General features: G+C 46.3%; 6 protein-coding genes and 2 pseudogenes across 18 annotated transcripts; 4 read left to right on the forward strand and 4 right to left on the reverse strand.

Annotated features, from left to right (window-relative positions):
- Positions 1-7,993: 7,993 nt before the first annotated feature.
- NSD1 (nuclear receptor binding SET domain protein 1) lies at positions 7,994-184,459 on the forward strand. Of its 4 annotated transcripts, XM_025387636.1 has the most exons (26): positions 10,464-10,528; positions 11,269-11,358; positions 11,948-11,971; positions 16,957-17,006; positions 66,761-67,041; positions 71,776-71,911; positions 85,859-86,031; positions 91,823-94,379; positions 117,704-117,828; positions 121,084-121,354; positions 122,596-122,705; positions 126,231-126,306; positions 128,496-128,614; positions 130,003-130,146; positions 134,117-134,240; positions 139,532-139,732; positions 142,214-142,393; positions 151,556-151,712; positions 153,380-153,585; positions 157,443-157,555; positions 164,868-165,137; positions 166,747-166,863; positions 168,061-168,202; positions 173,111-173,217; positions 176,275-176,479; positions 178,122-184,459. In XM_025387636.1, exons 6-26 carry the CDS (start codon positions 71,905-71,907, stop codon positions 179,747-179,749), a joined length of 7,032 nt encoding a protein of 2,343 aa, XP_025243421.1. In that variant the 5' UTR covers positions 10,464-10,528; positions 11,269-11,358; positions 11,948-11,971; positions 16,957-17,006; positions 66,761-67,041; positions 71,776-71,904; the 3' UTR covers positions 179,750-184,459. The 4 variants fall into 4 exon arrangements, with proteins under 4 accessions (XP_025243420.1, XP_025243418.1, XP_025243419.1 ...); XM_025387635.1 differs by lacking the exons at positions 11,948-11,971; positions 16,957-17,006; positions 66,761-67,041 and adding an exon at positions 7,994-8,492 and having other exon boundaries at positions 10,415-10,528; XM_025387634.1 differs by lacking the exons at positions 11,948-11,971; positions 16,957-17,006; positions 66,761-67,041 and adding an exon at positions 9,558-9,574 and having other exon boundaries at positions 10,415-10,528.
- Positions 149,156-150,358, reverse strand: LOC112625997 (annotated as a pseudogene). The gene has a single exon (XR_003119813.1). The product of XR_003119813.1 is annotated as a protein arginine N-methyltransferase 1 pseudogene (transcript).
- A 978-nt stretch (positions 184,460-185,437) lies between the features above and the next one.
- Positions 185,438-187,959, reverse strand: RAB24 (RAB24, member RAS oncogene family). 3 transcript variants are annotated; one of them, XM_025387647.1, is made up of 9 exons: positions 187,622-187,959; positions 187,387-187,535; positions 187,224-187,292; positions 186,984-187,062; positions 186,807-186,874; positions 186,627-186,726; positions 186,357-186,407; positions 186,154-186,216; positions 185,674-186,036 (listed from the first exon to the last, which is right to left on the reverse strand). In XM_025387647.1, exons 2-9 carry the CDS (start codon positions 187,501-187,503, stop codon positions 185,972-185,974), a joined length of 612 nt encoding a protein of 203 aa, XP_025243432.1. In that variant the 5' UTR covers positions 187,504-187,535; positions 187,622-187,959; the 3' UTR covers positions 185,674-185,971. The 3 variants fall into 3 exon arrangements, with proteins under 3 accessions (XP_025243431.1, XP_025243432.1, XP_025243433.1); XM_025387648.1 differs by having other exon boundaries at positions 187,626-187,940; XM_025387646.1 differs by having other exon boundaries at positions 185,438-186,036; positions 187,387-187,959.
- A 17-nt stretch (positions 187,960-187,976) lies between these two features.
- Positions 187,977-191,155, forward strand: PRELID1 (PRELI domain containing 1). 3 transcript variants are annotated; one of them, XM_025387643.1, is made up of 5 exons: positions 187,977-188,286; positions 188,834-189,059; positions 190,066-190,179; positions 190,293-190,371; positions 190,617-191,155. In XM_025387643.1, the coding sequence occupies exons 1-5, from the start codon at positions 188,195-188,197 to the stop codon at positions 190,763-190,765; spliced, it is 660 nt and encodes a 219-aa protein (XP_025243428.1). In that variant the 5' UTR covers positions 187,977-188,194; the 3' UTR covers positions 190,766-191,155. The 3 variants fall into 3 exon arrangements, with proteins under 3 accessions (XP_025243428.1, XP_025243429.1, XP_025243430.1); XM_025387644.1 differs by having other exon boundaries at positions 190,650-191,155; XM_025387645.1 differs by having other exon boundaries at positions 187,989-188,286; positions 190,293-190,375.
- Positions 189,697-216,543, reverse strand: MXD3 (MAX dimerization protein 3). Of its 4 annotated transcripts, XM_025387639.1 has the most exons (11): positions 216,413-216,543; positions 216,206-216,320; positions 213,511-213,630; positions 197,161-197,232; positions 196,880-197,006; positions 195,910-196,038; positions 195,527-195,632; positions 194,820-194,849; positions 194,578-194,692; positions 191,982-192,165; positions 191,402-191,904 (listed from the first exon to the last, which is right to left on the reverse strand). In XM_025387639.1, exons 6-11 carry the CDS (start codon positions 195,977-195,979, stop codon positions 191,789-191,791), a joined length of 621 nt encoding a protein of 206 aa, XP_025243424.1. In that variant the 5' UTR covers positions 195,980-196,038; positions 196,880-197,006; positions 197,161-197,232; positions 213,511-213,630; positions 216,206-216,320; positions 216,413-216,543; the 3' UTR covers positions 191,402-191,788. The 4 variants fall into 4 exon arrangements, with proteins under 4 accessions (XP_025243425.1, XP_025243424.1, XP_025243423.1 ...); XM_025387640.1 differs by lacking the exons at positions 191,402-191,904; positions 197,161-197,232; positions 213,511-213,630; positions 216,206-216,320; positions 216,413-216,543 and adding an exon at positions 189,697-191,392 and having other exon boundaries at positions 195,910-196,958; XM_025387642.1 differs by lacking the exons at positions 191,402-191,904; positions 191,982-192,165; positions 197,161-197,232; ... (1 more) ...; positions 216,206-216,320; positions 216,413-216,543 and adding an exon at positions 193,708-194,159 and having other exon boundaries at positions 195,910-196,958.
- On the reverse strand, positions 210,498-232,268 carry LMAN2 (lectin, mannose binding 2). Its single transcript, XM_025387637.1, has 8 exons — positions 231,836-232,268; positions 231,557-231,675; positions 217,519-217,636; positions 216,755-216,834; positions 216,413-216,574; positions 216,206-216,320; positions 213,511-213,630; positions 210,498-211,176 (listed from the first exon to the last, which is right to left on the reverse strand). Exons 1-8 carry the CDS (start codon positions 232,029-232,031, stop codon positions 211,016-211,018), a joined length of 1,071 nt encoding a protein of 356 aa, XP_025243422.1. The 5' UTR covers positions 232,032-232,268; the 3' UTR covers positions 210,498-211,015.
- LOC112626154 lies at positions 218,437-229,353 on the forward strand (annotated as a pseudogene).
- Positions 232,269-243,485: 11,217 nt separating the features above from the next.
- On the forward strand, positions 243,486-258,620 carry RGS14 (regulator of G protein signaling 14). Of its 2 annotated transcripts, none has more exons than XM_025389212.1 (15): positions 243,486-243,718; positions 251,985-252,006; positions 252,201-252,379; positions 252,728-252,820; positions 252,911-253,054; positions 253,378-253,521; positions 253,670-253,778; positions 254,110-254,219; positions 254,678-254,881; positions 256,643-256,719; positions 256,960-257,086; positions 257,188-257,269; positions 257,373-257,419; positions 257,498-257,612; positions 257,896-258,620. In XM_025389212.1, exons 1-15 carry the CDS (start codon positions 243,674-243,676, stop codon positions 258,096-258,098), a joined length of 1,701 nt encoding a protein of 566 aa, XP_025244997.1. In that variant the 5' UTR covers positions 243,486-243,673; the 3' UTR covers positions 258,099-258,620. The 2 variants fall into 2 exon arrangements, with proteins under 2 accessions (XP_025244997.1, XP_025244998.1); XM_025389213.1 differs by having other exon boundaries at positions 256,646-256,719.
- The last annotated feature ends 5,831 nt before the right edge of the window (positions 258,621-264,451 follow it).

Consider the following 264,451-nt stretch of genomic DNA (forward strand, 5'->3'; position numbering starts at 1 on the left):
GGAAAAGCTACATCTCACCCAAGTGAATCTCTCTGGGAGGCGGCGGGGGAGTGGGGGGTGGGGGCGGGGTGCCTCAGAGACCAGGTGCTGGGGAGCCTGCAGAGCTTCCCAGGCCTTACCCAACACACTCGGGCTAGGCTCTGATCTTGTCTGTCTGTCCTGGAATTAGAATCCAGCAGGAGATGGCTGTCACAGGGATGCATACTAACACTGGTTTACTTCTTTCTTTTTTTTTTTCTGAGACGGAGTTTTGCTCCTGTTACCCAGGCTGGAGTACAATGGTGTGGTATCAGCTCACTGCAACCTCCGCCTCCTGGGTTCCAGCAATTCTTCTGCCTCAGTATCCTGAGTAGCTGGGATTACAGGCGTGTGCCACCATGCTGGGCTAATTTTTTGTATTTTTAGTAGAGATAGGGTTTCACCATGTTGGCCAGGCTGGTCTCGAACTCCTGACCTCAGGTAATCCACCCACCTCGGCCTCCCAAAGCGCTGGAATTACAGGTGTGAGCCACCACTTTTGACCTAACACTGGTTTTCATGAGAAACGAAGTCAGATCTTTTCTGACTGAAAGTCAATCTGAATTGGCTGAGGGCCTCTTTTTTTTTTTTTTTTTTTTGACACAAAGTCTCACTCTGTTGCCCAGGCTGGAGTGCAGTGGTATGATCCTGGCTCATGCAACCTCAGACTCCTGGGTTCAAGCAATTTTCATGCCTTAGCCTCCCAAGTAGCTGGGATTATAGATGTGCACCACTATGGCTGGCTAATTTTTGTATTTTTAGTGGAGATGGGGTTTCACCATGTGGTCAGGCTGGTCTCAAACTCCTGACCTTTTGTGATCCACCCACCTAGACCTCCTAAAGTGCTGGGATTACAGGTGTGAGCTACCGTACCCACCCTGGCTGAGGGATTTGATGATGGGGCCTGTCTTTGCCATTTCAGACACATTTTCTATAAATCTAGCTAGCTGAATCTACAGCTCTGGAGGTTTGGTTTTTTTTTTTTTTTTTTTTTGAGACAGAGTCTCACTCTGTCACTCAGGCTGGAGTGCAGTGGTGCAATCTTGGCTCAGTGCAACCTCCACCTCCCAGGTTCAAGCGATTCTTCTGCCTCAGCCTCCCGAGTAGCTGGGACTACAGGTGCGCACCACCACACCCAGCTAATTTTTGTATTTTTAGTAGACATGGGGTGTCACCATATTGGCCAGGCTGGTCTTGAACTCCTGACCTCCTGATCCACCCACCTCAGCCTCCCAAAGGGCTGGGATTATAGGCGTGAGCCACCGCACCTGGCCCATACTTCTTATTTCTTTACCTCTTATTCACTCTTCATCCCACTACACACCTGAAATATTTCCTACCAGTTCACCAAAGCTTTACCCAGAGGCTTTTTTTTAATTTAAAAAAATTAAATAAAAATAGAAACGGAGTCTTGCTAAGTTGCCCAGGCTGGTCTCAAACTTCTAGGTTCAAGGGACCTGCCCACCTCCGCCTCCCAAAGTGCTGGGATTAGAGGCATGTGCCACCACACCCAGCCTACCCAGAGTCTTATCTTGCTTTTATTCACCTGACCCTCTTTTAATATTTATTTATTTATTTATTTTTGAGCTAGGGTGTCCTCTGTCGCCCAGGCTATAATGCAGTGGTGTGATCTTAGCTCACTGCAACTTCCACCACCTGGGCTCAAGCGATTCTCCCACCTCAGCCTCCAGAGCAGCTGGGACTACAGACACACGACACCACACCCAGCTAATTTTTTGTAGAGAAGAGGTTTTGTTGCCCAGTCTGGTCTTCAACTCCTGGCCTCAAGTGATCCACCCGCCTCGGCCTCCCAAAGTGCTGGGATTATAGGCTTGAGCCACCACACCCAGTCCTTTTAGTATTTATTGAGCAACTACTGGGTACAAACTCTTTGTCATTCCTCCACTAGCAAGAGCAGTGCTTTCACAAGCTGCTTTTCAGCCTTTGTTTTCATCTGTAAAATAGGATACTATCTTCTCTTTGAGGGGCAACAAGGGGTAGGTGTGGGTGGGTGAGCTATAAACACTAATCCTCACCCAGGAGGAGGTGCAGCCACCTTTCTGGCCACTGGCTGGAGACCTTCCCCTTTCCCCATACTCCTCCTCCCACTCCCTGATCCAAGCACTGCCAGAACCCAGAATTCTCTCACTTTCTCTTCCTCTGTTTTGAATCAGTATGTTCAGAAGTGCTTGGCTTGATGCTGGGAGTGCATCCAACAAAATCAGATGCCTAGAGAAGGAGCAGGATTCGGGTGGGAGAGAGAAGACATAATTGGGTTGAGGAACCTGAGGGCATCCTGAAGGAGGTGCTCAGTGGGCAGTTGCTTTGTGTTGGGCCCAGGGCCAGGTTATACGTACTTTGAATATTTTATCTTCATAACTATCCATTTGTGAAGCTCAAAGAGCATAAAGGACATTCCTGGTAAGTGGCCTAGCTGCAGTTTGAATTTGTATCCGTCTGACTCCAGGTCACGTAAGCTTTTTTTTTTTTTTTTTTTTGAGATGGAGTCTCGCCCTGTAGCTCAGGCTGGAGTGCAATGGCGGAATCTCAGCTCAATGCAACCTACACCCCTCAGGTTCAAGCCATTCTCCTGCCTCAGCCTCCCTAGTAGCTGGGATTACAGGCGCGTGCCACCACGCCCGGCTAATCTTTTGTGTCTTTAGTAGAGACGGGGTTTCACCGTGTTGGCCAGGCTGGTCTCGAACCCCTGATCTCGTGATCCGCCCTTCTTGGCCTCCAAAAGTGCTGGGATTACAGGCATGAGCCACTAAGCCCAGTCATAAACTCTCTTATACTTTTATTTATTTATTTATTGGAGCCAGAGTCTCACTCTGTCACCCAGGCTGGAGTGCAATGGCATGAACATGGCTCACTGCAGCCTCCAATCCTGGGCTCAAGCGATTCTCCCACCTCAGCCTGCCAAATAGCTGGGACTATGGGTACAAATCATGCACCACCACGCCAGGATAATTTTTTTTTTTTTGAGACGGAGTTTCGCCTTGTGGCCCAGGCTGGAGTGAAATGGCACGATCTCAGCTCATTGCAACCTCAGCTTCTTGGGCTCAAGTGATTCTCCTGCCTCAGCTGGGGTTTCACCATGTTGGTCAGGCTGGTCTCAAACTCCTGACCTCATGTGACCCACCCACCTTGGCCTCCCAAAGTGCTGGGATTACAGATGTGAGCCACAGCGCCCGGCCTACCTTTTGTATTTTTTATAGAGACAGGGTTTAGCCATATTGCCCAGGCTGGTCTTGAACTCCTGGGCTCAAGCGATCTGTCTGCCTCAGCCTCCCAAAGTGCTGGGACTAAAGGCGTGCACCACCGTACCTGGCCTCTTAAGCTTTTTAAAGCATTGTCTGGCACCAAAGGCTGTTTGTTCCTCAAACATCTTCAATCCTTTTTGGGAGGATTTGAGTTTTGTACAACTCATTTGGTCCGTTATTGAAACCACAATTCTGTCTGATGGAGACACAGGCTTGCAGAGGAGAGGAGGGGATAGATAGGCATCATGAAATGTTTCTGGAGCACTCACTCTGAGCCTCACAGTCTGGGCTTGGTCACTGGAGGTCAGACAGTATATACCCTTAGTCTTGTTGGAAGTGGCTCTCCAACTGGAGGAGACCAGATTTAGAAGCCATTAGTTACTACTAGGACTCATTCAGGGAAAAATGGCTGCCTGTAGGAGTGGGAGGACTTCCGGAAGGAGGAGTCTTCTAAACAGAATGAATGGAGTTTGCCCAGGGGAAAAGGCAGAGTGACAGACGTGAGCATAGGCTGGACAGGATGTGGCTTGTCCTGGCACTGGGCAGTTGGGGGAAGCGAGAGCAGGACGGCAGGGATTAGTGGTCACCATACGAAGCTTCAGAAGGAGGTTTAAGAAGAAGAAAACTTAAAGGTGGATGCTTGAGTCCTTCGGGCTGGGGCTGGGGGTACAGGCTCAGGTTAGCGACAGAACCTGGTATTCGGGGCAGGAAGGAGACTTTGCTGGTGGGCTGCCTGGTCTCAGATGTGGCCAGGCCTCTCTTGATCTTAAGTTGAAAACTGATTCAATTCTGGGGAAATCCGTGGGTGGGGAGAGGAAGGAAACAGCTCCTAGACCCATCAGAAGGCACGGTTCTGGTGTTCACCAGCAACGTTCAGGATTAATTACGAAAGGCCTCCATGCCTCTCCCAAGACCTAACTGTTTAGTCAGAAGGCAGATGCTGTTCCTGTTCAGTGGGAACAAGGAGCTGGAACTACGATGGGAGTTTGTCTCTGGTCAAGTCATGCTTCCTTTCTGGAAGATAGGGATAACAATAATGCCCATCTCAGAGGAATAAATGAGTGTCTTGCAGGGTAGCTGGAACAAAGGAGGATAAGCTACAACCGTTATTGTAACAACTGGCAGAGCCCTTGCTGGAGTTGTGTTTCTAGGGGAGGAACCAGTGTCTTCTGGACACAGAAGAGTGAGCTTTCTACTGCTCAGATGCAATCATGTCATTATTCTCCCTCCTCCCTCACCTTCCATGGCTGCTTACTGCCTTCCAGATAAAGCTTAAACTCTTTAACTTGACCAGCCAAGCCCTGCAGGGTGAGGCCCCTGTGTCTGCCCCATCCTTGGTTGAGCTTCTTTCTGCACTCACCACCTCCGCCCCGGGCACATGCACTGGCCATGCTTGGTGTGGTCAGCTCCTCCGAAGCCTGGTGTTTCTCTGGACTCGGCTGGAATCTCTGCCTCTTCCCCTTCTCGCCTGGCTGTTCCTGCATATCCTCCAGGACTCTCTCTGGATGCTGCTTCCTCAAGGATACCCCTGAGTTGGTTTCAAGGGCCTTCTCAGCTTCTCCAGCAACCTTGGCTTCTCTCTCAGTACTCAGTTCTCTGCCTTGTTATTACCCGTCTGCTTTTTCCACAAGGCTGTGGCAGGGAGCCCCCAAAATATTTATGGAATTAATGAATGAAAAGGGGCGGTTCTAAGAAAAAAGAGGTCGCTGTACATTGGCCAAATGTCCCAAGGTATCTATTATATCTCACCAGTTTACAGATGGGGAAACAGCCTAAGGTAGAGTCCCTCTGCCTGTCATTCAAATTCCTGGGCACCTGTGTGTGAGCACCATGCTGGGCTTTTCACAGGCAGTATTTGTAGGCTGGACAGGATGAAAGCAAGCACGTGAGACCCATCACACCAGGTGAGAGTTAAGGTGCTGACACCTTGCATGAAGGCTTAGTCTCTTGGGCCTCAATTCTTTTTTTTTTTTTTTTGAGACGGAGTCTCGCTCTGTCACCCGGGCTGGAGTGCAGTGGCCGGATCTCAGCTCACTGCAAGCTCCGCCTCCCGGGTTCACGCGATTCTCCTGCCTCAGCTTCCCAAGTAGCTGGGACTACAGGCGCCCGCCACCTCACCCGGCTAGTTTTTTGTATTTTTTTTAGTAGAGATGGGGTTTCACCGTGTTAGCCAGGATGGTCTCGATCTCCTGACCTCGTGATCCACCCATCTCGGCCTCCCAAAGTGCTGGGATTACAGGCTTGAGCCACCGCGCCCGGCCGGGCCTCAATTGTTCACAGGGCTGGTGAAGGGTCATAGGAACGACTGTATGTGAAGTGCCTAGGATAGTGTCCAGTACATAGTACAGACCCAGCAAGTGTTTACTGATTCTTATCTCGGTCCTAAGGATGGGAGTCACAGGCCCAGAAAAGGTCCCTGGATTGAGACAACCAGCCAGAGGACAGCTGAGTGTACATCCCAGGCCCCCACCCTATAGGGACACAGTCCTCTCCCTTCTGCCCCCACTCAAGGAGTCAGTGTCCTTGTGACAATCTATGGTGCTGTGGTTCTTCTCAACCTAGTGCTGGCACACATGAGATGCTTGGCTAGGGCCTGCTGGATGGGGAGGCTGGAGATGGGTCTGCTGTGGTTGAGGCCTCTGTGGCCAAGCTTTACTCTAAGAGGCAGGGAGGGTCCTCAGGGGTTACCCCAGAGAAATCTGAGAGGTTTTCCCTGGGGTCCTGGTCTTCTCCCCTAGACCTGTCAGCAAGCAGTTCATCCCCAGCAGCCAATCTCCTTTCGGCCCTCACTCTTCCAGAGGGCAGTGTTGTTCAGAGGTGAGCTTTGGAAGAAACTGTTGTCTCAACCCTATTTTCACACCTTTGCACCTTTATTTAACTGTCTTTTCCCCGAGGTCAGGATCTCATCTTTTGTTTCCCCAGCACTGCCTGGAATGCAGGAAATGGTTGCTGAATAAAGTGATGAATTACATTTCAGCACTCATCAAGTGCTCAGCCTATAACTAAGTCTAAGTGTAGGCTGCTAGCACTTAGACCTTTACCTTACAGGATCCTCGCAGCCAGTGCTGTGCATTGGAAGTTGCAGATGGGGAAACTGAGGCTCAGGGCTGTTAAGTGACTTGTTTAAGGCAGCTCTCAGGCCCTCAGGATGGTTAGTGGCAAAGTAAAGGACTGGGAGGAGCATTGATGAATTGGGGCAATTGGCAGAGGAGTAATTGTCAGTCAAAATGATTGGCTCAAATTATTAGGTGTGAAGACGGAACCAGTCAGAGCTTCCCTGTTGAGTCGAATTGCCCAGATGGGATAAGCAGGGTGAGTGACCCTGGCAGAACAAAGGGCTGGCCCTTGTAGGTATAGACCGGACTTTTCCCTGGTTGGTCCCAGCACATAGACAACTGCCAACCTGACTTTGCACCTGGGAATCTTCAGGGTACCTCTGACTCTTCAACAGAAGGAGCCTCCCTGAGGTCACGGCCCTCTCATCACTCCCGTTCCAGTGGGCGCTTTCCCGCTAACAAAGCCCACTCACCGTCTTGGCGGGATCTGCATCCGGCACTGGCAGACATGTGCTAAGGGCCTGTTGACTTGGGAGCCTCCATCACTGGACTGTGGGCCTTGGAGAGCAAAAGGGTAAGAGCATCTCGAGCTCCACGCCCGGTGGGCCAGTCGCTGGGTGAAGGAAGGATGGAGTTTAGCTGGCCAGCACTGATGTCACACAGGGCAACGCCAAAAATGGCCTTTCTCCCAGGTGGGCTCAAAGTTAACAGAAGGCAGTGAGTAAACAGTCCATTGGGGCAATAACTATGCACATTTACTAAGCCATGGGAAGAACAGTAGTCACGTGGCCCTCGAGGGCGGCGCCCTCAGCTTGAGATGGAGTTAACTCCAAATCTAATCACAGAAGGCTTTCTGGAGGAGGCGGAATATTTATGGCGGCCGGATCCGGCTTTCTCTGAACAGCAAGAAGGCGCTTAGCGCCCTAGGGACTAGGTAACTTCTGAGGTGAGCTTCTTGGTGGGGATCAAGCCCAGGGGGCGACGGAGTCCGGGCTGGGGGAAGGGTCCGAGGAGCTGGAGTCGCAAGTTCAGGCCCAGCTCTGGCTCCCCGTCCTGCCCTTCCGCTGTCTTGGGGGATTGGACGCCACGCGGCCGCGCTAGGGTCGGTGCTGCGGGCCCGGTGCAGGATGCAGGCCGTGAGGCCCCAGGCCGAGGGCTGCGCCAGCCGGCTTGTCCCGGCCAGCCGGGCGGTCCCGTGTGCCGGCGCAGTTCCGCTGGGGTCCAGATGCCCGGCCCTCAGGGGCGAGGCGCGCGCTCCCCGGGGAACCGGGCTGCGGAGCAGTCGGCCCGCGCTGGGCGGCGGTGGCACGAGAGGGCCATCTGCCTGGGTGCCGAGAACTGCAACGTCCGCGGTGCGAGGCGCGGCCCGTCCCGGCCCCCAGCCCGGCGCGCACGCACATACCCACGCCGGCCGGCGCCCGCTGCCCGAGCCCCCGTGCCAGGCCCAGACCCTGACTAGGCGCGGGAGGCGGTGCAGGGACTAGAGAACCCCCTCCCCGGGCGTTCCCCTCGCCCCGCCCGAGGCTGCGAGGACCCTTGGGCTCGGGGGTGGTGAGGGAGCTTCGTCCCGGCTGGGCCCGCGCTGGGGACTCGGCCTCCCTGGGCGGGGGCCGCACGGCTGCAGGCCGAGGTGCGGGCGCGCTGTCAGGCTGCAGCCCGGCTCCGTGCGGGGGTGGGCTCAGCGCTGGGGTCGCCTGGCTTCGTTCTCGCGCGGAGGCCGCGGCCGGCCGAGCAGTGCCCGGGCGGGTAACCCGACCCGGCTCCCCGGAGCCGTTCACCCCGCACGGCCGGGCAGGGGGAGGGAGAGGGATGGGGGGAGGGGGAAGGGAAGGGGTGGTGGGTGAGGGGCTGTGGGCACCGCAAGGCCGAGTCCCCGGCCCGTCTGCGCTGCTGTAGGGCGGCTGCCCGCGGCACCCGGGACGATCCAGCCTCTGCCTCGCGGGCGTCGAGCCTGAGACAGGAGGGAGCCCTGGGGCTGCACAGGCTTGGCTCAGGGAGGCAGACCCGAGCTGCTGCCTCCATTTTGTTTCCTGCTCAGCTTGGTCTGTGGTGGTGGTGGTGGTGTGGGTTTGGGGTGCGGCCGGGTAGGGGGGTTCACCTGCGGCTGCGTCTGCTCGGGGCCTGAGGCCTCGAAGACCCCAGCCCAAGCCCCCAGGTGAGCCCTGCGGCAGGAGGGGGGTTGCCTTGGCCTCGGGCCGAACCCAGCGGGCTGAGGGCAGGTGCCCAGTGGATGGGGAGCCTGGGCTGTAACCTAAGATGGAGGCCGGGACTGACGCGGGCCCGAGCGGGGCTGGTGGGGCGATCGGACAGGCCTCAGCCGGGCCAGGTGCCGCCTGGGTTGGGGTTCGAGACGCGTAGGGTGCGGGAACCGTGTGCGGCTCGAGGCCAGCGCTGTGCCCCGAGGTAGGTGAGGGGATCGGAATGCCACCCACGACGCCCGCAGGCCCCGACACTCCAAGGAGGCGCGCGAGGCCCCTGGGGAGCCCGCCTCAGGCCCCGCCCGGGCAGCCGGGCCGGCCCGTAGGCCCCGGCCGCCAGCGGGCGCGCAGGGGGAGGGGAGGGGGCGGCAGCGGCAGCTCCGCTGATTGGGCGGCGCGCTCGCAAGCCCGACTTCACCCGCCCTGAACCCCGAAGAGTGAGGCAAGGGAACGCGCGCGCTGTGGGGGAAGGGGTGCGCGCGCACTCGGGGCCCAGCCGCACGCGGGCCGGCGCGAGGCGCTCGGTCGCACGCGCCGCCGCGGGGGCGCGCGCGGTGGGGGTGTGAGGAGGAGGAGGCGGCGGCGGAATAGGCCGGGGCAGGTCGCGCTCGCTGCCTTCTCCCCTGAAGAGAGACGCGGGGGGAGGGGGGTGCGGCGAGCGGCCCCGCTCTCTCCCCACCGCTCCGCTCGCACCCCAGTGTAATGAGGGTCACCCCCTCCCCCCAGCTGGCCCGGGAGGGGGCGCGGGGCACGGTAACTAGTGCGCTGGGGTGGGCGGCGGGCAGGCGCGAGGAGGAGGAAGGGAGGAGGTGGCCGGGCCGGGAAGATGGTGGTGGCCGTGAGGTGAGGGGCTCCGAGGAGGGCCGGGCGCGGTGCGGGGTTGGTGGCCGGCGGTGCTGCAGCCGCCGGCCCCCTCCCCCTCTGCCATCACTACCAGCCGGGCTCGGGCCTAGCTGGCCGGGCTGCCGCGAACTTCCTCCCGGCGCGGCCCGTGCCCCGCCGGCCGCCCGCGAACACCTCGGCCTCAGCCTCCCCTCAGGTAGCAGGCTGCGGGGCGCGGGGCCGGCTGCCCTCCCGCAGCAAACTTTGCTTGCTGCTGAATATTGATGAGAGCGATCGGCTCGGCTGGGAGGTGCTGCCGCCGCTGCGGGAAGGAGCGCGGCCCGGGCAGGCGGCGGCGGCGTCGGCAGCAGCCATGTTTTTCAGGCTGTAGCAGCTGCTGCTGCCCTGACTGGGCTTCGCCGGCCGCCTCGGTTTCTCCCTCTGCCGCGTCCCGGCCTCTGGGCCCTGCAGCTGCGGACCCCAGCAGGCCTGCATTCAGGAAGGCGAGCTCTGGGGTGCACCCGCCTCGGCCGGCTCGCCTGCGGCCTGCGCACCGCGGCTGCAAAGGCTCCGGCGCTGGCTGGGCGCAGGGTGCAGCGCTATTGTGACCGCTGCGCCCGAGCCAGCCAGGAAGGGGGGGTACCTTTTTGTGCAGGGTCCAGGAGCCCCCCTCGGACCCCGCAGCCTATTTGCCTTTGAGAGATCCAGTTGCTCGACCCCTGGCGAGGGAGGGGGAGGACGATTCCTGTTTGAGAATTGGGAATTTTGACTGGCAGAAGGGTTTTAATTTTAGTTCAGCCCAAGGTCCACCAGTCTGCAGAGGAGGAAAAAGAGACGGGCTGTTTCTATGGGCAGGATCGGCCCAGCTTCGGGAAAATGGAGTTTTCAGAGGCTCCCCGAGGCCATTTTTTCATCTCCAGTCGGGGGAACTTTTTCTGGCCATAGAAGTGCAGCGGAGTGGCATGGAGGCCACTAGGCCTTGAAGTGGCTGCCATTTTGAAGAGTCGAGTCAGATGGCCTATTAACTCAGATTAATTGCTGTGCTTTTGGATTCCAGGTTGATGCCGGCCCAGGATGGATCAGACCTGTGAACTACCCAGAAGAAATTGTCTGCTGCCCTTTTCCAATCCAGTGAATTTAGATGCCCCTGAAGACAAGGACAGCCCTTTCGGTAATGGTCAATCCAATTTTTCTGAGCCACTTAATGGGTGTACTATGCAGTTATCGACTGTCAGTGGAACATCCCAAAATGCTTATGGACAAGATTCTCCATCTTGTTACATTCCACTGCGGAGACTACAGGATTTGGCCTCCATGATCAATGTAGAGTATTTAAATGGGTCTGCTGATGGATCAGAATCCTTTCAAGACCCTGAAAAAAGTGATTCAAGAGCTCAGACGCCAATTGTTTGCACTTCTCTGAGTCCTGGTGGTCCTACAGCACTTGCTATGAAACAGGAACTCTCTTGTAATAACTCCCCTGAACTCCAGGTAAAAGTAACAAAGACTATCAAGAATGGCTTTCTGCACTTTGAGAATTTTACTTGTGTGGACGATGCAGATGTAGATTCTGAAATGGACCCAGAACAGCCAGTCACAGAGGATGAGAGTATAGAGGAGATCTTTGAGGAAACTCAGACCAATGCCACCTGCAATTATGAGACTAAATCAGAGAATGGTGTAAAAGTGGCCATGGGAAGTGAACAAGACAGCACACCAGAGAGTAGACACGGTGCAGTCAAATCGCCATTCTTGCCATTAGCTCCTCAGACTGAAACACAGAAAAATAAGCAAAGAAATGAAGTGGACGGCAGCAATGAAAAAGCAGCCCTTCTCCCAGCCCCCTTTTCACTAGGAGATACAAACATTACAATAGAAGAGCAATTAAACTCAATAAATTTATCTTTTCAGGATGATCCAGATTCCAGTACCAGTACATTAGGAAACATGCTAGAATTACCTGGAACTTCATCATCATCTACTTCACAGGAATTGCCATTTGTAAGCAGTTTTTGGTACAACTTAAATATATACGTATATGTATATATACAGGCCACTTAAAGAGAAACTTGTAACAAATTTGTTTTTGGTTGCTTATCAGTTCACAGCTGAAATCCTATTGCTAATCATAAGCTTTTGGGCAGAATTTTACTTTGATTTTTAAATTCATCTCTGGTATGAGTTTGGTTATTTTAAGCTTTTTACAAATAACTCTTCATTGAGAGTAGGCTAATGCTTTTAAAGGCATTTGATTGAGTTCTGATTTAATTTCTCAAGATGGAGATATACATATGATTAAGAAAAAAAAGAGAAGATGGGTTTTGGCCTGCCAGCACCATGAGTGCAGGTGAACCAATTTAGTGCTTGGAGTTCTGTTGCTGTATGTAGCAGATTATTTTTTACTTGATGACTTGACTCTTCAGGTTGAAGGGCATTTTGAACACAGATTAAAGTGACTAAGGTGAGGTTTTTTTGGACATTGTCAAAATCTAAATTAGGCTAGTTTTTCTGAACTATCTGTTGTGAAGGTATAGCATCCTGTGCTTTTGATGAGTGCCACCATCGTCTCTTTTTTTTTTTTTTTTTTGAGATGGAGTCTCACTCTGTCGCCCAGGCTAGAGTGCAGTGGTTGCTCACTGCAACCTATACCTCTTGGGTTCAAGCGATTCTCCTACCTCACCCTCCCAAGTAGCTGGGATTACTGGTACCCATCACCACACCTGGCTAATTTTTGTATCACCATTAGTTCTTGAACTTTTTCTAGTTTTGTTTTATTTTATTTTAACAGAACCGTAACTAAGAAAAAGTTTTATATTAATTTATTGTTTAGAGACTGGCCTTGCCATGTTGCCCAGGCTGGCGTCGGAACTCCTGGGCTCATTCAATCCTCCTGCATCAGCTAGAACTACAGTAGTTTCAGATTTTGAAGTGTGTATGTGTATGTGTGATACATATTCTGTGTGTATAGAAATGGAGAGTATCTTATTTGAGTTGCTGTTTTCAGTAATGTTGTCAAGTATTGTTAGAGGGTGATAAATGATAACATTTGTTTTTATTTGAGCTTATGCAGAATTTCTTGACTTCTAGCTAAATGATCAGTTCACTTCTCTTAGCCTCAATTCTATTGCCGTTAAATTCCAAAAGTACTTGATTGCTATAAGATTCCTTCAGCTTTAAATATTAATATTTGATATTGATTTTGTTTCTGCCCAAACACATTGTTTGGTTACCGCCGGTAATGTACCAAAGATAAATTTTTTTTGGCCAAAAAATGTTTCAGAGATACCACATTAAGTTTTTATAAGAAAAACTTTTATGGTATGTTGTTATTCTGAGTTCATTAAACATTCACTTTACCTTATTCCCTGCTGTTCTTTAAAGTTACAGAGGGAGAATGTGGGTGTGTCACTTTTGTTTCTGTTGATTCTTATCTTAATTGTGCCTTAGTACTCCTTGGTTTCTTGGGCAATTGCAGATTTTGAAAAATTTGCTTTAGTGGTTATCTTGAGTCTGAATTGTCCTAGGGTGGGTAGGCTGTTTTGAAAACTTATTGGCAGCCCAGAAATCCTTTTTCTTGAGTTCACGTTGAAATTTATTATATATATCGTTTTGTCTTTGTTTTTGCACATAAATTTAAATCTGACAATGGAGATAGATGTTTCTCTAGAAGCATACAAATAGAATTGTAAACCTGTTTCTCATCAAAGATGTTAGTGGAGTATTGGTTCTATTAAACAAAAAAAAAATGAAGGCTGGGCGTGGTGGCCCACGCCTGTAATCCCATCACTTTGGGAGGCTGAGGTGGGCAGATCACCTGAGGTCGGGAGTTTGAGACCAGCCTGGCCAACATGGTGAAACTCTGTCTCTACAAAAATACAAAAATTAGCCGGGTGTGATGGTGGGCAACTGAAATCCCAGCTACTTGAGAGACTGAAGCATGAGAATCGCTTGAACCCGGGAGGCAGAGGTTGCAGTGAGCTGAGATTGCACCATTGCACTCCATACTGGGCAACAAGAGCGAAACTCTGTCTCAAAAAAAAAAAAGACAATAAAAAAACTGAAAATATTGGAGCCTTTAGATAGTAGCTTACGTGTCTGAAATGGGAGTTAGCAAATGCACAAATGTAGGAGTTTTTTTTTCGGGGAGAAATTGAAATTGCTCAAAGACTTTATGAGCTTGAAGAAGCAAGTATGTAAGTTTACTTATTTTTATTTTTTTGAGACAGAGTCTTGCTATCGCCCAGGTTGGAGTGTCGTGGCGCGATCTAGGCTCACTTCAACCGCCTCCTCCTGTGTTCAAGTGATTCTCCCGCCTCAGCCTCCCGAGTAGCTGGGACTACAGGTGTGCACCACCACACCCGACTAATTTTTGTGTTTTTATTGGAGACGAGGTTTCACCATGTTGGCCAGGCTGGTCTCGATCTCCTGACCTCAGGTGATCCACCCACCTTGGCCTCCCAAAGTGCTGGGATTACAGCCGTGAGCCACTGTACCCATCCCCTAATTTATTATTTTAGGAATTTGGTTCAGAGTTGTGATTGAAATCTATTGCATTTATTTTTGCCTTTGATATTTTTAGACTGAGGACTTTTTTTTTTTTTTGGGTCAAAGTTTCTCTCTTGTCACCCAGGCTGGAGTACAAGGCATGATCTTGGCTTACTGCAACCTCTGCCTTCTGGGTTCAAGTGATTCTCCTGCCTCAGCCTTCCCAGTAGCTGGGATTACAGGTGTGCACCACACACCCAGCTAATTTTTGTATTTTTAGTAGAGATGGGGTTTCACCATGTTGGCCCGGTCAACTCCTGACCTCAGGTGATCCACCCACCTCAGCCTGGCAAAGTGCTGAGGTGTGAGCCATGGAACCCGTTCTTAGACTGAGGACTTAAAAAGTGAGGTCAGGGTGGGCGTGGTGGCTCACGCCTGTAATCCCAGCACTTTGGGAGGCTGAGGCGGGGAGATCACCTGAGATGAGGATTTCAAGACGAAACACCGTCTCTACTAAAAATACAAAAAATTAGCTAGGCATACTGGCGGGAGCCTGTAATCTCAGCTACTCGGGAGGCTGAGGCAGGAGAATCGCTTGAACCCGGGAGGCTGAGGTTGCAGTGAGCCGAGATTGCCCCATTGCATTCCAGCCTGGGCGACAGGAGCGAAACTACCTCTCAAGGAAAAAAAAAGCCATCCTGGCCAACATGGTGAAACCTCGTCTCTACAAAAAATACAAAAGTTAGCCGGGTATGGTGGCGGATGCCTGTAGTCCCAGCTGCTCGGGAGGTTGAGGCAGGAGGATCACTTGAACCTGGGAGGTGGAGGTTGCAGTGAGCTGAGATTGCGCCACTGCACTCCAACCTGGCGAGAGGGAGACTCCATCTCAAAAAAAAAAAACAAAAAAACAAAAAAAACAGTCAATCTTAGAATGCAAAGTTAGGTAAGCAATAAGGCTTCAGAAAAGTGTAATTAAAAATAACTCTTCTATGTAGTCATATAATATTAACGTAGTCAAGCTGTTCACAGTTGATTTAAGTTATTGATGCAGTAGGTATAGTTACTATGCTGGGAATTTTAGAAAGTCCGTAGCAAATTGCTATTTGTCTCTTTTTGTCTGTAATCTTGGCTGGGTTTGGTGGCTAACACCTGTAATTCTAGCAAGTTGGGAAGCCAAGACGAAAGGATTGCTTAGGGCCCAGAGTTCGAGACTAGACTGGGCAACATACTGAGATCCTGTCTCTACACTCAGTTGGATGTGGTGGTATTCTTGTAGTCCCAGCTACCCAGGAGGCTGAGGCAGTAGTAGGATTGCTTGAGCCCAGAAGTTTGAGACTGCAGTGAGCCATGATCACGCCACTGCATTCCAGCCTAGGCAGCAGAGCAAGATCCTGTCAAAAAAAAAAAAAGGAGAAAATTCTCTTGGCAGTGGGTAAGAGTAGTTTTTAAGGTTGTAGATTTCCTGTCTAGAATTAGAGAAAGAAGGGTCATATTTTCAGTTATTTTGTGTATCTACCTCTAAGTGGACTGTTTGCCTCTTGTCAGTTTACCATCATGTGCTCTTATTTTCTCTGCATATAGTGAAGTGAAGTGATTGTCATTACAATTTGTAATTCTAAGCTGGTACTTTAATTGGGTTGATAATTTCTTTTTTTTTTTTTTTTGGAGACGGAGTCTCACTCTGTTGCCCAGGCTGGAGTGCAGTGGCCGGATCTCAGCTCACTGCAAGCTCCGCCTCCTGGGTTTACGCCATTCTCCTGCCTCAGCTTCCCGAGTAGCTGGGACTACAGGCGCCCGCCACCTCGCCTGGCTAGTTTTTTGTATTTTTTAGTAGAGATGGGGTTTCACCGTGTTAGCCAGGATGGTCTCGATCTCCTGACCTTGTGATCCGCCCGTCTTGGCCTCCCAAAGTGCTGGGATTACAGGCTTGAGCCACCGCGCCCGGCCTGGGTTGATGTTTTCTAATTCTTCCCAGTGTACAAAGGCTTTGTGCTTTGTTGTTATTGTTGTTGAGACAGGCTTGGTGCTTTAGATGTGGAGAATTAAATGAGGGTGGCATTTTCAGAGGATACTTGTTGGAGATTGCTTGGGTAGGATGGATGTAGTCAGGTAATGGGGCCTAGAAATTCAGACTGAAGCATTTGGTGTTGATGTGAAGCATTTGGTGTTGAGAGATTTTAGCTGAGAAGTGATGTAAAATCTGTTTGGAAGACTTTGACTAGGGGAAATTAGAAGCAAGGTTAGGATGTAGGTGTCTGTTGCAATAGTAATTAAGACTTAAGAATCGGCCCAGTCACTTTGGGAGGCCGAGGCGGGTGGATCACAAGGTCAGGAGATCGAGACTATCCTGGCTAACATGGTGAAACCCCGTCTCTACTAAAAATACAAAAAACTAGCCGGGCGCGGTAGTGGGCGCCTGTAGTCCCAGCTACTTGGGAGGCTGAGGCGGGAGAATGGCGTGAACCCGGGGGGCGGAGCTTGCAGTGAGCCGAGATCGCGCCACTGCACTCCAGCCTGGGAGACACAGTGAGACTCCGTCTCAAAAAAAAAAAAAAAAAAAAAAAAAGAATCGGCCCAGTGGCATGTATTTGTAGTCCTAGCTACTCCGGAGGCCGAGGCAGGAGGATCGCTTGAGGCTGCAACGCGCTATGTATGATTGTGCCTGTGAATAGCCACTGCACTCCAGCCTTGGCAACATAACGAGATTCTCTTAACAAAAAAAAAAACAAAAAAAACATGAGCACAGTCCAGTACTCGAAAGAAGGGGTAAATCTAAAAGATTATTTCAAATGGAGAAAATTGGCAGCTCTTTTGGGGATACCTGACCTGGAGGCAGATTGGAGTCTGGATTTGAGGAATGGAGAGAGATGAGGTTAGATAATGTCTAAGGCTTATAGTTTTGCTGCCTGAGACAAAAATGATTCCTCAGAGGTTCCTTCCTCTTTTCTACCCGTCATCCCACAATTTTCTATTCCCTCCTTAGGTATCTTGGAAGAAAATTGATCTTTCCACACCTGAGGTTCTGCACTCTATCCGACTGCCTCCTTGCTGGATGACCTTTTCTTGTTGGTTTGTTTTTGTTTTTTTGAGACAGAGTCTCGCTCTGCCACTCAGGCTGGAGTGCAGTGGGGTGATCTTGGCTCACTGCAACCTCCACCTCCCAGGTTCAAGCAATTCTCTGCCTCAGCCTCCGGAGTAGCTGGGATTACAGGCGCCCACCACCACAACCGGCTAACTTTTGTATTTTTAGTAGAGATGGGGTTTCACCATCTTGGCCAGGCTGGTCTTGAACTCCTGACCTCGTGATCCACCCGCCTCGGCCTCCCAAAGTACTGGGATTACAGGCATGAACCACCGCGCCCAGCCTTTTTTTTTTTTTTTTTTTTTAAGATGGATTCTTGCTCTGTTGCCCAGGCTGGAGTGCAGTGGCGTGATCTCAGCTCACTGCAACCTCCACCTCCCGGGTTCAAGCGATTCTTGTGCCTCAGCCTCCCAAGTAGCTGGGATTGCAGGCGCCCTCCACCATGCCTGGGTAATTTTTGTATTTTTAGTAGAGACAAGGTTTCACCATGTTGGCCAGGCTGGTCTCGAACCCCTGACCTCAAGTGATCCACCTGCCTCAGCCTTTCAAAGTGCTGGAATTACAGGTGTGAGCCACCACGACCTGCATACCACTTTTAAAATAGTCCTTTTTTGAGTGCTTATTCTCTTTTTCTTCCTCTTTCTCTGCAGTCTCATCCACTTTCTTTTTTTTTTTTTTTTTTTTTTTTGAGACGGAGTCTCGCTCTGTCGCCCAGGCTGGAGTGCAGTGGCCGGATCTCTGCTCACTGCAAGCTCCGCCTCCCGGGTTTACGCCATTCTCCTGCCTCAGCCTCCCGAGTAGCTGGGACTACAGGCGCCCACCACCTCGCCCGGCTAGTTTTTTGTATTTTTTAGTAGAGAGGGGGTTTCACCGTGTTAGCCAGGATGGTCATCCACTTTCATTGATTGTGCTGCTACTCTACTCTATAATACTCTCTTCTGAACTGACTTCAAACCAAGAAATTCTAATTGTCAACTGAGCTGCTCCTCTACCTTGTGTCATATTCACCTAAAATGTAATATTATTTCCTTTTTTTTTTTTTCCTTTGGACAGGGTCTTTCTCTGTCACCTAGGCTGGAGTGCAGTGGTGCCGTCTCGGCTCACTGCAGCCTCTGCCTTCTGGGTTCAAGTGATTCTCCTGCCTCAGCCTCCTAAGTAGCTGGGACTACAGGCGCCCACCACCATGCCTGGCTAATTTTTGTATTTTTAGTAGAGACAGGGCTTTGCCATGTTGGCAATGCTGGTCTCAAACTCCTGACCTCAAGTGATCCGCTTGCCTCCGCCTCCCAAAGTGCTGGGATAACAGGCATGAGCCACTGCGCCCAGCCTATTATTTTCATTTTGAACCCATCTCTTTTGTTTTGTTTTGTTTTTTTTTTTTTTTTTTTGAGACGGAGTCTCACTGTGTCTCCCAGGCTGGAGTGCAGTGGCGTGATCTCGGCTCACTGCAAGCTCCGCCCCCCGGGTTCACGCCATTCTCCCGCCTCAGCCTCCCAAGTAGCTGGGACTACAGGCGCCCGCTACCGCGCCCGGCTAGGTTTTTGTATTTTTAGTAGAGACGGGGTTTCACCATGTTAGCCAGGATAGTCTCGATCTCCTGACCTTGTGATCCACCCGCCTCGGCCTCCCAAAGTGCTGGGATTACAGGCTTAAGCCACCGCGCCCGGCCTGAACCCATCTCTTTTATTGCCAAATCCGCATTTACTTCTGTGTTCATGATGACATCATTATCCTGTTCTTCTCAAAGCTGGAAACTTTGCAGTCACTTATTCATTTAAATGATTAAAATACAATTGAATACCTCTTGAGCCAGGCACTGCCAGTATAATAAAAAATAAAAAAATTTGAAAAAGGAAAGAGATAGTCTGCTTTTAAAGAACTTCACTGTGTGGCAAAAACTAGCGTAAACAATGACAATACAGAATACTAAGTGGTCTGGTAGGTGTTATGTATGCAATACGTTGAGAGTGTGAAGGAAGGCATGCCTAGAATAATCAGGGAGGACTTCACAGAGTGGTTATTTATAGTTTGAGCAGAGACATACCAGTAAGAGGGAATAGCATATGCAAGTGGCCAGAAATCCTTGGCTAGCTATCTGGGAAGAGTGGGGTTGTCAGCAGATAAAGGTATAAAGATAGGCTTATATGCCGTGCTGTATAGTTAAATGTTTTTACTATTACAAAATTTTACAGATGCCCTCAGTTTCTCCCTTTATTCATTTTTCTATGGCATCTTTATTGTTGGTCTTCATTTAGTCTTTCCTTCCAGTCTATCCTATATAAAATTACTTCCTGCTTCCAAAATGAGAAATATTGGGTCTCTACTTAAATTTATAACTTAAATGACGCACACCTCATTTTCTAAACAAATAAAGCCCAAATTCAGTGTCCTTTTTGATAGGATCCTGTCCTGACCTTTCCAAATCTTATGCTAGAGCCTTGTGTACCCTGAGTTCAGCCAAACTGAACTCTTTTTTTTTTTTTTTTTTTTTTTTTGAGACGGAGTCTCGCTCTGCCGCCCAGGCTGGAGTGCAGTGGCCAGATCTCGGCTCACTGCAAGCACCGCCTCCCGGGTTTACGCCATTCTCCTGCCTCAGCCTCCCGAGTAGCGGGGACTACAGGCGCCCGCCACCTCGCCCGGCTAGTTTTTTGTATTTTTAGTAGAGACGGGGTTTCACCGTGTTAGCCAGGATGGTCTTGATCTCCTGACCTCGTGATCCGCCCGTCTCGGCCTCCCAAAGTGCTGGGATTACAGGCTTGAGCCACCGCGCCCGGCCTAGTTTTTTGTATTTTTTAGTAGAGACGGGGTTTCACCGTGTCAGCCAGGATGGTCTCGATCTCCTGACCTCGTGATCCGCCCGTCTCGGCCTCCCAAAGTGCTGGGATTACAGGCTTGAGCCACCGCGCCCGGCCCAAACTGAACTCTTAATGGTCCCTTGCTCCATACTCTCCCCTTGCTCATGCCTTTATTCTCCTGGTCTGATTCATCTTTGCATCTTAACAGCATATAACATGGTGCCTTCTTTTTACTGGGGACATATCGAGTTAATGAATGAATCATGCTATTACAGAGGTACAGTTTGGGAAGGGGAGTGAGTACATTTTAGCTAGGAATCCTTATGAGCGGATTGTCAGCCTTCATCATTTTCAGTGGACCAAATTTCTAAAACTTTACAGGTTGGTTGGTTTTTCTTTTTTCATTTCCTCATGTACTCAATTTCTAAGGCTTTTTGAATTTGAGCGTCTTAATATCTCATGCATTAATTTTTTTCTCCATTCTCAACTTTCACTCTCCTAATTAAGGATAATAATTTTTTTTTTTTTTTTGAGATGGTGTCTTGCTCTGTTGCACAGGTTGGAGGGCAGTGGTGCGATCTTGGCTCACTGCAATCTCCGTCTCCCGTGTTCAAACGATTTTGCTGCCTCAGCCTCCTGAGTAGCTGGGATTACAGATGGGGTTTCACCATGTTGGTTAGGCTGGTCTTGAACTGCTGACCTTGTGATCCGCCTGCCTCAGCCTCCCAAAGTGCTGGGATTACAGGCGTGAGCCACTGCACCTGGCCAAGGATAATAAATTATAATGGTTTTAGGCTGGACATCTCTGACTGCATACTGCACTATCTGTTTAGTGGAAGAAGTCCCTTAATGTCTCTGAGGCCCATTTCCTCAGTTCTAAATTATGGCTAGTACCTTCCTCGGAGGGTTGTTGAGTCTACGATACAAGATAATTTTTTTTTTTTTTTTGAGACGGAGTCTCGCTCTGTAGCCCAGGCTAGAGTGCAGTGGCCGGATCTCAGCTCACTGCAAGCTCCGCCTCCCGGGTTCACGCCATTCTCCTGCCTCAGCCTCCCGAGTAGCTGGGACTACAGGCGCCCGCCACCTCGCCTGGCTAGTTTTTTGTATTTCTTAGTAGAGACGGGGTTTCACCGTGTTAGCCAGGATGGTCTCGATCTCCTGACCTCGTGATCCACCCGTCTCGGCCTCCCAAAGTGCTGGGATTACAGGCTTGAGCCACCGCGCCCGGCCAATTTATTTTTTTTATGAGACAGAGTCTCACTCTGGTGCCCAGGCTGGAGTGCAAAATGGCATGATCTTGGCTCACTGCAACCTCCACCTCCTGGGTTCAAGTTGATTCTCCTGCCTCAGCCTCCCAAGTAGCTTGGGTTATAGGCGTGCACCACCACACCGGGCTAATATTGTATTTTTAGTAGAGATGGGGTTTCACCATGTTCGGCCAGGCTGGTCGAACTCCTGACCTCAGGTGATCGACCCGCCCCGGCCTCCCAAAGTGCTGGGATTATACAGGCGTGAGCCATCCCTCCTGGCCATGACACAAGATAATTTATATGAAGTAATGCAGTGCTAGTCCTGAAGTAGGTACGCTGTAAGTGATGCCTACTGCTGCATGCCAAGAGCCAAATGTACATTTGAAAGAGTTGTGAATTTCAAGAAAGATATTTTTGAGTTTTTTTTTCTTTCTGAGACAGGGTCTCACACTTTCGCGCAGGCTAGAGTGCAGTGGCGTGATCTTGGCTCCTGGCTGGGCCGAAGTGATCCGCCGCCCTGTGCCTCCCAAGGTGTTGGGATTACGGGCATGAGCCATTGCGTTTGGCTGAGTTTTTGTTTTTTTTCTCTATTTTTCCAAACTTATTTAATTAGTAAGATAAAGACATTAACTGCTGTTTACAGTTTCCATTTTTAATTAATAATCAGGAGCATTTGTATTTTTGTTTGATAATCAGAATAATTTAATTTGTGCAATAGGATCAATAGTTTTCTGTATTCCAACTGTTAAGTGGTGTAAGATTATTACATTGTCGCTTTTTGCAGGTTGTCCTTTGTCTTAGATAGAAATGTTTAATTTCTTCTTCCTGGTTTTCAGGAGAGCCCATTGAAAGGAGATCCAATCTCTGAAATTTGTGGTAGGATAATAACAATTGAACAGTTATTTCTGAATCTAATTTAAATAATCTCAATTGTAGCCTTTTAAAGCAATTCCTATGAACCTTTTTGAATTTAGAAAAGTCATACTTGGCTGGGCGCGGTGGTTCACATCTATAATCCCAGCACTTTGGGAGGCCGAGGCAGGTGGATTATCTGAGGTCAGGAGTTCAAGACCAGCCTGGCCAACGTGGTGAAACCCTGTCTCTACTGAAAATACAAAAAAAAATTAGCCGGGTGTGGTGGTACGTGCCTGTAGTTCCAGCTACCCAGGAGACTGAGGCAGGAGGATCACTTGAATCCGGGAGGCAGAGGTTGCAGTGAGCTGAGATTGTGCCACTGCACTCCAGTCTGGGTGACAGAGTGAGACTTTGTCTCAAAAGAAAGAAAAGGCAAACTTAGAAATGGAATATAAAAATCTCTTGATTTTTGTCACTTTTCATATGCTCCCTCATTTATACTCTTAATATTCTATTAGAAATTGTCTCTTCTCTCCATGCACCCCTTTTTTCCCTTTTGGTTAATATGTTAAGACATCTTTTCATAGAAGCATGTAACAAGATTTTTTTTTTTGAGAACAGGGTCTTGTTCTGTTGCTCAGGCTGGAGTCCACAACTCACTGCAGCCTAGACCTCCTGTGTTAAAGTGATTCTCCTACTTCAGCCTCATGAGTAGTTGGGACTAAAGGGCCATGCCACCACGCCTGGCTAATTAAAGAAAAAATTATTTGGTAGAGACAGGGTCTTGCTATGTTGCCCAGGCTGGTGTTGAATTTCTGGCTTCAAGCAATTCTGCTCTGCATTAGCCACCTCAGCCGCAAATATTTTCTTATTATGAAATTTTTGTTTAGATAAATGTTGATTTGCATGCAGTTGTAACAAATTCCATATCCAGGCTGGGCGTGGTGGCTCACGTGTATAATCCCAGCACTTTGGGAGGCTGAGGCAGATCACCTGAGGTCGGGAGTTCGAGACCAGCCTGACCAACATGGAGAAACCCCGTCTCAACTAAAAATACACAATTAACTGGGCATGGTGGCACGTGCCTGTAATCCCAGCTACTCGGGAGGCTGAGGCAGAAGAATCACTTGAACGCGGGAGGTGGAGGTTGTGGTGAGCCAAGATGGTGCCATTGCACTCCAGCCTGGGCTATAAGAGCGAAACTCCATCTCAAAAAAAAGAAAAACAAACCCCAAAATAAGGAAATTCCATGGCCTAGGCACAGTGACTCATGCCCATAATCCCAGCGTTTTGGAAAGCTGAGGTTGGAGGATTGCTTGAGCCCAGGAGTTTGAGGCTACAGTGAAGTATGATTGTGCCACTGCACTCTACCCTAGGTGACAGAGTATGACCCTTTCTCTTACGAAAAAGAATATAGAGAGGTCCCTTGTATATTTTGCCTGGTTTTGCAATGGTAGCATTTTGCAAAAAATATCTAATACCACAGAACCAGAATATCGATGTTGATGTAATTCACCGATTTTTGTTTTTTTTTTTGAGACGGAGTCTCCATCTGACACCCAGGCTGGAGTGCAGTGGCTCTATCTCGGGGTCACTGCAACCTCCACCTCCCGGGTTCAAGCAGTTCTCCTGCCTCAGCCTCCTAAGTAGCTGGTACTATAGGCGCATGCTATGATACCCGGGGTGTTTCACCGTGTTAGCCAGGGCGATCTCAATCTCCTGACCTCGTAATCCGCCCGCCTTGACCTCCCAAAGTATTGGAATTACAGGCTTGAGCCACCGCGTCCAGCCAGTCTTACTAAGGCATTGATGTTCATATAATTTATCCATCTTATTCAGATGTCCTTAAATTTTATTTTTTTCCTTAAAAGAAATGTGTATTTCTATCAGGACATATTCTGGATGTCCCCAGTTTTACTGGTAGTCTTTCATTGTGTGTATATTAAGTTCTTTATGTTTTTAGCACTTGTCTAGGTTAGTATATCCACGACTGCAGTCAAGTTTCTAAATGTTTGCCAGGTGCAGTGGCTCATGCCTGTAATCCCAGCACTTTGGGAGGCTGAGGCGGCTGGATCACCTGAGGTTGATAGTTTGAGACCAGTCTGGCCAACATGGTGAAACCCCGTGTCTAACTAAAAATTAAAAAAAAAAAAAAAAAAATAGCTGGGTGTGGTGGTTCACGCCTATAATCCCAGCTACTCGGGAGGCTGAGGTTGGAGAATCGCTTGAACCCAGGAGGCAGAGGTTGCAGTGAGCTGAGATCGCACTGCTGCCCTCCAGCCTGGGTAACAGAATATGTCTCTGTCTCAAAAAAAAAAAAAAAAAAAAGTCGCTGAACAATTCTAATACCATAAGGATCCCTGCTGTTGCCACCATTTTTTTTTTTTTTTTTTTTTTGAGACGGAGTCTGGCTCTGTCGCCCAGGCTGGAGTGCTGTGGCCGGATCTCAGCTCACTGCAAGCTCCGCCTCCCGGGTTTACGCCATTCTCCTGCCTCAGCCTCCGGAGTAGCTGGGACTACAGGAGCCCGCCACCTCGCCCGGCTAGTTTTTTGTATTTTTTAGTAGAGACGGGGTTTCACCGTGTTAGCCAGGATGGTCTCGATCTCCCGACCTCGTGATCCGCCCGTCTCGGCCTCCCAAAGTGCTGGGATTACAAGCTTGAGCCACCGCGCCCGGCCGCCACCCTTTTTATAACTACATCCGTCTTCTTCTAGGCAACCCTTCCATCTCTTTTTTGTATGTGACAGTGTCTTGCTCTGCTGCCCGGGCTGGAGTGCAGTAGTTGCATCTCAGCTCACTGCAACCTCTGCATCCCAAGCTTAAGCGATCCTCCCACCTCAGCCTCCTGATTAGCTGGGACTACAGGCGCTTGCCACCATGGCCCGCTAATTTTTGTATGTTTTTGTAGAGATAGGGTTTTACCATGTTGCTCAAGCTGGTCTTAGAACTCATGAGCTCAAGCAATCTGCCTGACTTGGCCTCCCAAACTGCTGGGATTACAGGCAGGAGCCACCATGCCTGGCCTAGTCCCTCCATCTCTAGCCTTTGTCAACTACTAATCTTTATTTTTTTTTATTTTTATTTTTTTTTTGAGACGGAGTCTCGCTCTGTCGCCCAGGCTGGAGTGCAGTGGCCAGATCTCAGCTCACTGCAAGCTCCGCCTCCCGGGTTCACGCCATTCTCCGGCCTCAGCCTCCCGAGTAGCTGGGACTACAGGCGCCCGCCACCTCGCCCGGCTAGTTTTTTGTATTTCTTAATAGAGACGGGGTTTCACCGTGTTAGCCAGGATGGTCTCGATCTCCAGACCTCGTGATCCGCCCGTCTCGGCCTCCCAAAGTGCTGGGATTACAGGCTTGAGCCACCGCGCCCGGCCTAATCTTTATTTTTCTAAAGTTTTGTCTTTTCAAAAATATGAATCATACAGTATGCAGCCTTTTGGGATTGTCTTTTTTTCCCTTAGCATAATTTCCAGGGGATTCAGCTAAGCTGTTGACTATATCAATACTTATTTATTTATTTATTTTTTTGAGACGGAGTTTCACTCTTGTGGACCAGGCTGGAGTGCAATGGCACGATCTTGGCTCACTGAAATCTCCGCCTCCCAGGTTCAAGCGATTCTCCTGCCTCAGCCTCCTGAGCAGCTGGGATTACAGGCCCCTGCCACCACACCCAGCTAATTTTCATATTTTTAGTAGAGATGGAGTTTCGCCATGTTGGTCAGGGTAGTCTTGAACTCCTGGCCTCAAGTGATCCACCTGCATTGGCCTCCCAAAGTGCTGGGATTACAGGTGTGAGCCACTGTGCCCGGCCCTAGTTTTTTCCTTTTTATCACTAAGTAATATTCCATGATACAAATATACCATGGTTTGCTTGACCATTCACCTGTTGGGGGACATCTGGGCCAATGCTACCTTTTGGTGATTAAGGTAAAAGTACTATTAATGTTCATTTATGGGGTTTTGTGTGACTATAAGTTTTCACTTCTCTGGGATAAATACCAGTAGAAAAATTGCAGGATTATATGGTAATGGCATGTTAAGTTTTTTTTTTTTTTTCTTTTCTTGAGAGGGAGTTTTGATCTTGTTGCCCGGGCTGGAGTGCAATGATGCGATCTTGGCTCACTCCAACCTCTGCCTCCTGGGTTCAACTGATTGTCCTTCCTCAGCCTCCCATGTAACTGGGATTATAGGCGTCCACCACCACGCCCAGCTCATTTTTGTTTTTTTTTTGTTTTTTTTGTTTTTTTTTTTTTTTGAGACGGAGTCTCACTCTGTAGCCCAGGCTAGAGTGCAATGGCCGGATCTCAGCTCACTGCAAGCTCCGCCTCCCGGGTTCACGCCATTCTCCGGCCTCAGCCTCCCGAATAGCTGGGACTACAGGTGCCCGCCACCTCGCCTGGCTAGTTTTTTGTATTTCTTAGTAGAGACGGGGTTTCACCGTGTTAGCCAGGATGGTCTCGATCTCCTGACCTCGTGATCCACCCGTCTCGGCCTCCCAAAGTGCTGGGATTACAGGCTTGAGCCACCGCGCCCGGCCTCATTTTTGTATTTTTAGTAGAGATGGGGTTTCACCATGTTGGCCAGGCTGGTCCTGAACTCTTGACCCCAGGTGATCCACCCTCCTCGGCCTCCTAAAGTGCTGGGATTACAGGCATGAGCCACGGCGCACGGCTAATCTTCAGTTTTATAAGAAACTATCAAGCTGTTTTCCATAGTGTCTGTACCATTTACATTCTCACTATCAGTATATGAGTGTTCCAGTTTCTTTTATTTTTTGTTTTTTGAGACGGAGTCTCGCCCTGTCACCCAGGCTGAAGTACAATGGCACGATCTCAGCTCACTGCAACCTCTGCTACCCAGCTTCAAGTGATTCTCCTGCCTCAGCCTCCCGAGTAGCTGGGATTACAGGCGTGTGCCACCATGCTCGGCTAATTTTTTGTGTTTTTAGTAGAGATAGGGTTTCACCATGTTGGCCAGACTGGTCTTGAACTCCTGACCTCAGGTAATCCACCCGCTTTGGCCTCCCAAAGTACTGGGATTTCAGGCATGAGCCACCGCACCCGGCAGAGTGATTCAGTTTCTATGCATCCTCACCAGCATTTGGTGCTGTCACTACTTTAATTTTAGCCATTCGTGTAGATATGTAGTAATGTCTCATCTCATTGTGTGTTTTTTTTTTTTTTGAGACACGGAATATTGTTCTTGTTGCCCAGGCTGGAGTGCCATCTCGGCTCACTGCAACCTCTACCTGCTGAGTTCAAGCAATTCTCCTGCCTCAGCCTCTGGAGTAGCTGGGATTATAGGTGTGTGTCACCATGCCTGGCTAATTTTTGTATTTTTTAGTAGAGATGGGATTTCATCATATTGACCAGGCTGTTCTCGAACTCCTGACCTCAGGTGATCCACCCACCTCGGCCTCCCAAAGTGCTGGGATTACAGTTTTGTATGGTGGATTCCATACAGAGAGAGTTTTTGATTTATTCTAGATTAGTAGTCCCTACCCTTTTTGGCACCAGGGACCAATTTCCTGGGAAACAGTTTTTCCACAGGCGGGAGTGGGATGGTTTGGGGATGAAACTTTTCCACCTTAGATTACAGGGATTAGGTAGAATCTCATAAGGAGCGCGCAACCTAGATCCCTTGCATTCGCAGTTCACAATAAAGTTCATGATCCTCTCAGAATCTAATGCCACCCGGATCTGACAGGAGTGGGATCTCAGGTGATAATGCTCCCTTGTCTGCTGTTCACCTCCTGTTATGCAACCCAGTTCCTAACAGACTCAGGACCAGTACCAGTCTGCGGCCTGGGCATTGGGGACCCCTGTTCTAGATGACCCACATTCTTTTAAATGCCTGTATACAAACCATACTTTCTTTCTTTCTTTTTTCTTTGAGACACTCTCACTTGTTGCCCAGGCTAGAGTGCAATTGCGTGATCTGGGAACACTGCAACCTCTGCCTCCCAGGTTCAAGCGATTCTCCTACCTCAGCCTCCCAAGTAGTTCGGACTACAGGCGCGTCCCACAATGCCTGGCTAATTTTTTGTATTTGTATTTTTTTGTTTTTATCTTATTTATTTATTTTTTGAGTTGGAGTCTCGCTCTGTCACCCAGGCTGGAATGCAATGGCACGATCTCGGCTGACTGCAACCTCTGCCTCCCGAGCTCAAGCGATTCTCTTGCCTCAGTATCCCGTGTAGCTGGGATTACAGTCACTCGCCACCGTAGCCAGCTTTTTTGTATTTTTAGTAGAGACAGAGTGTTACCATGTTGTCCATGCTGGTCTCGAACTCCTGAGTTAAGGCAATCCACCGCCTTGGCCTCCCAAAGTGCTGGGATTGCAGGTGTGAGCCACTGCACCCTCCCACAAACCATACTTTGAAAATGTTGCTTCCATTTTTAGATAATTTGTTAGGGAACCAATAAAATCATACGTACTTGTGATTTTCCCTTAGTAAATTGGAACAAATTTTAGTGTTTGTTGCTGTTATTAGGTGAAATTACTTTATTAATACCTCTAAAGTTCCTTTCACATCGCTAGTGACCTTATATGAAATACCATAATACTCTTTTAGCAATTGCTGGAAAGATAAAATCTATTTTGGAGAATGAACAATTATATTTACATATTAAATTAAAAGTAATTACTGGTTATGTGATATTCCCTAACATACCAGAATGAGTCTGAAGGTAGTCTTTCTTTGAAAATTATGAGTCTTTATTTCCTGTGTTATCTCTGATTTCTCTTGATGCTGTAATTGGAGCTGTTGGGTCTCCCTGGTGAAAGTAGGTGATGTGCAAGTTGTATCTGTACCCAGTGAAAATAACAGACGTTAATGCCACACTAATTTGTCATTGGAATTTTACATTCAAAAGCATTTCTTTTCTTTTTAAAAATATGATTGTAAATTCATAATTTATAGTTGTATATACCAAAGGCATTTCTTTAACATTGTAGTTGGTTCAACTACAATGAAAATATGTTGTCTGTTTTTATAGTTAGTATATTGGGGAACAGCACTTCCATCATGTCACAATATATTAAGAATTGCCAGCAGGACACGGTGGCTCATGTCTGTAATCCCAGCACTTTGAGGCCTAGGCGGGAGGATCATCTGAAGTCAGGAGTTGGAGACCAGCCTGGCCAACATGGCAAAACCCCTATCTACTAAAAATGCAAAAATTGGCCAGGCGTGATGGCGGGTGCCTGTAGTCCCAGCTACTCGGGAGGCTGAGGCACAAGAATCCAGAATTGAACCCAGGAGACAGAGGTTGCAGTGAAATTGTGCCATTTCTCTCCAGCCTGGACAACAGAGTGAGACTCAGTCTTTTTTTATTTTTATTTTTATTTTTGAGATGGAGTTTCGTTCTATTTGCCCAGGCTGGAATGCAATGGCATGATCTCAGCTCACTGCAACCTCTGCCTCCCGGGTTCAAGCGATTCACCTACCTCAGCCTTCTGACTAGCTGGGATTACAGGCATGTGCCACCATGCCTGGCTAATTTTTGTATTTTTAGTAGAGATGGTCAGGCTGGTCTCGAACTCCCAACCTCTGGTGATCGGCCTGCTCCGGCCTCCCAAAGTGCTGGGATTACAGGCATGAGCCGCCGTGCCTGTCCTTATTTATTTTTTATTTTTTGAGACAGGGTCTCACTCTTTTGCCTAGGGTGGAGTGCAGTGATGCAGTCACAACTCACTGCAGCCTCAACCTCCCAGTCTCAAGCAATCCCCGCACCTCTGCCCCTCCGAGTAGGCTGGGACTATAGGTGTGTGCCACCATGCCCAGCTAATTTTTTCTTTCTTTTTTTTTTTTGAGACAGAGTTTCGCTCTGTTGCCCGGGCTGGAGTGCAGTGGCGTGATCTCAGCTCATTGAAAGCTCTGCCTCTCGGGTTCACACCATTCTCCTGCCTCAGCCTCCCGAGTAGCTGGGACTACAGGCACCCGCCACCACGCCCGGCTGATTTTTTGTATTTTAGTAGAGACAGGATTTCACCGTGTTAGCCAGGATGGTCTCGGTCTCCTGACCTCGTGATCCATCTGCCTCAGCCTCCTAAAAGGCTGGGGTAACAGGCATGATGAGCCTCTGCACCTGGCCATGCCCAGCTAATTTTTATTTTTATTTTTGTAGGGATGGGATCGCACTATGTTCCCTCGGCTAGTCTTTAACTCTGTTTCAAGTGGTCCTCCTGCCTTGGCCTCCCAACGTGTTGGGATTACAGGTGTGAGCCACTGTGCCCAGCCAGGTTGTGTGTGTATGTATGTATGTAGATCTGTATGTTTGTATATGCTTTTATTTATTTATTTGTTTATTTTTATTTTTCTTTTTTGAGACAGAGTCTCGCTCTGTCCCCCAGGCTGGAGTGCAGTGGCCCGATCTTCGCTCACTGCAAGCTCCGCCTCCCGGGTTCATGCCAGTCTCCTGCCTCAGCCTCCTGAGTAGCTGAGACTACAGGCGCCCGCCACCACGCCCAGCTACTTTTTTTGTATTTTTAGTAGAGACGGGGTTTCACCGTGTTAGCCAGGATGGTCTCGATCTTCTGACCTCGTGATCCGCCTGCCTCGGCCTCCCAAACTGCTGGGATTACAGGCATGAGCCACTGTGTGCGGCCTATATTTATTTTTTTGGAACAGAGTCTCGCTCCCTCATCCAGGCCGGAATGCAGTGGCATGATCTCAGCTCACTGCAACTTCTGCCTCCTGGGTTCAAGCGATTTTTTTTTTTTTTTTTTTTTTTTTTTTTTGAGACGGAGTCTCGTGCTGTGTCACCCAGGCTGGAGTGCAGTGGCGCGATCTCGGCTCACTGCAAGCTCCGCCTCCCAGGTTCACGCCATTCTTCTGCCTCAGCCTCCCGAGTAGCTGGGACTACAGGTGCCCGCCAGCAAGCCTGGCTAATTTTTTGTATTTTTAGTTAGCGATGGGGTTTCACCATGTTAGCCAGGATGGTCTTGATCTCCTGACCTCGTGATCCACCCGCCTGGGCTTCCCAAAGTGCTGGGATTACAGATTGAGCACCGCGCCCGGCCTTTTCTTTTTTTTTTTTTTGCAAGTGATTCTTGGGCCTCAGCCTCCCGATACAGGAGTGTGCCCTCAACGCCTGGCTAATTTTTGTATTTTTAGTAGAGGCAGATTTCACCACATTGGACAGGCTGGTCTCAAACTCCTGGCCTCAAGTGATCCACACTCCTCAGCCTCCCAAAGTGCTGGGATAGCAGCTGTGAGCCACCATGGCCTGCCCAGGTTTTATATTTATTTATTTTTTCTTTTAAATTTTGTGTTTATTTAGGTTTTGTATGTAAAGTGGTTTTCTAACAGAGCTTTGGGGTAGAAGTGTTAGGGCGGGTAATTAAACCACTGAAATTCTTTGGAGGAGAAGATAATTATTAGAGTTGTAAGTGAAGTCTTGGTAGGTACCTTATCAATTTCATAGTAATGTCTGTGGAATTATTATTTTTTCCTTTTTTTAAAAATTATTTCTTGAGGATTAATTGCTGATAGTGGAATATGATTTTACATATAGTTGGCTCTTGATGTACTTATTTCTGGATGGCTTTCCAAAAGGATTTTGCCATTTTACACATAGTTCTAAATAGTGTATGAATTTAGCATTTGCCCCTCACATAGATAACACTGATTTTTTTTTTTTTTATTAAGTGGGTGCAAAATGCTACTATAGGATTGCTTTAACTAGTGCAGTTTTATTGTTGAAAATGATTTCTACTTGTTTACTGTTTGTATTTTTTTCTAGGAGTTTTGTGTCTATATTCTTTGCTGATGTATCTTTTTGGATTTAATGTTTTATACATATTAAACTTTCATCTCATTGGATATAAATATTTTCCCAATCTGGTTTTCATTTTAATTAATGATTTTCTGTAGTTGTATAATCAGTTTCATTTATTATATAGCTAGGTCTGTTTTCGAGTGATTTATTGATTCAAAGCTTATTGTGCTTCTAGGTATTTGAAAACTAACTTTGGACTCCTGTAAAAATTTGAAGAACTCATATTTACTACAGTCTTACTGATTTAATAGGAGTTTTAATATCCAGTACTATGCTAATAATTTTATAGTGTTTTTACTACAATTTTATGAGAACTTAAGTTTTTAGAGCTGTGGATGGACTGTTTTCTGCTATATTCTCTTCTGCGTAACAGACCCCTAAGTGTAGCAGGTTAGAGGAGTAAACATTTATTATCTCACATTTTGTAAGGAATTATGGAGTGGCTTAGCTGGTGGTGCTGGCTCAGTCTCTCTAATGAATTTACAGTCAAGATGTCTGCCAGGGCTGCAGTCTCTGAAGGCTGTAGGATCCCTGTCCAAGATGGCTCACTCATATGGCTGCTAACTCTTTGTATGAGGCCTGTTCTTTCCCACTTGGACTTCTCCATAGGCCTGCTTACTTTATGGTAGCTGGCTTTTCCCAGAGTGAGCGATCCAAGAGAGAGGAACAGACCAAGCAGGAAGACACAGTAACTTTTTATGATGTATTCTATTGACTGGCCACACATACCAAGCAGATAGGGAAGGGATTACACAAGGGCATGAATACCATCAGGCTGGGATAATTGGGGGCCAGCTTGGAATCTGGTTACCATATCCAACCAAATAAGAAATTAATAGTTTTAATTAAAGGAAAAGGATTATATTAAATAGACGTTCGTTAATCAGTTTTTACTTTTAAGCTGAGTCAATAGTTTTTCAAATTGAATGATTAAAAAATACATGAAAAGTTAACCAGTGAAGTGGCCTCTGTGCCATGTTTGCTCAGGTAACGCCTCCAATTCTTGTGCTCCCCTGGAGACCACTTTTTTTAAGGGAAAGGTAGTGGACTGTGCACACTTGGTTTTCCTTTTTCACATAATGGTATATGTTGAAATCTTTCCATTTTAGAGCATAGCTTTCCCTTTTTAATTTTATTATTATTATTATTTTTGAGATGGAGTCTCCCTCTGTTGCCCCGTTTGGAATGTAATGGCGCAGTCTTGGCTCAGGGCAACCTCCTCCTCCTGGGTTCAAGCGATTCTCCTGCCTCAGCCACCTGAGTAGCTGGGATTATAGTCACCTGCCACTATGCCCGGCTAATTTTTGTATTTTTAGTAGAGACGGGATTTCATCAAGTTGGCCAGGCTAGTCTTGAACTCCTGACCTCAGGTTATCCACCCACCTCAGCCTCCCAAAGTGCTGGGATTATAGGGGTGAGCCACTGCGCCTGGCCTAATTTTTGTATTTTCAGTAGAAATTTTTGTATTTTGTATTTTTGTATTTCTCCATATTGGTCAGACTGGCTGAGCTCAGGTGATCCACCTGCCTGGGCCTCCCAAAGTGCTGGGATTACAGGGGTAAGCCACTAGGCCTGACCTAATTTTTGTATTTTGAGTAGAGATGGGATTTCACCATGTTGGCTAAGCTGGTCTCGAACTCCTGACCTCAGGTGATCTGCCTGCCTTGGCCTCTCAATGTGCTGGGATTATAGGCATGAGCCACCGTACCTGGCTTTATTTATTTATTTATTTATTTTAACCTGGATAGTTTTCTTTTGCATGAATGTATAGACATTTTCCTATTCATACATTCTGAAAGTGAATAACTATATATATGCAATTTATTTTTATTTTTATTTATTTATTTATTTTTTTGAGATGAGAGTCTTGCTCTGTCACCAAGGCTAGAGTGCAATGACACAATCTCGGTTCACTGCAACCTCTGCCTCCTGGGTTAAGCAATTCTCCTCCCGTAGCCTCCCCAGTAGCTGAGATTATAGGTGTCCGCTAATTTTTGTATTTTTACAAAATTCACTGAACTAATTTTTGTATTGTTGGTAGAGACAGGGTTTCACCATGTTGGCCAGGCTGGTCTTGAACTCCTGACCTTAGGTGATATGCCCGACTCACCCTCCCAAAGTGCTGGGATTACAGGTGTGAGCCACTGCATCTGGCCTGCATGGGGATTCTTAAGATAATTATTGTAGTTGAGGGGGAAAAGGAATAATAAATATTTATTGGACCCTAAATATCTTTGAATATGGAATACCCTAGGTATTCTAGGGCATTTAGGGACCAAGAAAAATTCATTCCTCTGTACTCCTCCCCGGCTCTTTTTAGATTTTTTTTTTTTTTTTTTGAGACGGAATCTTGCTGTGTCTCCAGGCTGGAGCGCAGTGGCGTGATCTTGGCTCACCACAACCTCTGCCTCCTGGGTTGAAGCGATTCTTCTGCCTCAGCCTCCAGAGTAGCTGGGACTATAGGTGCACGCCACTACGTCCAGCTAATTTTTGTATTTTTTTTTTTTTTTTTTTTGAGACGGAGTCTCGCTCTGTCGCCCGGGCTGGAGTGCAGTGGCCGGATCTCAGCTCACTGCAAGCTCCGCCTCCCGGGTTTACGCCATTCTCCTGCCTCAGCCTCCCAAGTAACTGGGACTACAGGCGCCCGCCATCTCGCCCGGCTAGTTTTTTGTATTTTTTAGTAGAGACGGGGTTTCACCGTGTTCGCCAGGATGGTCTCGATCTTCTGACCTCGTGATCCACCCGTCTCGGCCTCCCAAAGTGCTGGGATTACAGGCTTGAGCCACCGCGCCCGGCCGTATTTTTTGTAGAGACGGGGTTTCACCATGTTGGCCAGGATGGTGTCGTTCTCTTGACCTCGTGATCTGTCTGCCTCAGCCTCCCAGTCTTGGGATTACAGGCGTGAGCATCCGCCCAGCCTTTTTTAGATTTTTAAGGTAATTTTTGTTAAAGCATGAACTTAAAAAATCAAACTGGGCTGGGAGCGGTGGCTCATGCCTCTAGTCCCAGGACTTTCGGTGGCAGAGGCAAGTGGATTGCTTGAGCCCGGGAGTTCAAGACCTGCCTTGGCAATAATATTAAGACCCCCTCTTCATTAAAAACGATCAAGTTAATATCTTTCTTAATACTGTTTTACATAAGAATCTTTTATAGTATGTCACGTTTTAATGTATATTGGTTACATAGTTGCAAATTTAAAAGCATACTGGCTGGGCGCAGTGGCTCTTACCTGTAATCCCAGCACTTTGGGAGGCTGAGGCGGGCAGATCTTCTGAGGTTAGGAGTTAGAGACCAGCCTGGCCAACATGGTGAAACCCGGTCTCAGGCTGAGGCAGGAGAATTGCTTGAACCCGGGAGGCAGAGGTTGCTGTGAGCCGAGATCATACCACTGCATTCCAGCCTGGAGGACAGAGTGAGACTCCATGTCTAAATAAATAAATAAATAATAAATAAAGAAACATGTACTAACTGCATTTTAAAAATGAAAGTATAGCCCAGGTACGGTGGCTCACGACTGTAATCTTAGCACTTTTGGAGGCTGAGGTGGATGGATCACCTGAGGTCGGGAGTTTGAGACTAGCCTGACCAACATGGTGAAACCCTGTCTCTACTAAAAATACAAAATTAGCTGCTGTGGTGGCGCATGCCTATAATCCCAGCTACTCAGGAGGCTGAGGCAGGAGAATTGCTTGAACCTGAGAGGCGGAGGTTGCGGTGAGCTGAGATCGTGCTGTTGCACTCCAGCCTGGGCAACAAGAGCGAAACTTCGTCTCCAGGAAAAAAAAAAAAATCAAAATATAATTCGCTTAAGATAAAATTCACCCGCTTTAGCCAGGTGCAGTGGCTCATGTTTGTAATCCCAGCACTTTGGGAGGTAGAGGTGGGCAGATCACTTGAGGTCAAGGAGTTTGAAACCAGCCTGGCCAACGTGGTGAAACCCCGTCTCTACTAAAAATACAAAAATTAGCCGGGTGTGGTGGCACATGCCTGTAATCCACCTATTCAGGATGCTGAGTCTGTACTACAGCCCTGGGCTACAGGGTGAAGCTGTGTCTCAAAAATGAAAAATAAAATGCAGCCACTTAAAGGGTATAGAGTTGAACAACTGTTACCACTCTCTAATTCCAGAACCTTTCATCACCCCAAAAGAAAACACATTTCCAACAGTCATTTCCCATTCAGTCTCCTCTAGCCCCTCACAACCACGAATCTAATTTATGTCTCTATGTATTTGCCCATTCTAGGCATTTTGTATAAATGCAGCCATATAATTTGTGGCCTTTTGTGCCTGACTTCTTTAACTTAGCATAATGTGTGTGTGTGTGTGTGTGTGTGTTTTTTTTTGGTTTTTTTTTTTTTGAGATGCTCTGTCGCCCAGGCTGGAGTGCAGTGGCACCATCTCGGCTCACTGCAAGCTCCGCCTCCCGGGTTCACGCCATTCTCCTGCCTCAGCCTCCCAAGTAGCTGGGACTACAGGTGCCTGCCACCACGCCCGGCTAATTTTTTGTATTTTTAGTAGAGATGGGGTTTCACCGTGTTAGCCAGGATGGTCTCGATCTCCTGACCTCGTGATCCGCACGTCTCGGCCTCCCAAAGTGCTGGGATTACAGGCGTGAGCCACCGCTCCAGGCTGTCAATTTAGCATAATGTTTTAAGGCTCATTGATGTTGTTGTGTGTATGCATACTTCATTTTACTGCTGAATATTGCTTTGTATTGATACCACTTTTTGTTTGTCTTTTCATCAGTTGACAGACATTTTGTTTCTTCCACTTTGTGGCTGTTACAGGCAATGCTACTGTGAACATTTGTATTAAAGTTTTAGTGTGAATGTATGTTTTCAGTTCTCTTGGGAAAATACCTAGAAGTGGTATTGTTGGGTCATATGGTAATTCTATGTTTAGCATTTTGAGGAACAGCCAGACTGTTTTACACAGTGGTTGCACTGTTTTACAGTCCTCCTACTTCAGCCTATGTGGGTTCTAATTTCTTTCTTTTTTTTTTTTTTTTTTTTTTTGAGAATGGAGTCTCCCTCTGTAACCCAGGCTGGAGTGCAGTGGTGTGATCTTGGCTCACTGCAACCTCCACCTCTCGGGTTCAAGCAATTCTCCTGCCTTAGCCTCCCAAGTAGCTTGGACTACAGGCGCCCGCCACTACGCCCGGCTAATGTTTGTATTTTTGGTAGCGACAGGGTTTCACCATGTTGGCCAGGTTGGTCTTGGATTCCTGACCTCAGGTGATTTGCCCGCCTCGGCCTCCCAAAGTGCCAGGATTACAGGCATGAACCACTGCGTCCGGCCGTGGGTTCTAAATTCTTAATATTCTCATCAACATTTGTTACTGTCTTTTTAATTTTAGCCTTAATTCTAGCTACTAGGGAGACTGAGGTGGTAGCATTGCTTGAGCACAGGAAGCTGAGGCTGCAGTGAGCCAAGATTGCACCACTGCACTCCAGGCTAGGTGATGGAGTGAGACTACATCTCAAAAAAAAAAAAAAAAAAAAAGTCATGGCAAAAACAGGAATTATTTTGCACCAACCTAAATATTTAGGTCTTTAATACCTTTGAAAAATTTTTTATGTATAGTTTTGTGTGTGTGTGTGTGTGTGTGTGTGTGTATGTATGAGATGGAGTCTCACTCTGTCACCCAGGCAGGAGTACAGTGGTGCCATCTTGCCTTTCTGCAGCCTCCACCTCCTGGGTTCAAGTGATTCTTGTACCTCAGCCTCCCAAGTTGCTGGGATTACAGGCGCTCGCCACCATGCCCGGATTTTTTGTCTTAATTCATGAAAGATGAATTCAGTCTGCAGTTGTTCTTTTTCCCTTTTTCTTTCCTGTTTTTTTTTTTTGTTTGTTTTTGAGACAGAGTCTCACTCGGTTGCCCAGGCTGGAGTGCAGTGGCGGGATCTTAGCTCCCTGTAACCTGTCTCCCTGGTTCAAGTGATTCTGGTGTCTCAGCTTCCCAAGTAGCTAGGATTACAGGTGTGTGACACCACACCTGGTTAATTTTTGTATTTTTAGTAGAGACGGGGTTTCACCGTATTGGTTAGGCTGGTCTCAAAACTCTTGACCTCAGGTGAACCGCCCACCTAAGCTTTCCAAAGTGCTGAGATTACATACATAAGCCACTAAGTCTGGCCTAAGTCTGAATTTTTTTTTTTTTTTGAGATGGCGTTTCCCTCTTGTTGCCCAGGCTGGAGTGCAATGGTGCAATCTCTGCTCACTGCAACCTCCGCCTCCCAGGTTCAAGCAATTCAGCTTCAGCCTCCCGAGTAGCTGGGATTACAGGCATGTACCACCACGCCTGACTGATTTTGTATTTTTATTAGAGACGGGGTTTCTCCATGTTGAGGCTGGTCTCCAACTCCTGACCTCAGGTGATCCGCCTGCCTCAGCCTTCCAAAGTGCTGGGATTACAGGCGTGAGCCACTGCGCCCAGCCGAATTTTTTTTTTTTTTAATGGATTCTCGCTCTATGGCCCAGGCTGGAATGCAGTGGTGTGATCTTAGCTCTCTTCAGCCTCTGCCTCCTGGCTCAAGCGATTCTCCTGCCTCAGCTTCCTGAGTACCTGGGACCACAGGCGTGCACCACCATGCCTGAATAATATTTTTGTATTTTTGTAGAGATGGAGTTTCACCATGTTGGCCAGGCTGATCTCGAACTCCTGACCTCAGGTGATGTGCCCACCTCCGCCTTCCCAAGTGCTGGGATTACAAGCATGAGCCACTGCACCTGGCTAAGTCTACAGTTTTCTTGTGATGTCTTTGTCTGGTGTTGGTATCAGGGTAATACTGTCTTCAAGATTACCCTTGAATGAGCTTTACTTCATTTTTTATGTGATTTTTTTTCTTTTAATTTTTCTTTTCTTTTGTTTTTTGTTTTTGAGACAGAGTCTCACTCTGTCAGACAGACTGGAATCCACGTTCTAGGCTCGCTGCAGCCTCTACCTCCCAGGTTTAAGAGACTCCTGCGTCAGCCTCTTGAGTAGCTGGGATTACAGGCACATGCCACCACGCCCGGCTGATTTTTTTTGTATTTTTAGTAGTAATGGGCTTTCACCATGTTGGCCAGGCTGGTCTCGATCTCCTGACTTCAAGTGACCTGCCTTCCTTAACCTCCCAAAGTGTTGGAATTACAGGTGTGAGCCACTGTACTTGGCCTGCAATTACTTTTTAAGTTCTCAATTAAAAGAGAATATATCAAGGACTTTTTTTTTGTAATTTTGTGTTTTGAAAATTGCTAATGTTAACTGGGACAGTCCTTTCATTTATTTTTTTGTCACTCAGTTGTTTTTTTGAGTTGCCCACTATGTCCCAGGCACTGGTAAGATAGGAATATCATTGTCCCTGAGGCAGGGTAAGATGTGCTTCGTTCAGAGGAGCATGATCTAGGATTATAAGGACTGAAATAGCTGCTGCTTTGGGAGAATAAAAAGTTGAGTACGGGCCAGGCATGGTGCTGATGCCTGTAATCCCAGCACTTTAGGAGACTGAGGTGGGAGTCTAGCTTGAGCCCAGTAGTTTGAAACAAGCCTGGCAAACATATGGAGATCTGGCCTCTAAAAAAAAAAAAAAAATTAGCTGAGTGGAGTGGCATGTGCCTGTGGTCCCAGCTACTTGGGTGGTTGAGGTGGGAAGATCACCTGAGCTCAGGAGTTCCAGGCTGCAGTGAGCTATGATTATGTACTCCAGACTGCGTGACAGAGTGAGATGCTGTCTCAAAAAAAAAAAATTAGTGTGGCATGATTCAGTGTGGCGTGATTAGGCTGGGAGGGTGGGGGAGGAAGGGATAACATTGGAGCGGTAGGCAAGGTATAGATAGACCTTTCCCTATATTCTCCTGTTTTTTTTTTATTAATATTTTTTTCTGAATAGAGGTAGGGTCTCACTATTTTGCCCAGGCTGGGTCTCAAACTCCTGGGCTCAAGCAATCCTTCCATCCAGGCCTCTATTTTTTGTGCAAACGATTGAAATTATATATTTTTTCTACCTGAATTTTTCCTGTGAACATTGGGTTTTGTGTCTATGAACCTGTTTTCCGTTTCTTTCTTTTTTTTTTTTTTTGAGATAGAGTCCAGCCTGGAGTGTTGTGGCACAATCTTGGCACACTTGCAGCCTCTGCCTCCCGGGTTCAAGTGTTTATCTAGCTTCCTCCATGCCTGGCTAATATTTGTATTTTTAGTAGAGATGGGGTTTCACCACGTTGGCCAGCCAGGTTAGTCTCGAATTCTTGGTTTCAACAGATCCACCTGCCTCAACCTGCCAACGTGCTAAGATTGACAGGTGTGAGCCACTGTTCCAGGCACTTGTTTCTGTTTCTTAATTTTGACTGCTACTCAGTGGGAAAAAGCACAGATTAAATCTAATTGAGGCTGGGCGCTGTGGCTCATTCCTGTAATTTCAGCACTTTGGGAGGCTGAGATGGGCAGATCACCTGAGGTCCAGAGTTCGAGACTAGCCTGGCCGACATGGGGAACCCTAATCTCTACTAAAAACACAAAAATTAGCCGGGCGTGGTGGCTCATGGCTGTAGTCCCAGCTACTTGGGAGGCTGAGGCATGAGAATTGCTTCAGCCTAGGAGGCAGAGGTTGCAGTGAGCTGAGATCATGACACTATGTGCCAGGTTGGGCAAGAGAGTGAGACTCGTCTTAAAAAAAAAAAAAAATCTAGTTGAAAAATGTCATCAGGTCTTTCCAAATTTTTACTGGGAATTTGTTAAAATTAACCAGGCTGGAAGTCATTATAGTTTTATTGTTTGTTTGTTTGTTTGCTTTTTTTGAGATGGGGGGTCTCACTCCGTCACCTAGACTGGAGTTCAGTGGCAGGATCTCGGCTCACTGCAACCTCCGCATCCCAGATTCAAGCGATCCTCTCCCCTCTGCCTCCTAAGTAGCTGGAACCACAGCCGTGTGTCACCATGCCTGGTTAATTTTTGTATTTAGCAGAGACAGGGTTTTACCCTGTTGGCCAGGCTGGTCTCAAACTTCTGAGCTCAAGCGATCTGCCAACCTTGGCTTCCCAAAGTGCTGGGATTACAGGCATGAGTCACCTTACCTTGCCCATTATAGCTTTTTTTGAGGCTGGGTCTTACTCTGTTGTGCAGGCTGGACTGCAGTGGTGCAATCTCAGCTCACTGCCTCCTGGGCTCAAGCAGTCCTCCCATTTCAGCCTCCTGAGTAGCTGGCACAGGTGCTACCTCGCCCATCTAATTTTTGATTTTTTTAGAGACGGGGTTTTGCCATGTTTGCCCAGGCTGGTCTAGAATTCATGGGCTCAAGTGATCTACCTACCTCGCCCTCTCGATGTGGTGGGGTTACAAGCATGAGCCACTATGCTGAGCCATACCCGGCTAATTTTAAAAAAAATTTTTCTGGAGACAAGGTCTCCCTATGTTGTCCAGGTTGGTCTCGAGCTCCTGGGATTATTGCTGGCCTTCAAAAGTAAATGTGAAACAATTAGTTAATTTCCCCCTCAGTTGACAAATAATGCCAAAAGTGATAAAGATGAATGAAATGTCTTTTTTTTTTTTTGGAGACAGAGTTTCATTCTGTTGCCCAGTCTGGAGTGCAATGACGTGATCTCGGCTCATTGCAACCTCCGCCTACTGGGTTCAAGTGATACTGCTGCCTCAGCCTTCTGACTAGCTGGGACAACAGGCACGCATCACCATGCCTGGCTAATTTTTGTATTTTTAGTAGAGACGGGGTTTCACTGTGTTGGCCAGGTTGATCTCGAACTCCTGGCCTCAGGTTCCACCCTCCTTGGCCCACCAAAGTGCTGGGATTATAGGCATGAGCCACTGCACCTGGCCGTGAAATGTCTTAAATAGAAAGGTAACTTGGGATTGTAGAAAGAATGTAGGCTTTGGAGTTGGACAGGCCTCCCTTTGAGACCATACTTGAGTCCCATGCTTGCCTTAGACGAAGAACCTCTCAACCTTAGTTTTTAATCTATACAGTGTTTTGATAATGAATTCCTAGTTCCGTACATGGTACATGGTAGGTATCTGATGCTATCCATAATTTTCTTAGTTAGTATATTCAGTGCCACATGCCAGGCAGCCAGGATCTGTACTAAGTACCTAGTAAGTATTATCTCATTTAATCCTCAAAAGAACCCCACCTGAGTTGCTAGACACAGCCATTATTTCAGGGTTACACATTAGGAAATTGAAGCTTAGAGAGATTTAAGTGGTTGGCCAAGTGACGGTGCTGGTATTCCAACTAAAGGCCATCTGCTTTCAGAGCATTTACTTTGTTAGGCTACCTCTCCTGTTGCAAAGTACTAAGAACACAACTACATACTGTATTTTTAGTGGATTCTTGTCTTTTTGTAAATGGAAGGTTAAAATGAGAGGAATTTTTTTTGTTTGTGAGACATGGTCTCGCTCTGATGAGAGGTAGAAATTTGATTACTTGTATTTCTGGTCTGCATAAAAATTTGGCCTACGGGTGCCTGTAGTCCCAGCTACTTGGGAGGCTGAGGCAGGAGAATGGCGTGAACCCGAGAGGAGGAGCTTGCAGTGAGCTGAGATCCGGCCACTGCACTCCAGCCTGGGTGACAGAGCAAGACTCCGTCTCAAAAAAAAAAAAAAAAAAAAAAAAAAAATTTGGCCTAAAAACGTCAATAGAAAGGCAAGTGTCATCTGCAAATCTGTCCCATCCTGTTCTTCACAGGACAATGTAACATTTTTTTTTTTTAATTTGAGATGGAGTCTAGCTCTATTGCCCAGGCTGGGGTGCAATGGCGTGGTTTCAGCTCTCTGCAACCTCTGCCTCCCGGGTTCATGCTATTCTCCTGCCTCAGCCTCCTGAGTAGCTGGGATTACAGATGCCTGCCACCATGCCTGGCTAATTTTTGTATTTTTAGTAGAGACGGGGTTTTACCATGTTGGCCAGGCTGGTCTTTAACTCCTGACCTCAGGTGATCCGCTTGCCTTGGCCTCCCAAAGTGCTGGGATCACAGGCTTGAGCCACTGCGCCTGACCGGAAAATGTAACGTCTATCTAGTATGAGGATTTATTTCCTTGTCTGACTTTTGAGTTGTAATCGTTTATTAACAATCACGTTGTACGTTTATCTATGAAGTAATAAAACATTCTTTCTTTATATTATACTGGAAATGAATGCTTCATTCAAAAAATAGTCTTGTCTTGGGAAGTTAGCCACTTTTTAAAAATTGAGGTAAAACGGCCGGGCATGGTGGCTCATGCCTATAATTCTAGCACTTTGGGAGGCCAAGGGCATGGTGGCAGGCGCCTGTAATCCCAGCTACTCGGGAAGCTGAGGCAAGAGAATCGCTTGAACCTGGGAGATGGAGGTTACAGTGAGCCAAGATCCTGCCGTTGCATTGAAGCCTGGGTGAAAAGAGCAAAACTCTGTCTCATTTAAAAAAAAAAAAAGTAAAATTTAAATAACTTAAGGCTGATTATATTGGCTTACACCTGTACTTCCAGCATTTTGGGAGACTAAGGGAGGAGGATCACTTGAACTCAGAAGTTTGAGACCAGCCTGGTCAACATAGGGAGACCTCATCTCTACAAAAAAAAAAAAAAAAAAAAAAAATATATATATATATATATATATATATAAATTTAAAAAGTAAGTTACAGTTCACCATTGTAACCATTTTATTTTATCCTATTTATATGAGACAGGGTCATGTTTTGTCACCCAGGCTGGAGTGCAGTGGTAGGATCACAGCTCACTGCAGCCTCCACCTTCCAGGTTCAAGTGATTCTTCTGCCTCAGCCTCTGTAGCTGGGATTACAGGCGCCCGCCACCGCACCCTGCTAATTTTTGTATTTTTATTAGAGACAAGGTTTCACTATGTTTGCCAGACTGGTCTTGAACTCCTGAGCTCAAGTGATCCGCCCATCTCGGTCTCCCAAAATGAGCCACTGTGCCCGTCCCTTAGTCTACTTTAAAATTCGATTTGCCTTTTTTTTAAAAATTATAAGAATTCCATATATATTTTGGATATTAAATCCTTAACTAGGGATATGATTCACAAATTTTTTTTCCCCCATTGTGTTTCTGTAGGCTCTTTCACATTCTTTCTCTTCCCTTTTTGAGACAAGGTCTTATTCTGTTGCCCAGGCTGGAGTACAATGGTGTGATCATAGCTTACTGCAGCCTCGACTTGTCTGGGCTGAAGCAATCCTTACCTCCCACCTCAGCCTCCTAAGTAACCAGGCCTACAGGTGTATAGCACCATGCCTGGCAAATCGCTGTTGTTACAGTGATAGGCTCCCACTATGTTGCCCAGGCTGGGCTCAAGCAATCTTTTAGCCTTCTAGCCTTGGCCTCCCAAAGTGGTGGGATTATGGGCATGATCCACTGCTCCCAGCACACATTCTTGACAATTTTCTTTGATTCAAAAAGTTTTACTGGCCGGGCGCGGTGGCTCAAGCCTGTAATCCCAGCACTTTGGGAGGCTGACACAGGCGGATCACGAGATCAGGAGATCGAGACCATCCTGGCTAACACGGTGAAACCCCGTCTCTACTAAGAAATACAAAAAACTAGCCGGGCGAGGTGGCGGACGCCTGTAGTCCCAGCTACTCGGGAGGCTGAGGCAGGAGAATGGCGTGAACCCGGGAGGCGGAACTTGCAGTGAGCTGAGATATCCGGCCACTGCACTCCAGCCTGGGCGACAGAGCGAGACTCCGTCTCAAAAAAAAAAAAAAAAAAGTTTTACTTTTAGGGCTGGGCATGCTGGCTCATGCCTATAATCCCAGCAGTGTGGGAGGCCAAGGTGGGTGGATCTCTTGAGCTCAGGAGTTCAAGACCACCCTGAGCAACATGGCAAAACCGTATCTCTACAGAAAATACAAAAATTAGCCAGGCGTGGTGGCATGCACTTGTAGTCTGAGCTACTGGGGAGGCTATGACAGGAGGATCGCTTGAATTGGACTGGAGGCTGTAGTGAGCGAAAATGGTACCACTTCACTCCAGCCTGGGTAACAGAGTGAGATACTGTCTCAAAAAAAAAAAGTTTTAGTTTTTTGGGGCAGGGGATTTTAACTTCACCTATTTTTTTGTTGTTGTTGCTCAGTTTTGTTGTTCAATCTGTGAATCCTTTGCCAGATCTGAAGTTATGAACCCTTATCCCTAAATTTTCTTATAAAAATTTTGTAGTTTTAGCTCTTATATTTAGGCCATTGATACATTTTGAGTTACTCCCCCCCCCCCCGGAGATGGAGTCTCATTCTGTCACCCAGGTTGTAGTGGCCCCATCTCGGCTCACTGACATGGCTACTCCCTGGGTTCAAGCAATTCTCTTGCCTCAGCCTCCTGGGTAGCTGGGATTATAGTTGTGTGCCACCATGCCCAGCTAATTGTTTTGTGTAATTTTAGTAGAGGCGGGGTTTCAGCATTTTGGCCGGGGTGGTCTTGAACACCTGACCTCAAGTGATCTGCCCATCTCGGCCTCCCAAAGTGCTGGGATTACAGGCGTGAGCCACTGTGCCAGACCTTGGGTTACTTTTTTTTTTTTTTTTTTTTTGAGACGGAGTCTCGCCCTGTAGCCCGGGCTGGAGTGCAGTGGCCGGATCTCAGCTCACTGCAAGCTCCGCCTCCCGGGTTCACGCCATTCTCCTGCCTCAGCCTCCCGAGTAGCTGGGACTACAGGCGCCCGCCACCTCGCCCGGCTAGTTTTTTGTATTTTTTAGTAGAGATGGGGTTTCACGGTGTTCGCCAGGATGGTCTCGATCTGCTGACCTCGTGATCCGCCCATCTCGGCCTCCCAAAGTGCTGGGATTACAGGCTTGAGCCACCGCGCCCGGCCGGGTTACTTTTTATATATTGAATGAGGCCAAAGTTTATTAGGTGAACCAGTTTTCTCAGTACCATGTGTTGAAGAGACTATTACTCTTTTTCCATTGCGTTCAAAATAGACTAATTTTTTTTTTTTTTTTTTTTTTGAGACGGAGTCTCGCTATGTCGCCCAGGCTGGAGTGCAGTGGCCGGATCTCAGTTCACTGCAAGCTCCGCCTCCCGGGTTTACGCCATTCTCCTGCCTCAGCCTCCCGAGTAGCTGGGACTACAGGCGCCCGCCACCTCGCCCGGCTAGTTTTTTTGTATTTTTTAGTAGAGACGGGGTTTCACCGGGTTAGCCAGGATGGTCTCGATCTGCTGACCTCGTGATCCGCCCGTCTTGGCCTCCCAAAGTGCTGGGATTAGAGGCTTGAGCCACTGCGCCCGGCCAAAATAGACTAATTTTTTTAATATTCCTTTGAAATACTGTTCTTTTTCCATTGACTGTTGTTTTCTCCTTGTCAAAAATTCATTGACTATAATATGGCCGAGTGTGGTGGCTCACGCCTGTAGTCCCAGCACTTTGGGAGGCCGAGGTGGGGATCACCTGAGGTCAGGAGTTTGAGACCAGCCTGGCCAACATAGTGAAACCCATTTCTACTAAAAATACAAAATGAGCCGGGTATTGTGGCAGGCACCTATAATCCCAGCTAGTTGGGAGGCTGAGGCAGGAGAATTACTTGAACCCCAGAGGCGGAAGTTGTGGCGGGCCAAGATTGCGCCATTGCACTCCAGCCTGGGCAACAAGAGCAAAACTCCATCTCAAAAAAAAAAAAAAAAAAAAAAAAATTGAATATATTTGTGAAGCTTTATTTCCGAGGTTTTAATTTTATTCCGTTGGTCTATATTTCTACTCTTAGGCTACTAATACACAGTTTTTGATTACTGTAGCTGAATTCTGCTTCTGCGAGTTCTTCTGTCTTATTTTATTTTCCAGTGCAGATGGTCTCAGATTTACGATGGTTTTACTTAGAGTTTTTGAACTTCATGGTGGGCTTATCTGGACTTAACCCCACAGTAAGTCGAGCATCTGCAGTTAACAATGGTTCGACTTAAGATATTTTTGACTTATAATGGGTTAATCAGGATGTAACCCCATTGTGAGTTGAGGAGCATCTGTATTGTTTTGGCTGTTCAGGTTTCTTACCGTTGCATATGATTTTTACTTTTTGGTGGAGGTGTCCGGTATTGAATGAACCTAAGGCCTCATGCATAGAATTCCATATGAATTTGAGGTTAGCTTTTTCATTTCTCTAAATAGGCCATTGTAATTTTCATCAGGATTCCACTAAATCTGTAAATGATTTTAGGGAGTATTGCCATTTTAACAACACAGTATTAAAAATTCTAAGTAATGAGCTTGGGATGTCTTCCCATTTCTTTAGGTCTTTAATTTCCTTTCAACAATGTTTTGTAATTTTCACTGTATAAGACTTTTTCACAGCCTAGGTTAAATTTATTCATAGGTACAAACAGTTGTTAATTCCCACAGTTTTACTTAATGATTTTTTAACTTTATGGTAGGGTTTACTGGAGGATTGAATGCATTTTCAACTTAGGATATTTTTTACTTACGCTGGGTTTGTTGGGACTTAGCCCTGTTGTAATTTGAGGAGCATCTATCTGTGTGTCTTTCTTTTGGATCCTGTTAAGTGGAAGTTTTGATGTTTGCTTTTTGGATTGTTCATTGCTTTTTTTGTTTTTGGTTTTTTCTGGAGACAGTCATACTCTGTTGCCCAGGCTCTGGAGTGCAATGGCATGATCTTGGCTCACTGCAACCTCTGCCTCCCGGGTTCAAGCGATTCTCCTGCCCCAGCCTCCCAAGTAGCTGGGATTACGGGTGCCCACCACTGCGCCCAGCTCATTTTTGTATTTTTAGTAGAGATGGGGCTTCACCATGTTGGTCAGGCTGGTCTCGAACTCCTGATCTCAGGTGATCCACCTGCCTTGGCCTCCCAAAATGCTGGGATTGCAGGCGTGAGCCACCATGCCCAGCCAGTATGTTTATACCTATAGCATAAAAATCCATGCTTCAGGATTCGATGACTCTTGGAAAGCATTTTCTGCATCCTGCTAGTGGTGGAAGTGTTTTTCCTGCAAAACGTAGTTGAGTTGCTTGAAGAAGTGGTAGTCGGTTGTGGAGAGGTCAGGTGAATACGGAGGATGAGGCAAAACTTCATAGCCTAATTTGTTCAACTTTTGAAGTGTTGGTTGTGTAACGTGTGGTTGGGCATTGTCATAAATAATTGGGCCCTTTTAGTTGACCAGTGCCATTGCAGGCACTGCAGTTTTCCTTGCATCTCATTGATTTGCTGAGAATACTTCTCAGATGCAGTGGTATTAGGAAAGCTGTAGTGGATCAGACCAGCAGCAGACCACCAAGCAGTAACCATGACTTTTTTTTGGTGCAAGTTTGGTTTGGGAAGTGCTTTGGAGCTGCTTCTTAGTCCATCCACTGAGCTGGTCATCGCTGGTTCTCGGATAAAATGCACTTTTCATTGCATGCCACAGTCCAATCGAGAAATGGTAAACGATGACTTTTTTTTAGTTTTTGCTCAGCTGATGAGGCACCCACTTACTGAGCTTTTTCACTTTTCCAATTTGCTTCAAATGCTGAACGACCGTAGAATGGTCGACGTTGAGCTCTTCGACAGCTTCTTGGGTAAGTTGTAATAGGATCAGCTTCGATGATTGTTCTCAATTGGTCGTTGTCAACTTCCCACGGCCGGCTACTGCTCCTCCTCTTCGAGGGTCTCGCCTCGTTCGCAAAACTTCTTGAACTACCACTGCACTGTATGTGTGTGTGAAGTTCCTTGGGCAAACATGTTGACGTTGTGAATTGTCTCCACTACTTTACGACCCATTTTGAACATGAATAAGAAAATTGCTCGAATTTGCTTTTTGTCTAACATCATTTCCATAGTGTGAAATAAGCATAAAATAAACAGCAAGTAGTAAGTCTTTAGCAAAAATAACATAAAGCAAGAAGTGCCCATTAAAATGATATATAACATAACCACGTTTATTTAAGTATGTATTCCAATATCAAATGGCAAATTCCAACAGTGCAAAAACTACAATTACTTTTGTACCAGCCTAATAGTTTGCTTGGTGTTTTTATCATGAAAGGGTATTAGATTTTTAAAATGTTTTTTCTATCTGCTGAGGCGATCATGTATTACTTTGCTTTGTTGTATTGTGGTATATAATTGATTTTTTGTGTGTGGGGGGATCAGTATCCTTTTTGTTTTTGTAAAGTATGCATGATTTTATTTTATTTTTTTTTAGAGATGGAGTCTCTCTCTGTCGCCCAGGCTGGAGTGCAGTGGCGTGATCTCGGATCACTGCAAGCTCCGCCTCCTGGGTTCAAGCAATTCTCCTGCCTCAGCCTCTTGAGTAGCTGGGACTACAGGCGCCCGCCACCTTGCCTGGCTAGTTTTTTGTATTTTTTTAGTAGAGACGGGGTTTCACCGTGCTAGCCAGGATGGTATGCAACTACTAAGCTCAGGCAATCTGCCTGCCTCGGCTTCCTGAAGTGCTAGGATTACAGGTGTGAGCCACAACGCCCCGCCAACTTCATTCATTTTTTATTTTTTTTGGAAAGTGTACATGACTTCATATTATTCATCCATTTGGAATTGTACAATTCAATGCATTATATATATTCACAGTGTTATATAATCATTATTTTCTATACCAAATTTTTCAATATCTCCAACATAAACTATCCATTAAATAGTAATTCCTAATAGTTCCTTTTTCCTACTCCTTGGTAACCTGAATTCTTTCTCTCCCTTTGAATTTGCCTATTTTATTTTAGATAATTAATACAAATAGTATCATTTAATATTTATCTCTTTATATCTGGCTTATTTTACTTAACATAAAGTGGAGCCAATTTTAGCACATTTTTTGTCACTTCAAAATGAAACCTTCTTGCTTGATAATTTACCGTGTTGAAAAAAAAAAAGGAAACCGGGCCAGGCGTGGTGGCTCAGGCCTGTAATCCCAGTGCTTTGGGAGGCCGAGGTGGACGGATCACAAGGTCAAGAGATTGAGACCATCCCGGCCAACATCATGAAACCCTGTCTCTACTAAAAATACAAAAATTAGTTGGGTGCGTTGGTGCGTGCCTGTAGTCCCAGCTACTCAGGAGGCTGAGAAAGGAGAATCGCTTGAGCCAAGGAGGTAGAGGTTGCAGTGAGCCAAGATCACGCCACTGCACTCCAGCCTGGCAATAGAGCGAGACTCCGTCTCAAAAGAAAAAAGGAAACCTTGTACCCTTGAGTTACCATCCTCCTACACCTTAACTTCCCTGCCTCTAAGTAACCATTATACTATTGCCTGTCTCTAAATCTCGATCTCTCTATTTGAGATTCATATGAATGGAATTATATAATATGTAGACTTTCGTTCCTGTGTTTTTCTATTAACCTGATGTTTTGCAGGTTTATCCCTATTTTAGCATGTATCCGTGGTCACATAATACTTCATTGTATGGATATTTCACATTTTGTTTTCCATTCATCAGTTGATTGTTATCATCCCAAACAAAAACTCTGTACTTAATTAAATGACTCTCCAATCCTCCCTTCATCTATTTTGGGCATTTTGTAGTAACTCTATTTGCCTATCCTAGGTATTTCATATAAGTGGATTCATGCAATATTTGCCTATTTGTGTCTGGTGTATTTCACTTAGCATAATGCTGTCAAGGTTTTGTGTGTTGTAGTATGTATCAGGACTTATTTTTCATGGTTGAAGCTTCCATCATGTAAATAACACATTGTATTATCCATTTGTGATGGACATTTGAGTTTATTTCACCTTTTGGACAATGTAAATAATGTTGCTATGAACATGAGTGTGCAAATATCTGTTTGAATCTCTGCTTTCAGTTCTTTTTGGTATATGCCTAGCAGCAGAATAGCTGGGTTACATGTACATGGTAATTCCGTACTTAACTCTTCGAGGAAGTTCACCCCTTCCTTTCTTAAGTCTTTGTTATAAACCTTTGAGGGATTTTCCTAGTTCATATAATTGCTTGTGATAGTTTTCCCCCTATTTATTGACTGTTTTTGGGGAGATGCAGGTCCTTGAAGTTCATGACGACTCCATTTCCTCTGATGTCACTATAAACACTTTGACTGTGGCAGCCTTTGCTAAAAATATTTTTGGATCCTGGATGTGGTGATTCATGCCTATAATCTTAGCACTTTGGGAGGCCAAGGTGGGAGAATTTCTTGAGGTGGGAGTTAGAGACACTTTTGGAGTTTATTTTTTTATAATTGTCTTTTTTTTTCATCTCAGTCTTAAAATTATTTCTTCAAAGACATAATTGTGCTTAGGCTTTGATGCTTTCATCAGGTAAAATGAAATAAAGACTGAATCTGGTGAATAAATAAAACTAGTAGATGACAGCTTGTAAGTGTGACTTTGAAGGAACATGAATGGTTTTTATCATGTTATATGTAGAAATGACTTCTTAGTGGTAATATATGGCAGGATTTGGCAAACTAGCCTGCAGTCCAAATATGACTAACAGCTGTTTTTGTACAACCAATGAGCCAACAATAGTTTTTACGTTTGTGAATTGCTGAGGCAAAATCAAAAGCAAAATATTTTGAGGCTGGGTGTAGTGGTTCACGTCTACAATCCCAGCATTTTGAGAGGTTGAGGTGGGAGGATGGCTTGGGCCTAGGACTTGGAGACCAGCCTAGGCAACATAGTGAGACCCTGTCTCTAAAAATTTTTTTAAAAATTAGCTGGGCATGGCGGCACACACCTTGTAGTCCCAGCTACTTGGGAGGCTGAGGTGGGAGGATCACTTGAGCCTGGTATGTTGAGGCTGCAGTGAGCTGAGATTGTGCCACTGTACTCTAGCCTGGACAACAGAGTGAGACCCTGTCTCAAAAAAAAAAAAGAATATTTTGTATCATGTTAGAATTATATGAAATTAAAACTTCAGTAACTATATGAAGTCTATTGGAACGTGGCCACTCATATGTGTTGTCTGACTGCTTTTGTGCTGTGATGGGAGGATTGAGTAATTTCGAGTGTATGTCTTATATTGCAGAATCTAAAATATTTACTATCTGGCTTTTTTTTTTTTTTGATGGAGTTTCATTCTTGTTGCCTAGGCTGGAGTGCAATGGCACGATCTCAGCTCACCGCAACCTCTGCCTTCCGGGTTCAAGCAATTCTCCTGCCTCAGCCTCCTGAGTAGCTGGGGTTACAGGCATGTGCCACCACACCTGGCTAATTTTGTATTTTTAGTGGAGGCGGGATTTCCCCATGTTGGTCAGGCTGGTCTCGAACTACTGACCTAAGGTGATCTGCCCGCCTCGGCCTCCCAACGTGCCGGGATTACAGGCATGAGCCACTGCATCTGGCCTACTATCTGGCTCTCATACAGAAAAAAGTTTACTGACGTGTGTGATTGTCACAGGTTATTGATTGGTCTTCTGGGAACAATAGTTGTTCATATGTTTTCTAGTGTGACTGCCAAAATATTATTTCATAAGCACATCTAATATGTTAATTTGTAATGGATGAAGCAGTAATTTGGTAGTGAAATTAACATTAATACAACTCACTCTGGTTAGTGGGAAGGATATTTTAGTGATATTTTCATATTCACATTGTCCTGTTGGTCAGCATTCCTTTTTATTCTCCTCCTTGGTCGTCAGAAAAGAGGTTAAAAAGGCCGGGTAACGCCTGTAATCCCAGCACTTTGGGAGGCCAAGGCAGGCAGGCGACGAGGTCAAGAGATCGAGACCATCCTGGCCAACATGGTGAAACCCCGTCTCTATTAAAAATACAAAAATTAACTGGATGTGGTGGTGCCCCAGCTACTTGGGATGCTGAGGCAAGACAATCGCTTAAACCCAGGAGGCGGAGGTTGCAGTGAGCTGAGATCGCGCCACTGCATTCCAGCTCCGTCTCAAAAAAAAAAAAAAAAAGAGGTTAAAAGATCTTTAGTGCTCTTGTAATACTGTTACTTTATTTACTTTATTTTATTTTATTTTTTTTGAGATGGAGTGTCGCTCTGTCGTCCAGGCTGGAGTACAGTGGTTCAGTCTCAGGTCACTGCAACCTCTGCCTCCCAGGTTCAAGCGATTCTCCTGCGTCAGCCTCCCAAGTAACTGGGACTACATGCACCTGCCACCACACCCAGCTAATTTTTGTATTTTTAGTAGAGATGGGGCTTTGCCATCTTGATCAGGCTGGGCTTAAACTCCTTACCTCAAGTGATCCTCCTGCCTTGGCCTGCCAGAGTGCTGGGATTACAAGCGTGAGCCACCACGCCGGCCTTATAATACTGTTATATAGCTTTTGAAATAGTATGTTATGATTAATTTTGTGTTCTGTAATCCTCACTAAACTGGGATTGTGTTGTCTTGTGTATTATTGGGGCCTACATAGTTCCTGGAAAGTAGGTGTACAGTAAGTATTTTAGGAGAAGTGAGTGGTCTGTGAGATAAATACCTAAGTCATTTATTATATCTTGGTTTTCCTGCAGATAGGAAAGCTAAAGTTGTAATTTAGAGTTTTTTTATTTATTTTTTTTTTTGAGATGGAGTCTTGCTCTGTTGCCCAGGCTTGGAGTGCAGTGGCGTGATCTCAGCTCACTGCAAGCCCCCTCCTCCCGGGTTCACACCATTCTCCTGCCTCAGCCTCCTGAGTAGCTGGGACTACAGGCTCCCACCACCACACCTGGCTAAATTTTTGTATTTTGTTTAGTAGAGACAGGGTTTCACCGTGTTAGCCAGGATGGTCTCGATCTCCTGACCTCATGATCCGCCCGCCTCGGCCTCCCCAAAGTGCTTGGATTACAGGCATGAGCCACCGCGCCCAGCCTTTTTTTTTTTTTTTTTTTTTAAGGATTACTTGCTGGAGACTGAATTACTGCAAAAATTATTATTTTTTTGCTGGGCGCGGTGGCTCACGCCTGTAATCCCAGCATTTTGGGAGGCCGAGGCGGGTGGATCACCTGAGGTCTGGTGTTCAAGACCAGCCTGACCAACATGGAGGAACCTCATCTCTACTAAAAATACAAAATTAACTGGGGTGGTGGTGCATGCCTGTAATCCCAGCTACTCGGGAGGCTGAGGCAGGAGAATTGCTTGAACCCAGGAGATGGAGGTTGTGGTGAGCTGAGATCACGCCACTGCACTCCAGCCTTGGCAACAGAGCAAGACTGTCTCCAAAAAAAAAAAAAAATTAAAATAATAATTTAAAAATTTTTTTAAGTAATTTTTTTTTTTTTTTGAGACGGAGTCTCTCTCTGTACCCAAGCTGGAATGCAGTGGTGCAATCTCCACTCACTGCAAGCTCCGCCTCCCGGGTTCTTGCCATTCTCCTGCCTCAGCCTCCCGTGTAGCTGGGACTACAGACGCCCGCCACCACGCCTGGCTAATTTTTGTATTTTTAGTAGAGACGGGGTTTCACCATGTTAGCCAGGATGGTCTCGATCTCCTGACCTCGTGATCCGCCTGTCTTAGCCTCCCAAAGTGCTGGGATTACAGGCGTGAGCCACCGCACCCAGCTAAATAATTTTTTTAAAAATCATTTTTAAAAACATACTTTTAAAAAAATCATTTTTTAAAATTAAAAAATTTTTTTTGAGCCAGAATCTTGCTCTTTTGCCCAGGCTGGAGTGCAGTGACGCGATCTTGGCTGACCGCAACCTCTGCCTCCCGGGTTCAAACAATTTTCTTGCCTCAGCCTCCCAAGTAGCTGGGATTACAGGTGCACGCCACCATGCCCAGCTAATTTTTGTAGTTTTAGTAGATGGGGTTTCGCCATGTTGGCGAGGCTGGTCTCGAAATCCTGACCTCAGGTGATCCCATCGCCTCGGCCTCCCCAAGTGTTGGGATTACAGGTGTGAGCTACTGCGCCTGGCCAGAAAATGGTTATATAATCAATGCACCATTGCCCAAAATACTTATCTGACTTTTTTTTTTTTCAACACGGAGTCTTGCTCTTGTCACCCAGACTGGAGTGCAAAGGCGTGATCTCGGCTCACTGCAACCCCTGTCTCCTGGGTTCAAGCGATTCTTCTGCCTCAGCCGCCTGAGTAGCTGGGATTATAGGCACCCACTACAATGTCTGGCTAAGTTTTCTTTGTATTTTTGGTAGAGATGGGGTTTCACCATGTTGACCAGGCTGGTATGAAACTCCTGAGCTCAGGTGATCTGCCCACCTTGGCCTTCCAAAGTGCTGGGATGACAGGTAGGAGCCTGGCCTTATCTGACTTTTAAGCCATCGTATTTATTATATCGTTGATTTAATTTTGGGCAAATGTGGTCACAGAAGATTGGGACAAATGTCACAAAAAGTTATGCTTAATTTTCTGTAATTTATTTCAGCAGTGAGTAGGAAGAAAATTTGAATGCATATATGTTACAGTCTTTTTGAGGCTGGGCACGTGGCTCACACCTGTAATCTCAGCACTTTGTGAGGCAGGATCGCTTGAACCCAGGAGTTTGAAACCAGCCATGGCAACATGGCAAAACCTCATCTCTAAAATAAAAATTAAACATTAGCTAGGCTGGTGGCACGTGTCATTAGTCCCAGCTGCTTGGTGGGACTGAGGTGGGAGGATCACTTGAGCTCAATAAGTGTAGGTTGCAGTGAGCTGTGATTGGGCCACAGCATGTTAGCCTGAGTTACAGAGTGAGACCCTGCCTTAAAAAAAAAGAATAAAGTATTTGGAAGCCTTCTTCAGAGGTTATTTTTGGAAAAGCAAATAATATTATAGCCTTGAATGTAATAGTCTCATATCATTTAAGCCATATGGAAAATGATACTTTGTATGAAAATAGTAACATCCAGAGTAGTTTTATTAATAAAATAGTCTCCGGATGGCAAGTGATAGATACATCCTGTTTCGATTTTACAACAAAGCATGTTTGTGATATAAACATTATTCGATTGTTTTTTTTTTTTTTGGGGGGGATGGAGTCTTGCCTTGTCGCCCACACTGGAGTGCAGTAGTGGGATCTCGGCTCACTGCAACCTCTGCCTCCTGGGTTCAAGTGATTCTCCTGCCTCAGCCTCCTGAGTAGCTGGGATTACAGGCACATGCCACCTGCCACCATGCCCAGCTAATTTTTGTAGTTTTAGTAGAGACAAGGTTTTACCATGTTGACCAGGCTGGTCTGGAACTCCTGACCTGAAGTGATCTACCTGCCTTGGCCTCCCAAAGTGCTGGGATTGCAGGCCTTGGTCACTGCGCCCGGCCCGATTGCAAAAATCATAACATTTCAGTGACTTCAGTGTTTTGAAATTGAGGGATTAAAATCTAACATACTTGATTCTTCTTCCTTTTTTTTTTTTTTTTTTTTTTTTTTTGAGACGGAGTCTGGCTCTGTCGCCCAGGCTGGAGTGCAGTGGCCGGATCTCAGCTCACTGCAAGCTCCGCCTCCTGGATTTACGCCATTCTCCTGCCTCAGCCTCCCGAGTAGCGGGACTACAGGCGCCCGCCACCTTGCCCGGCTAGTTTTTTGTATTTTTTAAGTAGAGACGGGGTTTCACCGTGTTAGCCAGGATGGTCTCGATCTCCTGACCTCGTGATCCGCCCGTCTCGGCCTCCCAGAGTGCTGGGATTACGGGCTTGAGCCACCGCGCCCGGCCCCCCCTTTTTTTTTTGAGATGGAGTTTCACACTTTTTGCCCAGGCTGGAGTGCAATGGTACGATCTTGGCTCACTGCAACCTCCACTTCCCAGGTTCAAGCAATTTTTGAATCCCATAGTGCTGTGTTGGGATTACAGGTGTGATCCACCGTGCCTGGCCTTTTTTTTTTTTTTTTAAAGAGACAGTATCTTGCTCTGTGGCCCAGGCTAGAGTGCCGTGGCAGTCATGGCTTACTGCAGTCCTGAACTGGGCTTAAGCAGTCCTCTCACTTCAGCCTCCTGAGTAGCTAGTACCACAGGCACACACCACCACACCCGATCCCATGATTGTTCTATTAATGTTTACAGCTGTATAATTAGTATATAATATGGATTTACCAGAAATCTGTAAAATCTGGTTGTGTCATTACTTTTCCTGATTATTGGTACAGTTAAAACCTGGAAAGGCTCATTCCTATAAGGGATACATTGTGTTGGAAGAGCTTATAACAACTTTGTTTCATATTTTGCCAAAAAGCCTTAGGATTCTTTAACTCGAGGGTGTAGTCCAGAGTCCAGGTCCAATTTCTAGAGTTCTGGAGGAGTGGCAGATATCCATTACTTGGGGGTCAGTCAGAATTGAGCTCAGTAATTAATTGGAAACTTTTTGTTTTGGATGTTTCAGTTGTAAATGGAAACAATACCCCCCTACCAGAATTCTTGTGAGGATTCTGTTATATTACATGTGAAAGAACTGATTACAGGTGTCATAAATTACTTTCTTACTCATTAATTTAATTATGTGCTATGCACTGTTTTGTTTTGTTTTTGAGACAGCGTCTCTGTTGTCCAGGCTGGAGTATAGCTGTGCAGTGTTTTAAGTGCTGGGAGTACTGTGATGAGCAGAATAGACATTGTGTCTGCCCTCATGGATCCTTCAGTAAAGTGAGAAAGGCAAATATCAAGCAAGCATTGGGCCTGGCACAGTGGCTGATGCCTGTAATCCCAGCACTTTGGGAGGCTGAGGTGGGTGGGTCACTTGCTGTCAGGAGTTCAAGACCAGCCTCGCCAAGCTGGTGAAACCCTCTCTCTATTAAAAATACAAAAATTAGCCAGGTGTGGTGGTGCATGCCTCCCAGCTGCTCGGGAGGCTGAGGCAGGAGAATCGCTTGAACCTTGGAGGCAGAGGTTGCAGTGAGCTGAGATTGTACCACGCCACTCCAGTCTGATTGACAGAGCGAGACTGTTTCTCCCAGAAAAACAAAAAACAAAACAACAGCAACAACAAGAAGGATCGCTTGAGCCTGGGAGGTTGAGGCTGGAGTGAGCTATGATTGTGCCACTGCACTCCAGCCCGGGTAACAGATTCACACCCTTTCAAAGAAAAAAAAAAATAAATCAGTATTAGATTGTATGTTCACAACTATATGTGTGAGAACCTATATGTGTGGGAACTCTTCTTGCCAACGAGTGCCCAGAGTGTTCTCTCTGCTCTGATTACTCTCTCAAATTGCCTTTTAAAGAAACCTTTATTTCAGTTAATATTTTAGAGCTATTTGTTTTTGCTTTTTGCTTATTTTTTTTTGCATATTCTGTTAATGCAAAAAATTGCATTAAATTATTATTATTTTTGAGATAGAGTCTTACTCTGTTGCCCAGGCTGGAGTGCAGTGGAGCAATTTCAGCTCACTTCACCTCCACCTTCTAGTTTCAAGCGATTCTCATACTACAACCTCCTGAGTAGCTGGGACTACAGGCATGTGCCGCCACACCTGGCTAATTTTTTGTATTTTTAGTAGAGACAGAGTTTCATCATGTTGGCCAGGCTGGCCTCAAACTCTTGGGCCTCAAGTGATCTGCTGACCTTGGCCTCCCAAAATGCCTGAATTATAGATGTGAGCCCCACACCTGGGTGCATTAAAATATTTTAATAGACATGTTTGATTGATTGATTGATTGATGAGACGGAGTTTTGCTGTTGCTGCCCAGGCTGGAGTGCAATGGCCCAATCTCGGCTCACCACAACCTCTGCCTCCCGGGTTCAAATGATTCTCCTGCCTCAGCCTCCTGAGTAGCTAGGATCACAGGCATGCGCCACCACACCTGGCTAATTTTGCATTTTTAGTAGAGATGGGGATTCTCAATGTTGGTCAGGCTGGTCTTGAACTCCCAACCTCAGGTGATCCACCTGCCTTGGCCTCCCAAAGTGCTGGGATTACAGGTATAAGCCACCACACCCGGCCTTTAATAGACATGTTTTAAACTTATAAGGATTTTAAGAAAACCCTAAAAAATAAAAAGTAAATTTATAATTTATAGTTAAAAGGTTTTGTTGTTGTTGAGACAGGGTCTCACCCTGTCACTGAGGCTAGAGTGCAGCGGAGTGATCACAGCTCAGTGCATCCTCGACCTCCTGGGCTTAAGTGATCCTTGTTTAATGTTTGTTTTTAAGAACATTAAAAAGTGCTTTGTTGAAGGTGTTTGGTTTAGCACATTTTTATTGAGTACTGCGTAGGTGCTGGAGTTTAAAACATCAATAAGACAAAAAAATGAACAGAAAATAAGATTATTGCCTCTGCAGTTGAGACTGTTAGAGTGTGATATTAATGTAATGTGTCAAGTGCAGTAATAAGAGGTATGCACAGGGGGATCCAGAGTCTTAAGTAGGGGTAAAGTAGACCCAAGAGTTGTTTCTTTGAGCTGAGTTATGAAGTATAAGTAGCTATTAGCCAGCTAGGAAAATGAAGCGTGCCTTAGATTGAAAGTATGATCAAGTGCATGGAGGTGTGATAGCATCAGATTTATGTGAACTACAAAGTGTAAATCCTGTGATGCAACTTGGTCATAGTTTTTCCTAGGAGTCAGATTAGGAAGAGCCTTATTTGTCATCCTAGGACCTTGGACTTAAGTTTTTTTTTTTTTTTGAGACGGAGTTTCACTCTTGTTGCCCAGGCTGAAGTGCGATGGCAGGATCTCAGCTCACCACAACCTCCGCCTCCTGGATTCAAGCGATTCTCCTGCCCAGCCTCCCGAGTAGCAGGGATTACAGGCATGCGCCACCACGCCTGGCTAATTTTGTATTTTTAGTAGAGACAGGGTTTCTCCCTGTTGGTAAGACTGGTCTCGACCTCCCAACCTCAGGTGATCCGCCCGCCTCGGTCTCCCAAAGTGCTGGGATTATAGGCATGAGCCACCACGCCCAGCTAGTTTTGTTTTTTAAAGTCTTATGCTTCAAATGAAATCATACACAGAACACAAGTATAAAACGTAGAAAAAAAGATGGAGCTGCTTTGATTTGGAGTGTGGAGGGAGCAGCCAGTTTTCTTATCACCCTCTGGGGTAGCCTGCAAGGGGCTCTCGTGAGCACTGTCTCAGAGGAACACAATTTGAAAACTACCTCTGTGATGGAATTTCAACAGAAGGATTTTGAAAAGTCCAGAGGAATTGATTAAATGATTAATTGTAAAATACATTCTTAGAGTTGGAAATAAGTTGGTGTGGTATGTGGGAGATGGGGAAGGAGGCCAATCAGGTATGTCTGGGCTGTTAAGAAATTGTTAATTCTATTCTTTAGTCTATTAAGATACAATTAATATTATTATTATTATTTTTTTTTTTGAGACTTGCTCTGTCGCTCAGGCTGGGGTGCAGTGGTGTGGTCTGGGCTGACTGCAGTCTCCACCTCTAGGGTTCAAGCAGTTCTCCTGCCTTAGCCTCCTGGGTAGCTGGGATTACAGGCACCCACCAACATGCCTGGCTAATTTTTGTATTTTTATTTTTTATTTTATTTATTTCTTAGAAGAAGAAATATTTTTTTATTTTTTATATTTATATTTATATATATATTTAATTTTATTTATTTTTTAAAAAAAGAATAAATCTTTTTTTCTTAAAGAAAGACAGAGTCTCGCTGTGTTGCCCAGGCTGGAGTGCAGTGGCTCACTGCAACCTCTGCCTCCTGGATTCAAGTGATTCTCCTGCCTCAGCCTCCCAAATAGCTGTGATTACAGGCACATACCACCACGCCCAGCTATTTTTTTTTGTATTTTTAGTAGAGACAGGGTTTCACCATGTTCACCATGTTTGCCAGGCGGGTCTCAAACTCCTGACCTCAAGTGATCCACCCACCTTGGCCTCCCAAAGTGCTGGGATTACAGGCGTGAGCCACTGCGCCCGGCTGATGATGATATTTTAACAGATAAAGAGTTGTATTTTCTAGATGAGCAAAAAATGTTTTTTTTTTGAGACGGAGTGTCTCTCTGTAGCTCAGGCTGGAGTGCAATGGTGTGATCTCGGCTCACTGCAAACTTCGCCTCCCAGGTTCATGCCATTCTCCTGTCTCAGCCTCCCGAGTAGCTGGTACTACAGGCACCTACCTGGCTAATTTTTTGTGTTTTTAATAGAGACAGGGTTTCACCGTGTTAGCCAGGATGGTCTCGATCTCTTGACCTTGTGATCCACCCACCTCGGCCTCCCAAAGTGCTGGGATTACAGGTGTGAGCCACCGTGCCGGGCCAAAATGTGGTTTCTTAAGGTATAATCTACTCTTGGTAAAAATGATATGAGTATTGTTGAAATGACAACAGATTAGTTGGAATATCATGAAACTAGTTGATAAAGTAGTATCCAGGTTTGAGGGGACTGACTCCACTTTTGAAAGAAGCTCTAGGCCAGGTGTGGTGGCTCACACCTATAATTCTAGCACTTTGGGAGGCTGAGGTGGGCGGATCGCGTGGGGCCAGGAGTTTAAGAGACCAGCCTGGCCAACATGGTGAAGCCCTGTCTCTACTAAAAATTAGCCGGGCGTGGTGGCACATGCCTGTAGTCCCAGCTACACAGGAGGCTGAAGTATGAGAATTACTTGAACCCGGGAAGGAAGTTTGCAGTGAGCCGGGATTGTGCCACTGCACTCCATCCTGGGTGACAGTGACAGAGCAAGACTGTCTCCAAAAAACACCCAAAAAGAGAGTAAGAAGCTCTATTGTGTGTAAAATACTATCAAATGACATTGAATGCTACAGAGAAATCATGAAAGGAAGAGTCAATCCATGTAGGAAACTTCATTTTGTGTGTGTGTGTGTGATTGTGTTTGTGGCAGGTTCTCACCTTGTCACCCAGGCTGGAGCATTGGCGCAATCTCAGCTCACTGCAACCTCCGCTTCCTGGGTTCAAGTGATTTTCCTGCCTCAGCCTCCTGAGTAGCTGGGATTACAGGCGCCTGCCACCAGGCCTGGCTAATTTTTGTAGTGTTTGTAGAGATGGGGTTTTGCCATGTTGTCTAAGCTGTTTTGAACTCCTGACCTCAAGTGATCTGCCCTTCTTGGCCTCCTAAAGTGCTGGGATTACAGGTGTGAGCCACTGTGCTTGGCCACATTGTGGTCTTACTTTAAGAAATAGTGGGTTCTGTGCTATTTCCTGTAATCCCAGCACCTTGAGAGGCCAAGGAGGGTGGATTGCTTGAGCCCAGGAGTTTGAGGCCATCCAGGGAAACATAAAAATTTTAAAAATTAGCCGGGCGCGGTGGCTCACGCCTGTAATCCCAGCACTTTGGGAGGCCGAGGTGGGTGGGTCACGAGGTCGGGAGATCAAGACCATCCTGGCTAACACGGTGAAACCCCGTCTCTACTAAAAAGATAAAAAACTGGCCAGGCATGGTGGCGAGCGCCTGTAGTCCCACTATTTGGGAGGCTGAGGCAGGATAATGGCATGAACCCGGGAGGCGGAGCTTGCAGTGAGCGGAGATCGCGCCACTGCTCTCCAGCCTGGGTGACGGAGCGAGACTCTGTCTCAAAAAAAACGAGAAAAAAAAACTTTGAAAATTAGCTGGTCATAGTGGTATGCACTTTTAGTCCCAATTACTCGAGAGGCCAATGGTAGAGGACTGCAGGAACCCGGGAGGCAGAGGCTACAGTGAGTTGTTTTTGTCCAGCTACATTCCAGCTTGGGCAACAGTTGAGTGAGACTCTGTCTCAGCAAAAGCAAACAAACCAGAAATTGCCACAGCCATTCTGACCTTCAGCAAGCAGCCTTGAACATTGAGGCAAGACCCTCCATCAGCATAAAGGTTGCAGCTCAGATGATCATTTTTTAGAGACAGGGTTTTGCTTTCTTTCCCAGGCTCAAGTACAGTGATACGACTGTAGCTTGCTGTATGTAACCTGAAAATCCTGGACTCAAGTGATTAAAGTTTTGCCTAGAACTACAAGGTTGTGCCAGCACCCCCAACTAAGACTGGCTTTGTTTTTTCCTCCCCTCCTCTCCCCCTTTTTAAAAATTTTTATTTTATTTTTATTTTTTTAAATGGGGACTTGCTCTGTCACCCAGGCTGGAGTGCAATGGCGCAATCTCAGCTCACTGCAGCCTCCATCTCCTGGGTTCAAGCGATTCTCCTGCCTCAGCCTCCCGAGTAGCTGGGATTACAGGTGCCTGCCACTACGCCTGGCTAATTTTTGTATTTTTAGTAGACATGGTTTCACCACTTTAGTCAGGCTGGTCTCGAACTCCTGACCTCAGGTGATCTGCCCACCTCGGCCTCCCAAAGTGCTGGGATTACAGGCATGAACTACTGCGCCTGGCCTCTTTTTTTGTTTTTTTAAATGAAGATGAGGTCTCACTTACATTGCCAAGTATGGTCCTAAAGTCCTAGGCCCAAGCAGTCTTCCTGCCTCGGCCTCGGAAAGTGCCGGGTGTACAGGTGTGAACCCCCACAACCAGCCTCAGTTAAGGGGTTAATTTTTTTTGTTTGTTTTTTTGGTGATGAGTTCTTGTTATATTGCCCAGGCTGGATGTTCTTTTCTTTTAGCACTATATATTTTTTCCCCCAAATTCATACACTGAATAAAACAAAGCTTCTTAATTTGTTATTTTTAATCTATAATGCTATTGTACACAGACTACCGTATAGTGTAAATCTAACTTTTATATATGTACTGTGAAATTGAAGCATTTTCATTACTCACTTTATCGCAATATTTGCATTGTTGTGGTGGTCTTGAAACCGAACCTATATTAATCTCCAAGGTCTGCTTTTACAAGTTTTTGTGTGGACATGTGTTTTCATTATTCTTGGGTATTGTATACCTAGGAGTAGAATTACTGCATCATATGGTCATTCTATGTTTAAGAAAAAACTTATTTTCAATGTTTGTGTGTACATAGGTACATATATTTGCAATATACATGAGATATTTTGGTACAGACATGCAATGTGTAATTACATTAGGGTAAATGGAGTTACCATCCCCTCAAGGATTTATCCTTTGTGTTACAAGCAATCCAATTATACCCTTTTTCTTATTTTAAAATATACAGTTAAATTATTATCAACTTGATGTGCTATCAAATTCTAGTTCTTACTCATTATTTCTAACTTTTTTTTTTTGACCTTACTGAATCATCTATTCTTTTGTTTTCTTTAACCATCCTCACTTACCTCCATCTTTCTACTTCCCTTCCTAGCCTCTAGTAATCATTTTTCTGTTGTCTATCAGCAGGAGTTCTATTGTTTTAATTTTTAGTTCCCACAAATAAGTGAGAACACATGAAGTTGGTCTTTCTGTACCTGGCTTATTTCATCTAACATAATGATCTCCAGTTCCATCTATGTTGTTGCAAATGATAGGATCTCATTCTTTTTCATGGCTGAATAGCACTCCATTATGTATATGTACTACATTTTCTTTCTTTATTAATCTGTTGAACACTTAGGTTATTTCCAAGTCTTGGCTATTGTGAACAGTGCTGCAATAAGCATGGGAGGGCAGGTGCCTATTTGAAATACTGATTTCCTTTCTTTTCTCTATATAGCTAGTCATGGGATTTCTGGATCATATGGTAGCTCTATTTGTAGTTTTTTGAGAAACCTCCAAACTGTTCTCTAGATTTGTACTAATTTACATTCCCACCTTTATGCACATCCTTGCCAGCATTTATTATTTTCTGTCTTTTGGATAAAAGCCATTTTATCTGTTTGAGATGGTATCTCATTATAGTTTTGATTTGCATTTCTCTGATGAGCAGTGATACTGAGCACCTTTTCATATTCTTGTTTGCCATTTGTATGTCTTTTTGAGTATTTTCTATTCAGGTCTTTTGTCCATTTTTAGGAAAACTGTTTAATTTGATTGTTATATTTTTCCTTTAGAGTTGTTTGATATCCTCATATATTCTAGTTGTTTTGGGTTTTTGTTTTTTTCCCTTGGAGATAGGAGCTCACTCTGTCACTTAGGCTGGTGTGCAGCGGCGCAGTCATGGCTCAGTTCAGCCTTGACTTCCCAAGCTCACGCGTTCCTCCCAGCCTACCCTCCCAAGTTGCTGAAACTACAGGCGTGAGCTACCATGTCTGCCTGGTGTGTGTGTGTGTTTGTGCAAGGATGGGATCTCGCCAAGGTTGATCTTGAAATCCTGGCCTCGAGCGATCACCCACCTTGGCCTCCCACAGTGCTAGGATTGCAGGCCTGAGCCACCAGGCCTGGCCTTTTCTTCTTTATAAATAAGATTATGTATTTATACTTGGTTTGATTTGATGACCTTATTCTTAAATATGGGTCGTTTAAGCTGTGGAAAAGTTTTAGTAGGCTTTGGATATCATATAAGTCAAGCATCTAAACAGGTATGTTTTTGTCTTGTATATTGCTGTCATCTCTTTATAACAACTTAATTTTATGGGAGTTTTTGGTAACTAAAACAATAACTGAGTCCTTAGAGTTGCGATAATTTCTATGATAATTGTTATGTAAAGCAGTAGTGCTTCCCCCACTTCCCCTCGTCTTTACCTCAAGTTGTGTATCACTATAGATTCTCAGGAAGTTTTTTTAAAAAGCTGTGGCTGGCCGAGCGTGGTGGCTCACGCCTGTAATCCCAGCACTTTGGGAGGCTGAGGCGGGCGGATCACGAGGTCAGAAGATCGAGACCATCCTGGCTAACACGATGAAACCCCGTCTCTATTAAAAATACAAAAAATTAGCCGGGCGTGGTGGTGTGTGCCTGTAGTCCCAGCTACTCGGAGGCTGAGGCAGGAGAATGGCGTGAACCCAGGAGGCGGAGCTTGCAGTGAGCTGAGATGGTGCCACTGCACTCCAGCCTGGGCGACAAAGCGAGACTCCGTCTCAAAAACAAACAAACAAACAAACAAACAAACAAACTGTGGCTGGGTGCAGTGGCTCATGCCTGTAATCCCAGTACTTTAGGAGGCCGAGTTGGGTGGATTGATTGAGCTCAGGAGTTTGAACCAGCCTGGGCAACATGATGAAACCCCGTCTCTACAAAAAATATGTAAATGCCACGTGCTGTGGCTCACGTCTATGATCCCAGCACTTGGGAGGCAGAGGCCGGTGGATCACCTGAGGTCAGGAGTTCGAGACCAGCCTGGCCAACATGGCGAAAACTTGTCTCTACTAAAAATACAAAAATTAGCCAGGCATGGTGGCGGGTGCGTGTAATCCCAGCTACTCGGAGGCTGAGGCAGGAGAATCGCTTGAACCCAGGATGCGGAGGTTGCAGTGAGTCAAGATTGCACCATAGCACTCCAGCCTGGGGGTGAGAGCAAGACTCTGTCTCAAAAACACACAACCAAATATGTATACACACACACACACACACACACATAAAATACACTTAATATTTAATATAATGTTATATACATATGTAAATCAGTCTGGTGTGGTGGTGCGCGTCTGTAATCCCAACTACCTGAGAGCCTGAGGGGGAAGGATTGCTTGAGCCCAGGAGGTGGAAGCTACAGTAGGCTGTGATCGCATTACTGCACTCCAGCCTGCATTACATAGGGAGACCCTGTCTCAGAAACGAAAAAGAAAAAATTGTTGCACTATGGCTATTTTTTAATATTTAGCTCAACTGTAATTTTTGGATATGTCTGGGAAGAGATTGGTATCCAAGGACTATGTTCAATTTACATCGAAACAGGAAGCATATCCCATATGACCAGGAAATAGTTGAACCAGTTTAGGTTTTTTTTTAATTAATCCTCAGAAGTGCAACATAGGTTTGATTTGTAACTGTTGCTAGAAAAATTCATTAGTGAAAGTAAAGATCTCATCTAAAATTCCTTTAAACAGAGCTTTAGGCTCAAGAGCCACTTCTTAGTTAGAGTTGTAGAGTTGTGTTAAGCCTTTAATGATTTTCAAAGCTGGTAGTGATGAGCTTTTCTGGGTTAGTTTAATGTAAAGTGATACAACGTTGTCAATGAAATAAAGAAGGAATATAAGCTGGCCGCGTTGGCTCAGGCCTGTAATCCCAGCCCTTTTGGGAGGACAAAGTGGGAAGATTGCTTGAGACCAGGAGTTAGCAGCCTGGGGAACACAGGGAGACCTTATCTCTATTAAAAATAAATCTTCTGGGTGTGGTGGCGTGTGCCTTTAGTCCCAGCTATTCGAGTTGCAACTGAAATCAACATGCCACTGCACCCCAGCCTGGGTGACAGACTGAGGCTGTCTCTCAGAAAACAAACCAACAAACAAAAAGAAATAATGGGAGGTTTTAAATCTAGTTAGCTTTTAGGTTGGATTTAAAACACTTTGCAAACAAATTCTAGCCATATTTATTTCTAATGCAAAAAACATCGTCTTTAGAGTTATTCAGATATGGATTTAAATTCTAATCTTTACAATTGTGACTTAACCTTTTTTTTTGAGATGGAATCTCTGTTGCCCAGCCTGGAGTGCAGAGGTGTAATCTCGGCTCACTGCAACCTCTGTTTCCCAGGTTCAAGCGATTCTTCTGCCTCAGCTTCCCAAGTAGCTGGGATTACAGGCACCCACCACCATGCTCGGCTAATCTTTGTATTTTTAGTAGAGATGGGGTTTCACCATGTTGGCCAGGCTGGTCTTGAACTCCTGACCTCCGGTGATTCTCCCATCTCAGCCTCCCAAGGTGCTGGGATTACAGCCATGAGCCACTGCACCCGGCCTGTGACTTAACCTTTTTGAGCCTCAGTTTCTTTATCTGCAAAATTGAGATAATGCTATATTGTAAGGTTGTGAGGGGTAAGCAAGATAATGTATGTATATTAGTTTTGGGGGGCTGTTGTAACACAGTACCACAAACTGGGTGGCTTAAACAGCAGAAATTCTCTCTCAGTTTGGGAAGGTAGAAGTACAAACTCAAGTTGTCAGCACATTGTTTTGAGGACTGTGAGTGTTTATCTCTTCCCCCTGCCCCTCTCCTAATGTCTGACCTCAGGCTTTCCTTGGTTAATAGATTGTGTTCTGTCTGTGTTTTCACTTTGTCTTCCCTCTATTTGTGCCTGTCTTTGTTTCCAGTTTTCTCCATTTTATTAGGAAACAGTTGTATTGAATTAAGGCCCACCCTTGTGACTTCATCTTGATCAACTGCAAAGACCCTACTTCCAAATAAGATCATATTCATAGCTGCTGGGTTATCTTGTGTGTGTGTTTATCTTGTGTGTGTGTGTGGTGGCAGTGTACACAGAATTCAGCCCAATACCATATATAAAAAGGCTTAGCACCGGTATATTATTTCCAACTGAACCTATAGACATATTAGAAAAAGCCATTCTGAAATCTGTCAATCCTGCCAGTCTAAGCCTGGAAGATGCCACTTCTTTACTCACATCTTCTCTAATCTCTTTTCCCAAGTGTCTTGGGATCTGGAATTGTGACTTATTTGTGTCTCTTGTTGAGCTTTGTACATAGGTGTTTACTAAGTTTGTGTGTAGTTAAATTATGGGCTTAAAAGGGTTTGTTTTGGTATCTCTCTCTGCAAGATAAAATTTTTAAGCTGGTCTTAAAGTCATCTTGCTTTTTTAAACCCTTGTTCTTATTTCCACTGTTTTCATGTTTAGAAGCTTTTCTGTGGTCCGGAATTCTTGCCTGTTTCTAAGTTTATTTATTAAGATCAGTTGGATTTGGTTATTATTGTCTATGAATGAAAGTATTAATGTATATTTATGTAGATGTATTTTTCCAGTGGGTTTGCATATATTATTTGGTCATGTAAATTTTTCAAGATAGAAGGAAATAAATAGGGGTTTGTTAAAATCTTTACTCATGGTACCATCAATTTAACGAAACTTAAAAATTTATGTTTGTCAATGGCTTTGTTATTTAAAAAAATTTTTAAGGTCATCATTATTGCTTCAGCATAGTTTATAATGGATTATATAACATATAGTGTATGTATAGCTGTGTTATTATCTTTAATATATGACATCTTAACTTACAATATTTCATAGAGTTGCCATAGCATAATTTTTTTTTGGTTGTATAGGTGAGAAGTTTGTATGTTGCCCAGGTTGACCTTGAACACCCAGCCTCACCTCCTTATGCACCAGGACAACGGGCCTGAGCCACCGCAGCTCCCAGCATAATTTTTTAAAACAGATCTCTTGGTGGATGTTAACTTTTGTCATTAAAAACAAAAACAAAAACAAAAACAAAAAACTGCTTCAACAGCTTGGGCAACGTGGTTATATTCCATATCTAGAAAAAATACAAAAGTTTTCCAGGCATGTTGGTGAGCATTGGAACGCTGAGATGGGAGGAAGGCTTGAGCTCAGGAGGCAAAGGTTGCAATGAGTGACGATTACACCGTTGCACTCCAGCCTGGGAGGCAGAGTGAGAACCAGTCTCAAAAAAAACACACAAAAAAACCAACCAAACAAAGACCTGCTTTAAATATCTTACCCTATAATTAGGAATTATAGGAAATTACTTTGAATTATTTTGGGGGGTTAAAATACTGGGAGCTGAATTACTAGGTATTTGTTTTGATGGTTTATTATAGAGCAGGTGCTACTTTCCCAAGTTTGTGGCTTAGGAAACTGAGGCCAAGGTGACAGTTTGTGATGGAGTCAGAAAAGAGGATTTATTACTGCTTTCTCTGGTTCTGTGGTTCTGGCTATTGTCTTTACCTGATACCACTGACATATCTGTTGAATGCATGTATTTTGTGATTATACTTCCAAAAATACAATGTAATCTTTTTGTAGAAGTTCTCTGAGGAGAAGACAGCCAACACCATGTGCTAGATTGGTTATGGTTAAATTTGTCATAAAGCATGTAATAACAATGAGGTTTTATTGTTATTGGATAACAGGAGAGTGGTTTAAGAATTTCGGCTCTGGAGTTATATCTCCCCAGGTTTGAATCCTTGGTTCTGTCACTTACTATGTAACCACAGGCACGTAGTAAAATATGGGTAACAATGTATTTAAGAGGAACAGTGCCTTGCATGTAGCAAACATCATGTTACTTAATGTATTTGAAGTCATTTAGAACTTGAATAAATAAGCTCTGTATTTAGCAGTGATTGCCAAATCATATTTAAATAATCAAAAATCAAATTATATCATAAATTTATTGGAACCTACTCAGATTGCAGTTTTCAGTACAGATAAAATATTTGTCTTTCCCATCAATTCTTGGCATCTCTTAAAGTTTCAAAGTCAATTAACTTTGAAGTCGTATTCTTTTTGAGAATTTACAAATTGATAACCATCAAAATGGTCCCTTAGGTTTTTTTTTTAAGGCAGATCTCGCTCTGTAGCACAGGCTGGAGTGCAGTAGGCATGAACATGGTCCACTGCAGACTCGAACTCTTGAGCTCAAGCAATCCTCCTACCTCAGTCTCCTAAGCAGCTGGGAGTACAGGCATGCACCACCATGCCCAGCTAATTTTTTAATTTTTTGTAGAGATGGGGTCTGACATGTTGTCCAGGCTAATCTCAAACTCCTAGGCTGGAGTGATCCTGTTACCTCAGCCTCCCAAAGTGCTGGAATTTACGAGCAAGAACCACAGCATCTGGCCCCCTTAGGGCTTTTTATTTTATTTTATTTTATTCTTTTTTCTTTTGAGGCAGAGTGTAACTCTGTCGCCCAGGCCAGCGTGCAGTGGCGCAATCTTGGCTCACTGCAACCTCTGCCTCCCGGATTCAAGCGATTCTCTTGTCTCAGCCTCCCGAGTAGCTGGGATTACAGGCATGGGCCGCCATGCCTGGCCAATTTTTGTATTTTTTTCTCTTTTTAGCAGAGACGGGGTTTCGCTGTGTTGGCCAGGCTGGTCTCAAACTCCTGGCCTCGCTTATCTGCCCACCTCGGCCTCCCAGGGTGCTGGGATTACAGACGTGAGCCACTGTGCCTGGCCACTTAGAGCTTTTTAAAATAAAGTAAGACATAGTTCTTGTTTCATTTTCTAGTAGCTCTATATATATGGGGAACTAATCCCAGGTTTTTTTTTTTTTTTTTTTTTTTTTTGAGACGGAGTCTTGCTTTGTCTCCCAGGCTGGAGTGCAGTGGTGCAAACTCGCCCCACTGCAAGCTCTGCCTTTTGGGTTCATGACATTCTCCTGTCTCAGCCTCCCAAGAAGCTGGGACTACAGGCGCCTGCCACCACATCCAGCTAATTTTTGTAGTTTTGGTAGAGACGGGGTTTCACCGTGTTAACCAGAATGGTCTCGATCTCCTGACCTTGTGATCCGCCCGCCTCGGCCTCCCTAAGTGCTGGGATTGCAGGCATGAGCCTTGCCTTTTTTTTTTTTTTTTTTTTTAAAAAAAGAGCCTCTCTCTGTCGCCCAGTCTGGAGTGCAGTGGCTCTCAGCTCACTGCAACCTCCACCTACCAGGTTCAAGCGATTCTCCTGCCTCAGCCTCCCAAGTAGCTGGGTGGGATTACAGGTGCCTGCTAACACGCCTGGCTAATTTTTGTGTTTTTAGTAGAACGGGGTTTCACCATGTTGGCCAGGCTGGTCGCGAACTCCTGACCTCAGATGATCCACCCGCCTTGGCCTCCCAAAGTGCTGGGATTATAGGCATGAGCCAATGTGCCCATCAGTCCCAGTATTTTTAATGAGATTGAACTTCTTTTTTTTTTTTTTTTTTTTGAGACGGAGTCTTGCTCTGTCGCCCAGGCTGGAGTGCAGTGGCGCGATCTCGGCTCACTGCAAGCTCCGCCTCCTGAGTTTATGCCATTCTCCTGCCTCAGCCTCCTGAGTAGCTGGGACTACAGGCGCCCACCACCTCGCCCGGCTAGTTTTTTGTATTTTTAGTAGAGACGGGGTTTCACCGTGTTAGCCAGGATGGTCTCGATCTCCTGACCTTGTGATCCGCCCGCCTCGGCCTCCCAAAGTGCTGGGATTACAGGCTTGAGCCACCGCGCCCGGCCGGAGATTGAACTTCTATGAGTATTTAGAAAAATACTTTGCTATTTTCTCTGAGGCTTATGTCTGAAAGTAAAGTGTTAGCTGGGATTACAGGCGTGTGCCACCACTCCTGGCTATTACTATTGTTAATATACTAATAGAAATATTGATTTGAAAAACATATAGAATATCACATGCTGAAGGGTCTGAAATCTCTTAATATTATTAAAAATTCTTTCTATAATTTTTTCTTCATTTTTCCCCCCCTCCTTTGTGTTTTGATCCAAGGACTAGATCAAGGATATCTTTTCCTTGGGGTGATTTTCTTTATTGTGTTTGTTTTTAGTTCTTTAAAAATAAAGCCAGCTTAATTTTATTGTCAGAATACGGATAGACTCATTATAATAAAACAATTATAAATTGAGAACTATGTATAAAGGGCTATGTTATGAACAATTAAGATGAAATAATTTAGTTGTACTTATTTTGTAATTCTTTTTAGACTAGAGTGTTTTCATTCTCAATTTTTCATACATTGCTTTTTCAGGAGGCTAATAAGAATGATAATACTGTTTCAAAAGATTTTGATTCTTACCGATGTCCCATGTTTTGTCTGTCTAAAGTGTCAAGCTAAGAAAAAGTCTACGCCACTGAAGTATGAAGTTGGAGATCTCATCTGGGCAAAATTCAAGAGACGCCCATGGTGGCCCTGCAGGATTTGTTCTGATCCGTTGATTAATACACATTCAAAAATGAAAGGTAATACTTGCAGTGATTATACATGTTAAAGGCAGTTGCTTTTAGAATAACTCAATTTTTGTTATCTTTAATAATAATGTATTTTTTTCCTTGGAGCATTTTGTGAATGAATTGGTATTACATATTTTATCTTTTGGGGCTTTTAAAAGTTTGTTTTACTCTATGATTTAAACCTCTCGTTTTTTTTTTTTTTTTTTGAGACAGAGTCTTGCTCTTGTTGCCCAGGCTGGTCTGTGGTGGTGCAATCTCAGCTCGCTGCAACCTCTGGCTTGTGAGTTCAAGTGATTCTCCTGCCTCAGCCTCCTGAGTAACTGGGATTACAGGCCCCTGCCACTACACTTGGCTAATTTTTGTTTTTATTTTTGATTTTTTTTGAGATGGAGTTTTGCTCTTGTTGCCCAGCCTGCAACGGCGTGATCTCGGCTCACTGCAACCTCTGCCTCCCGGGTTCAAGCAATTCTTCAGGCTCAGCCTCCTGAGTAACTGGGATTGCAGGCATGCGCCACCACGCCCAGCTAATTTTGTATTTTTAGTAGAGACGGGGTTTCTTCATGTTGGTCAGATTCGTCTGGAACTCCCGACCTCAGTTGATCTGCCTGCATCAGCCTTCCAAAGTGCTGGGATTACAGGCATGAGCCCTGCACCAGGCCTAATTTTTGTATTTTTAGTAGAGATGGGGTTTCGCCATGTTGGCCAGGCTGGTCTTGAACTCCTGACGTCAGGTGATCCACCTGCCTCAGTCTTCCAAAGTATGGGGATTATAGATGTGAGCCACTGCACCTGGCTGATTTAAACATTCTCAGTTATTCTGTTGATGCCAGGAAGGTGTTAGGCCATTTCTCTAATGTTTACATTGTCCAGAATCACCTTTTAGTATATTTACATATTTCTACTTTAATCAGGTTTGTATCATTTTTGATAATATAAATCTGAAACAATTGTAAATGGTTCTTATTAATAATTTTGAAGTTTAAAATTTTGATTTGGAGTATTTCCTTTAAATGCTATTGTTTATTTTTCAGTTGATTGTTGTGTTTGAATCTCAGGTATCTTAGTTGTAAATTACTCTAAAGGATGGGGCTGAAACTTGATTGATTGATTGATTTTTTTATGTTATGTTATGTTATGTTATGTTGTTATGTTATGTTATGTTATTTTTTGAGAAGAATTTCTGCTCTGTCTCCAGGCTGGAGTGCAGTGAGTGGCATGATCTCGCCTCACTGCAACCTTCACCTCCTGGGTTCAGGTGATTCTCCCGCCTCACTTCCCAAGTAGCTGGGACTACAGGCACCTACCACCATGCCTGGCTAATTTTTTTTTTTTTTTTTTTTTTTGTGATGGAGTCTCACTCTGTCGCCCAGGCTGGAGTACAGTGGCGCCATCTCAGAGTGGCAAGCTCCGCCTTCTGGGTTCACGTCGTTCTCCTGCCTCAGCCTCCGGAGTAGCTGGGACTACAGGCACTCACCACCACACCCAGCTAATTTTTTTTGTATTTTTAGTAGAGATGGGGTTTCACCGTATTAGCCAGAATGGTCTTGATCTCCTCACCTTGTGATCTGCCCGCCTGGGTCTCCCAAAGTGCTGGGATTACAAGCGTGAGCCACCACGCTGGGCCAGGTTTTGTATTTTTAGTAGAGATGGGGGTTTCACGATTTTGGCCAGGCTGGTTTTGAACCCCTGACCTCAGGTGATCCTCCCTCCTCGGCCTCCCAAAGTGTTGGGATTACAGGCGTGAGCCACTGCACCTGGCCTGAAACTTGATTTGAGCTGTCCTTTTTTCTGTTAGGATGGCAGTGATTTTATTTTAGTTTTAATATATGTATTTTAGGTTGTGAAAGTCAGATGTTGATGAGATTCAGAAAAATCAGCTTACTCTCTACTTTGCTGTGATCTGCCACATTCTTCACTCCTTTCAACAGGCAACCAATTGATATTAATTTTTGTTGTTGTTGTTGTTTTGTTTTGAGACGGAATCTCGCTCTGTCACCTACACTGGAGTGCAGTGGCGCAATTTCGGCTCACTGCAACCTCTGCCTCCTGGGTTCAAGCGATTCTCCTCCTGCCTCAGACTCCAGAGTAGCTGGGATTACAGGTGTGTGCCACCACGCCCAGCTAATTTTTGTATTTTAGTAGAGACGGGGTTTCACCATGTTGACCAGGCTAGTCTCAAACTCCTGACCTCAAGTGAACCACTGGTCTTGGCCTCCCAAAGTGCTTGGATTACAGGCGTGAGCCAGCACACCTGGCTGATATTAATATATTTTTATATATATATAATGTTTTTTCGTGTAAATTATATTTTTATTTACATGACTAAATATATACTTCTTAGTCATCTTCCACATCTTTCCTTTATCACAGACAGAACACTGTATATTTTGCAGCTTGCCTTTTCCACTTTGTGGAGATTTTTTTCATATTTTTATTATTCGTTTATTTATTTATTTTTCTGAGACAGAATCTCATTCTGTTGCCTAGGCTGGAGTGTAATGACATAACCGCGCCTCACTGAAGCCTTGATCTCCAGGGCTCAAACAGTCATCTGACCTCAGCATCCTGAATAGCTGGAAGCACAGATGTGTGCCACCACACATGGCCTTTTTTTTTTTTTTTTTTTTTTGCGTGGAGATAGTGTCTGCATATAGTGCCCAGGCTGATCTTGAAAATCCTGAGCTTAATAAGGGATCCTCCCACCTTGGCCTTCCAGAGTACTGGGATTACATGTGTAAGTCACCATGCCTCTTTTTTTTTTTTTTTTAAAGGATGGTTTCTCCAAAGTAGAATTCCTGGATTTGATTTTATATTTTGAATAGTGAAGTGCCTAAAAACCTTTATAAATTTTAGTTTCTTGGCTGGCCGCAGTGGCTCACACCTGTAATTCCAGCACTTTGGGAGGCTAAGGCGGGCGGATCACCTGAGGTCAGGAGTTTGAGACCAGTCTGGCTAACATGGTGAAACCCTGTGTTTACTAAAAATATAAAAATTAGCCAGGTGTGTTGGCATCCTTCTATAATTCCAGCTACTGGGGAGGGTGAGGCAGAAGAATTGCTTGAGCCCGGGATGCGGAGGTTGCAAGTGATCCAAAATCACACCACTGCACACCAGCCTGGGCGACAGACCGAGACTCTGTCTCAAAAGAAAAAAATAGTGTGTTAAAAATTTGATACCTTGAGTAGGCACAGTGGCTCATGCCTATAATCCCAGCACTTTGGGAGCCCGAGGTGGGAGGATCACTTGAGCCCAGGAGTTTGAGACCAGCCTTGGCAACACAATGATACCCTTTCTCTTTAATTAAAAAAAATTGTTGATACCTTATCCTTAGTGACCTGTCTGGATATTTAAATTCTACTACTGGAAAACTATTTTAGTGCTCCTTTTCTAACCTCCCTGTCCTATGACTGCTGGTTTCTTACTCATTAGGGTGTATCTCTCTCTTCGTCTCTCTTTTGATTCAGGGTCTCGCTGTATTGCCCAGGCTGGAATGCAGTGGCGTGATCATGACTCATTGCAACCATAGCTTCCCAGGGTCAAGCAATCTTCCCTCCTATGCCTTCCAAGCAGCTGGGACTACAGGCACTCGCCACTATGCCTGGCTTAGTTTTTAATCTTTTTATAGAGACAGGGTTTTGCCTTGTTGCCCAGGCTGGTCTGAAACTCCTAGGCTCAAGCGATCTGCCCACCTGGGCCTCCCAAAATGCTTGAGATTACTGGAGGGAGCTACTGCACTCAGCCTATTTATAGTGTTTCTTATGCACACTAGTTAAGTCCATGCTATTTATTTGACAAATAGTAAATACCTTGTATAGATTGAGTACTGGGCTAGGTTTTAGGATCCGTTATTGGGCCATACATCAATACTGCTTGCTGTCATGAGAAATTAGAATCTAGTATAAGGGACAAGACACCAGAAAATAATCAAATGCATTATTACTTAACTGAGAAGTGTGTCCAAGGAATAATTTTGATGCCTGTTCAGTGATGTAACAGGGATAACTGACCTGGACTTTTCATCCAGTGGTGTTTGCTCATAAAGTTATCTCTGATCTGTTACTTGAGGGGATGAGTTGGGAGTTAACTAGGGAAGAGAGAAGAAGATGGTTCCAGGAACATCAATTAGTATGTGCCCCAGCCCTGAGAAATCTGCAGCTCTCAGAGTAATGGAGGGGTGGCACAGTATGAAGCTGCGAAGTAGGTATGGGACAAAATGTTCAGTGCCTTGTTGACTTTGTTAAAACTTTTTGTTATTTTTATCTCAGTAACAATGTATATAATTAAAAGGTATTTAGCAGGAACTGCCATGATCTGATCTGTTCATTTTAAAAATTCACTGTGGCTGGATTTTTGAACATGTGTTAGAGGGGGACCACAAATAAGTAAAAAGAGACGGTTAAAGAAGTCATTATTAGTATTATGGTGTGATGAAAATTGTGAATAGAAAATAAAAACAGATTAGGAGGTAAAATGCATGTGATGTAGTAATGCATTGGATAATGTTGAGTGAGGGAGAATGAAGTCCTGAGGCTTTCAGTTCTTAGGTTTCCGTATCACAGGATGACTCCCACGTTTTTAGTTTCATCACTGGATGGATGTGTAGATTGTCATTTACTGAGAGAACACTGGAGTATCTATAACTCAGAAAGGACATATTCTTGTTCATATTAGTTGGAGCCATGGGCAAGGCATGGGTGAGATTTTTTGGGACAGAAGATACTATGAGACAAAAGGTACGTTGAGGAACGCATCATTTGACATCTATATGGAAGAGACTGAGCTTGCCGAAAAAGAATGATGAAAAAGAATCAGATGAAACAGATGGAAGAGGAAAAGTAGTAGAATGTGACTAGAGTACAGTAGTATGTACTGGAGATATGTTCTAAGATTCTCAGTGGATGTGTGAAACTGGGTAGTACTGAATCCCATATATGTAATGTTTTTCCTGTACATACATACCTATTATAAGGTATCATTTATAAATTGGGCATTGTGGCCAGTTGTGGTGGCTAACGCCTGTAATCCTAGCACTTTGGGAAGCTGAGGCGGGCAGATTACTTGAGGTCAGGAGTTGAAAGCCAGCCTGGCCAACATGATGAAAACCCGTCTCTACTAAAAATTAGCTGGGCGTGGTGATGGACGCCTGTAATCCCACCTACTGGGGAGGCTGAGGCAGGAGGATTGCTTAAACTTGGGAGGTGGAGGTTGCAATGAGCCGAGATCATACCACTGCACTCCAACCTGGGCGATGGAGCAAGATTCCATCTAAAATAGTAAGAAGAAGAAGTAAATAAAAAATAAATTGGGAATTGTAAGAGATCAGTAACAACTAATAATAAAACAGAGGCCAGGCGTGGTGGCTCACGCCTGTAATCCCAGCAATTTGGGAGGCTGAGGCAGGTGGATCACAAGGTCAGGAGATTGAGACCATCCTGGCTAACATGGTGAAACCTCGTCTCTACTAAAAATACAAAAAATTAGTCGGGCGTGGTGGCAGGCACCTGTAGTACCAGCTACTAGGGAGGCTGAGGCAGGAGAATGGCGTGAACCTGGGAGGCAGAGCTTGCAGTGAGCCGTGATCGCGCCACTGCACTCCAGCCTGGACGAGAGTGCGAGACTCCGTCTCAAAAAAAAAAAAAAAAAAAAAAAAATTAAAAATAAAACAGGGTCGGGTGCAGTGGCTCACGCCTGTAATCCCAGCACTTTGGGAGGCCGAGGTGGACGGATCACAAGGTCAGGAGATCGCGACCATCCTGGCTAACATGGTGAAACCCCGTCTCTACTAAAAAAAAGTACAAAAAGTTAGCTGGGCGTGGTGGTGGGCGCCTGTAGTCCCAGCTACTTGGGAGGCTGAGGCAGGAGAATGGCGTGAACCCGGGAGGCGGAACTTGCAGTGTGCAGAGACCGTGTGCCACTGCACTCCAGCCTGGGCGGCAGAGCGAGACTCTGTCTCAAAAAAATAAATAAATAAAAATAAATAAATTAATTAAAAAAAAAACAGAACAATTATACTGTAATAAAAGTTATGGGAATCTGTCCCCTACCTTCAACCCCAATAGCTTATTGTACTGTATCACAGGTAATTGAAACCATCGAAAATGAAGTTGCACATGAGCTGGGACCACTCTAGTTTAAGAAGGACGATGTGATCAATTTTGCTGAGTGTTGCCTAGAGAGCAAATAAAATGTCCATTAGGGATAAGAACAATCTTTTTTATTGTTGTTGGTTTGATTGTAGAAGTTAGATTGGACTGATTTGAGGCAATGGAGACAGAGATAGAGAAGGGAGGATGCTGCAGGTATATAGGATTCTGAAGGATTTTTATTTTTATTTTTTTTGTTTTTTATTTTAATATTCTTATTTTTGAGAAAGAGTCTTGCTCTGTCACTCAGGCTGGAGTGCAGTGGCACAATTACAGCTCACTGCAAGTTCCATCTCCCGGGCTCCAGCGCTCCTTCCACCTCAGCCACCTGAGTAGCTGGGACTACAGGTGTGCACCACAACACTCGGCTAATTTTTGTATTTTTTGTAGATCTCCCTGTGATGCATGAACTGGTCTTGAACTTCTGGCCTTAAGTGATCCTCCCGCCTTGGCCTCCCAAAGTACTGAGATTACAGGTGTGAACCACTGTGCCTGGCCAACAATTTATTTTTGACTCTAGAGACAGGGAAGTTTCAAGATGAAGGTGCTAGCCAATTCAGATCCCAAGTGAGGGCTGTCTTCCTGACTTGTAGATAACCACCTTGTTGCTGTGTCCTTATTTGGCAGAGAGAGACAGTACTGACTCTCGCATCTTCTTATAAGAAGGCTAGTTGCATCATGAGGTCCTCTGCATCATGAGGAATCTATTACTAATCTAGTAATAGTATTTAGTATTCTTAGTATATTTAGTGTATAAAATTAGTAAATCTAATTACTCCAAAGGCCTCACCTATAAACACCAACATATGGGGGGTCAAGGCTTCAGAATAATGCATTTCAGGAGGACACAGATATTTAGTCTGTAATAATCCTTTTTCATCCGTCTGGAATGACAGTTTTATTAACTCTGAGTTTTAAATTGTCATCAGTAAACTGAATTCATATCCACAGTGATAGTCTTTATCCTGTCTTTAGGTTTATATACTCAACCCCATACTTGAAGTTTTCACCAGGATATCAATTTGAAAATACATTCATCACCCTAACATGGAACCCCATACTCTTTAGCTTCCTCTGTCTCCATCTTTCCCACACCCATACGTGTTTGCCTTAAGCAACCACTAATGTACTTTCTGTGGATTTGCATATTCTGGATATTTTGTATATAGTAGGTCCCCAATTTGAGTTAGAATTTTTTGACCTTACAATGGTGCGAAAGCGATACACATTAAATAGAAATGGTACTTCGAGTTACCTGTAGAACCATTCGGTTTTTCACTTTCAATGTAGTATTCAATAAATTATACAAGATACTCAGCAGTTAATTTTAAAATAGGCTTGATGTCAGAAATTTTGCACAACTGTAGACCAGTGTAAGTGTTCTGAGCATGTTTAGCGTAGGCTAGGTGTATTAAATACATTTCCTAATTATTCTTTTTTTTTTTTTTTTTAGAGTCAGGGTCTTGCTTTGTTGCTCAGGCTGGAGTGTAGTGGCACGATGTCAGCTCACTGCAGCCTCTGCCTCTTGGACTCATGTGATCCTCTCGCCTCAGCCCCCCAAGTAGCTGGAACTACAGGCAAGCGTCACCATGCCCAGCTAATTTTTAAAATTTTTTTTGCAGACAGGGTCTCCCTGTATTGCCCATGCTTGTCTTGAACTCCTGGGCTCAAACAGTCCTCCTGCCTTGGCCTCAGAAAGTGTTCAGATTATAGGCGTGAAGCCATTGCGTCTGGCCAGCCTTCATATTCAACTTAGTATTTTCAACTTATAATGGGTATGTCATGGAGCATCTGTGATTTGTTTATAATTTTTCCACAAATCTGTTGTGCTCCTCAACTTACAATTGGGATAGATTCCCACTAGGAATGCATTGGTTCTGATTTTTCCCATACCCCCATCATTGGTTATTTGAGTTTTAAAAAATAGACAAAGCATAAATTTAATTTTTTTGTTGTTGTTGTTGTTTTTTGAGATAGTATCCCATTCTGTTGCCCAGGCTGTGGCAGGATCTCAGCTCATTGCAACCTCTGCCTCCTGGGTTCAAGCAATTCTCCTGCCTCAACCTCTCGAGTAGCTGGGACTATAGGCCTGTGCCACCACACCTGGCTAATTTTTGTATTTTTAGTAGAGATGGGGTTTCACCATGTTGGCCAGGCCGTTCTTGAACTCCTGACCTTAAATGATCCTCCTGCCTCGGCCTCCCAAGGTGCTGTCCTGCCTCGGCCTCCCAAGGCACTGGGACTATAGGCCTGAGTCGCCTTACCTGGCCCAATGTTTTCATTGTTTCACATAGGCAGTTCAGTAGCATTAAGTATGTTAACATTGTTGTGTAGCCATTACCACTTCATCTCCAGACTGTTTCATCTCCCAAATTGAAACTCTGTACCCATTTACCAACATCACCCTAGCCCTTGGTAACCACTGTCTGTTCTGTTTTTTTTTTTTTCCTCTATAAATTTGACTATTTTAGATACCACATATAACTAGAATCAGACATTTGTCCTATTGACCCCTTACTTCACTTACCATAATGTTTTCTAGGTTCATCTGTGCTATAGTATGTTTCGGAATTTCTCTCTCTTAATTTTTTTTTTTTTTTTCTGAGACAGAGTCTCGCTCTGTTGCCCAGGCTGGAGTGCAGTGGCCGGATCTCAGCTCACTGCAAGCTCCGCCTCCCAGGTTCATGCCATTCTCCTGCCTCAGCCTCCGGAGTAGCTGGGACTACAGGCGCCCGCCACCTCGCCCAGCTGGTTTTTTGTATTTTTTTTTTAGTAGAGACGGGGTTTCACCCTGTTAGCCAGGATGGTCTTGATCTCCTGACCTCGTGATCCACCCATCTCGGCCTCCCAAAGTGCTGGGATTACAGGCTTGAGCCACCGCGCCCGGCCCTCTCTCTCTTAATTTTTTTAAAGGCTACATAATACTTCATTGTATTGTAAGTATCACATTTTGTTTTTCCATTCATCCATCAGAGAACATTTGGGTTGTTTCCTTTTGGCCATTCTGAACAATGTTTCTATAAACATTGTGTAAGTATCTGTTGTTTTTGTATTCTTTTTTTTTTTTTTTGGATGGAGTTTAACTCTTGTTGCTCAGGCTGGAGTGCAATGAGGCGCGATCTTGGCCCATTGCAACTTCTGTCTCCTAGTGATTCTCTTGCCTCAGTTGGGATTACAGGCACGTACCACCACGCCTGGCACTAATTTTTGTATTTTTAGTAGAGATGGGGTTTCGCCGTGTTGGCCAGGCTGGTCACGAACTCCTGACCTCAGGTGATCCACCTCCCAAAGTGCTGGGATTATAGGTATGAGCCACTGCGCCCAACCTAAGCATCTGTTTTTTTGTTCGTTTGTTTGTTTTTCTTTTGTTTTTTGGAGACAGAGTGTTGCTCTGTCTCCCAGGCTGGAGTGCAGTAGCAGGATCTCGGCTCACTGCAACCTCTGCCTCCTGGGTTCAAGCGATTCTTCTGCCTGATACTCCCAAGTAGCTGGGACTACAGGCGTGCGCCACCATGCCCGGCTAATTTTTGTATTTTTAGTAGAGACGGGGTTTCAACATATTGACCAGACTGGCTAATGATCTGTTTTATGTGACTTTTTTTTTTTTTTTTTTGATACAGAGTCTTGCTCTGTCGCCCAGGCTGAAGTGCAGTGGCACGATCTCAGCTCACTGCAAGCTCCGCCTCCTGGGTTTACGCCATTCTCCTGCCTCAGCCTCCTGAGTAGCTGGGACTACAGGCGCCCGCCACCACGCCCCGCTAATTTTTTGTATTTTTAGTAGAGACGGAGTTTCACCGTGTTAGCCAGGATGGTCTTGATCTCCTGACCTCATGATCCGCCCACCTCAGCCTCCTAAAGTGCTGGGATTACAGGTGTGAGCCACTGCGCCCGGCCTATGTGACTTTTTAGTTATTTAAGTCTTTTTCAATTGTGGGGTTTTTTTGTTTTTTTGTTTTTTTTTTGAGACAGAGTCTCGCTCTTCCTCAGATTGGAGTGCAGTGGCACGATCTTGGCTCACTGCAAGCTCTACCTCCTGGGTTCACGCCATTCTCCTGCCTCAGCCTCCCAAATAGCTGGTGGCGCCCGCCACCATGCCCGGCTAACGGGGTTTCACTGTGTTAACCAGGATGGTCTCAATCTCCTGATCTCGTGATCCGCCCGCCTCGGCCTCCAAAGTGCTGGGATTACAGGCGTGAGCTACTGTGCCTGGCCTTCACTTGTGTTTTTAAAAACATCTTTCAAATTTTGTTCATCTCATTGCCACTGCCTTAAAGTTCTAGTCATCTCAGGGCCACACTACTTTGGTGATGCTGGTCTATTGAGTCTTATTTCCTCTTATTGTATTGTTTATAGGTCAAGGATATTCATATTTCTAAGATGAAAAACTGAACCTTTTAAATGAGACTCCTCATTGCCTACAGGATAATGGCTAAAGGTTTTGGGGGGTGTGTGTGAGACAGAATTTCACTCTTGTTGCCCAGGCTAGAGTGCAATGGCGCGATCTCAGCTCACTGCAACCTCTGCCTCTCGGGTTCAAGCGATTCTCCTGCCTCAGCCTCCCAAGTAGCTGGGATTACAGGCGTGCACCACCACGCCTGGCTAATTTCTTGTATTTAGTAGAGACAGGGTTTCACCATGTTGGTCAAGCTGGTCTCGAACTCCTGACCTCAGGTGATCCACCTGCCTCAACCTCCTGAAGTGCTGGGATTACAGGTGTGAGCCACTGGGCCCGGCTAAAAGTCGAAGCTGCAATGGCTAAGGTCATAACATGCCACGCAAACTCTTACAAGTCTGGTTGCTGCCCAACCTTGATTAGTTTCCCTTTTCTTGCAGTTTATGATACAGTGTTCTGTAGTTTTGTTTTGTTTTATTCATTCATGCCTTTGAGGGTTCTATGCTCTCATACTATAATTCTATCTTTCATTCTATCTTTAAGTGTTTACTTTTTTGTTTGTTTGTTTGAGATGGAGTCTCACTCTGTTGACCAGGCTAGAGTGCAGTGGTGCGATCTCAGTTCACTACAAACCCTGCCTGCCGAGTTCAAGCGATTCTCATGCCTCAGTCTCTCTAGTAACTTGGATTGCAGGCATGTTGCACCACGCCTGGCTACTTTTTGTATTTTTAGTAGAGACAGAGTTTGACCATGTTGGCCAGGCCAGTCTCGAACTCCTGCCCTCAGGTGATCCGCCTGCCTCAGCCTCCCAAAGTGTTGGGTTTATAGACATGAGCCATCCCACCTGGCCAAACTGTTTACTTTAAAAGTTGTTCAGTCTGGTGTGGTGGCTCACACCTGTAAGTAATCCCAGCACTTTGGGAGGCCAAGGCGGGCGGATCACCTGAGGTCAGGAGTTTGACATCAGCCTAACCAACATGGAGAAACCCTGTCTTTACTAAAAATACAAAAAATTAGCCGGGCGTGGTGGCGCATGGCTGTGATTCTGGCTACTTGGGGGGTTGAGGCAGGAGAATCGCGTGAACCCGGGAGGCAGAGGTTGCAGTGAGCCAAGATCGTGCCATAGCACTCCAGACTGGGCAACAAGAGCGAAACTCTGTCTCAAAAAAAAAAAAAAAAATAAGTTATTCAAGTATTTCATTTGTCTCCTCCCACTTAATTTTTTTTTTTTTTTAAGAAATGAGTGTTTATTTTTGTAGTTGTCATGCCTTTTGTATTGTCATCTGTTTATATATGACTTACCCGTCAGACAGTGAGTTCTTTTTTCTCTTTCTCATGTTACTGGCACATCAGAAGTTCTTATCTGTTAATTGAATTTATTTATTTATTTATTTCTAAGACAAGGTCTTGCTGTACTGCCCAGGGTGGAGTGCAGTGGCGTGATCATGGCTCACTGTATTCTTGACTTTTTAGGATGAAGTGATCCTCCCTTCTCAGCCTCCCAAGAAGGTGGGACTACAGGCACATGCCACCATGCTCAGCTAATTTTTTAATTTTTAGTAGAGATAGGGTCTTGCTATGTTTCCCAGGCTGGTCTTGAACTCCTGGGCTCAAGCAATCCTCCCGCTTCTGCCTCCCAAAGTGTTGGGATTATAGGTGTGAGCCCCTGCACCTGGCCAATTCAATGTATTGATTCATGGGAGAGTGATTTATTTCTCAAATTGACTTTAAGAACCTCTATGTAGGTACACACATGTGTGTATTAACCAGTTCCAGTTCCTGTGGGTGATTTTTATTGAAGGATTTAATTCAGTAGGTGGGAAATAAGGAGTTCATTTTTTTTTTTTTGGAGTTTGTTTTTAAAATGAACGAGACAACACAAATTTTTTTTTTTTTTTTGAGACGGAGTCTCACTCTGTCGCCCAGGCTGGAGTGCAGTGGCCGGATCTCAGCTCACTGCAAGCTCCGCCTCCCGGGTTTACGCCATTCTCCTGCCTCAGCCTCCCGAGTAGCTGGGACTACAGGCGTCCACCACCTCGCCTGGCTAGTTTTTTGTATTTTTAGTAGAGACGGGGTTTCACCCTATTAGCCAGGATGGTCTCGATCTCCTGACTTCGTGATCCGCCCGCCTCGGCCTCCCAAAGTGCTGGGATTACAGGCTTGAGCCACCGCGCCCGGCCGACAACACAAAATTTAACTAAGTTTTAGTTTTATTATTAAGCTATGTTTTTATAGAAAAACTACCATGTGTACACTTTTGAAACCAGAAGTTACCGTTGACAGTTCAGTTTATAAATCCCTTCCTTCCTTTGTCTTTCTTTTTTCATTTTTCATTTTTCATTCTGAAGGAAGTAGTCATTCCATAATTCTTCCAAAGGTTATTTGGATTCTTTTCTGTGTTTTGAAACAAGATGTGGTTGTTACAAGGGAATTAGATGTGAGTTAAAGTGAATTTTCATATGAAATGATTTTTATTTCCTTTTATTAAAAGTGACAAATTGTTAAACATGTGTTGTCATCTCTTTCTTTTGTGACACTTTTTAATGTAATAGAAGTTGCTAATAAAATTGTAAATGTGTGGAAGATAACATATACTAGATGACTTTAATTATAATCCTTTCTATATAGGATTTATATTTTCATATTTTTAATTGTATGTATAGAACTTTAGACAACCAAGAAATTATAGGCTAAACTGGATTTATTTTTGGTTTTATTACTGGTAGGCTTTCCTTTTTCTTTTAAAATTTCCCTAATTTGAAATACCATATTTGACTTTCTTTGCAAAACCAGTGTTTGACCATGCACTTGTTCTCTCTGAAGTTATTAAACTTACTATATCTAAAATATCAAAGCCATACATTATTTTGGGGGTGTGGTTGTGGGGAGGAATCCATGCAAAGCACCTTGTGTGGTGCTTGTCTATGAGTAACTACACTATAAATGTTAACAGATCATACATGTTGCTTTGCTGAAACATTTCTTCCTCTTTTTATTTTAGCCTAGTGTTTTTCATGTTTTCTTGTTGTTGTTGTTGTTTTTTGATATTTTTGTTGCTGTGGGCTTATCACATGTCTTCTGTATTTTTGGAACAATGAAATTATAGACTGATAGTGAAAGAGACTTACCTGTCTACTGTCTTGATTTCTTCTTTGTAGTTAATCTACATTTAACTGGTTTTGAAGCTATACGACATCATCAGACTAGACTACTGATTCTTTCATAACCTCCTGTGTATTTTCTTGCAACACATATAGAATACTTAAAATTTTCCTTGAGTATGATCTACTCCAGATTATCTAGTTCAGTGGGCATGTTAGTTGTTTCCAAACAGTCTTCTCTGGCAGCAATGATGTGGCTATTGTCTTAATTATGAGAAGTAATTTCTTTGATTAATGATTCTGGTTCTCTTACCCTTAGTTTCCAACCGGAGGCCCTATCGGCAGTACTACGTGGAGGCTTTTGGAGATCCTTCTGAGAGAGCCTGGGTGGCTGGAAAAGCAATCGTCATGTTTGAAGGCAGGCATCAATTCGAAGAGCTACCTGTCCTTAGGAGAAGAGGGAAACAGAAAGAAAAAGGATATAGGCATAAGGTAGGAAAAGAAAAAGGCTTTTTATTGAGTGACAGAAGCAAGTAAGAAAAAGAAAGAAAATAACCTTTTATTTATTTTCGAGACAGAGCCTTGCTCTGTTTCCCAGGTTGGGGTGCAGTGGCGCAATCTTTGCTCACTGCAACCTCTGCCTCCCAGATTCAAGTGATTCTTGTGCTTCAGCCTCTTGAGTAGCTGGGATTATAAGCGAGCACCACCACGCCTGGCTAACTTTTGTATTTTTATTAGAGGCAGGATTTTGCCATGTTGGCCAGGTTGGTTTTGAACTCCTGAGCTCAAGCAGCCTGCCTGCCTTAGCCTCCCAAAGTGCTGGGATTACAGGTGTGAGCCACCGCACCTGGCCCGGCCTTTTAAAAATAATTATCGACTTGACAGTTACCAAAGAGGAGGCAAGGAAAAAGCGTTATATTTTTGAAATGTAAGTTATTTCCTTTGGTAGTAGAATATCTGTGAGAAAATAGCTAGGGAGCAGATACAGTGGGCTGAGGCTAGCTTGTGACATATTTATACTCAATTTTTTAATAAATTATTTTAGTTGTCTTTACTGTTGTCACTCAGAGTAGTGAAAATTATGACATAGCATGACCATTCTTTTGTTATATTTTATGCATGAAGAAAGTGATCATTAAAATGAAATATTCTGCTTCTTGCCCCTTGGACTAATTATTTCTATTAATGAGAATAATACAGTTTTTTGTTTGTTTGTTTTTGGAGACAGAGTCTCACTCGGTCACCTAGGCTGAAGTGCAGTGGCATGCTCTTGGCTCACTGCAACTTCCGGCTCCCAGGTTTGAGCCATTCTTGTGCCTTAGCCTCCTGAGTAGCTGGGATTACAGGTGCCCGCCACCACGCCCTGCTAATTTTTGTATTTTTAGTAGAGACAGGCTTTTGCCATATTGGCCAGGCTGGTCCTGAACTCCTGACCTCAAGTGATCAACTCGCCTCAGCCTTCCAAAGTGCTGGGATTATAGGCGTGAGCCACTGTGTCCACCGAGAACAATAAGGTTTTTAATAATTTTCTTTTTTATGTTTGTCAGTGCTTAAGTCTAAAGTTTCTACTCTAATTATATTTCAACCATCAGTATTGTGGCTTTTTTTCTTTTGCTTGATGTTTTATGTTAAATTTGGCTTAGAAAAATACAAGCTTATTTTAATACTCTTTTTTTCCTCCAGTTTTTTTATTGTGTTAAAATATATATAGTATAAAAATTACTATCTTAAACACTTTTAAATGTACAGTTAATGGTTTTAAATACATTCATAATGGTGTGCAAACATCTCATAATTATTTTCATCTTATAAATTTGAAACTCTTTAACCTGTTAAACAGTAATTCCCCATTTGTCCTTCTCCCATCCCCTGTCACCACCATTCTACTGTTTGTCTCTAAGATTTGATAGTCTTTTATATTCAATTCTAGAAGGAGAAATAATAGTTCTTAGTTTGGTGTTTTATACTCCCCTGCGTCTAAATACTTTTATTTATTATTATTAGTCTTCGATGCGGGGTTCTCTCTATGTTGTTCATGCTAGACTGCTGTGGCACAGTCATCTTTTACTGCAGCAGTGACCTCCCAGGCTCGAGCCATTCTCCTGCCTCAGTCTCCCGGGTAGCTGGGACTACAGATATGTACAACTACAGTGGCTAATTTTTATTTTTATTTATTTATTTATTTATTTATTTATTTATGAGACGGAGTCTCGCTCTGTCTCCCAGGCTGGAGTGCAGTGGCGTGATCTCTACTCACTGCAAGCTCCGCCTCCCGGGTTCACGCCATTCTCCTGCCTCAGCCTCCCGAGTAGCTGGGACTACAGGCGCCTGCCACCATGCCCGGCTAATTTTTAAAGTATTTTTAGTAGAGACGGGGTTTCACCACGTCAGCCAGGATGATCTCGATCTCCTGATCTCATGATCCACCCGTCTTGGCCTCCCAAAGTGGTGGAATTACAGGCGTGAGCCACTGCACCCGGCCTATTATTAATTTTTAAACAGAGTCTTGCTCTGTCACCCAGGCCAGACTACACTGGTACAATCTTGGCTCACTGCAACCTCTGCCTCCTGGGTTCGAGCGATTCTTATGCCTCAGCCTCCCAAATAGTTGGGGATTACAAGTGTATGCCACCACACGTGGCTAATTTTTGTATTTTTAGCAGAGACGGGATTTTACCATGTTGGCCAGGCTGGTCTTGAACTCCTGGATTTAATCCTCTCATGTTGGTTTCCCAAAGTGATGGGATTACAGGCATGAGATACCATGCTGGCAATACTTGTAGACTATTTTTAAAAATCATAATTAGGATAATTTAGAGTTCATATTCAGGGTCTGCCACTTAAGACTTGAGTTCTCAAAGACTTGGTGTCTTCATGTCTAAAGCTAGTACAATAACTTACACCTTATAGAACTGTTGTAAACATTAGAAATAAGTATAAAATATTTAATATGACATACGATTGATGCTTTAGAAACAATTAGTATGTGTTGTTAGGATGAAAGAGGTTAATGGCTTCCTTTCAGATATTTCAGCTGGTTGCTGATGGGGATGTATCAGTTTTTTTGTTAAGTCTGTAGGTATGTAGAGTTACCAATCTTTTCAGAGGTGTTTATTGGGACTTTCAGGTTCTGGAAAATTGATTTACTCTGGTCTCAATCATGAACATTAGTGGATATGTGTTTCTGTGTTTAAAAATTTTAAAAAAAAAATTATATATATATATATACACACACACACACACACACCAAATTGTCGGTTTGATCCTTTCTTTGTAAGAGAAGGCTACTCCTCTAATTACCCTAATTTTTTTTTTTTTTTTTTTTTTTTTGAGATGGAGTCTTACTCTATTGCCCCGGCTGGAATGCAGTGGCATGATTTTGGCTCACTACAACCTCTGCCTCCTGGGTTCAACCAATTCTCCTGCTTCAGCCTCCCAAGTAGCTGAGATTACAGGCGTGCATCACCATGCCCTGCTAATTTTTGTATTTTTATTTTTATTTATTTATTTATTTATTTATTTATTTTGAGACGGAGTCTCGTGCTGTGTCACCCAGGCTGGAGTGCAGTGGCGCGATCTCGGCTCACTGCAAGCTCCGCCTCCCAGGTTCACGCCATTCTCCTGCCTCAGCCTCCGAGTAGCTGGGACTACAGGCGCCCGCCACCACGCCCGGCTAGTTTTTTGTATTTTTAGTAGAGACGGGGTTTCACCATGTTAGCCAGGATGGTCTCGATCTCCTGACCTCGTGATCCACCCGCCTCGGCCTCCCAAAGTGCTGGGATTACAGGCTTGAGCCACCGCGCCCGGCCTTAATTTTTGTATTTTTAGTAGAGACAGGGTTTCACCATGTTGGCCAGGCTGGTCTCAACCTCCTAACCTCAGGTGACCACCCCTCGCCCCCCTGCCCCAACTTTGGCCTTTCAGAGTGCTGGGATTACAGACGTGAGCCACTGTGCCCAGCCGCGTTACCCTCATTATTTTTATTTATTTATTTATTTAGAGACAGAGCCTCACTCTGTTGTCCAGGCTGGAGAGCAGTGGCATGATCTCAGCTCACTGCAAGCTCTGCCTCCCAGGTTCATGCCATTCTCCTGCCTCAGCCTCCCGAGTAGCTGGTACTACAGGTGTCCGCCACCATGCCTGGCTAATTTTTTATTTTTTAGTATAGACGGGGTTTCACTGTGTTAGCCAGGATGGTCTCGATCTCCTGACCTTGTGATCTGCCTGCCTCAGCCTCCCAAAGTGCTGGGATTACAGACGTGAGCCACTGCACCCAGCCTATTTATTTATTTATTTACTTATTTATTTATTTAGGAGAGGGGGTCTCCCTGTGTTTCCCAGCTGGACTGAAGGCATCCTCTTGCCATAGCCTCCCAGAGTGCTGGGATTAAAGGTGTGAGCCACTTCTCCCAGGCTTTTATTTATTTATTTTATTTTTTTAAATTTGAGACAGGATCTTGCTCTGTCATCCAGGCTGGAGTGCAGTGGCACGATTTTGGCTCACTGCAACCTTCACCTCCTGGGCCCAAGTGATCCTCCTACCTCAGCCTACTGAGTAGGTGGGACCATATGCATGCACCATGTCCCGCTAGTTTGTGTGTGTGTGTCTGTGTGTGTGTGTGTGTATTTTTAGTAGAGACAGGGTCTCGTTGTGTTACCCAGGTTGGTCTTGAACTCCAGAGCTCATGTAATCCACCTGCCTCAGCCTCTTAAAGTCCTGGGAGTACAGCTGTGAGCCACCGTCCCCAGCAATGACCTTAATGTTTACTTGCTCTGCAGAACATCCCCTTCACAAATATTAAAGTATTTGTGAACACTATGTGGTAGTTAGAATCTTGACTAACGCCTATTGTGTGGACGTAAGGAAGAAAAGAAGAGTATGAAAAATTAGCTGTATTTCAGAGTCTCAATATTTTCACGCTGTGAGGTATGAAGAAAAGATAATGCAGTACCCATGTGTCATCAGTGTCATCACTCTGGATTACATGAGGAAGCCTAGGAGACGGGTTGGTTATAATCCAGGTTATATTTAACATTTATAGTCGATGATTGATTAGCCAGGTGGCTAGTGATAACTAGAATTTCAAATTTCAAGTCACGTAAGGAGGTGGATCAAACCTGCTGATTCCTCTCATCCTGTTTTTTCTATATTCATCTTCTTTAACCTTTTGCTTTCTTTTCTTTTTTTTTTCTTGCTTTTTCTTTTTTCTTTTTGAGACGGAGTCTTGCTCTGTCACCCAGGCTGGAGTACAGTGGCATGATCTCAGCTCACTACAACCTCCACCTACTGGGTACAAATGATTCTCGTGTCTTAGCCTCCCTACTTTCTTTTGGATGCAACTGAACATATGTTTGGCCTTCATATTTGTTAATTAATTAGTTAATTAATTTTTTGAGATGAAGTCTTGCTCTGTTGCCCATGCTGGAGTGCAATGGTGTGACCTCCAACTCCCGGGTGCTAGTGATTCTCCTGCCTCAGCCTCCACAGTAGCTGGGAGTATAGGTGTCTGCCACCACATCTGGCTAAATTTTTTATTTTTAGTAGAGATGGGGTTTGGCAACATTGGCCAGGCTTGTCTTGAACTCCTGACCTCAGGTGATCCGTCCTCCTCAGCCTCCGAAAATACTGGGATTACAGGCGTAAGCCACATACCCAGCCGAGTATTCTTTAATTTAGAAATGTAATGTTACCAGTTTTAGTCTGTGTTCTCCTTTGTGCTTATAAATGCAGGGAGGGTAGACTGTTTTGTGAGATCAGTTCTTACTCTAATGACATAATCTTATTAGTAGAAGTATTATTGAGGAAGCTTCATTAGGATGATTCAGATGCTGCTTGAGCTCAGGTGCTAACTACCTGGCTAGTTCCATAAAAGTAGGAGGCCCGACAGGTTTGGAAAAGCTTCTGATTTCAGGCCAGGCATGGTGGCTCATACCTGTAATCCCAGCACTCTGGGAGGCTGAGGTGAGCAGATCACTTCAGGTCAGGAGTTTGAGACCAGCCTGGCCAACATGGTGAAACCCCGACTGTACTGAAACTACAAAAGATTAGCTGGGTGTGGTGGCGGGAGCCTTAATTCCAGCTACTTGAGAGGCTGAGGCAGGAAAATCACTTGAACCTGGGAAGCAGAGGTTGCGGTGAGTGAAGATTGTGCCACTGCACTCCAGCCTGGGTGACAGAGCAAGACTCTGTCTCAAAAAAAAAAAAAAAGCTTCTGATTTCATCTCCCTTTCCCCCACCCATTTCTTTGATAAGTGATAATTCTTTTTCTCCTTTAAATTTAAGGTTCCTCAGAAAATTTTGAGTAAATGGGAAGCCAGTGTTGGACTTGCAGAACAGTATGATGTTCCCAAGGGGTCAAAGAACCGAAAATGTATTCCTGGTTCAATCAAGTTGGACAGTGAGGAAGATATGCCGTTCGAGGACTGCACAAATGATCCTGAGTCAGAACATGACCTGTTGCTTAATGGCTGCTTGAAATCACTGGCTTTTGATTCTGAACATTCTGCAGATGAGAAGGAAAAGCCTTGTGCTAAATCTCGAGCCAGAAAGAGCTCTGATAATCCAAAAAGGACTAGTGTGAAAAAGGGCCACATACAATTTGAAGCACATAAAGATGAACGGAGGGGAAAGATTCCAGAGAACCTTGGCCTAAACTTTATCTCTGGGGATATATCTGACACACAGGCCTCTAATGAACTTTCCAGGATAGCAAATAGCCTCACAGGGTCCAACACTGCCCCAGGAAGTTTTCTGTTTTCTTCCTGTGGAAAAAACACTGCAAAGAAAGAATTTGAGACTTCAAATGGTGACGCTTTATTGGGCTTACCTGAGGGTGCTTTGATCTCCAAGTGTTCTCGAGAGAAGAATAAACCCCAACGAAGTTTGGTGTGTGGTTCAAAAGTGAAGCTCTGCTATATTGGAGCAGGTGATGAGGAAAAGCGAAGTGATTCCATTAGTATCTGTACCACTTCTGATGATGGAAGCAGTGACCTGGATCCCATAGAACACAGCTCAGAGTCTGATAACAGTGTCCTTGAAATTACAGATGCTTTTGATAGAACAGAGAACATGTTATCTATGCAGAAAAATGAAAAGATAAAGTATTCTAGGTTTGCTGCCACAAACACTAGGGTAAAAGCAAAACAGAAGCCTCTCATTAGTAACTCACATACAGACCACTTAATGGGTTGTACTAAGAGTGCAGAACCTGGAACTGAGACGTCTCAGGTTAATCTCTCTGACCTGAAGGCATCTACTCTTGTTCACAAACCCCGATCAGATTTTACAAGTGACGATCTCTCTCCAAAATTCAACATGTCATCAAGCATATCCAGTGAGAACTCACTAATAAAGGGTGGGGCAGTGAATCAAGCTCTATTACATTCGAAAAGCAAACAGCCCAAGTTCCGAAGTATAAAGTGCAAACACAAAGAAAATCCAGTTATGGTAGAACCCCCAGTTACAAATGATGAGTACAGTTTGAAATGCTGCTCTTCTGATACCAAAGGCTCTCCTTTGGCCAGCATTTCTAAAAGTGGGAAAGTGGATGGTCTAAAACTACTGAACAATATGCATGAGAAAACCAGGGATTCAAGTGACATAGAAACTGCAGTGGTGAAACATGTTTTATCCGAGTTGAAGGAACTCTCTTACAGATCCTTAGGTGAGGATGTCAGTGACTCTGGAACATCAAAGCCATCAAAACCATTACTTTTCTCTTCTCCTAGTCAGAATCACATACCTATTGAACCAGACTACAAATTCAGTACATTGCTAATGATGTTGAAAGATATGCATGATAGTAAGACAAAGGAGCAGCGGTTGATGACTGCTCAAAACCTGGTCTCTTACCGGAGTCCTGGTCGTGGGGACTGTTCTACTAATAGTCCTGTAGGAGTCTCTAAGGTTTTGGTTTCAGGAGGCTCCACACACAATTCAGAGAAAAAGGGAGATGGCACTCAGAACTCCGCCAATCTTAGCCCTAGTGGAGGTGACTCTGCATTGTCTGGGGAATTGTCTGCTTCGCTACCTGGCTTAGTGTCCGACAAAAGAGATCTCCCTGCTTCTGGTAAAAGTCGTTCAAACTGTGTTACTAGGCGCAACTGTGGAAGATCAAAGCCTTCATCCAAATTGCGAGATGCTTTTTCAGCCCAAGTGGTAAAGAACACAGTGAATCGTAAAGCATTAAAGACCGAGCGCAAAAGAAAACTGAATCAGCTTTCAAGTGTGACTCTTGATGCTGCACTGCAGGGAGACCGAGAACATGGAGGTTCATTGAGAGGTGGGGCAGAAGATCCTAGTAAAGAGGAACCCCTTCAGATAATGGGCCACTTAACAAGTGAAGATGGTGATCATTTTTCTGATGTGCATTTTGATAACAAGGTTAAGCAATCTGATCCTGGTAAAATTTCTGAAAAAGGACCCTCTTTTGAAAACGGAAAAGGCCCAGAGCTGGACTCTGTAATGAACAGTGAGAATGATGAACTCAATGGTGTAAATCAAGTGGTGCCTAAAAAGCGGTGGCAGCGTTTAAACCAAAGGCGCACTAAACCTCGTAAGCGCATGAACAGATTTAAAGAGAAAGAAAACTCTGAGTGTGCCTTTGGGGCCTTACTTCCTAGTGACCCTGTGCAGGAGGGGCGGGATGAGTTTCCAGAGCATAGAACTTCTTCAGCAAGCATACTTGAGGAACCACTGACAGATCAAAAGCATGCTGATTGCTTAGATTCAGTTGGGCCACGGTTAAATGTTTGTGATAAATCCAGTGCCAGCATTGGTGACATGGAAAAGGAGCCAGGAATTCCCAGTTTGACACCACAGGCTGAGCTCCCTGAACCAGGTAAGGACATCTAAATGTGATAAAAAGAAATTGGAGAAAGTGCTGATAAACATTGCCCTTCTGAAATTGGTCTGTTGTAATGATAAAGTGAAGTATAAACTGGGGGGCAAGAATCATCACTTTAATGAAGAAGGAGTTTTATGTAGAAAGGTCTGAATTTTGAAGATGAGATTTCCATATGTATTCAAAAGTTAAGCTTTACCAGAAGCCTTTTCCCCAACCTTTTCAAGTAAATCTCTATTATGTTTTTCTTTCTCTTTCTTTTCTTTTCTTTTTTCTTTTCTTCTTTTTCTTTCTTTCTTTCTCTCTTTCTCTTTCTCTCTCTCTCTCTCTGTCTCTTTCTGTCTTTCCCTCTCTCTCTCTCTTTTTTTTTTTTTTTTTAATTTTTTTTCTTTTGAGACTGGGTCTTACTGTATTGCCCAGGCTGGTCTCAAACTCCTGAGTTCACGCCATCCGCCAGCCTCTGCTTCCTAAAGTGCTGGAATTACAGGCATGAGCCACCATGCCTGACCTCTTCCCCATTTCTTACCTTTTAAAATCTCCAAGCTTTTTGGGACTCAGTATGTAATTGCAAGTAATTGAGAGGCTCCTAGGATTTAAATCCAGTTGTTAGGTTGTAGAAAGCAAATAGGCTCTATCGGATGGTAGGGTTTTTTTTTTTCCTTTTTCTTTTCTTTAGGCATCCTCCACCATACCTGGTAATTTCTGTATTTTTAGTAGAGATGAGGGTTCACCACATTGGCCAGGCTGGTCTTGAACTCCTGAACTCAAGTGATCCGCCCGCCAAAAGTGCTGGGATTATAGGCATGAGCCACCGCGTCTGGCTGGATGTTAGGTTTTCTTTGACCACTACCTAAGATAGGTCCTTCTGTTGTGTGGACAATTCAATGAAGCATATGTGCTTTTGAAAAAACTGCCAAGTATTCTACAGTACTTATTTGAAGGTCTTAGGTGTCTTAAATCCCTATTGGAATGAGGATTATGAACAAATAAAAATACCAGAAGTACCCAAGTGTTGTACCTAGCGGCAGATGGAAAACAGAAATCTTTTAAGATATTAACGTCACACAATATAGTTGAGGATAAAGCAGTGTGTGTATATATGTATATACAAATATATTTTTTCTTTACAGCAATATCCGTTAACATAAGATTCTTGAAATTGTGTATCATAATAGAATTTTTTCTAACAGCTTTATTGAAAATACAGTTCTCATATCATAAAATTCACCTTTTAACGTTTTTAATTGAGTGGTTTGTAGTATAGTCACAGAGTTGTGCAACAATCAGTGCAATCAATTATGGAATATTTGCATCATCCCAGACAGAAGCACTGAACTCTTATCAATCTGCCTTCAGTTTTTACCTATCTGTAGATTTGTCTGTTGTGTACATTTCATAGAAATGGAATCATACAATATGTGCTTCTTTTGGGTCTGGTTTCCCTTACTTAGTTTAATGTTTTCTGGTTCATCCCTCTTGTAGTAGGTATCAGTTCTTCTGTTTTTTTTTCTAAAATTATGGTTAAAAAGCATGTAACCTAAACATACCTTCTTTTTTTTGTTTTTGTTTTTTTTTTGAGACAGGGTCTGATTCTGTTGCCCAGGCTAGAGTGAAATTTACTCTTTTAACTGTGTTTACGGCCAGGTGCGGTGGCTCACACCTGTAATCCCAGCACTGGGAGGCAAGGCTGATGGATCACCTGAGGTCAGGAGTTTAAGACCAGCCTGGCCAACATGGCAAAACCCCATCTCTACTAAAAATAGAAAAATTAGCTGGGCGTGGTGACGCGCTCCTGTAATCCCAGCCACTCGGGAGGCTGAGGTAGGAGAATCACTTGAATTGGAATGGAAGTTGCAGTGGAAGTTGAGATGGAAGTTGCAGTGAACTGGGATTGCACCACTGCACTCCAATCTGGGAGACAGAGCGAGACTCCATTTCAAAATAAACAAAAAATCAGTATTTAAGTGTGTATTATAGTGTCATGAATCATGTACCATGTACAACAGCAGATCTCCAGAACGTTTTCATTTTGCTTGACTGAGACTCTATACCCGTTGAACAACAACTCCTGATTTTCTCCTCTGTTCAGTCCATGACAACTAACATTCTTTCTGCTTCTGTGAATTTCATTACTTTAGATATCTCATGTAAGTGGAGTCATGCAGTATTTGTTGTTTTGTGATAGGCTTATTTCACTTAGCATAATGTTCTCAAGGTTCATCCATGTTGTAGCACATGACGGGATCACCTTTTTTTTTTTTTTTTTAAAGACAGAGTCTCACTCTGTCGCCCATGCTGGAGTGCAGTGGTGTGATCTCAGCTCACTGCAGCCTCTGCCTCGTGGGTTCAAGCGATTCTCCTGCCTCAGCCTCCTGAGTAGCTGGGACTACAGGCACATGCCACAACACCCGGTTAATTTGTTTTGTATTTTTAGTAGAGACAGGGTGTCACCATGTTCCCCAGGATGGTCTCGATCTCCTGACCTCGTGATCCACCCGCCTTGGCCTCCCAAAGTGCTGGGATTATAGGCATGAGCCACCATGCCCTGCCGATAACCTTCTTTTACTTCTGAATAATATTCCAACATACTTTTTCTTTTTCATACAAAAGCATCTTTTCTTTATCAATTCATTGCTTGTTGGACATTTTGGTTGCTTCCATATCTTGACTATTGTGAATAATGCTACAGTGAACATGGATATGCAGGTATCTCCTCGAGATCTGGTTTTCTTTCTTTTTTTTCTTTGTTTTTGGAGATGGAGTTTCACTCTTGTTGCCCAGGCTGGAGTGCAATGGCACAATCTCAGCTCACTGTAACCTCTGCCTCCTGGCCTCAAGCAATTCTGCCTCAGCCTTTCAAGTAGCTGGGATTAAAGGCATACGCCACCACACATGGCTAATTTTGTATTTTTAGTGGAGACGGGGTTTCACCACGTTGGCCAGGCTGGTCTCGAATTCCTGACCTCAGGTGATCTGCCCACCTCGGGCTCCCAAAGTGCTGGGTTTACAGGCATGAGCAACTGCACCCAGTGGTTTTCAATTCTTTTGGATAAATACCTAGAATGGCATTGGTGGAACATAGGGGAATTCTACTTTTATTTATTTATTTATTTTGAGACAAGGGTCTCGCTCTGTCACCCAGGCTGGAGTATACTGATGTGATCTCAACTCAATGCAACCTCTGCCTCCTGGGTTCAAGCAATTCTTGTGCCTCAGCCTCCCAAGTAGCTGGGATTACAGTGGTTTTGCCATGTTGGCCAGGCTGGTCTCAAATTCCTGACCTTAAGTGATTCTCCTGCTTCGGCCTCCCAAAGTGTTGGGATTATAGGTGTGAGCCACTGCACCTGGCCTACTTCTAATTTGATGAACCTCTATAGTGTTTTGCATAATTGCTGCATCATATTATAAGTCCTTTGCCCATATACTTTTTTTTTTTTTTTTTTTTGAGATGGAGTCTTGCTCTGTCGCCCAGGCTGGAGTGCAGTGGCGTGATCTGGGCTCACTGCAAGCTCTGCCTCCCAGGTTCATGCCATTCTCCTGCCTCAGCCTCCTGAGTAGCAGGGACTGCAGGTGCCCACCACTGCACCTGGCTAATTTTTTTTTGTATTTTTAGTAGAGATGGGGTTTCACCATGTTAGCCAGGATGGTCTCGAACTCCTGACCTCATGATCCGCCCACCTCGGCCTCCCAAAGTGCTGGGATTAAAGGCGTGAGCCACTGCGCCCGGCCTACATATGTTTTTAATGATACTGGGTCTCTTTGTCACCCGGGCTGGAATACAGTGGTGCAGTTGTAGCTCACTGCAGCCTCGAACTCCTGGGCTCAAGCAATCCTTCTATCTCAACATCCTGAGTAGCTGGGAGTACAGGTACATGCCACCACACTTGTCTAATTTTTGTGTTTTTTTTTGTAGAGACACGTTTCTGGCTATGCTGCCCAGGCTGGTCTTCAACTACTGGGCTCAAATGATGCTCCTGCTTTGGCCTCCCAAAATGCTGGGATTCCAGACATGAGCTACTGTGCATATCCCTTTGCATATTTTTAAATCTTGTTATTTAAAAAAATGAGGTGTGGCCGGGTGCGGTGGCTCAAGCCTGTAATCTCAGCACTTTGGGAGACCGAGACGGGCAGATCACGAGGTCAGGAGATCGAGACCATCCGTCTCTACTAAAAAATACAAAAAACTAGCTGGGCGAGGTGGTGGGCGCCTGTAGTCCCAGCTACTCAGGAGACTGAGGCAGGAGAATGGTGTAAACCTGGGAGGTGGAGCTTGCAGTGAGCTGAGATCCTGCCACTGCACTCCAGCCTGGGCGACAGAGTGAGACTCCGCCTCAAAAAAAAAAAAAAAAAATGAGGTATAAGTTACTAATATATTCTGGATGTTAACCAATTATCTGATGTATGATTTGCAAGTATTTTCTCCCATTTTGTACCTGCCTTTTCACTCTGTTGATTGTTTTCTTTGCTGTATAGAAGTTAATGTGATATTATTTTCCGTTTTTGCTTTTTAAAAAATTTTTACTTGTGCTTTGGGTTTCATAGCCAGGAAATTATTGTTCATTCCAATATCATGAAGTTTTTCGTTTGTGTTATTCTAGGAGTTTCATAGTTGGAGGTCTTATGTTTAGGTCTTTGATCTATTTTATGATAATTTTTATATAAGGTGTAAGATGAGAGTTCATCTTAATTCTTCGGCATGTGGATATCCAGTTTTCACAATACCATTTGTTAAAGAGACTATCCTTTCCCCATTGTGTAGTCTTGGCACTGTTGTTGAAGATCATTTGACCATATATGTGATTTATTTCAGGGATCTCTGTTCTTTTAATTTTTAGTAAAATTTAGATGGGATCCAACCATGTTGCCCAGGCTTTTCTTGAATTCCTGGGCTCAAGTGATCCTCCTGCCTCAGTCTCTCAAAAAGCTGGGATTACAGGTGTGAGCCACCACCCTGGCCAGGGATCTCTGTGGATCTCTATTCTGTTCCATTGACTTATATGTCTGTATTTTATGCCAGTACAATATTGTTTTGATTACCATAGCCTCATGATATGTTTGAAATTAGGAAATGTAAGGCCTCCAGTTTTTTTTTTCTCAAGATTGTTTTGTTTCTTTGGAGGTTCTTTGAGGTTACACACTAATTTAAGATAGTTTTTTATTTCTGCAAAAAAAAAATGGCTATTGAGATGTTGATAGGGATTGCATTGACTTTTTAGTTTCCTTTGGGTAGTAGGGATATCTTTTTTTTTTTTTTTTTTTTGAGACGGAGTCTCGCTGTGTCCCCCTGGCTGGAGTGCAGTGGCGTGATCTCGGCTCACTGCAAGCTCTGCCTCCCGGGATCATGCCATTCTCCTGCCTCAGCCTCCTGAGTAGCTGGGACTAATTTTTTTGTATTTTTAGTAGAGACGGGGTTTCACCGTGTTAGCCAGGATGGTCTCAATCTCCTGACCTTGTGATCCGCCGGCCTTGGCCTCCCAAAGTGCTGGGATTACAGGCTTGAGCCACTGCGCCCGGCCGGGATATCTTAACAATATTAAGTTTTCCAGTCCATGAAAACAGCCTATCTTTCCATTTATTTATGTCTTCCATAATTCTATCCAACAGTGTTTTGGAGTGTACAGCCATTTTGCCTCCTTGGTTAAGTTTATTCTGAAGTATTCTATTCTTTTTTATGCTATTGTAAATGTAATTGTTTTAATTTCCTTTCATATTGTTCATTATGAGTATATAGAAATGCAACTTTTTTCAGGTTTAATTTTGTATCTTGGAACTTTGCCAAATTTGCTTCTTTGTTCTAATAGTATGTGGAATCTTTAGGGTTTCCTACATAAAAGTTCACGTCGTCTGCAAAGAGATAATTTGGCTTCTTGCTTGCCTATTTATTGCCTAATTACTCTGCTAGGACTTCAAGTAATGTGTTGAATAGGTTGCTACAGTGAGTATATTTCCCTTGCTCTTTAGAGGAAAAGCTTTCAGTGTTTCACTGTCAAGCATATTAGCTGTGGTCTTTTCATATATAGTCTTTATTATATTTATGTAATTACTTTTTTGTTTGGGTTTTTGTGTTTTTGTTTTTAGACAGGGTCACATTCTTTTTTCTTTTTTCTTTTTTTTTTTTTTGAGACGGAGTTTCATTCTTGGCGTCCACGACGGAGTGCAGTGGCGCCATCTCGGCTCACTGCAACCTCCATCTCCCGGGTTCACGCCATTCTCTTTCCTCAGCCTCCCGAGTAGCTAGGACTACAGGTGCCCACCACCACGCCTGGCTAATTTTTTTGTATTTTTAGTAGAGACGGGCTTTCATCACGTTGGTCAGGCTAGTCTCGAACTCCTGACCTTATGATCTTCCCGCCTCAGCCTCCCAAAGCATAGACAGGGTCACATTCTGTCACTTAGGCTGGAGTGCAGTGGTGATATGGCTCACTGCAGCCTCAACCACCCAGGCTCAATCAATACTCCCACCTCCACCTCCCAAGTAGCTGGGACTACAGCCATGCACCACCTCGGCTGATTTTTGTTTTTGAGACGGAGTCTCGCTCTGTCACCCAGGCTGGAGTGCAGTGGCGCGATCTTGGCTCACTGCAAGCTCCGCCTCCCGGGTTCACGCCATTCTCCTGCCTCAGTCTCCCGAGTAGCTGGGACTACAGGCGCCTGCCACCACGCCCGGCTAATTTTTTTGTATTTTTAGTAGAGACGGGGTTTCACCATGATCTCGATCTCCTGACCTTGTGATCCGCCCGCCTCGGCCTCCCAAAGTGCTGGGATTACAGGCGTGAGCCACCGCGCCCGGCCCAACTCGGCTGATTTTTAACCTTTTTGTACAGATGGATTTTACTGTGTTGCCTAGGTGGGTCTAAAACTTCTGAGCTCAAGTGATCCTCCCACCTCAGCATTTCAAGTAGCTGGGACTACAGGTGTGCACCATGGCATCTGACTAATTTTGTAATTTTTTGTAGAAACAGGATTTTACTGTGTTTCCTAGGCTGGTCTCAAGACTCCTGGGCTCAAGCAGTCTTCCCACCTTGGCACCCCAAAAGTGCTGGGATTACAGGTGTGAGCTACGATACCTGGCATGTAATTTCTTTTTATTCCTAGTTTGTTGAGTGCTTTCTTTTCAGTCATGAAATATAGTTGAATTTTGTCAGATGTTTTTTCTACATCAAGTGCGAAGGTCATGTAGTTATTTATTTATTTTTTTGGTCCTTTATTCTGTTAATGTGCTCTATTCTGTTGATTTTTCTATTCTGTTGATTTTTTTTTCTATTTTTGAACCATCGTTGCATTCCAGGATTAAATTCTACTTGGTCATGATGTGTATTTCTTTGTTTTTTTTGAGATGGAATCTCACTCTGTCACCCTGGCTGGAGTACGGTAGCGCAATCTCGGGTCACTGCAAGTTCCGCCTCCTGGGTTCATGCCATTCTCCTGCTTCAGCCTCCTGAGTAGCTGGGACTACAGGCACCCCCGGCACCACGCCGAGCTAAATTTTTTTTGTATTTTTTAGTAGATGGGGTTTTTTAGTAGACGGATGTTAGCCAGCATGGTCTCAATCTCCTGACCTTGTGATCTGCCTGCCTTGGTCTCCCAAAGTGCCAGGATTACAGGTGTGAGCCACCATGCCTGTCCCCTCCACCCTTTTTTTTCCTTCTGCTGGCCCCGACGGGAGCCATATATTTCTTTAAATGTGCTATTTAATTTGGTATACTAGTATTTTGTTGAGGATTTTTACATCAGTATTTATAAGGGATATTGGTCTGTAGTTTATCTTTTCATTTCTATATGCTCTAGTCTTTGTTTCTTTCATTCTGCTACCTTTGGGCTTAGTTTTATTTTTCTGGTTTCTCGAGGTGTAAATTTAGGTTGTTGAGTTGAAATCTTTCTTGTTTTTCAATGTTGGCATTTACTGATACAGCCTTCTCTTTTAGTAGTGCTTTTGCGCATCCTATAATTTTTTTTGTTTTGTTTTGTTTTGTTTTTGAGACGGAGTCTCACTCTGTCGCCAGGCTGGATTGAGGTGGCACAATCTCCACTCAGTGCAACCTCCGCCTCCCGGGTTCAACCGATTGTCCTGCTTCAGCCTCCCCAGTAGCTGGGATTACAGGCGCCTGCCATCACACCCGGCTAGTTTCTGTATTTTTAGTAGAGACGGGTTTCGCTATGTTGGCCAGGATGATCTCCATCTCTTGACCTCGTGTTCTACCCACCTTGACCTCCCAAAGTGCTGGGATTACAGGCGTGAGCCACCGCACCCGGCTGGTATGTTGTTTTCATTTGTCACAAGATATTTTCTTTTCTCTCTCTCTTTTTTTTTAGACAGAGTCTTGCTCTGTCACCCAGACTGGAGTGCAGTGGCGCGATCTTGGCTCACTGCAACCTCCACCTCCCAGGTTCAAGCGATTCTCCTGCCTCAGCCTCCCGTGTAGCTGGGACTACAGGCATGTGCCACCACGCCCGGCTAATTTTTTGTATTTTTAGTAGAGACGAGGTTTCACCATGTTAGCCAGGATGGTCTTGATTTCCTGACCTTGTGATCCTCCTGTCTCAGCCTCCCAAAGTGCTGGGATTACAGGCGTGAGCCAACGCACCCAGCCCTGTCAAAAGGTATTTTCTGATTTTCCTTGTGATTTCTTCTTTTTTCCATTGATTGTTCAAGAGTTTGTTGTTTAATTTCCACATATTGGTGGATTTTTCAGTTTTTGTACTGATAATTGATTTCTGGTTTCACTTGATTTCACTTGATTGTGACTGGAACAGATACTTGGTATGATTTCAGTCTTCTTAAATTTGTTAAGACTTGTGTGGCTGGGCATGGTGGCTCACACCTGTAATCCCAGCACTTTGGGAGGCCAAGGGAAGCGGAAGTTGCAGTGAGCTGATATCGTGCGACTGCACTCCAGCCTGGGCAACAGAGCAAGATTCTGTCTCCAAAAAACCAAATGAGAGCGCCACCACGCCCAGCCTGAAAAGAATATTCTTTACCTGTTTAATGGTCTTTGCATTCTTATTGATAGTCAGTTGGCCATAACTACGTAAGAGATTGGTTCTGTGCTCTCAATGAAGTGGTGGCTCACACCTATAATTCCAGAATTTTGAGAGGCCAAGGCAGGCAGATGACCTGAGATCAGGAGTTCAAGACCATCCTGTCCAACAAGAGGGTGAAACTTCATCTTTACTAAAAATGTCTCTGAAATTGGAAAGTATAAGTTTTTTAACTTTATCCTTTTTCAAGATCATTTTGGCTCTTTTGCATCTTTGGTGTTTCATATTAATGTTAGAACAAGGTTGTAAGTTTCTGCAAAAAAGCCAGTTATGATTTTGATAGGGATTGTGCTGAATCTGTAGGGTAGTTTGCGTAGTGTTGCCATCTTAGCAATATTAAGTCTTCCAGTCCATGAATAATAGATGACTTTTCATCCAATTAGATTTGTCTTTCACTTCTTTCCACGATACTTTGTAATTTTCAGTGTATAAATTCTGCACTTAAAAAAATTTATTCCTAAGTATTTTAGTCTTTGTCCTTTTATAAATGAATTTGTTTTTCTGATTACATTCTCAAATTGTTTATCGCATGTTTTTGAAAATACAAACATTTTGTATATTTTATCGTGCAACTTTGCTGAACTCGTGTTAATTAATAGAATTATTGATTACTGTTTGTTAGTAATAGTTTTTTTTATGAATTCCTTTGGATTTTCTATGTACATGACTGTGTAATCTGCATGTTTTCTAATCCAGTTGCCCTTTTCTCCCTTTGTTTACTGACCCTGACTAGAGCTTCCAGTGTGATGTGGAATACTAGTGGAGAAAGCAGACATCCTTGTCTTGTTTTTGATGTTAGGAGGAAATAATTGAGTCTTTTTCATGAACTATGATGTCAGCCGTGGTTTCATTATATTACCTTTCATATTTAGAATGTTCTCTTTTATACCTATTTTGTCACATTTGTAAGATCTTATTTGTGTCTTTTGAGAAGACAGTTTTGTGTTTCGCCCTTTATTCTATCCATATGATGTATTATATTGATTGATTTTTGTAATTTGAACCAACTTTGAAGTCCTGGGGTAAATCCTACTTGGTCGTGTTGCGTAATGTTGTTGGATGTGTTTTGCTTATATTTTGCTGAAGATTTAAAAATCTATACTCATAAGGGATATTGGTCTACAGCTTTCCTATTTGTGTGATACCTTTGTCTAGTTCTTTTTGTTGTTGATGTTTTTCATTTTTGGTTTTTTTTTTTTTGAGATGGAGTTTCGCTCTCGTTGCCCAGGCTGGAATGCAGTGGTGCAATCTCGGCTCACTGCAGCCTCTGCCTCCCGGGTTCAAGTGATTCTCCTGTCTCAGTCTCCCAAGTAGCTGGGGTTACAGGCACGCGCCACCATACCCAGCTAATTTTTGTGTTTTTAGTAGAGACAGGGTTTCACCATGTTGGCCAGGCTGGTCTTGAACTCCTGACCTTAAGTGATCTGCCTGCCTGAGCCTCCCAAAATGCTGGGATTACAGGTGTGAGCTAGGCAGAGCCTCCCAAAATGCTGGGATTACAGGTGTGAGCTGCCATGCCCAGCTATCTTTGTCTAGTTCTGCTTTCAGAGTAATACTGGCCTCATAGAATGAGCGTGACAGGTAGATTCTTAAGTAGTGCTTTGTTATAACCCAATTGCGGCCTTTCTTACGTATTTCTCCCCTTTTTCCTGACATCCTTTACTTTCACTGCCTTTATATAGGTCTACCTTTGCTAGTAAATAGGGTCATATGGATGCTGGAAATAATCCTTTCCTGTGAATCATTATTAATGTACATGTGAATATTACTGTTAAAGCAGATACTGTCTTTTCCTTAAGAATAGTTCACAATTTTCGTTCATGATAATATTTCAAATATTTTCATATAATTTTATTTTTACTTCAGTTTTTGAATTTGTTTGGTTTTGAGTATGTATTGAAAAGATGCAAGAAGCTATTCAGTAAAAATTTTCCTCCCAACCCTATCCCTCCGTGTCTCAGATCTGCTCTCCAGAGCAGATCTGGAGATGTGGTTTGTATTTGGCAGTATCTTGTAGTATTCCAATTTGAAATTTCACTTCATAGTTGTTGTACTGATAAGTTCCTGCTAACAGTACGGAAAAGTACAGGTTGGCATTCTGTTAATTTTTTTTTTTTTTTTAGCATCCAGTCTAATCACCTCCTTTTTCTTTTCTTTTTTTTTTTTTTTGAGACGGAGTCTCGCTCTGTCACCCAGGCTAGAGTGCAGTGGCCGGATCTCAGCTCACTGCAAGCTCCGCCTCCCGGGTTCACGCCATTCTCCTGCCTCAGCCTCCCGAGTAGCTGGGACTACAGACGCCCGCCACCTCGCCCGGCTAGTTTTTTGTATTTTTTAGTGGAGACAGGGTTTCACCATGTTAGCCAGGATGGTCTCAATCTCCTGATCTCGTGATCCGCCCGTCTCAGCCTCCCAAAGTGCTGGGATTACAGGCTTGAGCCACCGCGCCCGGCCATCACCCCCTTTTTCAAGTCTGTATTCCCACTCACAATCTAGTAATTTAAAAAAATTTTTGAGTAAAGTATGAAATTTTGTTAAGGGGCTACATATGTATAGTTTTGATATGAATGAAGCTATGTTTCACATGGTTAATTTACTTTGGTTGTTTGGAATTTCCAATGGTTTCTTATTTTACAGAATCCTGCCAAATTTATAATGACTGTAGGGCAGGGTATAGGGATATTTTTACTGAGTAAATACTATTGCATGTACTAGAGGTATTCTGTTATGTTAACATATCCTATTAGAGATACATGATGAAACACATATGGATGAAATATGGAGTATAAGATGTTGCAAAATAACGTGGAAAGACGGGGATACAGATAAAAATAGAATGGCCATGAATTTGTAATCAGTGAGTCTAGGTGTTTATTATACTGGTTTTGTAGATGTTTGTAATTTTCTACAATACATCCTTTTTCAGTAGGAATTCAGAATAAACAAAGTGCTAAACATTTGAGTAAATCTAAATAACAGTTGACTATGAAAATAATAATGCCTTATGGTCTTAAATATATATGGCATTAAAATACACCACAACAATAAAATATAAGTTAGTATGGAGGCAGATGGAAATTAGTTTCCTTTACTTTCTGGCAGGATGGTAGCAATCTTGATTAACTTTGGATTTTTATGAGTTAAATATTATTATTATTATAGTAATTATTATTATTTTTAGACAGAGCCTAGCTCTGTTACCCAGGCTTGAGTGCAGTGATGCAATCTCGGCTCACTGCAACCTCCGCCTCCTGGGTTCAAGCGATTCTCCTGCCTCAGCCTCCGGAGTAGCTATAGGTGTGTGCCACCACATCCGACTGATTTTTGTATTTTTAGTAGAGACAGGGTTTCACCATGTTGGCCAGGCTGGTCTCAAACTCCTGACCTCAGGTGATCCACCCGCCTTGGCCTCCCAAAGTGCTAGCATGACAGATGTGAGCCATATACCCAGTGCAAATATTCATATTTTAATTTTTAAAATAACCTAAAACACGCAACAGAAAGCAGAAAGCTTGGCCCGGCACAGTGGATCACGCCTGTAATTCCACCTACTCCGGAGGGTTAGGCAGGAGAATCTTTTAAACCCAGGAGGCAGAGGTTGCAGTGAGCCAAGATTGTGCCATTGCACTCCACCCTGGACCACAAGAGAAAAACTATGTCTCAAAAAAAAAAAAAAAAAAAAAAAAGCAGAAAGTTCCCTTGTAATTTATTTTTTTGGAAGATTCATCCTGTAGATTTTCTCAGTTTGCGTCACGCTGTATGCAGCCCTGTTATATGGTTTTACATGTTTCTCTTACCTCTGCACAGTAGTCTCCCTTTATCTAGAAACTCATTTTTCACAGTATCAATTACCTGTAGTCAACCGAGGTCCAAAAATGAGTACAGTACAATACAGTTATTTTGGGGCAGAGAGGGAGAGAGAGCATATTCACATAACTTTTATTATAGTGTATTGATAACATTGGTCTTTTTTTTTTTTTTTTTGAGTAAGAGTCTTAACTCTCACTCAGGATGGGTGAGAGTGCAGTGGCATTATCTTGACTTACGAGATGGTAGCTGCAACTATAGACATGCACCACCATGCCCAGCGAATTTTTGTATTTTTATTAAAGACGGGATTTTGCCATGTTGGTTAGGCTGGTCTGAAGGGGTGGCCTGCCCCTCCACACCTGTGGGCGTTTCTCGTTAGGTGGAACGAGAGACTTGAGAAAAGAAATGAGACACAGAGACAAAGTATAGAGAAAGAAAAAGTGGGCCCAGGGGACCGGTGCTCAGCTTACAGAGGACCCACGCAGGCACCGGTCTCTGAGTTCCCTTAGTATTTATTGATAATTATCTTTACCATCTTAAAGATAAGGGAGTGGCAGGACAATAGGATCATCGAAGGGAGAAAATTAGCAGTAAGACATATGGACAAAGATCTCTGTGACATGAATAAGTTCAAAGGAAAATGCTGTGCCTTGATATGCATATGCAAACATCTCCTCAAACCTCTTAGCAGCATTGCACCAGCAAGTCCCGCCAGCAAGTCCCACCTTATGCCGTAAGGCGGTTTTCTCCTTTCTCAGTAAACAGAGCATACAATCGAGTTTTACACTGAGATGTTCCATTGCCCAGGACGGGCAGGATTTTTAACCAGCAAGCTGCCTTCAGGCACTTGTTTAACAAAGACACATCCTGCACAGCCCAAAATCCACCAAACCCCGAGTCACCACAGCACATGTCTCCTGCAAGGACAAGGTTGGGGGCAGGGTCACAGATCAACAGCATCCCAAACACAGAACCAAATGGAGTCTCCCATGTCCACCTCTTTCTACATAGACACAGTAACAGGCTGATCTCTCTTTCTTTTCCCCACATTGGTCTCAACTCCTGACCTCAAGTGATCCACCTGCCTTGTCCTCCCAAAGTGCTGGGATTACAGGTGCGAGCCACCAGTCCCGGCCTAGGCTGAATGATCTAGATTGCCACTATTAGGAATGATTTTGGGGTTTTTGCCTTTTTTTTTGTTTCTTTAAACTTTTTTCTCTGAGGTTCCAGAACTAGGAAAGTCGAGGTATAAATAGGGTCGAATAATCTGTATTGGAGGAGTGATGTTGCTATTAGTATTCTAGTCCTTTGGAATAATTCACCATTTTAATGAAAAGGAGAAAACTGTATGTAGTTCAGTCTTGATGAAGAGATTTTACTTTTTAAAATTAGCTTTATCCAAGGTATAATTTATATACCATAAAATTCATACATTTTGTGTATACAATCGAATAATATTTTGCAAATTTAATGTGTTATGCAGCCATCTCTTTAAATCTGTTTTGGAGTGTTTCTGCCATCCCATTAAAGATCCTTTTAATCTGTATATAGTTAATCCCTATTCCTACCACTAGCGCTAGAGAACCATTAGTTGACTGTCTCTGTAGATTTGCCTTTTCCCTGGACATTTAATATTAATGGAGTCATGCAATATGTGATCTTTTGTGTCTTGTTCTTCTCATTTGGTATATTTTTGAGATTTTAAAAAAACAGAAAACAAAAACCTACCATCTGTAATTTGTCCCCTTTTTTGCTAAATAGTATTCCACTGTAGGTATATGCCTAATTTTATTTATTTATTCATTCATTCATTGATTAACATTTGGGCTGTTTCAACTTTTTGGCTGTTTTATCATTTTAGTTGATAGTGTATACTCTGAGGTCTACGGCTATTGCTATACTCATCCAGTATTTGTCATTTATCTCTTTCTTCACAATACAATGACATTTTGTAGTTGTATAGTAGGCATGACATACTGGTTGTGTGGTAGGAATTAGGGCGTATTTGCTGAGAACCTTAGGGGTAGTGTGATTTGGCTCTTGCTTTGTTTGATATTTGCTACATATCCTGTATTAAGGTTTGCATAGTTACTCCTCTCTCCATTGACTTGTGCAGTTTTATGGATTTTGATATTTTCTTCCAGTATCCAAAAGGCCATATTCCTCCTTTGTTCCTGGTATATTCTTTATCTTAGCTTGGCAAATCACTTACTTTTTTGCCTCACATTGCTCCTTTGTAGTAATAACAGTAGGTGAATTCTCCATGCTTTTCTAACTGAAAAGTGCTGTAACTGGGAGAGAACATAGGTAGGGAATTGGCGGGGTAGCTGAGGCAAGAAAGAAAGAGGGGAAACCTAGCAACAGCCAGGAAGCCTCTTTTTATATATTTTTTTATTTTTTTGAGATGGAGTGTTGCTCAGTCACCCAGGCTGGAGTGCAGTGGCACGATCTAGGCTCACTGCAACCTCGACCTCCCAGGTTCAAGTGATTCTTCTGCCTTAGCCTCTTTAGTATCTGCGACTACAGGTATGCACCACCACGCCTGGCTAGTTTTTGTATTTTTAGTAGAGACGGGGCTTCACCATGTTGGCCAGGCTGGTCTCAAACTCTTGACTTCAAGTAATCTGCCTGCTTCAACCTCCCAAAGTGCTGAGATTACAGGCATGAGCCACTGCATCCCACCCAGGAAGCATCTTTTTTAAATTCATTCAGTTGTCACCAAGCTGTTTCACTTACAATATGTTACTCTATTTATTTTTTATTTATTTTTATTTTTTAGACAAAGTCTCACTCTGTTGCCCAGGCTGGAGTGCAATAGCGCTGTCTCAGCTCACTGCAACCTCTGCCTCCTGGGTTCAAGTGATACTCTTGTCTCAGCCTGAGTATATTACTCTATTTTTTATTTAGGGAAAGAATTGGTAGACTTTTATTGAAGTGCCAGATAGTAAATTATTTTTATTTTTATTTTTATTTTATTTATTTATTTATTTTTTTTGAGATGGAGTCTTGCTCTGTCGCCCATTCTGGAGTGCAGTGGAGCAAAATGTCGGCTCACTGCAAGCTCCACCTCCCGGGTTCATGCCATTCTCCTGCCTCAGCCTCCCGAGTAGCTGGGACTACAGGTGCCCGCCACCATGCCCAGCTAATTTTTTTGTATTTTTAGTAGAGACGGGGTTTCACTGTGTTAACCAGGATGGTCTCGATCTCCTGATCTTGTGATCTGCCCGCCTCGGCCTCCCAAAGTGCTGGGATTACAGGCGTGAGCCACCGCGCCCGGCCCAGATAGTAAATATTTTAGGTTTTATGAGCCATAAGGTCTCTGTCACCTAGTAGATGTATCCAGTACAGAATTTCTCACTTTAATTTCCAGTGTTTTGTGCTATCTGCTGGTTTCATTGTGAGCTGCAAGGAAATAGAGAACTGGAGGATTGAAGCCTAGTCTGAGAAGTTACTCTATGAGAGAAGCAAACCCCAAAGGTAGAGTGGAAACAGCAATTATAAGAGGAAACGTGGCCGGGCATGGTGGTTCGAGCCTATAATCCCAGCACTTTGGGAGGCTGAGGGGAGCAGATCACCTGAGGTCAGGAGTTTGAGACCAGCTGGGCCAACATGATGAAACCCTGTCTGTCTACTAAAAAATACAAAAAATTAGCCAGGCATGGTGGCATGTACCTATAGTCCCAGCTACTCGGGAGACTGAGGCACAAGAATCACTTGAACCCATGAGGTGGAGGTTGCAGTGAGCCGAGATCACATCATTGCACTTCAACCTGGGCGACAAAGCAAGACTCTGTCTCAAAAAAAGGAAACGCAACAAGACTTAGCCTATGGAACATGCCAAGAAGAAGACAAAGGAGGGAGACTGTCTAGGATTGAGATCCAATTTGTGTGAGGTGGGTAGTGATGGAGGGGGAAAAGGGGCATGATATGATAGCATAGGGACCTGTTTTAATGAAGAGTGTTCGTGGGGAGTTTTGAGAAACTTTGGGATGGAATTATGACCTTGCCACCTCAATAATTAACTAATTTGATGGGTTTGTGTAAGTCACCACCCTGCCCCCACTTTGAGACAGGGTTTTGTTCTGTTGTCCAGGCTGGAGTGCAGTGGCACAATCCTAGCTCATTGCAGCCTCGAACTCCTGAGTTCAAGCGATCCTCCTGCCTCAACCTCCCAAATAGCTGGGACTACAGGCACGTGCCACCACGCCTAGCTAATATTTTAACTTTTTGTAAGGATGAGGTCTCACCATGTTCCCCAGGCTTGTGTTGAACTCTCCTGGGTTCAAGTAATCCTCCTGCCTGTCCCTTCGAAAGTACTTGGATTACAGGCGTGGGCCACTTTGCCTAGCTGTTTTCACCATTACTTTGAAGAAAAATGTATGCTTTGATATTTTGATCATAAAACACGACAAGATTATTATTTTTTGAGACAGAGGCTAAAATTCGGTGGTGCAATCTCAACTCACTACAGCCTCCACCTTCCGGGTTCAAGCAATTCTCCTGCCTCACCCTCCTGAGTAGCTGGGACTACAGGCGTGTGCCACTTATTTTTAGTAGAGACGGGATTTTTCCATGTTGGCCAGGCTGGTCTTGAACTCCTGACCTCAGGTGATTCACCCACCTCGGCCTCCCAAAGTGCTGGGATTACAGGCATGAGCCACTGCGCCCGACCCGTGACAAGATTTTTTTAAAGGATGTACCGGCCGGGCGCGGTGGCTCAAGCCTGTAATCCCAGCACTTTGGGAGGCCGAGACGGGTGGATCACGAGGTCAGGAGATCGAGACCATCCTGGCTAACACGGTGAAACCCCGTCTCTACTAAGAAATACAAAAAAATAGCCGGGCGAGGTGGCGGGCGCCTGTAGCCCCAGCTACTCGGGAGGCTGAGGCCGGAGAATGGCGTGAACCCGGGAGGCGGAGCTTGCAGTGAGCTGAGAGGAGGCCACTGCACTCCAGCCTGGGCGACAGAGCGAGACTCCGTCTCAAAAAAAAAAAAAAAAAAAAAAAAAAGGATGTACCGAAGATTCCATTTTTAATCTTTCAATTTTTTTCTTTTCTTTCGATCCATAAAGCAATTGCATATATATTAAATCTTATTCTCTTGCCTTTTGTGTATATGACATACACTTTTGTGTTATTTGGATAATTACATATAATTAATTATATGTATTATTATTTTATATTTACAGATAGGGTTTCACTGTGTCATTCAGGCTTGAGTGCGGTGGCACTATCTTGGCTTACTGCAGCCCCTATCTCCTGGGTGAAGCCATCCTCCTGCTTCAGTCTCCCATGTAGTTGGGACCACAGGTGTGTGCCATCACAGGCAGCTATTGTTTTATGTTTGGTAGAGGCATGGTCTCACTTTGTTGCCCAGGCTGTTCTTGAACTCCTGGACTCAAACCATCTGCTCATCTTGGCCTCCCATGCCTTTTATGTTTTTTGATAATTCTGTTTAGATGTATAGTTCTCAGTTTTTTAGCATGAGACAATAAATACAACCATATGATACTAAATTGATGAATTGTTTGTAAAGTGGTTTTGAAATTTATATGGTAGTGTCAATTATATAATATTCTGTTGAAATGTTATTCTGATATTCTACATAATCCATAGATATATTGTTTTTTTGTTTTTGCTTTTGTTTTTTTTTCTGAGACGGAGTCTCGCTCTGTTGCCCGGGCTGGAGTGCAGTGGCCGGATCTCAGCTCACTGCAAGCTCCCCCTCCCGAATTTACGCCATTCTCCTGCCTCAGCCTCCCGGGTAGCTGGGACTACAGGCGCCCACCACCTCGGCTGGCTAGTTTTTTGTTTTTGTTTTTTTTTGTTTTTTTTTTTTTGAGACGGAGTTTCGCTCTGTCCCCCAGGCTGGAGTGCAGTGACCGGATCTCAGCTCACTGCAAGCTCCGCCTCCCGGGTTTACGCCATTCTCCCGCCTCAGCCTCCCGAGTAGCTGGGACTACAGGCGCCCGCCACCCGCCCGGCTAGTTTTTTGTATTTTTTAGTAGAGACGGGGTTTCACCGTGTTAGCCAGGGTGGTCTCGATCTCCTGACCCCATGATCCGGCCGTCTCGGCCTCCCAAAGTGCTGGGATTACAGGCTTGAGCCACCGCACCCGGCCTAGTTTTTTGTATTTTTTAGTAGAGACGGGGTTTCACCGTGTTAGCCAGGATGGTCTCGATCTCCTGACCTCGTAATCCGCCCGTCTCCGCCTCCCAAAGTGCTGGGATTACAGGCTTGAGCCACCGCGCCCGGCCGATATGTTGTTTAAAATGCAGGTTGAGCATTCCTAATCCGAAAATCCAAAATGCTCCAAAATTGACATAATGCCACAAGTGGAAAATTCCACAGTTGACCTCATGCAATGCGTCAGTCAGAACACAGGAACACACAGCACAGTTTATTCAACGTCCGCCAGGGAAAAACTATCCTTCCAGCCCCCTTCAGCTTAGATGTATCTTTTACGTTCATGGCCGGATTTTCCCATGCAATTATACCCGTAAAAGGTGATAAAATGGCACACATGCAGGCTGGATGCACCAACAGAAAGTTTTCCAAAATAACCCACATGGGGCAAAAGCCTCCTTGCATTATTCATTGTGTTTTTAAATTTAAAACAATTTTTTTTCCTGTTTTGTGGTATAAAGATTTTGTTGAACTTTTCAGAAAGCCTGAAGATATCCCCATGGATAAGAATAATAAGAAAAGAGGAAGAATTTATGTATTGTGCAGAAAGTAAGTCAGGCTCTTGGAGAAACTAGACAGTGGTGTAAGTGTGAAACATCTTACAGAAGAGTATGGTATTAGAATGACCACCATGTATGATATGAAGAAACAGGAGGATAACTGTTGATGTTCTGTGCTGAAGGTGATTAACAAAAGTTAATGAAATATAGAAAAACACTACATGAAACTAATAATGAAGATCTCCATTGTGTATTGAGAGTGGATCTATCAGCAGTGCAGTGAACACATGCAACTTACTGTGTACTAATCATGAAATAAAGATATATCATGATGAACTGAAAATTGAAAGGAACTGTGAATATTCAACAGGCTGGTTGCAGAAATTTCTGAAAAATCATGGTATTGACCTTTTAAACATTTGTGGTGATAGGGCCAGGAATGGTGGCCTATGCCTATAATCCCAGCACTTTGGGAGGCCGAGGCAGGCAGATCACGTGAGGTCTGGAGTTTGAGACCAGCTTGGCCGATGTGGTGAAACCCCATCTCTACTAAAAATATAAAGATTAGCTGGGCGTGGTGGCATGTGCCCATGATCCCAGTTACTTGGGAGGGTGAGGCAGGAGAATCAGTTGAACCCGGGAGACGGAGGTTGCAGTGAGCCGAGATCATGTCATTGCACTCCAGCCTGGGCAACAAGAGCGAAAAACTCTGTCTTAAAAAAAAAAAAGAGAGAGAGAGAGAGAAATTTGTGGTGATAAAGCATCTGCTGATCTTGAAGCAGCAGAGATTCATTGGTGACTTTGCTGAGGTTATTGTTGATGAAAATCTGCCACTAGAACCAGTATATAATAATGCTAGCGAAAAACATCACTGTTTTGGTGTTACTGTCCCAGAAGGACACTGCCTGCAGCTGATGAGATAGCCCCTACAGGAATTCAGGATGACTAGGACAGAATAACGGTGCTGGGATGTGCTAATTAAGCAGGCATGTGTAAGTGTAAACTTGCTATGATAGGCAAAAGCTTGTGTTCTTACTCTTAGTGATTTCAAGGCGTGAATTTATTTTATTTTCTTTTTTTGGAGATAGTCTCGCTCTGTTGTCCAGGCTTAAGTGCAGTGCTCAATTACGGCTCACAGTATCCTTGATCTTCCAGACTCAAGCATTCCTCCCTGGTGGCTGGGATTACAGCTATGTGCTACTATGCTTGGCTAATTTTTTTTATTTTTAGTAGAGATGGGGTCTCACTATGTTAACTAGGCTGGTATTGAGCTCCTGGGCTCAAGTGATCTTCCTGCATTGGCTTCCCTAAGTGCTATGATTATAGGCGTGAGCCACTGCACTGAGTCCCAAGGCATGAATTTTTTTTTTTTTTAAAGTTTGGCTCTGTCACCCAGCTTGGAGTGCAGTGGCTAGATCTTGGCTCACTGCAACCTCTGCCTCCCGGGTTCAAGTGATTCTCGTGCCTCAGCATCTGGAGTAGCTTGCATTATAGACGTGAGCCACCATGCCCGGCTAATTTTTTTTCTTTTTAAGTGGAGACAGGCTTTCACCACATTGGCCAGGCTGGTCTTGAACTCCTGAGCCACCACACCTGACCCACAGGCATGAATTTCTTACCAGTTCGTTATTATGCTAACAGAAAGGCATGGATATCTAGGGACATCTTTTCTGATTGGTTCCACAAACATTTTGTAGCAGTAGTTGGTGCTTATTTCAGGGAAGCTGGACTGGATGATGACTGTTCCTCCTTGAAAACTCTTCGGCTCATCCTGCAGCTGAAGTTTTATCAAAAATAATGTTTATGCCACGTGCTTTCCCTGAAGTGTGACTTCACTGCCATATGACCAGGGAATCCCTAGATTGATGAAGAGTAAATATAAAAATGCTTTCTTGAACAATACGCTGGCAGCTGTGAATAGATGTATGCGTGTGAAAGGGTTTCAAAAGGAGTGAAGGATGCCATATATGCTGTTGTCAGTGCCTGGAACACAGTGACTAAAGGTACAGCTGTGCATGCCTGGCACAACTTCTGACCTTCAACTGTGTTCACTGATGATAATGAACAAGGTGGTGATTTTGATGACCTTCTTCAGTAAAGTGAGAAAAATATGTAACATGCTTACATATGTAAAAAGTATACCTTCAGTTTGTCAGTAAGCTGGAAGAAGTGGATAACAAGAAAGCTTTTAATATTGACAGAGAGGCTCCAGTTTCTTTGTTCAACCATGGTGATAGATCTGAATCAGGGTGATTGTGATAATGAAGATGACATTAACACTGCAGAAAAAGTACCTATAGATAACATGGTTAATGTATGTGATGGGCTTATTGAAGGACCAGAGCAGTGTTCGTTCATAACAGAAAAAGAAATCATGTCAGTTTATAAAATGAGAGCCTTGGGCCAGGTGCAGTGTCTCACGCCTGTAATCCCAGCACTTTGGGAGTCCAAGGCGGGCAGATCACTTGAGGTCAGGAGTTCGAGAACAGCCTGGCCAACATGGTGAAACGCTGTCTCTACTAAAAATACAAAATTAGCCGGATGTGGTGGCAGGCGCCTGTAATCCTAACTACTCAGGAGGCTGAGGCAGGAGAGTTGCTTGATCCTGGGAGGTGAAGGTTGTAGTGAGCTGAGATCACGCCACTGCACCTCTGCCTGGGTGACAGAGCGAGACCCCGTCTCAAAAAGTAAATAAATGAATAAAATGAGATCTTTCTAGACAATACTTGTCAATGAGACAGATGACTTTAGAGGAAACATTTTAAAAAGCCATCCCACAGAATGCCTCTTTATTCCTAGAGGACTTCCTGGCTTCTCAACTGCTGCTGATGATGTTTCTTCTTACCTTATAAAACAAAACAGTATACAGTAACCTTTTAATCAAAACACAGCATCATAGATGGAGACACAAAGCCTGATGTTGTAATTACTGTTTTTTATGAGCTGATACAAGTATTCTAGTGATGCTCCTGTGCTGCTCAGCTACCCTGAACACATTACTTTCTCACTGTATTAATGGCATGTCATATTTTTACTGTTAAGTACTTATGTGTGAATAAGTGTAAGAAAATGTTTGCCTGTCAGTAGCATATAAATTCAGAGGCAGTAATGATGGTAATGCCAAACAACCACAGATATTCCACATGGGTGGCTGAGATAATGACACTTTTGCTTTCTTATGGTTCACTGTACACAAACTTTGTATAATGCAGAAAATAAATATTTTGTAAAATTACCTTCAGGCTGTGTGTATAAAAGATGTATATAATACATAAATGAATTTGGTGTTTCAACTTGGGTCCCATCCCCAAGATAACTTACTATATATATGCAAATATTCCAAAATAAGAAAAATTCTGAATCACTTCAGATCCCAAGCATTTCAGATAAAGCATACTTAACCTGTAACTCAAGATGTATTTTACCCGTTAACCTGTTCTAGATGCTATTTCTTTTTTTTTTTTTTTTTGGTATATATTGGCTTTATATGTACAGGTGTCAGTGACCATAAGACCTGGCTTTAAATTTAACCTTTTCCTCAATATTGGATGGGCCACATATATTCTGTAATATACGTATATAAGGTAACACAAGCCCTTTTGTCTCCCCTAGCTCCTTTTGCATATGAGAAAACATAAGCCATTTTGTACCTTTTGCATCTTAAGCCATAGTCTATTTTACTATGTGGTTTGCCGTCTGGTTACTTTTGGGAGTATCAGATGGTCTCATAAAAACAGTGGGTTTTCCTGAAGCTTTTTGATTAATATTGAATGTGTTTATCATCTTTTAGCTGTGCGGTCAGAGAAGAAACGCCTTAGGAAGCCAAGCAAGTGGCTTTTGGAATATACAGAAGAATATGATCAGATATTTGCTCCTAAGAAAAAACAAAAGAAGGTACAGGAGCAGGTGCACAAGGTATGTTGCAAAATTTCGGCAAACTTTCACTGGTCCTTAGGAAACTGCAATTTTATCTTCAGTGTCATACTTTACCTTCATGAAACAATAATTTGTTTAACTGGGATCTTGTTTTTTATTCTTAGCTTCTAGCACAGTACTTAGGATTTAGTGGTTATTCAGGAAATATATAAATGAGTCTACATATTGTATTTCTTTATGTATATATTTTTCCCTCTTTGCCTTCAAAGAGTATTTAATGACTTAGGAATATTGTTATGATTTAATCTTAAGTAAATATATAGGATATAAAGTGAAATATATATAGTCTGACCCTAATTTCAAAAGTAAATATATCTTATTTGTCTTATTTTTTAATTCAGTTTTTAAAAAATGCAGTATTTAAGAGACATTTTGACGTTCTACCCCTACATAGTTTAATATGTAGTTTAAAAATGGAGCATTTGCCAGGCACGGCGGCTCACGCCTATAATCCCAGCACTTTGGGAGGCTGAGGTGGGCAGATCACAAGGTCAGGAGATCGAGACCATACTGGCTAATATGGTGAAACCCCGTCTCTACTAAAAAAATACAAAAAATTAGCTGGGCATGGTGGCAGGCGCCTGTGGTCCCAAGCTGCTCGGAAGCCTGAGGCAGGAGAATGGCGTGAACCCGGGAGGTGGAGCTTGCAGTGAGCCGAGATCAGGCCACTGTACCCCAGCCTGGGTGATAGAACGAGACTCCGTCTCAAAAAAAAAAAAAAAAAGAGCATTTTCCTTTATAATCAGTTTAACATATTTACATCTTATATAAGATCTGTTTATCTGACATCAACTGTCTTTCAAATTTCACCAGTTATCCCCTAACCTTTACCTTTGGATTATTCATACCAGGACTCAGTCTAGGACTGCTCATTGTAACTGGTTGTTATGGTTCTCAAATCACTTTGAATTCAGAATAATCCCTTTTTTCACGATCATGATCATGTCTATAAGAGAGTGACATGTAAAGTTATCTACTTTCTGTATTTGTGTAATTGCTTCCTCATAGGTGTCAGTTAGATTGTTTTCTCTATCTCCTGTTCTCTGTAAAGGGGAAGATAGAACCTATCAGTTTGATAGATTGAAGTTGAACATTTTTAGCTAGACTATATCAGAGATGATGATGTGTAATATAGAATTGCATACTAGAGGGTTAAAAAAAGGAATGTTTTATTCCCATCAGCCATTCCCTGACAGTTTGTTCTTTCTTTTTTAAAATTGAGACAGCGGCCTGGCGCGGTGGCTCAAGCCTGTAATCCCAGCACTTTGGGAGGCCGAGACGGGCAGATCACTTGGTCAGGAGATCGAGACCATCCTGGCTAACATGGTGAAACTCCGTCTCTACTAAAAAAATACAAAAAACTAGCCGGGCGAGGTGGCGGGCACCTGTAGTCCCAGCTACTTGGGAGGCTGAGGCGGGAGAATGGCGTAAACCTGGGAGGCGGAGCTTGCAGTGAGCTGAGATCCGGCCACTGCATTCCAGCCCGGCCGACAGAGCAAGACTCTGTCTCAAAAAAAAAAAAAAAAAAAAAAAATTTTGAGACAGCATCTTGCCCAAGCTGGAGTGCAGAGATGCATAAACACGGTTCACTACAGCCTTGACCTCCTGGGTTTAAGCAGTCCTTCCATCTCAGCCTCCTGAGTAGTTGGGACCACAGGTGCACACTACCACACCTGGCTAATTTTTAACAACAATTTTTTTGTAGAGGCGGTGTCCCACTATGTTGCCCTGGCTGATCTCGAATTCCTGAGCTCCAGTGATCTTTCTGGCTCAACCTCCCAGAGTGTCGGGATTACAGGTGTGAGCCACCATGCCCAGCTTCCCTGATGGTTTTTTTGAAAACCCCAGTTGAAGATCTTTACCTATATCAATAATATCATTAGAGGTTACAAAATGAAGACTTTCAGATTTTATTACTTTCTCTATTTTTATTAACTGATAGTCTCTTTCATTAACTGGACTCTATTATTGTCCTGAAATACTTGAAAGGCAGAATAAGTGCTTCTTTCTTTCCCATTAATTACCAGTTGTAACATTAAAGAGTTCATTAGTAGTTGTTTTAATTGGAGACATTAGAGCAGTCTTTTCCCCCTGCTTTTGAATTATTGTTGTGGACTTATCAATATTATAGCTTCAGTGTCTCAGTCAACTTCATTTAATTTTGATTTATATATATATATAACACAAATTTTATTTTATTCTTTTTTATTTGTTTATTTATTTTTTAATTTTTTATTTTTTTGAGACGGAGTCTCGCTCTGTCGCCCAGGCTGGAGTGCAGTGGCGCGATCTCCGCTCATTGCAAGCTCCACCGCCTCCGGAGTTCACGCCATTCTCCTGTCTCAGCCTCCCTAGAAGCTGGGACTACAGTCGCCCGCCACCACGCCGGGCTAATTTTTTTGCATTTTTAGTAGAGACGGGGTTTCACCGTGTTCGCCAGGATGGTCTCGATCTCCTGACCTCATGATTCGCCCGCCTCGGCCTCCCAAAGTGCTGGGATTACAGGCGTGAGCCACCCCGCCTGGCCTATCCATTTTTTTTTTTTTTTTTTGAGACGGAGTCTCGCGCTGTGTCACCCAGGCTGGAGTGCAGTGGCGCGATCTCGGCTCACTGCAAGCTCCGCCTCCCAGGTTCAGGCCATTCTCCTGCCTCAGCCTCCGAGTAGCTGGGACTACAGGCGCCCGCCACCACGCCCGGCTAGTTTTTTGTATTTTTAGTAGAGACGGGGTTTCACCATGTTAGCCAGGATGGTCTCGATCTCCTGACCTCGTGATCCGCCCGCCTCGGCCTCCCAAAGTGCTGGGATTACAGGCTTGAGCCACCGCGCCCGGCGGCCTATCCATTTTTAAGTGTACAGTTCAGTGGCATGAAGCACAGTTACATTGTTGTGCAACCATCTCCACCATCCATCTCCATACTTTTTTTCATCTTTCCAAGCTAAAAGTCAATACCCCCTAACCAGTAACTCCCTTTTCTGCTCAGCCCCTGGCAATTGCCATTCTATTTTCTGTCTTAAGAATTTTCTTATTCTAGATACCTCATATACTTGAAATCATATGATTTTTGTTCTTTGTGTCTAAGTAATTTCCCTTAGAATACATAATGTCTTCAAGGTTCATCTACTTTTTGTAGCCTTTGTCAGAATTTCATTCCTTTTAAAGTGCGTTATTCTTTTTGACACTTAAATTACAACAGTTTTGGCCTGTGGACTCTATTTTTATTTTTTGTTCTTAGGTAAGTTCCCGCTGTGAAGAGGAAAGCCTTCTAGCCCGAGGTCGATCTAGTGCTCAGAACAAGCAGGTGGACGAGAATTCTTTGATTTCAACCAAAGAAGAGCCTCCAGTTCTTGAAAGGGAGGCTCCGTTTTTGGAGGGCCCCTTGGCTCAGTCAGAACTTGGAGGTGGACATGCTGAGTTGCCGCAGCTGACCTTGTCTGTGCCTGTGGCTCCGGAAGTCTCTCCACGGCCTGCCCTTGAGTCTGAGGAATTGCTAGTTAAAACGCCAGGTAAGGTGGGGTTGGGGTCTCAGTATTTGAGCAGATATGATTAGAGGAAGCAGGAGATTTTAGTATGTTTTGATGTAAAGCCAACATTTTATCTGTATACAATAAACTACTCCCCTTTGTCCTGGGAAATACTTAAAATGATGGCTAATTAGATATAGTTACTAACCACGAATTGTGGCACGCTATCAAGATGTATTTTTAATAAATATGCTCCTTGCTCCAGTGTTGCTCTTCATGATTGTTGATCAGCCACTGTGTAAATTAACAACCAGGATAACAGGGCTTCAAGAGGGGCACTGCACATTAGTGGAAAAAGCATTATGCTTCAAGTGCTGGCTCCACCAATCCTTGTGTTACTTGGGAAGTTGTTTAATCTCTGAACTTGTTTCCTCATTTGTAAAATGGAGATCATAATGTATTAATGTATAATATGATATACCTGACAACATTGTAATTACCAGTTCATTAGAAGTTAATTACCAGTTACTTCTCACTTGATGATTCTTTATATATCACCTGGGGAGAGTTGGATCTAAACATATTGTCTCTAATTCACCTCGTAACTATTGAATATTATAGTCAGTCAAGGAATGGGAAGAATCCTCTTCTCTGTACCCCTTTACATTTAGATGTGACTTTTTAACATTATCAACAGTAGCTTTTGATGTTACTACTTAAAGAAACGATTCCAATTGTGCTTAAACTGGTTGGGTATAATAAAAAAGATTTTTGAAAGAATAGTAAAGATAGTTATTATTTCAGTACCTACTACGTGCCAAACTCTATTAAGTCAGCTCTTTTATATAATTCTTGAGTGATCCTATGAATTATCTTTTACCTACTGAATTTTATTTACTTAGGTGCAGAGCAGGAACTGTAATCTTGGTCCATTTATGACCATTATCCAAGCTCTGTTTCACTCCACTTCTTATTTTGTCCTCACCAACAATTGGTTGCTATAAAGAGAATTCTGTCCTTTTGATTTCTCCCTTAGTTATTTTGTGATTTAAAGTCACCACACACACATCCCTCACATTAGTTTGTGCTTGCATTGAGAACTATTTACTTGTTTTGTTTACTAATATTTTATAATAAGTAAATTACCCTCCTGCCTCTTCCCATAAGATGATGGGGAAAACATCAAAAACATTGAGATTCATTTTTTGTGGTATACAGATTTTTTAAAAATTAACTTATGCCCAGTTTCTAAACCATCTAATGTAAAGATACATGCATTTCAGGAAATTATGAAAGTAAACGTCAAAGAAAACCAACTAAGAAACTTCTTGAATCCAATGATTTAGACCCTGGATTTATGCCCAAGAAGGCGGACCTTGGCCTTTCTAAAAAGGTATGTTATTTTTGTAAGTTCTAAAAGAAAGAAACTCAGGAAATGAGGAATGTTAAAAATGACATTTTGAGTAGTAGTTATAACATCGATGTACGTACATATAGAAATTAGTGTGTCAGCAGGCATACATGATCTGAGAGTTCCTACATGAAAGACTGTTTTGCAGTTGTGTGATCATGTATGTATATAAACTGGTTTCAGGTTTCCTTTCCAAGTGAAAAAATTTTTTAAATGCATTGAAGATTAAGTTTGTGTTTGTTATGATTTCTTTTCTGGGTTCAAATCCTGTTTTCTACTACACCACTAGTCTTCTGTATCCTATTGCCGTGTCGTCGTAGCCCTTTTGTTTTGTTTTTTTTTTTGAGACAGGGTCTGATTCTGTCACCCAGGCTGGAGTGCAGCAGCATAATTTTGGCTCACTGTAATCTCTGCCTCCCAGGCTCCCCAGTTAATTTTTTGTATTTTTTTTTTTGGTAGAGACAGAGTTTCAATTTTTTTTTTATGTGATGAATACGTTTTGTGTTTTATTTAAGAAATCTAGTGTGATGGCTGGGCACAGTGGCTCATGTCTGTAATCCCAGCACTTTGGGAGGCCAAGGCGGGCAGATCCCTTGAGGTCAGGAGTTGGAGACCAGCCTGGCCAACATCGTGAAACCCTGTCTCTACTAATAATACAAAAAAAAAAAAATTATATATATATATATATATATATATATATATATATAGGCGTCGTGGTACCTGCCTGTAATCCCAGCTATTCGGGAAGCTGAGACAGGAGAACTGCTGGAACCTGGGAGGCAGAGGTTGCAGTGAGCTGAGGTCACGCCACTGCACTCCAGCCTAGGTGGCAGAGCAAGACTCACTCTCTCTCTCAAAAAAAAAAAAAAAATTCCCTGATATTCATCCTCACCCTCTCTCAGATTCCCAGTGTCTTTGAAGTATTAATTATACTTAATAACTCTTTGTCACTGTTGAATTTTTACTTTTGGGGAGGGGGGTTGCCATTAAATTTGGGACCAGAGCAAGAGAAAATCAGAATTATTGGTTATGGCTAGCACTAAACTCTGGAGAAAAGTGTCCACTTGTCTGTTTGGGAGTCTATCCTGCCATCTGACCTGGCCTACTTCATTGTTGAAGTCCTGGTTACTCTGAGGTATATTTTGTCATAAGGCTAAAGCCATGATTCAGTTCCATTTTAGTTTACCAGGCACACCACCACACTGTCTGCAGGTGGATTAATCCGTATGTCACAGGTGTATTAATCAGTATGTCAAACAGAATGAGAAATGATCTGTTCTGGTAGTGCTTTAAGGGTACTCTGGCTTAATGTATATCCACACTAGACTATATACACAAAGTAAGTTACTAGCATCTTAGTCATATCCTCTAAGAAGTTCTTTGGTCTTTTTCATTCTAAACAGAACAGTTTGATTTTTATTCATATGGTATGATTGTTGTGTGTGTGTGCATGTGTGTTTGTGTGCGTGCTGTTAATTTTATTTTAAGTTATAAAATTGATCATAATAGAAATGAGAATATTTCCTGCATTATTCTCTGACTGTAGTTTGGGGAGCATTGTAATTATTTTGTTCCACAGCTTTTGGGTAACTGTTAAACAGTGAACTAATTGGTTATCTAAATAAAATGATTGCTATTTTAAAAAAAAATTACGGAAATGTATTTTGTGGATTTGTCTAGGAGTCTCGTTTTGTTGAATTGGATACCTAACATTTGCCCATTCATTTTACTTGACATGGTTAGACTTCTGATATATACAGAACATGAGGAGAATTGCAGTCTTATGGTTTATTAATATGATAAAATGAGCATTCAGAAATTCACAACTGTATTTTATCTTGTTTAAGTCCCGAACATTAGGAACTCTACAGCAAGAATGGCCTTTATTATTTATTTATTTATTTGAGACAAAGTTTCACTCTTGTTGCCCCAGCTGGAGTGCATTCTCTGCTCACTGCAACCTTCGCCTCCCAGGTTCAAGCAATTCTCCTACCCCAGCCTCCCCAGTAGCTGGGATTACAGGGATGTGCCTCTATGCTCAGCTAATTTTTTATATTTTTAGTAGAGACGGGGTTTCTCCGTAGTAGTCAGACTGGTCTCGAACTCCCAACCTCAGGTGATCTGCCTGCCTCAGCCTCCCAAAGTGCTGGGATTACAGGCGTGAGCCACCACGCATGACCAGAATGGCCTTTATTATACTGACTTTTTGTAACCACTAAATGTTGTTTTACAGTTATGATGAAGAATATTATCATTCTTGTAGGAAAAGACATTTGCTTGGGATGGAACTGATTCATACAAGTATTAGTAGTGGGTGAATAAAATGTTTGGCTCTTGATTAGACTCCTGATGTTGAGTATTTGTTTTGAGTTTTAATGTTGCTTTAATTTGGATTGATCTGAAGTCATTTTAGGTTGGCATGCCATTCAGTATTTTAGAACTGTTTAATATACAGTTCACCAAGTAAACAGGTCTGTGTCAAATCTAATAGCTGTGAATACAATTGTAGGAAGATGGATTATTTTTCTTCTTCTTCTTTTTTTTTTTTTTTTTTTTTTTGAGACTTGCTCTGTCTCCCAGGCTGTAGTACAGTGGCGCGATCTTGGCTCAGGGCAACCTCCGCCTCCTGGATTCAAACAATTCTCCTGCCTCAGCCTCCCTAGTAGCTGGGATTACGGGCGTGTGCCAGCCACTGTACCTAGCTAAATTTTGTATTTTTAGTAGAAATGGGGTTTCACCATGTTGGCCGTGGTTGGCCAGGCTGGATTCAAATTCCTGACCTCAGGTGATCTGCTCTCCTCGGCCTCTGAAAGTGCTGAGATTACAGGCATGAGCCACTGCACTCAGCCAGGAAGATGGATTTTAAGAACAGGGTGGACTGCCATAAAATTGAGCCTGTACATACCCCTTCTCTTTCTCCACTTCAGTCACGGAAAGCATTGTGTATCTAGTCTATATGTTGGAAATTTCTGGCAAGTCTTTATTTTTTCTTAAGGAGTATGTGGTGTTCACAGGTCTGTTGGAACATTTTTTTTTTAAAGACGGCGTCTCGTTTTTGTTGCCCAGGCTGGAGTGCAATGGTGCAATCTTGGCTCACCGCAACCTCTGCCTCCCGAGTTCAAGCAATTCTCCTGCCTCAGCCTCCTGAGTAGCTGGGATTACAGGCATGTGCCACCACCCCGACTAATTTTGTATTTTTAGTAGTGATGGGGTTTCTCCATGTTGGTCAGGTTGGTCTTGAACTCCTAACCTCAGGTGATCCACCCCAGCCTCCCAAAGTGCTAGTATTACAGGTGTGAGCCACTGTGCCCAGTGTTTTTCAATCTGATTCCTTTCCCCCTGAAGTTTCTGTTCAGCCCTTTACTATGGTCATGTTGATGTTTTTAATTGCTAAAACAAGTCAAAATTCAATATCCGTGGCAGCTGACAATTCAGACTTTGGCATATAAAATAAAGGGTTCATTTTTTCATTCCTCTGTAAATGGTGTTGTTTTCACTTATTTGTAGTGCTATGAAGCTGGTCACCTGGAGAATGGCATAACTGAATCTTGTGCCACATCTTATTCAAAAGATTTTGGTGGAGGTGAGTATTTTTGAGATTTAAAAAATGTAATGCAGTAGTAAGTTTGAAGCGCTTTGTCTGTTAACCATAAAAATTGTTACATGTGTAAACCAGACCAGTGAGGTACAAGTTTTAAAACTGGTTTGCCCAAAATCTGCTTCCTCAAACAGATAAAATATTCATAAATTGAACATCTACCAGGGCTTTTAGTAGGAATGCTACCTGTAATCTTGCTAAAGCATTACAGAGAGTTAGGTTATTATCTGTAGTATTCCTGTTTTATAGAAGAAATGTGAAGATGAGCAAAGAGTATCATGGGAATATTATATTTCGTGTGGCCTACGATTATTAAATTTTCTAACAAGTAAATCTAGCAATATGTTAGCTTATTTTAGCCATGTGGCAATTGTAATCCCATAGGTTGCTCAATTTGCTTGTAAGATTTAAAAATAAGCTGCTTTCAAAATAATATCAGGCCGATCATGGTGGTCCACAACTGCAATTCCAGTGTTTTGGGAGGCCAAGATAAGATAACACTTGAGGCCAGGTGTTCCATCCAGACCAGGCTTGGCACTTAGTGAGACCCTGTCTCTATCTACAATTAAAAAAAAAATTAACTAGGCATGGTGGTGTATTTCTATAGTCACAGCTACTTGTTAAGCTGATGTGGGAAGATCCCTTGAGCCCGAGAGGTTGTGGCGACAGTAAGCTGTTGCTCACACCAGGCACTGTAGCCTGGGCAACAGTGAGAGACCATGTCTCTTAAAATAATAGTAGTAATAATAACATCAGCTCTTTTCCTGTATTTTTATATTTCATTTTTGAAATAAAACCTACAACGTGAACTTTATCCATTATAAATTTTGTGTAAGTGTTCCAACTTATGAGAATTTCAGACCTTTCTGTTGTAATCATACTATCTCTTCTTTTAGTGTTAGGCTGCAAGCAGTTTTGATGGCAGAGCTTCTCCAACTCAATCAGGCAGTCAAAAAAGCTCATTGAGGCAGTCTTCAAAACTCCACCTTTCATATTGTTAACTAGCATAAATATCCTAGAATGTTTTAAGAAATATCTCTTAGATTCCCCTTGATGTTTCTATAACACCGTTGAAATGTGTTTAATGGAAAGTGCAGGAGGGACTAGAAGAATTTCTCTCTCTGGTTTTTTTTTTTTTTTTTTTTTTTTTGGTTTGAGACAGAGTCAGGCTCTGCCGCCCAGGCTGGAGTACAGTGGTGTGATCTTGGCTCACTGTAGTCTCCGCCTCCCGGGTTCAAGCGATTTTCCTGCCTCAGCCTCCTGAGTAGCTGGGACTACAAGTGCATTCCACTCCACCTGGCTAATTTGTTTTGTAATTTTAGTAGAGATGGGGTTTCACTATGTTGGCCAGGATGGTCTCGATCTCCTGACCTCATGATCCTCCTGCCTCGGCTTCCCAAAGTGCTGGGATTACAGGCATGAGCCACTGTGCCCGGCCTCAACTCTCCATCTTAATCCTTTTTTTTCTTCTTTTTTTTTTTTTTTTTTTGAGATGGAGTTTCGCTCTTGTTATCCAGGCTGGAGTGCAGTAGCGCGATCTCGGCTCACTGCAACCTCTACCTCCTGGTTTCAAGTGATTCTCCTGCCTCAGCCTTCTGAGTGAGATTACAGGCATGCACCACCATGCCTGGCTAATTTTGTATTTTTAGTAGAGACAGGATTTCACCATGTTGGCCAGGATGGTCTGGATCTCCTGACCTCATGTGATCTGCCGACCTCAGCCTCCCAAAGTGCTGGGATTACAGGCTTGAGCCACAGTGCCTGGCCCTTAATCCATAAATCATATAGTGATTTATATTATTGTCTCCAACCTCGAAGTCTAGGGAGTGCTATCTTTTCATGACTAGTAAAAAGCATTTCTCTTTCATCTATAGGATTTAATTCCTTTGAGGAACTACAAGATTTGTCATTTCAATCATATAATTAAAAATTTCTGTGATAACCTGTACACTTATTATTAATCTATATGAGGGAGAAGTTACATATATGTAGCCATTTCCCATCTAGTTATGTCATCATGAGTTAGTCTCAATTCTTATTTCCCCCGTTTTCCTAATCCACAAAGCTAGAGAATTCAATGAGTTTTAAGGTTGGTTTTTATTCTATCAATAAGATAAGAGATTTTGGACATGTGTGTTATTAGCCAGCAAATAACACCTATTTTCCTGCCATAGGCACTTCCAAGATATTTGACAGACCAAGGAAGCGAAAACGACAGAGGCATGCTGCAGCCAAGATGCAGTGTAAAAAAGTGAAAAATGATGACTCGTCAAAAGAGATTCCAAGCTTAGAGGTAATACTCAGTTCCTGATCTTTTCACCTTCTACAGAGAAGCTACTTTTCACACCAGAGGCCACGTCCCTCTTTCCCTTGAGTTTTCTTAAGAATACTATTCTACTGAAATGGCTGATGGCCATAAGGAATCTTGGAGGAAAAGTACAGCCTTATCCTAATAATGAGGCAAGGCATGTATTGCAACTGTCAATATGGTCTTTTTAAAAGATCATCACATCCTATGCTGTAGATGTCCAATCAGGTATATAATTGTTTCATCGTTAAGTAAACTTGTAAAACCAGAGAGCACAATATCAAGTCAATATATGATCTGAAGGAACTTAGATACTGCCCTATAAAAGTTGAGACTGGCCAGGTGCCGTGGCTCATTCCTGTAATCCCAACACTTTGGGAGGCCGAGGTGGGAAGATAAATTGAGGTTGAGAGTTCGAGACCAGCCTGGCCAACATGGTGAAACCTCATCTCTACTAACAATATAAAAATTAGCTGAGTGTGGTGGCGTGCGCCTGTAATTCCAGCTAATCAGGCAGAGGCACAAGAATCACTTGAACCCTTGAGGCAGAGGTTGCAGTGAGCCGAAATCATGCCGCTGTACTCCAGCCAGGTGACAGAGTGAGACTCTGTTTTAAAAGAAAAAATTGAGACTGCTGGCTGGGTGTTGTGGCTCATGCCACTCAGCTCTTTCGGAGGCTAAGGTGGGAGGATCATTTGAGAACAGGATTTCGAGACCAACCTGGGAAATACAGTGAGACCTTGACTCTATTTGGAAAAAAAAAAAACAACAAGTTGAGACTGCTGTGATTAGCGGGGAGATTTACTTGCTTATTTCTTGAGACCATCAGCTACTTAATCTTGGGACAATTTTTATGAATATCGGCCTTCAGGAAACAAAAGATTTAAAACGATTTACTTGCAAAGCATCAGTGCAATCATTGATATTATCTCTGGGTTTCCAACTCAAGTTAAAAGAGAGTTAGAAGTCAGGTCAGCATCACACGTTATGATGCAGAATGTTTCTTTCCAGGACAATTTGAATAGAATGCCCAAGAGGGGCATTATTTAGGAAACACTGATCTTGGAAGGACAAATAAGTAATCAAATAAACTTAAGAATGTTTTCTCTCCCTTAGTGAAACCTTAAAATGGAACAGCTCAGAAAGTTCCAGTGGAACAAACAGCCTCAGAGCAGTTAGTGGCAGGGCATGAGGCGCCCACTACCCGCCCAATCACAGCAGGGTTAGAACTAACATTGCATGCAGTCCGCCCGAGTGATTGGCTGAACATCTGTAAGTGCTTAATGGCTAGACAAATAGCAGCCCAGAGGGAGGGGGTCAAATGGAAGAGACATCAATAATACAGATGTGGGACATTATTTTTTCTTTGCAAGGGAGAACTAATGCCTCACAGGACGGCCGCAAGCCCCAAGGAGACTGTTGAGGAAGGTGTGGAACACGATTCTGGGATGCCTGCCTCTAAAAAAATGCAGGGTGAACGCGGTGGAGGAGCTGCACTCAAGGAGAATGTTTGTCAGGTAGAGAAATGTTTGCCAACTTGTGTATTCATTGCATGTTCATCTTGTTTTGTTTTTTTGTTGTTTTTTTTTTGTTTTTTTTTTCTTTTGAGACGGAGTCTTGCTCTCTCGCCCAGGCTGGAGTGCAGTGGCGCAATCTCGGCTCACTGCAAGCTCCGCCTCCCGGGTTCACGCCATTCTCCTGCCTCAGCCTCCTGAGTAGCTGGGACTACAGGCGCTCGCCACTGCGCCCGGCTAATTTTTTCTAGTTTTAGTAGAGACGGGGTTTCACCATGGTCTCGATCTCCTGACCTTGTGATCCGCCCGCCTCGGCCTCCCAAAGTGCTGGGATTACAGGCGTGAGCCACCGCGCCCGGCCTGCATGTTCATCTTTAAAGGGAAACCCACTCCATCTCTTTGTGGTGGTTTCTTGGTAGAATAACAATGCTTTTGGATGATCCCAGTGGAGTCACTTTCTTTAAGGATTTGACCCTTTTTTCTCCCCACAAAGAAAGATACTTGGAGAAATAGTTTAGTGTTGGCGAATCACCTGCCCTTAAGGCCCATGAGGGAATATATGCCGTGAAACAAGTCTGAGATGGAATATGCGAATCTCTGGTTGCTTATTCAAATATAATTCTCCAGTACTTCTCATGGTGTCAGAATCTTTGGGTTTGTAAGGAACTTTTCAAGGGTAATTTTAGCTTTGAGATATTTTTCCTTTAATGTGGTGACTTTAGAAAGCCTACCACCTATATTGTTTTATTTAATTAATAAATATTTATACAGTATTTACTGTGTATGAAGTATTGTTCCAAGCACTTTGTAAATATTACATTATTTAGTCATCCTAATAATCTCATAAGTAGAGTTCTGTGATTATCCCCATTTTGCAGATGAGGAAACTAAATTACAGAGAGGATAAATAACTTGCTTATATTCATCAGAGAACCCTGGATTTAAACCTCAGCAGTCTGGATTTAGAATCTCCCTCTCCTTTTTTCTAACCTTTAAGCTCTGTTGGACTTGGTTGGTTTAGAGTCTTCACCATTGTGTTGGATTGCCTCTCTGTGAGATAGGGGATTCCACTTTATTGTTAAAGAGACTTTTAGTCTTTGTGAGTAGAGTCAGTGACCATTTGAGTATTTTTTTTTAATGGTCTTGATTTACCTATGTAATTCTTAAAATTTGGTGTATAAAAACTTGAAGACAGGCGATGTGCAGTGGCTCACACCTATAATCACAGTGCTTTTGGAAGCCGAGGCAGCAGGATTGCTTGAGGCCAGGAGTTCTAGACCAGCCTGGGCAATACAGTGAGACCTCTGTCTCTATTGAAAAAAAATTTGTCTTTTTAAAAAAATTAGCCAGCTGCAGTGGCTCATACCTGTAGCCCAAGAGGTCAAGATTACAGACTTTTCTTTTAAGTAAACAAAAACTTGAGGATATTAGTTCTTCATTTATTTATTTATTTATTTATTTATTTATTTATTTATTTATTTATTTTTGAGACCGAGTCTCGCTTCGTCGCCCATGCTGGAGTGCAGTGGCGTGATCTCTGCTCACTGCAAGCTCTGCCTCTTGGGTTCACGCCATTCTCCTGCCTCAACCTCCTGAGTAGCTGGGATTACAGGTGCCCACCATAATGCCTGGCCAATTTTTTGTATTTTTTAGCAGAGACGAGGTTTCACCATGTTGGCCAGGATGGTCTCGATCTCCTGACCTTGTGCTGGGATTACAGGTGTGAGCTACCGCCCCGGCCAGTTCTTCTTTTTTAAACTGAAACCATAGGCCGAGCACAGCACTAATCTCAGCACTTTGGAAGGCTGATGTGGGTGGATCATTTGAGCCCAGGAATTTGAGACCAGCCTGGGCAACATGGTAAAACCCTGTCTCTGCCAAAAATACAAAAATTAGCCAGGCGTGACAGTGTGTGCCTGTATTTCCCTTGCTGGGGAGGCTGAGGTCATTGGATCACCTGAAGCCAGGGAGGTAGAGGCTTTAGTGAGCCATGGTTATGCCAGTGCACTCCCATCTGGGTGACTGAGAGAGACCCTATCTCACAAATAATAAATAGCAATAGATAAATAAGTTGAGATCTCTAAAAAAGTAAACTCAGGCCAGAAAATGTTATTGTTGCCAATATAATTTCTTTTTTTTTTTTTTTTTTTGAGACGGAGTCTCTGTCGCCCAGGCTGGAGTGCAGTGGCCGGATCTCAGCTCACTGCAAGCTCCGCCTCCCGGGTTTACGCCATTCTCCTGCCTCAGCCTCCCGAGCAGCTGGGACTACCGGCGCCGCCATCACGCCCAGCTAGTTTTTTGTATTTTTTAGTAGAGACGGGGTTTCACTGGGTTAGCCAGTATGGTCTCGATCTCCTGACCTTGTGATCCGCCCATCTCGGCCTCCCAAAGTGCTGGGATTACAGGCTTGAGCCACCGCACCCGGCCGCCAATATAATTTCAATCCAGTTTCTTTGCCTATTATCTTCACTATTACATACTTGGACCAGATCCCAAACAACAGTGTTAATCCTCAAAAACAGTTACGCTCATTATTTACTTAGTGAGACAAGTCAGAGTGTAAACACATTTTACAAAGATCATTTAATGAAAAGATTAAAGGTAAGGTGACCCTATGGTCCTGGCTTGTCTGGATCAGTCTTTGTGTAGGTCCCTTGTGCTGTCATAATTTATTAATAGCTCTTCCTTTCACTCTCAAGTGTCCCAGTTTGAAAGATAAATTACATGGTTATCCCAGTTGAAAATTAGTCTATAACATTTAGTTAATGCGAAACTTTTGTTTCTTATTCACGTTGTAATTAACGTTTTCCTATTTAAGTGCTGAAGGTCAATTTTTTTTACTATATATAAAAACATGTTATTGGTGCTCTGAATATGCAAAGTATAATATATAATACTGTTTTTCAATTTTTACATGTGAATAGTAGATAATGGGAATCAGATGTTTGAAGATAGCTCAGACTATAGGTTGATAAAGTCCCTGGGGTCCCCTATCAATTCCAGGCTACCTTTCTAACCTTTCTCCCTAAAGCTGTCCTAGTTAGTTTTTTATTTAAGCTTTAATTCTTAAGTGATCAAGACCTATTCTGTTTCTATGAGTTTTTGAAGCTAAAACTTAGTCACCTTTCCCCTTGTTCGCTTTTCATAGTAGTACATGGCTTTAAAAAATATTTGGGCTGGGTGCGGTGGCTCACACCTGTAATCCCAGCACTTTGGGAGGCCAAGGTGGGTGGACCACGAGGTCAGGAGTTTCAGACCAGCCTGGCCAACATGGTGAAACCCCATCTCTACTAGAAATACAAAAATTAGCCAGGCGTGGTAGCGCATGCATGCCTCTAATCCCAGCTACTCGGGAGGCTGAGGCAGGAGAATCAGTTGAACCCCGGGCAGCACAGGTGGCAGTGAGCCAAGATTGCGCCATTGTGCTCCCTCGTGGGCGACAGAGCAAGACTCTGTCTCCAAAAAAAAAAAAAAAAATCATAAATCTTACATTGTTTTATTTCCTAAGCCCCTGTCTTAAGTGAGGCCCTATCTTAGCTGAGATTATTTCAGAAAAATGATCTCTCTCTGGGATGGTTCTAGGTGTGTCCCAAAAGGGCTGTTTAGACCTTGGTGGGAGCTCTTTTGGAACTTTATGGCCCAAGTCTAGCTAGCCGGTGTCAGTTGCTTGAACCATTCAGTAGCTTTCTGGTTTATCTCTATGCTCTTTTCTGACCTTTTGACTCGAACTCATTTTCCATGTAGCAGTCAGAACATTCTTTTTAAAAATGAATACCTGATTTTAGCTTTCCTTTGGTAAAGTTCTCCAATGGTACACCTTGTTAACTAGAATAAAATCTACAACTACAGGCCCTTGCCTCTTTCTCACCTCATTTTCTGCCACTTTTAACCTTTGTTTACTTTAACCCACTGACACTGGTTTTACCCTTGATTCTCAAACGTGGAAAAACAGATGTTTTCTTTCTCTTAACAGAATTGTGAAAAATTGGGTGAGCTGCTGTTATGTGAGGCTCAGTGCTGCGGGGCTTTCCACCTGGAGTGCCTTGGATTGACTGAGATGCCAAGAGGAAAATTTATCTGCAATGAATGTCGCACAGGTAAAGTAGATATCGAATGGTCTTCCTCCAAAGAAAGTTTGAATTTTAAGTTTTTCAGGAAAGACATTTATTGGAGACACTATTTTGTGGCAACACTGGGCTAGTTGTTACAGATATAGAAATGGTGCTATGGAGTCACTGCTTTCAGAAAAGCTACCAAGTGAATAATAAATGGGTAGCATAATATAGCGCAAAAAGCATTGTATTGGTGATACATTCAGAGTGTAATGTAAGCAAAGATGAGCTAATGCCATAGAGGAAGATATCTGTGTTTAGCTGTAAGAGAGAAAGAGAAATTGGTGTCGGGAGGGGAAGGGCAGAAGGTCCAGTAATGAAAATGTGTAAAACATTTGGGGAATATAGAATACAAGCCAATATGTTTAGAGTTTAGGATATTTTAGTTAAGAGGCATAGGCAGTAACTATGAGGGCTTCTTGATTACTGGTAATGTTTTATATTTCTTAATCTGCATAGTGATTACATGAGCATGTTTACTTCATCAACTATACTCTTAGGATGTGTGTACTTTACAGTGTGTACATCATACATCAATAAAAATATTTACTAAAAAAGTTAAAAGATTATTTGTGAGTTATAATGCTTAGATTGGATTAGAAAATAGGGATAGTCAGCTGAGACCAGCTGGTAAAGCACTTCATAAAGCTGTGCTAAGTAAAGTGTTCTTTTTTTTTTGTTTTTAAATAAGAGATGAGGTCTTGTCCAGGTTGGAGTGCAGTGGCGTGATCGTAGCTCATTGTAGTCTTGAGCTCCTGGGCTCAAGCAATCAGCTTCCCAAGTAGCTGGGACTACAGCCACTTGCCACCATGCATGGGTAATATTTTTTTATTTTTTATTGAGATGGGGGTCTTAACTATGTTGCCCAGGCTGGAAAGTGTTCTCTCACTCTCTCTCTCTCTCTCTCTCTTTTTTTTAAGCATGATATGTAGATGTTACAGCATGTAAACAGTGAAGAACTCAGGGCTGGGGTATAGATCTTATGCCTGTAAGTCATTGAAGCTGCACATATGGATCATACTTCCCAAAGAAAAAGTGTCATTAGGATAAGATAATGGTCAGTGACACTACCTGGGCATATATGCTCTTATAACCAGTTATTGGAAGGAGAGGAGGAGCTAGTCAATATCTCTGAAGCCACAGGAGTCAGGTGTTACCTGTAGGGGCAGATGTAGCAAAGACACTAAGGAGGTTCTGGATTGAAGAGAGGATTTTGTATGTGGCAGTGAGAAAATGCCTCAATTTTTGCCAGAGGATGTCTCATTACACTAGATTGAAGGGTGAGTGGATAGCCGTATATATAACTTCTTGAAGAAACTTGACTTCAGCAGAAAGGAAGATAGTACCTAAAGGGAGGATATTATAGGGTCAAGAGGAAAATCAGTTTGAGTGTGTAAAACAGCTCTATTAAGGCAGAATTGAAGTGCAAAAAATTGCACGTATTTCAAGTGTATGAGTTGATAAATTTTGGTATGTATATATGTATGCACCTGTGAAATCATCACTCCGCATTATTATTTTGAGATTCAGTAAGGTTGTGTGTATTTTATCACTGAGTAGTAGTTTGTTGTGTGGATTTACTTGGTTGTTGATCCATTCATCTGTTGATAGACATTTGGATTGTTTCCTGTTTTGGTTATTATAAATAAAGCTGCTGAGAACATTCAAGTTTTTGAACACTTTGTACCCTCCCTGCCCCTTCCCTCCCCCTCCCGTTTTTCTTTTTTTTCCTTGAGACAGGGTCTCTCTGTGTCGCCTAGGCTGGAGTACAGTGCTATGATTCTGGCTCACTGCAGCCTCAACCTTCCAGGCTCAAGCAATCCTTCTGGCTCAGCCTCCTTAGTAGCTGGGACTACAGGTGCCTGCCACATGCCTGGCAAATTTTTAAATTTTTTTTTAAAGACAGGGTTTTATTACATCATTACCGGGCTGGTTTTGAACTCCTGGGATTAAGCAGTCCTCCTTGTTCAGCCTATGAAAGTGTTGGGATTATAGGTGTAACATTAACACACAATTCCTGGCCCCATTTTCTTTTTTCTTTTTTTCTCTTGAGATGGAGTCTCATACTGTCGCCCGGGTTGGAGTGCAATGGCACAATCTCGGCTCACTACAACCTCCTCCTCCTGGGTTCAAGCAATTCTCCTGCCTCAGCCTCCCGAGTAGCTGGGATTACAGGCATGTGCCACCACACCCAGCTAATTTTTGTGTTTTTAGTAGAGACGGGGTTTCTCCTGTTGGTCAGGCTGGTCTCAAACTCCCAACCTCAGGCGGTCCACTTGCCTTGGCCTCCCAAAGTGTTGGGATTACATGCCACTGCGCCTGGCCAACTTTTTCATTTTCTTAATGATGTGTTTATAAGATTAATAGTTCTTAATTTTTATTAAATCCAGTTTATCAATTTGTTCTTTTTATGGACTGTGATTTGCTGTCATAGCTAAGAAGTTTTGCTTAACCCAGTGTCACAAAGTTTTTTTTGTTTTGTTTTGTTTTTTCTTTTTAATCTGCGACAGAGTCTCACTCTGTCACCCAGGCCGGAGTACAGTGGCACGATGTCACTCACTGCCACCTCCACCTCCCAGGTTCAAGTGATTCTTGTGCCTCAGTCTCCCTAGTAGCCAGGATACCAGGCATGTGCCACCATGCCCAGCTAATTTTTGCATTTTTAATAGAGACAAGGTTTCACCATGTTGGCCAGGCTGTTCTCAAACTCCTGATCTCAGATAATCCACCCACCTTGGCCTCCCAAACTCCCAAAGTGCTGGGATTACAGGTGTGAGCCGCTGTGCCCGGCCAGTGTCACAAAGATTTTTAGTTCTATGTTTTCTTCATAGAATTTTTTAGTTTTACATTTCACTATTAGGTCTATGATCTATTTTGTATTAATTTTTGCATATGACATGAGGTATAGAGAAGATATAATTTTTTTATTTTTGGTTTTTTAAATTTGTGGTTTTGTTTCCTTTTTTTCCTAGAAAAGTTATTATCTTTGAGAGTAGGAAGTTTTACCAGTTTAGGTACAGTGTAAGAAATGGGAGTCATTTATTAGTGCTCTTGGCTTACCCTATTTTCCTGCAATAGGGTGATCACATCATTGTTTAGATTGCTCAGGTTTAATAATAGCTACCACTCCTGTAATCCCAGCACTTTGGGAGGCTAAGGTGGGTGGATTATTTAAAGTCAGAAGTTTGAGACCAGCCTGGCCAACGTGGCGAAACCTCGTCTCTACTAAAAATACAAAAATTAGCCAGTCATGGTCGTGGGTGCCTGTAATCTCATGTACTTGGGAGGCTGAGGCACAAGAATCACTTGATCCCAGGAGGTGGAGGTTGCAGTGAGCTGACATCATGCCACTGCACTCCATCCTGGACGACAGAGGGAGATTGAGTCACCAAAAAAAAAAAAAAAAAAAAGCTACCAGTTATTCAGCATCAGGTAGGGTTTTGCCTGTTTAATATTTCTTAAAATATTTATTTGCTGGATGTTCTCAGTGTTTATAGATAAAATGGGTGATTTGAATGAGCTTCCATTTCCAGCAATTGCCTGCAGGAGGATTCATGTTGAGGTCTGTTTGCCTGTCAAGCTTAGGCTCTTTTTCTTATGTTGCACTGCATCTTACAGAGAGAGAGAGGTCTGTGTTTTATGTTTTTATTATTTTATTTTATTTTATTTTTTTCTGAGACAGAGTCTCCTTCTGTGGCCCAGGCTGGAGTACGGTGGTGCGATCTCAGCTCACTGCAACCTCCACCTCCCAGTTTCAAGAGATTTCGTGTCTCAGCCTCTGTGGTAGTTGGGATTATAGGCACCTGCCACCACACTCAGCTAATTGTTTTGTATTTCTAGTAGAGAAGGTGTCTCACTATGTTCCCCAGGCTAGTCTTGAACTTCTAGCCTGGTTTTGACTTTTTATTACAAAAATCTTAAGACATACACCAGGGTAGAACAATGTAAAGAATCTCCATGTATTCAGTTAATTTCAGTAGTTATCAACTTCTGTCTCATTTTCTCCATATATTTCAAAGGGTTTCTAACAGATACAACATCTAATGTATAGCAAGAATATATGATAACTTATTTGTATCATCTACCAGCCAGTTCATTTTCAAATTTTCTCATTTGTCTCAGGGATGTCTTTTTATTATGTTTTGAATCAAGATCTAGATCCAGAGAGAGGCCAAAAGCTTCTCTGTAGGTTTTCTTAGGGAGATTACCAGCATTGTATGTCGGGTGATTTCCTGTAGTGTAAACTTTTTTATACATCTCTTTTTTTTTTTTTTTTTTTTGAGACGGAGTCTTACTCAGTCGCCCAGGCTGGAGTGCGGTGGCACGATCTCGGCTCACTGCAAGCTTCGCCTCCTGGGTTCATACCATTCTTCTGCCTCAGCCTCCCAAGTAGCTGGGACTACAGGCGCCCGCTGCCACGCCCGGCTAATTTTTTGCATTTTTAGTAGAGACGGGGTTTCACTGTGTTAGCCAGGATGGTCTCAATCTCCTGACCTCGTGATCCGCCCGCCTCGGCCTCCCAAAGTGCTGGGATTACAGGCGTGAGCCACCGCGCCCAGCCTATACATCTCTTTAGTTTCTACTTATCTATAACAATACTGCCCCCACACCTTTTTTTTTTTTTTTTTTTTTGAGGTAGGGTCTCGCTCTGTCACCCAGGCTGGAGTCTACTGGTGTGATCTCAGCTCAGTCAATCTCCATTTTCCAGGTTCAAGTGATCCTCCTGTGTCAGCCTCTTAAGTAGCTGGGACCACGGGCATGCACCACCACGCCCAGCTAATTTTTGTATGTTAGTAGAGATGGAGTTTCGCCATGTTGCCTGGGCTGGTCTTGACCTCCTGGAATCAAGCCAGCCACTCACCACGGCCTCCCAGAGTGCTGGGATTATAGGCATGAGCCTCCTCGCCCAGCCCAACTTAAATTTTGTTGGTTGCCTCCTGGGAGGTATCCCCTTAACTTGTTCCTCTGTCATCCATATTTCCTGTAAACTTGTAGTTAGTCCAGGGGCTGGATTAGGTTTGAGTTTTTTCTTTTTTTGGCGGGGGTGCCAGCGGCAAACATTTTCTGTAGACAACATGTACTATCTGTTGTATCACATCAGGGAGTGTGTATTATCAGATAGTTCATTTATAATAATACTAAGATTGTTACAGTGGGGTCAGATGATGTCAGCCCTATCAGTCCATTATAAAATTTCTTACAAACTTTTCAGCTAATGGTTTAGCATTTGGTAGATTCTTGAATTCTTATTAATTTATCTTCTTTTGGTTTCTCAGGAATCCATACCTGTTTTGTATGTAAGCAGAGTGGGGAAGATGTTAAAAGGTGCCTTCTACCCTTGTGTGGAAAGTTTTACCATGAAGAGTGTGTCCAGAAGTACCCACCCACTGTTATGCAGAACAAGGGCTTCCGGTGCTCCCTCCACATCTGTATAACCTGTCATGCTGCTAATCCAGCCAATGTTTCTGCGTCTAAAGGTATGGATTTCTCATGTGGACCACTCTAACTGTAAAACCTCAGTTTCATTGGCAACAGATATTTTCTTTTTCTTTCTTTTTTTTTTTTTTTTTTTTTTTCTTTTTGAGACGGAGTCTCGCTCTGTTGCCCAGGCTGGAGTGCAGTGGCGTGATCTCAACTCACTGCAAGCTCCACCTCCTGGGTTCACGCCATTCTCCTGCCTCAGCCTCCTGAGTAGCTGGGACTACAGGTGCCCACCACCATGCCTGGCTAAATTTTTGTATTTTTAGTAGAGACAGGGTTTCACCGTGTTAGCTAGGATGGTCTAGATCTCCTGACCTCGTGATCCACCCGCCTCGGCCTCCCAAAGTGCTGGGATTGCAGGCGTGAGCCACCGCACCTGGCCGGCAACAGATATTTTCAAATGCAATCCATCATGTCACTTTATGGTATCTCTCTAGGTTTTATCAGAGAGATTACCAACATTGTATTTGGGAGAGAAGAGGGACATAATGAACTAGTTCAGCAGCCAGGCAGTGCCAGGGCTCCACAGAACACAATATGGTTATGTGGTAGGGTATTGAATATTTGGATTTCATATGAAATGTAGTTTGAGAAAGTGTTCAGCTGCACGTCCTCTTCTCCCTAATTGATTAGAAAACCAGAGTGTAGTCTTCCCCTGGGCTTTTTTTTTTTTTTTGAGACGGAGTCTTGCTCTCTCGCCCGGTCTCGATCTCCTGATCTCGTGATCCACCCACCTCAGCCTCCCAAAGTGCTGGCATTACAGGCGTGAGCCACCACGCCCGACCCCCTTGGGCCATTTTTATATCTCTGGTTTCTATATGTGATATCATTCAGAAATGCATGTCAAGGCAGGATTGGGGGTTCATTTTTTTTTTTTTTAAATGAAAACTCTTGTCCTAGAAATTTCTTCTGCTTCATAGTTAAGGTGAAACCTGAGTTTTCCAAAACTGTCTGTGCATATAGGTAAACTTGAGTTTTGAAATGTGTTCTCTTTGGTAAGATAAGGTGTTTGTTTTTGTTGCTGTTGTTGTTTGTTTTTTTTGAGATGGAATTTCACTTTTGTTGCCCAACGTGGAGTGCAATGGCACGATCTTGGCTCACTGCAACCTCACCTCCCGGGTTCAAATGATTCTCCTGTCTCAGCCTCCTGACTAGCTGGGATTACAGGAACATGCCACCATGCCCAGCTAATTTTTGTATTTTTAGTAGAGACAGGGTTTCATCATATTGGTCAGTCTGGTCTCGAACTCCTGACCTCAGGTAATCCGCCTGCCTCGGCCTCCCAAAGTGCTGGGATTATAGGCATGAGCCACCTCGCCCAGCGTGTTTTTGTTTTGTTTTGTTTTAAAACAGGAAGTCTCGCTCTGTTGCCCAGTGTGATCTCAACTCACTGCAATGTCCACCTCCCAGAGGTTCAAGAGATTCTCATGCCTCAGCCCCTGGAGTAGCTTGGATTACAGGTGCTTGCCACCACTCCCTGCTACTTTTTATAATTTTAGTATAGACGGGGTTTCGCCATGTTGTCCAGACTGTTCTGGAACCCCTGACCTCAGGTGATCTGCCTGACTTGGCCTTCCAAAGTGCTGGGATTACAGGTGTGAGCCACCGCGCCTGGAAAAACCCAATACTGTATCTCTGCTGGTAAATTCATGTGTGCCAAAAGAGCCTTAACTTTTTCTATAGAGGATTAAGGAGGCAAAATTTAGCAGTGTTGATGTTTCTTTTAATCAGACTGTCAGTACTTTTTTTAGGATTATTTCCTGGCCTTATGGGTCTCATAAGTAATTTAACTTGTTGGATCAAAATTGCAGTTTCGATGAATATGATGGTGTACACCTGTAGTTCCAGCTTCTTGGGAAGGTAAAGCAGGAAGTGGGAGGACTGTTTGAGCACACAGACTTTGAGGTCACGTCCAGCCTTGGCAACACAGGGAAACCCCATGTCTTTATTAATACAAAGAAAAATGAAAAGAGTTGCAGTTTAACTATTGGCTACTTTCTTATTTTTAATTGTTGTTACAGATTGCATTAGAGGTTTTGGTGGTGGTTCGGTGATGGTTTATAATAGATGAAGTATTTGAGGAGATGTATTTCCTCTGGAGATGGTAGAGGGGTTCGTTCACTTGAAAGGCTTTAAGAATCACAGAGTTCCAGGCAAGCATTATTGTTCTCTCCCCTCTCCCTGTTTATTCTGGGGCTGATTTCCTAGCTGTCAGGACAGTGGTTTGAGTTGGGCTTTCCCTTGTTGAAGCAGGCTCACTGACAGTTATGGGATTTGGTTCCTTTTGGAGACTTATCACATAGCTCCCATCTGAGTTTTCTTGATGGATCAAATGTTTAAGATCCATCATCTTAGTGGTCATTCCTTCTATTTGTGACATTTTTTCAATGCTAACAAATAGACTTGAATAACTCACATTCTTTTTATATTTAATATTTTTGTTTTTCTTTTGCTCGTCCCTGATTTTCCTGCTTTAGGTCGATTGATGCGCTGTGTCCGCTGTCCTGTGGCATACCACGCCAATGACTTTTGCCTGGCTGCTGGGTCAAAGATCCTTGCATCTAATAGTATCATCTGCCCTAATCACTTTACCCCTAGGCGAGGCTGCCGAAATCATGAGCATGTTAATGTTAGCTGGTGCTTTGTGTGCTCAGAAGGTAAGAAATCACTTCTTCCTCTATTTGTAGTCTAAAAAGGGATTAAATCAATGTTTTAATTGGAACAAAAATACTTTTCATCATATTGCCACTGGAAACAATATTAGAAATGATACTATTCATCTGCCATTAAGGAAATGATGTCCCAAATTAATGATTATATAGCAGAACTTGTTTTTTTATTTTTTTGAGACAGCATTTCACTCTGTTGCCCAAGCTGGAGTGCTGTGGCACAATCTCAGCTCACTGCAACCTCCACCTCCCACATTCAAGCAATTCTCCTGCCTCAGCCTCCTGAGTAGCTGGGATTACAGGTGCCCGCCACCATGCCTGACGAATTTTTTGTATTTTTAGTAGAGACAGGGTTTTACCGTGTTGGCCAGGCTGATCTCAAACTCCTGACCTCAAGTGATCCGCCCGCCTCGGCCTCCCAGAGTGCTGAACTGCGCCTGTCCAGCAGAACTTTTAAAACTTGGCTTTGTTGCCCAATGGGGAGAAGTTTTATTTTTCTTATTTTGAATAATGACTTGAGTTTTGTTAAAATGATAAACAATTGAAGCAGTAAAGACAAAAACTCACTTAATTCCACCACCAGAAAAAAAAAATCATTGCTTAATATTAAGTAGCATTACTCCAGACATTCATGCATGTCAGCAGATAGGTCAGATACCTAGATAGAAACAATTCTTGAAAATAGTATTATCATGTAATTGTGTTTTAACAAGCAATTTTATGCAAATTAATAGAAAAAGAGTGAACGTGATGGAAAAAGTGAAGGGATTTGTGAAGTTTAGTTATATATTTTCTCATTGTAAAGAATATTAGTTCTTAAAAGATCACGTAGAAGAAAGATAAATTTTCTGTATATTTTATTCTTCGCTCTTTTGCCCAGGCTGGAGTGAAGTGGTGCAATCTCTGCTCACTGCAACCCCTGCCCCCACCCTGCCCCCCACCCTGCCCCCACTGGTTCAAGCAATTCTCCTGCCTCAGCCTCCTGAGTAGCTGGGATTACAGGTGCCCAACATTGTGCCCCACAATTTTTTTTTTTTTTTTTTGGTGGAGTTGGGGTTTCACCATGTTGGCCAGGCTGGTCTCTAACTTCTGACCTCAGTTGATCCATTCTCCTCGGCTTCCCAAAAGTGCTAGGATTACAGGCGTGAGCCAGTTTGCCCGGCCATTTTATTCATTTTTAAAATATTTGTTTTTTAGAACAGAGTTAGTGTTAACCTTTCACATACTTTCTTTTCTATGCTTATCATCCCTGACAACTTGATTTTTGCTAGTTAAATGGAAGATTTTAGCACTCATCACCAGTATGTTAACTGGTTAAAGTTCTGAATTCCTTATTTCAGTTTTTCTCTTGGTTGTCTGAACTTTTGTGAGCCCACAGGTACTCATTTCTCTGCTTTGAGGCATCATTTGCCTTTGTACTAGAAGGATATCTAGTACAAAGGTAAATGATACTTTTCTAAGTTCGTGGTAATGGTATTGGTATTTTGTAATGGTATTTTTCTAGGTTCCTCGTGGACTTTGCTCCACTATCTTTTCTGGTGATGAGGGTGGCACCAGTTCTTCAGTTTTCTCTTTTATTTTGAGATTTTATTTTGTTGATTTAGTAGTTACTTGGAAATAATTTTTTTATTATCTACTTATTAATTATACAATGTCCTGAAAACCTGGCTGGCTCTGAACATTCTGAGGGACTAATTTTATAAAGAGTCAATATATGTAATAGAATGAGCATTATACTTCGAATCTCGAAGTCCAAGTTTGAATTCTGGCTTGTCTCTTTAGTCAAATTGCTTTACTAAGTCTTGGTTTGCTTGTTTATAAAATATAGGCTCTATTCCCTATCACACAGTCATATTTATCACATAGCATCAATTAAATGAAAAGATATGATTAAAACCCTTGCACAGTGAGAAAATAAGTTTAAATGGTCTCTGGTCTCATTTTTAATTCTCTGTAGGGCTGACTTTTTCCACAGCCTGCCTCATTTTGTTTGATTTTCTTCTAAAAATTATCTTTGTTATTACCCACTTTCCCTGCAAGATGACTTTCTCCAAGAAAACAATACCTTCTTTTTCTTTCCTCTTTCTTAAGATATCACTAAAGAAGCTGAACACGGTGGTGCATGCCTGTAGTCCCAGCTATTCAGGAGGCCAAGGTGGGAGGATTGCTTGAGCCCAGGAATTCAAGACCAGGCTGGGCAATATAGTGAGACTGACCTCATAAACAAAACAAAACAAAAAACAGCCAAAAAAAATAGCTATCACTGTGAAAGGAAAATAAATCCCAGGAGCCCCAAATCACTAAGTCAAGGGAAAAGTCAAGCTTGGAACTACATCAGGAAAACCTGCCTCCCATTTTATTCCTCAATATTACAGCTACAGGCCAGGCGCCATGGCTCACACCTCTAATCCCAGCACTTTCGGAGGCTGAGGCAGGTGGATCACATGAGGTCAGGAGTTTGAGACCAGCCTGGCCAACATGGTGAAACCCCGTCTGTACTGAAAATACAAAAATTAGCCAGGTGTGATGGCGGAAGCCTGTAATCCCAGCTGCTTGGGAGGCTGAGACAGGAGAATTGCTCTGTTCTGTTGAATTTCACCCTGGCAATGGAAACCGATAGCTTATCTTCACTGGTGTGGGACAGAAAGTCATCCTATGCTCATCTGAGACAAATGCATACCTGATTGCTTTCTCTGCCCTATTGTTTATGTAAAAATGCAGATTCACTGAGCCAGATTAAATTGTATATTCAGTGAAAGGCTGATGAAGGACTCAAAAGAATGCAACCTTTTGTTTTTTACCTACTTATGACCTGGAACCCCAAGCCCCTCCCAGAACCAATGACAATGTTACACATACTGATGTCTCTTATCTCCCTAAAATATATAAAAGCAAGCTGTACCCCCACCACCTTGGGCACATGTTGCCAGGATCTCCTGAGGTTGTGTCATGGACGTGTTCTTTACCTTGGCAAAATAAACTTTCTAAATTGGTTGAGACTTATCTCACATATTTTGAATTCACATCACTAAGGAGATTTGTATTAACAGGTGTATGTTTATGCCAATAATTCTGTAAAAGAAGAATTTTCCTTACTTGCGATATATTGTCTCTGTAGCCAAAGACTGGAGTTTAGTTAATTCTGGAAGCTTTGTTCACTTAGTTGAAATCTGAAAGATAGTACACAGTCAGTGGATGGGTAAAATTGCTGCCACCTTAGTATAAACCAAGGCAGTACCTCCAAACCAATACAAATAAGCAGTCATTGCGTTCTGTATCATCACCTATTTGCAGTAAAAGCATGGCAGTTTCACCTTAGAAGTTTCTTGAAGTAAAAAACCTTAGTTTTATTGTATCCTGTCCATGAAGTGAACATTGTTTTCCTATTCTCTGTGATGAAGTGGGAAGTACACATAAAGCAGTTTCTTTGCATACTGATGGTTATCATGAGTTAAAGCACTCATGCAACTGAGTTTCAAGCTGAACTATCCACATTGTTCATGGAACACCATTTTTAATTGTAAGAGTTACTGATAAACTGTGGTTATTCATGCTTGGATATGTAGCAGACATTTACTTGAAAATGAACAACTGTGAGCCTGTCAATTCAAGAAAAACAACTGCAAAATAATGGCCAATGATAAAATTTGAGCTTTTAAGTGAAAATTAAAATTTTCATAAACTATTATCTTCTACCTTCAGCTTGACAGCTTCTTAGTACTTACTGATGGGATCATGGTAGTATTAATAAATGTGATTTTAAAAGTATTGTAATAGGCCATTTCGAAGATACATATGACTCAATGAACCTTTTTTTTTTTTTTGAGACGGAGTCTGGCTCTGTCCTCAGGCTGGAGTGCAGTGGCGTGATCTCAACTCACTGCAACCCTCTCCTCCCGGGTTCAAGCAATCCTCCTGCCTCAGCCTCCCGAGTAGCTGGGACTACAGGTGTGTGCCACCATGCCCAGCCAATTTTTTGTATTTTTAGTAGGGACAAGGCAATATTTTTAATATAGCTAATACATGATGTTAAAAACCTTGCATGTGTAAAAGATCCATTCAAAGTAGAAGACAGATTAATGAATTTTAGTGTAGTTGTTTTAAGTTTAGTGACATAGTTTCAGTTTCCACATTGCAACTAAACTCTACACTATGGAGTTTTAGTATAGTATCAAAGAATGAATATCCATAGTTATTGAACAGGTTATTTTAGCACTCTTTTCCAGCAATATATCTGAGAGGCCATACTTTCTTCATGTGTGTCAAATAACATATTGCAACAAATGCAATTTAAAATATTTGCTAAAATGGCTGTACACGGTGGCTTATGCCTGTAATCCCAGCACTTTGGGAGGCAGAAGGATCACTTGAGGCCAGGAGTTCAGGACCAGCCTGGCCAACATGGCGAAACCGGTCTCTACTAAAAATACAAAAATTAGCTGGGCGTGGTGGTGCATGCCTGTAGGCCCAGCTACTCAGGAGGCTAAGGCAGAAGAATCACTTGAACCAGGGAGACGGAGGTTGCAGTGAGCTGAAATTGTGTGCCTGCACTCCAGCCTGTGTGACAAAGTGAGACCCTGTCTCAAAAAAAATAAAACATTTGCAAAAATGGGTCGGGTGCAATGGCTCGCGCCTATAATCCCAGCACTTTGGGAGGCCGAACTGGCAGATCAGTTGAATCCAGGAGTTCCAGACAAGCCTGGCCAACCTGGCAAAAAAAACCCATCTCTACAAAAAAAAAAAAAAAAAACATTGGCGTGGCTCGGGAGGATGAGGCAGGAGAATCTCTTGAACCTGTCAGGTGGAGGTTTCAGTGAACTGAGATCACGCCACTGCACTCCACCCTGTGTGACAAAAATGAGGAAACATATAGTTTTTATTAAAATGTTAATCATGTTTAATGAAGTAATTCTTAGTATCTGTTTGCAGGAACTAGGAAATAAAAATTTAAAAATAATAAAATGAATTAGATACTTAAAATGAATTTAGAAACTTAAAATTTTTTTAGTTCTAAATTTATCTCTGGCAAATACCTGTAGTATATCCTGTATACACAAAAACACTTTGGGTTTCTTTGTAATTTTCAAGAGCATAATGTGGTCCTGTAAATTCAAGGAAAGCCTGAGGCCAAAAAGCCCAAGGACTGCTCCCATAAACTAAGATTATTCTGCGGTTAGTGAACAGGGATAGAAAATAGTCTTACAACTGTTTTTCCCCCTTAAAGGTAGTTAACCCGGGTAGTAGGATAATTGGTAAATTTCAAATTGTGAGGAATTGGACCCTTTCAATTTAGCAGTATGTTTAAAACGCATTTTCTCTTTCTTTCCCTCTTCCACCAAGTGTCTCATTTCATCTTCATTTTAATGGCTCATGCAGGTTTCCCTCTTCTCTCTTCCTGGTTTTTCAGCTTTCTCCTATACATTACCTCTATGTCACTAGATAGACCCTCCTTCCTGCTTCCCATCTATCTACCCAGAGTAGTTCTATTGATTTCTTCCCTCATGTTCTTCCTCATTTCAATCTGCATTGTGCTGTGTCCTGAAATACAGAGGTGCTTGCCACTTCGTCCCCTCAGCTCTGACCTTTGACCTTTATTCAGTGGGTTTTCTTTTATCCAGGTTTCTTTTAGTGTTATATCCTTCTTTGAGTGCCTTTTTGTACATGAAATATTTCTAGTGCATCATGAATGCCAGTTTAATGAAAGGAAGATTTTTCTCCTAAGACTATGTAAGCAGACTAAACAAGTTGTAATTCAGCAAGTGACTAAGCATAAATAGGAATGTTGCAGAAGGTATCCTGCCACTGGGCTAGTTGAATTTATGTCACTGTTAGTGTACCATTCTTAGATTATTTGATTACCAAAATAGCTAAATAGAGTTTGGGACTGTATAATTGTTCTTCAGACTTGTTTTTTAGCAGCAGATACATTTCCAAATGTAATCTTACTCTGAATTTGAGCTTCACTATACAATACAGACAAAAGGTGAGCTTTTCCAGTTGAAGTAGGAGTCTGATCTGAAACACACCCCTGGCCCCAACAAAAGTAAATAAAACTTCCACTCTTATTTTAAGAGCTTGTTGAAGAGAATTAGTAAGTAAAGGTCCTTTTGGCCGGAACTGCCATCTTCCTGTAATTCGCCAAAATGTCAAACCACAAAGGGAAAGAGGAGAGGCACCTGATACATGTTCTCTCAGCCTTTTACAAAACATGGAGTTGTTCCTTTGGCCGCATATATGCAAATCTGTAAGGAAGGTGATATTGTAGACATCAAGGGAATGGGTACTTTTCAAAAAGGAATGCCCCACTAGTGTTACCATGGCAAAACTGAAAGAGTCTACAATGTTACCCAGCATGCTGTTGGCATTGTTGTAAACAAGGGCAAGATTCTTGGCAAAAGATTCAGTGTGCATATTGAGCACATTAAGCACTCTAAGAGCCAAGATAGCTTCCTGAAACGTGTGAAGGAAAATGATGAGAAAAAGAAGCCGAAGAGAAAGTTGCCTGGGTTCAACTGAAGCACTAGCCTGCTCCACTCAGAGACGCATAGTGTGAGAACCAATGGGAAGGAGCCTGAGCTGCTGGAACCTATTCCCTATGAATTCATGGCATCATAGGTGTTAAAAAAATAAAAGATCTCTGGACTGTTTAAAACAAAAAAAAAAGCAAAAGTCAGCATGGGAATAAATTATATATAAAGTGCCAACAGAAGTATGTTTATAGTAGGAATTTTTTTTTTGTTCTTTCCCAGCTGAAGATTTATTGGCATAAATGCAACCATATAAAAACATAAGTCATGAAAAACAGTCATGATGTGCCCTCCCCATCCCCCCAGCCCAGGCCCCTAAAGCTTCCTCTGCCGGAGGGAGGGAGAGAGAGGAAGGGGGAGCCCCACAATCCTCTAGGAGGCTCAGCCCCTGGGCCTGTGCAGGGTAGGAGAGTCGGGCCTCAGCGCATCCTATAGTCTGTGGAGCAGGACAGGTTGCACAGATGGCCCTTGAAATTTAGGTTGACGGTGAAGTCCAGGTCCCAATTGTTCTTGGCGTTGGGCCACATGCCGATGGTGCTGAAGATCTCCTCGCCTGTCTTCAAGGTCAGGTAGTCCTCCATGTAAAACACCATCTGCTTCCAGTGCTTGTACAGGGACTCGGGGCTGATGGAAAAGCCGGTCCTCTTGTGGCAGTGCATAAACTCGATGTTGAAGTAGGCCACCTGGGTCTGCACGTAGTCATTCTGTTTCACTTGCAGGCAGAACGGGGAGGTGAAGGTCAGGTCTTCCACCTTGACGGTGTAGATGTCTACCTCCTTTATGAGGCAGGCGTTGTTGACCAGCTGTTTTGAGGTCCACTAGGGGCTCCTTGATGGCCACATCTTTGATGCAAGACATATCGAAGCCGTAAGCGTTCTCCCACCTGTGGATCTTGTAGGCTTTGTACTGCCGGTCCTCGATGACCGTCACATACAGTGTGGCCCGGTCTGGGAAGATGAGGCTTATTGGGCGCCAGTCACTTGTCGGGGCGTGGAGCACGGTGTTGAGCATGGACTCCTAGAAGAGGCAGTTAGCCCATCCACTTGCTGATGATGATGTCCACCTTTTCCACCGGGAGCTCTACCTCCGCCACCTTCCCCTTGATGATGGTCACCAAGTGGTCTAACTTGTTGGCTTTGACAATCTTCACCGCATATTCAGAGCTAGTGGAACCACTCGATCCCAATGACGTTGCGGGCCCGGCCTTGGCGGCGAACATGCAGAGGATGCTTGTGTCCGTGCCCCCATCCAGCACTACCTTGTCCTTGAAGAGGTGATGGTTGTGAAACCTGGAGTTGCTGAAGTGGGCGTAGGAGTCACAGTAGTAATCTTTGGACGTTATGCTTTCGACGTCCGGCTTCTCGCTGCTTTCCGCCTGGCCACAGGACACCTCCATGATGCAGTTCGCAACCTCGGCGGCCGCCATCTTCACCCACACCTCCTAACTCCTCCGGTCGCCGAGACCCCCGCCTTTTTCTATAGTAGGATTTTAAGAGGTGAAAGAAGCACAGTGAGAACAAGATTAACTCAAATATATTCTTTGCTAAGGCTTTACTCCCCTCTTCAGGGTAAAACTTGGAATTACATGTTTGAGTTTAGCATGTTTGAAGCATGCTCATTTCTGGCAACAGTGTGGCTCATTTCTTTCTGGCAACAAAATAAAATGCCTGCCTATCTGTTGAAACTACTGTGTTTTGAAAGTATTTATATTTTATATATTTATTTATTTGAGACAAGAGTCTTGCTCTGTCACCCTGCTTGGAGTGCAGTGTTTCGGTCTCGGCTCACTGCAACTTCCACCTCCCAGGTTCAAGCAATTCTCGTGTCTCCGCCTCCCAAGTAGCTGGGAATACAGGCATGTGCCACCACACCTGGCTAATTTTTTAGTAGATGGGGGTTTCACCCTGTTGGCCGGGGTATTCTGTAACTCCTGACCTCAGGTGATCCACCCGCCGCAACCTGCCAAAGTGTTGGGATTACAGGCCTGAGGCACTGCGCTCAGCCCAAAAGTTAGTAATTTTAAAAGGAGGGAAGGAACTAACCATATAGAGTTACTACTTATGTGTCAGCTGCTACTAGGTGATTTATTAGCTAGGTGAGTCCTCAAACAAATGTGGTTATTGTTTATTAGAGAAAACTCCTTACCGCTGAGGAAATTGTAGCTCAGCAAGGAAAGTGAATTTCTCAAAGCCATGTAGTCCTAGAGCTAGAATTCCAATCTGAACCTGACTAGAGTTAAATAAAGCTTATGCTGTTTATACTCTGGTCATTGTGTGTCACTGATAATGTTTTTATTTAGTATGTCTTTTAGTGAAGAGGAAGAAAAATATATATATGTGTGTATGGATCTACACATACATGACTTTTACAGGTTTCCTTGTGACTTCATTGCTTTAACTTAATTTTGCCAATAGGGTCTCATGTTTATTAGCTGTGAATCTAACAAGCTTTCAGGGGAGCAGTGTTCAGGAATGTTGGAGCGGGAATACCTCAGCATAGATTTTCTGGATAACCAGTTAAACTAATAAGCCCTAAGCTCGTTAAGAGCTGAGCAAAAGCTATTTTAACTGGGTTCTTAAATGCGGTATTGTGGTCTGAATGCCACTTTTTTTTATTCCCACAGGAGGCAGCCTTCTGTGCTGTGATTCTTGCCCTGCTGCTTTTCATCGTGAATGCCTGAACATTGATATCCCTGAAGGAAACTGGTATTGCAATGACTGTAAGGCAGGCAAAAAGCCACACTACAGGGAGATTGTCTGGGTAAAAGTTGGACGATACAGGTAATCCTGGAGAATAGCACTCATTTCTTTTACTATCCTCTGTTTCTTGAGACCTCTCAGATACAATGCTTAACGTATTTTCTAATGATCTACTTAATTAGGCGTGGTACTCCTCCCCTCTTCTTATTGATGTTTTTCCTTATAGGAAAAGAAACCTAACTTTATGATTTGCAATTATAGGAATAATACATGTTCTCTGTGGAAAATTTTTTTTTTCTTTTATATATTTTTTGGAAAGTTTTTTTTTAATGAAAACACACTAATAATCTCATAAGGCAGGTACATTGTTAACACTTCAGCATATGTACTCCCAGATGTATCAATCCACAGTTATGTCCCCCCACCATCCAAAATAACTGTCTTTACAGATTATTACTGTTTTGTGTCTTGGGTTGTTTGTTTTGAGACAGGGTATCCTCTGTCACCCGGGCTGGAGTGCAGTGGTGTGATCATTGCTCACTGCAACTTCAAACTTCTGGGCTTAAGCGATCCTGCTGCCTCAGCCTCCTGAGTAGCTGGGACTACAGATACATGCCACTGTGCCCAGCCATTTTTTCTTTTTAAAAATATTTTGATTGAATGTGGAAAGCACAAAGGATGTAACATGCATAATTTTAAAGAATAACAAAAGTGACACCTGTGTATGTACCTTCCACTTAAATAAATAGAACACTGTTGGTACTTTTGAGGTCTGTTCCATGCCCTGATTCCATTCTCTCCTACCCCCAGAGGTAATCACTGTACTAAATTTTAGGTTTTTCATTCCTTTGCCCTTCTGTGAGAGTTTAATGTTTTCTTTGGTATGTTTTAGACCTTTATGTAAAGGAATTATTGTTGATATATTTTTCTGCAACTTTTTTCATTCACTTTTGTGCCCCTGAGATTCATCATAGTATAGTATGCTGGTTCATTCATAGTTCACTGTTCCTTTATACAGTCACATAATGTCTAGTTCACTTACCCATTTTCCTGTTTGGACTGTGAACATTTGGTCAGTTTTTCTTGGTTTATATACTTGGGACCTTGATTATAAGTATATACTTATATACAAGTATATATTTGGTTTATATGCTTAGGGCCTTCTCTAGGGCATTCTCTGGAGTAAAGTAGGTAGATAGAGGTTTCCAGCTTTAATAGGTAATACCATATTGTCTCCCTAAAATGGTTGTGTAGTGATTTACATTCTTTGATTTTGTTTGTATATGTTTGTGTTTTGACTTCTTGGTGCTGTTCTTCCATAATTATTGAAAGTTTCCTTTTTAAAGGCCAAATTTTATTTTATTTTGTATAGTATACCATGGGTAATACTATTATTTTCTTGATGTTGAGCATTTATATTTTTTCCAGTTTTTCCTTCTTATAATGCTTCAGTGAATGTTATTGTTATAAGTGTCTGTTCCTATATCATTATTTCCTTTAGGTAGAGTCCTTGAAGTTGAATAATTGAGTCTAAGGGAGTGTGTGCCTATATAAGAATGTGGGCAGGGGTTTTCCAACTTCTAGCACATACAATTGTTTGTGTTCTAGTTAGGTTGTAAGAATGACGTAAGATGGACTTTAATGTGGACAGACAGACATTGCTAATCCTTGCGCTTATATGAGTAGATTATTTTCCTAATGCTTTGCAGCTTTCTAGAGGTTTCCCTTCTCCTTTTCACCTTTCCCAGGTGGTGGCCAGCTGAGATCTGCCATCCTCGAGCTGTTCCTTCCAATATTGATAAGATGAGACATGATGTGGGAGAGTTCCCTGTCCTCTTTTTTGGATCTAATGACTACTTGTGGACTCACCAGGCCCGAGTCTTCCCTTATATGGAGGGTGATGTGAGCAGCAAGGATAAGATGGGCAAAGGAGTGGATGGGACATATAAAAAAGGTAACTTTATCCTTTTTGTTTCTCAGGCAAACATATACCTCTGTTGCCTGAGTGTCTGCTCTGTTTTAGAATTCACATATGCTCCATTTTGAAACTGCCTTTGTCCTCTCAGGGCATTATGTGGCTACAAATACCGTATTTTGCAAGGAAGTTGACCCATGTAACTCATTATTTTTGAACCTTAATCTTTACTTAATTAGAATTTCCTTGAGCTTTTTTTTTGACTTATCAGTTGCTTTGTCAGCATTCCATCAAATAATGGAGTTTTGAAACTATTTCATAGAGGAAACACTTCAGTTTGCTAGACAGAGGCTCAGATCTCTAGCAGAGCTACATTGGCTCCAAGGAGTTTAGTCTTTTCTTTTCTTTTCTTTCTTTTTTAAAGCTTGTTGGAAAGAAACAAAATTCACCAGATATTGTAGAGCAAACTAGTAAAGGTCAAAGCATAAATGCTCTGAATCAAAATAAAGTTTTGTAAACTGGCCTAGCAATGAAGGCAGGGTACCCTGTTATCAGCAGAACTAGTTTTACTACTTACCAGGTGGTCGAATCAACTTTGAACCTGGTTTTCTCTTATCATATAATGGAGAAAGTTTGCTCTTGGAATTCAGTGGGATTACAAAAAGTGTCCCTGCAGAGTACATAATTGGTATCCCCTTAGTGGTAATTACCTTCTTCCTCTAGCTGTCCTTCGAAAGATAATATATCTCTTGCTATTTATTATATTTGGTCCTTAAAGTACAAATGATTCCGAACTCAAAATGGTCCAACTTACAGCTTTACAATGACGCACTTCCATTATGTTCCTCAGCTTATGATGGGGTTATATCCAGGTAAACCAGTTGTTAACATGAGGAGCATCTGTGTAAGATTTTGTCTATAGGGTGAGATGAAAAGGGATTCTAAGCAAGTGGCATGGAAGAAGATTCTAAGCAGGTAAAGCTTCCTGGTTAGGGAATGAGAGTAATGTCGATAGGAAACAAGTTTAACAAAGGTTCTGTTTGCCACATGTTATTTTAGTAGCTCCTCACTTAACCTGTTTGTCTTGTGATTTCTATACAGAGATATGGGCTATCTATCAGTTCTACTGCTAATACAAAAATACATAATACTGTGCTATTAGTACTAATACTTGAGGAGCTGGGGTCTTGAGTCTTGTAATCTCAGGTGGTCAGGGATCAAGTGACCAGTGTTTTGGCCTGCACAGAGCTGGCCACCACTGAGGTTGGGGGAGAAGGTGGAGTATAAGGAATACCTCAGGTCTGAGCCTGCCTAAGCTCTGAGATTCTGCGTCAGTGAGGGGGTTTCTAGGTGCCTCTGACTTCTTGGAACTTGTATTTTTGCAGGGGAATCTGAAATAGATACCAGCAGTCGAAATATCTGCTGGGATTTTGGTATTGTTAATATTGTGGCAGAAGTGTGCATTGTATATGCCGTGGGAACAGAGCAAGAGGAAGCTGGGGAGCAATGTTTGGAAGTCATAGATGATTACTAAGTGACTCTGAGGAATGAATCATAATAATAATAATTACCATTTTTGTTTGCCAGACCCTGTTCATTGTTTATTTTCTGCTTTAAGTGCTTATGATAACCCTATGAGGTAGATACCATCCTGATCTTGCAGGTGAGGAAACTGAGGCACATTAATGTTAAAGTACTTGCCCCCAATGTATCAATACCAGTAAGTGATAGAGGAAGGTTTCTCACTCTGATAATAGGGCCAGAATCTAAACTCTTAACCTCTACACTGACTTTGAAGAAGGAAAAGGACTTAAAATGTGATACATTTTATCAAGAAGACATCACATGGGAAAGCACATGTTGAATCTGTTAATAAAATCCTGAGTTAGCAACCTCCAAGTATTTGGGATGGTTTCAGCACATGGTTGAGGGAGTGCTGGGCTATTTTCCTGAAAGGATGAAGATCTAACTAGATCCCTAATTAGAGCAGAGTTTTAAAAACTTCAGCCTGCGACATTGTTGGGCCGTTTAAAAGGTGAGAGGCTGCACGTGGGAAAATCAGTGAGAGGCAGAAATGACGAGACTGTGCCGGGCAAGGTGGCTCACGCCTATAATCCCAGTACTTTGGGAGGCTAGGCGGGTGGATCCTTTGAGGTCAGGAGTTCGAGACCAGCCTAGCCAACACATTGAAACCCTGTCTCTACTAAAAATTTTAAAAAATTAGCTGGGCATGGTGATGCGCACCTGTAATCCCAGCTACTCGGGAGGCTGAGGTAGGAAAATCGCTGGAACTCGGGAGACAGAGGCTGATGCCACTGCACTCCAGCCTGGGTGACAGAGCAAGCGAGACTCTGTGTGTCTACCCACCCACCCCCTGCCCTCACCACCACCAAAAAAGAAAGAAAGAAAGAAAGAATGAGACTAACAGTGAATTGTTCATGGGGATGGAGAATATGATTTATGTTGGATAGATGTTAAGGAGGTAGACTAGGACATGCTGAATAATGTCCTAGTCTGCCTCCTTAGAAGAACACATTTTAGGACAATTTAGATGATTCTCCTGGAAAGGGCACATTTTAGGACAATTTAGATGACTCCATGGAACACATACAAACAAGGAAATGAAGAAAAAGGATGGGTCAGAGGGGAGAGTTTCTTTAAAGGATGACAGAGCTTGGAGAAAGGCACAGAGAAAGTGGGAAGAATGGGATTCTCAGAGTTTTTAATGTGGGTGAAGAATAATGAATTACAGTTTTAAGTGCAGAATGAGAATCTTAAGATTTTGTTGGACTTTTCAGATATTGCAATCTTTTAAGCATGAGAAAATACAGGGGCCGGGCACAGTGACTCATGTGTGTAATCCTAACACTTTGGGAGGCTGAGGCAAACAGATACCTTGACCTTAGGAGTTTGAGGCCAGACTGGGCAACATGGCAAATCCTTGTCTCTACAAAAAAATTAGCCTGGCATGGTGGTACATGCCTGTAGTCCCAGCTACTCGGGAGGCTGAGGTGGGAGGATCACTTCAGCCTAGGAGGTCGAGGCTGCAGTGAGCTGTGATTGTGCCATTGCATTCCAACCAGGATGTTAGAGTGAGACCCTGTCTCAAAAAAAAAGTACAGGACTTGAGTGTAGATTATTTATGAAGGTCTGTGTATGATTAGAGCTAATAGTTTATATTTACAAAACAAGTCTTAGGATAAGAGGCAAGAAGGAGAACAAAGCTTCAACTTTGAATTTCTGCCAGAGGAGAGTGAGCACAATATCTGGGGCACCTAAGAAGTAGCATGTTTCCAAAAGTGCGAGGTTTAGGACTGAGGAAAGAAAGGCCTAAAGGCAGTGACTTTGCTAAGCAGATGAAGTGTAGTTGTTAGGAGATGGTATCTGTGGGCTTTTTAAAGTCATTTAGCTGTTTATTGTTTTCTCATCTAAAGCACGGTTGTCTAATCTTTTGGCTTCCCTGGGCCACATTGGAAGAAAAATTGTCTTAGGCCAAACATAAAATACACTAACAGTAACAATAACTGATGAGCTAAAAAAAAAAAAAAAAAAAAAAAAAAATCAGTGCATAATTTTTATGATATCCACCACCACAGATAAGCAAAAAAGTCCTCGTATTCAAATGGTTGGACATCCGTGATCTAAAGGGTGGTAGTCTGTATAGCCATTTAGTTCTAGATTATGTTTTGTCTTAATACTATGTCTGAATACCCTTCGGACTACATTACCTGTTTGAAAATAGCTGTTATGTGTTTTCTTTTTCATATAGCGTTGGTCAATTTTTGTGTAAAAAATGGAGTTTCTCCAACTTAAAGAGGAAAAAGTAAAAAATAAGTGAATAAATAAATAATTCCATCCAGAGATTTGAAAGTGACTTGTGCTGTCTGTTTTCATAGCTCTTCAGGAAGCTGCAGCAAGGTTTGAGGAATTAAAGGCCCAAAAAGAGCTAAGACAGCTGCAGGAAGACCGAAAGAATGACAAGAAACCACCACCTTATAAACATATAAAGGTGAGGAGAAAATCTTGGGTGACCTTCTCTGGAGAGAAACGGAATAGCTGGCTCTTCCCTCTCTGTTCATGACAAGAATGGAAGCACAAGCATAGTTCGTTTTAGGTAGAGGTATGAGCTTTAAAGAAGATAAGAAATAGCCGGGCGTGGTGGCTCACGCTTGTAATCCCAGCACTTTGGGAGGCCGAGGCAGGTGGATCACCTGCAGTCAGGAGTTTGAGACCAGCCTGGCCATTATGGTGAAACCCCTTCTCTACTAAAAATACAAAAAACTAGCCGGGCGTGGTGGCGGGTGCCTGTAGTCCCAGCTACTCGGAGGCTGAGGCAGGAGAATGGCCTGAACCTGGGAGGCGGAGCTTGCAGTGAGCCGAGATCGCGCCACTGCACTCCAGCCTGGGTGACACAGCGCGAGACTCCGTCTCAAAAAAAAAAAAAAAAAAAAATACAAAAGTTAGCCTGGCGTAGTGGCGGGTGCCTGTAGTTCCAGCTACTTGGGAGGCTGAGGCTAGAGAAATGCTTGAACCCGGGAGGCAGAGGTTGCAGTGAGCCGAGATCGTGCCACTACACTCCAGCCTGGGCGACAGAGTAAAACTCTGTCTCAAAAAAAAAAAAAGAAAAAAAGAAGATAAGAAACAAGTACCAGAGCACCATTCCTAGCACATTGCCAGGATTACCAATGTCAGGAAAATTAATTTTAAGTGCACCTAGCCTTTAATCTAGTAAAATAGTCATCACCATTATCATCTGGGTCCAGTGGAGCCTTTGTATTTTAAATATTTTTTAAAGAGACAGTGGAGAACAAATTTATTAGAAATGTTAGTGTTATGTTGTTGCTGAAATAATTGTAGTTTTGTCATTACTTTTAATGGCAAACCTCAATTACTTTTGCACCAACCTAATATTTACTAAATCCTTTTTACAAACCTCCTTTTATCAGATAAGTTAGTGGTGATGCTCAAGTATCATAAAACATGAAAGAATATTGTTAGACCTGTTGAGAAAAGGAGGTTACTCAGGTTGTTCTTGTAAAACATCTTTGATGGCATTGTTTCTGGATGAGAATACCCTGTTTCTTTTTTGTTCTTAGAAATGCATTATTTGTTCACTTATCCTTTGTGTGTGTGTGTGTGTGTGTGTGGTTTTTTTGTTTGTTTGTTTTTGAGATGGAGTCTCCCTCTGTCTTCAAGGCTGGAGTGAAGTGGTGCAATCTTGGCTCACTGCAACCTCCATCTCCCAGGTTCAAGCAGTTCTCCTGCCTCAGCCTCCCCAGTAGCTGGGATTACAGGCGCACACCACTATATGTGGCTAATTTTTGTATTTTTAGTAGAGATGGGGGTTTGCCGTGTTGGCCAGGCTGGTCTCGAGTTCCTGACCTCAGGTGATTGACCCGCCTCAGCCTCCAAAGTGCTGAGATTATAGGCATGAGCCACCACACCTGGCTGTGTGTTTCTGAAGACTGATAATCTGAGATGTTACTTGGAGATTAATTTCACCACCATCTTTAGAATCTAGTATGTTTATGTTTGTCTCAAATATTGGATCGAGCATAGTTAAACTGAAAAACTTTTGTTGTTTATCAGAAATTCAGATTGAACTAGATGACTTGGATTTTTATTTGCTAAATCTGATAACCCTACTGAAAGCAGACCTCCAAGATCGTATCCCCAGTGTTTTATACTTGCTTTGCTTTTTTATTTTTAAACTCCTTTCCTCAAGTGTAGTAGACAGTCTTTTATACTTTTTTAAACGACAATGCAGTACTTTGGGTAATACTGTAAGAAGTCTAAAGTGTGACAGTTTATTTCACTATTTTGTTGTGCTTATATGTGATTCCATTGTGTTTCCCTTTTCTTATTATTTCCGTCTTCCTTAGCATAGTTGTGGATTATAATGAGTAATAATGTGTAATGATGAAGTAGTAAGTTACAAGATACAGGAAATGTAAGAACACTAAGATTCCATACTGTGTCTTAGATTTCGTCTGATGGACTTATATGGTATTTACAAGACAGAATCAGTTTTGTTCTTTGTGTGTTTCTTTGAGACAGAGTCTCACTCTGTGACCCAGGCTGGAGTGCATTGGCACAATTTTGGCTCACTGCAACCTCTGCTTCCCAGGCACAAGCAATTCTCCTGCCTCAGTCTCCTAAGTAGCTGGGATTACAGACCTGAGCCACCAATGCCAACGCCTGGCTGATTTTGGTATTTTTTGTAGAGTTGGAGTTTCACCATGTTGCCCAGGCTTGTCCTGAACTCCTGAGCTCAAAGCAATCCACCCACCTCAGCCTCCCAAAGAGGTGCGATTACAGGTGTGAGCTACCACACTTGGCCTGAATTTTATTCTTTTAAATAAGAATGTTTGATTTTCAAACTTTGGAAGACCTCTAAAAAGGGATAAAAGTCATAAACACTGCTTCTGAGGGCTTTTTTTTTTTTTTTCTTTCAATTTTTTTCTTCCCTGAGACAGAGTCTTGCTGTGTTGCCCAGGCTGGGGTGCAGTAACATGATCTTAGCTCACTGAACCTCCATCTCCTGGGTTCAACCCATTTTCCTGCCTCAGCCTCCCAAGTAGCTGGGACTACAGGCGTGTGCCACCAAACCCGGCTAATTTTTGTGTTTTTAGTAGAGATGGGGTCTCACCATGTTAGCCAGGCTGCTCTTGAACTCCTGACCTCAGGTGATCCGCCTGCCTCGACCTCCCAAAGTGCTGGGATTACAGGCGTGAGCCACCGTGCCTGGCCCAATTTTTTTTTTTTTCTTTATTAGAGATGAGGATCTCACTATGTTGCCTAGGCCGATATCCTGGCCTCAGGTTATCTTCCCACGTTGGCCTCCCAAATTATTGGGATTATAGGCATGAGCTGTCACTCCTGGCCTTTCGATTATTACTTTAAATGTCATAAAATATCCATACCGAGATTAGATTAAAAAAAGATTATTATTACTGGCCTTTCGATTATTACTTTAAATGTCATAAAATATCCATACCGAGATTAGATTAAAAAAAGAACAAAGAACGAAAAAAGTCATAAACTATTATTCCTTACAAATAATTACAACTTTTGAAATTAAGAATTTCAAAACCTATAATTGGATCTAAATGAGTCTCACAATGTATGTGACATATAATCTCAGAACATAGTTTTTAGGCCTCAGAAATGGAAAATAATTCTATTCACATAGTCCTAAGAGTCAGATAACAGCAAGGTAGGCATTTTAGAGTTACCATATCAACCATATTGAGCTATTGAGACAGCAGTTTCCTGTGAGTGATCTCATCAAGAATTTAAAGGCCAACTTCTTCCCTCCCCCCCCCCCCTTTTTTTTTTAAATAAACATTTCCAGGAAAAGGATCTAGAGCAAGCATTGGCAAACTACGGTTCATGGGCAAATCTGGTCTACTGCCTATTCTTGTAATACTCTTGAGCTACAGGTTGTTTTTACATTTTTCAGTGGTTGGCAGAAAAGAGGTTTTGTGACACATAAAGATTATATGAAATTCAACTTTCTTTTTCTTTTTTTTTTTTTTTTGAGACGGAGTCTTGCTCTGTAGCCCGGGCTGGAGTGCAGTGGCCGGATCTCAGCTCACTGAAAGCTCTGCCTCCCGGGTTTGCGCCATTCTCCTGCCTCAGCCTCCCGAGTAGCTGGGACTACATTAGCTGGGACTACAGGCGCCCGCCACCTCGCCCGGCTAGTTTTTTGTATTTTTAGTAGAGACGGGGTTTCACTGTGTTAGCCAGGATGGTCTCGATCTCCTGACCTCGTGATCCGCCCGTCTCGGCCTCCCAAAGTGCTGGGATTACAGGCTTGAGCCACCGCGCCCGGCCGAAATTCAACTTTCAATCAGTATCCAGAAAATTTTATTGGAATACAGGCATGCTTTTTCATTCACATATTACATATGGCTTCTTTTATATTACAGTGGCAGAGTCGAGCTACATATGGAGATATATGGCCTGCAAAGCCTAAAGTATTTACTTTCTGACCCTTTACAGAAAAAGTTACTTAACTCCTGATCTATAGTGAGATGTACTTAGAATTACATATCCATGTCTTTGTTCTTAACCATGTGGGATTTCTTTTGTTGGTTTGCTTTTGGTTTATGATATGATAAGTATGAAACTTATTTTTGGATTAATAACAGGTTAGAGCAGTTGATAAACAATGATTGAAACATATATTTTCCAGCCTGGGCAACAGAGCAAAACCCAGTCTCTACAAAAATTACAAAAAAAAAAAAAAAAAAAAAAAAAATTCTGGGGCCGGGCGCGGTGGCTCAAGCCTGTAATCCCAGCACTTTGGGAGGCCGAGACGGGCGGATCACGAGATCAGGAGATCGAGACCATCCTGGCTAACACAGTGAAACCCCACCTCTACTAAAAATACAAAAACTTAGCCGGGCGAGGTGGCAGCGCCTGTAGTCCCAGCTACTCGGGAGGCTGAGGCAGGAGAATGGCGTGAACCCGGGAGGCGGAGCTTGCAGTGAGCTGAGATCCGGCCACTGCACTCCAGCCTGGGTGACAGAGCGAGACTCCGTCTCAAAAAAAAAAAAAAAAAAAAAAAATTTCTGGGTGCCTGTTGTCCCAGCTACCTGGGAGGCTGAGGTGGGAGAATCACCTGAGCCTAGAAAGTCAACACTGCAGCAAGCTGTGATTGTGCTACTGCACTCCAGTCTGGGGGACAGAGTAAGACCCTGTCTCAAAACAAAAACATGTATTTGTAGAGAGAAATATATAGTTCAGGTAAAAATACTTTGAATCAGAAGTGAATGTTCAAATGCCCTATTCAGGTGTTGTAGTCTTGGGTGACTGAGATTAGCTGTTGTCTATCCCCTTAGAATTTGCCTTAGATATTGTAAGCCTTATGCCTTATGGCTTCCAGTTGCATATGTTGAGGGTATTTCTCCGTTAACAAGAAGTTTCCAAACCTCAACCAGTATTTGATGAATCTAGGAACCGATCTGGCAGTGAGACCTACATCGTTTTTCCCCACTGACAGCATCTTGCTCGTCACCCAGACTGGAGTGTCTTGCAGGCCTACGTGATCCTCCCACTATAGTTTCCTGAGTAGCTGGGACCTCAAGCACTTGACACCATGCCCGGCTAAGCTTTAAAAATTTTTTGTAGACATAGGGTTTCATTGTGTTGCCCGGGCTGGTCTTGAACTTCTAGGCTCAAAAAATCCTCCAGTCTCTGCCTCCGAAAGTGCTGGGATTACAGATGTGAGCCACTGCACCTGGCCTCCTCCTGTTAAATTTTGATAGAAAAATGGTTTGATGACAGTATATATCCAGATTGTAGATTTTATAATATTAAAGGGAAGCAGGCAAATAATAAAATGCAAGAAATGAAAGCATTTGAAAATTTAGAGGATAGAAATAACTTTTAAGTAATAGTGATTTTAGGCCGGGCCCAGTGGCTCACGCCTGTAATCCCAGCACTTTGGGAGGCCGAGGCAGGCGGATCACGAGGTCAGGAGATCAAGACCATCCTGGCTAAGAAGGTGAAACCCCGTCTCTACTGAAAATACAAAAAATTAGCCAGGTGTGGTAGCGGGCGCCTGTAGTCCCAGCTACTCGGGAGGCTGAGGCAGAAGAATGGCATGAACCCAGGAGGCAGAGCTTGCAGTGAGCTGAGATCGCGCCACTGCACTCCAGCCCAGGGGACAGAGCAAGATTCCGTCTCAAAAAAAAAAAAGTGATTTTAGGTGGACTGGAATGAGTAATCTAGAATATTTGATATGAGAGAAACAATCATAAGGACATTATATAAGAAAGGAAGAATTTAATATGTCTACCATGTTTCAGAGGCAGCTAGGTGCTGTACTATACATATATTTCTTATTCTCACAATAGTCTTGCAAGTAATTTATTCAAAATCACACAGTTCCTGAACAGTCCAATTTTTTGTGTGGTTTGTGTCTCAGAAGACTAAATTTGACTGTTTCCACTGAAATAATATGAAATGAGGGGAGATACATTCTCATGCACAAATCCATTATTGTATTAGAACATCTGTTGTCTTTCCTTATTATTGCTAGTATTTGTTAAAACCTCTACATTAATGACTTTGGTATTACAATAACTGTTTGACCTTCATGTTGTACCTTACCAGACTTTCACTATATTTTTGAGCACCAGCACTGCTTCTAAATTAATCCATGAGTGACATTGCTATAGTCCTTTTAAAAGATTTTAAATTATAAGCAGGATGTGGTGATACCTGCCTGTAGTCCCAGCTACTTGTGAGGCTGATGCAGGAGGCATAGAGGAACTCAAATTACGCACAGATGATTTCATGCCATTAATTTGCCACTTAAGAATAGTGCTTTTGCCCGGCGTGGTGGCTCAGGCATGTAATCCCAGCACTTTCGGAGACCGAGGCAGGCAGATCACCTGAGGTCAGGAGATCACAAGGTTAGGAGATCGAGACCAGCCTGGCCAACATAGTGAAACTCCATCTTTCCTAAAAATACAAAAATTAGCCGGACTTGGTGGTGCGTGCCTGTAGTCCCAGCTACTTGGGAGGCTGAGGCAGGAGAATCGCTTGAACCGGGGAGGCAGAGGTTGCAGTGAGCCAAGATCCCGCCACTGCACTCCAGCCTGGGTGACAGAGCTAGACTCCCTCTCAAAAAAAGGAAGGAAGAATAATGCCTATTTTTTTGTAGCAGCAAATGTGGCACCACCAGGTGGCAAGAGCAGAAACCTAGTTTATTTATTTATTTTTTGAGACCGAGTCTTGCTCTTGTTACCCAGGCTGGAGTGCAATGGCACAATCTAGGCTCACTGTAGGCTCCACCTCCTGGGTTTACTTATACCATTCTCCTGCCTCAGCCTCCCAAGTAGCTGGGACTGCAGGTGCCCGCCACCATGCCCGGCTCATTTTTTGTATTTTTAGTAGAGATGGGGTTTCACCGTGTTAGCCAGGATGGTCTTGATCTCCTGACCCCATGATCCGCCCATCTTGGCCTCCCAAAGTGCTGAGATTACAGGCATGAGCCACTGCTCCCGGCTCGTAATTTTTTTTTTTTTTTTTTGAGATGGAGTCTCGACATGTCGGCCAGGCTGGAGTGCAGTGGTGCAATCTTGTCTCACTGCAACCTCCGCCTCCTGGGTTCAAGCAATTCTTGTGGAGTTCATACTTTGTATGTCAAGTGAGGCTCTGTTTTTTATATCAAACTGTCCAAGTATTGATAGTTCAAAGTCATGGGAAATGTGGCTGCAACTTCAAGGAAAAAAAGTTTGCCTTTTTCAGGGTCTTAATTGTCTTATGCTGACTTGTTTTATGCAGTGTACTTTGTGCTACTTTTCCAGGTGAACCGTCCTATTGGCAGGGTACAGATCTTCACTGCAGACTTATCTGAAATACCCCGTTGCAACTGTAAAGCTACTGATGAGAACCCCTGTGGGATAGACTCTGAATGCATCAACCGCATGCTGCTCTATGAGTGCCACCCCACAGTATGTCCTGCCGGAGGGCGCTGTCAAAACCAGTGCTTTTCCAAGCGCCAATATCCAGAGGTTGAAATTTTCCGCACGTTACAGCGGGGTTGGGGTCTACGGACAAAAACAGATATTAAAAAGGTTAGAAAAAGCTAAATTGCCAGATATTTTCTCCTCTTTGCAGTTGGTTGATGTCATTAATTCTTGACATTATAAAATTCATCATAGAGGAAGATAACACAGTTAACAATTAACCTTATTGTTGTGTTTTGCCATATCCTTCCACAGTTTAGAGGCTCACAAATGAATGGTTTTGATCTCCTAAGTCCTTTTTATTGATCATGGTTACTGTGTAGGAGGATGGAAAAAATGGGACATTCATAGAGATGCTATGGCTTTGTTTGCTTTTTTGTGAATATCCTACAACCAGTAATTAAGAGATGACAGTGAGCACATGATACAGAGACATTGATCCACCTACTAATAAAATATTTTTAGTGAGGAAAAATCTGGCTTCATGAAACATGAAGGATAAGAAGGTTAAGCCTTATTGAATGAAAATGCAGTAATGTCTTCAACTTAAAACTTGGCAGGATCTTGAAGTTTCTAACAAATAAGATTGTATAGTCTTTTTTTTTTTTTTTTTTTTTTAATAAGCCTTATTCTGCTTATATTTTCTGAAGAATTTTATTGGTTTCTAGGAAATGTAGCATAGTATGGGTTGGCATTCAGTCATTTACCAAGTAGTTATTTTTATATTTACTGTATGTGCCAGGTATTGTGCTGGGGATGCACTAACCAAGACGAGAGATATGACCCATGCCTTCGTAAAGTTTACATTCTGGAGGGAGAGAAATATTGAACAAATCACCTCCCAGTATGGAAGTATAAAGGGCTCTAGAGACATGTGACGAAGGAACTGAAACTAGTTTGTCTCTGATGATATTTTATTTATTTTTTGAGAGAGGGTCTCACTCTGTTGCTCAGACTGGAGCATACTGGTGCCATCTCCGCTCACTGCAACCTCCACTTTGCAGGCTCAAGTGATCCTCCCATCTCAGCCTCCTGAGTAGCGGGGACTACAGACTCGCATCACCACACCTTGCTAATTTTTGTATTTTTTGTGGAGGCGAGGTCTCACCATGTTGCCCAGGCTGGTCTCAAACTCCTGGGCTCAACAGATCCTCCCAAAGCGTTGGGATTATAGGCGTGAGCCATCACTCTTGGCTTCTGAGGCTATTTTAAATTGAGACTTGAAATATAAGTAGCTATTGACTCAGGCAAGGTTACCATTAAAGCCCTGCAGGTTAGGAGTGAACACGTGTGAAAGCCAGAGTTACTATAGTATAATGAATAGGGAGGATGGTCCTTTGAAATGTGGAGCAGAGCAAGCGCCAAGGAAGATGAACATAGTTTATTCAGGGAAACCAATTCTCAGGCTCTGGGACAGGTAGAGATTGGTCATCCATCTCTTTATAAGGAAGCTCTAGTTTACTTACTAATCTTCCATTCTGGAGGATCTTTAGTATCCAGTGTATTCTAATCTTTGTGCTGGTGACAGTGGTGGGAGTAAAGAGGTGTTTCTCATTATCAAATAGTTGGGAATCGTAAAGTAATTATATTGCATAAAATTATACTCATGTAATCTGCTTTGTAGAATCTGATGTTTTCATTAATTTTTTAAAAAATGTATAAATTTGGATACCAGTGTCCTTTTTGCCATTAAGTCAGGAGATGTTTCTTGTTCTAGGGTGAATTTGTGAATGAGTATGTGGGTGAGCTTATAGATGAAGAAGAATGCAGAGCTCGAATTCGCTATGCTCAAGAACACGATATCACTAATTTCTATATGCTCACCCTAGACAAAGTAAGTAATGGGAAGTGCTGTTTTCACTGTTACAAGATTGTAAAATTTGTGTTGTCCCAGCCATAGTATTTGTAGGCATGTAACACAGTTCCCAAGGCAGGATCTTCTCCCATACCCACTGGGATTGCTGGATTGGGGTTCTGGAGTAGGTAAGAGTGCTCATTTTCTGGGTATTCATGGCCAGAGGCAATACAGCTGTTTTTAGCATTGTTTTTGAACAACTTAATGAAAATTGGAGCTTATATCTTTGAGTATTCTACAGGATTACAAGTTTGAACTCAGAAAAGTACATAATTCTTTTTTATTTTATTTTACAGATTGAGAAAATTATTTGTTAAATATTTAACTATTTCACTGATAAGAACATGTACTTTTTTTTTTATTCTTTTGAGACAGTCTCGTTCTGTCACCCAAACTGGAGTACAGTGGCGTGATCTCGGCTCACTGCAACCTCTGCCTCCTGAGTTCAAGCGATTCTCATGCCTCATCCTCCCAAGTAGTTGGGACTACAGGCACCCACCACCCCGCCTGGCTACTTTTTTTATTTTTAGTAGAGACAGAGTTTCACTGTGTTGGCCAGGCTGGTCTCAAGCTCCTGACCTCACGTGATCCACCTGCCTCGGCCTCCCAAAGTGCTGGGATTACAGGCATGAGCCACCGCACCTGGCCTTAGTTTTTATAATAAAACCCTTTCTTGGTATTTACCTTTGTAAACATTTCTAATTGTGCGCTTAGGATTTGTGAGATCCTCACCTCCAGATATTCTGACCTTACTTTGGAATTGGAACTCTGCATTAGTATTTAAATCTTCTTAGGTGATTTCTAATGTGCATCTGGATTGAAACTACCTAAATAGAAAGTGGAACAAGCTGCTGTTTGCAGGGCAGTGGTCCTCAAACTTCAGTATAGTCAGAAACCTCTGGCGGCCTTGTTATATATAACACAGAATGCTACGCCCCAGAGTCTCTGCTTTAGTGTATTTGAAGCACAACCCAAGAATTTGAATGTCTAACAAATTGCCGAATGGTGACGGTGCTGGTCCAGAGATCACACTTTGAGAACCAAAGGTCTTTGAGATCTTTTCTCTGAGAGGTTCAATCTTTACAAATAGGAACTCCAGCTTATTAGAATAGTCCAATTTTAATCCGTAGCAGAGGTCTCAGGAAGTCTGATGTGTAGCTTCTTTTGGAATTCTAGGACCGAATCATTGATGCTGGTCCCAAAGGAAACTATGCTCGGTTCATGAATCATTGCTGCCAGCCCAACTGTGAGACACAGAAGTGGTCTGTGAACGGAGATACCCGTGTAGGCCTTTTTGCGCTAAGTGACATTAAAGCAGGTAAGAATCATTTCAGGATTCTGCAGCTGACATCTGAATTTCAGGGCTTTTGTTTTTTACAAACAGCTTCCTCAGATTATAATTTTAAACATTTTTATGTGTACCATTCTCTGGAATTAAGTTCATTTACATTTTTATGCAACCATCACCACCATCCATCTCCAGAACTCTTTTCATCTTCCCCTGCTAAAACTTTATACTCACTAAACACTAAGTCCCCATTGTTTTTCTTCACAGCCCCTGGCAACTGCCATTCTACTTTCTGTCTCTGAATTTGACTACTATATGTACTTCATATAAATGGACAATATTTGTCCTCTTGTGACCAGCTCATTTCATTCATTCATTGATTCATTTTTATTGTTTAGGGGACAGAGCCTTGCTCTGTTGCCCAGGCTGCAGTAGTACAATGGCACCATCACAGTTCACTGCAGCCTCGAACTGGGCTCAAGCAATCTTGCTGCCTCAACCTCCTGCGTAGCTAGGACTGTAGGCACATGTCCCCGTTCCCAGTTTTATTTTTATTTTTTTTGGTGGAGACAGAGTCTCGCTATGTTGCCATGGCTGGTCTGGAAATCCTGGGCTCAAGTGATCTTCCTGCCTCAGCCTCCCAAAGTGCTGGGATTACAGGCATGAGCAACCTTGCTTGACTTGGCTCATTTCATTTAGCACAATGTCTTCAGAACATGGATGGTTTTAATGGGACAAATTTTGACATTCATATGAACTTACCACTAATAGATTTGCTTTAGAAACTACTAGCTCTTCAGTCTCCTTTCTCACCTTTCCTTTCACAGTTGCTCTTCTACTTTATAAACCAAAGATTAATCTCTCACTCTTCCATATCTTATGGTTTATGGACCCAAGGCTATTTTAAAAATAAGCCACTGGGTGTGGTGGTGTATGCCTGTAGTCTCAGTTATTCAGGAGGCCGAGGCCAGAAATCGCTTGAGTTCAGGAGTTTGAGAAGCAGCCTGGGTAGTATAGTGAAACCTCTGACTCTTAAAAACACACACGCAAAACGACAAAAAACCCTCAACCTCTAGGATGTCAAAGAACAGGACCTTTGGAGAATTTACTGCTCTGTCATGGCTCACCTGGGTACTTGTCTCTCTAACGGGGTAGCGAGATGGTTGTAACCAGGACAAATAGTAAGAAGTTTATTTGAATCGAAAGTAAATCTGGTATGGCTGAGTGATTTGACAGTAAAGTTATGTGGTAGGTATTTTCCATAAATTAAAGGATCTTAATCTATAGCTTCAAGGTTTTGATACAATTATTTTGAACTATATACCTATGCATGTAACACCCTCCAAATTGCATGATCTTTTAAATATTAAAATTTGTATAAATGTACATTTTGAAATGTACAAGAAAGTATATGAATTTTCAAATTTAGTTTTGCAAGGATATGAGCAAAACAGTTAAAATCAGTCTCCTATACTCAAACTGGGATACAACTGGCCTAGGTAGTCTGTAATATACCATAGTGTAGTCTGATTACCATTGAAGCAGAAATCCCATTTGAACGTTCTGGAAGACCGTAGTTCTCCCTTGCTCAGTCACTGTTGTTGTCCTCAGGAAGCATTGATCAAGATAAAAGAATTAGAATGATGTTTGTTCAGATCTTAGTCTGTTTTTGTGTGTGTTTGTTTTTTGAGACAGTCTCGCTCTGTTGCGCAGGCTGGAGTGCAGTGGCATGATCTCGGCTCACTGAGACCTCCACCTCCTGGGTTCAAGCAATTCTCCTTCCTCAGCCTCTTAAGTAGCTGGGATTATAGGCATCCACCACCATGCCCGGCTATTTTTTGGTATTTTTTAGTAGAGACTCCTGACCTCAAGTGATCCGCCCACCTCAGCCTCCCAAAGTGTTAGAATTACAGGCGTGAACCACCGCGCCCAGCCTGTGTTTTAAATTTAATCTATGGGACTTCTCACACTCAGTGTATTTTTTTCTCTACAATTTAAATGTGTTGCCCAGGAGTCTTTTAGACTTTTTAGGTTGTGACAATTTTTAGATTTTAAAATTTGAGCCACTAGTTATTTTCCCCTGTTTTGTGTTTGTTTCTCGTAATGTTTTACATGATGACACCAAGGACACTTGAGCATCACTGTGCACTGCACTCTGCTTATTTGAGATTGGTTTTTAGTTGCTGATTTATTTCAAATTTTTGGAATGGGTGGCTTCAGAGTATATTGTTTAGATTTCTTCTTTGTAACCGGAGTAATTCAGTAAATGATATGGAATACCAGATACAATTCTAAGCGTATTATTTCATTTAAGCCTTGCAAAAGTGCTGTAAAGTAGGTGGTATTATACCTATGTTACTTTTATCCTTGGATGTCGCACCTCTCTCATTCTTTTCTCCCTTTTTCTCTCTAATCACCCCAGGGGTGGAGAGTTTCCTCTATATTAAATCAATATAAATATCATTCCTGTATAATAAATCAGTCACGATTTAGTTCTACTATGTCTGCTGAGTGCTGATAGTCCCATTCTTCTACTTAGAACCTGCAGTTCATATCCATGGGAATGCCCTCCTCTGCCATGTCTAGCCGCAAATTTCTCTTCTTTTTTTCCTGTGTTCATCAGCTCAGGTAGCTTGGTGTTGAAATTCTCAGACTTTGTTCCTCTCCTCACTTGGCTTTCAGTCTGCATAGGTTCAGGATGGGGAAAATGTGACAGGATGTGCTAAGTGACAGGCGGAGTGCCTGTTGGAGCTGAGGCCTTCATTCGACTTCCTGGGCCCTTCACATACCTGCAACTTACTGTCTCCCATGTGTTGTCCCATCCTTACTCTTATTTATCTCTTCTCTCATGTCCTTTGCCATGCTCAGTAACTGAAGATCCATCAAGGATTGCTGCATATTGGACTCTTTTCTAGAATGGTATCACTGTTTTACTTTATGAGCACTATACTTTCCGATTTAATTTAGCCTCTCTGTGATTATGCTTACATAGTATATGTCGGTGAGCAGCAAGTTACGGCAGGTATCCTGCTTTCTTTTATCTATGTATAAGGTAGAGCTGTATTATAAGCACGTCGTATCTACAAAAATTTAGTTACCTATTCATAAATCTTTTATTAAGAGAAAACAGGCCGGGCGCGGTGGCTCAAGCCTGTAATCCCAGCACTTTGGGAGGCCGAGACGGGTGGATCACGAGGTCAGGAGATCGAGGCCATCCTGGTGAACATGGTGAAACACCGTCTCTACTAAAAAATACAAAAAACTAGCCGGGCGAGGTGGCGGCGCCTGTAGTCCCAGCTACTCGGGAGGCTGAGGCAGGAGAATGGCGTGAACCCGGGAGGCGGAGCTTGCAGTGAGCTGAGATCCGGCCACTGCAACTCCAGCCCGGGAGACAGAGCGAGACTCCGTCTCAAAAAAAAAAAAAAAAGAGAAAACAGTGTGGGGCTGGGCACAGTGGCTAACGCCTATAATCCCAACACTTTGGGAAGCCGAGGTGGGAGGATCACTTTAGATCAGGAGTTTGAGACCAGCGTGGCCAACATGGTGAAACTCCATCTCTACTAAAAATACAAAAACTAGCCAGGCGTGGTGGCAGGCGCCTGTAATCCCAGCTACTCAGGAGGCTGAGGCAGGAGAATAGCTTGAACCCAGGAGGCAGAGGCTGCATTGAGCCGGGATCTCACCACTGCACTCCAGCCTGGGCGACAGAGCGAGACTCCGTCTCAAAAAAAAAAAAAAAGAAAAAGAAAAAGAAAAAGAAAAAAGGGGAAAAAAAAAACAGCATGAATTGAACCACCAAAGATTTAATCCAGTTAAGTTCAGTCATGAGGTGGGAAACATGACCCTCCTGTTACATTGGTCAGTCTCACTCAGTTCCTGCACGCTCCTTGTGGCATGAGCCTCTCATCAGACCATGAATAATTCTGCTATTCCTACAGCACAACCCCTAAGTTAGCTGCTTGGTATTTTGAATATACTTGAATAAAGAAATAATGAAAATAATGATTTCATTTAACATTAGATGAAAAACTATGTATATCAGTCTCACTGATAAAAGGCATGTCAGTCTGCAAAGGGAAATCTTAAGAGTTGACAATTTTTAATATGAATGGCGGTTACTTTATACATTAACTGTAAACTATTACCCCTGTGATAGGCAACCTCTTTACATATTTATATAAAATTCTTAGATTTGGTAGGCCTCTCATAACTGGCTTTTAGTTACGGGCTTTGAGTTTGAATGTTTATTTTATTTTCTCTCACAATTTTGATGTAATGGACTTTGACAGAAAGAAGACAGTTTGTCTGTTAATTTGAGTACCTTTTTTTAAAGTTTACAAATTAACTGCTATGTGCATTATGCCATATTGTCTCAATAAGCTTGTTAGAGTTCTCCATTTTAAAATGGGCTGCTCAGGGTTCAGATCACCCTGCTAAGGCTGTGACATAACTGGATCTACAATCAGTCTGTAATCTACAGATTTCTAGTGTTATTCTGTACTGAGATGCCTCTGTAGAGTGCTGCCAGGTAACATGTGTTCACCTGAGAACAGATAAACAAGTTTTCCTCATACTTTTATTCCCAGGGCCTGACACATTGATAAGTTGTTTTTTGTTTGTTTTGGTAATGAATTAACATATTTTGAATCTGAATGGTTAATAAACAAATGAAAAACAACTTGAGGTAATTAACACCTCTGTAGGAAGAGTTATCTTAAATATTACTTGTTAAGTTATTTAAGTTTTCTCTATTAAATTGTATAAGCTGATTATTAATAAGATTAGAATTTATTAAAATATAGGATTAGAGCTAAATCCTTTTTAAAAATTATTTTTAAAATTAATCTGTTCTCTTGGGAGTTGGTATCCTTTGTAATTAATACAGAAATAATGTAATTAAAACCACAGATATTAATATTTTCACGGTCTCTTATGCAGGCACTGAACTTACCTTCAACTACAACCTAGAATGTCTTGGGAATGGAAAGACTGTTTGCAAATGTGGAGCCCCGAACTGCAGTGGCTTCTTGGGTGTAAGGCCAAAGGTACCACCCTTCCAGACTTCTGCTTTGGGATTAGTGGTGCGGTCCTCCCTCCCTAACAGTGTTAGGGCAGTCTTCATTTTAAGAAGAAATTTCCTTTAAATTAATGACATTGAACCAGGCATGGTGGCTCATGCCTGTAATCCTAGTACTTTGGGAGGCCGAGGTGGGCGGATCACCTGAGGTCAGGAGTTCGAGACCAGCCTGGCCAACATGGTGAAACCCCATCTCTACTAAGAATAGAAAAATTAGCTGGGCCGTGGTCGCATGTGCCTGTAGTCCCAGCTACTCAGGAGGCTGAGGCAGGAGAATCCCTTGAACCCAGGAGGCAGAGATTGCAGTGATCTATCACACCACTGCAAGACTCCTTCTCAAAAAAAAAAAATAATAATTAATGACATTGAATAGGTGTTGATAGGGCCACTTGCAATTCACTAAGCATTCAGCTGATCAATTCAGTTACATAAGAGGTTTTTGGGGATGTTGTTGAAGTGTTTTGCGCCATCTGACTTTAATTGGTGATACTTTTCTAACTAATAATGCTGTGAAATAGGACCTTATAAAGAAGGTTAGTTACCTCCCTCGTCTTGATCTCACATCTCCTAATAAGCCACATGGACTCGGTTTATCTGTGTCTGTCCCTGTCTTTCTCTCACTTTTTCTCTTTCTGAAGATACCAAAAAATCTGCAGAAATGTAGTGTAACATCATAGATAAAAGTAGCACTCTTAATCTCACCATTATAACAAAGTATAAGCATTGTTGTGTCTTCCTGTTTTTTTACTGTGTACTTTCTGAATAATTGAATTCTATTCTAATTCTGTAACTGTTAAGTATCATTTCCATGTCTGTAGTCTCCTTTTCTTATTTATTTATTTATTTATTTATTTTATTTATTTTTTTTTTTTTGAGATGGAGTCTTGCTCTATCGCCCAGGCTGGAGTGCAGTGGCGTGATCTCGGCTCACTGCAAGCTCCACCTCCCGGGTTCACGCCATTCTCCTGCCTCAGCCTCCCGAGTAGCTGGGACTACAGGGGCCCGCCACCACTCCTGGCTAATTTTTTGTATTTTTAGTAGAGACAGGGTTTCACCGTGTTAGCCAGGTTGGTCTCGATCTCCTAAACTCGTGATCTGCTCACCTCAGCCTCCCAAAGTGCTGGGATTACAGGCATGAGCCACCGTGCCCGGCCCTCATATTTTTTTTTTTTTTTAAGTCCTTGCTGATCATTTTTAGTGACTGTCTTAATTTTTTTATATAATGGATGGACATACTAGATGAACATCTGGATGCTTCAAGATTCCTCTATCATAAGTAATAGCATCATGAAAATAGAGGTTTAATTTTGATGGCAAATAAACTATGTAGTGACTTCAATTGAGTATGTTCCATATGCCTTTTTGATTGTGAAGCTCAGCATTAAAAACTGAAAAATGCAAATTAACATAGAAGCCTTACCAGTAAGAAAAGAGTAAATAATTTTTTTTTTGAGACGGAGTCTCACTCTGTTGCCCAGGCTGAAGTGCAATGGTGTGATCTCAGCTCACTGTAACCTCCACCTCCCAGGTTCAAGTGATTCTCCTGCCTCAGCCTCCCGAGTAGCTGGGATTACAGGTGCCTGCCACCACACCTGGCTAATTGTTTGTATTTTTAGTGGAGACGGGGTTTCACCATGTTGGCCAGGCTGGTCTCAAACTCCTGACCTCAGGTGATACACCTGCCTCAGCCTCCCAAAGTACTGGGATTACAGGCGTGAGCCACTGCGGCCGGCCAGAAAAGAGTAAATAATTTTGATCAATAGTGTGAAAATGAAGAGCACTCAATGATCGTTTTCAAATCTTGTTAAATAAGGAGAATCACCTCTATATTATATTGGGTTTTATTTTGATTTTGTTTAGTTTGGTTGGTTTAACGTTATTGTTCCTTGAGATGTTTGTTAACTTGTTTCCTATAAGTTAAAACAGTAACTGAGTTTAATCCGTACTTAGTGGTGTTAAGTGTACTGCAGATGTCAGTTTCTGCGTCCTCGATGTCTGCATAGGATAGCATTTCACAGGAGTCAGTGAGAGGTAGATGCTAGAGCAGAAACTGAGAAATGAGAGATCACTGTGTGCTTTTAGTGTAGACACTGGTCTGTCAGAATAGGATGGACCTCCATTAAGCCTTACAGATTGGTCCTAGATGTTTCTGGGTTAAAATGAAGATTGTGATAAGAAGATTTGGTGACCAAGGGTGGGCTGCAGGGAACAAAGAGAGGACATCTGCTGGCTCTTCCGAGGAGTAGTGCACATGAAGCTAATTTGACTTGATGCATAGTCTTGTTGTCGGCAGGGACCATGAATTAACTTTTTTGTGTCTTAACACATTGCTCATAGTAAGTTCAGTTATGCTTTGTTGAATGAACGAGAAATAGGCATGTTTACACACACACAGAAGTCTTCTTTAGTTTTGGAAGTAGACAAATATAAAAGTGAAACTTTGGCCAGGTGTGGTGGCTCACACCTGTAATCCTAGCACTTTAGGAGGCCAAAGCGGACGGGTCATGAGGTCAGGAGTTCGAGACCAGCCTGACCAACATGCTGAAACCCAGTCTCTACTAAAAATACAAAAATTAGCCAGGCGTGGCAGCGGGCGCCTGTAATCTCAGCTACTCAGGAGGCTGAGGCAGGAGAATTGCTTGAACCTAGCAGGCGGAGGTTGCAGTGAGCCGAGATCACGCCATTGCACTCCAGCCTAGGCAACAGACCAAGACTCCGTCTCGAAACATAAAATAATTAGTTAATAAAACTTATAAAAGGCATGACATTTAACACCAGCCTTATGTATCAGCAAAAACACAACGATTTTTGTCTTCTGTTTTGTTCAGGTGGCAGGAGTAGTTGATACAAAAGTGGTAATTATTGCTACGTATCTGTGATGTACCAGGTACCTTTCCTGCATTTTATCTTCATGACAATTGCTTTTCCCAGAGAAGAGAATGAGGCTCAGAGAGGATAGTTAACCTGGTTAAGATTGGTACTAATGTGTTGACAGAATGCTGACTGTTCAATATCTGACCTGTAGAATCAACCCATTGCCACGGAAGAAAAGTCAAAGAAATTCAAGAAGAAGCAACAGGGGAAGCGCAGGACCCAGGGTGAAATCACAAAGGAGCGGGAAGATGAGTGTTTTAGTTGTGGTGATGCCGGCCAGCTCGTCTCCTGCAAGAAGCCAGGCTGCCCAAAAGTTTACCATGCAGACTGTCTCAATCTGACTAAGCGACCAGCAGGTTGGTGCCAAAATCCATTCTCTCCATCATACTCAGGGTCTCATGCCATGTGCATCAGCCTTGAAGAAAGTGCCATTTGGTCTTCCCTTGCATAATTTTGAGGGCTATGGTCTATTTTCTCATTCTGGAAATAATGAAAACAAAGGCTTAGAATTCTTAGTTATGAAGAATGGAACAGCAATGCACTTGATGTGTTTCAAGTCCTTTACTTACATTTATGTTATTTCATCCCCCTAGCAACCCATAATGGTTGGTTTTCTTCCATAGTGCATGTGAAGAAACAGAATTAGGATAGGTGAAGTGACATTTCACACATAGATCCAGGAGCTGGATTGAGAGCTGGGTTTTTTACTCCAAGACTATTCAATCATGTTGCCTTTCTAGAGAAAGAAAGATTGACATAGTAAAGCCTTTAGGTGGTTCTAGTCACTGAGAGATGGATTGCCACCATTTTAGCACTTTCTACCTTGCTCCCCTACGCCTAGTGTGGTCTCCCCCCATGCAGAGTAGACTGTTTTCCTCTAAAGGAGATGTGATTGTATCAGTTAATACATGAGAAAGCTGCTCAGGTGGATGTGGTACCCAGGAAATTTGTAGTTGAAGAAATTGAGAACCTTTGAGTAGTGATTTAGGGTTAGAGGATTTTAGGGATTTGGATATGCCGTCTATTTTAATGGACAAAAAAAGAGAAACCAGTAGGGAGCTGTTCCAGGGTGAGGAGATTATACATTACTAGTGACCTGCTTCCAAGAATTGCAGAAGGTTAAGAACTTTGGGGTATAAGTAAAAGGAATTTGTCTCCAAATTGGCTTTCCTTCAGTGTATATTGGACAGAGTCATGAAGTAAAAGAAACTGAGATAGAATGAGGGCAAGGCCATCACATTGACCTGTCAGTGCCAGGAAGTAGAATTGTTTCAGAATCAACTGCTCAGGGTCGTCACTGGCACAGGCTGTGATCGAACCAGTCTTGCCTATGTGCCAGGAGTGGGAGCTGGTGTAGTTGATTTGAAGGTGGAAACACTGTCCCTGGTCCAAGACTCAGGTTTCATGAAATGTGGGGAGGCAGATAAAAGCTTAGGTCAGCTTTGGGTCTTTTCTACTGATTCCATGTAAACAACATATAATCTGCTGTGCTGGTCTCAAGACTTAGAACAAAGGTAAATCTTCCATTTTTCATAATTTTATATCTTTTCTATTACTGTTAATAAGCAAATAAGCAGGAATCTAAATAGCCAGGATATTTCTCTTTGAGTTGCTTATTTCAAAGCTGTATAGTACAAATGGAGATTGCAAAAATATGAAAGTAGTATCTTAAGTTTCATGTAAAAGAAACTTTATGTTGTCCCTGCCCCCCACCTCCTTGCTGGAAATAGTCATAGAAATACCGATTTACTCCTCTGCTTGTATATTTAGTTGATAGTAGTTGCTATTTGATAATTCGCTGTTACTTTATGTATTCTGTGCAGAAAAAGAAGCTGGAATTCTGGGGCAAGAGGTGGCTGGTGAGTGGCATAAGCTCTCTGAACCAGGGGCAGTGTGAAGGAAGGTCATCATCCACATGTTCGGACTGTAGCATAGCCATGGCCCATGTGATATATATCTCTTTTTTCCTAAACTTTTGTTTTACTTCTGTGTTTTCAGGGAAATGGGAATGTCCGTGGCATCAGTGTGACATCTGTGGGAAGGAAGCAGCCTCCTTCTGTGAGATGTGCCCCAGCTCCTTTTGTAAGCAGCATCGAGAAGGGATGCTTTTCATTTCCAAACTGGATGGGCGTCTGTCTTGTACTGAACATGACCCCTGTGGGCCCAATCCTCTGGAACCTGGGGAGATCCGTGAGTATGTGCCTCCCCCAGTACCGCTGCCTCCAGGGCCAAGCACTCACCTGGCAGAGCAATCAACAGGAATGGCTGCTCAGGCACCCAAAATGTCAGATAAACCTCCTGCTGACACCAACCAGACGCTGTCGCTCTCCAAAAAAGCTCTGGCAGGGACTTGTCAGAGGCCACTGCTACCTGAAAGACCTCTTGAGAGAACTGACTCCAGGTCCCAACCTTTAGATAAGGTCAGAGACCTTGCTGGGTCAGGGACCAAATCCCAATCCTTGGTTTCCAGCCAGAGGCCACTGGACAGGCAACCAGCAGTGGCAGGACCAAGACCCCAGCTAAGCGACAAACCCTCTCCAGTGACCAGCCCAAGCTCCTCACCCTCAGTCAGGTCCCAACCACTGGAAAGACCTCTGGGGACGGCTGACCCAAGGCTGGATAAATCCATAGGTGCTGCCAGCCCAAGGCCCCAGTCACTGGAGAAAACCCCAGTTCCCACTGGCCTGAGACTTCCGCCGCCAGACAGACTGCTCATTACCAGCAGTCCCAAACCCCAGACTTCAGACAGGCCCCCTGACAAACCCCATGCCTCTTTGTCCCAGAGACTCCCGCCTCCTGAGAAAGTACTGTCAGCTGTGGTCCAGACCCTTGTAGCTAAAGAAAAAGCACTGAGGCCTGTGGACCAGAATACTCAGTCAAAAAATAGAGCTGCTTTGGTGATGGATCTCATAGACCTAACTCCTCGCCAGAAGGAGCGGGCAGCTTCACCTCATGAGGTCACACCACAGGCTGATGAGAAGATGCCAGTGTTGGAGTCGAGTTCATGGCCTGCCAGCAAAGGTCTGGGGCATATGCCGAGAGCTGTTGAGAAAGGCAGTGTGTCAGATCCTCTTCAGACATCTGGGAAAGTAGCAGCCCATTCAGAGGACCCCTGGCAAGCTGTTAAATCATTCACCCAGGCCAGACTTCTTTCTCAGCCTCCTGCCAAGGCTTTTTTATATGAGCCAACAACTCAGGCCTCAGGAAGAGCTCCTGCAGGGACTGAGCAGACCCCAGGGCCTCTTAGCCAAGTCCCGGGCCTGGTGAAGCAGGCGAAGCAGATGGTCGGAGGCCAGCAACTACCTGCACTTGCCGCCAGGAGTGGGCAGTCCTTTAGGTCTCTCGGGAAGGCCCCAGCCTCCCTCCCCACTGAAGAAAAGAAGTTGGTAACCACAGAGCAAAGTCCCTGGGCCCTGGGAAAAGCCTCATCACGGGCAGGGCTCTGGCCCATAGTGGCTGGACAGACACTGGCACAGTCTTGCTGGTCTCCTGGGAGCACACAGACATTGGCACAGACTTGCTGGTCTCTTGGAAGAGGGCAAGACCCCAAACCAGAGCAAAATACACTTCCAGCTCTTAACCAGGCTCCTTCCACTCACAAGTGTGCAGAATCAGAACAGAAGTAATACCAATCAATGTCACATGAACAAACAAGATGCCCCCAGGGTACCATTTGGGGAGGGGAAATCTTTTCTTTCTTTCTCCCTTTAAGAAAAACCAGATCTGCCCCCAACACTTTCCCACTGTTATTCTTTCCTCATATCCCAACACTCAGAACTCTTGTGACATTAGCCAGTGGGGGCTTATGGTTGTGTGAACCATGTTTGAAAATCCAGTGGGCCCCAACCAAGGAGACAGACAAACTTGGGTCTCTTTCCCCCAACTTTTCCACATGGTCATCGTGAAATAAAAAGTCCACTCTGGAGTCAAGTATGGAATTCAATTCCGCTGGTCAGGTTGGAAGGTATAGGGGCTCTCAAAGCGATTTCCCCAACCAGACAGAGCCCCACTGAGGGGCTAGGAACCCTCGGGAGAAAATGGTGTTCTTTCAAATCAGTGGCGATTTCCTGAGCATTCACGTGTTCTAGGCCGGGTGCTAGTCACTGATGAGAGATACAGAGGTAAATCAGGCCTCATCCCTGTGAGCCTGGATTCCAAGGCTTTCAGGAACCTTTGACCGGGAAGTAACAGGAAGTGCTGAGGGGCTCTGGAGTTTTAGACTCAGTTTGAAATGTCCTTTGTGGCACCAGAAGTGGTTATGTTGAGGAAGTGTCTCTTGGCTGGGATGTGCATGGGTGCGTGCTGCATTGAGGCCAAGCGAGGCTGTTGGCTGGGGTAGCCGCTGCTGCGTTTGTCTGGGCTGTGCAGAGTCTGAAGATCACTCCTTGGAGGAGCAGGTGGTCGGGGGGAGTTGGGCTCTGTGCGAATGTAGATTTCCAGCAGTGGAAGAAGGCATTTGGCAAGCTTCTCTTTCTTTGCTTTTGTTTCTACCTATTTTTCTCTTTGTACATGAATCCACCCCATCCCTATTTCCCTAAAACACTCAGGTGCTTTCAGATTTCAGAGCCTCGGGCAGTGGACATAGGGAATCTCTGGCAAGCTCTGAGCTAGACACACCAGCTTCAGGAAGAGTACCAGCTCCTGATGGGAAACTTCTTTTCCCCAATCCTTTTCCCTCCTGAGTGGAGGGAGTCCTCTTCTTCGCCTCCCTGAGAATTGCTGTGCTCTGTATGAAGAGCACCTGCCTGCTGACTTAGCTCAAAGGCAAGCCAGAACCCTTCCCTGAAGACTGGTGAGAGGTGATGTTTAGAGCAACGTCCAGGCTAAGAGATGACTCCTAATAACTGCTGATTATCTGTTACTGCTGCCCTGAGCTGGGGCCCAAGGGCTGGGAAATCTGTTGGTGCTACCCTGCCCTACCATTCACCCAGCTCACAGACTGCCAACAGTAAGTACTGTTTGGCTAGTTTCCTCCCACTTACCTACCCCTCCTTTGTCCTTAGACCAACATGTTTACCTCTCTGCTTTGCCAACTTAGCCAGCAGGCCATCCCCTGGCCCTAACGTCTCCTGGCCATTATCTCTTAGTTATGGCTCTCACGTTCTCAACAGGATTCCGTATTTGGTCCCAATTTCCTCAAGTTCTTATTGAGGTTACTCCCATCAATTCCACAGTGGGAACAATAGTTATTATAGAAGCATTTGCGCTTTATCTAAAGATTAAAAACAGAATCTGCTTTTATTTCCCAAAGTCTGTCTCTGAGGTTGAGACACTTGAACTCAGGCAGAGGGACGAGGCTGGGCAGGGCTGTCCTGAGTTTAGGGGCCTATCCCTGCATTTCACTGAGACCTCGGAATCTCCTCTGTGAATTCCACCTGCCTAGTTCTCCCCTTTCATCCTCTCTCTCTTCCCACATCATCAAAGAGGAAAAGCTCTTTGTTCAAAAGGAAGAGAAAACGTAAAGCATCTTATTTTCTTTTAAAAGAATTTTAAACCATGAAAAAGATATTTTTAAAGAAATTCACCCAGAACATTAAAGTTCATTATATTAAGTATTTATCATGTGTGAGAATAATAAGTATATAACTGCAGCTAGTAGGTCCCTTTCCCTAATCTTTTAGGTCATATGAGTAGGGTTTGCTTGGTGCCAGTCCTGTGCCCTTTTCTCTCCAGTCATCTGTAGTTGTGATCAGAAAAAGATATCTGCACTGCACTGTCAGAGTCTCCTTTCACTATGTTGTGTGTTAAATTACCGTAGCTCTTTGTTTCATGAAATAAACTGTGAATTTGGGGTGGGGCGGGGGGGAGGGCGTGCAGGCCATGTAAAAATTTTCAGTGGAGAAGTTTGATCCTAAAGTAGCTTCTCTAAAGTAGGCTTTGGTAGGTAATCAACTTGACAGCAGTCTAGATGTCTCACAGGACAGGAGGGAGTAAGGGAAAGGGGCCATGATTGGCTGCTTTGTGGTTTTGTTTTGGTTCTTTCCATTCTCCGCCATTCACTGGAGGCTTCATTCCAGACCTGCCTGGGAAAACAGCTTCTGAGCCATTTTGGGGAGCAGTTCTTCATCTGAATGGATGGACATCTGGGCTTCCTTCAAGGGCCATTGAATGGAAACTGGAAAACCATTGGAAACTAGAAATTTGATCTATTGGACCCACCAATAGCAGCATCTGATACTAGATTGTTAAAATCATGAAAGCAGTCACTATCCAATTAGAAGCAGAGTCAGAACAACTGTTAGGAAATGTGACTCTTGGATGAAGGTGGGGAGGGAGTGGCCTTGCCAGCCCTGTGGGATGTCTCCTGAAACTTGTAATAAGACCCCTTTTCCAAGGGGATGTGAATTGGAGTGAAAAGGAAATCTTTCATCTTAGAAAACTTCTGGTCCTTATGCAGGATGGTATTTGGGTATGTGCTTGGAAATTGAGATCTCAAGAGTGTTTGCCTTGGAGCCAGCTCCCCAGGAAGCCTTTTCCAGGGACAAGGCAAAGGTTGAAATGCTCCATAGGTAGCTAGAAAGCCAATACATTTCCTAGCCCTGCTAAGTCAGAAAAAGATTATGAAAAATGTTGAAATTTACATTCAAAGCCTCATTTGCTTCTCTTGCTGGAGCCAACCCAGTCTAATAGCAAAATAGCTGTCATTGATACAGACACATCCTCATTTTTAAACGTCTGCTTTACCCTGTTACTGAGTTTGAGATGACTTAAATCACTGTGTTGACCGTCTTCTGAACCAAATCTTTAGCATTGATGAAAATAGTTATTTTATTCTTTACATTCTTCACCCCACACTATGGTCAGGGCATGAAACATCCTGTTGATCCTTCCCAGGCTCGGCACTGTCTGCTCACTGGAGCTGGACTCCCAGGTTGTAATTCTAATGTTGCCTCCTGAGAACAGAATGGCAGAAGGTTTGGTCCTTGCAGCTTCCCCCATAGGGAGTAATGAGGACAGTGTGAAACTTGGATAGGTTTTACCCTTAGTTCCTATAAGGCAGATTTTCCTAAGGTTTTAAAAATGATACTGTCATCCTCTTGGGGTTTGTCAGCCAGGTTAGAGGAGCCCAGTGTCCCAGCCTCTCCGAGATCATGGCAGAGAAGGAGCTGCCTCCAGCCCCTTTTTTGCTGAGTCTCATTTGAGCGGTTCCATGTGTAGACATTCCAGGTCACTGCTTGGTAGCTGCTGTGGGAGGCTGTCATTGGCTATGACCAGTTAGTTCTCAGCTGAGCTTCCTAGGGCCAGTGCAACAGGGCCAGAGGCTGCTATAGTGTAAATTGAAATAAGAATAGACCATTGTTTTGTACACACACAAAAAACGTAATGATGGTGCTAATTTCACGGTATAAATAAGCACTGCCAAGGGTTGAGGGACTGGCAGCTCAAGAAACCCGGGTTCCTGTTTGGGAGGAGATTTTATGTAGAAAAGTTGCTTTGAGGCTTTGTTAAAAGTGGGGAGAAGGAAGATCCTCAGTGAAGCCTGCACCCAACCCTGGAGTGGCCCAGTGCAATCCAGAGGTGGAAGAGATCCTGTATCCAGGTGAAGGTGGCCATTGAGTTTCTCAGGGCTGGGGCCACCTTGTCCATAGCCTCCGTCCACACTGCCTGGAGCAGGTTAGAGAGCTCTGGTTGTTGGGTCTTCCTCAGCTCCCTTCTGCCCCTCTCTACCTCTTCCACTCACGGAAGCACCTCTACTGCTTATGAAGATTAAGGGTAATATTTTCTAAGGAAGTGGAAATAATTAAACTAGAAATCCACAACCTCGGAAGAAGTGTTTCGAGTTTAACATGCGCTGTTTCTGCTTATGTGGTTCCTTCTCTAGAGCTGCTTTCCCATGACCTTCAAAACACCAGGTTATTGTGGGGCTTCAGATGTAAGGTCCTGGAAGTTAAGCAAAGTTTTGTGGACAAGAGATGGGCACAGAGAGTAGAAGCAGAAATAAATGGTTCTAGTGTTTTCAACTTCCAGGGTTGGGGCAGGCCAGAGCAAGGCGGTCTCATCGAGGTGGGTGCTACCTGTGTGTGTGTAGATCAGTGTGCTGAAGGTGGGGAGGGCAGCACACAGCAGCTCATGGCAGAGCCGCCTCCTAGGTCTTGGCAAAGAGGCAAGCTGATAGACATCTATCTATATTGTTAAGAAAGGGGTTGGGGGGATCAGCCAAGGTCCATCATTGTTTTTTTGCCCCCCCCCCCCCACCCCCATAGATTGTCAGCTGTAAGTGAAACTCCTAGTGAAAAAGAGGGGAGCCCTGTGTTAGGAGTCCCCATAAACATGTACTGTAATTCTTTGTATATAGAAAAAAATTTACTGTAAAGTAAAGTTTAACTTTACTCATATATGGCCCTTGCCCTGTGTTTTGTTTTATTGGCTGTGGGGAGTTGTAGTCTAACAGGAGGGAGGATTGTTTGGGGTGAGAGCAGAAGCCAGCCCGAGATAGTACCCGGTGCAGTGGGGGCAGGGATACTGTGGAGCTAAGCCCTACCTATGCACGTCATGGGAGTAGTGTGTTTCCTCCCAGCAGCCACAGGGCTGCCCAAGCCTCTTTCTCTCCTGTTGGGAGTGGCTGGTGTCAGTTTCAGTCTGCCTCCACAGGAAGCCCCATCACTCATGAAGGAAGGGCAGTTTGAGGAATTGGTTTTTAAAAAGGAAGTGGAACCAAAGCACTTTCTGAGTGAGTCTGTCCATGTTGGCTAAGTTATACAGTCTTCCAAGGCAGTTGCTGGCCACTGCGGAGGACTCAGCCCAGGCCTAAATAAAGGCAGGAAAGCAGAGGCAGAGGATAAACTATAAGGCAAAGCCCCTGGCCTGGGGCCACACCCTCCATACCGGAAAGGGCTGCAATAAATTTCCTTCTGGTTGAATAGCAAGTGTCAGCCCTGTTTACAATAACACCTGATTCCTCAGAAATATCTGGATCTTCAAGGCTTAAGACTGGGGAAAACTTGGAGTTTGCTTCCCTTTGTGACCTAGTCCTGAACTTCCTGCCCTTTCAGCAAAAAGTGCTTGGGAAGATTGGGAAAAACATTTAGTACTAGAATTACTCTTCACTTCACAATGCTTGGGCTGCACAGGAGTCACCTTATTTTACAGATGAGAAACTCAAGGTGAGAGTTTAAGTCTAAATTAGCAGCTGAATTGGAACCAAATCTGGGTCCATTAGACCTTTCTGGCTTACAGAACTTAGAACTTTCCTACGGTTAAACCACACTGTAGGATGTCACTGGGAAGTTCAGAACCTGAGTCACAGGTCTGACATAGGGTCCCAAACATGACAGATGCAGTAGAGCCAGTCAGACCAACCTGTCTGAAGTAGGAATGCTTGACCCTTTTATTTTGAAGCAACTCATGCACTCTTTTCAGCACTCAGAAGGAATTGTGAGCTTTGTACTACCCCAGCCCCAGTATCTCAGTAACCCTGGGGAGAAAAGTCTTGTTTTCCAAAGGAAAATGAGAGTTGGGAGGAGCCTTAACATAAGCAGTGAGGCCAGCCAGGTGGCCCCAGAAAGAACTAGGTGTCTTGACACCCAATCCACACAGCAGGGAAAGGGGCTGGGTGTGATTCACAGTGCATTCATTTTATTTACAGATCAGAAGCCACTTAAATAATCTGCAGACACAAGTGCTGTCCAGGGCAGAAGCCTGGGGTCCAAATCAGCCCTTATCCCTCCTCATGCCCACAGTCAGCCCAATGCTGTCTCCGTTCTATGGGCCAGCACAGGCAGGTGCCACCTCTGCTGACAGGAGGACCTGGGGTAGCTCAGACATTTGACTACCCAAGCCCAGAAAGGAGCTGGGTCCAGCCCTTCTGGGGAATTCCTTTAATTCCCCCAGGCCAGGTGAGTGCTGACTCAGTGATGACAACAGCTGTAGAAGTAGGGGTTTGGCTTCTGGCCCAGATCCACGCCCTTGTCCTCTGTCAAAGAGAGAGGTGGCAGCTCAGCACCATTCTGTTGGGATCAGGTAACTCAGGAAAGGGGCAAGATGCTGTGGGCCTAGAGTAAGTCTCCATAAAGGCTGGGGAAGCACACACCTGTCATCACCTGGAAGGCAGCCACACTGACGTAATCCTCTGCCACTTTCTGGAAGAGCTCGTCTGGCAGGAAAAATGATGATCAGTGAGGGCCCAATGCCAGTAGCCCTGGGATCTCCCAGTGACCCAGCCCTCTGTGCCCTATTCAGCTTCCTCTGGTGCCCCTGTGTGTTCCTGCTGTGAGGCCCCAGCACAGCACTCACCCACACTCTGGCCTGTCTTGCTGGATGTTTCAAAGAGCTGAGCTTTGATATCTGTAAAGAAAAGTGACTAAAGCCTCATACCTGAGAATTAGATAAACAGACAAAAGGGAGGGCTAGCAGTTCAGGCAGTCTCCTGGACCCCACAGTTCAAGGAGGCCAGGAAGACCTCCTAGAGCACCTTGCCCTGGCAGCCAAGGCAGTCCCTATTTTCTGTGATCCACCCAGACAGCCACACACTCCCACCCCCCCAAAGGGCTGAGGAGCAGCTACTGTCTGCATAGTCCTGGACGTCATGGAAGTCCACACGTCGACGCCTCCGGTCTTCTTCCAGCAGGTCACTCTTGGTGCCACAAAGGTAGATTTGGCAGCCCTGAGACAGAAGACAAGGGTCACCCCCACAGACCAACAGAACCCCAGCCCCTAGTCTTCTAGTGAGGTCTGTTCACCTACCTCCTCTAGGCTGCGCAGTTCCTTCACCCAGAACTTTGCTCGCTCAAAGCTGCTGCTGTCTGTGAGGTCTTGGTGTGCGGCATGCAGGAGACACAACCAACTGGTCAAGGGCTGTTCTCTGGCTAGCCTGGCACCCATCTCTTCTTGTGGGACAGGCCAGAACCCCCCCGCCCTTACCATAGCAAACGATGGCAGCCTTGGCACCCCGATAGTAGATTCTACTCATGGCCTCATAGCGCTCAGAGCCTGCTGTGTCCTAAAGAGTAAGGCTTGAGTCAAACTTAAGGCCATGTTCTCCAGAACCCGCTATTTCAGATAAGGAAACGGGTCTATGAGGCCACAAATCAACCAGTAATAGGAAGGACCTACACCTCCTCAGGAATGAGTCTCCCAAGAATAGATGCCCAGGGGACTTACCCAAATACCTAATGTCACAGTCCGGTCTCCGACCGACATCACCTTGGCCACGAAGGCGGCCCCGATGGTCTGCAACGAGAGGGAAGAGATCCGAGCCATAGGTGCAGATTACCGCCCCCCCACCCCTCCGCCCACCGTGCCTGGCCCCTCCGGATGCACTTACGTTCTGATAGGGCCCCACCAGAAAGCGGTCGTGCACGTAGCGCTCCACCAGGCTTGTCTTGCCCACGTACTCCTTGCCCAGCATCACCACCTTGACGTCCACGCGCTGCCCGCTCATGCTCCCGGGGCCGCTTCAGCCACGTCAGGGTCCTGAGCGGGGACGGGAGGCAAACCCCGATCTCCGCTCGGCCCAGGCAGCGCCCAAGCCTCCGACCCCGACCCCAAACGGCGCCAACCTACGACTCGAGACAGCGCGTCGAGCTCGAGCTCTGGCCGTGGCCTTGCACTTCGGCAGCGCCCCGTGTGCCCCCGCTGTTCGGCTCCGGGCGCCGATTATCTTTCGAAGACCCCAAACCCCGGGGCGGCCTGGGAGCGCGCGGGACAGCGTCCTCAACAGCGCAGCACGCCGCCGTGCAGCTCGCTACTCCGTCATTCGCTCGCCTGCCCGGCTTAAGCTCCGTTCTGGCTGGGAATCCCAACCGAATCCGGGGTCTCCTGCAACCCGGCTCCTACCCGCAGCGCCGCGACTCCCGCGGGAGGGGGCGAGAGGGCGAGGGGGCGGGGCCGCAAGGTCACGTGGCGCGGGCGCCGGAAGCGGTTGCTACAGTGTGACTGCGCCGGAAGTAGCGAGCGGCCGGACAACTTATGGCGGCGGCGGCAGCAGCTGCTTGGGCGCGGTGCGGTGGTGATTGAGCTACGAGCCTGGCGGCGGGTGTGCGCCGAGCCCCGGCCCGGCCCGGCCCCCGCGTGCCTCCCAGGCTCCGCACCCCTGATGCTGCGCGGGTGCTGAGCCCGCTCCGGCCGGGACGATGGTGAAGTATTTCCTGGGCCAGAGCGTGCTCCGGAGTTCCTGGGACCAAGTATTCGCCGCCTTCTGGCAGCGGTACCCGAATCCCTATAGGTACGTGGTATTTGGAAGAGCAAAACTTCGCCATCTCGCTATTTGGAGATCGAAGTATGGGTAATCCCCAAGTAATGGGACCAGGAAGGACTCGACATCGAATCCTACGTAGACCTTATTGGGGAAGCGGCCAGGCCAGGCCTGCAAGGTCCTGAAGGGAGGTTGGGCCTGGGCGGTGGTTTGCTTGAGACTTTAGTATAAGATTCTTTGCTCAGTGTGGTGAGACAAGAAGAGGCGGCAGTATGGGAGTTGGGAGGGATCTTGGGATTGGAAATCCTGTTCCTCTGCCCATGGCGCTTACCTGGGGTGCAATAAATCATGAGGTCCATTGCTGCTAGAAGGCAGGAATCCAGGTCAGTCAGATGGCGGGAGTTGGAATTTGCCCTGGGATGGGCCCTTGACTCTGGTCTGAACCATAGCACTTACCACCCTGCAAGGTTACAGGAAGACGTGGCCTCTCTAGGCCCGGAGACTCCAAATGGGAATCCCCTCGGGCAATCTCTTAGGGGCAGGCTCCTGAGGGTCACCTTCACCCTGACACCTGCAGCAAACATGTCTTGACGGAAGACATAGTACACCGGGAGGTGACCCCTGACCAGAAATTGCTGTCCCGGCGACTCCTGACCAAGACCAACAGGATGCCCCGCTGGGCCGAGCGACTGTTTCCTGCCAATGTTGCTCACTCGGTGTACATCCTGGAGGACTCTATTGTGGACCCACAGAATCAGACCATGACCACCTTCACCTGGAACATCAACCACGCCCGGCTGATGGTGAGACGCCTCCTGCTGTGATTCTGCACCTCCCCCTCCCCCCTCCCAGCCAGATAGCTCCTCAGATACATGTGGCTAGAGAGCCATAAGGGAGCTTTTGTGGTCTGAGGCAGGTCTGGGTTACTGAGGGTTGACAGCTGCAGAGTATGACCTCAGATTTTCTTCTTTTCAGCTGGTCATCCTCTCTGGACCTGTCCTTTGACTCATTCATACAGTAGGGGAGGGTACCTATCTTACTTCGTTGTTGCTCCCATCGGGTACAGGGCACAGATATGTGTTGGACTCACGGGAGTGATGCTGAGTGGGGGAGGGAGTGCTTTTCTTTGTTTCTTTTTTTTTTCTGTTTTTTGTTTTTTTTTCTGGTGACAGAGTCTCACTCTGTCGCCCAGGTTGGAGTGCAGTGGCATCATCTCACCTCAGTGCCACCGCCACCTCCCAGGCTCAAGCAATTCTCGTGCCTTAGCCTCTTGAGGAGCTGGGTTTACAGGCGCACACCACCACGTCTGGCTAATTTTTGTATTTTTAGTACAGAGGAGGTTTCACCATGTTGGCCAGGCTGGTCTGGAACTCCTGACCTCAAGTGATCCACCCGCTGCAGCCTCCCAGGGTGCTAAGATTACTGGCGGGAGCCACGGTGCCGGGCCAGTGTTTTTATTTGGACTGTCAGGAAGCTCCAGAGCTGCAGTCGGTGGAAGGCGACTAAAACACTGCATGTGTATAGATGCATAAAACAAAATCGAGGAGCAGGACGGGCTGGAAGGCCCTTCGTTGATCTTAAGAGACCTTTTGCCTTCAGTTTTAAGGGTCAGAAGAGAAGTTTTCGAGAGCAAAATGACCTTATTTATGGCTTTGTGCTCTGTCAGTGCCACTTGGTGGTGCAGTCAGGGGAAGGAATGGATTTTCATTGTATCGCTTCGCCTCATGAAAAGAGACAGGGAGTCAAATTTATGTGCAAGTTGGCAAAATGAAAGACTCTTCCACGGTTGTGGTTGGCCTCTCTGCATAGGTGGTGGAGGAACGATGTGTTTACTGTGTGAACTCTGACAACAGTGGCTGGACCGAAATCCGCCGGGAAGCCTGGGTCTCCTCTAGCTTATTTGGTGTCTCCAGAGCTGTCCAGGTAAGCAGTGTTGTTGGGGCTGTTGGGGCCCTGGGACCCAGTGCTTTCGGTATTGGGGCTGGGCTGGGGTCAATGGGCAACTCAGTATCCTTCCCCTTCTCATCTTATGGCAGGAATTTGGTCTTGCCCGATTCAAAAGTAATGTGACCAAGACTATGAAGGGTTTTGAATATATCTTGGCGAAGCTACAAGGTGAGTTTCTGGGTATGTGGAGATTCCTCGTAGGGCGAGGCTCATTCAGCCTAGCAGGTGTGGAGTCTGGGTCAGTCATTGCCCTGCTCTGAGTTGGGACTTCTTGTCTATACTGGGGTTGGGAGGAGGGTGAATACAACCTTTTTAGTGGAGCCTGGCCCAGGGGAGGTCAGTGGCATGGGGGAGGGAAATGAGGTTGGTCTTTCAGGCATCCTCTGAAGCCAGCCGCCTGCCCTTCACGACAGGCGAGGCGCCTTCCAAAACACTTGTTGAGACAGCCAAGGAAGCCAAGGAGAAGGCAAAGGAGACGGCACTGGCAGCTACAGAGAAGGCCAAGGACCTTGCCAGCAAGGCAGCCACCAAGAAGCAGCAGCAGCAGCAGCAGTTTGTGTAGCCAGCCCACCACCACCACAGCACCCCAGACAGCTAGGCTTAGCCCCTCTGCCCTCCCACCATTGTACTTTATCATTCAAAATCAACTTCCAGCCCTGTCTGCTGTCTGGGTGGTGGGTTGTGGGGAGGCAGTTTGGCATCTGCAGGACAGCAAGGCACGTGATTCACATCTGTGCCAGGTCTGCTTATTCTCCCATGGGGCAGCTGAGGACCGAGGCACAGAGGTGCGGTGACTTGCCCGGGGCTCCAGGTAGCCTGCAGGTTAACTGGCGGTAAGTGCTAGACTGTAAGCCCTACGAGGGCAGGGCTTTTGGTTTTGTTCTCTGAAGTGTCTAAATATCTAGCACATAATAGACACTCAATAAATACTTATTGAATTCAGTCAGCCCCAGCTCTGGAGTCAGAAGGCTTTGGTTTGAATCTTGATTCCACTGTTTTTGGACCTCAGGTAAGTCACGTCACTCAGCCTCATTTCCACCATCCGTGAAGTGGAGACAGAACAGCCTCCGAGTTGTGAGGATTAAGTGCACTGCCTGGCACGGCCAGCAGTGTCAGCGATGGGAACTGATCTTATTTCCTCTTCCAGTGGGTCTGTGGTTGGGAGTTCCCCCATTTTCATCAGGCAAGACTATGGACAGGAAGTTATGAAAGAGGCTTTTAATGAAAATACTGTACAGTTTATGTGAGGCAAAGGCCAGGGGGCCTTGTCCAGGAAGGGAAGAGGCCCAAGAAGCTTCCTGTCCCCTTGGGGGCAGCAGAGCCAAGTGCTTGGGCTCAGGCCCAAGCTGCCTGCCCTGCAGGGGTCCAGGGAGGTCCTGATGAGTCCTGCCCCTTCCCCTTCCAGAGGGCCTGCCTGGCAGCCAGCAGCAGGGTGTTTGGGGAGCACCTGTTCCCACACAAGGGTCCTTTTAGTCTATTCCAACAGGTGACTCCGAGCAGCCCTAAAGGCTTGGGAAGAGCTCCTGCCTGGCAGGTGGGCCTGGCGCGAGCAGAGGGCAGAGAGGCCACCCCTGGGTGAGGAACATCATAGCCAGGCGCCGCCACCATGCGAGTAGCTGTGCTCCTGGCCGGCGACGAAGCCCCGCAGCAGCTCGGCCTCACCCCCAAACACCAGGCTCTCCACATCCACCTCCAGCTCCTCTGCGCAGGGAGGGGTCCAATCAGAAGACCTGGCTTGCCCCAAGGGCCACACAACCCCTCAGCCTCGGGGCACTCACCTTGGTCTGAGTCAGAGCGCTCAGAGGAGAGGCCTGAGGAGTCCAGGCTGTCCGTCCGCAGCCGCTCCCGCTCAGCCGCCCCTGCCAGCCCCCGGAGCTGCTCCAGCTGCCGCTGCAGGCTCTGCTGCTTGCTGCGCAGCCTCTCCTTGAGCTGCCGGGCCCGCTGCTCCTGATCCTCCAGCTTCTGCAGATCCCAAAGGAGCAAGGGGCTGGGGTTAGTGGCGTGGGGCTCGGGCTGCAGCCCAACACCACTAAGTACCAGGCCATGGCCACAGGGCCAGCGCCCACTCCAGGCAGGTGAGGCCCCAGAGGGCTGTACCCATATCCTCCAGAAAGCCAGCCCCTTTCCTGCCATGCACACGTCCTGTGAGGGTGCTGCCTAGATTGGGGGTGGGGGGCGTAGTCAAGGATAAAGGATTGGGGGGCTGTGGTGTCCAGTGGCGGGAACTGGGGGCAGAGCGCATTGCTGCGTGTACACTCTGGCTCAGGTGCCAGGCATGTGCTGTCATGGGAAACAGGCCTGGTACTACCAGGTCTCCCTGTTTTTTTTGTTTTGTTTTGTTTTTTTGAGACAAGAGTCTTGCCCTGTCACCCGGGCTGGAGTGCAATGGCACAATCTCGGCTCACCACAACCTTTGCCTCTTAGGTTCAAGCAATTCGCGTCTCAGCCTCACAAGTAGCTGGGACTACAGGGGCCCGCCACCACACCCAGCTAATTTTTGTATTTTTAGTAGAGACGGGGTTTCACCATGTTGGTCAGGCTGGTCTCAAACTCCTGACCTCAGGTATCCGCCTATCTCAGCCTCCTAAAGTGTTGGGATTACAGGTGTAAGCCACTGCACCCGGCCCCCCATTTCTTTACAAGAAGCTAGCTGGAAAGTCAGATTTTTCATGTCAAATGTCTTTTGAGGGGTTGACAACTAATTTAAATTTTTAGAAAACTACTGAACAAACAAAGGCTACCAGTTTGTAGCTCCTGGTCACAATCCCTGCAAGAGCGAGAGTGTGAAGGCGTTAACACCTTCCCTCCCATCCCCCTACCTCCTGCCAAGCTCTGCCAGCCCTGAAGTTCCAAGGACTGGAAGGCCAAGGGCTCTCCCAGGCAGAGCCCTCAGTGGTGGAAGCTTACATTCAGTCATTCAACAAGAAGGGGAGAATGGGGCCATGGGGCGTTTGGACTGGGCATAGAAAGATGAGTAAGAGCCGTGGAGGCAAACACAGGGAGGAAGAAACGTCAAGGCAGAGCAGAGGGAGCCTGAGGAGAGCATGCAGTGTTCAGCTGCTGTGGGGCATGGGGAGCGATGAGGCCAAAAGAGCAGCCTACTGGCAAGTCCTGGGTTATGAAGGGCCTTGAGTTTCACAGGCAGTAAGGAGCGGAGGCTTTGTCCTGTCAGGGGCGATTGGCAGGTTTTCAGCAGGAGATGGGCCTGGGTAGATATGTGTGCTGCAGAGATCATTCTAGAGCAAAGTAGAAGACAGCCTGGGGGAGGCAAAACAGGAAACAGGAAGGCTGGGAGGAGGCCGGTGAATTAATCCAGGAGGGGGGTGATGGAGCCCCAGAGAAAGAGCACCCCCCAGGTCCTGCCCACAGGCCAGCGAGCCCCTGAGGGGCACACATCCATCCGAGAACCAGGCCAGGCAAGCTCGTGTGAGAAACTGGGCCATTACCCAACCAGAGTGTTATTCAGCCACAGTGATGGTAAAAACAGACACCGGGGGGCAGTGCAGTTGTTACCACAGCTGTGGTTTATTTACTGACAGCACATAGGTCTATGTGTGCCACAGCCCCCAGTGCCTAGAATAGGGCCTAGCGGAACCAGTGCTCAAAAAACACTTGTCGAGATAATGCAAGCCAGGGAACTGGGCATGGTTCCTGAATTTGCCTCCCATCAGCTGTGCGACTTGCTGGCCCTCAGCCTAGCTGTGCCTCCATGTATTCCTCTGGAGGGCAGGAAAAGTCCTGTGGTCTCCAAGGCCGCTTCTGCCATGGCCTGGGCCACCTGGGCGTTTATTCAGCACATCCACTCCTGTCCACCAGGGGGCGCTGAGCTCAGCCCCAGCGCAGCAGCAGAGCGGCCCCGGGAAGACCAGCGACTGGCGTCTTCGCAGTTCTTTCCCCTCCTGTCTCTGGAGTTGCCTCCCAGGTGGCACCAGGATAGACTGCCCATAACAGGAGGCCTTGAAAGGGAGAGGGGGAGAGCAAGGACCAACCCTCTACAGTCCCAAGGACCCCCACATACATCCCATCACAGAATTCGACAGCCATCCTCTCCCCTCAAACAGGAGGTAAGGTTAGTCCAGACAGGCTAAGTGACTTGCCCAAGGTCTCACAGCTGGGATCTAAGTGATAACAGCTGTAACAGCAACAGTGAACATTTATAGAGTGAACTCATTTAAGCCTCAACAACCCTCTGAGTTATTGTCTGCTTTTCTTCCCATTAATGGATCTGGAAAGTAAAAACTCAGAGAGCTCTCCCAAGTCACACAGTTCTTGAGCTCTGACTTCGGGCCTCGTTCCCCAGTCCCACCAGCCCCTCCATAGCACATCCCTCCATACACCAGGGCAAGCCAGTCCGGGCGCAGCAAGGGGCCTCACCTGGATGTGCATCCTGGCGCGGCGCAGCAGGCTGAGTGTGGTGTATCGGGCGCAGTCGGCCCCCAGGGGCATCTGCTGCTTCAGCCGCTCTAGGCACCGCTTCAACTGGGCCCTCCTGTGGGGAAGAGGTCTGGAGGGCAGTGCCAGCCCCACCTTGCTGGCCACAGGAATGGCAGGGGAGGGAAGGTCAGTGGGCGGTGGCCCCTAGGGGCTGGCGCTGTCAGGGCAGGACTGGGACTCACCTACGCTTCTCCAGTTCATTGTGCACAGACCTGCCAACGCCAGAGAGGACGGGGTGAAGGGGAATCAGCTACTGCCCAGGCCCCAATCCCAGGGCCCCCAGTGGCTCAAGAGCCACTACAGATGTCTACCCCAAACAAGTCCCCTGTGGAGACCTCATGCTGGCCTCAGACACGAGTCCCCTGGCAGGGCGAGGGGAGTCAAAGACACATGCAGCCAATGCTTAACAGAAGCCTGCCCAGGTGGGTACGGAGGTCCTAACAAGGCCCTGCCAGCTGGTCAGGAAGGGCTTCCCAAACAGAGGTGACAGCTAAATGCAGAAATAGGTGTTTCCCAAGCCGGTAGTGGAGGGAGAGGCATTCAGATAGGAGGGAACAGCATATGCAAAGGACTGGGGAGAGGAGAGAAAAGGAGGAAGCCAGTGGAGGAGGTGAGTGGCCTGATGTGCGGAGTGCGGGAGTGCGAGTGGAAGCGGGACCCCAATTGCTGTTCGCAGTTCCTGGCACATCTAGAGGTGCTCAAGAAATAGTCCTTGAATGAATAGAAAGGTGTGAGTGTGTTTGGAGAGTGGGGAGATGGCAGGAGGGGTCTGAACGCTTCCTGGAGCAGGACACCTGACCCAAAAGATGCAAACAAGTGGGCAGAGGAGGGCCCGACCGGGGGCGGCGCCCACCCCCACCCCGACTCCCGCCGCCCCGGGCCTCCTCACCGCCCGCTGTCCTGCGCGCCAGGAGCCTGGGGGGGTCGCTTCTTCCTCCTGTGGATGGGGCCCGGACTGCGATGCGGGCACAGGGACGCATAACCATGCTCGGCCTCTGCCAGAGAGAGCCCCCGCCCGCGTCAGGTTGGGGCTGGACCTGGTCCCAGCGGGAGCCCCAGGCACAGCACGGTCAAGGAAAGGCTTTTGGCGCCAGGACCATTTCCCCCACCCCTCCCTGCTCTAACCGCCCCGGGACTCCTCTCGAATTGAGGGCGAGGCGCCCCGGGATTACTGTCCTAGGGCAGTGCATCCTTCAAGCTAGGAGCCAGGTCCAGTCCAGGCCCGTGTCAGCAAGGTCGCCGCCCGGAATCCAGCCAAGGGTTCTTCCTCACCTCTCTCACGGCGCTCCAGGAACTCGGCCGCCTGCAGCAGGACCTGGATGTTGCTGGCCACGGGTTCCATGTCGGCGACAGCAGTCAGCGGGCTGGCCTAGGGTGCGGGCTGGAGCAGCGGCTGCAGCACTTTTGTTTCAAAGTAACTGACGCGGTGCAACAAACACAGGGGCCCACCCCGCCCCCGGGAAGCCCCGCCCGCGGGAACGCCCAGCCCTTGGCTCCGCCCCTCTGGAACCCGCCACGGAGCCACAGCCCAACCTCCGGCAGCCGCCCCGCCCCGAGTGGTCTCAGACTCTCCAGGGGCAGGTAAGGGCGCCGGCTCCAGGCCTGGCCCTGGAGCGAACCCTCAGGCTGACGGGTGCTGCTTCTTGCCCGCCTCACTCATCCACCCACGCCGGCTCATTGGCGTCTTTGATCTCAGCTTCCAGCCCAGTGCTAGTGACTAGCCCCGCACTTTGCACGGCGCTTTGGGGGCCAGGTAGTCCCCTGGAAGCCCCGGGCCCAGCCCCTACACGTGGGCGCCGCGGGGGCGGGGCCCGCCGGCCGCAGCTCGCCCATTCGCCCATGGCTTCTCAAGGCTCGCTGTCGTCATCCTCGGGGCGGGGTCGAGGAGCCTCTGATGCCCTATTGGCTGGCGCTCCGCCCCGCCCTCTACCGCCGCTGGTCCACACGTTCGGGCGGGAAAAGAAGCAGGTTTCAAATTTGAAAACTCGAGCGGTGGGGCGGGGTTAAGCGCGGAGCTGGGCCGCAACGCGCAGGCGCCGGCGGAGGGGCGGTGGCCCCGGCTCCTGCCCTCCGGGGTCTGTCCCCACGCCTGCCTGCCCTCTGCCCCCGAAGGCCCCCGTGGACCCCAGCTTCCTACTGTGACCAATGGGAATAATCTATCGGCCCCCCTCCTCTTCTGTGAGGAAGCTGTTGTTGCTATGAAAACGTCAGTGAGGTGACAGCTTTCTCAGGCAGGCCATACCCTGGAGGCTCGCGAAATGGCTTTTTCCGGAGCTCTGGTGTCCACGGAGTTGGGGTCCTCTCCTGTCGCTGATGTCTCAGCTGTGTATGACTCAGGAGGTGACCTCCGTCTCTAAGCCTCAGGAACCCTGTGACAGGGTTGAAGGATCAGAGCCAATGCCTTTGCTGTGCCCATGACATGAAGGAGCCGCGCATCTCAAAGGCAGTGCAACCAGACGCCGGCGTTTGCCTCCCAGGCAGACCCTGCTTGCCTTACTCAGAGTCCATGAACCCTTCTTGAACCTGACTCTCCTAACCGGCAGAAGGAGTGGCTGTGATGACTTCTAGCCGCGGCACCAGCAGGTGGGGCCACATCTGGGGACAAGAAGATGAAAGCAGCTGTAGCAGGGTGGAGCATTACTGCCAGCCATGGGCTGAGTCTGTGACCCGCGTAACCCCAAAATAGAGAGGGGAGAGAAGGTGGGAGGAATAGACGCTTTGTAAAGAGACAGTCCTGGTAAACACAGGCACATGTCAGTCAGGCCTCAGTTCCTTTGGAAAAATCTTTTTTTTTTTTTTTTTTTTTTTGAGCCTTGCTCTATCACCCAGGCTGAAGCGCAATGGCTCAATCTGGGCTCACTGCAACCTCTGCCTCCCGGGTTCAAGCGATTCTCCTGCCTCAGTCTCCCAAGTAGGTGAGATTACAGGCGCCCACGACCACACCCAGCTAATTTTTGTATTTTTAGTAGAGACGGGGTTTCACCATGTTGGCCAGGCTGGTCTCGAACTCCTGACCTCAGCTGATCCACCCGCCTCAGCCTCCCAAAGTGCTGTGATTATAGGCGTGAGCCACTGCGCATCTGTGCCCTGAGTGGAAGGGGAGAAGGGGGACCCCTCCCCCATGCCTTGTCCCAATCAGGATCCCCTGAAGAGGGCAGCCAGCCCTGGGCTCACTGCCCTCCTCCACTCCACGGACAGGGTGCAGGAGGAGACGGCCCTGAGTTCCCCAGATCCCTTTCCCCTTCCCCTCTGCAGGGGAGAGTCGTCGGGGGAGTTGGGGGCCTAGCTCTGACCCTGGACCCCTGCCCAGCCTCCTCCCTGGGCTGCCTGCAGCCTCCCTTCTCCCAGAGAGCAGGACTCCCCAGTCACAGAGCTAACCAAGTCACGCCCCACTGAAGGTCTCATGCCCCCGCTGAAGGCCCACACTCCCATGGCCTTCAGGACAAAGTTTCAGCTGGGCCATGCCCCTCCTCCTGCTGCGGCAGGGGACATGCCATGGCCTTGCCCACCTCCCTGCCTCTGCCATCTCGGCTCAATGTCACTTGCTCCAAGAGGTTCCCAGGCCTCTCTCCTTCAGTGCATCCTCCCAAGCAGCAGTGGGCCCTGCGTCCCTCAGGGTCAGCCTCTTCCTGCAGACTACGATCTCAGCAACAGAGCAAACCAATGCCGAACAGGGGCTTGGCCAAGCCATGGGCCAGGGGTAGGGAAGGGCTGGTGGGCCTGTGTCTCCATGCCCACAGGATGTCAGGGGAAGAAGCAGTCAGCAGACCTCCACACAGAGGCCACCTCTGGAATGCCCCCCAGGCTGTTGTGGCAGTGCAGCATAATGACCAAGAGTCGGGTGCCAGCCAGTCCCTCGCTTGATGTCACAGGGGCTAAGCCAAGAGGCCAGCCCTGGCTAGACAGGTCTCAGAAGTGCCTGGCAGCCCCTGCTATCCTGGGGGGAGCGCTGCAGACAGGCCTCTGTAGGATCAGTAGTATGGTCATTTTTTTTTTTTTTGAGGTCGGGTCTCACACTATCACCCAGCCAGAGTACAGTAACACGATGACGGCTCACTGCAGCCTTGACCTGCTGGGCTCAAGCAATCCTCCTGCCTCAGCCTCCCAAGTAGCTGCGACCACAACTGCATGCCACCATGCATGTCTAATTTTTTATTTTTTGTAGAGACGGGGTTTCACCATGTTGGCCAAGCTGGTCTTGATCTCCTGACCTCAGGTGATCTGACCCCCCTCCCCAGTCTCCCAAAGTGCTGGGATTACAGGCGTGAGCCACTGCACCAGCCTGATTTGCATTTTTTCTAAGCTGAAATTCTTATTTTTCCACTGGATATAATGTATTGTTATCCTCTATGTGCTTTTAATATTTTCTCTTTACCTTTGGTTTTCAACTGTTGTCTGTGACATACCTGGGTGTGGTTTTCTTGGTGTTTGCCTTACTTGGGGTGTCTTGAGCTTCTGGAAAAGTTTTCAGTTCTTATCTCTTCAAATATTTTTCCTGTCTTATTCTATCTCTACCCTCCTCCTCTAACTCTGATTTCATGTGTGTTGCCAAACTTGGTAATAAATGAAGGGTCTTACTTTGTTGCCCAGGCTGGAGTGCAGTGGTATGAACACAGCTCACTATAGCCCTGACCTCCTAGGCTCAGGTGATCCTCCTGCCTCAGCCTCCCGATTAGCTGGGATTACAGGTGTGCAGCACCACGCCCAGCTAATTTTTTGTATTTTTTGTAGAGACGGGATTTTGCCATTGTTGCCCAGGCTGGTCTCAAACTCTTGAGCTCAAACAATCCGTCCTCCTTGGCCTCCCAAAGTGCTAGGATTACAGGCGTAAGCCACCTTGCCCGGCTTTTCCTATTTCAGTCAACAAATGTTTCACTTGCCTATTCCACTTCTTCATCAAACCATCACTCTGGGGAGCACGTCTCTGCCACTGTTGAACGCTATGTGCTGTAAAACATATTTCTTGGTCGGGGTCTGAAGAAATGTGACCTGGCAGTCCAAATTGGTATCTTCAGTTCCAGTCCTTTTTTTTTTTTTTGAGACGAAGTCTCGCTCTTGTCCCCCAGGCTGGAGTGTGATGGCGTGATCTCGGCTCACTGCAATCTCCGCCTCCCGGATTCAAGCGATTCTCTTGCCTCAGCCTCCCAAGTAGCTAAGATTACAGGTACCTGCCACCACGCCCAGCTAATTTTTGTATTTTTAGTAGAGACAGGGTTTCACCATGTTGGCCAGGCTGGTCTCGAACTCCTGACCTCGGGTGATCCGTCCACCTCGGCCTCCTAAAGTGCTGGGATTACAGGTGTGAGCCACTGCGCCCGGCCGACTTCCAGTCCTTTTACTGTGCTGTGAGCCTTTGTAGCTACCGCAGGGAAGCTGAGCCCAGTGTGCAGAGTGACTGTCTGTTCCTGCCACGACTTACACTTCCTGGGGCTACAGGCTTCAGTCTGACTAGCCTGCCAGGCCTCTTGTTGACAGAACAGTTACTGGTGGTTTGTGCCTCAGAGGGTGCAAGGGGAACTCAGTCTATCCCCGCACTGTGGGGGCCCCCGTATGTCTCTCATATCATGAGGCCTCCTTAAGTGAGCACACCGGAGTATCTACTGACTGATTCCAATCAGCCCCTGATCCTGGAATGGGGTTCTTCTGATGAGCATCAAATGTCCTACTTTAATGTACCCCTCCGACTCCCATAGAGATGTCCACAGGTCCACGCCCCATACAGGCATCCCACTAATAGGCCAGTTTCCCACTGCCCTTCTGCTGACTGTGCGGGCAGGCTGGCCACTGACATGAGATGTAGCACAAACACCAGTCAATTCAAAGAGTTGATTTGGTTTTACCTTCTTTGATGGTCTTCCAGATAGGAAGCTGTCCCGTCACCTTGAAACTTCCATCCATAAACCAGGCGGCTCTTTGCTGGTCAGTAGAGAGCTGTTCACAGGACACTCACTGCCCCTGTGGCCCAGGAAACTCCTTAGCTGGCTCTGAAGTTGCCTGTCGAGAAGAGGCCCCCAGTTGGGATGGCCTCCTTGCATACCCCAGATAGCACGTTCTAGAAAAATCATTTCCAAATTATGATGGACCCTTCCAGGCACTGCCCTCCTCATCAGAGTATTTCCCCAACATCACCCGAGAAATTATGAGTATTTCAGGTTTCAAGTTATATTGTGTCCTTAAGTCATAGGGGCAATTGGACTTGAATTAAATCCAATAGCAAGTTAGTAATTTCTGAAACGGAAATTTCCTGGTTCAAAATCCCAGTGGTTGCCACTAGGTGGCACTCACGCTTTTGCCCTCAGCTCCAGTCTGCTCCTCAGGGAGGGTATCCTACAACACATGAACAACTTGCACAGGCTCGGGCAATCTTACCAGTTTCCAACAAGTATGTCCAATCACTACTGGCGGGTGGGGAGATTCACCTGCCTTCTGCTTTACCATGCTAGGTAAGAGAAACGCCTCCCCCAGACCCGATATCCACCCCCATAGTACATTCAGGTAAAGGAGCTGCAGTCGCTTTGCATAAAGCCTGCTCAACCCTCCCCATTTCCATTCCATCAGGTATCACATTCCCATATTCTCCCAATCGAACTCTCGCTCCCATTGGACTTCGCAAATAGATTTTGGAATTACAGAGCACGGATTCCACAAAAATGTGTCCCAGTGAAGTCTCTCCTGCAGCCCCTGACCTTTCACCCGCTCGTGTCCACATGGCCTTGGATCCCCAGTGGGTGTTGGTCATTATCCTGATTAGATTGTGGCACAACTGCCCCAGTTGACTACCTATCAGCTTTCTCCTTGCCATCTTTCCCTCTGTCTTTTTTTTTTTTTTTCTGCTTGAGACGGAGTCTCACTCTGTTGCCCAGGCTGGAGCGCAATGGCACGATCTCAGCGATTCTCCTACCTCAGCCTCCTGAGTAGCTGGCACCCACCACCACATCCAGCTTGTTTGTTTGCTTTTTAGACAGAGTTTTGCTCTTGTTGCCCAGGCTGGAGTGCAGTGGCGCGATCTCAGCTTACCGCAACCTCCGCCTCCTTGGCTCAGTGGTTCTCCTGCCTCAGCCTCCCGACTAACTGGGACTACAGGCGCCCGCCACCACACCTGGCTAACTTTCTGTATTTTCAGTAGAGACGGGGTTTCACCATGTTAGCCAGGATGGTCTCGATCTCCTGACCTCGTGATCCGCCCACCTCAGCCTCCCAAAGTGCTGGGATTACAGGCGTGAGCCACCACACCCGACCATTTTTCTGTATTTTTAGTAGAGATGGGGTTTCACCATGTTGGCCAGGCTGGTCTCGAACTCCTGACCTCAGGTGATCCACCCACCTCAGCCTCCCGAAGTGCAGGGATTACAGGCTGGCCTCCCTCTGACATTTTAAAATCCTCCAAACTAAGGTGAATAAATCAGATTTGTTCAGGGCCCTTCAATAGTGGGGGACCAGCAGAGGCTCCCATCTGTCCACCCAAGGACTTCCAAGGGTGTTGGAGTATGACCTTTGTTTTGACCCCATCCATGTCTACTTTATTCAGCCCATTTCATAAGAACCATTTAAAGACTGCCATCCTGCTGGGATGAGTATCTTGACTCTTACCTTTGTTTTCCCCATTCTCTTGTGAATCATTCTAACCATCTTCACTGTTGTTTCAGCATAATTTTTCCCCTCAAAAGTGCCCCTGGGAATAGCCACAATCCAAGCTTGGCCCAATCTCAGGACCTGCCCTATCACTACATTTTGCCTTCAGTCCTGCTACAGAGAACAACAGGATAGTATATTTAGCTTGTGTCTTGTTACTTTGCATTTCCTTATCCATCCAGTGAACTAACTTCTTGGGAGTTGCATCCATCATTTCTAAAATTCAGTAACAAAACATTTTATCAGGCCAGGCGCAGTGTCTCACACCTGTAATCCCAGCACTTTGGGACACCGAGGTGGGTGGATCACCTGAGGTCAGGAGTTCGAGACCAGCCTGGCCAACATGGAGAAACCCTGTCTCTACTAGAAATACAAAATTAGCCGGGCGTGGTGGCGTGTGCCTGTAGTCCCAGCTACTCAGGAGGCTGAGGGAGGAGAAGCACTTGAACCTGAGAGGCGGAGGTTCTGGTGAGCTGAGATTGCGCCATTGCACTCCAGCCTGGGCAACAAGAGCAGACCTCTGTCTCAAAAAAGAAAAGGAAAGAAAAGGTCCTTCCGAAGACAACAAGAACAACTACCTGCTAGCGTCATGGGATGAGTCCAACCCACTGACCAGGCAGCACTGGCAAGCGGCAGGGCCAACCGCGTCAGCCACTTGTATGCAAGTACCCAGTGTCTGGGATGTTATATGTTCCAGCAGGCACTTGATAAACCGCTTCCCCTTTTCCTTCTGGCCTTTGCTAAGTCAAAAGTTTCAGCCTGTTCTCTGGAGTATGGGAAGAGTACTCCACCTGAACGCCTGCTCGCGCAGCACAGGCCGTTCCCGCTGTCAGTGACAGGGCGTCCTCTTCAAGGGATCTGGGCACCCTGCAAATGTTCTTGTTCAAGCCACAAACCTCTCCTGTTTTAGCCAGGTCCTGCAACTTCCCTCTTTTAGTGTGGGGCTTTTATTATGATTTATTCTTAAGTCCAAATGTTATTTGGTAGTATGTTTTCAGTTTCCAGATACAAAGGACTTTTTCAGCTATCTTTTGGTTGCTGATTTCCATTTATATTCTCTATTTTTTTTTTTTTTTTGGAGATGGACTCCCGCTCTGTCGCCCAGGCTGGAGTGCAGTGGTGCGATCTCGGCTCACTGCAACCTCTGCTTGCCAGGTTCAAGCGATTCTCCTGCCTCAGCCTCCCGAGTAGCTGGGACTACAGGCGTGCACTACCACGCCTGGCTAATTTTGTATTTTTTCAATTTTTATTGAATTTTTTTTAGAGTTTCGCTGTCAGCAGGCTGGAGTGCAGTGGCACGATCTCAGCTCACTGTAACCTCTGCCTCCCAGGTTCAAGCGATTCTCCTGCCTCAGCCTCCCAAGTAGCTGGGACTACAGGTCCACGCCACCACACCAAGCTAATTTTTTGTATTTTTAGTAGAGACGGGGTTTCACCATGTTAGCCAAGATGGTCTCGATCTCAACCTCGTGATTCACCCACCTCGGCCTCCCAAAGTGCTGGGATTACAGGTGTGAGCCACCACGCCTGGCCTGATAAAATGTTTTGTTACATTAGTTTATTTACATTTATTGATATAATTTATATTTCTGGTATTTTGATCTTAACCCTCTTGTGCAATGTATTTCTTATTTACTCTTCACTGTTTTACTTTTATAGTGCTTCATTCTCTGTATGATTGTGTTTATTTTTATATTTCTTGGGAATGATGGTAAGAGGGGGGGAAAAACCCGAGATCTCAAATTAACAACCCAATTTAAAAACTTAAGGAACTAGGCTGGGTGCGGTGGCTCACGCCTGTAATCCCAGCACTTTGGGAGGCCCAGGCAGGCGGATCACGAGGTCACGAGATCGAGACCATCCTGGCTAACATGGTGAAACCCCGTCTCTACTAAAAATACAAAAAATTAGCCTGGTGTGGTGGCGGCGCCTGTAGTCCCAGCTACTTGGGAGGCTGAAGCAGGAGAATGGTGTGAACCCGGGAGGCGGAGCTTGCAGTGAGCCTAGATTGCGCCACTGCACTCCAGCCTGGGCGACAGAGCAAGACTCCGTCTTGAAAAAGAAAAAAAACAAAACAAAACTTAAGGAACTAGAAAAAGAACTAAACACAAAGATAGCAGAAAAAAGGAAATAATGAAGATTAGAGCAGAGATCAATGAAATAGAGAACAGAGAAACAGAAAATTAATGAAACCAAAAGTTGGTTATTTGAAAAGATCAACAAAATTGACAAACCTTTAGCTAGACGGACTAGGAAAAGACAAGAAGACTCTAATTACTAAAATCAGAAATGAAAGTAGGAACATTACTACCCATTCTCCGCAAATGAAAAGGATTATAAGAGGGTACTATGAACAACTGTATCCCAACAAATTGGATAACCTAGATGACATGGACAAATTGCTAGAAACATAAAACCTACCAAGATGATACCACAAAGAAACAGAAATTCTGAATAGACCTATGATTATGATGGAGACTGAATCGGTAATCAAATATCTCTTGGCAAAGAAAACCCCTGGACCCCACACCTTCGCTAGTAAATTCTACCAAACATTTGAAGAATTCGAATCCTCAAACTTTTCCAAAAGCTTGAAGAGAAGGGAAAACTTCCTCATTCTGTGAGGCCAGCTTTACCCCAGTACCAAAGCTAGACGAAGACACTACGAGAAAACTACAGGCCACCGTTTCTTACTGAGCACCGATGCAAAGATCCTCAGCAGGGCACGGTGGCTCACATCTGTAATCCCAGCACTATGGGAGGCTGAGGCAGGCGGATCATTTGAGGTCAGGAGTTCGAAACCATCCTGGCCAACATGGTGAAACCTCCCCCCCATCTCTACTATAAATACAAAAAATTAGCCGGGTGTGGTGGCACATGCCTGTAGTCCCAGCTACTCAGGAGGCTGAGGCAGGAGAATCGCTTGAACCCCAGAGGTGGAGGTTGACAGGGAGCCGAGATCGTGCTACTGCACTCCAACCTAGGTGACAGAGCAAGGCTCCATCTCAAAAAGAAAAAAAAGGCCAGGCGTGGTGGCTCATGCCTGTAATCCCAACACTCTGGAAGGCCGAGGTGGGTGGATCACAAGGTCAGGAGTTCAAGGCCAGCCTGACCAACATGGTGAAGCCCCGTCTCTACTGAAAATACAAAAAAAAAATTAGCCGGGTATGGTGGCGTGCACCTGTAATCCCAGCTACTCAGGAGACTGAGGCAGGAGAATTGCTTAAACCTGGGAGGCGGAGCTTGCAGTGAGCCAAGATTGCACCACTACACTCCAGCCTGGGCGATAGAATGAGACTCTGTCTCAAAAAAAGAAAAAAAAATTTCCAGGTGAGAATGCAGTGGCATGATCGTAGCTCACTGCAGCCTCAACCTCCCAGGCGCAGGCAATCCTTGTGCCTCAGCCTCCTGAGTTGCACCACACTCAGCTAATTTATTTTTTTGTAGAGACAGGGTCTCACAATGTTGCCCAGGCTGGTCTCGAACTCCTGAGCTCAAGCAGTCCTCCCACTTCAGCCTCCCAAAGCGTTGGGATTACAGGCCTGAGCCACCGCACCCAGCCTTAGTCTGTTTTCTGAATACTTGAAACTGAGTCATTTATAAAGAAAAGGAGTATCTCGTAATTCTGGAGGCTGGGAAGTCCAAGGTCAAGGGGCTGCCTCTGGTGAGGCCTTCTTGCTGATGGGGACTCTGCAGAGTCTGGAGGTGGCACAAGGCACCACAGGATGGGGGCCGAGCGTGCTCACGTGCTAGTTCAGGTCTCTCTTCCTCTTCTCGTGAAGCCACTGGTTCTCCTCCCATGATAACCCATTAATCCACTAACCCATGAAGCCATTACTCCATGAATGGATTAATCTCTTGAGGGCAAAGCCCTCATGATCCAATCACCTCTTAAAGGCTCCCCTCTTAGTACTGCCACGCTGGAGATGAAATTTCAACGTGAGTTTTGGAGGGGGCACACAAACCATGGCAACCTTGAAACCATCTATAGGAGAGTTTCTAAAGGAGATACACCTCAAAATCAAAAAGTGCAAAAGACATGCAATATAAGACTCAGAGAGTTAAGAGACCAGGAAAGCAGGAGATTGCACTTTTTTTTTAAATTAACAGCAGTTTGGAACCAAAATTCCAAATAAATTCTGTTGATTTCCTGTTCTACTCCTTCAGGATGATGGTGAGGACAGGCTACATATCATAGCCCATACAGCATACTAAGAGAATCCAGGTCCAGGATCCCAGATTTCTGGAGACTTCTACCAAGCAGCAGTGCCCAAGATCAGCTGTGACGATGAGGATGTGCCATTGCATGGCATATGGCCCAGAGTCACCAGTTTATTACATACTGGTCATCTTCACTACCTGACTTCACACAAGTCAATCCAGGGTTTGCCTGGTTCGCTCCTGACGCCTTCTCTCTCCACAAGATCCGCTCCCTCCTACATTAACTGATCTGTTGGCCAGATGCAATGGCTCACACCTAGAATCTTTGCACTTTGGGAGGCCGAGGTGGGAGGATTGCTTGAGCTCAGGAATTCAAGACCAGCCTGGGCGACATGGTGAAACCCCATCTCTATAAAAAATACAAAAGCTAGGGCCGGGTGCAGTGACTCATGCCTATAATATCAGCACTTTGGGAGGCTGAGACAGGCAGATCACCTGAGGTCAGAAGTTCGAGACCAGCCTGGCCAACATGCTGAAACCCTGTCTCTACTAAAAATACAAAAAGTAGCCAGGCATGGTGGCGTGGGCCTGTAATCCCAGCTTCTCAGGCGGCTGAGGCAGAAGAATCGCTTGAACCTGGGAGGCAGAGGTTGCAGTGAGGCGAGACTGCACCACTGCCCTCGAACCTGGGCAACAGAGTAAGACTCTATCTCAACAAACAAACAAACAAACAAACAAAAACAAAAAAAAATACCACCAAAAACTAGCTGGGCATGGTGGTGTGCACCTGTAGTCCCAGCTATTCAGGAGGCTGAGGTGGAAGGATCACTTGAACCCAGGAGCCAGAGATTGCAGTGAGTCAAGACCGCACCACTGCACACCAGCCTGGGTGACAGAGTCAGACCCTGTCTCTAAATAAATAAATAACCTGAGATGTTTCTCCTCAATTTGCTAACTTAACCATTTAATGCTTCCACAGACTAGATTCTCCCTCTGATCACAACTTCCCACTTGTATGAGTTAAGACTTAGGTTTGGCTGTGAGCAAAAGAAAACCTGAAACAGTGCATACACAGTGGCTGATTTCGCTCCCATGGAAATGCTGTCCCCAATGCGAGTGGGCCCAGTGACAGTGGAGCTCCACTCCCCAGATGGCTGTGTGCCCAGCAGCCTGCTGCCTGCAGGTTCATTCGCAAGGGTCTATGAAAATAAGTAATTCAGAATCCATGTTGTTGGAACTTTAAATTACTTTGAGCCTTAAAGTAAGGGAGGAGACCACCCCTCATATCGTCTTATGCCCAATTTCTGCCTCCAAAGAAAGAAGTAAAAACTAAAAGGCACAGCGGAGTGCGGTGGCTCACGCCTGTAATCCCAGCACTTTGGGAGGCTGAGGTGGGCAGATCATCTGAGGTCGGAAGTTCGAGAGCAGCTTGAACAACATGGAGAAACCCCATCTCTACTAAAAATACAAAAATTATCTGGACACGGTGGCGCACACCTGTAGTCCCAGCTACTCAGGAGGCTGAGGCAGGAGAATCGCTTGAACCCAGGAGGCAGAGGCTGCAGTGAGCCAAGATTGTGCCACTGCACTCCAGCCTGGGCAACGGTTTAAGACTCCGTCTCAAAAATAAATAAATAAATAAATAAATAACTAAGACACATAAAGGAGTGCTTAGAGCAGCATCATGTTGCAGAGCAAGAGCCCTAAACCACCTCCAGTCAGTAGCAGAATGGAGAAACTGGAGTCTGTTCACACCTCACAACGAGAAACACCCTTCTTGAGCCACGTCAAAGACTCACCAACAACGCCGAATTGCAAAAGCTGAGGAATACGTCCATGCACCTCTTACAGCCTTCAGAAATTCAAAATACAACGTATGTAGAGATACATATCCCTGTGGTAAAAATTTTAAGAAAGACATAAAAAGTCAGATTCTGCAGCAACTACCTTTGGCAGGAGGAGATAAAGGGATCCAAGTGTGTCAGTGATACTCTATTTCTCACGTCGCATGGCAGGTCCGTAGCCACACATTCACGTTTAACTTCTGTATGATGAAATACCTCCACACATGGCAAAAACACAGATTATGGCATCATGGTCCTGCGGGTGTGAAATGCGGATATAAGAATACACATGGATCATTCTAGGGAAGTACCCCTAGGTATGAATTTTGAAACAATCAACTTTTCTTGGGTGCAACAAGGCTACGTTCCAATGGAAAGGGGTGCCCACCGTGACAGCCAAGTAGAGACCGGCATGATCACTTTAACACCTGCTGTCACAGCATGAGGCCCAACTCCGTCTCGTGCTCAAGCTTGGGTACGTGTTAAAACCACTGCCCGGGCTTTTGAAACTGCCCTTGTCCCGGCTCCACCTGACTTACTCAGCCAGAACTGGAGAACAAGGCAGGCTCTTTACAGTTCTCCAGGGAACTTCGCAGCCAAGGTTGAGAAATATCCAGTATAGGACACTAATTTGCCTAATAATTCAGGAACTTGGTGAAGACCAAGTTAGAGCCAAAAGTTAAAGGTCAAGTCTGGCGAGTGTGGTGCTGATGGTGTGACTGTAGCAGCCGTGGAGAGCTTCAGGCTCTCGGCCTCGGCCCTAGACACCTAGCCTAAAAGCCCTCTGGCACCTGACGGGTGAGCCTTACAGATGACATGAGTTAATGTGCCTCAATCACTCCGAAGCAGGGCCTACCATAAACACACGATCTGCCACCTTCTCAAGGAAAGGAACTGTTTTGGGAAAAGTGTTAATTAAATACTTCAATAAGGAGGATCATGATTACTCTTCAGGCTTCATGAACAGGCTCCCAAACCTGTGAAGGAAGCACAAACTCGAACCTCTCAGTCACTGTGTGGAATTTCTCATCTAACCTGCTGAAGGAGGAAACACAGAGGACACGAGAGGCGGGTGACAGTGGACCAGTGAAGAGCTCTGGAGAATGAGGGACAGAGGGTAAAATCCTGACTCTCACTCGTGTCCCTCTATATTTTTTGCAATAAGAATCTATTTGAGGCCGGGCGCGGTGGCTCACGCTTGTAATCCCAGCACTTTGGGAGGCCGAGGCGGGCGGATCACAAGGTGAGGAGATCGAGACCATCCTGGCTAACATGGTGAAACCCCGTCTCTACTAAAAATACAAAAAAATTAGCCGGGCGCGGTGGCGGGCGCCTGTAGTCCCAGCTACTCAGGAGGCTGAGGCAGAATGGCATGATCCCGGGAGGCGGAGCTTGCAGTGAGCCAAGATAGTGCCACTGCACTCCAGCCAGGGGGACAGAGCAAGACTCCGTCTCAAAAAAAAAAAAAAAAAAAAAAAAGAATCTATTTGATAGTGTTAATTACCAAAAGCCTGGCTACTGCAGGGAGGGCGGGCTAGCTTTTGCTTTTAAGGTGGTAGATTCAAAAGCAACTGAACAGTGAGTGGGAAGGGGATGAGGAAGACAAGATCATCGGCTCAGCAAGGTCCCCAAGGAGGGCTAGAGTCGGGATCAGAGCCAGATGGGTGACTTAGGACGGGACAGGACGTGCTGCTCCACAGTGCGAGAGCTGGCTGGCAGCAGAGGCCACAGCTGGGGGCGATGACTATGGAAGCTGCGGGGGACGGTGCCATGCCTTCAGCAGCTGCCTTTCCTCCACTCCCCGTTACCATCTTTGTCCCCCGAGGTGTCCCAGACGGACTGCCACAACCACCCCACCCTCCTCCTGCCCCCACCAGCCCTTGCACATCATCCCAGAGCCCTCCGGAGTTCCCCGTCAATGCACCCGCCTGCCCAGCCCAGCCTCCACATGGTGACCCATGCCACCCATCCTTTCACCCAGAGGCCCAGAGCATGTGGGCGACAGCACAGGGCCCCATCCCCAAAGCATCACTTGCCAGGTGACACTGGGCAAGTTGTCCTTGACCTCTGAGAGCTGTGTCCCCAGCTGGGAAACAGGGCAACCCATCCATCCTCCTGGGACTCTGCAGGCCAGAGCGGACGAACTGAAAGCTCTACAGCCCTGGTGGGCTGGAAGTCATTAGAAAAGAAAGCAAAGCAAGCCCCTCACGACAGTCACACGGCTGAGGTTGGGTATTTCACTTTATTTAGCAAACGGTCACACTCGGCCCCACCACACCACCCTGCAGCCTCGCTTGAGCATCTGTCTCAGGAAGCAGCTCAGGGTGAACAGGAAGGCCTGGGTTTCCCAGTTCAGGCCTCATCTGCCGCCACACGTGCCACACGCCACAAAACAAAATCACCTCCCCACGTCCTCAGGAGCCCACCCCAGTGTGGTTCGGGGGACCCTCCAGTGTTCAACAGCTGCCTGCAGGGGCTGCAGCCCAGCTCTAGGCACAGACCCCTGCACTGAGACGCCAGCCCCAGGAGAGCCTCCGTCTCCAGCTGCAGGGGTGCCAGACCCTGAGCCTCGGCTCTGCCACCTGTCCCTGCTGGGCAAGAAGCAAAATGTATGAAAATACTTTAATCATTTATTTGAAACGGTTAAGAAATAAGGTCATCTTGTTCTTCTATAATCCCAGTAAAAAAAAAAGTTCACATTGGCTCCTGGGCCCAGGCGCAGGCCCCGCTGGTGGTGCCGCTCAGTAGAAGCGCTTGTTCCGCTCCTGCCGCTTCTGGAACACCACGGCCCCCACCACGGCGCAGACGACAATACCCAGGAGAGCGCACAGCAGCAGCAGGAACACCCGCCACCCTGTCAGGGGCCCGCTGCGGAAGTTCCCCGTGGGGTCGTCCACGTTGTCTGGAGGAGAAGAAACAGGAGCTGAAACAGCAGCGCGGGCCGGGAAACAAGGGGCTGCAGGACGGCAGTGGGGATGGAACAGGACAGCAGGCGACGGTACACAGGCCAGTCGCACTCACTCCCCTCACCGGAGAGGGGCAGAGGTCAGGTGAAGCCCATCCCAGCCAGCTCTGCAGTCCCCAGGGCAGGGCAGGGCAGAGAGAGGACCAAACCCCAGGGACCCGGGACCCCAGCGGCTCAGGCCTGGGCTGCCTTCTGCTGCAGGAAGCCGGTTAAAACCAGAGTCCTGGGCTCCTCCAAGCCCAACTCTGGATAAGGGGAGGCCCAGGAGGCTGCTTTTCTAAGCCCCGCCCCCACACTGTGGTCTGAGGGCCCTATCTGGAGCAACGCGGCCCAGGTCACAGGCTGCCCCAGCCCACAGCTGGATACTCTCGGCAGCCCCCTCGGAGGGTCTCCCAGGACCTGAGTCCCACACTCCACCCCAGCCCACAGCCTCTCTCCTCCACACAGGGTCCTCACGGGTCCTGCCCATCCTGGGATGGGGCCCTCTGGTGCACTCCCTTGTCCAGGCTGAGAGAAGACACTGACTCTCCCAAGCTCTCCAGGCTGTGTGCGGAGGAGCTGGGGTCTGGCTGGGCCGTTTCTGCCACTCTGCCTCCCTCCCTGACTGCGGCCCCCGACTCCACACTGTGCAGTCTCCTCAGGCATCCCCACACCCAGGCCTCGGGCCCGGGCCCTGACTCTCAGCAGTGCACATGCCACCTTCTTGCCAGCCACAAGCCAACCTCCATCCTCCCTTCCTGCACAAGCTGCCACCAGCAGGCCTGCTGGCCACTCTCACCCCACCTCTGCTCTACACACCAACAGCAGTCACTGACTGAACCGGGAGGTCCCTAGGGATGGCGCTTCCCCAGAAAGCCACTCAGCCTCGGGGCTCCTGCGGCTCCCTCTGTCTCCTTGTCTGCCTCAGCCCCTAGAATGAGCCCCAGGCAGGGCCTGCCTGATCTCCGTGTCTCCAGCACCCAGCCCATAGCTAGGCACAGAGAGCAGCTTTGATCACATCCGAAGGAACAAATGGATTGAATCTAAAAACGAGTTCATCCTGCCTTGCCAGCTGCCCGGGACGCTGGGTGGGCAAGGCAGGTACCTCCTCTGAAAGCACCCAGCGGCTGGCAGCCCTCTGACCAAAGGCTGCAGCAAGGTTTGTGTGGCCCCCGAAACGTTTTAAAATAACCTGAATCTTCAAAAAGTGAATTGTTGGCTGCACACGGTGGCTCACGCCTGTAATCCCAGCACTTTGGGAGGCCAAGATGGGAGGAACACAAGGTCAAGAGATCGAGACCATCCGGGCTAACACGGTGAAACCCCGTCTTTACTAAAAATACAAAAAAATTAGCCAGGCATGGTGGCAGGCACCTGTAGTCCCAGCTACTCAGGAGGCTGAGGCAGGAGAATGGCATGAACCTGGGAGGCGGAGCTTGCAGTGAGCCAAGATCGCACCACTGCACTCCAGCCTGGGCGACAGAGCGAGACTCTGTCCCCTCCAAAAAAAAAAAAAAAAGTGATTTGTCACATAAAACACTGGATCCTGGCTTCTCCTGAAAAGCAGAAAGATGCAGCCAAACTGGCTCATCCGGCATGGGGACCCAGGGCTGGGCTAGGACAGAGCCCGCGCTGCGCACACTTGCGTCACTGGCTAGACCCCCAGGCACGCATCTGTGGTTCTTAGGGTGGACTTCTCCACACACAGGTGCCTCATTCCAACCACAATGTTCACTCTGTGAGGAAAGGGGTAGCTAATTAGTGCCACGGGAAGAACCCAGGCTCCGGGTTTTGCAGAAACCCAATTTCCAATCCTGCCTTCTCCCTCCTTCTAGCTAAGGAATCCACCCCTTGGCCAGCAGCACGACCTCCTTCCAGGCGGCTCACAGAAGGGACAGGGGGACCAACATAGCCAGCCCCCTGGCTCTGCTGGCCACCGCCCCAGCGCCTAGGGAGGGAGGACGCCGGCTCACCACTCACACATTTGCTGGTCAGCCACTGCTTGCTGCCACGGCACTCACGTGGCTATGATGTCCTCAGGGACTGACTCTGCAGACTTGTCTTCCACCTCATTCATTTACTCAAAAACTTGCCAGAGCTGACACAATCCAAGCCCAATCCTCGAGGAGCTCAGACAGGGCCAGCCAGTGCCGCTTGCCAGGACAGGTTTGATTCAAGAGCCCAGACCACAATCACCACAACCACGACTGGACCACAAGATCGCCAGGCTGGCTTCACCCCATTCCGGGTCAGGCCGCCCAGGCCCGGGGGGGCGGGGCCGTGCACACGCACCTTTGGGCGACTTGAGGAAGTTGACGCTGGGCTCGATCTTGGTCCAGTCGATGCTCTCCTCGTCGGGCGTGTGCTCCACCATCAGCTGGAACAGCTTCATGGAGATGATGTCATGATTGTCTGTAGGACAAGAATAAACCTGTGACAGCCTGGAGGCCAGCCTCAGGGCATGTGGCCCAAGCCCCTCCCCTAAGGGAAGCTGCTGCCACAACCAGTAAACCTGCCAGGCCCCCGGGGAGAGGGCTGCCCTGCCCAGCTAGGGCCTGTTTTCTTCCCAGCTCCCTCCAGTCCCCAGCAATAAAAAACTGAGGGGAGGCAGAGTGAAGAGAAAACAGTAAGGGCTTTACAAGCAGAATCGTCTGGGTCTAAACCCTGGGGTCTGATGCCCTCTTCGAGGCTCAGTTTCCTCATGTGTAAAGGAGTGATGATCTCCATCTGTGTGGTTGCCATGGCAAGTACATGAGACTACACCACACAGAAGATGGCTTGCCTGCAGAGTACGTGCTCAAAAACAGACCCAGGAAGGACCAGCAGTCACTGTGTGACTGGCTGAGAAGCCTGAGCCTCCCAAGGGCAGGAGCCACCAGACATTCTTGTCACAGAGACCCACATACAGGCTGTAGGGGAACAACTCGGCAACCAGCTAAGGGCCTGAGCCTAACGGAGGCCAGCGGCTGTGCCTGAGGAGACTGGGGAAAGGCTCTGTCCAATGGCATGGGCAGGAAAGAGCTCGGGCTTGACACTGACGGATCACTCCATTGTGGAGACAAGGAGGCTGAGGCTCAAAGTCAACACGTGGGTCCTGGTCAGCCTGGGACTGGAATCTGAGGAAAGGCGTTGTTTAACGGAGCAGGAATCTCTGGAGCCAAGGGAGGACCTACTGAGCAAGAGCTCGGCCAGGTGCGCAGTGTGACAGCTGAACATGCACAGCCCTCAGAGACAGCAAATGGCCCTGCAGGACAAGGACCAGCCCTGGAGTCAGGCCCTGGAGTCAGGCCCCAGTTCCCGTCTGGGCTCTGCTGCTTCCTGCTCGTATCTCAGGAAAAATCCCTTCAGTTCTCAAACTCCCAATGGTTGAGTAAAAAGGGAGTAAGACAGCTATCTGCCTAAAAATATATCAGGTGACATCACCCGTAAGGTGCCTGGCACTGATGACCCTGACCAGAGGTCAGACATGGCTCCCCTCATGGCGCCTCTTCCACTCTGTGCTGGGCTCTCCCAACAGCTGTGAGAGCTGCCACAGGCCACAGCCCTGGTGCTGCTCTGCGCCTATCGAGAACCCTCTGAAGACAAGTGCTGACAGTCTGACAAAGTTCCAGGCAACCGTGGGAGGAGGAGAACCAGCCAGGCACGAGCTGGAAATTATGAAAGACAGGAGGGGTGCTTACTAGAACTTTCTCTCCTCTGCTGGGCGTATGACTGAAAAACCCCCAAACAATGGATGTTCTGGGGTCTGAGTGGACCCAAGCACTTCTCTGCTGAGAGGGAGGCTCCTGGGCAGTGGGCAGACTACAGGCCCTGGAATGGGTCATCCTGAGGACAAACCACCCATGTCAGGTCCCCCGTGTCAGGTGCCAGTTCTGGTCAGGAGCTGGCCCTGGCCTGGCACCTGCTCAGGGACCCAAAGAGAGACCGAGAACCACAGCCAAGGCCACCATGGCCTGGTGACCAGTGAGGCCTGAGCAGGTTAGAGGCACCCCAGTGCTCACCGAGCACCTGCCCCGGGCCAAACACGAGCCATTTATAGAGCTTACAATTGAGCAGGAGGGCCAGAGACAACAGCATTCATTACTCGGTAGATTCAAAGATGGTAAATACTATGAAGAAAAATAAAGCCGGCAAAGGTGATGGGGAGTGGGTTGGGGACTACAGGAGGGGGTGCGACGTTCCACAAGGGAATCAGGGAAGGCCGCGCTGAGGAGGTGACATCTGAGCAAGGCCCTTGGAGACAAGAGTGAAACAGCTGGGGCAGGAGGGCACAGGCGCATCCAGGGAGCAGCTGGAAGCCACAGTAGGCAGGGGGAGCAGTGAGCGAGGAGCCAGAGGTGGCAGGGCTGGCACAGAGGCCCTGGCCCTGGTGCCCCCTGCAGGGCTCTGACCAGAGCAGCAGGAGGCCTCACACCAGCTGAAGGCAATTACTTAGCTGCTGTGCTCAGGGGAGACTGTTGGGGGCTGGTGAAGGAGGGAATCACTTGGGAGGCTCCAGTGAGATATTGGTGGCCTGAAGCCTCCAGGTAGTCAGGGAGGGGTGGGAAGCGGTGGGACATGCTGTGAAAATAAAGCCACAGGGACTGTTGATGGACCAGAGGTGCCATGTGAGAGAAAAAAGGGTCCGGAAAGACAGCAAGCAAATAGAGGAGCAGAGGTGCCACTGACATCCTGAAGGGTAAGACGTGGCCTCAGCTCTGGGCACAAGGGCTGAGCAGGTCTGGAGCGGTCTGAGCTGGAGATAAATCTGGGAATCTACGTCACCCAAATCTAATTGACCCATTGCCTCCTGTTGACGGGGAAGGTTGCCAAGGGACTGTTCAAGGACTGAGGCCCGGACAGGCCATTTACAGACGAAAGGAAGAGGAGGAACCACAGTCAGCTGAGTCCAGAAACCACACGAAGGCAGGCAATCAACTGCACGGAAAGCTCCCAGTCCCTCAGGGTGAGTCGGGCTGGGAACCAGTGCCTGGCCCGGCCCACTCACCAGACAGGTCGCCGGTGCCGGCGGAGGCCCCGAAGTAGTAGCCGGTGGGCAGGCGCACTCCCGTGATGTCAATGCAGTTCTTCCACTCGTTCTTGTCCTCCAGGTCGGTCATCACCTGCGGGGCCCAGCACGCTAAGCACCTCGCAGGACAGCAGCCTGCCCTCCTGAGCCTCTGTGGGATCGGCACCCCCCGCCCAGCCGGCTCACCGTCAGACGGCCCCGGGAGTAGCGCACAGCCAGGAAGGTGTCGTGATCGCGGTTGCGGAAGTCAGCCGTGCAGCCCGCCAGCTCGGTCCAGCGCCCATCCTTGCTGTGGTCGTAGGACAGGGAGCCATTGTTCACCATCACCGAGATGTACGGGAACACGCGCTGGGACCAAGACACCGGTTACTCCACAAGCAGCCCAGCCTGTGGGGCGAGCAGGGGCACCCGCCGCCCCAATCCCTGGAGGCTCCTCTCGTGCCGGGACCATGGAGGCCCCAGGGCCCCCTCCTCTAGCCCACTGCCCAGTCCTTCCTCTCCTGCTCAGCAGGAGAGAGCGGGGCCTACCTCGGTGGTCTCATCATTGGGGTAGGTGTCCAGGAAGATGGCTAAGCCGTGGAAGTTATCTTTGCTTCCAAACACAGGCCCTAGAATTACAAGGAGATGCTCTCACAATGGGAGAAACGGGAGCTGTCCCATGGGTACCCGAAAGGCAGGCAATGCCAACGTGGGTGGGGGCAAGAGAGCCCAACTCAATGGCCATTCACCGAGAGAGAAGAGATGGTGAGAGGAGAAAGCTGAGGCTTTCTCCCCAGAAGCGGGGAGTCTAGGCGTGTGACACAGAGGACTCAAGTCTGAAGGCTGAACTGTGAGGGGACTGAGGTAGGGGTCAAGGGGGTGCCTGGCTTACAAAACACAGTGAGCCACAGGACACAGCCCTACTCCGGAGGCTCCATCCTCTACACCGGGGCCGCAAACACTCTGTGGAGGGCCACTGAGGTGACACCTCCGGGTCTGGGGGCCACCTGCAGTCACAGCCACACAGTCTTCATGTTCGGCTTTTTTACAACAGTAACTGTTTCGAATGGTAAACCCAGGCCAACGAGGGTGTAGGGCTGAGCTGCAGGGCCCAGCTGCTCCTCTCCCCTCAGCAGCCTTCCTTCCAGAGCCAGGCTCCTTCCGGAGGCGCAGGACTTCATCCACGGGAGCAGCACTTTCCTAACGGGAGAGACGCTGGGCCCCACGAGCCACAGGCGGCCCCACGCCACCTCCCTGGGGGGCCAGCAGCCATGCCCGTGCCCACCCCCGGCCTGGGGCCCCGCAGGGCCCACCTGGCACGAGGCGGTCCCGGGTGTACCACAAGGCGATGCCGTCTCCATGGAGGTTCTTCTTCCCGGTGCCGTGGACTTTGAAGTGGACGTGCATTTCCCAGTCCTTGAGGAAGCAGGGCTGGAGGGAGAGCAGAACGGGCTGCTCAGAGCTCCCCGGGGCCTTCCAGCAAGCTGGAGGCAATCCCGGCACGGCCCCTGCCCCACAGACCTCTCTTCCCTCCCCAGCGAAGACTGGGCACTCCTTGGCACAGGGCCACAAGTGCCACTGACCACAGACCCCTAAATGTTCTCAGCGTGAAGGTAAGAGACTGCTGGGCACCAGGTGAGGTGGGGGAGGCCACAGTGTCCCAAGGCTGCCTGAGGCCCAGACCCCGCCCGCAGGCCCCAGGCTGCTCCTGAGCAGGTGGCCGCCACACGGTTCACCCTCGTTACCAGCCAAACCCACCAGCCATTGCCTCTCCATCCCCGCTGCTCTTGCCCTGGAACCTTGTACAGAGGTTACTACTCCTATTTGAGCGACATATTTTACAGGAAAACAAATTCAGAGGTGTAACAACTTGTCCACAGCAGCTCAGTGGACTGTCTGATTCACGCCCAGGGCTTTCTGACTCCGAGAGCTCTGCTCTGCCTTCGGTCCTTCCCGGGGCCTGCAGCAGGCCTTTCACATAAATTGCACCAGCCCCTTTCTGGTCACCCACACCCACTGCCTACCCTGCTAACCAGCCTTCCCAAGTGAGGAAAATCAGGCCAGGTCAGTGCTGCTGGGCCTCCAGCTCAGGTCTGGCTGACTCCAAAACCCAGCCCTCCACCAGTTCACCTCCCCAGCCCAGCCTAAGTGTGGTACCAGTGCTGGGGATGAGAGCTGGTCAGGGTCGTGCTCTGGGGCTCAAGGGCAGCACCGTGTGAGCTGGGGCAGGGATGGTCGCTGCCTACGGCAAGGGAGAAAGCCTGGCCTTCCCCATCTGGAAGTCGTTTGTGAAAACTAAGGTGTCAACACACACGGTGACAAGTATCCACTTTCAGGAAATCTGCAGATGGGTATGTAAGCAAGTGATTAAACAAACACCCATCAGAAAGGCAAACCCAAACAAGATGCTGACCTGTCAGATGGGCAACTGTGAAAAAGACCATTAACGTCCAATGCAGATGAGGATGAAGAGAAATGAACACAGGAGTAAAGGAACATGAGACAGTATTAATGATGGGTAATTCTGGGAGGGGGATTATGGCGACTGTTTACAATGTTTGAATAACGTACAATAAACACATTACTTCTGTGATCACAAAAAAATAAAAAATAACAACACACCGTATCCCGACGCAATATGGTTCATTCATTCACTGATGTCAGACTCACTGCTCCCACTCTGGGCACCGGGAACCCAGATAACAAAACCTAGGCCGAGTCCCCGAGAGCACAAAAGAATGGAAGATATAGAATTGTGGGTAAGAGATGGAGGAAAGAGTGAGAGAGACTAAGACTCATATAATTGGGATTCCTAAGTAAGATGTAAGAGATTAGGGCAAAGGAATATTTAAAGATATCTAAGCACTTACTAAAGCTGATTCAAAGACCTGCCACAAACTTTAAAAGTCCTACAAACCAAAGGAGATGACTAAAAAGAAAACCATAGTTAGGCACAAAAAAAGAAGGGAAGGATAGAGGAAACAAACAAACAATAAAAACAGATAGCTTTTTAACATGAAAGTATTTTTTTCTAATTTTTTCCCCCATGGCACAGCACCAGGCAATCCTGAGAACTTGTGCCACAAAAGCATTTTTTCTTTCTTTTCAATTTCAACTTTTATTTTAAATACAGGGGCTCCATGTGCAGGCTACATGGGTATACTACACCCAGGCAGAGAGAACATTACCCAGTAGGTAGTTTTTCAAATCACGTCCTCCCCCATCTAGTTAGTCTGGAGTGTCTATTGTTCCCCTTAAAAACAGATCATCTTGGCCAGGTGCAGTGGCTCACGCCTATAATCCCAGCACTTTGGGAGGCCAAAGCAGATGGATCACTTGAGGTCGAGACCAGCCTGGCCAACATGGTGAAACCCCGTCTCTACTAAAAATACAAAAATTAGCCAGGCGTGGTGGTGCGTGCCTGTAATCCCAGCTACTTGGGAGGCTGAGGTGGGAGAACTGCTTGAACCTGGGAGGTGGAGGTTGCAGTGAGCCAAGATTGCGCCACTGCACCCCACCATTAAAAAATAATAATAATAATATTAAAGAAAAAGCAACCAGAGGGAAAAAAGAGATGACCCTCAAAGGAGCAATAATTAGCCTGATACCTGGCTTCACAACGGAAACAGTGGGAGCAAGAAGGCAGATGAATGATATGTTTGGAGATACAGGAAGGTAACAGCCAGCATGGGATTCTATACTCAGCAAATGCATCCTTCAAGAATGAAGGTAAAATTAAGATAGTTTGAGGCCAGGCGCGGTGGCTCACGCCTGTAATCCCAGCATTTTGGGAGGCCGAGGCGGGCAGATCACAAGGTCAGGAGATCGAGACCATCCTGGCTAACACGGTGAAACCCCATCTCTACTAAAAATTACAACAAAAATTAGCTGGGCGTAGTGTTGGGTGCCTGTAGTCCCAGCTACTTGGGAGGCTGAGGCAGGAGACTGGCGTGAACCCGAGAGGCGGAGCTTGTAGTGAGCCAAGATCGCACCACTGCACTCCAGCCTGGGTGATAGAGCAAGACTCCGTCTCAAAAAAAAAAAGATATTTTGAGACGAACAAACAAAAACCAAAAGAATTCATTAGCAGACTCATGCTTTCATTCTTCAGGGAGAAAGAAAATGATCCCCCTCCAGATGTAAAGTCAGATTCCAGAAGGAATGAAGAACAACAAATACAGTGACTATAAGGGTGAAAATCTAAATATCTGACTACATAAAACAATGGGTTGTGTGATATAAAACAGAAATAATTAAAATAAATGACAACAATAAATGGAGTTGAAGTGTGTTAGGATCCTTGCACTGTCCAGGAAGAAGGTAAAGTATATACTATCATTAGATTTTGGTAAAACACGAATGCCTACTTTAAATTCTAGGGTGACCACTTAAAATTGAGAAAAGAGCATATAACTTTCAAGCTAATAGAAGAGGAAAAATAGGATAATAAAAATTAACCTAAAAGTAGAGAAAAATGAACAGAGAATAGGCACTTTGAAAATAAAGAGTAAGATAGCAGATTAAACTCAAATGTATCACTATTTCATTAAATGTAAATGGACTAAATGCTAAATAAAAAAACAAAACCTAAGGGCACCTAGGATCTCTGTATTTTTTCCTATAACTGCATGTGAATTTATAATTATATCAAAATAGAGAGTTTAATTTGAAAAGTAAAGAGGCCAGGTGCAGTGGCTCATACCGATAGTCCCAGCACCTTGGGAGGCCATCATGGGAGGCTTGCTGAGCCAAGGAGTTCAAGACCAGCCTGGGCAACATAGCAAGACCCCATCTCTATAAAAAATAATAATAAGTATATAAAGGATCAGAGATCTAAACTTAAGAGCTAAAACCTGGGCAGTTGCAGTGGCTCACACCTGTAATCTGAAACACTTTGGGAGGCTGAGGCAGGTGGATCACCAGAGCTCAGAAGTTCAAGACTAGCCCAGGTAACATGGTGAAAACTCATCTCTACAAAATAACATGAAAATCAGCTGGGCCTGACTGCACATGCCTGTAGTCCCAGCTACTTGTGGGGCTGAGACAGGAGGATCACTTGAGCTGGAGAGGTCAAGGCTGCAGCTTTGAGCCGTTTTCATGCCACGGCACTCCAGCCTGGGCAACAAAATGAGACCTTGCCTCAAAAAACAATAAACAAACAAAAAAACCCATCAAAACTCTTAGAAGAAAATCTAGGGAAAAATGTTCATGACACTGGATTTAGTGATGATTTCTAGGATATAGCACCAAAAGCACAGACAAAAAAAAAAAAGATAAATTGGACTTCACCAAAACTAAAAACTTTTGTACATCAAAGAACATGACCAAAAGAGTGAAGAGACAACCCACAGAATGGGAGAAAATATTTGCAAATCACACATCTGATAAGGGATTAATATCTAGAATATATAAAGAAACCCTAGGCCAGGCACGGTGGCTCACGCCTGTAATCCCAACACTTTGGGAGGCCGAGGCGGGTGGATCATGAGGCCAGGAGATCGAGACCATCCTGGCTAACACGGTGAAACCCTGTCTCTACTAAAAAAAAAAAAGAGTTAGCTGGGCCTGCTGACGGGCGCCTCATAGTCCCAGCTACTTGGGAGGCTCAGGCAGGAGAATGGCGTGAACCCAGGAGGCGGAGCTTGCAGTGAGCCGAGATCCGGCCACTGCACTGCAGCGTGGGCAACAGAGCGAGACTGTCTCAAAAAAAACAAAAAAAAAGAAACCCTAAAAAATTGACCAAAAAATATCCAACTCAAAAACACATAATAGACATGAATAGACATTTCTCCAGAGAAGACATACAAATGGTCACTAAGTATAACAAAATGCTCAACATCATTAGCCATTAGGGAAATGCAAATAAAAACCATAATGAGATGCCACTTCACAACCATTGGAATGGCTATTTAAAAAAAATTATTATTATTATTTTTTGAGACAAAATCTCACTCTGTCACCCAAGCTGGAGTGCAATGGCATGATCTCAGCTCACTGCAACCTCCGCCTCCTGGGCTCAAGCAATTCTCCTGGCTCAGCCTCCCGAGTAGCTGGGATTACAGGCGTGCGCCACAATGCCCAGCCAATTTTTTTGTATTTTAGTAGAGACTAGGTTTCACCATGTTGCCCAGGGTAATTCTAAACTCCTGAGCTCAGCCAATCCGCCTGCCTCGGCCTCCCAAAGTGCTGGGATTACAAGCATGAGCCACTGCGCCAGGCCTGAAAAGGTTATTATTTTTAAAATAAATAAGGCTGGGCGCGGTGGTTCATGCCTGTAATCCCAGCACTTTGATAGGCCAATGCAGGCGGATCACGAGGTCAAGAGATCAAGACCATCCTGGCCAACATGGTGAAACCCTATCTCTACTAAAAATATAAATATTAGCTGGGCGGGGTGGCAGGCGCCTGTAATCCCAGCTACTCGGGAGGCTGAGGCAGGAGAATCACTTGAACCTGGGAGGCAGAGGTGCCAGTGAGTTGAGATCACGCCACTGCACTCCAGCCTGGCGACAGAACGAGACTTCATCTTAATAAACAAACAAACAAACAAACAAATCAATAATAACAAATGTTGGCAACGATGTAGAGAAATTGGAATCCTTGTGCACGCCTGGTGGGAATGTAAAACAGTGCAGTTGCCATAGAAAACAGTTTGGTAGTCCTCAAAAAATTAAAAATAGAATGACCATGTGATCCAGAGATTCTCCTTCCTGAGTATATACCCAAAAGAACTGAAAGTAGGATGCAGATACCTGTATACCAGCTTTCACAGCAGCACTATTCACAATGGCAAAAGATGGAAACAACCCAAGTGTCCATTACGAACAGATGAATGAATGCACAGAATGTGGTCTAGACACACACACACGCGCACACACACACACACATGCACACACGAATATTACTCAGCAACAAAAAGGAATGCAGTACTGATATATACTACAGTATGGAGGAACACTGAAGATATGCTCCGTAAAATGAGTCAGACAAAGAAGACAAATATCGTATGCCTCCATTTATATGAGATGCCTAGAACAGTCAAATTCATAGAGATGAGGTAGAATGGTGGTTACCAGGGACTGTGGGGATGGGAGTGATTGTTAAATGGTAGAGAGGTTCAACTGGGACGAGGAAAGAGTTCTGGAGAGGGACGGTGGTGATGGCTACACAGCAATGTGAATGCACTTAATTCCACTGACCTGTATACTTAAAAATGGTTAAAATGGGTCAGGCGCAGTAGCTCACGCCTATAATCTCAGCACTTTGGGAGGCCAAGCCGGGAGGATTGCTTGAGGCCATGAGTTCGAGATCAGCCCGGGCAGCATAGTGAGAACCCATCTCTACAAAAAATTTAAAAAAAAAAAAAAAAATTAGCCAGGCACAGTAGCACATGCCTTGTAATCCCAGCTACTCAGGAGACTAAGCAGGAGGATCACTGGAGTCCAGGAGTTCGAGGTTGCAATGAGCTAGGATTGTGCCACTGCACTCCAGCCTGGGTGACAGAGCGAGACCCTGTCTCTAAAAAAAAAAAGTTTTTTTTAATTTTAAAAACTGGTTACAATGGTACACTTTGTTACATACTTTTTTTTTTTTTTTTTTTGAGACAGAGTCTTGCTCTGTCGCCAGGCTAGAGTGCAGTGGTGTGATCTCAGCTCACTGCAACCTCTGCCTCCCTGGTTCAAGGGATTCTCCTGTCTCAGCCTCCCAAGTAGCTGGGATTACAGGCACACGCCACTACGACCAGCTAATTTTGTGTATTTTTAGTAGAGACAGGGTTTCACCATGTTGGCCAGGATGGTCTTGATCTCCTGACCATGTGATCCACCTACCTCAGCCTCCCAAAGTGCTGAGATTACAGGCGTGAGCCACCGCGCCCAGCCTGTGTTACATACATTTTATCACAATAGAAATATTTCAGACATTTGGCCAGATGTGGTGGCTCGCACCATAATCCCAGCACTTTGGGAGACAGGCAGGCAGATCACCTGAGGTCGGGAGTTCAAGACCAGCCTGGCCAACATGGTGAAACCTCGTCTCTACTAAAAATACAAAAATTAGCCGGGTGCGGTGGCATGCACCTGTAGTCCCAGCTACCAGGGAGGCTGAGGCAGGAGAATCACCTGAACCCAGGAGGCAGAGGTTGCAGTGAGCTGAGATCACGCCGCTACACTCCAGCCTGGGCAACAGAGTGAAACCCTGTCTCCACAAAAAAAATAAAAATAAAAAAATTTGAGAAATTTAATTTTCTTGCACGTGCAGATATATAAGTACAACAGTCAAAACATTTTTTTAGATAGCCATTACATCTTTTAAATGCCATTGTTAGGCTGGGCGCAGTGGGCTCATGCCTGTAATCCCAGCAGTCTGGGAGGCCAAGATGGGTGGACTGCTTGAGCCCAGAGTTCACGACCAGGCTAGGTAACATGGCAAAACTCCACTTCTACCAAAAAAAAAAAAAATTAGCCAAGCATGGTGGTGTGCGCCTGTAGTCCCAGCTACTCAGGAGGCTGAGGTCTGAGGTGGGAGGATCACGCCCAGGAGACCAAGGCTGCAGTGAGGTGTGATCACACCACTGCATTCCAGCCTAGGTGGCAGATTAAGACCCTGTTTTTTGTTTGTTTGTTTGTTTCTAAACAAAAAAAAGCAAGCCACTGTTTCAATGTCAATGTGTAGCCTACTGAATAAAATAGTTTCATAAATTGATGGATTTAAAGATTTTAAAAAAGGTTAAAATGGTAAATTTTATGTTATATGAATTTACAACAAAAATAACACCCCTGAAACCTAGTAATATGCCATTTATAAGAAAAAACCCTAAAACATAAAGAAATGGGAAAAAGTAAAAGGACAGAAAAACCATGCTATGCAAACACTAACCAAAAGCAAGCTTCTGCTCTTTGAGGAAGACACGGTCACAGGTGGTGCAGAGCTGTGGTCCGCCCGCTCCTGCTCCTGCCTCAGCACTGTTTGCTCTGGCTGAGGAACAAGTTAGTCAGGAAGCCTTGCAGCAGCCATGGCATTTATTTGTTTATTTATTTTATTTTTTTTTTTTTTTTTTTTTGAGACAGAGTCTCGCTGTCACCCAAGCTGGAGTGCAGTGGTGTGATCTCGGCTCACTGCAACCTCTTCCTCCCCGGTTCAAGCAATTCTGCCTCAGCCTTCCGAGTAGCTGGGACTACAGGCGCCCGCCACCACGCCCGGCTAATTTTTGTAGTTTTAGTACAGACAGGGTGTCACCTTGTTAGCCAGGATGGTCTCGATCTCCTGACCTCAGGTAATCTGCCTGCTTTGGCCTCCCAAAGTGCTGGGATTACAGGCGTGAGCCACTGCACCCGGCCTACCCATGGCTTTAAAAATACCAGGAAAAAACCCACGGAGCCGGAGGTGACAGTTCACTGAATCGGAATCAGTTTAATGAGCTGCAATGTAAAATCCCCAGAGAAGGTGTGTGCTGACTTGATCAGAGGAGCAAGGGGAAACAATCTCAAAGTGAAAGGACCAGCTGGGGTGCCTACCAAGGCTTCGAGAATCACCACAAGAAAAACTCTTTGTGAAGGTTCTAACACATGGGATCTTTTCCAGATGAGAATCCACAAGCAGCTCACTGACCTGCACAGTCCTTCTGAGATTAAGCGGACTCCTTCCCTCAGTATTGAGCCAGGAATTGAGGTGGCAGTCACCATTACAGATATTAAAGTCGACTATTTTCATATTGATTACTGGTTGTTTAAAAAAAAAAAAAAAAAGCAAGCTTCTGTAGCTATACCAATAACAAAATGTAAAAAGGGGCTCTTAATGATAAAAGATTCCATTTACCTAGAGATATAATAAACCTAAGTGTTTGAATGCACCTAATTTGGCCTCAAAACATATAAAACAGAAACTGACAGAACTACAAAGATGCAGACAAATTCACATACAGAAATTTTTTAACACTTTTTTTTTTCAGATGAGGTTTTACTATGTTGCCTGGGCTGGTTTTGAACTCCTTGGCTCAAGCAATCCTCCTGCCTCAGCCTCCCCAGTATGTGGGACTTATAGGCACATGTCACCTTGCCCCGCCACACACAGAAAGTTTTAACAAAGTTCTCTTAGTAACTAGTAAAAGCGAGCAGACAAAAATATGAGGAAGGCTATAGAAGATGTGAACTCAATCTTAACCCTGGCTGCACGGCAGACCCACCTGGGAAGCTAAAGAACCTAAATGGCACGCTGTAGTCAACAACTAGAGAATCCACATTCATAAGCACAAACCGAACGCTTCCAAAAAACCTAACCATGATGCAATTCCATCAGCTATCTAACAATAATAAACAATTTTAAAAGACAACTAAAATAGACCTCATATATCTGAAAACTTTAAACAAATGTATCTCACATATACAAAAGTCAGCCCAGAAACCACATTTCAAATGGTCTCTGGCGCCCAGGAGTTTTCCGCACCTGGGGACAACCACCTGAAGACAGACCAGGCTGCTGAGAGGCTGACCTCAGAGCGGAAGGGCAACTGAGTGAGGGAGGTGGGAAAGGAAAACCCACACACCCATTCCCGGCATGTTCACGGGGAAGCTGGCTTCAGGAATGAGCACACGAGACAGTGGAGGACCTGGAAACTGACACCTCCAGGACTATGCAGGCCTTAGAAAGTCTCCATGACCCCAGATTAAAACTGCAGATTAGCCGGGCGCGGTGGCTCAAGCCTGTAATCCCAGCACTTTGGGAGGCTGAGACGGGCGGATCACGAGGTCAGGAGATCGAGACCATCCTGGCTAACACGGTGAAACCCCGTCTCTACTAAAAAATACAAAAAACTAGCCGGGCGAGGTGGCGGGCGCCTGTAGTCCCAGCTACTCGGGAGGCTGAGGCAGGAGAATGGTGTAAACCTGGGAGGTGGAGCTTGCAGTGAGCTGAGATCCGGCCACTGCGCTCCAGCCTGGGTGACAGAGCGAGACTCCGTTTAAAAAAAAAAAAAAAACTGCAGATTAGCAGAGACATACTATGATACAGACAATAGAAGGCCTCTAGCCTCTGGAGGATCTTAAGCAGGCAAGGCACAGGCTGGAAATGATTCGGAAGCTGCTTCTGGGGACAAACATGACATGACCACAGTTCTTAACCCACAGCAAACCCACCTGGGGAGCTCAGAAAGATTAATGCCATAGTCCTACACCAGGCCAACTACATCAGAATCACCTGGCAATAAGAGGCTATTTTACAGTTAAGCAGTTTCCACAACTCTGCTTGCAATGAAACAGAATGTAGAAGTAATCAACAGTCAGCTGAAAGATCATCCAAAGTTTTGATAAAAGATCACTGCATGACGTTGGGTTTATAAACCAAAGAAGATCCAAGTATTCAGTGACGCTGCTCTACCAAAACTCCCTCTGTGCCAGGCACAGTGGTGGTGAGCACCTGTGTCCAAGATACTCAGAGGCTGAGGTGGGAAGATGGTTTGAGTCCAAGAGTTCAAGACAAGACTGGGCAAAATAGTAAGATCCCACCTCTAACAGAAATTTAAAATTTAAAAAATAACCCTATCTCCATCTACTACTTAAGAGAACACAGTTTCTCAGAATTCATGTATATAAAAACAAAAAGTGGAAGTGGTACTGAACTTGTCTGACAATAGTATTCATTCAGATGGGGGTGGGGGAGTGACATCCCACTAAGATCTCACCTTTCAAAAAATGTTTACTTTTGTATTATAATTATTCAAAAACTGTGTAATGCATTTACTTTCATCAAGTGTGTACAGATAATTATAATAATCCCAAATAAAATATTAAAACTTAGTTTCACCGTCTCAATGAAATCAAAAAGTTTAAATCATATTTATTTTACTTGCAGAAGAATATGGTAGGCTAATGAATAACATTTTCAAGTATTAAGTATATTGCATTAGGATAAAATTCTGTGTGGAAATGAAAATACAAGTTCAATTCAAAAACTGATGTACTGGCCAGGCACAGTGGCTCACACCTGTAATCCTAGCACTTTGGGAGGCCGAGGTGGGCAGATCACTTGAGGCCAGGAGTTCGAGACCAGCCTCGCAAACATGGCAAAACCTCATCTCTACTAAAAATACAAAAAATTAGCTGGACATGGCAGTGTGCGCCTGTAATCCCAGCTACTCAGGAGTCTGAGGCAGGAGAATCTCTTGAACCCGTGAGGTGGAGGTTGCAGTGAGCTGAGATCGCACCACTGTACTCCAGCCTGGGAAACAGAGCATGACTCTGTTTTTAAAAAAAAAAAAAAAAAAAACTCTACTAAAAATACAAAAACTAGCTGGGCATGGTGGTGCACACCTGTAATTCCAGCTACTCAGGGGGCTGAAGCAGGAGAATCACTTGAACCAGGGAGGCAGAGGTTGCAGTGAGCCGAGACTGCGCCACTGCACTCCAGCCTGAGTGATAGAACAAGATTCCCGTCTCAAAAAAAAAAAAAAAAGTGGATATCAAATTGCAATATTTAGATTCCACTGAATGCTTAAAATACTGAACAGTTTCATTTTAAAATGTCAATATTTAAAATATGCTGTCATCCTTTGCAAATACTTAAACCTAATGACAAACAATTTTTGATGCCAACTTTAAAAAGTTTGCTACAGGCCGGGCGCGGTGGCTCAAGCCTGTAATCCCAGCACTCTGGGAGGCCGAGACGGGCGGATCACGAGGTCAGGAGATCAAGACCATCCTGGCTAATACGGTGAAACCCCGTCTCTACTAAAAAAATACAAAAAACTAGCCGGGCGAGGTGGTGGGCGCCTGTAGTCCCAGCTACTCGGGAGGCTGAGGCAGGAGAATGGCGTAAACCCGGGAGGCGGAGCTTGCAGTGAGCTGAGATCCGGCCACCGCACTCCAACCCGGGCGACAGAGCGAGACTCCATCTCAAAAAAAAAAAAAAAAAAAAAAGTTTGCTACAACAGAAAAAAAAGCTTAAAGACTACTGCCGCAGCCTCCGCACAAGATCCCCAAAAGGATAGGGCCTGAGCAGCCTCCCCAGGTCCTGTGCTGCAGCCACCAGGCACTTAAGAGTTCTAGTCACCTCTGAGCCACTCCTTCATCTAGACCACCCCACCTCCGCACCACAGCAGGAGCTATTTTATGGCTGCTCGGAAGACAGCAGGTGTTCAGGGAATGTTTGCCTGAGTGCACGCCTCTACCCTCTCCCGATAGAGTGAATGGAGGAGATAAAAAAGGGAAAAGTTGAGGAAGCATCTCTCCGGCTCATTAAAGGAAGAGGCAGTTCTTGGGAAACACTGAACAGAAAATTCTGATTACCAAGCAATTTCTTTCGGGAATTTACAGGAAGCACTCCAAATGTTTCAGGAATATCAGCAGAGTCAAACAGAAAGGTGGAGGAAGGCAAAACAATTGTATTCCAGACTGAAAATTTGATGAAAGCAAGTGCAGAAGCCTCTCAGTCCTGTGACATCTCAAGCCACGGATGGTGCTAACCATCAGCTATCTACAACCAAAATTTAAGCCACTGTCTTAGATGTGTCTATTACTTGTGGCTAATCCTGATTTCTACAGTTCCGGCACTATTTGCACCTTGCTTTTAAAAAATAATAATAATAATGCTACACTGAACTCATTTCCATGAAAAATATAAGGCTGCATTATCATTTCTTTAAAATATCTGAAAGCCCTAAGACAGAATAATATGACAGAATGTGACTCGGGGGAGACAGGGTGGTTAATGAAGAAGTGTCTGCGTGGGTGGCACTTGAATTGAGACTTAACAGATGAGAAAGAACCAAGCAGGCATGAGGAGCCAGGAGGCAGTGTCCCAGACAGAGGGAACAACAGGTGCAAAGGTCCTGAGGCAAGAAGGCAGCCAGGGAGGCTGGAACAAAATTAACAGAGAGAACTGACTGGAGATGCACCAGGGGCCAGATTGTGCAGACATAATGCATGCTTACCCCTTCACAGGGGACTCCAGGCTCTGAGGATCAGAGTGAAAGCTGAAGAAAGTATCCCCAGATGCCACTAACAGCAGTGTGGAGGCTCAGGGCAGGAAGGAGAGGAGGAGCTGAGGGGACGGGCAGACCAGGCAACACAAAGACAGTGTGGGTTCCCAGAACTAAACAAGAAAGTCAACCAGCAGGGACCAGAGAGCACGGTGATGGAGAAAAATAGAACACTGGCCAACAGCTTAAGCCATGGGAAGGGTTTTGAGATCAGGCAAGCTGGGGCAGGAGCAGGTCCCGCTCCAAGCTGTAACCCAGCCCCAAATTATTCTTCTTTCCCCTTTTTCCTCACCTTGACTGCCTCAGTGTGGAGTCTGTGTAGCAGCTGTCGTTGGCCACTGCTCACATATTACATACTACATACTCTGGGGCAAAGGTCACAGGCACTAAAACTGCCCACAGGTCCAGTCCCTCCACACTACTGATGACAAGACCCTCAAACAAGCACTGGAAAAGGGGTTCTAAGGGGTTCCCCCACTGTCCAGGTGAAGAGTCAGGTACATCGAGAGAACTGCTGGGCTTAGAGATCAGACAAATCAGAGTTTAAATACTGTTTATGTCATTTGCTAGCTGTGTTATTTCTGTATAGTTATGAAAGCCATCTATTTCAAACAGCTTGTTTGAAAATTAAATGCAGGCCGGGCGCGGTGGCTCAAGCCTGTAATCCCAGCACTTTGGGAGGCCGAGACGGGCGGATCACGAGGTCAGGAGATCGAGACCATCCTGGCTAACACGATGAAACCCCGTCTCTACCAAAAGATACAAAAAACTAGCCGGGCGTGGTGGCGGGCACCTGTAGTCCCAGCTACTCCGGAGGCTGAGGCAGGAGAATGGCGTGAACCCGGGAGGCGGAGCTTGCAGTGAGCCGAGATCCGGCCACTGCAATCCAGCCTGGGCGACAGAGCGAGACCCCGTCTCAAAAAAAAAAAAAAAAAAAAAAAAGAAAATTAAATGCAGTAAGGCATGGCAAGGTCAGTGCCTAACACACAGCAAAACACCCAATAAAGATCCAGTTCGCTTGGTTCTTCCCACTACTGAGGGGGTTCAAGTCAGACAGCCTGACAGTTCCACTACTTTCTGGCTACGTAACTTTGGGCAAGACACTTTCAAACCTGAGTCTTAGCTTCTTAGTGGGTAAAATGGAGATAACATTACTCATCTCGCATGGCTTTTAAAGGAAGTGAGGAGGATGAAAATTGTCAAACTCAGCTCCTGACACAATACCCATCGCCTCTCATTATTGGTGGGTGTGACCAAGATGAGGAAAAGGCCAGGGACGGAGGTGCAAACCTATAAACCAAGCTCGGGTCTCTGCTGCTCGGGAGGCAGGGCCTAGCAGCCAACCGAACAGTAAGCCTATCCTCTTTAGAACCACTCACCTGGTGGTTCCAGATAGAGCCCTCTTTGCTGCGCTCGTCAGGGGTCAGACGTACGTACTGGCTCGTGAGCATAGTACTGCCCTGGAAGTCCCAGAGGGGCATGGAGCTGGAACCGACCCCTGTGGGAAGAGACAGGTGCTAAGAGGGCACGCCAGGACTGACCTCGCCAGAGGCAGGAGACCCACAGAGGTGCTCTACTCAGGAGAAACGGCACGCCTTTCCCCAGCCCTGTTCAGCCTCGCCCTCACCCTTCACTCATTCCCACCACAAGGGCTTCACCTTGGTAGGGCTTAATGAGCGAATGCTCCCGCTTGAGATGTTCACTGTTGCCGTCAGTTATATCCGCAGTCACAGACCCCAGCAACAAAAGAAGAAAGAGAGGTGTAGTGGGGCCAGGGCCGGGGCCGGGAAGCCCAGGCCTTCCCAGGCACCGCCGGCCCCAGCCCCAACGCCAAATCCAGCCTTCCGCCGCCATTCTCCTCGCCTCTCGGCCACTTCCGCCCTAGAAGTTCCGCCTTCCGGGTGTCCCATCTAATGGCCTCCGGCCGGAAGCTCTTCAACTTTAGGGTCACCAGGGAGTCAAAAAGCAAAGCCTCTGCAGCAGAGGGGGCGGCAGCTGCATTGGTCGGGCAGCCTCTCATCCTGGTTGAGCGCAGTTCCATCTCCTTAGAGGATCCAAGGCACAGGCCGGCCAGCCCCAGCAATGGGTTCTTACGAGCGACAAGAGCTGTAACCAGTCACGGAACAGCACGTTAGGCTTGCGAGCCAATGAGGAGCAGAGGGGTGGTTGGAGCCGGCGGGAGCGCGAGGACAGTCCGCGACTCCCGGCATGCTGGAATTTGTAGTTTTTATTGGTCGCTCTAATGGGCCGGATGCGGGAAGACTAGGATGTCCTGGGCTTCTGGCTGCAAGTTCTGTCTCTGGAATAACCTTTTCTAGTCCTGGAGAAAGGAGCTCTGAATTGAAGGCGGAGTCCTGAATTCCAGCTCTTGGCCTCCCCGCGTGGCCCTGGGCAGCCTTTAAGCAGTGCAGCCCCAGCTTCAGGCCTTTGGACACTCAGAATTCCCAGTTATTTGAGGGCCTCCACTACCCTCAACTCCTCAGGCCTAGTCGGGTTGAAGCACGAGGAACAGACACAGATCCTGGCCTGGGACCCCAGTGATCACTGGATCATCCCTATGCAAAAGAGTGCAGTGCCCGGTACAGCAAGAAGCATCCGTGAAAGGCTCAGGAAAGCTGTGAATCAGAGGTCGAAAATGTCAGGCCTCTGAGCCCAAGCCAAGCCATCGCATCCCCTGTGACTTGCACGTATACGCCCAGATGGCCTGAAGTAACCGAAGAATCACAAAAGAAGTGAAAATGCCCTGCCCCGCCTTAACTGATGACATTCCACCACAAAAGAAGTGAAAATGGCTGGTCCTTGCCTTAAGCAATGACATTATCTTGTGCCTGGCTTATCCTGGCTCAAAAAGCTCCCCCACTGAGCACCTTGTGCCTCCCACTCCTGCCCGCCAGAGAACAACCCCTCTTTGACTGGAATTTTCCTTTACCTACCCAAATCCTATAAAACCGCCCCACACTTATCTCCCTTCGCTGACTCAGCCCGCCTGCACCCAGGTGATTAAAAAGCTTTATTGCTCACACAAAGCCTGTTTGGTGGTCTCTTCACATGGACGCTCATGACATTTTGGTGCCATGACTCGGATCGGGGGACCCCTCCTTGGTAGATCAATCCCCTGTCCTCCTGCTCTTTGCTCTGTGAGAAAGATCCACCTACGACCTCGGTTCCTCAGACCCACCAGCCTAAGGAACATCTCGCAAACATCTCACCAATATTAAATCGGGTAAGCGGCCCCTTTTTACTCTCTTCTCCAACCTCTCTCACTATCTCTCAACCTCTTTCTCCTTTCAATCTTGACACCACCCTTCAATCTCTCCCTTCTCTTAATTTCAATTCCTTTCATTTTCTGGTAGAGACAAAGGAGACACGTTTTATCCCTGGACCCAAAATGCCGGCACCGGTCACGGACTGGGGAAAGCAGCCTCCCTTGGTGTTTAATCATTGCAGGGACACCTCTCTGATTACTCACCCACGTTTCAGAGGTGTCTGACCGTGCTGCAGGGACGCCTGCCTTGGTCCGTCACCCTTAGCGGCAAGCCCCGCTTTTCTGGGGGATGGGCAAGCACCCCGACCCCCTTCTCTCCCTGTTTCTACCCCTTCTCTGCTTTTTTAGGGGAAGGGCAAGCACCCTGACCCCTTCTCTCCCTGTTTCTACCCCTTCTCTGCTTTTCTGGGGGAGGGGCAAGAACCCCGACCTCTTATTTTTGTGCCCCAACCTCTTCTTTTTGCGCCCCAACCTTTTTGCACCCCGACCTCTTATTTTTGCACCCCAATCCCTTATTTCTGCACCCCGACCCCTTTCCTGCTTTTCTGGAGGGCAAGAACCCCCAAACTCCTTCTCTCCGTATCTCTACTCTTTCTTTTCTCTGGGCTTGCCTCCTTCACTATGGGCAACATTCCACCCTCCATTCCTCCTTCTTCTCCTTTAGCCTGTGTTTCAAGAACTTAAAACCTCTTCAACTCACACCTGACCTAAAACCTAAATGCCTTATTTTCTTCTACAATGCCGCTTAACCCCAATACAAACTCGACAGTAGTTCCAAATAACCAGAAAATGGCACTTTCGATTTTTCCATCCTACAAGATCTAAATAATTCTTGTCGTAAAATGGGCAAACGGTCTGAAGTGCCTGACGTCCAGGCATTCTTTTACACTTCGGTCCCTCCCTAGTCTCTGTTCCCAATGCAACTCGTCCCATATCTTCCTTCTTTCCTTCCTGCCTGTCCCCTCAGTCCCAACCCCAAGCGTCGCTGAGTCTTTCTAATCATCCTTTTCTACAGACCCATCTGACCTCTGCCCTCCTCACCAGGCCAAGCTAGGTCCCAATAATTCCAGCCCTCAAACCCCACAACAGGACTTAATGAACCTCGCCTTCAAGGTGTACAGTAAGAGAGGCAGCCAAGTAGCAACTTATTTCTGAATTGCAATTCCTTGCCTCCACTGTGAGACAAACCCCAGCCACATTTCCAGCACACAACTCCAAACGCCTGGGCCGCAGCTGCCAGGGGTTCCTCCAGAATCTCCTCCCCCAGGAGCTTGCTACAAGTGCCGGAAATCTGGCCACTGGGCCAAGGAATGCCCGCAGCCCGGGATTCCTCCTAAGCCGTGTCCCATCTCTGCGGGACCCCGCTGGAAATCGGACTGTCCAACTTGCCCGGCAGCCACTCCCAGAGCCCTGGAGCTCTGGCCCAAGGCTCTCTGACTGACTTCTTCCCACACCTTCTCGGCTTAGCGGCTGAAGACTGACGCTGCCCCATCGCCTCAGAAGCTTCCTGGACCATCACAGATGCTTTGGGTAACTCTTACAGTGGAGGTTAAGTCCGTCCCCTTCTTAATCAATACGGAGGCTACCCACTCCACATTACCTTCCTTTCAAGGGCCTGTTTCCCTTGCCTCCATAACTGTTGTGGGTATGGACGACCAGGCTTCTAAACCTCTGAAAACTCCCCAACTCTGGTGCCAATTTGGACAACACTCTTTTATGCATTCCTTTTTAGTTATCCCCACCTGCCCAGTTCCCTTATTAGGCCAAGACATTTTAACTAAATTATCTGCTTCTGCTTCCCTGACTATTCCTAGACTACAGCCACACCTCATTGCTGCCTTTTCCCCCAGTTCAAAGCCTCCTTCACATCCTCCCCTAGTATCCCCCCACCTTAACCCACATCATGCACCCCTTACCATCTCATTAAAACCTAATCACCCTTACCCCACTCAACGCCAATATCCCATCCCGCAGCACACTTTAAAAGGATTAAAGCCTGTTATCACTCGCCTGCTACAGCATGGCCTTTTAAAGCCTGTAAACTCCCCATACAATTCCCCCATTTTACTGTCCTAAAACCAGACAATGCTTACAGGTTAATTCAAGATCCGCACCTTATTAACCAAATTGTCTTACCTATCCACCCCATAGTGCCAAACCCTTATACTCTCCTATTCTCAATACCTCCCTCCACAACCCATCATTCTGTTCTGGATCTCAAACATACTTTCTTTACTATTTCTTTACACCCTTCATCCCAGCCTCTCTTGCTTTCACTTGGACTGACCCTGACACCCATCAGGCTCAGCAAATTACCTAGGCTGTACTGCTACAAGGCTTCACGGACAGCCCCCATTACTTCAGTCAAGCCCAAATTTCTTCCTTATCTGTTACCTATCTCGGCATAATTCTCATAAATACACACTTACTCTCCCTGCCAAGCATGTCTGGCTAATCTCCCAAACTCCAATCCCTTCTACAAAACAACTCCTTTCCTTCCTAGGCATGGTTAGTGCGGACAGAATTCTTACACAAGAGCCAGGACTGCAGCCTTTCTGTCCAAACGACCTTACTGTTTTAGCCTAGCCCTCATATCTGCACGCAGCGGCTGCCAATGCTTTAATACTGTTAGAGGCCCTAAAAATCACAAACTATGCTCAACTCTCTACAGTTCTCATAACTTCCAAAATCTATTTTCTTCCATCGCTCAGGACAATGCTTATGCTGATAAGTTAGCTAAAAAAGCAGCTAGCGTTCCAACTTCTATCCCTCACAGCAGTTTTCCTCCTTCACATCGGCCACTCCCACCTCCCCCGCTGAAACTTCCACCTATCAATCTCTTCCCACACAAGGCAAATGGTTCTTAGACCAAGGAAAATATCTCCTTCCAGCCTCACAGGCCCATTCTATTCTGTCGTCATTTCATAACCTCTTCCATGTAGGTTACAAACCGCTGGCCTGTCTCTTAGAACCTCTCATTTCCTTTCCATCCTAGAAATCTATCCTCAAGATCACTTCTCAGTGTTCCATCTGCTATTCTCCTACCCCTCAGGGATTGTTCAGGCCCCCTCCCTTTCCTACACATCAAGCTCGGGGATTTGCCCCTGCCCAGGACTGGCAAATTAACTTTACTCACATGTCAGAAAACTAAAATACCTCTTGGTCTAGGTAGACACTTTCACTGGATAAGTAGAGGCCTTTCCCACAGGGTCTGAGAAGGCCACCACGGTCATTTCTTCCCTTCTGTCAGACATAATTCCTTTAATTCCTCGGTTTGGCCTTCCTAACTCCATGCAGTCTGATAAAGTACCAGCCTTTATTAGTCAAATCACCCAAGCAGTTTCTCAGGCTCTCGGTATTCAGTGAACCTTTATATCCTTTACCGTCCTCAATCTTCAGGAGAGGTAGACGGATTGATGGTCTTTTAAAAACACACCTCACCAAGCTCAGTCACCAACTTAAAAAGGACTAGACAATACTTTTACCACTTTCCCTTCTCAGTATTCAGGCCTGTCCTCGGAATGCTACAGGTTCCAGTCCATTTGAGCTCCTGTGTGGACACTCCTTTTTATTAAGTCCCAGACTCATTCCAGACACCAGACCAACTTGGACTGTACCCCAAAAAACTTGTCATCCCTACTATCTTCTGTCTAGTCATACTCCTATTCACCATTCTCAACTACTCATAAATGCCCTGCTCGTGTTTACACTGCTAGTTTACACTGTTTCTCCAAGCCATCACAGCTGGTATCTCCTAGTGCTACCCCAAACCACCACTCTAAATTCCCTCTTAAAGTAAATAAATAATGTTTGCTAGCAAGGCTGTGCTGAGCCTCCTTAAGCACTCTCTAATTAGATGTCCTAGGTCCTCCCAATTCTTAGTCCTTTAATACCTGTTTTCTCTCCTTCTCTTATTCAGACCCTGTGTCTTCCATTTAGTTTTTCAATTCATACGAAACCGCATCCGGGCCATCACCAATTATTCTATGCGACAAATGCTCCTTCTAACAACCCCACAATATCGCCTCTTACCACAAGATTTCCCTTCAGCTTAATCTCTCCCACTCTAGGTTCCCACGCCGCCCCTAATCCCACTTGAAGCAGCCCTGAGAAACATCACCCATTCTCTCTCCGTACCGCCCCCCAAAAATTTTCGCCGCCCCAACACTTCAACACTATTTTGTTTTATTTTTCTTATTAATATAAGAAGGCAGGCCGCCAGAGAACAACCCCCCTTCGACTGGAATTTTCCTTTACCTACCCAAATCCTATCAAATGGCCCCACACTTATGTCCCTTCGCTGACTCTCTTTTCGGACACAGCCTGCCTGCACCCAGGTGATTAAAAAGCTTTATTGCTCACACAAAGCCTATTTGGTGGTCTCTTCAGACGGACGCGCATGACAGAAAACTGGTGGCCTGCAGCAGAATAGAGTTCCGTTTTACCTGCTAATATTCTAATAAATGACTTAACTACCAATATTTTAAAGTCAGAATATAGAGGCTGGGCGCGGTGGCTCACGCCTGCAATCCCAGCACTTTGGGAGGCTGAGGCCGGCAGATCACGAGGTCAGGAGAACGAGACCATCCTGGCTAACACGGTGAAACCCCGTCTCTACTAAAAAATACAAAAAATTAGCCAGGCATGGTGGCAGGTGCCTGTAGTCCCAGCCACTCGGGAGGCTGAGGCAGGAGAATGTCGTAAACCGGGGAGGCGGAGCTTGCAGTGAGCTGAGATCCGGCCACTGCACTCCAGCCTGGGCAACGGAGCGAGACTCCGTCTCAAAAAAAAAAAAAAAAAAGACTATGTACACTCACATTAGAAATCCAGACTTCCATCCGAGTGGGGTGACTCATGCCTGTAATCCTAGCACTTTGGGAGGCCAAGGCGGGCAGATTGAGCTCAGGAGTTTGAGACCAGCCTGGGCAACATGGTGAAACTAAAATACAAAAGAAATACAAAATACAAAAGAAATTAGCAGGGCATGGTGGCAGGCGCCTGTCGTCCCAGCTACTCGGGAGGCTGTGGCAGGAGAATTGCTTGAACCCGGAAGGTAGAGGTTGCAATGAGCACAGATCGCGCCACTGCATTCCAGCCTGGGTGACAGAGCAAGACTCCGTCTCTACAAAAAAAAAAAAAAAAGGAAGAAGAAAAGAAATCCAGACTTCCGGTTTTTTACCCCCCCCAAAAAAGAAGCAAAAGATCTAGGCACACATTCCCACAACAGAGCAATAGGCTGGAGCTGAATGGGACTGCCCCTCCTCCAATGCCTTCCTCTTCTAAGCTGGTCCTCACCTGGCCACTCATTCACAGCACTTGCCTGGCCCCTCTAGACATCTGAATCAATGACCCCTGTTATAGATCACAGGGAGGGATGTTGGTTGCTTGTTCCTTTTAGAAACTGCCCTCTTGAATGAATGAACTTATTCAGGATTGAGTGCTGAATCTTTTCTTGGTCATATATTTTTAATTCACTTTTTTATTATTAAAGTCACACATTCAGGTCAGGCGTAGTGATTCACACCTGTAATCCCAGTACTTTGGGAGGCCGAAGTAGGCGGATCACTTGAGGCTAGGAGTTCAAGACCAGCCTGGCCAACATAGCGAAACCCTGTCTCTACAAAAAATTAGCTGGGTGTGGTGGTGCACGCTTGTAATCCCAGCTACTCAGGAGGCTGAGGCACAAGCATCACTTGAAACCGGGAGGTGGAAGTTGCAGTGAGCCAAGATCTTGCCACTGCACTCCAGCCTGGGTGACAGAGTGAGACTCTGTCTCAAAGAGGGGAAAAAGTCACACATTCTTGTGATGTGTATGGAGAGAGAGAGAGAGAACAGACATACAAGACACAACAAGCTGGGCGTGGTGGCTCATGCCTATAATCCTAGCACTTTGGGAGGCCAAGGCAGGTGGATCACTTGAGGTCAGGAGTTCGAGACTACCCTGGCCAACATGGTGAAACCCTGTCTCTACTAAAAATACAAAAAATTAGCCGGCCATGGTGGCGGGCGCCTATAATCCCAGGTACTCAGGAGGCTGAGGCAGGAGAATCCCTCGAACCCAGGAGGCAAAGGTTGCAGTGAGCCTAAATCACGCCACTACACTCCAGCCTGGGCAACAAGAGTGAAACTCTGTCTCAAAAAAAAAAAAAAAAAAAAAAAACCGCAACAAAAGCCTTCTACCACTCCTCTCCCAAGGTGTGTCCCCTTCCAGAGATTTATCTGTACCCATACAGACAAAAACATGCACGTTCCATGAGGCCTCCATGGGGGCTGGGATTTTTGTCAGCTATAGTCACTACTGAATCCCTGGCATCTAAAATAGTGCTTATCACATAGGAGGTGATTAATAAGTAATTGATGAAAGAATGAATGTTTGTTCTGGAACCTGGAATTGGGTCACAAAGAATGAATAGGAGTTTTCCGGGAAAGGTAAAGTCATTCTCAGCAGAGAGAAGAGGAGCTGCAATCTAGGGAGGGGTGTGTGAGAGCAGATGAAATACAAGCAGTTTGGAAAGGCTGAGAAGTCAGAGTTGGGGGCTGGGCGGGAGCTGAAGCCAAAACTCAAAGGGCCTTCAATTCCCAACTAAGGAACATGGCCTTTTCCCAGAACTCAGTGGGATATTTCTAAGCATGGGAGTGACCAATGTGGATTTCTCTAGCTATGGTGAGGAGAAGAGATTGGAGCGGGGATAATAGGGAGACTGAATTCATCATGATCGGGGGAGAGAAGGTGAGGCCTAAGCCAAGGAGTTCTCCACAGAGAAGAAAGATCAGAAGTCCCAGCCAGAGACTAAATCGGGAACTGATGCCCTGTGGGCAGCCAGGAAGGGAGAAGTTGAGGATGGTGCTCTGTAGGTGGAGGTACTCCACTACTCTCATGGCATGGAGAAGACTAGATCAGGGCTAAGAGATGGGAAGAGCCAGGGTTAGCTGCAGTGAAGCTGTAGTCAGAGCTGGAACTGGCATCCTTGGTGGAGAGGCGGGAAGAGGTATCTCTGCAGGAGATTATGAACTTCAAAGGGGGTCCCAGACAGAGCCTGTGACTGGTCCTTTGGCAGGAAGAAGATGAGCTATTGGCATCTGTGGTGGCCAAAGCCCAGCTCCAGGCGCCCCAAGCACACTCGCAGCTTAGCAGATCTCTAAGAGGATGTATAGCCTTGGCAACTCACTTCTCTCTGAGCCTTGGTTTCTTGATCTGTGAAATGGGAATAATAAGTGCCACTCACAAAGTGGTTGTGAGGACTTGGACTGTAAAGCCACCTAGGAAACCACCCAGATCCATGGCGCAGCAGACAGGAAGTCTTCACCCACATCACACACCCTACAAACCCCATAGGCACATGGAAACAGTCACACACCTTATTAAGACCACCATTGGCAATGGTCCAGGCCCAAAAGCAACCCCCACACTAATCCCTTTCACACGTCAAATCTGACTGAATTTCTCTGTCTGTGTGACCTGAACAAGGTGTCTGGAGAGAGGTGAGTCAGGGCTGGGAGAAGAAGTATATTAACTAGGGCAGTGCTAGCTGCTATAACAAATAGGCCTGACCTGAAAATTTTTTGGTGATTTTTTTTTTTTTTAACTATTTTTACAAGGTTTGTGCATCTGTCAGAAGGCTCAAAAAATTTTGCTTCCCGCTTACATAATGGTCTGAAGCTGGTTTCCAGGTTGATGGGTGGCTTGCCTTCAGGCACTGATACACAGACCCTGCTTTTTCCTTCTTATGGTTCCAGAATCCCCTGGGCCTCCTCATCTTCTCTATCCATTCAGCTGAAGGAGAAAGAGAGAGGGTGGAGGGCACACACTTACTTCTTCAAAACCTTGGCTCAAAAATAACACGTCATCCCACTCATTTTCAATTGGTGGGAAGTAGTCACATGACCACACCTGACTGCAAGGGAACCTGGGATAGTAAAGTTAACCATGTGCCCAGGAAAAAAGGACATGAATTTGTGGTGGAGAGCTATTCAGTTTCTGCCACTGAAGAGTTCAGGTCACAACCCTAGAAGGGGCAGTGGGGCAGAGGGTAGAACAGGGAGAAGTGGGTATCACCTTGTCCCGACAGAAAGACTAGCTGAGGCTGGGCATGATGGCTCACACCTGTAATCCCAGCACATTGGGAGGCTGAGGTACGTGGATTGCTTGAGCCCAGAAGTTTGAGACCAGCCTGGGCAACATAGGAGTCCCCATCTCTACAAAACAAAACAAAACAAAAAAAACCTAGGCAGGCATGTTGACATGCACCTGCAGTCCCAGCTACTTGGAAGGCTGGGGTGGAAGGATTGCTTGAGCCCAGAAGGTCAAGGCTGCAGTGAGCCAAGATCTTGCCACTACACTCCAGCCTGAGTGTAGTGACTAGAGAGCAAGACTCTATCTCAAAAAAAAAAGAAAAAGAAAGAGAAAGAGTAGTTCAAATCAGAATGGTGGGTGACTTGAGGGGTCTTAGCCCACGCTTTGAAGAAAATATAAGTCCTTGTAGTGGGGATGTGCATGTGTGAGAAAGAGGCAAACCAAGGACTCTAGCTAAAATTTTAAAAACTGGAGTTCATCTGGGGCTAGGTCAGGGCCGAGAGGGCAGGATGCCCACCCTTCAGCCAACACTACATGCTATCAAATTAAGTTTATGTCCCCCCAAATTCATATGTTGAAACACTAACCTGCAAGGTGTTATTTGGAGACAGGGCCTTCCAGAGGTAATTGGGTCATGAAAGAGAACCCCTTAGGGCGGGATTAGGGATTAGTGCCCTTATAAGAAGAGACAGGAGGGAGCTGGCTTCCTTTATCTCCACTTGTTATCGTGAGGACACAGCAAAAAGACAGCTGTCTGCAAACCAGGAAGAGGGCCCTCTCTAGACACCAGATGTGCCAGCGGCTTGCCCTTGGACATCTCAGCCTCCAGAAGTGTGAGAAATACATATTTGTTGTTTAACCCACCTGGTCTGTGGTATTTTTGCTATAGCAGCCTGAGTTGACTAAGGCAGGATTTCTTTTTTTTTGAGACGGAGTCTCGCTGTGTCACCCAGGCTGGAGTGCAGTGGCCGGATCTCAGCTCACTGCAAGCTCCGCCTCCCGGGTTCACGCCATTCTCCTGCCTCAGCCTCCCGAGTAGCTGGGACTACAGGCGCCCACCACCACGCCCGGCTAGTTTTTTGTATTTTTTAGTAGAGGTGGGGTTTCACTGTGTTAGCCAGGATGGTCTCAATCTCCTGACCTCGTGATCCACCCGTCTCGGCCTCCCAAAGTGCTGGGATTACAGGCTTGAGCCACCACGCCCGGCCATTTCTGAGTGAGTATGAATGCGCTCAAGTCTTTGGCCACAGATGTACCTGATCCAGTCCCCTACCTAGGTAGGTGAGCGTGTGCATACCTGGTTACACATGTCACTGGAGTGTCGGAATATATATGTCCTATGTTCAGGTGTGCCTGTCACATGCACCTGTTCAGGGGACTGGGCATGCACATGACTATACACCCAAGTCCCCTTGTAAGGGAGAGCCCATGTGTTTATGACACGCATACCTGAATGTCTGTGTGTGCACAGCCATGCGGGCAAGTTATCCATCTGTCTGCACACCTGGCCACATGCATGGAAGGAGCCTGTAGGTGTCTGGGTCTAGAGGTACCCTGCATACCCACAGCTGAGGGGGAGAGGGCTACTAAGCACATGTTTGTCTGGCACACAGTAGGTATGAGATAAGTGTGTGCCGAGTAAAGTACATGTGTGGATACACAGGTCCCAGTGCACGTGTGTGCATGTCCACAGGAACGCCCCCAGGGTGGACAAAGGTGCCTAGGTATGTTTACTCGTGGTTCTGTGAGCCCAGGCATGAACTTAGAGTTCCCTGCTCCTGGCCAGACCCGGCTGAGCTCCTTGCTGGGCACACAGAAGCCTCTGCCTTGTGTTGGTGCCCGTGCGGGATGCTGCCAGGAGTGTGTTGGTGGCATGTGTGTGTTTGTGCATGAACGTGTGTGCGCGCGCGTGTGTGTGTGTAGGAAGAGGCGTTCGCTCTCTTAGACCTTGCTTCTTTCTGTGGTTTGGTTTCTATAGAGACACTTCCTGTGGCAGAGAAAAGAGGTAGTGAGCGGTGTTTCAGGATGTGAGGGCCCGCAGGAGCCAAGTCGGGCTCTCTCTGCCGCCTGCCTGCCACCGTGCAAGCTCTGGCCGGCGCTGCCCACAGTCCCCATGGTGGGCAGCCCCCGCGGCAGGGACCCGTGATCTGCAGCGGCATGCCAGGGAAGCCCAAGCACCTGGGCGTCCCCAACGGACGCATGGTGAGTGTGGGCTCCGGGCCAGGGCCACGAGGAGGGGGTGGGCACACCCAGGGTGGAGCCCAGGAGGCACACCCGGCAGGGCCAGGCAAGAGCCCACGGGCTGCCAGCAGGCGAGAGAAGTTGGGACAGACAGCAGCAGGTGGTGGGACCTGGTGCTCTTACCCCAGGACCCTTCCAGATGGCCCGGCTGGGAGCCTGGTACAACCCGGAGGCCAGAGCAGAGCGGGCACAGGCTTCTGGTCCAGCCCCCACCACTCTCTCAGCTGCTGCATCTGGGGCTGCATCCCAGGGTCGCAGGGACACCTGATGTGCTCCTTGCCCCCTGCCTATCCCCACAGTGGCTCAAGCCCCTACATCCCACTCGGCCTGAGCCCTCCCCTCCTCACCCCCTGCTCCAGGTGCCCAAGGTCAGGTTATTGGAAGCTCTTGCTGGGTCAGTGTCCTCTAGCCAGAGCTACTCCGGAGGCCTCCTGCCAGAACTAGCATTGTTTGGGCAGCCCGGGATGGGGCAGCAGGGTCAGGCCAGGTTGATACAGCTTCTGCCTGTTCTATTCCTGAGCTTCCAGGAAGGGCCAAGCGCTAGGATCCCCCTGGTTGCAGCTGTCCCACCTCCTAACCCTCTCCCTGGCTGCTTAGCCCCAGATCAGAGCTGCCCTCAGAGGGTCTGGCTCTTCTCATTCATTCGGCAGATGGGGCAAGCTGTGCTGGACCTCCCTTCTCTCCCTAGGGTCCCCCTCACTTGGAAGAGCCCCCCTTAACAAGCTCAGGAAGGCCAGTGTCCTGGCCCACCACCAGGCCCCAGCCTAGTATCATGGGCCAAAGCCAGTGGCTCTAGAGAGACCTAGGTTCCAGTCCTGGTTCTGTTCTCTCTAGCTGGAGAGAGCGGTACTCGCCAGCTCTGTTTCCTCATCCATAAAATGAAGAGGTTGGAATGAAGTTCAAGGCTTGTTGAGATGATTGAGTGAAATAATGCATATGAGGCCTTTGACCCATTGTGGGGGCTGCATAATTGTCAGCCTAGTGCCCCCTACATTTTCAGCCCCATTCAGAGATCTCCTGCCTCACCAAGAAGCTGAGGCACCCCCATCACCACTCTTGCCCCTTAGTTCCCAAGACCTGCCTCTACCTCTTCTTCTTCCAGCATCTCTTTCCTGCCCAGCTCCGGGCTGGCCGACTGGGAGAGAGGCCATCCTTCAAAGGCAGCCCAGCCCCCTGTCTCACTGTCCCCAGTACCGACCCCACCATGAAAGTGCAAAAAGAAAACCCACCTCCCTTTCATTCCCACACCACAGGCATGACACTGGGCTCGTCCTTCCCTAGGCATTCAGGCCAGGAAGACAAGGAGGCTAACCCCAGGCCCACCTCGGGAGGGCAACTGGATTGATGCTTCTGGGACAGTGCCTAGAACAGGGCAGCAGAGGGGGCCCAAAGACAGACCCAGCCCCTGCCTCTTCTGTGTCAGCTTGTGACTTATCTACTCAAAAGTCACCCAGAGCAAGGAGGGTGCCCCCAAGGTCTGCCCCCAGTTCCATCAAGCCCACAGACGCCCCGGTTCCTCTCAGAACTGTCACACACAGGTTATCTTTGCCCTTCCTGGGCCTGTTCCGAACTCTCTGTGCCACCTCTTAGAATCCCGAGGGTCACAGATTGGCTGCCTGCTGGTCACTGAGTAGCTTCCCATGGCTCTGCACAGCTAGGGCAGGAAGGGCTAGACAGGCACTGACATCTGAGGTAGGGATGTGGATGGAAGGGCGCCTGAGGGACAGGTGTGTCTGGTCCCTCCATGAGTTACCTCCCAAGGGAGGCTCAGAGAAGTAAATGCTGTGCCAAGGTCAGCCGGAGAGTAGAGCGTCAGCATCCGAACCCCCATAACTGCCTGGTCCCGGCCCTCCCCCACCTCTCCTCCCTACCATCATTCCCTGCTGTGGAAGCTTCAGTTGTCAGCCTCGCCTCTCTGCCATTCAGCTTGTCAGGCAGTTGCAAGGAAACCTGTCACTTGGAGACATCTCCCAGCCCCCTTCCTAGGGATGTCTTCACACAGCCTCTTTACCACTTCATTTGTTCATGTACTTATTCATTCATTCATTCAACAACCCCTCCTTACTGCCTGCTTGGTGCTGCCACTGCCCCTATCCTAGACACTCCCAACCCAGGCCCATCAGCCCTAGTCCCTACCCCCTAGACTGGCAAGGCAAAAAAGACACAGGTGAAAATACCAGGCAGTGGCTCAAGCCTGGAATCCCAGCACTTTGGAAGGCCAATGCAGGAGGATCGCTTGAGCCCAGGAGTTTGAGACCAGCCTGGGCAACATAGTGAGGACCCATCTTCTTTTGAATTAGCTGAGCATGGTGGTGTGCACCTGTAGTCCCAGCTCCTGGGAAACTGAGGTGGGAGGGTCGTTTGACCCCAGGAGGTAAAGGCTGCAGTGAGCTGTGATCATACACCACTGCACTACAGTCTGGGTGAAAGAGCAAGATCCTGTCAATAAAAAAAAAAAAGAAAGATGGAAGGAAGGAAGGAAAGAAGGAAGGAAGGAGGGAAGGAAGCAAGGAGGGAATGAGGAAGGAAGGAAGGAAGGAAGGAGGGAGGCACGGTTTCTCACACCTGTAATCCCAGCACTTTCGGAGGCCGAGATGGGCAGATCACGAGGTCAAGAGATTGAGACCATCCTGGCCAATATGGTGAAACCCCATCTCTACTAAAAATACAAAAAATGAGCTGGGCGTGGTGGTGCGTGCCTGTAGTCCCAGCTACTTGGGAGGCTGAGGCAGGAGAATTGCTTGAACCCGGGAGGCAGAGGTTGCAGTGAGCCGAGATCGTGCCACTGCACTCTAGCTTGGCAACAGAGCGAGACTCTGTCAAAAAAAAAAAGGAAGGAAGGAAGGAAGGAAGGAAAAAAGGAAGGAAGGAAGGAAGGAAGGAAGGAAGGAAGGAAGGGGAATAAAATTCAGGGTTAGGCAAGAGCTGCAAGTGAAGAATAGAGACAGCTTGAGGGAACTAACTTCTCCACTAGCTCCATGCACCGTGTTGTAGGAGATAGTCCCTAAAGGGTCTGCAAGCTGGAGGAGGGAGGGCGTGGCATAGGCCTGGCTGTGGGCAAACACAGGGACAGGGCCCTAGGGGAGGCTGGGAGTTAAGCCTGGAGGGGGCAGTTAGCCTGGCCTGGCCTGTCGGAAGGCCTAGTTAGTCTTCCCCTCCTGGCAGGAAGACCCGCAAGGCAAAACCCATGCAATTCTCTCTTTGTCCCTGGCATCCAGCTCAGGGCACCCGAGTTCAGGGTGGCCTTATACAGGGGCAAGGCCAGGGGTCATCTCCATCCGCTGGTTCAAGTTGAAGGGACCAGACACCCAGGTTCTGTGAGGACATCTCCACACAGGGTCTTGCAGCCCCTCAAGCTAGGATGAAATCAGAGGATGGTAGAGGGTGCCCAGCAGAGAAGATGCTCAGTAAATTGGCCCTCTTTCAAGGTCTGATCCCTCTAGAGGGCACAGTTCAAGAGGAATCCCTGGGCAGATCATGCCAGATTAGACTTGCCCACCTGTGCCCCAAGGTCTGAAGCCCTGGGCCTCCAAGCTTCCTTGGTCCACAAAAGGAGGCAACTTGGCTAGAGAGGCCTCAGGCTCCAGAATCAGGCAAACTTGAGTTTTAATCTCAGTTGCACCACATCTCAGCTACATGGCTTCTTCGGGCCTCAGTTTCCTCGTCTGTAAAATAGGGGTAATAATACCTGCCACACAAGATGTAAAGATGGAGTAAGGACGTGAATGTGTGCTGCCACAGGGTGCCTGCCACACAGTCAAAGCTCAGGAAACTGGGGCCTTACTCTCATCTTAGTATTTGCAGGTGCCAGCAGCTCCTCCAGGACCAAATTCCTAAGAAAAAAATATGACTAGCCGAGGTCCAAGCCTGGGTCTGTGTGTCACTGGCCACCACACCCTTCCTTGCCCTTTCTTCCCCTTTTTCTCCATTCACTCACCACTTCTCCTCAAGCAGGCTGAAGCGGGGGAGGCCAGCGCTGCTCAACACAACTTCCCCAGGCCCTGCAGTGGCAGCCGGGGCAGGCCAGAGCCCCTGCAGGGCACCTGCACCCCTGCACCTCACTCTGCTGTGGGCTGCTGCTCTGATTGTGGCATGCCTGGTGCTTTCACTCATGGGGCCTCATTCAAGCTTCACAGCAGCCTCAGGAAATTGGGAATGCTGAACCTCTTGCTACCCAGGGGGAACTGAAGCTCAGAGAAGTTGAGCTGTATTGTTCCCAAATAGCAGAGCTGGAAATGGACTCCACCCCCATTCCCACCCATCTCCAGATTTCTGTCCCTACTCAATTTCAGCTCCAGCTATGCTATCAACAACTGTCAGGGCAAGAGAGGCTCAGGATGGAGAGCCACAGGTGGCATTCAGGGGCTGAGAGTCCCTAGTGAAGGGGTGCCAAGGCCAGGGCCCTGATGGCTGCTTGGGAACACGGGGCAAGGAGGGTGCTTCTTGAGGAGGGAGTTCAGATCCGACCTCTCCCACCAATCAGGCCAGCCCTCCAGGGGCCACCAGACTGGCAGGGGAGAGAGGCTGGGACATGGGTGGATAAGCACATGGTGGGAAGGGGCATTCAAGGGGCCTGGTGTTTCGGGATGACTAATGTCAACGGGCAGAGATCGGGGAGCAATTCCAAGCGAAGAGCAGGAGCAGATACCCAGGCAGAGGCAATGGCAAAGCCGGAAGCAGGGGTGTGGGGAAAATAGGAAAGTTTGGTGAAGTGTAGGGTGGAGGTGAGGGGGAGGGAAATGGGTGAAGCTGAAGGGGTTCATTAGTCAGGCCCAGGCAGGGTTTTAGCCGTAACCTGGCAACTGCAACGTGCCTCCGGGGGCAGGGAGAGGGCCCGGGGTGGCACCGTGGGGAGGGTGGGACCTGGGGAGGATCTGGGAGCCAGCCCCACTGAACGACATTCAGTAAAGCAGAATATGGAAAATAAACCTGTGAGGGCCAAACAAAATTGGAGTGCTGGCTGGCCCCAGCCCCAGCGCCTATCATCCCAGACTTGGGGTTAGAGGGCAGGACAGAGGCTCAGGGTGTGCGCGAGGAGGGCAGGGCCAGGCAGCCCAGCGGAGGGGGCCGAGTCCGGGTGATTCTCGGGGATCTGGGGGAGGGCGATGACTGCGTCTCCGAGGCTGGGAACGCTGTGGCGGTGCAGCCGGGGGAGGAGGAGCCCGGGCGCAGGCAGGTAGGTGCAGGCTGCAGAGGAACCTTGCGGCCGCGCGGGGAAAGGCTTGGTCCCGTCCTCCCTCGCAGCCCTCTGCCGCCTCGGAGTGGGGACTTTCTCCTGTAGCCGTGGGAAACACCAACTTTCGTTGGGGGATTTGACTTTGCGGGGAAGGCAAAGCAGGGAGCACGAAGACGGGGCCAGGAGGGGCGGGGCCGGAGACGGGGGCGGGGCGTGCTGGGCCCGACGCCCCGCCCAGCGCGCTCTGCACTAACTCGCTGCCCTCGGCTGCAACTTCTTATCCGGGCTCCAGATGGGAAGTGAAGCTCAGGGAGGAGCCGCAAGTTGTAAAACTGGAAAAAGTCAGGGCTGGGTTTTGAATTCGGGTCTGAGAGACCCCCACCAACACCTGTGCTCTTTCCTTCTATGGCGGGAGTGGCAAATTCGAATGTGTAGCGGGGTCAGCATCAATACCGACACAAGAACAACATTAATGGTAACATTCCTTGAACATTTACTACACGCCCGATAGTGTTCTGAGTTCTTTATATATATTTAACTCATTTAATCGCACCAATCCTTCGAAGTCAGGACCGTTATTTGCTTCGTTTTTAGAGAGGAAAAAACTGAGGCACGGAGAGGTTAAGTACCTTGTCCAAAGTCACACAGCACAAATTTGACCTCCCAAATTTAAGCCTGCCTCCCACTGCCTCCACAAGTAGCATAAATGCATTAAATGGGCCCCAGAGGCCTCTGAGGAGAGTGTAAGCCCTTTTGGGGAAGGTGGTGGCTGCTCAATGCCAGACAAGGTTGTCCTGCTGGGAAGAAGCTGGAGCATTACAGTCTCATGGAGCAAGTGGAATTTAAAATCTCTTGCTTTTTAAATGTGGAAAACACCTTTAAATAAATAAATAAATAAATAAATAAATAAATAAATAAACTGTGAGGGCCAAGATAATAGTAATATCCCACATATCTGCAGACCAGATCTGGCCCGCAGATGGCCACCCTGTGACCTGAATATTCTCAGGGTGGGAGTAGGAAACAGAGAGGGAGGTTCCATTTAGAAGGGTGGGGGTGGGGGGCTTTCCAGGGGTAGAGATGTTTGCAGGCCTGTTTCCAGTTGGGATGGAAATAAGGGGCTGGTGGTAGGAACTTCTGTGACAGGGCATGGTGAAAATGTAGGAGGTAAGCGGGAAGTAGGAATTGGGGATGACTCAAGCCCTGATGTTGGAAGCCCAGGTGATGGTAAGAAAGATGGGGGCAGGGAAGCTGGTTTGGTACTCTGTTTTGATGGAGGCAGAGGGAGCTTCCATTTGGGAGCTTGACGGCTTGTGGGACATTTGGGGGAAGATGTTACTAGGAAGTTGGTTATGTGTGTCTGGAGCTGCGGATTTGTGGATGGGACAAAGTGCCCAGGACAGAACCAGGGAGGGGTTGAGGCCACATTGCATGAGTGGGAGATAGTGGGGAAGCTGGAGGAGCTGCTAGGAAGGTAAAAAGAGAAACAAGAGAAACCACCGCAAGAGTCATTTTGAGAGGAGAGTTTTTCTGTTTCACTAATGATTGGGATTCCCAGAGAAACCAGAGTTGTGCATTGGGGGCAAGGATGGAGTTAGCTACTGCAGCAGTGCTACTAACAGAGTAGTCCCTGAACCAGCAGCATCGGCATCTCCTGGGAGCTTGGCAGAAATGGACAGCCTCAGGCCCCATCTTGGACCTACTGAACCTGAATCTCCAGAGGTGGGGTCCTCCCACTCTGCCCTGAAGTTTGAGAACCACTGCTCTATATTATAGAACAGCATCCTGTGCCCTCCCAAGGTGGCATGGGACCTGTGGTAGACCCTGGGCCCAACAGGAAACACTTGCAATAAGAAGATCACTGGCTGCAGAAACACCTCTCCTTCCTCGAAGACAGCACTTGTTTATACAGCCCATATCACATGCTGGCCCCTGTTCTAGATGCTGTGGATATATTTTTATTTAATTTTCTTTTATCGAGATGGAGTTTTGCTCTTGTCGCCCAGGCTGGAGGGCAATGACTCAATCTCGGCTCACTGCAACCTCCGCCTCCTGGGTTCAAGCTATTCTCCTGCCTCAGCCTCCCGAGTAGTTGGGATTACAGGCGTCTGCAACCGCACCCAGCTAATCTTTTTGTTTTTTTTTTTTTTTTTTTTTTTTTTTTTTTTTTTTTTTGAGACGGAGTCTGGCTCTGTCGCCCGGGCTGGAGTGCAGTGGCCGGATCTCAGCTCACTGCAAGCTCCGCCCCCCGGGTTTACGCCATTCTCCTGCCTCAGCCTCCCGAGTAGCTGGGACTACAGGCGCCCGCCGCCTCGCCCGGCTAGTTTTTTGTATTTTTTAGTAGAGACGGGGTTTCACCGTGTTCGCCAGGATGGTCTCGATCTCCTGACCTCGTGATCCGCCCGTCTCGGCCTCCCAAAGTGCTGGGATTACAGGCTTGAGCCACCGCGCCCGGCCTTTTTTTGTATTTTTAGTATAGACTATGTTTCACCATGTTGGCCAGGCCAGTCTCGAACTCCTGACCTCAGGTGATCCACCCATCTTGGCCTCCCAAAGTCCTAGGATTACAGGTGTGAGCCACCGTGCCCGGCCAATGCTGTGAATATATTAAACTGACTTGATCTTCATATCAAGATAGAGGCAAATGGTTTGTCTCCATTTGTAAATAGGCATTATCTCCTATTTACAGATTACAGATGGAGGCAAACAAGTTAACTAACTTGCCCAAAGTTACACAGCTAGTAAGTGCCAGAGACTAAAGTCTGTTCCTACCCACCATGCTATGCACACCTGGCTCACCCAGCAGGGGTTGGGGGAGGAGGGAACCAGGGGCTGCTGGAAGGTACCTGGCATAAGTCCCAGTACTTAGTGGTTGGCACAGGATGGAAAGGGAGCCAGGGGCAGCCTGAGCAAAAGCCTGACCAAGTAGAACCTGCCTGGGGATGCCCAGGTAGAGGAGAACACAATTCCACCTCCTGGGAATTGGGCCCAGACTGTCCCCTGGGAATCCTCAATGGGCTCCTCTGACTTCCTCTGTTGGGTCTCTTATAGGTTCTGGCTGTGTCAGATGGAGGTAAGTGACGGAATGTGTGGAGGAGGACTGGCTGAGTGGGAGGGAGGAGGGAGGTGGAGATGGGTGGGACACCCCTGCCACCTGCTATCTTTCCAGGGAACATGCCTGCAGAGTGGATGCTTGGGGGAGGGTGGGTTGTGCCAGGGGCTGGGGAAGGCAGCAAGGCTCACCCCGACTTGTCCATCCCCCTGCAGAGCTGAGCAGCACGACGGGGCCCCAGGGCCAGGGCGAGGGCCGCGGCAGCTCCCTCAGCATCCACAGCCTCCCCAGTGGTCCTAGCAGCCCCTTCCCAACCGAGGAGCAGCCTGTGGCCAGCTGGGCCCTGTCCTTCGAGCGGCTGCTGCAGGACCCGCTGGGCCTGGCTTACTTCACTGTAAGCCTGGGGTGGGGAAAGGGAAGGGGGGACACGGGAAAGGGCAGGGCGTGGATGGAGCTTCAGGCTGGCCAGAGTGGGGTCCTCTGTCAGCTCCCTCATCTAGCCTTCCTGCAGCACCCTCTTCCTCTTCTCCCAGATGGGAACTTTTCTTCCTTCTCTCTGTCCTTGTCTCCGTCTCTCATTTTCTCTCCCTGCCTTCAGATCTGGCTCCATCTGTCTGGCTGGCCTTCTCTGTCTGGCTTGGTCTCTTGGCCCTGTCCCTGTCCCAGTCTCTTTGATCACATCCCGCAGTTTGGTTTCTGTGTCACTGAGTCTCTGCCTGCCTCCCCCTCCTTCCCCTCCCAGGAGTTCCTGAAGAAGGAGTTCAGCGCAGAAAACGTGACTTTCTGGAAGGCCTGCGAGCGCTTCCAACAGATCCCGGCCAGCGATACCCAGCAGGTGGGAGAAGGGGGAGCTGGGGCCGAGGGCTGGGGAGAGGGGAAATGGGCCATGCTCCCTGACCAACTCCTCCTGCCCCTCCTCCTTCAGCTAGCTCAGGAGGCCCGCAACATCTACCAGGAGTTCCTGTCCAGCCAGGCGCTGAGCCCAGTGAACATCGACCGTCAGGCCTGGCTTGGCGAGGAGGTGCTGGCGGAGCCCCGGCCGGACATGTTTCGGGCACAGCAGCTTCAGGTGGGCGATCCCGGGTGGATTGGCCTTGAAAGGGAGACAAAAGGCGCAGGGGCGGGGTCGGACCCTGGCGGGGAGCCTGAACTACAAAGCGGAAGGGGCAAATTTGGAGGCGGAACAGAGCCAAATGCCGGGGCAGGCGGGGCGGAGCTCAGAGGGCGGTATCAGAGGCACCCGGGAAGGACAGTTAGAGGCGGAGCCTAGCTGAGCTCCGGGCAGGGCCTGGACCCTGGGGGTGGGTATAGGAACTGACGTCGGGGTGGGGCTCGGGCAGCCGAGCGCCCCCACCCCAGTCCCGGCTCACCTGTCCCGGGTTCGACCCGCAGATCTTCAACTTGATGAAGTTCGACAGCTATGCGCGCTTCGTCAAGTCCCCGCTGTACCGCGAGTGCCTGCTAGCCGAGGCCGAGGGGCGCCCTCTGCGGGAACCTGGCTCCTCGCGCCTCGGCAGCCCTGAAGCCACTAGGAAGGTGCGGACGAGGGACTGGGCGAGGCAGGGGGTCCTGCGGATCGCGTGCAAGAGGGCACGCCCCCGGGTGCAGATCTGTGGGTATGTGCCCACGGTCTGCATGCGGGCTGGGGCCCAGCCCGGTGCCAGCGCCTCCCCTGTACCCACAGAAGCCGAAGCTGAAGCCCGGGAAGTCGCTGCCGCTGGGTGTGGAGGAGTTGGGGCAGCCACCCGTTGAGGGTCCTGGGGGCCGCCCTCTCCGCAAGTCCTTCCGCAGGGGTGAGGGCAGGAGCGAGCAACAGAGATGGGGGGAAGGCGGGAGTTTGGGCAAGTTTGGGGAGTACCCGCTTCCTCCTACGTGGGCCACAGTCTGTAAGTCTATGAAAATTGAGACGCAGGTCCCAGTGACCACCACACTCCCCTGGGTGGTTTGGGTCCTGGGCTAGACCACAGACGTTTGGAAATCTCCAACGGTGGTGTTGCTCCCAGGGATTTACACCTGGGCCCCTGCAGGATGACTCCAAACAAGGCCCACCAGTTGGGGAGAGGCTTCCGCAGAGGATGGGTGAGGGCGGGGGGCTGTTCGCGTCCATCGCTCCCTCTTCCCTAGAGCTGGGCGGGACTGCAAACGCCGCCTTGCGCCGAGAGTCTCAGGGCTCCCTCAACTCCTCTGCTAGCCTGGACCTTGGCTTCCTAGCGTTCGTCAGCAGCAAATCTGAGGTGAGTCGACTGTTGAGGAAGACAAGATGCTCTATGGGCTAGGGTCACTACTCAGGCCTGTTTACGTGGTAGCCCTCATTCCAAGTTGCTGTTCTTACTGCATCTCCCAGCTTGCTCTGCATGGCCAACCCTTCAGCCTCCTTACTTTTCTCCCGTCCTCACTATATCGGTCCCCATATATGTCATGGGTGCACATCCTCTGTGGGCAGATGTGTGCACATGTGCAGCACCCAGGTGTGTATACACAGCAGGTGTGTGGGAATCAGCAGGTGGACCCGTCTCTAGGTGCCCATAAGCCTGGGTGTGCATACATGTGTTCCTGCAGGAGGATATATCTTTGCGTGCCTTGGGAGTGCGTGTGCATGCTTGAGCCCCAGCAAGCTTACCTGGCTCTGTGTACCTGTCTGCATGCCCTTGCATGTGTACACGTAATCTCCCCTGCTCCTGCCCTGAATCAGAGCCACCGGAAGAGCCTTGGGAGCACCGAGGGTGAAAGTGAAAGCCGGCCAGGGAAGTACTGCTGTGTGTACCTGCCTGACGGCACAGCCTCCTTGGCCCTGGCCAGACCTGGCCTCACCATCCGAGATATGCTGGCAGGGATCTGTGAGAAACGAGGCCTCTCTCTACCTGACATCAAGGTCTACCTGGTGGGCAATGAACAGGTGGGAACTTGACCTAGCTCCAACTCTAACCTCCTTCCTGATCCTGACCCCAACTCCATTTCTGTCTCAGATCAGTCATGGCTCCAACCTCAACTCAATTTCTAATCCCCTGGACTAACCCTAATTTCAACCCCATTTCCTATCATCACCCCCTGCCTAACTTCAGCCTCTACCCACAATCCCACTCCTGCACCCACACCCAACTCCAAAGCAACCTCCACACCAACTTTCACTCACTCAGACACCCACCCGCCCCCACCTCACGCCCTTCCAGGTTTCCAGCTTCATCTATCATCCTACCATGGTGATCTTAGGGAGGTAAAACTAGGGAGAACCACTGTTGGAGCTGAGGTTTGTCCCTTATCATTCCCAGAGTCCAGACTGCCATCCTCAGAGACTCATCCTGGCAATGGCCATCCATGGGGTGCCCTCACCTCCTTAGCCTCTAGGGGCACCCAACTGCACCTAACCCATGAACTTTTTCCTTTAGGTGCAAACTAGCTTAAACTTTAAAGAAGACGTAGGGGAAAACTGGCTTTAAAGGAAACCATTCAGTCAAGGGAATCTCAAGGAAGAATGTTGCCTTCCAGGGAGCCGTCAGGATTTCATTTACCTAGTAGACAAGTCCTAAGGTCCTGCCAGGTGTGTGGGGGAGAGGAACCCAGATCTGGGGCTGTCCTCCTGGCCCACAGGCTGGAAGTAAGCCAAGCAGGGAGTGATCAGGGAGGAAGAGTGAAAATGCCAGAGAAGGTCTCTTGGGAGAAGGTAGGCGTTTCTGGCTGATGTCCGGAAGGCTTCATGGAAGAAGCAGCAGTCGATGTGGATGGGGAGGAGTTTGCCTGGCAGAGCTGTCGGGGAGGATATTCCAGGCAGAGGGAACAGCTTAGGCAAAGGCCTTCAGGCAGGTACTTGCGGGGCATGTTCGGGTGCCTGGAGTGCAAGGGCGCGAGGGCAGGAGTGGGAGGTGTGCTGCCCACTCTTCTCAGGCCGCCAGGGCGGCTGCCAGAAGCCCAGATGGGCTTTCATACGTGCTAAATATAACTTCCTCACCCACACTCCACCTGCTCCTGCAGCACAGCACAGGCCTACTGCCTGGGAGATGCTGCCCCCAACCCCACATCAGTCTGGAGCAGGCAGAGGGGCCTCTGAGGGTGTCATCATGAGAGTTACTGTTTATGTACCTACTGTGTGCCAGGCATTGTGCCAGATGCTTCACATCCTCTGGTTTCACAGCAGTTTTGGGGGTGGGCCCTTTTTGAATGAGGAAACAAGAAGTGTCCTTAGTAGCGGGGAATGGAAAGAAGTGGACAAATGTCAAAAATGGGACCAGGCCAGGGTGGTTGACCAAAGGTGGGTGGTGAGGGAGGAAATGCTTCCAGTCGGTCTGGTTGGATTTCACACACCTGAGGGACAGGGGGCAGCGGTCCTGGAGGCAGAGCCTGTCCTGGCACAGAAAGAGTAGGCCAGGGATCTGGGACCGAGGCCTGCCACTTATGATTTCATGCCAGCAGATACGTTTCTCATAATTTCTGTCTTTTCCCAAGAACGTCCAGCATTCTTGCCACTTTTCTCCCAGGCCTTGGCTTTCCCGGGCTTGGACTCCAGCTTAACCCATTTGCTCCCCTACAGCTTTTCCACCCTCCATCCCTCCCTCTAGGAAGCCCCAGTGGTGGCCATGGGAGGGCGTGAAGTTGTTCTTAGACCCACAGGGATGGCTGGGGGTTGGAGGAGGGACTCTTAGACCCTGCCTGGCATCCACAGAAGGCCCTGGTCCTGGATCAGGACTGCACCGTGCTGGCAGATCAGGAAGTGCGGCTGGAAAACAGGATCACCTTCGAGTGAGTGTTCTGCCCCCAAGTCTGGGTCCCAGGTCCTGACGCTCCCTTCAGGCTCTGTTCTGGCTACCTGGCTCTCCAGGCCCCGCCCCTCGTGTTAGCCGCGCCCCCGAGACAAACCCCGTCCCCTACAAGCCAGTCCCACCTTCTGCAGTTCAGGCTCCACCCCTTCGCGTTTGTACTGGGAAGGGTTTGGCTGGGGGCCGGCCCTCCGGCCGTCTGCTGCCCGAGGGTTCCGCGCAGGCTGGAGCTAACGGCACTGGATCGCGTGGTACGAATCTCAGCCAAGCCCACCAAGCGGCTGCAGGAGGCGCTGCAACCTATTCTGGAGAAGCACGGCTTGAGCCCGCTACAGGTGGTGCTACACCGGGTGAGCTGCGGGGCCGCGGGGCGAGGAGAGGCGGGGCCGGGAGGGGCGGGGCCGGGGCCAGGCGGAGGCCTATACCGCGGGCTGCTGACATCTCCCCGCAGCCAGGCGAGAAGGAGCCTCTGGATCTGGGAAAGCTAGTGAGCTCAGTGGCGGCCCAGAGACTGGTTTTGGACACTCTTCCAGGTAGGGGACATTGGCCTTGGGGCTTGATCTGGAACGACTGTGGCCCAGGAGGAAGGGGGCCCGGGTGGGAGGCAAACACTAACTGTGGCACTGTCTGCCGCAGGTGTGAAGATCTCCAAAGCCCGTGACAAATCTCCCTGCCGCAGCCAGGTGAGCGAAAGGCGGGTGGCCTCTTCCACCCTCTACTTCTCCCCTCCCGATTTTGACTCTGACCCCACATTCTTGCAGGGCTGTCCACCTAGAACCCAGGACAAGGCCACCCATCCCCCTCCAGCGTCTCCCAGTTCTCTGGTGAAGGCGCCCAGTAGTGCCACTGGAAAGCGGCAGACCTGTGACATCGAAGGTACATGGTGGATGAGCTGAGGATTAGAGGGACTAGGGCAGTGGGGTTGGGGACCATTCAGGGTGGCATCAGAGAGCCTTGGGCTAAGGCAGGGGGCTGGGTGCCATTGGGCATGGAACAGGAAGGGTGGGGGTTGGGGGGTCAAAGGGGCTGGAACAGGGGGCCACAGGCCATTGGTGCTGGGGCCAGGGAGGCTGTGGCCACAGTAAGGCAGCGAGACTGTTGTGGGCTAGCATATAGGCAAGTCTGCTGGGGGGACCCTCATGCTGTGGCTTGCCTCCAGGCCTGGTGGAGCTGCTGAACCGGGTGCAGAGCAGCGGGGCCCACGACCAGAGGGGTCTTCTGAGGAAAGAGGACCTGATACTTCCAGATTTTCTGCAGCTGCCTACTCAAGGGCCCAGCTCCCGGGAGACCCCACCACAGACTGAATCAGCAGCCCAGCCCATCGGGGGATCCTTGAACTCCACCACCGACTCAGCCCTCTGACAGCTACCCAACAGTCCAGGACAGCTGCATGGCACCCGGCGGGCCGAGCATGCCACGGGTCCGCTCTGCATGCCCTGTCTGTGCCATGAGTGTCCCTGGCCCCTTCCTGCCATGGGCAGGCCCGCAGGAAGAGCCGGTAGGGGTGGAAAGGGGACTCAGATGAGACACACCCCACAGCCACCACCGCCTTGTCCCACAACAAGCTCACCCCCAGCCCCTTGCAGCCAGGCCACAGTGGGGGAGGTGAGTCTAGCCCCTTGGAACAGGCTTGCCCAACACGGAGGGATGGCGTTGGCAGTGCCAGCCTCCCCAGCCTGTGCCAAGTTTCAACAGGGGCAGGAGGAGGGGCCGGCCCCTCCTCAGGGAGCTGGTATGAGTAAGGCCTGAGGGTGCAGGCAGGCAGCCCTGTACCCCACCCACATAGACTATACTGTACATACAGATTTTGCAGTAGGCTTGGGGCAGCTGGGTTTGTCCTTGATGTATGATACTGTTATTATAATAATTATTATTATTCTGCCATGAGTTGTCTTCCTTGTGTGCCAGACTGTCCTGTGGCTTCCCCCACCATCAAAACACACTGCTTCTGTCACCAAGGTCAGTGCCAGGAAACTCTTGGGGACCTCAGGATGTGCCTCCTGACTTCCTGTTTTCAGAACCTCTCTTCCTGACTGCACAGTATATGGGGTGGTGTGTGAATATCTTACAGTTTTGTTTTTCTAAAAAAAAGAATACGGGAACTGGGTGAGGTGGCTCACACCTGTAATTCCAGCACTTTGGGAGACCAAGGCAGGAGGGGGTGGATCGCTTGAGCTCAGGAGTTCGACACCAGCCTGGGCAACATGTCAAAACTCTGTCTCTACCAAAAATACAAAAAATTACCTGAGTGTGGTGGTGCATGCCTGTGGTCCCAGCTACCCGGGAGAGGATCGCTTGAGCCGGGGAGGCAGAAGTTGCAGTGAGCTGAGATTGTGCCACCGCACTCCAGCCTGGGTGACAGAGTGAGACTCTGTCATGGTGTGGAGGTGAGAGAAAGGGCGGGGAGAGGTGTGGGGGTGAAGAACCCTGTGGGGAGCTGTGCCTCTCTATCATGGTGCTGTTGTACTGAGGTCTCTGTGGATCTGAGTACATCATTCTGGTCACGGTTCTCTGCTTCTATTGGGGACCAAGTGTCTCTGCACAAAGGATTGGGGAATCCTTTGGTGCACCAAAGGTCTACAAGGGGGACACTGATTGTTGTGGCAGGGGCGGGTTCTCACTCTTACCTGCTTTAGCTGGGTGGTCTGGCTGGAAGCCCAAATCCCTCACAGTGGGAGGCAAGAAGGACCTCCCAGAAGGAGGGCCCCAGACTGCGGGAAGAGAAGCCAGATTGGGTTCCAGCCCAGAGAGGTAAGTGCTGCAACAGAGGAAGCTAGGGGGTGTAGGGACCAGGAGAAGGCCCCTAAGAGGGGCCTAAGACTGCCTCAAACTGGGCACATTGGCTTCCCCATTGGAATCTTTGCACTCGCTGTCTCCTCTGCCAGGAACTCCCCTTACCTGCCCCACACTTAGTCAACTGGCTCCTCCTCCTCCTTGAAATCTGTGGGATTTTCCAGCCCTGTCCCGCTGTGGGAGCTTCAGCCCTCTGCCCCCTCAACCCATTTTGTTTGGCTGACTTAACCGGATCCCTGGCAAGCATGGCTAATCAGAATACTCCATTCTACTGGCCAATCAGGGTACTCCATCCCATTGGCCAATCAGAGTACTCCATTCCACTAGCCAATCATAGTAGTACATTTCCCTGGCCAGAATTTGGTTCAAACATAGTCCTCTGACCTCAGGCATTCCAATCAGAGTCCTAGTCCTGCTCATTTTCTACCATCTCCTGGGGTTTGTAGAAAGGACCCTTAGGAAGCGAACCTGCACGTGAATGCAGCCAACACTGGAGAGCAAGACTAAAAGATGGAAGAAGATTCCTGACGAAATCCAGCCATATCTGAAATAAAACACTCCGTGCTTTTCTCCTTGTGCAAGCCAATAAATCCTTTTCATGTGTGTGCTTGTTACTGTGAGAGCTTTTTTTTTTTTTTTTTTTTTTTTTTGAGACAGAGTCTGGCACTGTCGCCCAGGCTGGAGTGCAGTGGCCGGATCTCCGCTCACTGCAAACTCTGCCTCCCGGGTTCACGCCATTCTCCTGCCTCAGCCTCCCAAGTAGCTGGGACTACAGGTGCCCACCACCTCGCCTGGCTAGTTTTCTGTATTTTTTTTAGTAGAGACGGGGTTTCACCGGGTTAGCCAGGATGGTCTCGATCTCCTGACCTCATGATCCGCCCGTCTCGGCCTCCCAAAGTGCTGGGATTACAGGCTTGAGCCACCGCGCCCGGCTGTGAGAGCTTTTTAAGACCTGCAACCACAAAAGTCCTGCCTCATTGAAGAGCTCTGCTTAAACACCTCAGAAGATCCTGCTCTAGTCACCCAGTATAACCAGGGAAGCACTCCCTGACTGTTCTCCATCATTCTAGTCAGTTTTCTAAATTCGCAGTAGTTATCCCACTGTGCAATTACCTTGTTTACTGATTGATACTCATGCTGTGATGGTAGAAACCCTATCCATTTTTTTCTTTTTCTTTTTTTTTTTTTTTTTTTGAGATGGAGTCTCACTCTGTTGCCTAGACTGGAGTGCAGTGGCTCGATCTCGGCTCACTGCAACCTCCACCTCCTGGGTTCAAGTGCTTCCCCTGCCTCAGCCTCCTGAGTAGCTGGGATCACAGGCACGCGCCACCATGCCCAGCTAATTTTTGTATTTATTTATTTTTTGTTGTTGTTGTTGAGACGGAGTCTTGCTCTGTCGCCCCGGCTGGAGTGCTGTGGCTGGATCTCAGCTCACTGCAAGCTCCGCCTCCCGGGTTTATGCCATTCTCCTGCCTCAGCCTCCCAAGTAGCTGGGACTACAGGCGCCCGCCACCTCGCCCGGCTAGTTTTTTGTATTTTTAGTGGAGACGGGGTTTCACCGTGTTAGCCAGGATGGTCTCGATCTCCTGACCTCGTGATCCGCCCGTCTCAGCCTCCCAAAGTGCTGGGATTACAGGCTTGAGCCACCGCGCCCGGCCAAATTTTTGTATTTTTAACAGAGATGGGGTTTCATCGTGTTGGCCAGGCTGGTCTCGAACTCCTGACCTCAAGTGATCCACCTACCTCGCCCCCAAAGTGCTGAGATTATAAGCGTGAGCCATTGCGCCTGGCTGACCTTGTCCATCTTAATCACCACTCTATCCCCTTGGTCTAGTGGGCTGATAAATGACCCTGCAGTCTCACATAGTCTTAGCAAAGCATGCGGTGCCAGCAGGGCATTGGTGGTCCTGGCAGCGGACTGCATAGCACCATCACAGTGTGGGGCCAGGGGTGGGGGTAGGGAGACCAAGCCAGGTCCCTTTTCCGACCAGCCACAGAACTTTCTCCCTTGTGGTAGGAGACAACCTTCCATGTTCTCCAGGACAGAGAGGTGAGAGATGGGCTGTCTCTCCAAAGTTAACAGATCCTGCAGGCCAAACCCACCCTTCACCCAGTCCTGCACTTCTGTGGGCCTGGCAATAATGCCAGCTGCTGTTAGGGACCAATGGGACTGCCCCATGATAAAGGGTTAGGGGCCAGGTAGAAGAGCACGCACAGAGGTCAGCCCTGCAGGTGCAGGAATTCACATTTACGGAGGTCCTCAAGTTAGACTTGCTCCATCCTTTATCTCATTTTTTGCCTTCACAACAAAACAACCCGGTGAAGATGAACTCAGGCTGCAAGACGGGAAGTGACTAGCCCAGGATCCTGTAAGGAGTTGTCACAGGAGCTTCACTAGCACCCAGGCTGTCTGATGGGGACACACCCCAGGGCGGCCTAGATGCTGCAGAAATCCCCAATGGGGAGCCAGGGTCCTCTCCCAGAAGAGTACTTTGTGGGTGTTTTGTTTTGTTTTGTTTTGTTTCATTTTTTGAGATGGAGTCTTGCCCTGTTGCCCAGGCTGGAGTGTAATGGTACAGTCTCAGCTCACTGCAACCTCCACCTCCTGGATTCAAGCAATTCTCCTGCCTCAGCCTCCCGAGTAGCTGGGATTACAGGCGTGTGCCGTCACGCCCGGCTAATTTTTTTTTTTTTTTTTTTTTGTATCTTTAGTAGAGACAGGGTCTCACCACGTTGGCCACACTGGTCTCGAACTCCTGACCTCATGATCCACCCACCTCAGCCTTCTAAAGTGCTAGGATTACAGGTGTGAGCCACCGCGGCTGGTCCCAGGACAGTACTTTGATATGGCTACTCCAGGGGGACAGTTTGTTGGAGTTTCTGCCAAAACTTAAAAACAGCGTGTGACCCTGGTGGTGCCACTAGAGAATCACTCACTCCCAGGCACGAAGAGGCCTATCCCTGCAGGGTTATCTGTGACCCTAAAACAAATAACTGTATGTGGCTGGGGGTGGGCATAATAAAACACAGTGTAGCGTGTCCATGCTGTGCAGTACCACACAGCAGATAAAGAACTGGGTACAGCGTGTTCTAATGTGGAAAATCCTCCAAGATGTGCTGTTGTTCTGTAAAATAAAACAGAGCAATACACATGGCATGATAACTTTATATAAACCACAAGCACAGAGGCACTTACAAGTGTAGGGAAAGGAGAGAGAATATTCTCCAAGGATGCAGAGATGTCAACAAACAACAGTGTGTGGGCCGGGTGCCACGGCTCACGCTTGTAACCCCAGCACTTTGGGAGGCTGAGGCGGGTGGATCACGAGGTCAGGAGATCAAGACCATCCTGGCTAACACGATGAAACCCCGTCTCTACTAAAAATACAAAAAAATTAGCCGGGTGTGGTGGCAGGTGCCTGTAATCCCAGCTACTCCAAAGGCTGAGGCAGGAGAATGGTGTGAACCCGGGAGGCGGAGGTTACAGTGAGCTGAGATCACGTCACTGCACTCCAGCCTGAGCGACAGAGCGAGACTCCGTCTCAAAAAAAAAAAAAAAAAAAGAAAGAAAAGAAAAGAAAAAATTAGCCAGGCATGATAAAAAATTAGCGGGTGTCTGTAATCCCAGCTACTTGGGAGGCTGAGGCAGGAGAATCGCCAAACTAACAAGGAGACAGGAAGCGGACTAGGACTAGGGGTAGTGGTCACAAGAGACTTTCATCTTAGCTTTAATTATTTTTTAAGGATACAGTTTTTTAATAATTACAATAATACGAAGGACTCCCGAAGATCCTCTCTTTGTCCCCGGTGGGCCACCATTCTTTGGTAGAGCCTAGTCCTTCCTTTGGAGGCTAGAGCCCACCACCCCTCTCAGCCCATTTTAGTCGGTGGAGTGTGCCCCTCTGCCATGATTTCCTCTGAGACTCTCTTCCCAACACACCCCGTGAAGCAGCCCTGGGCTGAAGGGGACCAGCTTCCTTCCTCCCAGTTTCTGTGCTCCTAGAATCCTCACCTCCTTGGCCGGCCAGGACCCATCTGCTGGGAGACAGGCCCAGGCCCATGGCCTCCTCCTTCAGACCTGGGGCAGGGGTAAGGGGCACCAGCTGCTCTGAGCTGACTTCTGGGTGGCCAGAAAAGACGCTGGAGCCACTCCCCAACCCCACCAGGTGGGAAGCCAGGAGGGGCCAGTGCATCCGGCGTGCGGCGTGAAGGAAGGGAGAACACACACAGTCGTTTTTTTGGTTGTTTGTTTTGTTTTTTGTGTTTTTGAGATGGAATCTCACTCTGTCACCCAGGCTGGAGTGCAGTAGTGCAATCTCGGCTCACTGCAACCTCTGCCTCACAGGTTCAAGTGATTCTCCTGCCTCAGCCTCCTGAGTAGTAGGATTACAGGCGCCCACTAATTTTTTCCATGTCCAGCTAATTTTTATCATGCTCAGCTAATTTTTCTATTTTTAGTAGAGACAGGGTTTCACCATGTTGGCCAGGCTGGTCTCGAACTCCTGACCTCAGGTGATCCACCCGCCTCGCCCTCCCAAAGTGCTGGGATTGCAGGCATGAGCCACCCTGCCTGGCCCACACACTGTTGTTTGTTGACCTTTCTGCATCCTTGCAACACTCCATTTAGCAGAGGGCACTGGCTAAGAGCACAGGCATGACCTTCTTGAGGACACGTGGAGCCCATGTGGCTCCAAGTCTCCAAGAGACAATCTTGCTACTTGTCTCTGGTTCCCCCCGACCTTCACCAAGTCTTGGGGCTGGGGAAGAGGATGGCACAAAATGGGCACAGGGCAAGCATGGGGCACAGTGTCCTGGGTTCTGGGCCAGGGTTCCGGGGGTCAGGAAGAGGCACTGGCTGCTCATCTGGAGCCCCTGCTGGAAGTGCTGATGCAACCGCCCCAACCCCCAAGGGGGTGATCACA

Source organism: Theropithecus gelada, chromosome 6 (assembly GCF_003255815.1).
Source record: "Theropithecus gelada isolate Dixy chromosome 6, Tgel_1.0, whole genome shotgun sequence".
NCBI lineage: Eukaryota > Metazoa > Chordata > Mammalia > Primates > Cercopithecidae > Theropithecus > Theropithecus gelada.

Coding starts and splice junctions, on each gene's coding strand:
- NSD1 (XM_025387633.1), top strand. CDS start 10,432: ATGGATCAGACCTGTGAACTACCCAGAAGAAATTGTCTGCTGCCCTTT. Junction 151,713..153,379: donor GTAAAAGTTGGACGATACAG/GTAATCCTGGAG, acceptor CACCTTTCCCAG/GTGGTGGCCAGCTGAGATCT. Junction 166,864..168,060: donor ATATGCTCACCCTAGACAAA/GTAAGTAATGGG, acceptor TTGGAATTCTAG/GACCGAATCATTGATGCTGG.
- RGS14 (XM_025389212.1), top strand. CDS start 243,674: ATGCCAGGGAAGCCCAAGCACCTGGGCGTCCCCAACGGACGCATG. Junction 252,007..252,200: donor TCTGGCTGTGTCAGATGGAG/GTAAGTGACGGA, acceptor ATCCCCCTGCAG/AGCTGAGCAGCACGACGGGG. Junction 257,270..257,372: donor GGTTTTGGACACTCTTCCAG/GTAGGGGACATT, acceptor TGTCTGCCGCAG/GTGTGAAGATCTCCAAAGCC.
- PRELID1 (XM_025387643.1), top strand. CDS start 188,195: ATGGTGAAGTATTTCCTGGGCCAGAGCGTGCTCCGGAGTTCCTGGGAC. Junction 190,180..190,292: donor GTGTCTCCAGAGCTGTCCAG/GTAAGCAGTGTT, acceptor ATCTTATGGCAG/GAATTTGGTCTTGCCCGATT. Junction 190,372..190,616: donor TATCTTGGCGAAGCTACAAG/GTGAGTTTCTGG, acceptor CCTTCACGACAG/GCGAGGCGCCTTCCAAAACA.
- RAB24 (XM_025387646.1), bottom strand. CDS start 187,503: ATGAGCGGGCAGCGCGTGGACGTCAAGGTGGTGATGCTGGGCAAGGAG. Junction 187,063..187,223: donor CTGTGACATTAGGTATTTGG/GTAAGTCCCCTG, acceptor CTTACTCTTTAG/GACACAGCAGGCTCTGAGCG. Junction 186,875..186,983: donor GGCTGCCATCGTTTGCTATG/GTAAGGGCGGGG, acceptor CCGCACACCAAG/ACCTCACAGACAGCAGCAGC.
- MXD3 (XM_025387638.1), bottom strand. CDS start 194,649: ATGCCCCTGGGGGCCGACTGCGCCCGATACACCACACTCAGCCTGCTG. Junction 192,166..194,577: donor GCGCCAGGATGCACATCCAG/GTGAGGCCCCTT, acceptor TGGGATCTGCAG/AAGCTGGAGGATCAGGAGCA.
- LMAN2 (XM_025387637.1), bottom strand. CDS start 232,031: ATGGCGGCGGAAGGCTGGATTTGGCGTTGGGGCTGGGGCCGGCGGTGC. Junction 231,676..231,835: donor GCTCATTAAGCCCTACCAAG/GTGAAGCCCTTG, acceptor CTCTTCCCACAG/GGGTCGGTTCCAGCTCCATG. Junction 211,177..213,510: donor CTTCCTCAAGTCGCCCAAAG/GTGCGTGTGCAC, acceptor CTTCTCCTCCAG/ACAACGTGGACGACCCCACG.